Raw genomic sequence first — 233858 nt, 5'->3', positions numbered from 1 at the left:
CACTGTTTAGCCTGGTGAACTGCTGTTGCTTGGCTATATTTGGTTCGGCTAGACGAAGAAACAACTCATGCATTACTGCTTCGCCTTCAAGAGTGGAACGCGACAGCGTTCCCGTCGACCCGCCAAGGGGTGTAAGACAATGGGCTACAGGGCAGCGACTACGCGCCCCGCATTGGACGCGGTGAGCGTCGAGCAAAGCAGCGTTCGGCGCGGCAACGAAATGTGCGCCTGAGCAAGAGACGCACGCCTTAGAAACAGCTCGTTTCCAAGGCAACACCGCATTCACTAGAGGCGCTTTTGTACCGCTTTGAAGCATCGTACTCGTGGCTCAGTGGTAGCGTCTCCGTCCCACACTCCGGAGACCCTGGTTCGATTCCCACCCAGCCCGTCTTGCAAGAGTTGAGCCAAAGCCACTTCTCCTCTGTCGTGACGTCACGGTGTCACGTGATTTCATGGCGACACCGCCGCGCCTGAGGAGCTGGGTTGAGCTCTCGTAATATGCTTCGCATAAAATACCAAGAACAAACAAGAAAAGGCCAGCTGCGCCCATGTCAGTAATGGGAGGCACAGCGCTGCCATGGCTCCGCTGCGGAGCCAATTTACCGGAGAGGGGAAACTGCGTCCACTTTGTTTCGCCGTTTTATTCCGATAGCTATTATAGGGATACTCCAGGTGAATTACATGTGTATAATTTACACGCGTTTTGCAGCGGAAGGCTGGTTGAGAAAAGACATCGTACCGCAACGATTGGTGAAATTTCACACGTTTTCTTCAATCCCTCGAAGTTTACAAAAACTCACAGGTCTGGATATATCTATGGCGGCAGTGGTTCATCACTGTGTCGAAAAACAGGAGTGATTGATGCGCACCCGACTAGTTGGATATAGTGATTTCTGTGTGTTTAGAAAAAGTTGAATATGTCGCAAATGATGTAGATATAGTATAGCGCTTCATGTTCTCTATACTAACTGCGTGGCCTTCCTGGATGATGTGTGTCAGATGCGCTGTGCACAGCTCCACAGGTATAACAAGGCACAAGCTTGAGGTACATATATGCGCATAGACTTACACAGGCAATGAGACAGGTGCAGCATGTTTCATAGATATGCACACGTACACAATGGATATGGCACACACAGGTAGCTATACGTCGGTGAATTACATGTTGTAAAAGAAAACATGCTAATGAGGCATGAGTATGCACTATCGCTCTCAGTGTGAGCCATAACGCGCCACTGCCTTGCCACGCGCTTTCGCGCAGCAGCTCATATTAGGCGCTTTAATACTTCCAATATATTTGGATTACATTGCTGCCAATAATAACCGATGCATCTACCAACCAAAAACAAATTTCACGCGCCTGTAACACACCGGCACGAAGGATACCCTGCAGGAAAATCTACCTTTTCCCCTACCTCTCCTTTCTTTTCATCCCTTAAACCCCTTTCCCCGTGTAGGGTAGCAAACCGGACGTGCGTCTGGTTGATCTCCCTACCTTTCCTTCCTTCTTTTCCTCTTCCACCCCCTACATGCCCCGTACCATTATCCCTGTTTGCCGTACCACTATCCCTCTTTGTTCCCATATAAACCTGTATGATCATATAGGATTGTGGTACAAGGTATATATGATCTTCAAATAGAGCAGGATCATCGCCAGAGGATTTGCTCTCCTATGAGGAAGAAGAGGTCCTCTGATAGAAGAGATAGAACTGCGAGACGCTGCCGCTCTTATATCGGGAAAAGATCGCGAAGACAACGGCCTGCGGCGGCCACCTCACAGTGGCTATGCCATAAGCAGAACGCAGCGGTAACAACGAGAAGCCGTTCGAAGTGACCCTGCGAACGATGGCAAAGAGATACATATACTATTTATTATGTAAGGCAGTGCACTCCGGCATGCACGACCCTACAGAAGACCCAAGCAACGCCACATTCGCTCACAACATGCTGGTGGCAGTTCGGACACACGTCTGACAGGACCATTCCCTACCGCTCCAGGCTATATAGAGGGGGCAGCACACCTAATCAGAGGAGCCACATGAAGTCACGGATGTGACCAGGTAGAAAAGAAGCCATTAGCGCTCCCAGTGATACTTGACTAGAGCGAGCCGAACGTGTGGAAGGAACTATGAGTGCTAAAGCTGGCTGTCGTGTGTACAATGGGGAAGTTGTTCCTGGACAGGTCGGCTACACATGGTGATAATATACGACAGATGTTGCATAAAATTTCGACATATTTCATGACATGGGGCCGGCCCCTGTTGATAATCACGCTGCACAGGAGGTGGCGAAGATTATTGCTGTTGCGACTGAGGGTCCGAAGACGTCGAATATCCTTTGATCACGGAGGAGTAAGGGAATGTGGGGCTGTCCCGATATCCAGGACGTTTTACGCACAAGTTTATATTAAATATTTACAAGAAACTGAAGTAGTACAGAAAAAGTTCATGAAGTTGTAGCAGCCGATGACTCCAGTCGTCCGTCGCTCTTTTTATCCCCTGCGTGATCATTGTTCAGTCGCCTCCCCCCCTCCGGCGTCAGGAGACCGATGACCTCAGGTCCCACCAATCCGGAGGTTTGTGGCCCTTTCCCCCTGAAGGGAGCTTTGTCGGAAACACACGCGCATCACTGGTCACAAACAGGGGATGGGGTATAGCACACTGACCCCGTCCCCGGCGTGTACGTGCCAATCTGGGCGGCTGACAGGTGAAGGGCCGTGTCCTTGCTAATTGCTCAAACCTCTATACTGACTGAGGTACGCCAGTGGCGGCCATACATTACCCCATTTGAGAACGACCTTGACGGGGCCGTCGGCCCAGTTTCCCATAATCGCGTTATACTTGACCGGAAGTTGTCGCGGAGTGAATGGCCGATCACAACAGGGCTCAGCAAGTAAAACGCGAGAACTCGCTCAGAGCACTCATAACCTCGTAGTAGGCGCTCGTTCTGTGTCCTTCGTTTAAACATGTGTTAACTTGCGGCCCTTTCCTGACAGCTTTCACTAAACGTAGTGGGAAGCGCAGGGCTTGCAGCCGGCAGCAGACTGACACAGAGAGAGAAACAAAGCCATGCTGGAACTGGGAATGGGGTCATTCTAGTGCTGCATGGCAGACATTCAGCGCCTCTCGACCAAAAACAAAAGAAAAGAAGGGCATAGAAGGGGGAGAGAGATCTAAATTTGTGTATAAGGCACTGCAGCACCTGGCAGACATACCTGGTACGGCCACACACACACAAAAAAAAATGGTATCCGTGAGGCATCTCTTCTGAAGTAGTGGAAAGTCCAGGAACCACCAACCAGACAGAGTCAGGAATGCCATAATGATTATAAGGAAAGCCTACAACATGTAAAGGTGTGTCTGGTAGAACCGGGAAAAGAAGACAGGAGGACAGAACTCCAGTTGACATCTACTTAACGCGAAGTGTGCTTGCTATGATTCGCTCCTGAACTACGTGTGTGTGCATATTAAGTGTGGTTTTTGAGCTTTAAATATCCGTATTAAAGAGCAGCATGTTATATGGAGGAGGAATAAACTTTATTTACAGAAATGCGAAGAAATGACTTTATCTGCAGTGAAATAAAGACAGGCTCGACATTATACAAACATATTTACATGCAGTCCGTCGTACATATATTGTTCAAATATTTAGTAGTGATCCAGGGTGTTGTGTTGCACTCGTGGTGTTTCTGATACGTCGGTTTCTTCCAGTGCAACTGCAGATCGAAACGCGACAATTAAGCGTATGTCTCAATGCTCTGGCTTCCTTCGCAATGCGCATCCTTCTCCCGAAATGTCGTCGGCGAAGGACATCACCTTCACAACGTCATCATGACGTCACTGTCAGGCAGCGCACACGTGGATATATTTCTAAAGCATTCAAAGACGGCCGTAATTTAGGGCCATAGCCGAAACGAATGACGATATGCAAACGCTGAAAGAGCTCTGCCCAGGTCTTGTGGCCTTCACTGAATCATTCCTCATACTTTTTTGACAGTTGCAACGCGAAAGATAGAGTCGCGATATATTTTGTTCAGAGCGCTTGCCTTTTATCCTTATACGTCCAACTCGGCCAATGAAAAATAGCAAAAAAAAACATTTTACGGCTCACAATCTCAGAGTGACGTTTTATTGACGTCGACGCCAACGCTCTTCACGGACAGGGCGCTGTCGCTGGCACGGTGCCATTGCATGCCTTACACGGCGCGCTAAGGCTTTGGGTGTCAGACTTTGACGCTTGAATTCTTCATGTCGACGAAAATTAGCGCAACAAAATTCGCTGAAGAGGCCTGACGAGGTTAACCGAACGATAGTTTTTAGCGTGCTGGCAATTATACTGACGCTCGAGGCGCATTCACGTCGTCCTCATCGCCGCCGCCATTGTAGTGCTGTCCCGCTGATCGCGCGCGCTGGATTAGGGGGTCTACAGATAAGCGGAGTGCGTTTTAGTGCAAAAGAACGACGAGATTAAGCGGACGCGATGCCAACGTTATATACGTTTACGCTCAATCAACTCCGTGGCGGAGCAAGTGCAGTATTATGCTTTCGACAGCTGTCATGGGATTTTGGCGCACGCAGTGTTTTATACATAGCAGGCAACACTACGAAGGCTAGTGAGCCTTCTCTCACTGTGCGCTTCTGCGACCAAAAAGTAGTGAGTGTCATTTGAAAGAAATAGATTTGGTACGCGCCATGTGATTCGATGTAAAATTATGCCTCGAGGTTTTATATAGCAAGACATGACCAGATGTGCGCTAGACACTAGATATGACGCATTATATTATCTAAACCTAATTACCGCCAAACGCGGGAAGTAACATCGTTCTGCGATGAACAACCACAGAGCATCACTTGCGCTCACGACCAAAGCATAGTGCGCCGTCTACCAGAAGCACAAATACGCACCAGTGGTACAAAATTAGACCCAAACTGGCCTCCTCCCTCCATGGCTTGTTTTGTTGCCCGGGTTGACTAAGGACGTAGTGAGGGCCACAGAGGGGACATTTTCCTTGAGTATAGCGCAATTATCTTGGCAAAGGCAGGTGATCTAAAACTTCGCTCGGATTTACGACGCTGAAGTTTAGGTTACAACAATGCTCTGGTCTGAGCCGTTAACATCAAGCTAACTAATAGTTATCTATAAGTCATCTACTATTTCACTAGCCGCTGACCAACGCCGACGGTTTTCCGTCTGTTTCATCTCGTGCACCGTCTATAGAGTGACGCCTGCCACACCATTGGCGGCGCTTATGACGCGAGCGTTGTGAGACGCCCGGTAGCTGCCAGGGCGATGTTTCTTTTGCATAGCAGGAGGAGGAGCCGCCTGGCGTGCTGCGTCTCACCGTCATGTCGCACCCTCGTATAATTTGAATAGAGACCGAGTACCATAAGCGCAACGTTCAATCTTGCTATCGCCGTCGAAGCTTCGCCATTCGGGTCAAAGGGAAATTTTTTTTACCACCCGCTCGACGTACCTTGCGTACTAATGATGGCCCGTTTACGGCAGAAGCCAGTCTTACACGGCACACTTGTCGAACCCGTGCGCTGGTCGGTTCCAGGCCTCGTAGTCCGGGATCGTCGTCCTATACCTATAAGTGTCGGCCGCATGTCTCCTCATGATCCTGGTGCTCGCAGAAGAGATGTCTGGCCGCGGGACGGCGTGGTGTGCGGCTGTCCGGGCACTGATGGTTGAAGTGCATTGCGGCGTTTTTTTCAACTTCGTCGTGGTTCCCTCTTGTTCACCGTGGGAATATAGGGCCTCCGGTGATCAAAAATGCCAGGGTTGTGATAAAATTCCATTACAGATGGCAGAAAAATCCCTTGGCAATGCCGATCGTATAGCGTCTTATTCTTAATAAAGTGTGCTTTTAGGTGTGTATTTAAGGTGCCGGCCCGTAATTTAGTCGCATGGCATCCTGAGATAAACACTTCGCACATCTACTTCGAGCTCACCTGCAGTTCGAAGTATCTATTGAGAAAAGTTTCGAGGACTCAGTCAGCATCCCTGGAGGATAACCTTGAGGGATGAGATGGCGCACCTGCCACAGTGCGCGTGGATGCGTTGTCGCTGCACGGAGGGGGAAAAAAACTGCAACACGCCACCGGTTCAGTCGCTCGACAAGCCACGCATGTCGAACCAGCGCCAGTCGGTCCGCTAACCACCGCTGCTGCCGACAAGGAGCGAAGCAATTGCGGCGTACCGAAACAAGCGGCGAAATCCTTGTCTTCTCGCCGTGGGAATTGACGGTCCTTAACGAGACACAAGAGGCGTCTTCCCTTCACACGTACGCGGTCGCGAGGGCTCAATGGTGCCGTTATCTTTCGCAACGCTGTGACTCTGCACCCGCGCTTCTACGCACATGTGTGTTGCCACCGCGCGGGGCACTAGCGTTAACGGCCCCCGGGCAGGGAATTGGCTGTACGTATTCCATCCCGGCCGTTGGTTTCGCGAAAGAGAAGGCTACGAATTCTTCAGTCGTTTCTGAGGCGTTCTGGCAGGTCATTGCGCTGCGCCCGACTTGTCGACGTTCGGTGTGAGAAAGGTCGGGGGTCGAGTGAGCGCGTATTGTAAAAAAAAAAAAAGAGAAGAGGCGCACAGCGCGAGGATGATAAGATTTGCTGCGATCCGGATCGATCCGGTGAGCCGTCTCGGAGCCGCGCCCATAAGTTACCCCGTTACGGAGACACTTCGAAGAAAGTTCTGAGTCGTCGCTATTTTTGTACTACGTGCCCAGCGGAGTTCTGGTCGAACAGGTCGTTGAACCGTGCGGCTGGTCGCTCGTGTAACGTTTTTGGTGGAATCATGACTGACGCGGGTTTCTGCGACGAAGACGTCCCTGGTGCAGCGTTTCCGGAAGTGTCCTGGAAAGGTAAATATGCAATGCGTTTACCTCTTTATTCATTTTCGGTTGCATTTATTGTGAAAATAACTCGCATCCGTGTGTGCTCGCGGAAAAGGGGCTACTGGCATTTTTTTTTTTACTTCGTATTTTTGCACGTTATAAGGAACGAATGAGATCATTTGTTTACATGCCCGTCACTATACTTCAAACCCGTTTACATGTCGAACTGATCCATTTAGCGCCAGATAACTCGGTATATTCAGTTCAGCGTATGCGCTGCGCCGAAACAGACAGTTCTCGTCGCGAACCCGCTTTATATGTGCCGAAGCGCTTTTATTTACAGTCGGGAAAAGCTTCAACGTTATCCCTCGGGCTCGAGCGTTGGCGTACAATAAGCAGTAATATATATTTATGCGCAGAGACCCAGTTTTGGGGGATATCTTGTTTCGCTTGAGCCTTTATTCGCGAGAGATGAATATACTCGCTATAGTTTGCCACAGTTCCTCTATGAAAAAGTGGTTCTTTGAATCCACGCACTTTGTTTCTCTGCGAAGAGGCGGTCACCGCTGTTGGGTAGCCCCGTGCCCAACATAAATCTTAGGTCGCCGCTTTCACCCTCTAAGGTGCATGGAAATGGTGAGAAGTGCCGGTCCAGAGTTGTATGTTTCGCACTGCTCTTTCAAGTTGTAGATATGGTTTGTAATGGCTGATTCGTGTTTCCAAAACTGCTGCCTGGCTAGGACTTGTGTCTCTGATACTGCAAACATTGGGCTTCTTGAACTGTACGCGTAATTGAACCTTACTTGTGCGTGCGGTATGCTGCTCACTTCATATTTCATTACCGTTTAAAAAGAAACAGTTGTGGAAATACTAGATGTTCCACTAAACAGTAGGCTGTATTGGCGGCTATATACAAGGGACTTAAAATGTATCACAAGGCATTTGCTATGCTGTTCAGATTTCTTTCTCTTTAATAGTATTTTGTTCAGCTACTCTCCTGATCCATTCTGAGCATGTTCCATCCTTCGAAACGGGAACAAGGCTAAGGCAACTTTTATTCGTTGACATCCGTAACCGTAACCGTAACCCAAATCGTACACATTTAAAGTTGAGTCAGTGTGAATTGTAGAAAAAAAAACAAACATAGAAATATTCATTCAAAGAGAGAGAGGGAGAGAATGATAAATGAGATACGAGAGGCAGGGAGGATAACCGGTAGATAGATATCCAGTTTGCTACCCTGCACTGGGGAAAGGGTGGGGGGGGGGACAGAAAGATAAAGTAAAATGCACATACACAGAAAGAGAGGGAGATAGCATGAAAAAAAAAACACACACGCACACAGACAAACACACAATATTCATTGAAACTGCATTAGGTGAAAAGCTAGTTTCAGAAAGACGTGAAACGTTTGCCAGAATAGAAAAGTTGCATGCCAGCATAGTTTATCCAGAGAGAGAGAGAGAAAGGCAAAGGAAAGACAGGGGGGTTAATTAGAAATTATCTCCGGTTGGCTACTCTGTACTGGGGGAGGGGAAAGGGGATGCAATAGGTGAGAAGGAAAGAAGGATAAAGAAAAGGAAAAAAAACCTAAGCACACACACGCACGTACACACGAACTATTTCTGTGGGCACTGTCACGCAACCCGCAAAGGCATTCCTAATAGTTTATCCAACTTTGTGGATAGATATAGATAGTTTATCCAACTTTGCGGATAGATATACGAGAAAGTCGGAGGAGTTCCCGCTTGAGTGCGGATATTTGCGCTTGCAACAGGATGATGGCGGAGAACACTCCATCTCGATTGATTCGCGTGCGCGCCAGTGTTTGCCGTTCTAAGTGCTTTAAGTGTGTTTGGATTTTATGATTGCTTTATTTTTTACGTGAAGTAACAAAAGTGTATTCTTTGTGAACACTGACGTTCTGGACTCTCTTGTAATAACTGTAATAACCCTCTGTAATGACGTTCTATAATAACTGTCCTCTCGCGCACATATGGTTGCCTTGTCCATCACAGCATTATCAAGCTCGTCCCGTTCACACGGCTTTCAATTTTATAATGTTCAAGGAATGTAACAGATCATTTCAGGACTAATGACATAGTTGCAAGCCACTTGTAGATTGTGATCACTTCTGGTTCCTTATTCCACTGAGCGGCTGCAACCTAATCGACAAATTAGCTTCGGTCGTCATAGAAACGAGCTATTGTTACTCTGAAACCCACTGCGAACTGTGTGATGATGCTACGCGCACACAAGGTATTTGTTAAGAAGCGTCCTAGTACAAGTGGGAATATTATTTCCAAGAAAATAACTTTTTATTGCGATAATAACTATATATTGATACTCCAAGGGAATTTTCGCCTCAGCGTCGTCGTTGTGTTCCTTGAAGATTTATGAGTATGTATGCTGCATATTTAACTATGTTATTCAGTCGCATAGTTCCCCATTGGATACGTTGATTTTATTTCCTTTCATGGTTAGCTCAGCTGCAAAACCGTAATATATGTGACTCAGTTTAAGATCTGAAGCTTGCGGAACAGTGTGAAAATGCTTTAGGCGAATTACCGCGGTAAACGTTTGTGAAGATTCCTACCGATTCGGTCTAGGCCGTTGTTTCGTCAGAGACGACAAACAGGAAACCATCAAGTACCTCTCTGTTACTTTGAGTTAACAAAAAAAAAAATAAAGGACACAGGATCAGCAAGCAAACGTACCATGCGATTTTAGATCTTCATTCACATCTTTCGGTGAATAAAAAACTTTCCTTTTTATGGCAAGAATCATACGGAGACGGTTACGTTGTCCATATACACGGGGATGCTGCCGGCAACATCTAAACGGGATATATAAAGCAGAAAGGGTGTTTTCGCATTCATAATATACCAGCCTGGTAAGAAAAACCGACTTCAAAAGTTATTACGCCCCTAAGCGGTCTTGTGCTCTGAGGAGGCTATAGAATATATGCAAAATCGATGCTATACTACTCAACCGCCCAGGTTGCTCAAGCCATATCTTACGTTCTCGTCTGATTATTCCTCAGAATTTTTGAGAATTGCAGCGCGCCAAAACATAAGTCGCGAAACATTTCATTCACAACACATGCGGGATAGACGTTGTCAGAAGACCGGCGGGAGGCCCAGCTGACAAGCCCAGGGCCTGAGAACCAGCTATGGCTGGTGAACAGGCCTAGTCACGTGGTCATGGCTACTCGAAATAGGGTGGCTGCCCACCTTCGAGCATTAGCAGCTTGGTCTCCGTAATAAAGCTTATTCGCTCACTCAGAGCACATGCCTTTCATCCTAAGTGTTCTCAGGTTAATAAAAACTGAAGATTGATCCTCCTGTTCACAATATGAAAGTGTTGCAGTTTCACTGGTAACCGCTGTTTACGGGCAGGGCAAATGAGGCCTGCGCAATAACAATTATACGCCTTGGTAAAGCGTGGTAAAGCCTTTAGCGTGCGAGAAATTTTCGGCGCACCGGTGTATCGTCGCACCCGTGTATAGTTAAGACACGTTAACGCTATACCTTGCTGTTACCAGTGCTTTGGCCTTTTAGTCCTTCGGGCAAAACTGCGAAATCTTTATTGTCGTTTCAAATTGATAAACAATCGCGCATAAACAGGGGTAGAACAAAGACGAGCGTACTAAAAGTGATGAAACCTTTCGCGAAATTTGTCTAATGCTAAGAAAAATAGAACACTTTTTCTTAGAGACTGTGTAGCAAATGTTGCTTTAGTGGTTTTCTGTGATGGCACAGTTCTGCGTATTATCAAGCAAAGCCTGCTGCTGCAGACATGGCTCTTGATTTTTATTAGCGACTTTTTACAGTTGCATGTCAGCAAGGGCGGCTCAGTTTTCCTTAGGCTGGGCGCCGCAGGGGTAGTGTCATGCTGATGTGGCAAATAGAAAGAACCCAGAAAATTAAGGAAATAAAGAAACATATGCAGACTAGGACAATAAATAAGTGAATGAATGAATGAATGAATGAATGAATGAATGAATGAATGAATGAATGAATGAATGAATGAGACCAAGTAGGTTTATGACATGGGAGTCGCAATGGAAATGAAGGCAGAAAACAAATGATGCGAAACCAACGCCTGCACTATAAAGTGTCATGAGGCTTCGGCAATGTTCTTTGGTGCGGGAGAGCTCTAGTTCCGCTACTATCTTTTTTTTAATATGGCAGTCACTGCGGGAGTAGTTGCAGAAGCTTAGCTTTTGCAGAATTTAGTATTTGCAGAAGCTTAGAACTTATATTTTAGGGTGTTTTTCTTTCCACCGCTCTAATAACCTTAGTGGGGCTGAGAGTATAAATAAATGAAATGAAATGAAAGACTGGAAAGCCTCACACTTGTAAAAAAATGAGAGAAAAGGTGACTTACTGAAGTGATAATAAGGCGCAACAACTGTAAACAGCTTGACGCAGATATGACACGGTGGCCATACTCGTAAATGGTTGCCCAAGAGTATGTTGCTGCTCGCACTTTCTCGCCTTTTACACAATAGCTTGCTTTATCTGTACTTGTTCGCTTCGCGCGCAAGAACAAGAGGTCCGCTTTTATATGGCTGTCGTATAAAAATCTCCACAGATCATGCAACCACGCGGACGATAGGCCAGGCTTGACCTCCTCTTGGATGGCCTATTGCAGCGCTAAGGAATTTTCCGTAGCCTTGGCTGCCGCCTTCTTTGCACAGCGACTGAAGGCCAAGGGGTGGTGGCTGCTACATAAATGTAGTCATATTGAACACGTTGATTTCATGTCGCCGTGAAAACATCAATTCGGAAGCCATCTGTGATTCGCTTATTTATATTCCTGTTAACACGCATAAGATTTCAATGTCTCACATACATGTAGTTAAAGCGACAAAACCACTTAGCGCTAATTGCTTAATCATCATTTATTAGGTGTTATTGTTCATGGTACGCTGGCAGTGCATATATATCATCAGCACATAACTCATCAGCATATGAAAGGCTGGTGCGTAAACACTGGAGGGCCGATTATTTTTCCTGATATTATTGTACACTTTCCAGCTGCATTCATTATCGCTGCGTAAAACTCGATCACCACGCCCCGCATCTTTTTGTTCGTGAACTACTCTCCATTACGCCCAACGTCGAGCCCACGTATGTTTACATACGTGCAGTCCCCATGACAAGAGTTCCAGGCCACAGCGTACGCCACAACACTTTCTTCGTGTCCCGTCGCAGGGCTTGCATCCAATTCTAAGAGCTACAGTGTTACGAAGAGCGAAACAGACACCATTTCTCATCATCGGCATTTTTTCAAAGTGTCGAAATTACTTCACGAGCCCCGCCACCAGTCCGGAAAGTGAACGGGCTCAGCCACGGGGCGGCATGCACGATACCTTATTTTGTTATAGCGCAAGCTTGACACGGACAACAGAAGGCACATCTGACACACTGTTGTCAGATGTGTTGTTGGTGTGTTGACGGCACCTCAGATGTGTTGTCAGACACCTTCTGTTGTCCGTGTCAAGCTTGCGCTATAACAAAATAAGATGTGCCATACCAACAAGCCCCTATTGCTATCCTCATCGAGTGCACGGTATACCTTTCCATCGAGACAGCACATCCCCTAATTCGCGCCAGTGTATCTTCGCCACTGATGTTCAGCGCGAAAACGGGAACGACTACTGGATATCTCACTGAGCGGCAATGAAATTTGATCCGAAGAAAAACAGCAGCTGTCCGTGACGGGCTTGGTACACGCTAATCGTCGACGAATTCTGCAAGACTGTTACAAGTATACTTGCGTTTTAATTTTTTCAGTTTGTGATATTGGTCCCCAGCGTCACGAGAGGGCTGCAGTGTTGATCGAATTGGGCCTGCGCTCACTCCACGCAGAAAAACTCCGCGCCAAGGTGTCGCTGAGTTCGAGAGTGCTGGGCAAATCGTGGCGACTCCTCTACATCTGCGGCGTTCCCTTGCTGCTGCTTCCAGTGGCCATGTATGTTGAAGGAAAGGTATATTCTAGCGCTTTATGTTTGGAAATTTAGCCGGTGCTATATGGATAGTATGTAGAGAGGGGCAAAGAGAGAGAGAGAGAGAGAGAGAGCAATACAAGGCTGGAATAATTTAACGATTACATTCCGATGCTATTCCTATTTGCGCTTCGTGAGTGGCTGAAATGGTGATCCGCCCAAGTTGTCACCGCGATGCGTCGGCCGCGAACGGAGGAACATGAGAAAAGAACGAAATTATATTTCTGTAAAGGAAACGATAAACTGAACTCTACATTATGTACGATTTCATCAATAGTACGAACGCTGTAAAGGAGCCGCAACTATATATCACCGTTTGTTCTAGTGCCCTGAATTGTTCTCTCTCAAATGTTGCACAGAGATGGCATTAGGCTGCCGATGCAGTCGAATACCAGGTATGAGGGGAAGGGACGAAATGAGGTGCATTACTGGACCGTTTAGTCGAAAACTAGCTAGAAAGACGCGTTGTTTGCGGCGGGGCCTGAAAAAGAAGAACATAATTTTTTATGATGATGATGATGATTTATTGGCCTCCACTTTGCAACGGGGTGGTGATAAACGATCACGTAGCGTGCTAGATTTAATCAGGTATATTATAAACATTCTTATCTACCATTTTTGTATCCATCTCCTTAATCTTCCTTTCTTTCGTTCTTTTTTTTTGCGCTACAGCAGCGTCGTCTGTCATATTTAACACAAAACCATAGACAATGGGCCCAATGCGGTGCGTGTCTTGTTGAGAGGTTAGTGGCAGGCGGGCGCCACTAGTCCGTTCCCTCAAACTCGACATTCTTTGTCCATCACCACAGGCGACGCCTACTACTGGTTTACTCTGGAACTTGTAAGAGTTACGTATACGTTACGTATCTGTGCGTCAGAAGCGTGCGCCAACTCGGCGCGAGCGCATTTTTGGTGTCTTCTTTGTTCTTGATTGCAGTTAGGTTCCTTTCTATCATTTACCAACATTTATATTATTTATAAATATACAATTCATATTCATTCATTTTGTCAACTGAATCTTGCTACTATTGTTTCTAATGATGATTTTTTTGTGTTCTTCAGAAAAGTTACTTGTGTTGCTTCTTTCTTGAATTGTGCAGCCCCCCCTCCCCCCCCCCCCTCCCGCTTTGCAGTAATACCAGAATTTACGAAGCAAGTACTCCCCATATAAGTGAATAGATAAGTAAACAAATATCTTAGCGTGTGCACAAATATTTCAGCGTTTGCACAGCGATATTTATGTAAACATAACGCAAGTGGTGCAGGCAGCATCATCAAGATGACATATCCATGCGTGTGAATTGAATTAATGACGCGTTTCAATGTTGCCGCTCTCATGCTTGTTGCACAACATATTTCGAAGCTGGTGCCTACGGCTCACACGGCCCTCTGAAGCAGAATTTTTCAACGCAGGCAGGATGGTGCGCATACATTCTCCTGTGGATGGCGTTCTACTGGTCGGCCGAAGCGATTCCGCTGGCCGCTACGGCGCTGATGCCCGTCTTCCTGTTCCCGTTTTTTGGCATCCTTAATTCGCAGAAAGTGGCTTCCTTCTACCTCAACGTGAGTGCTTCTCAACTGACCGCGTGTGCTGCATTTCATCGCAATGTTTTTTTTTTATCAAAACGATACTAAGAAGCTGCAAGCTGCTTTGCTATTCAAATAAATAATTTCAAATCGAAAACAAAAAGAGAGACAGCACACTTTAGCGATTTCTTCGGTTCCGATCTCATTAACAACGACATCAGCATTATCGCACAGTCAAGACGACCATCTTCTTTGCCGTTGTTCTGGTTATGGTTGTAGTTGTCATCTCAATATATGTCTCATATTCATGAGGAGGACTGATCACACTTTAATTAATGAGCTTATTTGTTCTGGTTGCCTACTTCTACCACTATGCAGAATTGGACAACAATCCAACGGCTGAATGGCGGTTTGTTCGGCGGTAAGGATGTGGTCAAATAAAACTTGTGATTAAAAGTAATATTAAAAATATTTAACATAATATTTGTCAGACAAATATAATTGTTTGACAGTACAGATACAATATATGAATCAGATAAAGTTCTGTCCATGTCTTTTTTTGTGTGTGTGTGATGGGACAGAACTTCCTTTCTGTATAACCAGTAATGCGCTTTGTGGAATTCGAACTACGCACTTGAAAATACTTTAAGTACGCTGCATATATTTCGTTATAGGTGCTTACTTTTATACAACTCGCTGTTATTACACGAAAGGCTCATACTAAATTTTCTTTGTTCGCGGTGGTTCAACATTTTACTGCATCAATATGTTTGATTCAGATAGTTTTGGTGTACGATGTTTATTTTTGTTTGCTTTGTGTAAAACAGTCATATTTCTTTGTTTCCATGGTTCAGTAGGACAGCTTCCAAGCTGCCCAAGGAGTCCACAGCGTGGGAGTTGAGATGACCTTCAAATTTCAGGCGTGCTTAGACCAATTTTTATTCTCGTTTTGTCGAAATCAAAATTTAGTTCGCAAGTGAGGAAGCAGTTGCTGTATTCAAGGCTTCAGGCTGTTAAAGCTCAATAAGTCGTCCCGCCATAGTCCTTCAAATAGACTCTTAGGCTATAACTTTTGCTACAAGTGATGTTACGAGCGAAGTAACGCCGTGCTATTTACATAATTTGAGCAATTTCATTTTCGCTGTACGTTTGTAGCACTACCGTATGCGGCACATGGCGCCTGTGAATAATGTAAGCTAAAAAAAATTAAATTATGGGGTTTTCCGTGCCAAAACCACTCTCTGATTATGAGGCACGCCGTAGTGGAGGCCTCCGGAAATTTCGACCCCCTGGAGTTCTTTAACGTGCACCTAAATCTAAGTACGCGGGTGTTTTCGCATTTCGCCCCCACCAAAATGCGGCCACCGGGGCCGGGATTCGATCCCGTGAACTCGTGCTCAGCAGTCCAACCCCATAGCTACTGAGCAACCACGGTGGGTTTAATGTAAGCTACTGCGTATAAACTACGTGCCGCTGTCACGGTCTCGTCGCTGTTGGCTTTCACGTTGACGCTTTCGACGTTGTTTTCCGCAGACGACATTATTTTCGGTGTATCCTCCATTGAGGCTATGCGCGATGTTTGAGGCTTATCATCATCATTGTCATGTGCGAATTCGATCTGCTGCCGACGCTGTTTTGTCCAGCACGTTAAGGTGCACGCAAATTGCAAAAACTGTTTAGAACGATAAAATTTGCACAAACGAAACTATGAAGTTTACAACTCCGTAGTTAAGAAATAAAGAAACAATATTAGAATTCAGGAAACTGCACTTAATGCATATATAGCGCACAATATAGATATAATATGCACCTCTCTAAACTTATCAATTTGCGCATAGGGTTGCTGCTAAACTCTTGTAAGCATTATCACGAATCCACGTAAGCTGTGAATAAATGTACCAAATTTCTTCGCTTTAGATGCTCTAGCGGTTGCAGTTGACGAAACTGCGGCCTCTGTTTTTGGTGCAGCACTACAAATTTTAAAACTTCGTGCTTCTATTTTCTTTTTCAAACTTACCAAGTTTAGGCAATCTTTATAAAGAAGTCAGATCCTAAATCGAAATTTCGCTTTCTACACTGACTAGAATTATGTTTATTTCTCGAATGCAACAAATCTTTTCTTTTTCTTTTTTTTTCTGTAAATTTCACTTCATTCGGGGGTTTTCTGAGAAGAGCATTTCAGCGTTCGACGTGCATTTGAATAGGGGGCATGAGAGTCGCCGAGCTAGAGCTTCCTCTTAAGTTGGTAACGTACTCTGCCTTCTCTACAAAAGTGAAAAGCGCGGGGGAGACGGTAAGAGAAGTATCAACGAGTTTTGAGTGACGAGGCTGGTGATCCACCAGGAAAATGAGCAGGACATGAACAACTCGCACTCATTTTATTACTACGCGATTGCGCGCGCATGCAGGAAATTGGCATGGTCATGCTGTGCTCTCTCATCATGGCTGGGGCTGTAGAGACGAGCAACCTACACAAGAGAATAGCGCTGAAATCGTTACTCGGAATAGGAACAAGTAATCTGAGGTGAGTACAACGTTTCCTTACCGTATAACATACACTGCCATGATTACAGTTAACCGTTTTCTGAGTAGGGGAAGAAAAAAGTTCCTGCGGGACTGAACCAACTAGATGAAAACGCCGTGAGGCACCGTAAAATTGCCATGTTCAAGAAACATAATCGCAGTGTTGTATATATTCCTGTGTCTGGAGCGTCCACATTGCATTTTGGTCATTTACTGGCGTCTTGTATTAAAATGCAGTTGAAAGCTTCCCACATGGAACAACTGATCCCAGACCTCAAAGAGAACGATAGAAGCAAGGAGAGGCAGGGAGGTTAAGCAGAGGCGTCAGATTTTCTACCCTACGATGCGGGAAGGTGATATCGCGGCATCAAAGAAAAAGAAACGAAGAAGGAAAAAAAAAGGCCGCAGCTTCGGGCACAAGTAAAGGTGGGAACAAAGTCATTAAGCATTCGCGAAAGACTTGCGCGGACTCGTACTCCTGGAATGCCCTCGATACATTCTGAACCATTGACAGAGCTAATGAACATTAACTGCGGCTGTGATGTAAAAAGCGTGGAAGATGTTGCGCACGATATGTTTCCTCATGCAGTGGTAAACTAACTCCCTTTCATATAAAAATAGCACAAGTTATCAACCTCACCGTAATATCTGTGCCACTGAGCACAAGAACCTCATCACAAGGCTCGCACCCTGCTCACCTTTATCAAGCATATCACGTGAGAATGCTACTTTTTAATAGATAAAAAGAAACGCGGGAACACGTTTTCAGTTTGCTTACTTCCAAAGACGTTTTTTTCACCTCGTTTCTTCCGCAGTTATTTTCCATGTCGATAGTTGGTCGGAAAGGATTGCACAAAAACATTTGAAACAGTTCAGCGCGGTAATTTTCTTTTCTTTTTGCTTTTGCTCGTTGGGAATATTTATTGACATTCTTCGCACATACATGATTGCCAACGTCGGAATCGCACAAGTGATTTGGAAAGACTACCTTCGATTTCGCTAATAATGTAGGGATGTCAAGACGCTTTCCTTGGACAAGCCCCTGACGGTCAAAGCAGCTGTCAAATCACCATAGGCAACCAGGAAGGCGGGAGGCGACATTACATTTCGTAAGCGTGGCCGCACATTGTCATATAAAGCCGCCTTCGCACCACGTGGTATGGCGAGCGTCGTCAGCGCAATCCGAGACGCGCGTCTCTAGAGTTACAGACAAGTGTCCTAGCTCCTGGGCAATGCTGCAAGATTGCGTGAAGGTTTCCAGAACAAAAGCCTGTTTCATCTGCGTAAGCGATTCCGTTCCAAGGACCACTTATGGCTGGTCGTGACGTAAGCACAAATTCGTAGAACTGTGGACGACTTGCGCACGCTTGAAGTCGTGCCAAAACTGTCTTGGGCGGACGCTCCTGGCCGCACCTTGTGTCGATCACAGACGCCGGCCTGCCTTCGTACCTACCTACCTCATGTTAGGATTTTACTTTTGTTTGACAGCGCTGTACGCGAGCGACGTCATTGCGAAAGTAAGCTTAGCAAACAATAACGCCATCACCACCTATCGGTCCCTGAGAACGTCGATCCTGAAATCAGGAAACGACAGACCCACGGACATGTTTCCGAGAACAAAAAATTACGCTGTTGTAAACTCAGACGAGATGTTCAGAACTGGACCTACGTACTCGCGTTCAAATCAGTATGACGGAACTAGATTCTGGCCGGTTAGTACGGTGCCGAACTTTCGAAGACGCCATAAGAACTGCGCAACCAGAAATAGAACTGTCAGTTATATGTGTAACGTTGGGTATAGAAAGACGGCAGCATACTGTATTAATATTCTAGTTAAAAAAAATTAAATTGTGGGGTTTTACGTGCCAAAACCACTTTCTGATTATGAGGCACGCCGTAGTGGAGGACTCCGGAAATTTCGACCACCTGCGGTTCTTTAACGTGCACCTAAATCTAAGCACAAGGGAGTTTTCGCCCCCATCGATATGCCGCCGCCGTAGCCGAGATTCCATCCCGCGACCTCGTGTTCAGCAGCCCAACACCATAGCCACTGAGCAACCACGGCGGGTCCGAATATTCTAGTTGATATTAAAAGGTAGAAAAGCAACGCCACGTAGATCAGAAACTGGTGGTATGTTAGAGTCCTACAATGGGTGCTAATGCAAGGGAAATGCAAGAGAAGGCTGCCAAAGGCTAGGTGCCATGATATGATTAAGAAATTGGAAGGAATAAAATTGTTGTTGTTGTTGTTGTTGCAGCAGTATGAAAAGTCTGGCTACTGAAAAGTGCACTATTATACAATGGTAGCCGGACACACCCACAATAAAAATAAGCTAAACGAGAGAACAGCAATATCGAGAAAAAAAACAGAGAAAACGGAAGCTTTCACAATTACTGAAAGTGAAAGAATCATACCACACACACTCTACAAACAAATAAATTAACATAAAATTGCAAACAATACCAATAACGTGGAACCAGGTAGGTTTGGCTGACTTGACAGGGTTTATAAAGGTCGCTTGGAAAGGCCTTCGTCTTGCGGGGGCCTTAAGATATATTAACAATAAAGGTGATAATCATTCGCAACACTTTTCGTTCTTATTTGCTGTTTGTCACTCGTTCCTGTTGGGACTGCCTGCGTCCAAACGTCTTGAATGTGAGCCGTACTGTTGTCGTGCAGTGGGACATCGGCGCTAACAGCGGCAAGAAATGTTCATTTGCATATTTAATTTCCCACTACTTCAGGCTACTGCTGGGATTTATGCTGGTGACCATGGCACTCTCCGTGTGGATACCAAATACAGCGTCAACTTCAATTATGGCGCCAATCGTCATTGCGGTCGTTGACCTCGTGCACACCGCTTCCTCCTCTGTGGAAGACGACGAGGAAGGTACGAGTACTATAATTTTTCATCCCTATAAACAATACCGTTAAGAAAGTCGCATCTGCATAGCAACGTTTAGAAGTTGAGTTCTACGGGGTTTTCTAAAATAGTAGTTGTTATACACAAAGATATAGAGTATGTTCATTTAATCGGCGTAATGTGTAAGCGGCAGCATTGGGTCATGTGTTTTTCCGAGGGTCGGAGGGAGGGCTTTCTTCTTTTGTCTCACGCAATTAAGGCAGCAGGCTTTGTGAGAGCCAAGCCTTAGTTCTTATTGTATACGTTTTATAATATTTCACAATCACAGAACCTGCCTGTCCGATTTTCATGAAGGCATTTGCGGAACATAATATTTCCTGCCAGAGATAGCATCTCAGGCATCAGCATTTTCTGTGGAAGCGATTGTTATTTTGCCTGTTGAAAGTGATGTAAGACCACAAGCGGACGCTTAAACCTTGGTTTTGCAACACTTTCGCTGAAGAGGGAGCGTGCAAGCTGCGGTGAAAAACCGAAAATATGTAAACTCGCCGAAGCCGTTATATAAAGTTACGAAGAAGAACTGGCAACACGTCGTTCGCGAACTTGCACCGTATTCGTCGTTGCGAGGCGTGTGCCTCCCCATCGCACGCCCTTCACGCTGCTGCCCGGCTTCCTGCTTCTAGCTTCGCCACTTTTTTCTTTTTTCTTGAAATGGCCCACTATGCTGTTTCATAGCTGAAAACAGCGGCATGTATAAAATGCTGTAGTTGAGAATATGATTGCGAACTTCCAAGGTCGGCTTGAGCGGATTTCAGCAGCCCTCAAGTACCGTTTTTGAATGTAGCAGTACACTTTCCAAGTGGCGGGCCCCGAGTACCAAACCCTGCGTGACCGTTAATCACGTGGATAAGAGATCAGAAAAGATTCTGGAGTTTTACGTGCCGAAACGCCAATATGATTATGAGGTACGCGGTAGTGAGCGACTCAAGATTAATTTTGACCATCCAGGGTTCTTCAATGTGAACCTAGGGACGCTCGGTACACGAGCTTTTTATTCTTTCTTTATTCAACATCGTCATGAGGATGTTGGGTGCATCGACAAAAAGCCAGAAGAAAGGCTTGACAGAGGTCGACGCACCCTACAATGACTTGGCAACAGTATCGCAGTGTGTCATACAGCATGTGTAAAGCATTCGCAATAACAACATTGACACAAATGAAACGGTATTTGAACATTACAGGCAAAAACAAAAGCAAGCACAAAGCACTATGACATAAGTGTCAGCAGTACATAAATTAACATCAATTCACAGCGCGTTATTTAACGTCTGTGGATTCATTCCATTCCACCCCCGTCGGAATGCGGCCGCCGTGGCTTGGCTCAAACCCGCGGATTCGTATTCAGCAGTGCAACACCGTAGGGCGTGGTTCCGAATGTCGGTGAAGCATGCGTCACAAAGAAAAAAAAAAGACTTTAAGTGTTAAACTTCTCCTGTTGTCCTCATTCAGTTCAAAGGTCTGAATAAAGAAAGGATTGGCTTTGTGCCCAATAAAAAAGTCGCAGTTTCGCCCAAAAGGCGAAGCATGGATTGCGAGAGCAAATTAGTAGACAGCCATGCGAAGTAAGGATAGTACTTTTATTGGCCGTATCAACTTGGAAGCATTCACTTGCCAACAAAATTAACAAGCATTGGGGTCAGCATGCGCAGGACACGTGAACACATCACGCTCGATAACAAAACGATGGCGTGAGGAAACGCGGGGGAGGCAGCCAGCGAAGTGATGATATTCGTGCTGTCTATCGCTTCGACGAGAAGCGGGCGCCGAGAACAGAGAGCAAGCACAAAGCAACGAGCCGCCAACGCACCTAGGCTGTGCCCTCAACGCAGACCTCACTGAAGATAGGGCCACGCGACCGCGCTCAACCGCCACGTGCGCCGTTGCAGCCGGAGTAGAACGCCGCACCCCCCTCTCCTTCCTCCACCCGGTGCCACGCAACGTTGGGTTCCTGGCGCGCCACGTTTCCTCTCCGCTTCCGTTCCTTTCGCGTGAGCGAGATTGAGCAGCGATCGTCGTCTCCCCTCGCAGGCTTTTACTCGCACGCTTTCACTTGACACTTACAGCGTAGTGTCAAGGGAGATTACTTTATACAGAACTTTATACACGACTTTATATACAGGACTTCATACAGAACCTCACAGCGACGGCGACGCCGACGGCAGAAATGCGCTTGCAGTGTCCATATAGTTGCTATCGCAATAAAGGTTCGCGAAGTCAAACGGAAGTGAGAATTTGGTGACCGGTGCATCCTTGGGCAAAATATCTTGGGACATTACATCTAGCAGCATAAAAAGGTAACAGGGGCTGTAATTTTGACGCTAGCTGTTGAATCTCACTGACAGAAATAGAGAAAATGAAATGTTATTCAAGAAGAATAGGTTGCAGGGGTTTCTAACAAATCGCCAAGTTGTAGAAATGAGTTTACTTAATGGGGCCTCAGGAGATTTGAGCCCAACACATGCGGGTATCATGCTGGAATGATTCCGTGAACTAATCGTGAACGTTATGCAATTTTCGCGCTCACCGCTAAAAGTGACGATGTTTTTCTAACTGCTAAATGCTTGCGTTTAGCGTTGATTATTTGTCCGCTGCAATACTTACTTTGCTCTTATATCTGTGGTTTCTAATCTCGTCATCTGCTTCTGCATATTCTCCTATGTGTCCCTGCTCTTGTATTCATAATAACGTTTGATTGATTGAAAAAAGCTGTTGATTCTGTAAACTGATAGCTAAGATACAACTGCTCATGGAGCTGCCGTCAACAATCGTACTTGACATTAGCAAGCAAAAATATTCTTGCCACAGGCTTAAGGACACAGCTACAGATTTACTTCTCCTTGAAACTAGAAAAAAATTAGGCCTAAGAATATAGCTGCTTACCAGCAAGAGAACTATTGTGCGGCTAAGCAAAAAAAAAAAGTGACCATGTTGTTAGCTTTGATAATTCCCATAATTGAAGCAGTTTAACCTTGATCTCGGATGCTTGACAGTGTACCCGCGGCCCCTTCCGGTTGTCAGTTGACTCAGAATTTCTCTTAATGCAAATAAAAAAACCTCATGTCTGTCTGGTGTGTTTGTAGCATACTATTGGACAGAATCGGCATAGGTTCAGATGCCACGCATGGGTTGAGGCCTTACAAGTACTTGTAGCATGCTGCTTCGATCGACACAAGCACGATATTTCATATCCTTACAAGTGCTTTACAAGTAAGGAGGAAAGCACTCCTACACAATTCGTTATCGCGAAAGCGGTGCGGTAAAGAAGATTATCCTGGAAGCCACAGTAAGGAGTTGCCTCTAGGGCTTCCCTTAAATGCATAACTTCGCGCTAGTTGCTAAAACGAGTAATGTTCTTGCTTGGCTGCTACAGGTAATGCGTCTGAATGCCTTAACAAGGCCAAGGACAGTGCTCCGGTGCCTCAGCGCAAGCTTTCAAGGTTAGTAGGATGTCATCACGTCCTGTAGTAAACTAGACATAAAACCATCGCGGCTAATTTCACCTGGCCGTTACCCAGAATAATGATTCACACCGAGAAGCTCATGCGCAAACTTTGCCATTCATTTACCTTAGAGAAATGGAGTAAAAAATTCGCCACAGCTCACCAAATTGTGGCAGAAGGAGCCGTGCTCCTCTGTGTGTAGCATACGTTCCGTGCCAACCTCCGGTTTTTTTTTTTTCAGAGGATGAGTAAGCCACTGATACGAATATTGGCCATACGTGCGTTGTCTTTGCCTTTTGTTACCGGCCATTGCAGGTCAGTGGATATGGCATTGCCCTGCCGAGTGCGTGGTCGATGGTTCGATCCCGCATTCCGACGGGCGCTGAACGAAAAAAAAAAAGAAAAATGTTTCTGTGCCGTGCATCTTGTGCGTGGCATAAAACTGCAGGCGGTCATATTCGCGTGCTTCGTAATCACGTTGGGGCCTCGACCCGATAAAAAAAAAACAGAATTTAATTAATTTGAAATTTCTGTTTCATATTCTTAGCGTTTGACAATTTTGCCGTATTGTCGCTGTTCTCATGCTATCGCTGGGTGCATGAAGCGCTTGCCAAAACTTTTGTTTACAAGAATAATGCGGTGATGGCTGTATACACGGTGGACGAATTTCAACCGTACATTCAGATCCTACAAGGTGGGGCGGGGGGGACGTGACTCTCACTATCGTTGTAACTCGAATGTCGTTTTCGTTTCTGAGAAAAACGTTCGCATGATGATGAATTGTACGCTACATTCACTCTTGCATCAAGCATTATGGCCTCTTCACAATCACTCCTCTATGACAATACGAAGTTCATTCAATCATTGTTCCGTACTAAAATTAACTTTTTTTTTTCATTTAATATCAGGTCTCTGCTTATGAGCGCCAGGTGTTGCCAGCCATAGATATAAATGGAAAGTTCTCTTTCACGTTTTTATAGATGTGGAGAGCCGCGGAGCTGTTTTGTGTAGCTTTGATAGTTTGGCTTCTTTGTTGCTAAAGGTGTCTATAAAGACATCAAATTGAAAAGCTACCGAATCTTTTTGGAGCATGTTACGTATTAAAAGACCAAGTTTAAAGATGTGTAAATAAGGAACACTGTTGTTTCTGGGGAACCATCGGGCAAAAGAGTAGAATGCGAAATTCGTCTATTTATTATTGGTAAGTGTGGTAACATATGGCGCTTTCTGCGCCAATCTAGTGATTTTTTAGTTATTCCTACATTGGCGGGCACGAACTCAGCGTAATTGACGGGTTCAGCAACATTAGGATTGTTTGACACGAAGCTCAAGACAACTTCACCAACTCAAACTCCCCAGCATTCGTATTACTTTAGACATTCGCATTGTTCTTTTGTGTTATAAAAGTGTGATCAGCAAGAACAACCAATAAGAAAGCCAGACTGGTATAAGATTTTACATTCTTTGTTTGATGGAAAGGAACCTGTGTAATCCGGCATATTCTCCGTGAGCCTTCACGAATGCCATAGCGCAATAAGGGAAAGGTGCATGCTTTCTCGGTGACCAAGTCGCTCGCGGAAAAGCTATCTAGATCAAATTGTGGAACGAATTTTTACCGCAACGAAGTTTTACTTTAGTTTCGTGCCTACCTTCACTGCATTTTCCGCTGCAGTTCTCAGCTGACACGCCAGAAGGCGCTGCTGACGACGATGCTGCTATCAGTGGCGTACGCCGCCAACATCGGCAGCACGGGGTCACCGATCGGCACTGGGCCTAATTTGGTCCTGAAGGACCTTATCGACGAGTGAGTATTTTCAAAGGCAACGAGAACTTGTGACAAAGACACGCTATGGCTTTATTAAGTATTTGTTGCTGTCGTTTGTTAGCTGCTACGTGCGATATCCTTGGCTTTAGGCACTTTGTGCTGTGCTTGCAGGGGTTATGAGCTCGGATGACTTCAAAAAAAGCGATATAGCACATGTCACTATTTGATAGCATCAACGGTACGGATTGCAAGAAAACTGGGGCGTCCGGTGCTGATTAACGAGCACTCAAGCGTACTAAAACGGGCAAAAATATCTCATTTACCCAAAGGGTTTTATCAGTAGGCGGACACGAAACATGATCCTTTTTATTGGTGTGTTATCTTGCTTCCTAAGTTGTGTGAAATCAGAGTTCATCTTCACGAGCCTTTTTATGTGTAATACCTTGATGCCATTGGCCAAGTGCCTCTTCTAAACTATTTTACAGTTGTCATTCATTGCCGTGAACGTTGAGCGCTTTATGCTTTGTGGCCAAGCTCGAAGTCTCTCTTTCTCTCTGTCTTTATATAATGTATAGAGCTTCAGTGAAACTTGTGTTTGTGAACTGTTACTCTTTCTGCGTAGAATGTTCCCGAGTTCCACCGAAGTTTCTTTCGCGTCCTGGATGCTGTACAACATACCGACGATGATTCTTTGCGTCCTCGTCGCCTGGGCCTACCTCCTGCTTTCTTCCATCCGAACAATGTAAGATAACGAATTGGTGCCGCAGCATCTGCTTGCGTACAATTTCAATGTATTGATACATTCGCTTCAGATCCGAACGGTATCGTTCCAGCAACGCTATGGTAGCGAAAACGCTGTTGCGTTAGCCATCGTCAAAATATTGCCCGCAAGAAAAATTATTTCTGCGAAAAGGAGCAATGCCGCAACTTGGCACGTTCAGAACGTGTCACGCTACACATGATAAGTAGCGCTTTCAATTTATATATTTGTATCTTTTCCGCACATTTATTGTGAAAATGATGCAAACTTAATAAGCGGTGTTTATAAATGCCGCAAAAATTGGTGCACCCAGCACGCGGTATACGTCGCGCTGCACCATGCGTATTTCGCCATCTCTTGGCATCGCACAGTTTTACATTAGAAATGTCTATGCACGTCATCAATAATTGCAGAATAAGCATCTGCTTCTCCTAGATTAAGTTGAGTGTTTATATTTATTAATTAGTGAGCAAATCAAGACTTCTGGGACAATATGAAAGTTTACGAGTTCTTGGTTACGAGATGTCCCCGATGGAAAAGGACCGCAATGTTGGAGTAACTGTTTAACTTCTGGGCATGTGCACTTTATCTAATCGGCACTGTCTGTGAAATTTTTCTCCTCTGTTTTAGGCGTAGTTCAAGCCACTGCATGGCACAGGAGAAAGTCCGGGAAGAGATTGCCAGGCGATACAACGAGCTTGGCCCACTTAGGTACAGATCGTTTAAATATAAACAAAAACAGTATAGTTCATCCATAGTTACAGCACACACAATACATGCACGTCTTGCACGCGTGATGTAGCTGCTGAGTAGAGGAAATCGTGGAGAGATAATGAGAGCGTGGAAGAACTTCAATGATTCCATTTGATGACCGGAAGGAAAAGTGGAAAGCTGGAGATTTCGAAGATGGCAACACACGTGTGTATGCGAAATACACACGTCGTAACGATGATAAATGAAGCGTGCAGCTTTGTTCTGGACAGATAAAATTTCGGCACTATCAGATTTTTTTTTATGGGTTCCATAAGACCGCGCCATACTCGAGTACTTAACGAACCAGTGTTCTGTAAGCGAGGAGTCTTGTGTTAAGAGGAGCCGAACGTAGAGTACATTGCAGGTATGCGAATTTTCTAAGCGTGCGGTTGCCCATCTGTTCAAGGACATGAGACCAAGACAAATCCTTAGAATATATAATACCAATGTAAATATACTGCGACACATTTTCCAGTAGAGGACCATTACACGAATAGGTGAAAAACGATGGCAAAGAGTGTTTAGTAAATGATATGGAAACAGTTTTTCGGAGGTTATTTTACGTCTGCCAAGTGTGAGACCATGAGCGAAATGATGGCAATGAATTGTTGAGGACGAAGTGATCATAAGGAGTTTATTAGTGTGGTAGAGAACAGAATCATCAGCGTATACGCAGATTTTACCAGTAAGTTTTTGTGGTAAATTATTTATTTAAATTGAAAAGAGTAGCGTACTTATTTTTGAGTTTTCAGGAATGACAGATGCTACGCTGGAAATGGAGGATTGCGAATATTTGAAAAGTACGCATTGAAAATGGCGAGAAAGAAAATAAGCGTTTCAATTAATTAATGCATAGTTGTCGAGGATAACAGAGAGCTCTTTTTTTTTTCAACTGTTTAGAGTGTGTAACAATGTCGAATGCTTTCCATAAATCTATAACTATTGCATCAATTTGGTCATATACATCTAGAACCTGGATGATATCGTAAGTGAATTCACTAAGTTGGGCATTGGTGCTGAAACCAAGCGGAAAGCTATGTTGAGCATCCGATAAAATGTTATTTGTTTCCAGAAACTCACTGATATGTTTGTATATTGTGTGTTCTAGTATAGTTTACATGAATGAGATGTAAAAGAAATGGATTTATAATTGAATAAGGGCTCTTTGTTCTCGGACTTGTAAAGCGGAAGAAATTTCACAGTTTTCCAAGATAAAGGGACGACAGACATTGAAAGAAATTTGTGGAAAATAACATTTAAATAACTCCCAGGTAATAATTGATATCTAGTGAGGAATGGCTCGTCTATATCGTCGGGACAACCTTTCTTTTGTAATCTAGATATCAAATTAAATTTATCACAGTCTCGTTAGAGACAACAATATCATTATTAGAAATTTGTGACCGTTCAGTTAAAAGAAAAGCCAGAATCAACAAGAGGGCTGACAGATAGAGTAGCAAAATGTTACAAACACTGATAAGGCACCTCTGAAAGAAGTAATTACTAAGCTATCATGGGTAGAAACCAAATTCAAGTTAGTAATAAATGATATAAAGATAACGGGAGTATCGTGTTTAACTGTGTCATTTACTACAAATGAACAATTCGTAGATTCTTCACGCAGAAGAGTATTCAAGCACTTTCGAGAACTATTTTTTAGCAAACCAGGAAGTTGTTTCTTCGAAATAAAAATCACGTGATGCATTGCTTTTACTTCGAAGTTGCTCCTTAAGAGCAAGAAACTGAGCAGTACGAACAGTATCACCAACACAATTCGCACGCCGCAAGCAGCCAAGTCGGCGCGACAGAGCTAGAGCTTCCCGAGTAATCCAGTGCAGCTACGTATCTTTTTTATTGTGATATCAATTATGCGGACACTCCAGGCACATTTCCACCGTCGCCGTCGCCATCGCCGTGATGTTTCGTATAAGTCCAAGCACCACAACGTCGTCGCCGTGCGCCGTTGCTGTTTGTGCGAGTTAAACTTGCGAGGATCATTCGAAGACTGCGGCTCAATCTCGCGCGCCCAAGGGAGGAAAGCGGAGAGGAATCGCGCCGTCTTGCGTCACGCGCGAGGCGCCGGGACGAGAGGAGGGCCGGGGGTGTGGCGTTCTACTCCGGCGACTGCTGCGTGCGGCACGGCTGCGTGGGCGGCTCATTTTGAAAGCGATCTGGGACGTGGACAAAGCGCGCTGAGTGCTGGTAGCTTTGCATGCGCTGTGCATCCGATGCTTAGTTCGCGTTGAAGCGAGAGGTGGCACGAAGGTCAATTCGCTCGCTGCTACTGCCGCGCTTCCTCACTTCTGCATTCTGACAGCAAGTTTCCGCAGTCATCGAGTGAGACGCGTTCATGTTTACCTGTGCGCGCGTGACACCGTGTTTGTTAATTTAGTTAGTAAGCGAATGTTTACAAATTTATGCGGCCGATAAAGATAATATTCTTACTTCATGCAGCTGTCTACTAATTTGCCATCGCAATCGATGCTTCGTCTGTTAGGTGAAACTACGACTTTGTTGTTTGTAACGGGACTGAACGCATAATGGACATTTTAACAAGATGAAGGAAAAATTCGCTTAAGGCGTGGTGTGATCGCAAAGACTAAACACTTCAAACTCAAAAGAAGCGCTAAGTGGATCGATTATACTAACACCATCAGCATGGTTTAGATCGTGAAAAGTAGACTAAACATATTGGGCTTTTGGAATAGGACAAGAAATGGGTGCAAAACCACGGGCGCTATCACGTCAAACTATTCCAAACTTTTCTATTCCAATTCTGCAATAAGCCCACCGCGATTGGTCAAAAAGATTTTGGACCACCCCCACTTCACCTGTCTGTCACGCGGCGTCACGAAAACCGCGATAGCTCCCCGTCTGATATGGCTTGTACACACTGACTACACATAATTGATTGAACAAAACAAACAATAGTTATTTCTGATTTTTTGACATTAGCCCTCGGCTATTGGTCAAAAGTTTTCCGGCTGCACCCACTTCACCTGCCTCTCACGCGACGTCACAAAATCACAAAAATTTACCGCGTCAAAGTGACGCGCGCGCGTTAAAGATGCATTAATAGGCCGAACAAAACTGAATTTTCATCTGAAGAGCCTCAGGCTGCCCCGTTCCGAAAGGAATAAAAGATGGCTGCTGCCGATCGCTCAGGCACTGGCTACTCGCATCTGCCGGAGATTATGGGTTTATTTGCGTACAATAAAGCTTTTTGCGTGGCTGTGTAATGTTTTCGAGCACTTACAGCACTTAAAGCACGTTTACACCTCACCCAGCGAACTGTTCTTTGCTGAGGATCCTTTTTAGAGGAATTCTTAAGGTTCCGTTGCATGCCGCTGCGATTGTCGACGAGCCACCGCAAGCTAAGAGAAAGCGCACCAATCGCAGACGTCGGCACCCTCTTCATCCGGTTATTGATATTCAGTGCGGTGGCTCGGCCCCATCGAATCCCTCTCCACTTGGGCATACTCCTCGCCTCTTGTGAGCCAATTAGTTAAGACAAGCCGCTCAGTGCAGGCAATGTTACTCGTTTTTCAAGCAAACAAAAGTGACCTCCTATGAACGAGGGGAGCATTTGATTGGTTTGTTCAGACAACCTTGCGGGTGACCGCCCGATGCTTGCGTCGGCGGTTGCGCAAATTTGACGTAAGGAGATTGGAATAAAAACATATTGGAGTAGTTATACGTTATACGGCCCCACCTTATGATCAGATATGTCAACAACAACAGTACATTCGTAGCCATAATCGCTGAACCGATGGCTGAAAAATATCAGATCGTAAATCGTCATACGTGTCGCGGTGTGACTATTTCCTTTAAACCGGATGCCAATCATGGTCAGCCATTGTTTATCGATATGGTCAAGTCTATATCGGAAGTGTTAACGTTGCTCGTACATATTAGATTTGGGGCATGTGACCCAATTTCTTGGACGAGCCCATTTAAAGGGAAGCTGAAGAGTCTGTCGAATTCAATAAGACGCTCATATACGGATGCGGGAACCTTATAAACCATGTAGGTCAAATTTGGGGGTTTTTTTTCAAATAGGAGCGACGTAATCGTCGGTTGAAATTGCGCTGTAGCTCCGCCCCCCGTCGAATGCCGCGCGCTGCTGCTGACGCTGACGATGCGAGCGGAGACCGGAAACCGCGGTGTTGTGACGTCAACTTTAGTGTTTTGCTCCTTCGCCGCCTGCGCGACCGTGCCTGACCGTGCTTGTTTCTGCGTGCGTGCCGTCGTAATCTGCTTCGATCGACCCTGCATTTCTTTGTTTGTGCGTCTGTGTGTATGTAGAGTGGTGGTCAACGTGCGCAGCATCAACTGATGTGGTGGGCCGATCATGCCGTCTTTCTGTGCAGCCTACGGTTGCACGAACACCGGCGGCCGCGACGATGTTGTCTTCCATTGCTTCCCACAAGACAAGAAGCTTTTAAGGAAGTGGGAGGCTGCTGTAAAGCGAAAGAATTTCAAGCCCTCAAGAACAACACTGCTGTGCTCCAACCACTTCCGTGACGACGATTATCACCAGAATTTCCACTAGCAGGCTTTCTAAACGCAGCACGAAAAGATCGGAGCAACGAAAACAAAGACGGCACGAGTGCGGACTGACTGATGATAACTCGTGTTGGAAGGCCTTATGAATACACGAACTCGCCCAAACCTAGATTTTGATTTACTGCGAGCTCCTTCATGTTAGCACGCTGAACGGAAGGTGCATGTTTATTTCCCGTCCTCGACGCAGGTTTCGTCGCAAAGCGCCGCGAATTTTCTATTTGCACGTGTGTTGCAAAACAGCCTGCACGCAGCTACCATAACGCAGTGCAAATGTAGAGTTTGCATGTGCTGGAAAGCCGGCGCACGCCAGGACGCTACGCTCCCCCCGTCTCTCGCGCACAGCGAGAAACCGACCGTCTCACGTAGCCGACGGAATTCGCCGCCTTTACGACTTCGGTTACGAGTAGTGTGCGGATGGCGCACAGATGAAGGTCACTACACGTACTGCATGAACCGGGAAGCTTTTCACGCGTTTGAACCGTCTTTGTAGGTTGCCGACAGCTTTGGACAGCGCACAAATGCCGACGATCGCATCCCCGCTTACGTTCCACGAGGAGGCATGCAGGAACACAACACTGCAGTTGTTTGACCGGAAACGAGCTCACTAGATCGGCGAAAGATCGGCGAGATCACTAGATCGCTTTGCAAAAAACATACTCACCAAAGAGCATTTCCAACACGAGGAGATCCCAAGACTTCGCTTTCGTTCTCGTCGAAAGCACTGCTCGCACCAGCATCGTTTGCTTCTTCGAGAGGCCGGCTCTTTGCAATCGGCTCGTACATGTAGGGAGCAACGCCGAACTCTTCAAAAAAACGCAGTCTCTCTAAATTTTCTATTACCTCTTAATTTTCCATTACGGCACCAAACTACCTGGCACCGCGCTTCATGTGGAGCGGCAGCGGTCGGTCGCTAAAGTTGACGTCACGGGTCGCCCAACCAATCACAGGCGGAAACGAGACGCGCGAGCTGGGCGTGTCCGCTGCTGCACTTTTCGTCGAAATAAAATATATTTGCGCTTTCTTTCGCTCAATTTCGATACGATATTCGAATTCGTAGGGTTGAAAACCATTATGTACACATGTTCACTCAATTTTTCTGGAAAACCTTTCAGCTTCCCTTTAAGGAGACTAAAGATTCCGCAGTCAAGCTAGGGGGGCGGTAAAAAACACCACCAACAAAAGTCATCAAGTCAAAATAACCTTTGCACCAAACCAACTATATTTCAGATGAAACATTTAGTAAAGAGAACGTCAATCAGTGCCTTAATGCAAAGCTACACCAGCACCTCTCCCTTGTGTTCTATTGGTTATTATAACGTTGAAACCTTGAAGGAATAATTGAGCATAGTAAATATTATCATGAACCCGCGCTTTTGTGACTTCAATGACGCGGACGTTGTTGTCGTTTCTTCTTTGTTATTTTTTTTTTGCTTTTAGCTTTCCGGAGATATGCGTCATGTTCCTGATGGTTGTGATGATCCTGCTGTGGGTCACTATGGAGCCACTGCTGCTTCCAGGATGGGTGGATCTTTTGCCGTTCGGAAAGTAAGATCGCGCTCTTTGGTATCTTCGCGAGTAGACAATATGTCTCCTTTCGTACTTTTGTCGTTGAACCTGCAGCTAACTCTTGAATAAAGCAGTTGAGAAAAGACGAAATGTATGTTCAACCTGGAAAATATATATGTCCGAAGAATCTGGACAAACTACTACGCAATTTTTATATAAGATTTTGCATTCGGACACCGTATGCATTTATAGTACTTAGAAGAGAGTACGTCCGAACTAAATTATAAAGATGATGATTACTTCCGCCCACTCTTTTATTGATTATCAGTCTCCAATGAATGAAGCTTTCCTCACGAGACAGCTACAGCCTGACGTGCTTCACGTCTTCGTACCTCCTCCTTCGAAGCGCAGCCTAGGTCACTCGTTCGTATTATTAAACTTCTCTCTCTCTCTCTAGGTCACGGACCCTTACTAATCAATTTATTTTTTCTTCCTGACATTGAAGTAATGCGGGCGTGAACGGACACATGCCTAAGACCGCATTCTTGTCGACTAACAAAGCAGCATTAACGACTTACCTTTGTTCTGACGACATCACCGGGAAAGCTTACATGCTACAAGAAACAAATTAGGTCATCCTCACCTTACCTTTTACTTGCGCTAAGGAATTTCACCTGGAGCGTATATATATTTTTTTCGATACTGAAGCAATAGGGAAAATCGACTGACCGACGTTGTATTTCCGATTTCCAATTTATTTCCAATAAATTTGTAACTGATTGTTCTAGCTCAACTAAATCTTCATATCGCCGTGTTGAAATACAAATCAAGCATATGCAGAGTTCTCGGCTTAAGCGTAGTCGTGCACAGAGCTGTCTTAATTTCCAATTATTGTGCGGTACAAATACCTATAGGCTTGGAAATCAAATCATCAAGCGAGCATAGGCGTTGCCCTAAGAGCAAGAAAGGCATAAAAATAGAGGTATTACTGGGCCATCGTTTTCTATAACAGGGCAACCAGATGTAACTGAGAAAAAAATATGACTTGCAGGCGTGTAGGCGCTGTCCTAATTAGGCTTGTGACCAATTTTCAATATTTCTTTTTCTTACTAAATTAGGCGCAAGGCGTATTCCCCCATATTTGAATCGTAAGTAATATATTTATCCACTTCACAAGAAACACACAGTTGATCTTCAAGGTGTCGCTGAAGCTGTCTCAAATTATATAAGAAGAAAATTGTATTATAGGCTTGTATTAGCATACAAATTTGTGTAAAGAAGCTGTGTTCTGTCATGTTAGACAACTGAGACCCGCATTCCTTGCAACGAGAATCTGCAACTTTAAAATCCCTTCTAAATCTGTGCTGGCTAACGTAGCGGGAGAAATACGAAAGGAAACATATAGGACAAACGGAGCAGTTTAGTTTCGTGTTTCTCAAGGAACTTTTCCAAACTGCCAAACATGAATTGCGACACATCTTATGTCGTCACCGAAATGCACGACACTTTTGACCCATGACGTTGTCGCCGTGCAGTACTTGCGCGACAGGGATTCTTGATATGCTTAAGGGGAACGTGAATGCTTACGTCATTTCCTGCTCTTTGGCGCCGAAACTTGTTCGGCATCTCGCGCACGCAGCGCCATCAAGGCTTCCGCACCGGCCATGCTGGTGACGCTTTTGCTGTTCTGCATACCGCGGGATCCGAGGCAGCCGTGGAAGAGCGGACCCATAATAACGTGGCGTGAGGCCAGCGACCGGGCCCAGTGGGGCGTCATGATTCTCATCGGTGGTGGAATGGCTGCCGGTGAAGCCTGCATGGTGCGTATAGACGTAGAACACACGCGTTCGGAGTGGGTAAGCGCGTAGTATAGTGACTTCAGAACGTGTCCCATAAGAGAGTAAAAAAAAAAACATATATGTATAATGACAAAAGAATTGCGAGCTGAATGAGTGCGCTAAAGCAAGGACACAGAAAACTTTGAGCGCAGTAATATTTTTGTTCGACCATTTTATTTATTTTTTTTTACTCTCAAGCCCCACAGCAAAAAAAAAAATGAACATGGAATTCTGGAACGAAGATGCAGCAAGGAAGGATGCAATATACGGGAGTAGAACTAAGTAAAGACAAAATACTTGTTGCAAAAATATGCGATCGATAGCTGTTTATACGATATTAATACAAATGATATGTAGCCTTGGAGCGAGAAAGCTTGAAACTGCTTTCCGCAAGCTTACACAGACGGGACCTTAGCCGAAAACTACATATGCCAACACGTCCGAGAGTTTCTTGTGAGGAAGGCTTCATAGGTCAGGCTCGGGCATGATGATTTTTGATTAGCCAAACAGAATTCTGCATCCAGCAGGTTTAGCGAGCGGCGACGCCTCAACGCGATGTCACGTGTCGTAACTTACAGTCCTGGAGACAAGTTTTCAGGTCATTGTGTGCGTGAACACGTTGACTTCTTGTCCTGCTGCGGAACCGTAGTATTCGATTCTGAAAGATCCATAGTTCAGAACAGGGAAATGGGACGTTGTTTCTCGCAATTCACAACTTTCTAGTGTCAAACTTAACTTCAGGAAGTCCGCCACCCGTGCGGAAATCAACGTGCTTGTGCGCCCCGCGGCCTGGGAAGTTTTGATAGTGTACTGTAGCGTGTAGGGTGGCTTTTCCCGTTCAGCGCGTCTTGTTTGGCTCTCGGTGTGCTTCATTATAGTGTACACACTCGGATGGCGCCGCTTTCCCGCTCTCTTTTGTGTGCAGCAATCCGGGCTCTCGTCGCTTCTCGTCGAGCGTCTCAAGGGTCTCGAGGTGCTCCCCGAAGTGCTCACTGTGCTCTTGCTCTGCTTTGCGGCCTCCATGCTGACTGAGGTGACGAGCAACGCGGCTGTCAGTTCCATCCTCCTCCCTGTCGTCTGCAGAACGGTGAGAAGCAGCGAAAGAACACCTATACCATTGGCCCTTTGTCAGATTCGACGAAGGTCAGGGGTGATATGGTTTAAGCCGTAACCCGAGCAGTGCTACAAGTGGCATCGAAGCAGTTTCTATACATGTACATAGATTGACCTACGGTGGCCGCTTCTGCGGCTCTACTTATGATGCTTTGTAATTTTTCGCGGCATGTGCAGAAATGTAGCAAGCAGAACGAGTTGGTTTCCTGTTCATAGTAAGGTCACCTGCGTTATTGACCACATTACTATTAATTAAGATAATCAACTAACCACTTAGAGAGACACAGTATCACCAGTCGTGGGAGTGAACAATCTATTCTCTTGCCTCTTCAACCTCATCCTTTCCCATACAATGCAGAGAGGCGAAACCTCGTTTGGTTAACCTCCCTACCTTGTCTTGATCGCTCCCCTGTCAATCACACGGTGCGGCGGCCCCTACCGCCAATGCCAGGCAGCGGTAAATGGAGATGGTTAAGAGAAGCTTTCGGCCTTCGCTTGCCATGAAATATTCTCGTGGTAATGACGAAGTCAGAGCAATTTGAATATCTTGTATTGATTGTTAAGGTTGTCCTGGCAACAAGCTCAGGACTTGTCTAATTTTTTTGTCTTTTTCTGTTAGTGGGGCCTATTTGCCGAGATATTTGCACTTTATACAAATAATTCTCCGGGGGGCCTCTTTCCTCGCCAGTGAAATCTGCCCTCCTATGATTCCCAGCAACAGGACCATCTCGTCAGCCATCGCCGGTACCGTGCGCGAGTGATCATATTTACATGTGCATTTGACATTCCATGCATGTCGAGTGAAATAGGGAAATGGCATGCGATGACACATAGCTGATAGGTGAACAAAGCAATACCCATCCTTTGCAAGAAGAAGGTCACGTGCACAATGAGGAAAAGTGCATTACGACTCCGACTATTTGTTCTTTCTTTTTTTTTGCTTCGCCTACATCACCTCTAGTTGTTTCTTATTTTTCTTAATAGTAACTTTTATCACTCGTACTGCGTTGGTATAGAGGTGGACTGGGGTAGAAGGGGTCGTTTGCTTTCAAACTCTCCACCCGATGGCCCGCTAAATCTGTTGCTGTAGGTTTCTTGTCGACACGATGATGGCGTGAGGGAGTTTCATCAACGTCGGTTTCTGTTGCACAGGTATCGGGAAAGCTGAACGAGCTGGCGGTTGTATTTTGATAAACAGACGTTGCATTCATTTATTCAATTTTTTATGACAGTGTGAAAAAAAGAGAAAAAGTGTGAACGGCATTAACCGCGATTCCGACGCCCCAAGGACATATAAACCATCAATAAATATAGTAGCGCTTCTTGAAGGTTCATACAGAGTGCTTGCCATGAATACCTTAACTGTGAACGCTCAAAGGCCGCCACGCGAACGAGCCCTCGGCATCGGGAGCCAACAGCGCTAGGCGCACCCTGTCTGCCTATCAAAGAGTCGCCGGCCCTAATTTTGCGCAGATTCGGTAATCAGCGCAAGTGGCCGTATTCAGCATGACGTGGCCGACTGCCTAAAGGAAAAAAATATAGACGTGAGAGAACTACCAAAAGCAAATAAGCGCAGAAGAAAACGAAACCAGCCACGTGTGTGCCTACGTCTCTACTTAATGGCTCATGTTTTGCCATATTGACCGTTGGTTAATATGACATTATTCCCTGTTGCCCATCTTTGCGGCAGATGCAGGGATAAGGGTCGCCTAGCGCCCGAGCACACGTACACTTGAGCGACGGACTTGCGCTCCGCGCAGGCAGTCGCCCGGGGCGTTCACCCGCTGTACTTCGCCATCCCGGTGACCATCGGCTGCTCGTTCTCCTTCATGCTGCCGGCGGCCACTCCGCCCAACGCCATCGTCTACGACCTTGGCAATCTGCGCATACCCGACATGGTGAATTTTTCCTCTCAATATTGCCGAGACAGGGGTAGATGCACTGAAACGGGGTCATCTCTGTTTTGAATATAGTACCCACCCTAAGGACAAAGGGAGCTCGTGTTTGCCGCGTGTCTAAAGCTCCAACTGTACAATGCTTAATTCTAATTTGATGAGCGAACGTTTTCTAGGCTGAAGAAGGGTACGAGAAATTTCAAAAATAAATATACGAGATACAGATGTGTTACTTCCCGCAATAGAATCTGCAAGTCCCCCCGAATGCCCTCCTTTATTTTTCTTCTTTAAGCTTCTGTGCAAAAGCCGTAGATCTGGTCTTTTGATAAGGAACCAAACACTCAAGTGCAGCATAGAAAAAAGAATGTAATCACCTACAAGACTGTTAAATGGCTACGAAACAACTAGCCCAATGGGACGGAAAACATAGACCTGTAATGGCGTTTGGCGAAGAGTGAACTTCCTATGCTTAGAAAAGTGTCATATATAAGAACACACCTGCGCAAGCCAATTCTGTCCAAGGAAACAAAATTGCTTCGGTAAAACAAGGTCCCGCAATGTTACTATTAACAGCGCTGAAAATATCGCAATTCATAGCGCCTCTGTGGCTTCTGTGAGTTTTGGCTCCATTTGCTGGAAAACAATGAGTATATCCACCATATTATAAGGCGCTCGATAAGTTCCATCTGGAACAACCTCTACTTCTCAAATAAGTATGTCAAAGTTGGCGTCATTGCAGGTACCGAAATCAGCTGAGGTAGTTTCTACAGATATTTCATGGAGTGTCGTTTTCAGACACTCCAGAATCCGGAAGATTTGCGCTGGTAGCAAATAAGTTTTCTTCATTCTGGAAACGCTAGCAGCCGCCAACGCAACGCATTGAGTGGCCGAGGGAGAAGTGACGTCAGCTCACCCTCTTATTTTAGCCTCTCCGTGACATCAGCTCCACTCCCCGATTAGTGCGCGTTTGATTTGTGACTTCACCAGCTGCCACTAATTTCTCTAATATCTCCAGCACACATTTAAAAGTTACTGCATGGTTGCCCTTTGAAAGGTTCATTGCAGTCTTAATTTTGGTTCTCTCACCGTGATCGTTTCCAGCGTCCCGTTGAGTGTACGCTGCAACTGGCAAGATTGAGATACACCTGGGACCCCGCGATTAGCTCCAGTTATTTAATATTCTCCTTGCGCAATTATAGGCAGCGGCGGGGGACGTATCCGTAAAAATTTCCCTTTCAATCAGGTATTTAGTTCTCTTGCACGGTGCGCGGGCGAGTCCTGCGGAATCACGTTTTCTGAAAGCCTTTCTCGGGACACTTGGGTCCAGATTATAGTGGCATGGCACTTTTGCTACGCAATATTTGTATCGCATTCTCGTGCTAGCGTAGGGAAAGCAGAACGCCCACACACAAGAAGTTGAAAACCCACGCCCACAGCGTTGAGGATTTAGTTGGTCCTACTGCGTAGACAACAGTACTGTTCCTTTACCTCTGCAGTTGGGTTGGTGCAGTTGATGCTGTTCGGAGACAGCGGTGCTGGATGCTACAATGGGAAAGAATTCACATGACGTGTTCAGTAGTTTCTTCGGTCCTGCAACAGTCAGGCTTTCCAATACAGAACGAGTAAGCTTTTGTGAATGCCACACCGATCCAGAGGCAGGATAACAAGGTTGCATAACAAGTGGGAACTTCGTGATGGCCCATATCCAGTATTAAAGAAGAATTAAGTTTATATAGGTGATACTTCAGAGAACTCGTATAAGGATGATAAACGTGCGCAACAGTCCTTTTTATAAAATAAGCTGTCGTCTTAGCGTCTGTTCTCTATAGTGAGATCGGAACTGCTCGGGCGGACTGGACAGCTCACTTCGTGGGCCACGGTAGCGTTTCAGTTGTTTGAGAATTAAACCTTTTTCGGGTGAACCAAATAATACGCAGCTTATTGCTTGGAGTCGCAGCGTACAATAGAGGAATCAAGAACTCGTATAGGCGACACGGGAATGCACGCGCGCTGGCAATTGCTTCCCATCTTACTTGTTTTTTGCAGCAGTGGTAGAATGCCCGTTTCAGCCTGTCCGTGAATACTTGCGTGAAAAGACAAACCACTCTTAGGAACAGCACATCAAGGAACGATGCCAGCGTTCATGTGTTTCGTTTTCTGTGGTTCCACTTTTAACTGCTGTTTCTTTCTTTGGCCAGCAAGCAAACGTTCCTGCTAGGCTTTCATTGCATGGAGAACTTATGTCTCTTAAATTGTTAATAAGAATAAAACGAGCGCAATAGAGCTTCGCCGCTGTCGGTGTACTCAATGGACTTAGCACAGCGAGATGCGCCGCACCTTTCCCGAGTGTACTTTGCTGGGAAGTCTGCAGATGGCGCAACCGGCGCTGTGCACATATGTGCACAGTGCGTACCGTGAACAGGCAGAAAAGGAGCACAGAGAGAAAACAAAAGAACGTCCTCCGTCCGCATGTAATCACCGCGACGGAAGCTGTCAGAGTGAAAACGTCAACGTGACGCTCAGCTTGCGCTACTTAGAAATACTTGCAGTAAATGCTTCTCTGTACAATAGGAGTTGTTTGTTCGTCAGTCGTTCCTGTTCTTTTCTTGTGTGTGTGTTTTTTCACGTATCTATTCTAATCGCAGGCGAAGCCAGGGCTTATGATGAACATGTTGTGCTCCCTGGTAGAGACCGCCATGATCCACGCCCTCGGAGTCTACGTCTTCGGCCTGCAGTCCTTTCCCGAGTGGGCCAGAGAAAAAGAATTGTCGCCCTTGCTGAATGTCACCGACAGTCACGTACACACGTCGATTTCAATGGCACAGAACTACACAAATGTACTTTCCGCTGTAACAGAACGAGCAATAATATAACCATCTATTCGACGGAAATGGTCTCGAGAAATTCGCTAGACGTGCACGGAAATGAGCCATTAATCTATAGAGGTTAGAAGGCTCCAGCCTCTATAATTAAACCGCAAAAAACGAATAAAGTCGCTTCCGCCGATGCAGAAGGGTCATCAGAAAAAAGAAATCTTTTTCACCAACAATTAACATCTTGATGTCTTGTTTTCTTATTTACTTCCCTTCTCCATATCTTCAACTTCCTTTTCTATGACCTCCTTTTTAATGAATAGGCAGGCTTTGTGCCCTTCTTGGTGGCAGTTGACAGCCTGCTTCTTCCCTATTTCCCTCTCGGTGGACTGCACCTGTGTGTTTCGGTATGAAATAATAGTAATAACTGCTGATGAGTTGTTCCGCTCGCGTGCAGAACGAAACTTCACGATTAGCGTAAGTATATCGTATTGAGGGTCTACGTCACTAAGCTTTTCATTCGCATGATCACATCGTCATTAGCCGGCAGCCTTTGCCCGCAATATGTGTAGTTTCACTCACAAGCCGGCGGTTGTTCCTACAATTTGCAGGAGCATGCGTGTGAACGATTTGTGCATATAGGCTCGATGTTATTAAGGTAAATATAGGTAAGTGCAATAAAAGTGCTGGTTTTATATTCATGGCAACAATCTGCTGCCCGCCGACTCTACGATGAGACTCTACGATGACTACAGGGGCAGAAAGAACTATAAATAAAGGCGTAATTGCCACAAAAATTTGACCACGATTCATTTGAGCTGTGTTTGGTTGCCAAATTACCTATCTTTTGTTGAGCGTAGCATCATGAAATAACTTTTGAGTGGTGTTGTGCTAAAGATAAAAACAATTCGGTGACAAAACAGCAAAGTATGTGTGTAAGTACAAACAGGCCAGCAGATCATGCGGCATGCTGTGCGTTGCGTGTGTCGGGCTGAATTTAGTACAGCTTTCACTTCCTTCGTCCCGGTCATATTCGCCGACTCTATGGCCGCTTGCCTGCGTAGGATACCCCCGAGGCGACCTACATTCAGTCGTAGAAATCGTCCGGATGCCAGATCGCCAGGGGGCACCACGAAACGACAATGAAATCCTGCACGCCGGGCAGTTTTTCACCCGGCTCCCGTCATTACCGGATGCAAACCCAGTCGAGCGCCACAGTTTTGTCGTTTCCCTCGAGTCATACAGGACTTTCCATCGTGAATTCCCTGTCCTACAACCGCAATTCACACGTCAACAAGGCACCATTATCCGCCAGGCACAGACGGACACCTTCCTCACCCCAGCCAGCATGCACATTTTCCTAGCTCTCACAAAAGATAACCCTCCCTGCATACACTGCGGCGACCACCCGAAAATCTGCATTGTCACGTTCTAGCGACAGCGGAGAACACAGTAGCAAAAACTATGAACCATGAAACTAAATTCTTTTTGGGCGGAGTTGTGCCCCTATAAAAGGGAGTGACAGTCAAAGCACAGCGATAGCAACGAGCACTACGGTTCGATCGTCGAATATCTCACCTGCGTGGGTCAAGCGCGTCAGTTATTTACATATGACTTGTCGAAGATTCCAGCGTAAACACTGGTACTCGCGTGCCTTCTGGAATGTACCACGTTATTCGCGTCGCACATCTGGTTACTCAAGGTTCGACCGACAACAGAGACAACAGAATCAGCCACAACAGTCGAGAATGGGGTGATATATGCAGGCGCGTTTTTGTGCCGAACCATAAAGTTTTACATTCGTTAGCCGGCGAAAACGGGTCACCGGAAACGATAAACAAGTACACAGGTTAGTATCGTGTCCTGTGGGTATGCCTCCCTCGACCCCCTACATATGACTTTGGCTGTAAAGCGGGCTAGCTGCTTGCAAGTTTGTTGATTCTTGATACCAGCGCGATAGAAACCGGGCAAAAAGAGGGGACCCACGCACCACAAACGCTGAATCACCAGCGTTTGCCACGTCTACGTGCCGTCTATATTGCGCTGGTAACGTGACCACATTAGTCAAAAAAGGACTGGTCGCGATACCGAGAATTATGAGAAAAATTACGGACATTAGCCACATCCTCATAGAAGTCGTACCCCGCAGCAAGAAGGAGAGCAGCACTTTCGTTCTGAACGTCTACAGCAGCCCATCCAAAAAGGGCCTAACACACAATTTCGAAGATTTAATAAACGAAACGTTGACCATCGCCGGCGACAACAGGCTCATCATCGGAGGGGACTTCAACGCTCCACACACGCAGTGGGGCTATGGACACTCGTCCAAGAAGGGAAAAAATCTGGCCGACCTCATAGAAAAGGCCGGCCTAACCCTTCTCAACGAGCCGGCCTCACACACCAGAGTGGGTGCGGGCCCCCATAGGGACACCACACCAGACCTAACGCTATGCAGGAGAGCCGGGAGAATCACCTGGGAGAACACCTTCGAGGACCTGGGGAGCGATCACAGGATACTCAGCATTGCCCTAGGAGAGCCCCGCGTCACGAAGGGAATACAACATAAGTTCCGGCTAGTAGACTGGGGCAAATTCCGCAAAATCAGAGACGAAAAAGAACAGGGACCCATAAGAAACATAGAGGAATGGAACGGAGAGCTGCTACGAGACGTAGAAAAGGCCACGACCGAGATGGAGTGGGGCGACTGGGAGGCTCAACGCGAACATGAAGACGACGACAACGGTGGTGGTCACACTCCGCGGATGGACAGCAGGCTCGCGCATCTCGTACAAGCCAAAAAATCCATCCAGAAACGGCTGCAAGGGCAAAAACACAATAGAAATCTAAGGCGCAAAATCGCGGAACTAAATAAGACCATCGAAGCACACTGCGCCCAGTTATGCAATCAGGATTGGGACGAGGTATGCGACGCCATGGACGGCAACATCAACACGGGCAAGACGTGGAAGATCCTTAAGCACCTGCTCGACCCGTCGGGAACGAAGACAGCGGCGAAAGCTGAAATCACCAAGCTCAGACACAAGTACAAAGGAAACATCCGTGCAATGGGCGATGAAATCGTCAAGCTCTACCTTGAGAGACCTCCAGCCGTTGAACACCGGAACTACTCGGGCTCTCCCAACGAAGACCTCGACAGAGATTTCTCCCAGCAAGAAATCAAGGCGGTCCTGCAGACCATCAAGACCAAGTCGGCTCCGGGCCCCGACAAAGTGACCAACAAGATGCTCCGGAACCTGGACGACCAGGCAACGAGCCGCTTGACAGACTACATCAACGAGTGCTGGCGGAACGGCGGGATACCCGACGAATGGAAGAGGTCCGACGTGATCCTCATCCCGAAGCCGGGTAAACCCTTAGAAATACAGAACATGCGGCCGATCTCTCTCACTTCCTGCGTTGGTAAAGTGATGGAGCACGCTTGCCTGAGTAGAGTTAACGGCTACCTGGAGTCAAACGACCTGTACCACAGCAACACGATTGGCTTCAGAAGAGGGCTCTCTACACAAGACGCAATGATACAACTAAAGGAGCAAGTCATAGAAACCACGGAGCGGGGCTTGAGAGCAATACTTGGACTTGATCTAAAGAAGGCCTTCGACAGGGTCAAGCACACGGCCATACTCGACAGAATCGTGGAACTCGGCCTGGGCGAACGAACGTATAATTTTATCCGAAATTTCCTTACGGGAAGAACAGCCAGAATCAGACTGGACGAGGAAGAGAGTATCCAGGTGGACATGGGCAGCGCTGGCACGCCGCAAGGGTCCGTCGTGTCACCGATGCTCTTCAACCTCGTCATGATCGGACTATCGGAAAAACTGGACCGAATAGAAGGCATCAATCACACCGTTTATGCAGACGACATTACGATTTGGACCACGAAAGACGCAAGCGAGGGTGATATGGAGAACAGACTTCAAGGGGCGGTGGAGGCAATCGAAAATCATCTAGAGGGCACCGGACTTGAATGCTCACCGGAAAAATCGGAACTGCTGCTCTACCGCCCCAGGAGGTCCGGCAAACCGTCCAGAGACGTAGCGGAACTACACAAAAGGGGAATCAGATTAACCACGAGGAAAGGCACGAAGATACCCATGGTCCAAAAGATTAGAGTCCTGGGTCTCTGGATCGAAGCCAGGGGAACAAACACGGAAACTATAACACGCCTTGAAAAGAAAGTCATGGCGGCCATTCGGCTAATACAGAGAGTCTCCAACAACAGGAGGGGCATTAAGGAAAGAAACGTTGTCCGGCTCGTTCAGGCCTTCGCGATCAGCCACGTCGCGTACGTGGCGGCATTCGTCCACTGGAACAAGGCCGAGAAAGACAGGATCGACGCGCTCATTAGAAAAGCGTACAGAACAGCACTGGGTCTCCCCCAATACACAAGAAACGAAAGGTTACTACAACTCGGGGTGCATAACACGCTGGAGGAGATCGCAGAAGCACAGAGAATAGCGCAACTTGAAAGACTCTCCGGAACCAAGGCGGGCAGAGAAATCATGGAAAAGATCGGCATAAACTACCACGGAATGAACGGCGCCAAGATGCAGATTCACCCAGACGTCCGAGCCGCAATTAACACGGAAAATATCCCGAAGAACATGCACCCCGTGCACAATGTCGAGAGAAGAAAATGCCGCACGAAAACGATTCTCAAAAATCACGGCGCGCGGGAGGGGGTGCTCTTCGTAGACGCCGCGCGGTACCCCCGAAACAGGGACGACAATGGTGGTGTCGGCGCTGACAAAGGTAACTCCCTCTTCGCAATGGCGGTCGTATGCACGAAAGGGAAGACCGTGACTGCGGGCTCCGTAAGGACTAGATCGTCGGAGGCAGCGGAAGAAATGGCAATCGCATTGGCTATAATCAGCGGTCGGCAACAATACAGAACAATAATCAGCGACTCGAAGACGGCTATTAGGAATTTCACAAAGGGCTGGGTCTCCACCGAGGCGGCCAAAATCCTGAACCACAGAGCGGAAGACTTTAAGAACGGCACAATTACACCCAAATACCTCAAATGGATCCCGGCACATATGGGAGAAGTTACCATGAATGCCCCTCCCAACCTCAACGAGAAGGCCCACCGAGTCGCGCGAACACTAACCCACCGCGGCACAGACAGTGACGGCCCAACACCCCGCAACCCTTGGGGAAGAGGAAAGGACTGCGGCGGAGGCGATGGAGAAGACGGAGGAGGCGAGGACGACGAAGAAGCGATAAAAGGCGACAGGGACAGACTGGTGACGTACCACGACATACTGACACACTACACGAAACAAAGAGAAGCATACCCACAACCCCACAAACAACTCGACAGGTCTCAAGAAACAGATTGGAGAAGATTGCAAACCAGAACGTTCCGAAACCCAGTACACTTAAACAGAATAAATTCAACACAATATCCAGACGCAAGCTGCAAGCTCTGCAAACACGAACACGCAGACATGGCACACATCTTGTGGAAGTGCACACAGATCGGTTCAGTATACGTAGAGGACAAGATAGAACCGGACCTTCTCGAGGAGCGATGGCTAAGCGCTCTGACTAGCTCAGAACTACACGACCAATTATGGGCTATCCAGCGGGCCCGGGCAGCGGTGGAAAGGCTATGCCTCACCGCACACAATGCCCGGGTGGCCTGAGCCCGGGCTGGCAACCTCGCAGGTCCTTTTTCCATTAAAGTTTTTTCCGTCCGTCCGAGAATCAAGAATCCGCTGCCTCAAATCACGCGCTGGCCTTCGTCGTCTTTTTCAACGTGCCACGAGAGAGCACAGGAGCGCGTCTTCGCCACTAAAACTGTCACAGAAGTTTCGCGGGCTTTGTTCTGGCGCGCGTCGGCAGCACACACTTCCGGCAGCTTGTAGCAATGCCAGTCCAAAGCTCACGCCTATCTGCTCCGGCGAGCTGATTGGCGGCGCAAAGACAGATGGTACACAAGCATGACGGCACTTCCGCCTTCAAAAACGTGACGTCAGGGCCTCTCCTATTTTGTTTCTTTCCTCCGTGCTTACCTCCCAACCATGGGTGGCTGACTACAGTCTCCACAGATTAGGAGGAATGGAACCTGGCAGCCTACATCACATCTATACCGTCAAGTTCGTCAACGGAGGTAGCCTGGATTGAAGGGCCGGACTCAATCGTCCGCTGAGCAACAATAAAGTTTTATATGTCTCATATTTCTGCAGATTATGAGCCTCGGCAAGCGTGTTCTTATCAAGATTGTGTGACCATGCGTCATAATTTCGTTGTAATGGCTCAATTGGGTGGCACTGCTCATCGTAGATGGAAGGGTACATTCTTTCTCCCTCGAGTCGTTCTTGGTTGAATCACTTTATTCTTCCTTTTGCGCCTTCTATTGAATTTCTGCTATCGAATTTCACATTCATGTCGCCACTACCATACACTGTAAAAAGCACATTTCATACACTACCTGTCGTTTATAGTTCTGTAAAGCATTTGAACATGCACCAGGTGCCCTCTGCCCCGACTTGCAATAAAGAGATAAATACCCCGAGAAGGGCAAAGGCATAGATGTACAAAAACGCACTCGAGGGCGAATTTCCGCGAATAGTTGCAAGTCGTGGCTCACACGCACAAGTTCAAACCCGAAGTTCCGAAGCCAGAACACAAGTACACTGCAGTCCGTGTCTAAAAGAAAGTACGAAAAAAAAAAACGAAAGTAGCACCCGCCATAATACGAGTACATACAGTAAAAAATGAACACACGAGAGCTATGCGAAAAGGAGTAGCCGACACCGTTGTAAGGTAACTACATAGCTTTCTCTTATTTTCATATTTATTATCTCTTATTTTCATTGTAGCGCTGCCAGAGCGCTGTGAAACGACCCCATGAATATATATATATATATATATATATATATATATATATATATATATATATCGCCGCCAAGACCACCGCACAGACCGCCACCAAGGTCTGTGAGTGGGGGCGCTGGCTAACACTCCCAGGGTTCTACTAGTACACATAAATACCCATGAAAGTGGATGGGGAAACGCCGCCGCGGTAGCTCAATTGGTAGAGCATCGCACGCGACATGCGAAGGTTGTGGGTTCGGTTCCCACCTGCGGCAAGTTGTTTTTTCATCCACCTTAATTTCCATTAATTTATCATTACTTTATTTCATTTATTAAGCACATGCAATTTCCCTATGTTGTCCTTGGTGTCAGTGTTTGTTGGTTTCTCATTATATGACTGTATATATATATATATATATATATATATATATATATATATATATATATATATATATATATATATATATAAGAAACATTTGTACCTCGTTAGGTTTATTTTGTAATGCTGACAAAATTGTCATAATTATTGTGTGCCTTTTCTTTTTCATTCTGGACGGGAAAGTCGCAAGCACCGAGTTCTTGAAGAAACGCCAGCAAGACAGATGTTGATTTCTTGAGTAAGATACGCCGCAAAAAGTGTAAACCTTTCCAGGGTGATATGGACGTGTCACTAATAGATACCAACTTCCTTAAACATTTATTATAACATTTGTCGCATAACGGTGGCGAACGAAAAATTGCTGACATACATTTGATTTTTCAACGCCAATGCAATTTTCTCGTGAGCAGGCGTACATGTCCCCAGGTGAGCCATGTAATAGCGGTTGCTTATATTAAAAAAAGAAGGCAAAATTGACATGCTCAGAGCACATTAAGTACCGTGTTGTTCTCATTTAACGCGTGCAGCTTGTGCCCGCGAGACGACGCCCGTTCCTTGCCGTCAGGCGTCAAATTTCCCGCGAGAAAACGCCCGTTATGCTGGTCATATTTAATCCGGCAGACACAAGTGAGGCATTGCCGACATATGTTCGGCGTCGCTACGTCCATTTCCTGTTGTGTATTAACTACATAATTTATGGTATCTATATAGATACCGTGAAATTGTTGTTTGCTTGTATAGCCACATCGGATATATTTCCGCTGGAATTATTGCGCCGTTAACGCCCAGGAATTTTTTAGTAACCCAGCGACACCTGGTCGTACCGAAATAAAGTGAGAAAAAAAAAGAATTAGACAGTGTTAACTATAGCCCATGTACGTGTATACACATATACATCATTCTAAGCGATATGCATCAACTGGAGTTGACATACACCTAAGTGTCAGTCGTAGTTCACGGGTTTAGACGCCCGGCTCATATATTGCCAGGAAATAAATGCACAGCGCAAAATATAGCACAAGGATGTAGTAAGGGACACGGACAAGCGCTAACTTTACGCTACCTTTAGTCTTCGTCGCTCGTCAATATATGTCCTTAATCGCACGTGCGCGAAGCACGTAATCACATGGTCACAACCTCGGATTAGAGCAAGGCGCGCAAAAGACAGTTCTCACTATCCATTGAACAAATAGATGTTTAACTTACGCGAGCCTTCCCTCTAAGAGATACATAGAAAGGTTCCATCAGCTGCCGGGCAGCGGTATCTTGACTTTTACCCAAGACCTTTATTTTTCGGAAATCCGGAACACACATGCAAGCTTGACAATGCGCAGGCAAGCGCGTTCTTTATTTTTAACCGAAAGTCCGCGTTCCCTTGCACGATCGATAACGACGTCCGGTTTGCCCTACATATGACTTTCCACAAGATCGCGGAATCTCATAGACAACGCCAGCCGCGAATTTCACATACCCCCGAACGTGCTTTTTGCCGCATCTCAGGCTTCTTCCTTCTTTTCGGAAAAGATTTTGGGGGCAAAGCCCAGCCGGCGTGCTCAGGGCGGAAAAAAAACGGTCGGCGCATTATGCCTGCTCGCCATCTTATTTTAGTTTGTGGGATAGGCGACGCATATATGGCAACACTTCTGGACGACTCCTGCTTAGCCGCCCGCTGTTGACTCTGGAACGGGCTGCTTTTGTTTCACGCAAAAAAAAGCCCCTGCAACTCCGTTACGTCCGCGCAAGGTTAACCGGCGTTAACCAATCGTCGTACCTGATCATTCAAAACTACTCTGCATTGCATGTAGGCGCGATTTCCTGAGAGATAATCCCAGACGAAGTTTAGCGATCCCCCGCCTAACTTAGACTGCGCTGAATCATATGGCACCAGCGCCTTTCCTGATCTGGGGCTATGCGCCCGAAATTCCGCTTCACCTAAAACAGGCACCTAAAACCTGAAGCCTAAAACACCTAAAAAATCACCTACAATTACCTAAAACAGGCATAACTCTAAAAGTTGCAGTGATTAGTCAGGTGATAACGCATGGGAGAAGGACAAGCACTTGCCACATTGCCGAAAAGTGTCACGGATCAAGCAAAATTTAGAGGACGCTTAAGCTTCACCTTTAAGGGTGGAACGCCGATAGCATTCAAAGATTCCTGACTGCTTCTCACGCTTCCCGGCAACTGGAGCGTATGCAACAGTTATGTTTACCGGGAAACGCTGGCCGCGAACGCTGTGCACGAAGGCGGGCTTTCTGGTAGAAACGCGGCCTCTTGCGTCGGCCGCGATGCAGCGAGAGAGAGAGAAGGAGGTTCTTGTTGATGGAAAGGAAGAGTAGGGGTAATGTGCAGCGCAGTAACTGTCTCTCAGCAGAGGACACCTCAACCGCGCTGCACAGGGCGTAGGGAATGAAAGCAGAGGGAGAGAAAGTGCACCAGAAACAGCAGCACGCCGCGGAAATGCGGTGGAGCTAAAGGCGGTCGGCGAGGCCGACAGCCTCGGCGAATGTCAGGAGCGCACGTAGTAGCGTCCTGTGTCGTGAAGGGCAGCCCGAGGGGTGCAGGAGTTCAGTCACGGTGTCGCACGGCAGGCCGTGCCCACGATAAACACGGGCAAGAGACGCGCACGCGAGCAAAAAGTTGGGGCACTCACATAGCAGATGCTGGAGCGTCTCGATCGCGCCGCAGTCGCCGCAAAGGGGAGACGCCGTCGATGCCACCGCTCGGCGGGCCACACAGAACCGGTCCGAAGGCGAGTGCCAGTTGGACGTAATGCAAGGAACTGAGCGCGCTCCTCCGTGGCCCCCGAGACATCCACGCGCCGGTGCGCGCAAACAGCGGAGAGAGAGAAACAACTTTATTTTGCCACTGCAGGGTAGGAAGTTAGGGCAGGTAGGCCTAGTGTGGCTCCCAGGTGGGGGCGACGTCTTGGGCCCACGAAACGAGTGCGAGTTGCGTTCTCTTGTCTTGCCTTGTCAGCAGCTGGTTCCAACCCTCTTCGGAGGGAACTGGCAGTAATGATCGTGGGGGAGGGTTACCCTCGCATCCCCAGAGAATGTGTGCCCGAGTGGCGAACACTCCATGGTCGCACTTAGTGCAGACGGGGTCATAATCCCCTCCAGTGATTAAATAAAGTCTAGAATGACTGAGTATTGAATCGGTCTGCAGTCTGCGAAGCATGGTGGCTTGCGCTCGTTCGAGGTCGGGGTGGGGAGGCGGGTACACGCGTCTCGTCTCCTTATAGAAGTTTGTAATTTCAGCGTAGGATTTGGGGGCCTCTGCGAGCGCATCTGGGTTCGAGGGGCCGGCCGCCCGGTTAGTTAGGCCTCGGGCTAAACGGTCGACCCCTTCGTTCCCAGAGTTCCCCGCGTGAGCAGGTACCCACACTAAGCTTATAGTTCTGTCGAGAGTGCAACCGCGGAGGATGTGTGCGGCGGGGAGACAGAGTGAGTTTTTTGAGAAATTTTGGATGGCTTGTTTAGAGTCACTGAGAACCGTGCTTGTGCGGGGATCCGCGATGGCTAGCGCGATCGCAACCTCTTCGGCAGCGGTGGAGGAGTGTGTGCGCACTGTAGCGGCACTGATGAGAGTGGTGGTTGGCGTCGCTACGCAGGCTACGTATGTGTTACAGTCGCATTTCGCCGCGTCCACGTACATGGCATGTTCGTCGGCGGAGTAGGTGACGTCTAAGGCTTGTGCCTTCAGTTGGCGGCGCCTATCGTGACGGCCGGGTAGCATGTTCTTGGCCATGGGTCTGATGACTAGCCGACTGAAGACTCCAGTCGGGAGGGGAGCAGTGGGGTGGATGTCACCTGTAGGGTTGATATTAAGACGATTAAGAATGTAACGACCGTGTTCGGCGCGAGAAAGACGGTGTACCTGTGCAGTCTTGTGTGCCTCTATCAGCTCTGTGAGGGTGTTGTATACTCCAAGCTGAAGGAGACGCTGTGTGCTGGCGGACTGGGGCAGTCCCATTGCCGCCTTGTACGCCGAGCGGATGATGCTATTTACTGCTTCTTCGTCTTTGCGGCGGAGGTGGTAATAAGGGTATGTGTAGACAATCCTACTAATGAGGTAGGCTTGTGTGAGGCGGCAGAGGTCGGTCTCCCGCATTCCCCTGCGGCGAGTGGCAATGCGGCGGATTAGGCCGTTGATTTGGTGGGCTGTGGTTCGGAGGCGTTGGATGGCTTCCGAGTTCTGCGTGTTGTTCTGAACCAGCATGCCTAACACGCGGATGGTCTGTACGGGGTCTATGGGGTGGGTGGCAATGTGAAGCGTGATTGGCTCTTGAGGGTCGGGGACGGGTCGGCGAACACGTCTGTCTCGTATAACTAACAGTTCAGACTTGGTGGGCGAACAAACGAGACCGTTTGCCTGTACGTAAGTGTGGACGGTGTCGATTGCCTGTTGAAGTGAATCTTGTATCTCCCCGTCCGAGCCAGTGTTTGTCCAGAGGGTAATATCGTCGGCGTATATTGAGTGCTTAATGTGGGGTATGGTGTCGAGAAGTGTGGGAAGGCCCCGCATAGTAATGTTGAATAGGAACGGGGACAAAACAGCTCCCTGTGGTGTTCCCCGGGTGCCCATGGTGACTTTGTCACTGCAGAGGTCTCCAATGTGGAGTTCAGCAGTGCGGTTGTAAAGAAAGTTGGCAATGTAGTTGTAGGTGCGAGTGCCTACATTCATCTGTGAGAGGTTGGTCAGTATAGAAGCGTGCGACACGTTGTCGAACGCTTTACTGACGTCGAGGCCGAGAATGGTGCGTGTCGCCCGGATGGGACCCGGGTCAAGTATGTCGTGTTGTATCTGCCACATGATGTCTTGGGCAGAGAGTCCAGCCCGGAACCCAAACATCGTGGGGGGGAGGAGATTCTCCTTGTCTGCGTGAGTGTGGAGTCTGTTCAGAACTACGTGCTCCATAACCTTCCCCAGGCAAGACGTGAGCGAGATGGGCCGCAGGTTGCCCACATCGAGTCGTTTGCCTGGTTTGGGTATGAAGATTACCTTGGCATGCTTCCAGGAGTCTGGAAGGCGACCTTCATGCCAGTGGTGGTTGAAAGGGTCCGCAAGTGCTGCGACCGACTGGTCGTCCAGGTTGCGGAGCATTTTGTTGGTAATATGGTCATCGCCGGCGGCCGCAGTGGTCTTGATGCGGTTGAGAGCGGCGCGGACTTCCGACGCCGTGATGTCTTTGTCCAAGTCTGGGTTCTGGGGGCCTTTGTAATTTAAGGGGGTGGGAATGTCGGTGGAGGTGTTTATGTATTTGTCTTTCAAGGTAGCGAGGACTTCCTGGTTCGTGCCTGGAAACGCGTGTATGACGCGGTTGAGATTCTTTTGTGATGCTGACTTGGTGTGGGTCGGATCAAGCAAGTGCTTGAGCAGAAACCATGTGTTCTTGCATCCCAACTGCCCATCGAGTCGGTCGCAAGTCTGATACCACTGTTCCTGACTAAGTTTGGTGGAGTAGGCTTCGATCTCTCGTTCTAGGCGAGCGAGGCGAAGCTTGAGAGGGCGGTTGTGTTTGCGTCGGAGCCAGCGAGCGTGGAGGCTGCGCTGGGCCTCCCACATATGCATGAGTTTAGCATCTGGGGTGGGGCCACCCTCCTCCTGCGTGACTGTGGAGGTGGCGTTGGCTGCGTCGCGGAGCAGAGTATCTGTCCATGTGTTGAGGTCGTCTATGGGGCTTTGCGGACGCTGAGTTCGTACGTACCGGAAAGCATCCCAGTTGGTGTGTTTGAATGTGCGGCGAGGGCCCTTGCTGTGTGTGGCTGTGAACGTAGTGCTGAGAACATAGTGATCGCTACCTATGTTCATACCGAGATTGTCCCAGCGCGCATCTGGGATGTTGCGGGCGAAAGTGAGGTCGGGGCAGCTGTCTTTCGTGATGCTGTTACCGATACGGGTGGGCCGTTCGGGGTCGAGGAGGAGCGTCAGAGCCAGTGTCTGGGCAGTGTCCCAAACCTTGGCTCCTTTACGACCGCAGGCTCTGCTGGGGTAGCCCCACTCGGCGTGTGGTGCGTTAAAGTCACCCACTATAAGTAGCATCTCGTTCCGCGCGATCGCACACGCCTTGCGGAGGAGAGTGGCTACATTAGTGCTCTTGTCACTTGGGGGGCTGTACACGTTTAAGATGTTGAGTGGGGATTCGGTTCGGCTGTTTGGAAGGACCTGCACGAAAGTGTGTGGGACTTCGGGGTAGTCAAGATCGAGTTGATTGGCGGTGAGGTTGCGGTGTACAAGGATGGCGGTGCTCGGGCGGAGATCCGGCGCCACCGATTGGTTGTAAGCAGTATAGCTGGCTAGTTTTGTGTCGGTGTATGTTTCCTGGAGGGCTATAATGTGGGGTGTAAATGGCTGGGCCTGCAGGGTATACTCCAAGGCTCTCCGCTTTGCCTTGAAGCCCCTGCAGTTCCACTGCCATACTGTGATGGGCGCGCTAGCCATCGCGTTTCCTGTAGGGTTCGGGACGCTGCGGAAACGCTACGTCGGTTTTGATAATACCGCCAGCAGACGCACGCGCGGCTGCACTCTCGGTAGAGGGAAGCGCACCAGGCGACTGAGTGGGCTTTGATGTCGTGAGGGCGTCAGTTTGCGGAGGGCCCGCGAGGTGGTCGAGGCGTGCGGTTAGGGTTTGAATATTGGTTGCCATTTTAGTGCAGCCTTCAATGAGCTGGTCGATAGTGGGGGTCAGCCGTTTTAGGACGTCCTCTATTTTAGATAAGCGGGCGTCAAAAGTTTCGAATTTTGCGTCAAGGTCAGAGGTAGAGGAGGGGGGAGGTGCCTTGCGCTTATTGCACTTGGGCTGGTCGGTGTCCATGTTGGGGTCATTGGTGGAGTCGGAGGTGGGAGCGCGAGCCACCTGCTGCGGCCGCGGTTGTGGGTGCGCCTGTGCAGACTCAAGGCTATGAATTTTAGCATTCGCCTGTGCTAACTGTAGCTGTAGTTGCTTAACCATTTCTGCCAGTTCCCTTACCTGGGGGTCGGGCAGTTGGCTTGTGGCTGGTGGAGGGCTCTTCCACGCGACCTGTTTGGTGGACTTGGTATCCGGCCCGACCTGGGAGGTTGCCCGGGAGTCCCGAGAGCGCGATGGGGAGCGGCTAGGGCTGTTGTGAATGGAGCCGCTGCTTCGCAGTGGTGGGAAAGCGTCATTTCCTGGGGGTCGTTGTTGGCGGTCGCGGCTCCGAGAGCGAGACTGATGGCCACGTGACAAGGTGCCGGGGTCAGTTTCAGTGTCCGTGGAGGATTTGGAAGATTTAGCTCGGCTGGTTGGCACGAAACGGTATTTACAGCTTCTACTGCCGGTGGGATGTGGGCCTTTGCATACGATGCACGTGGCTTGACAAGTGGGTGGTTGGCCGACTGGTTGAGGTTCGTGGGCCACACCGCAGCGGCGGCAAATGGGTTGGCGCGGTTGTGGGCACACATCTGTTCTGTGACCTAGCTTGCGACAGTTGAAACAAGCCTCCGGGCGCCCCTTGTAAGGGAAGACCTCGAAAGTGAAGCCCAAATACCGCATGTATCGGGGCAGCTTGGTGTTGGCAAACGTGACGACAAAGTGTCGTGTCTGGCCCATACGCCGCGCAGCAACGATAGGGATGCCGGGATTGCGAGCCCGAAGCTCGGCGAAGATTTCGGCGTCGCTTTCATAGCTGTAAGCCCGGTACAGAATCCCTCGCACGGAGTTGTCTGGGGCTGGGGCGTAGGCGGCAACAGGGACTTCTGTGGTGTCGATGGTGATGGCGCGGACCTTGGCGTATGACACTGCACGAGCACTGTCAGGCGTGCTCACTGTCACTGTGTTGTTAGTGGGGTGCATTCTAACCTGGTCGGCAGTAACTGCCAGGCGTTGGTCGACGTTGGCTGCTGCGTAAATGGCAACAGCCAGCCGGGCGGGGCCGACGGTGTGGAGGTTGAGTGTGCCCTGCGGGCGAAGGACTATCTTGAGGTCGTCCGAGGGCAGGCGGGGAAGCGGGCGCTTTCTGGTCGACGGTGGAGGGCGGCCGCGTTGCCGCGCATTCGGGGCAGACAGCGTCGTGGCCGGCGTCTGGGCTCCGGCAGGTTGTTGTTCAGGCGGAGATGGGCGTCGGTAGCGGCGTTGCATCTCGAACGCCGTCCATGTGCCGTCGGATAACTCCGCGGCGGTGATATCGGAGCCTTCTACGGTGTAAGGCATCTTCCATGCGGCGTTGGGCGCGGCAGGGTGCGGCGTCACCACCGCAGCTTGGTATGGGAGAGTCCGCTTCAAAAAGGTGGTCGGTGGGAAACGCAAACAGCGGACGCCGCGGCCGGTCTGTGTATTGCAGAAGCGCAGAATTATGGTTTCTCGTATAGTCAATAACAATACGAGAGCTATCACGTCTGTAGGTTGTGTGTATCTAGTAGGTTACGATTTTTCCACGCATTTTAGCTTGCGAAATTCAGTTAGTTCAGTTGATTCCTTGCGCCAAATTGATTGCCTCGGCATGGGTGGTTCGAAAATATGTCTGGCGGAATGACGACCGACGCCAGACGCCGATGCCGGATTTCCTGCGACACGGGCTCCTTAACGCTTTCGCGTGAACACACTTGTGCAACGCTACATGGGACTTGTTTAAAAGGATTTAAAAAATCATCTCCGTACCTAAAGACTTTGAGAACAATACTGTCATCAAGAACCATATTCAAACAAGGGTCGACGTCCGCTGAGAAGATGTTGCAGAAAACAGGCGCAATACAAGGGCCAATGGAAATCCCTTCCTTCTGCAGATAAAATCAATTCTTATTATCGTTCTCAAATCCTTTCTGTGTTATCGGTGAGGGCTGTTGTGTGCTTTTCATTGCCGACAGATAACGCACGCTTGTTGGAAACACAGTAAATGAGAGCTTGTACTTCGGATGTGTAACTGCCCCTACCGCTTACATGGAAATGTGGACGGAGCACTCGAAGGACAGTTTATTGCCCGACGCAAGGACATCGCGCGCGCGCGCAGATGTTACGCTACGCCAGCGAAAATTGCATGCTATAAAGTCTAGCGTCAGCATGCTGCCGGTGCTCCTGGCGGCGTTCGGAGCTCTTTGAGGGGGCCGGCTTTGGCCTCCGAGAAATGCGCGCGCTGACAGATTTTGCTCCGGCCGTCCCATTCGCACGAAGAGAGCGCAAGCTCAGTGATGGACGTGGCCGACTCGTCTGCACCGCGGCGCTCACTCCCGAGGACTTTTCTCAGAGTATGAACGAACTCGCCCAACAACAAGTCTTAGTGAACCGGCACATATATTGCCTGTAAGAAGCTTCAGCGATGCTGTGGCTTGAATTAGCAATGTGTTCTTCTTCGCCGAATGGCGATGATGAGAGAGAGCGAGATAGATAGATAGATAGATAGATAGATAGATAGATAGATAGATAGATAGATAGATAGATAGATAGATAGATAGATAGATAGATAGATAGATAGATAGATAGATAGATAGATAGATAGATAGATAGATAGATAGATAGATAGATAGATAGATAGATAGATAGATAGATAGATAGATAGATAGATAGATAGATAGATAGATAGATAGATAGATAGATAGATAGATAGATAGATAGATAGATAGATAGATAGATAGACAGACAGACAGACAGACAGACAGACAGACAGACAGACAGATAGATAGATAGATAGATAGATAGATAGATAGATAGATAGATAGATAGATAGATAGATAGATAGATAGATAGATAGATAGATAGATAGATAGATAGATAGATAGATAGAGAAAGAGAGAGAGAGAGAGAGGCGATAATGGAAAAGGTAGGTAGGTTAGCCAGACCCCGCACTGGGAAAGGGGGAAAGGAATTGAAATATCAGGAGAAGAGGAGAAGTTCAGAGTCTGCACGGGCACAACATGCAATGAAGTGATCGAGGTTCAATTGATCACATGCAGTCATATATTGCGGTTGGTGAAGGCCGCAAAAGAAGACCTGGCAGTGACCACTAGGGCCGCAGAAGACGTGGGCTTCAAAAAAAGGACGAGTACACTCACAGATGGATGGAAGCAGCAAACCCAGTTTCTAGCACCTAAATGCTAAGCATTTGTATGCCTAACCAACGAGGAAAACGAACCGTTCCTCACGTAAGACGATCACTTTCAAGATAGAGACCGTAGCAGTGAGGGAATTCCCATTCGTGCTGCCTCTCGCTTCAAGGTGCACTAAGCGTCGAGAATGCAGCGCACACGAAGCAGTCAGCGCTCAGCGCACTGTGCCCCCATCGCATATCGCTTTCAAGTCAGGGGCCCGCGCATCTCGCTTCAATGCGAACTAAGCGGCGAGAACGCAGGCCAGCGCGGCCGCGCCATACGCAGCAGCCGCTGAAGCATGGTTGATCACGGTCGATAATGGTTCGACGTGGATGGATAAGGCGCTAAAGAGCGATAGCGGCTTATAATGACCGTGATATCAGCGCACCTGGAGCCATCTTCTGCAGTAGTTTGCTTGCCTCATCAATTCACCTGGCGATGTAGCAGCAGTTCGTGTAGCCGCAGCGCCATCGTTTATGTATGTCGGGTCAAGTTCCGGAACATTGATAATGACACCGGGCTGCTTGAAGATGAGCAAGTGGCACAATGCTTACGCACGCGTAGTTAGACAACTCTCAGAGGAGCTTGTGCGGGAATTTTCTTTTCAGTGCTGTATAGCAGTGAACCGTGCCGGAAATACTACGCTTGTGGATGCCGCTTAAGGCAGTCTCTCGCTTCTCTAAATATACGGCTCCCGCTAAACTGTGTTTCGGTACTGGGGCGAGCGGTATAGAGCGAGGCAGCGCAAGACCATAACGCCCACACACAAAAAAACGACTATAGCGCTCGTCGTCCAGCTGTTGCTTTGTTTCTCGCTACCGCTCTCCCCAGTACTCGTCACATACGAACTACATGGCCCAAACCGCTTTTTTTTTTCGGTATGGTGACGCATTGTGCACTACTGTTTCCGGCGTGCAGTTGCTGAGGAATTTAAGGTTAAGCGGAAACGAAAATTGGCTGTGGCAGCAGCGTGTGCAGCCTTGAAAGAGATACGTGATGCGTCGCTGTAAGAGGAAACACGGCAGGAATTGAGACGATGACAGCTGTCGGCTCATCTGCCCGTGCTGCTCGCTTGGCGCATGATGATCGCGTTGCAGAGCCGTAGATCTCCGATTGTTAACGCATGCTACGCTCACGGCTAAAATATGCGGCGGAAAAGAGGGGGGGGGGGAGAACGAAACTGATGTCAGCGCGTGTATATGCGCCTAAAAAAAAGGCATCAAAGTATCTCTGTTTATTTAAGGGCATGCTAAAGCCTTAAGATGAGTCGACTATTCCCTGGAGTTTTTGGCGCGTGACTTATTATACTCAGAAAGTGGGGTGTGTTGTTTCCACAGGCTTTCAACTGCGAAGTTGAGCGAAAAAATAAGTTTTCCCACCATAGACACTGTTTGAAAAGTCTCCTACCGTTATGACCTCGTTCAATTCAGCCTATTAACCTAAAACAGTGTACACGGCTTTAAGTGGATTTCTTTATTGGGTTTTAGTTGCCAAATCCACGATCTGATTATGAGGCACGCCGTTGTTGAGGACTCCGGATTAATTTTGGCCTACTGGGGTTCTTTAACGTGCACCTAAATCTAAGCAAATGGGTGCTTTTGCATATCGCCCTCATAGAAATGCGGCCGCCGTGCCGCACGGACTTGATCCCGCGACCTCGGGCTCAGCAGCGCAACATGAAAGCCGCTAAGCAACCATGGCAATATATTACGCGGAATCAAGGCTCATCGTACAAGGGGGTCAAAAGGGAAAGATCTTGAGAAATCTCATCTCACTCATGACAAAGGCTAGTGCTTCGCATCGACCGGGGGCCGGCGATATCGGCGCAGAGAACTGTATTATTGGCGAGGGCCGTCGTGTGCTCTGCGTTGCCAACAGCCACAGCACGCTCGTTGTAAAACTGTAAAGGAGAGCCTATGCTTCGGATGTACACCAGCCAGTACCACTTACATGAACACGTTGGCGCAGCGCTTAAAGGGCAGTTTATTGTCCGGCGTAACGACTGAGCGCGCGCAGATGTTACGCTACGCCAGCGAGAAGTTGACGCTGTACAGTCTAGTGTCAGCGACCAGCGAGTATGCCTGGCGGCGTTCGGAGCTCTTCGACGCAGCCGGCCATAGCCTCCGAGATTCGCGCAGACTGTCAGGTTTTGCTCCGGCCGTCCAAACTACACGGAGAGCTCGCAAGTACAGCGGTGGGTGAACAGATGAACGCTGAATAATTATTACCTAATCACACTGTGGTGTCGCGCTTACAAAATTCAAGCCTAACCTGCTTGAGTCGCCGTTAAACAAATGAAAATAGAGGGACCCGTAAGAATTCAAAAGACTTCGCAATTGAAACTTGCGGTTAGCGCTTACAACCTTTCGCCTTTCCTCTTCTTATAGACACGTTCCTTTGTTTTTAAAACTATAAATTTTTCACCAATAGTTTATATACTAATTATTTATACGTTTAAATCACGCACTGATTCGATAGCCGAACAACTGGCGGATGCCGATGGCACCAGGCTAGGGAGATAAATTACCAGTTGATTCACTGCAGCACCAACTCAGCATTCTCCGGCTTAATTATGAGCTTTAAAATAGCTCCCGCCCCGCTCACGCTGACCTTTGTATTAGCGATGGCACCAGGCTAGGGAGATAAATTACCAGTTGATTCACTGCAGCACCAACTCAGCATTCTCCGGCTTAATTATGAGCTTTAAAATAGCTCCCGCCCCGCTCACGCTGACCTTTGTATTAGCGAACCGTCAGTGCATCTAAGGCCAAGGAATTTACGTTCCTCGCCCTTGGCTGAAGTTTCTACGCACCCCTCCTCTACTCCCCTCCCGTCCCGATGTTTTTTTTTTAATGTTCTCTGTCACCCCACTCGCACTAGCCGGTGTTGGTATCACCCACACAAGCTGTCATTATTCATGTGGTGATGTATGTCCCTTTGTTAGAAGAGTAAACTGCTGGGCTAGTTGGTGATCTTGCATACTGAAAAGATTTTGCGCCACAAAAACAACACACAAGAAAGACGACGACACCACGGGCGCTACTTCAACTGTTTAATGAGGGTGAAAGCACTCGACATATATAGCCCTCCAGAACACCGCGCATGTGTACAAGGCAACATGGAGTACAAAGTTTTATCAGAGTAGGCGCGATAGAAAGTTCAGCTCAGCCTCGTAAAGAAAAACCGATGTATCACTAACACAGTCCGTACCCGCTTTCTTGATGCAGAAGGCTTCCAATGTTTCACGCGATGTCTGATGCCTGCCTCTACCCAAAATCTTCGCATCGCGGAACCGTGGAAAACAACCGGTGCAAGCCCTGCAGTGATCCAAAAGTCGCACACCTTCATTATTTTTTATACCTTTTGGGTGTTCCCTAAGCCGGTCGTTCACACAACGCCCCGTCTGTCCAATGTAGGATTTCCCGCAGGACAGAGGAATTTCATATACGCCCGTGGTGTCGTCGTCTTTCTTGTGTGTGTTGTTTTTTGGCGCAAAATCTTTTCAGTATGCCCCTTTGTTAGGCGACATTTTATTTTAAAATTCAGACATTCTTTCTTGCACAATTATCGATGTCAGCGCACTCACAATAACGTTCCTGGTGGTTTGTTTATGAAAATAAGCTTAGTTGCAAGTAACAGCGTCTTTCCTGTCCAGGTCTCCCACCTTCTTTTTCGACACACATTTTAATTATGCGGTTTTACGTGCCAAAACCACTTTCTGATTGTGAGGCACGCCGTAGTGGAGGACTCAGGAAATTTCGACCACACGGGGTTCTTTAACGTGCCCCTAAATCTAAGTACACGGGTGTTTTTCGCATTTCGCCCCCATCGAAATGCGGCCGCCGTGGCCGGGATTTGATCCCGCGACCTTGCTTCGCAACACATCTATGCTCCCCTTTGCAAAATTAATTATGAGCCCAGCGGACAATTCGGAAATACTGCTTCTTTCCCAATCTTCATATGTAATACGACGCAATTGGTAGGCATCCCCATTGTCCTTGGTTAGCTGAACTAGGCAACGACTTCATATTTTTTTTTGGAAATGGCGCAGGCTATGTAAGATGTGCGGGCAAAGTTTAATTCGTCTTTGCTATTAATGGCTTTATGTAAGCGTTATACTCATATTTTAAGGCGTCTTTGAAGAACGAGACGTGACACTGGCTTTGATTGTGAAGGAGATGGGGCTGAAGCGTGAATTAATTGCTAAGGTACCATTGATTGAACCATTGGTACCATTAAGGAACCATTGGAACCAAGGTGCCATTAAGGTACCATTGGAACCATTAAGGTACCATTGAAGGAACCATAACGTGCGCCCAATGCACCGTGCACGAGCGCTTTTACATTCAACAAGCCCTGGACATCCCAGCCACAGCAGCCGCATGGCTGCTGCGGCTCTAGGTGGTCGAAATCATTCCGGGGTCACCCGCTACGGCGTGCCTCATTACTACACCGTGATTTTGGCACGCGATAGCACACGATATTTTTTATAAACCTGACTATTTAATTCATTTTAATCATCTGTTGACGGTGTGCGTTGCTCGTAGGTCTACTTCCGTTAGGCGAGAAAAATTCTTGGGACGGTATCTCAACCATTGTTCATCTGTTTCCTCAAAGGTCTGATTACCCGCAGTGTTTGCATGTGAGTTAAAGATCGAACAGAGTTCCGGACACACTGCACAAGGGGGTCATCGGCTTCTAGTTGTCAGGTCACACAGAAGGCGCAGTAAGCCGGCCTCTCGAGTTGATAGCGCTCTGAACAGCTGGTCTGATACGAACCGCCAGATAGCCTTGTCTACGTACCATCTCCGCTGAGAGCTGTCTATACACAGTGGGCTTGAGATAGCCTCGTTCGTCTTCATAGAAAAGTTCAAGAAGCGTTCTTTTGCTGGTATTGTTCTCTTGTTACACGTGGGTTAAATTACACTGACGTGAATGCATGCGAGGTTCATCAGACCATTGCTCCCATTCTGAAGTACGGTCACTTGATGGATGTCACCGAAGGAACTAAGGGGCCGTACAAAACTTGGGTGCTGTCCTCACTATCGCACTTCGAGTATCCAATCAAGTGCCTAGACTTCGCCGCCTGTCGAGATTTACGGGTGTGTGCATTTGGCAGTTTCCATGGTGGTTTAGGAATCAGCCCGCTGAGGAGGGCTGGAGAAAGAGGAGAAGGCGATGACGAGAGCGGGTAGAGGAGAGCCGAATAAGAGGACTTGCAGTGGGGATTGAACGTTAGCCGCCACAAAATTTCACGTCTTGTAAATTGGTTATGAAAGAGTAGTATATACTATTGAACTACATAATATGGAGCCGTCTTTAACAAAAACTTTTTGCCCGCAAACAAACAGGGACGAAGAAAAGGAGCAACACAAGGCCGAGCGCTTTCTCACAACTGGTTTTATTTTCAAAGAACCACCTGCTTAAACACCCACAGATCTGCGCGATGGAGTCAACAGAGCACGCCTATAGCGCAGATCCGTGGGTGTTTAAGCAGGTGGTTCTTTGAAAATAAAACAAGTTGATAAAAAGCGCTCGCCTTTATGTTGCTCCTTTCTTTCATCCCTCTTTGTTTGCGCACAAAAAGCTTTTTTTTTTAAATGAATTTGTTCCAACTAGGCCGACTCGCAGTTATGCTACAATGTAGGCAAATCTGCGGTGCTGGTAGTTGCCTGGTTTCTTGTTCAGGAGACATTCAAGAGAAAAAAATGTTTATGTACCAAATGCACTACCAAATTCCCCCATGAAACTGCAGGAAGTGGTAAAGGACATAATCAAAACTCTTACGATCCCGTATGTACATTGTGTGCCCCGCCGCACCAAGAAAGCCGTGGGCCGGGCTGTGTATAGGTGGTGTTTACCGCACCTAACAAGTTGGGAAGGTTATACAAGAAAGTCAACGATAACGGGGAAACGCCTGGTCAGTATAGTAAGCAAGATGCCGCCAATCTGGTAAATCGCAAAACGAATTTAGTTTATGCCATTCCCACCTCTTGCGGCTGCACTTAATATGACAAGCGAGACTCTGCGTTAATGAACACTTACGTGAGCATGCGCACAGTCGCAAGATTAAGACTGGTAATAATCTAGCTGTTCACTGTGCAAAGTGTGGCTGCTGACCCCGCCTAGAAGACACACGTGTGCTGAGAAGGTACAGCGATCGGATGGCCAGGGAAATCTTTGCAGCCTTTGCAATTTGCGAGTTAGGAGCCACTTGCGTAAGCACCCCTTCTACAGCTCTTTGCGATAAGGAACTTAAGTTCCTTAGAAGTTAATCAGTTTCGATTTCGACGGGTGTATTTTACATTTGTATAGTTTTACGTGTGTGACGCATGCGTAGCAGGAGTTGACTGACGATGACTGACCTTCCCTTTGGTCGTTTCTCTCTTTCAGCCCTTTGCGAACGGTATATATTTGTGCAGGCTTCAAAGAAGATGTTGGAAGTCAGCGCTGGTCCTGTGCGCTTCCTTGTCCGTGTGTTTTTTGGCACTGTTTAAAATAATTGTTCACGTTTGGCTTAAAGCACCAGACGGGGCTCTCTCTTTAACGTCTTCCTAACGTTTATGTTCGCGTACGTTGAACTCAGTTAAACATGTTTAGTGCAATAGGGGTCTTGGCGGAATAGTTGGTTCGAAATGCGTATGCGCAGAGCGCTAAGAGTGACCGATACTGTTTATCGCACGTACGCTATTTGATATATATATATATATATATATATATATATATATATATATATATATATATATATATATATATATATATATATATATATATATATATATAGAGAGAGAGAGAGAGAGAGAGAGAGAGAGAGAGAGAGAGAGAGAGAGAGATGTCTTATAGATTTGTAATTTCACCTTTGCCTTTTTTATTTATTATATTTTGGTTTTAGTTTTATAAGGTTCGCACTGAAAAATATGTGCGAGAGTCCTTACGAAAACGGCGTTCTTACAAAATCGGGCCACTCTGTTGCCCTTCATTTCATCCAATACATGATAACCGGGTATTCTTGATTCTGGCCTGTCAATTGGTCTTTCTTTCAGTCTAATCATGTGTAAGGCTGACATTTTACGTTACAGTGACGTTGTCCTTGTAACAGGCCTCTTCATGTTTCTGGCACACAAATACTTCATTAGCCTTTCCCTTTCCTTTTTCATAATTTCAGACATTTTTTCAACAACCATTTATTTTGTGTTTTTGGAAAGTTGGTCATACAGCAGCCTGACATTCTTGGAAAGCGTGTGGGCAAAATGTGGCGAAATGTGGCGATACGCCTTCCTCTCGGCTGCCATTGCATATGGCTGCTCATTAGCATAATTCGCGTGGCTCGTCACACCAAAAATTATGGCGGAAAATCTCAGCAATGGCGGCCCAGCTTACCGTCACGCATCGTCAAAATGACTTTTACAAAACAGCCCTTCCTGTGACGCTCCTCACGGAATATTCCTTCAGCCAATCAGCAAGCTGGCATGGCGCATATCTTGGATCGCCTCCACATATTCGCAAAATGGCAGATACATTGCACTGGCGTCTGTATGCTACCGCTCACATTTCTTTTTTGAGGCGCAAACGTCGAAATGTAGCTGTGAAGCAGCCAAAAATTTTTTAGTCCATAACATTTGCAGCTCGACGGCACGTTTCTTCATCTTGATGGAAACGCAAAATTACATTTTCCAAGGCTTACGCTTCCCGGCACAAATTTCAAAGCTCGCGACCTCTCGACAACCAATCAGAGAGTAAACATGGCGGATAATAGCGGCAGTGCACCGCCATGCGTGTCGAGAATAGCGCTTGTGATCTGGTTGGGAGCCTGCGTTGTCATCTCTGTGTATACGTAGCGTAGAATCGCGTCGGTTGAAGCCAAGTTGTGTCGAAATCGTGCAGTCACCCGTGTATTTGCGCTCTTCAATATTACGTGCCGGAATTAAAGCCCGGGAATGGGGGGATGCTTGGAAATGGGATGGCTCCGTCAAATTTTTTGTATGGCAGAAGCCCTTCCGTGCATTTCCCCTCCAAACACAGTTTTCCTATAAGGTCTAAATACCAAACTGACACATGCTTGTAATTTACTTTTTCTCAGCTCATGCCGTCCGGTCGAGTTTCGTGCGGGAATTACTGCTGCTTAGCTTGTGCCACAACGTTAGATAAACGCACCAAAAGCCCGGAATGAGCATTCATATAAAATGCAAAACAAACGATTCCTCATTTCACAGTGCGTCTTGCGTCTACATTACGGAACGGCGCGTTGCGCAGAGGACAGATTCAATGGATGCTTGTGAAGTCATAGTTATTTTACTAAATAAACAAAGAGAGGATTCCTCACCGAGACACCGCACGGTTGGGCAGTAGAAGCAAAAACAAATGCCGCGCCGACCAGAGCAGCGTGGGTAAGATAACGTGTACCAGCTATAGCGTTCAAACCGCGAGTGCCCGAAACCAAAACGGGAAGTAGGGTTCAGGTTCTAATGCCAGGCACTTGGTGCGCTACAGTGAATTCAGCCACTGGGCTCTACGGGAGTGTCCGCTCTTTTTGAATGCCTCTCTATGCGCCGGCTTATACGCCCAATGAATCATTTTACACTTCCGCGTCAGAAAGTTTTTGAACGTAACGTACCGGCTGCGCACATTTCCGCCGGCGCTGTATACTTGCAATAAACTAGTGGTATATGAAAGTCACCTGCTGTTTGCTGATGTTGCTTGATCAAACATTCACGCGTCTCACATTCTGCGCACATTGCGATTCTGAGAAAAACCTATTGCGAAAGAATGACACCACTGCTAATAATTAACGTGAAGATGGGGAAGCAGAAAAGCAAATGGCTCGTGATTGGCGCTGTGAGCATGAAGCAAATGCTTACATGCTAGACTGCGATAAATGCAGTGAAACCTTGTAGTGATTGGCTCAAGGAGGCTGCGCGACGATTTGTCAACACACAGTTTCAAAGGGGATGCCTGTCGCCATCATCATCATCATCATATAAAAAAAAGTTGAGTAATAAGAAAGTAAAGCAATTAGAATATGTCGATGTCATGTCGTAATAAAGCGAGCGACTCTCACCACAGCAGACGCTCTCTCCAAATTGTTGGACCAGTCCCCCCAATTGCCATTTCGCTCTTGTACCAGATCTGGACGACGACGAAGAAGAAGCGCTCGTCCCCAGCCACAGTCTCGCCGTCACAAATAACTTTTTGATTGTTCTCTTGTAATTTATTAGTTTTTGTATGTTTCCTTATCTTTCTCTCATATTTTTTTCATCGAATAAGTAACACTTCAAAAGAATAGGTAATCGCTTCAGCACGCAATTCTCGGCCAGTCGCCCAGTATCAGTATGAGCCATAATATGAGGCGATCATCATCATCATCAGTAACAGATCGGCTCCGTGATTGCTATCCAATTACGCAGTGCTAAAAACCTCGAACCAAAGGTTTCCTTGCACCAATGTGAACGTGAAGGTGAGCGGCATTGACCGACACCAGCTGACCCCAGAGGTGCGTTTTTCTTTGCAAATTTCGTGACTACATCTACTGTCGCCATGCGAAGGATTGTAGGCCCAGACGTGTTCAGCGAACACCGTCACACCGGCAGCCGCATCCGTACTCCTCGATGGCGGCCGCTCGTCAGCTCCGATATGGAGGCGTCCGGTCAGACAACAATGACCGTGGACAATCACATGTGCGTTCAAGTTCAAGGGAAAGAGATATCACCCGCGGAATACCAAAACGACGCCGGATGGACGCTCGCTGGGCAACGCGTGTTGAGGCTGCGCCAATGGGCCCCCTCCAGCGGCAATCCCGACGGACCCGGCAGGAGTTAAACAAGCACGAAGTCGAAATTCAACAAGAACGTCAGAGCCTCGGTCACCAAGGCAGTACGCATGCCACCCATGCCATGGAAGAATGCAAGATAGTTGTCAGAACCAGAGGGGGACTGGACATCGTCAAGACCGCCACCACCACCGTCGCTGCGACCATACTCGCTGCGGCCAAGATCATGGGCCAGGAAAGCGCCGCGGACACCATCTGCCCCACCACGCAACAGAGCATCATGGTCGTCAGTACACCGGCCGAAGACAACGCGACAAGGTACGCTAAAATTGAGGAAATGTATATTCAAGGCAAACCCTACGAAGTCAGTGCACATCGCACGGCAGCTCACGCCACCGTAAAGGGCGTCATCCGAGGCATCCCCATCTACGCGAGCGCCGACGAGCTAGATAGGAACATCGTAAACGAGAGGAAACAACTGGCAGTGGGCGCAAAGAGGATTGGCAGCACGACCACTGCGATCGTGGTGTTCCAGGGACCCAAGGTAGCGAACTTCGTCCGATACGGAGTGACCCTGATACGATGCCGCCTATACAGGAAGCAGATCGACGTTTGCCAGCAGTGCAGCCGAGGAGGACACCGCAAGGCCATGTGTCCGACCCCACAATCAAGACATGCCTGGCCTGCGGACTCGCGAACTCTACAGAAGACCATCGCTGTACCCCTAAATGTAAGTTGTACGGCGACGAACACCCGACCGCAGACCGAACGTGCAAGGCGAAATACAAGATCCCCTACGTAGTGCGCAAGCGACAATAGGTGCGCCGACCGGCCGAACACGAGCTGCTGTCGGAGAGCGATTTCCCGCCGCTCAACAAGCCGCCAGCTGCGCGAAAGTCAAGGACCCCATCGGAGAACCGCGCGCCTAAATCCAGAGACAGCAGGTGCCGCAAGAGAAGCCTCAGCTGGAAAAGGCCACCATCACGTGAGCGAGTGAGCTGGGTCGACGCAGCGAAAGCGAACAATATAAGGAACGCGCAGAAAATCACCGAAGTCACCAAGAAAGAAGATATGAACAAGGTGCGAGAAGCAAATGAGACCCTAAGAAAATGCGGGGTTGCAAACGAACATCAACAACCTCTCGAAAGAGATCGCTGAGATCCGTCAGTTGCTGCCATGCAACAGCGAGCCTCTACAGAGACCCACGCCAAGCACAAGCAAGACCAAGGAAATAACCACGAACACCCAGGAGACAGCCGTAGAGGAACCGGCACCGAAGAAGCGAGCCATCGATGCAAGCGCAAGCAAACAGAAAATGATCGCATCGACAACCTCGAAGCAAAATTCGAAGCTACAATCACCAAACTCGAACAGCTAATCACGGCGAACATCGCAGCAGTGACAGCATTGAAACAAACAATGGAGACCTACCAAGTCGAAAACAGGAACAGATTCGCCTACATCGAAAATACACTACAGCCGATGGTAAGCCACCCGACGTTTGCGCCTCTCTTCGCGCCACATCCACCCAATCAAGAGCACCACACACGCCAAACTGTCGCGGCCTCGGAAGGAAGAAGGCATTCATCCAACAGAACATCGCACATGCCGCGCGCAAGCAGGACGTTATACTATTAAAAGAAACACTAAACGAGGCACCGTCCCTCCCCGGCTACAGAGTGCACAAGGGACCGCCCGACGGGAGATGCCTGGGCACCCTGGTAAGGAAGGGAATTACGTTCGTCGAACACGAGCTGCAAAGCAATATCAAGATTGAGCACACACTCACCGAAATCATCCCGGGCAAGAAAAGAAAAGGAAGCATATTTCTGCCATGTCGCATATCGACCAGCACGCCAATGACGAGCACGCGCTGTACGTGGACGCTGCCGAATACCAACGGAACGCCTTCGCAGCGGTCGTCATAGAGGCGTCAACCGGCGCCACGAGGACGGCAGGGAGCGTGAGAAGCGCCGGAGCAGAACAAGCGGAGGAGGTAGCCATCGCCCTGCCCATCGCCGACGCAGACTGCAGCACGGTGCTGAGCGACTCGTGACAGGCGGTGCGAAACTTCGCCAAAGGCCAAATCTGCAGAGAGGCCGAGCGCGTAATGCGAGCGGCCAAACTACAAGACAGAAAAGTAAGACTGAAGTGGTTCCCGGCGCACGCGGGCGATGCGTCGGAACGCCATGAGAACCGCAATGAGATGGCACACGCAGCTGCGCGAGCGCTAACCAACCGCGCCCCGGCGACAGACCGTCCGATGTGGTTCGGAACCAAGGACCGCATGACGGACTGCAACGACATCACGAAGGCCTACTGCCTGGCTCGCAGGAGTCTCCCACCCCGCAACCGAGGCTGAGTCGAGCGGAGGTGGTATTACTGAGACAGCTCCAGACAAGATCGCTACCGAGCCCGGGACTGATGCATCGCATGTACCCCGAGACATACCCGACCGATAACTGCAGAGTCTGCCGGAGGGAGGCGGCATATTACACGCACATCTTGTGGGACTGCATTAAAATTCAGAAGCAAGATCAAGAACGATCCCACCGCGGCTCGAGGCAGCCGCGAAGAGCTACGACCAAGAAGAATAGCTCTGGGCCGTCGAGCAGGTTCTCGGGGCGCTCGAAAGGCAGGGACCCAGCGAGCCGGTAACGGCGAGCGGAGACCCTCGCCGAGTAACGACAACCTGGTAGATGACGTACGCCCACGTAGGGGCGCTCGAGCGCCAAACTGCAGGCACAAGTGAAGTTTGCTCCAATCCAGTCCAGCATCTTACACCATCTCTATATTGGAGCTGAGAGCCCATATTATGTTCACGTCACAAGCCCTACCTCCTTTGTTGTTCGCTTTTTCTAGTTCTCTTCGTTTAGTGCTGCACGCGGTGTATACCTGCTTGTTAATTTTTGTAAACTCTCCATTTCAAGGCAATAGTCGTTGTAAGGGACACGCCTCTGTCGTTATATGACGCGGAACTTGCTTTCTTGATGCCATGCTATAAGAAGTTCATGGATGTTGATCGCTTTATCCCTCACACTAATGTAGCGCATGCGCAACGCATGTGCAACGCAAGTGCTTTGTTTGTAGAAGGTTTGTGATAGGGAATAAAATTTCAGTTGTTTGAAGCGCTTTGTTCGGCTTTCACCTTTTTTTGTGTACTTGCGAGTTCGTGTGTTTGCAACGTTCACGCTGACGTTAAGCATGACAAGTGTATTCAAGTTTATGAATGGGGAAACTTGTTTTAAAACTCCCACTTCTTTTGTCTGTATTAGAGCAATGATACCTATCGTGTATTCGCAACTTAAATTATTGGTTGGAGGTCCTGCTGCATAGCAGCAGCTTGGAACATGCTATCTGAATACATCTTGGTACATGTTATCCGAATCAGCAGCTGGACAGAAAATATGACTCCGTGCACGTTTCAATACTCTGAGGTTAAAGTCATGTTTTCATACGACAGTCAAGGACGCAATGAACACCTGAACGTGTTCGCCGCCGCGCAGGCATACGTACAAAGCGAGCAACATATCACTCCACCTATTGTGAGCCACCGCTGATTATCGTGAAAGGTCGAGGCCAGGCTCGGCTTGGCGGTTGCTGCAGAACAAGGAAACGCGTGAGCGGCCCGAGCGCGGCGGCGGCGGTAGCCGCAACCATTCTGACGTCTCGCTCAACAGCGTACGCTCGTTCGAGCGGGAAGAGAAGGCAGAGCGCGGAATGTCCTCCGTGCACAGGAAGCTCGACTACGAGCAATAAAAAACAGCGCCAAACAACAGGACGAGTGAAGGGACACACACACACACAAAAAAAACATAGCGCTGACTAACAACCAAAGTGCCTTTTCTTTCAGTCAGCATATATATATATATATATATATATATATATATATATATATATATATATATATATACTCCGTCGCCATCTCAAATCACAGGATGAACAGAATTAGGCATGCGATGGGGGGATTGCAATTAATGCGATAGGAAGGCAATCTCCTTCGGAAGGAGAGAAATAGAGGGAAGGCTTACACATGCTTCGCCGCTACCATGAATGTGGAAAGCTTCGGAAATAAGGGGTGCGCGGTCATCGCGGTAGTTCGACAGGTAGGTCATATATTTGAAAGACGGCTTGCAGCCGCATTTCTTGCATTGCAGTGATAACTGACTATCTTTATCTGGTTTCTGAACTTTGCTTGAGTGTTCGCGCATGCGGTCATTGATGCACCTCCCCGTTTGGCTGATATAAAAACGCTTGCATTGTCCGCGCACACAAGATAGTCAAGCGTGCTATTGCAAGATCTTTCATGAAGGCGGCCCTCATCAGGTCTCGTGACCACCAAGGGGATGTGAGCTTCGAAAAGCAAGCAGCCAGGCTGAAGCTCGCAGGTTTCCCGGTACCGCTTTTGACCAGCATAGCTGAAAGCCTCGCAACAAGCCTTAAAGGAAAGCAGTCGGCAGCTGTTGAATCTTGAAATCACTCAAGGCAAATGGTTGCGGTTATGCAATATGTGCACCAGGTAGCGCATAATCTAAAAAAGGTTGTCAGAGAGAGAGAGAGAGAGAGAGAGAGAGAGGGGGGGGGCTCTTTATTAGAAAAAACAGAGAATTTTGCCGTCGCGTATATTACCGCTGGCATGTTACTCTGTACAGGGATGGGGAATGGGATTAAACGATTTCAGAGGAGTGTGGGAGAAAAAGAGAATAAAAATAAATATTGAATGTCCGAGTGGACCTGATACTAACATATATAGGTGACATTGTATATCAAATAGGCAATCTTTAAAGCTTTCTTTAGACCAATTTCTGACAGGAATTTGAACAATAAATCCAAAATCCGCCGCGGTTTTAAAGGGCCGGGCATTGGACCTAGGATGCTGGGTAATGTTAATGGATCGTGGCAAATCATGTCCATCTGTTCCTCAAAAAATTGTCTCTCGCCGCGGTACTCGGGGCATTCTAGTAATATGTGCTCCATTGTCACTAAGTTGCCGCAGTTATCACAGTAGGGGTTAGTGGTAAACGCTATGCGGTACAGATAACTGTTCGTGTATGCCACGTTCAGACGATGGTACGATGTCTCCAACTGTCGAGGAACTGGTCGTAGAATTTTCGGTCTCATTTCTGGGTCAATGTAACACAGGAAGTTATCTTAGTCAAGTGGCAGATTTCAGATGTGTTTTTTTTTCTTGATAAGCATATTTCTTTCCATGTTTGAAGCGTCGGCTTTTGTAAAAAAATGTTCTTTTGAACTTGTGGTATTGGAGTCCATTTCTGGCAGCTTCATCCGCTCTTTCATTTCTCGAAATACCGGCATGGCCAGGCACCCACTGGAACTTGATGCAATGCCCAGCAATCTTAGCCTTGTGGTGAAGATAAGCAATGTCATGTGCTGCAGGTTGATTGTTACAATGCTTGTGCCTGTTTCACATACTTTGTCGGGCTGCTTCTGAATCCGTGAAAATCAGCCATATCTTTGGCGGATGCTGTCGAAGTACATATATAAGGGCCTCCTTAATGCCATATAGCTCCGCTGAAGTAGATGATGTCGCACGCTCAAGACGAAACGAGAATCGTGCCCTGTAGAGGGAACAAAAAGTCCGCACGCTGAGCGATGTGTAGTTGCAGAGCCATCTGTGAAAATGTGCGTTGCGGCTTCGTATTCTTTGTGAATATATTCCAAAGCTATCTGATAAGTCGCTGCTTGAGGCATTTTCTTTTTTGCACTTATTACAGATATATATGGCGCGATTTCCAGAGGGGACAGCGTCTATGGTGAAATGTATCGTGGCATAATTTGTGACGTCTGAGCAGGAATCGAAATAGATATGCTTCGGACGGCCTGCCCAAAGCTAGATGTAGCACGTGTTCTAGAAATATCTTTTAAAAAGTGAGTCTTCGTATGGATGACGTGGCGTAGGCGAATCCGAAGTGTCTCCTGCGAAGGTAGCACTTCAGTGCTACCTTCGCAGGAAGGGGTCGTCTTTCAGGAAGGGGTCGTCTTCGCAGGAAGGGGTCGAAGGGGTCGGGACGACCCCTTCGCACTAAGGGGTCGTCCCGCAGGAGCTCCTGTTACAGTTGCTGAGCGGGACGACCCCTTCGGAAGGCGAAGACATACGCGAACGCAGTTGTTTCGTGCTGCCTCAAGTTTTCTCGTGCTTGTGGGAGACAATTTGTGCGCGATCGGGAGGTAATATCGTAGCGTTCCGTCGACGTAGGCTTTATGAAGGAGCACCATTGATCGACAGTTGCTGCCCCACTGTGATCCGGCTAAAAATCGGAACACGTACGACGTCGAGGAAATCTCACTCAGTTTTTTCGCTTGAGGCGACCATGTGAGGTCGCTGTCGATTGGCACTCCAAGAAACCTTTGCGTCTTGACGTATGGAAGGGTACGACCACCCAACACTAGGGGGTATTTTTCTATACACCTCCGGGTGAAAGCCATGGCAACGCTTTTGTGGCGGGTCAATTTCAGACCCCTTGGATTTAGGTAGGGCGATATATTTGCTAGCGCTCTCTGGAGACGTTGTTGTGTGGTATACTGCGGGAACGCGTCGCCCTCCAAATGCAGATGTCGTCCACATACAGTGTGATCTTGACGCCACGGGGCAGGTTTCTCTTCAGATGGATGATGACTAAATTAAATAATACCGGGCTTAACACAGCTCCTTGTGGCACTCCCTTCTCGACGGCATAAAGCGCCGTGGGGCCATCCGGGGTACACATGATAGTCTTCAATCCATGCGTGAAGTCGTCCTCCAAGACCAAGTGCTTCCAAAGCGTAATGTATTGCTTTATGATAGACCGAATCACATGCTGTCTTAATGTCCAAAAATAATGCAGTAAGTATGTTTCCAGAGACAAATTACTCTTCAATTGATGAGATCAAGGCAATGACATTATCAATTGCGGACCTATTTTGCCGGAAACCATTCATTTCCTCCGGGTAAACTTTTGTAGTTTCCAGGAACCAATTTAGTCGTTTGTAGATCATTTTCTCGAATAGCTTCCCTAAGCAGCTAAGCAGAGACATGGGTCTGAAGGAAGCGTAATTTGCTGGCTGCTTCCCTGGCTCCAATGTAGGAATAACTTTCGCAAGCTTCCATTCCGTAGGAACCTCCCCAGTTATCTATGAGGCGTTGTAGTACTCCAGAAGGCGTAGGCGAGATGTGTGGCATAGATTTGCGAGCGCTTCATAACTCACACCGTCATTGCCAGATGATGATCGCTTGTTTACGTCGCCGATTGCTGCCGTGAGCTCTTCGATGGTGAATGGTAATTCTAAGTCAGGAAGGGTAGCTCGAGGTGGACCAGGCTGATGACTTGGAATTTGCCGAGAAGGTGGCGCCCCGTTGGAAAGGAGCCTGCAGCACTGTTCTGCCAACTCTTTCTGGGATGCGCGCTCATGTACTGAGAGGGCGATAAAAGGATAAAGCTGTTGCGCCTCTTTGCCAATGCCTCTGACGACTCGCCAGATTTTGCTTAGCGGTTGTCGTATGTCCAGTGTCCCACAAAAATCTCTACACCTCTTTCGTTCCAGTTTGGAGAGGTAACGTCGTATATGTCTTTGTGCCCGTCGTCAAGTTTCGAGGTTTTCTATATTCTTAGTGCATAGAGCCTTCCTTTCGGCACGCCTTCGAATGGCACATAACCTTTCAAATTCCTCGTCGTTAGTTAGTACATTACAATGCTTAGTGGCAGAGCGGGTGCTTTGTTTGAGGCAATGAGCTATTGTCGGTATTAATTCTGCATTCGTAGTTGAGGCTGTGATCCCTTTGTATACGGCTGCTGTTTAAGCTTCCCAGTCTGCCGACTTCAGTTACACTTTCCTGGGCGACGTCCGAAAATGAAGGGCAGAGAATAGGATCGAATAGTGATCACTACCTCGAGTCTCGAAATCTCTACGCCATCCGAACATAGAGGCCACTTGACTTGATACGAATGTGACGTCAATGCAGCTAACAGTCTTCGGATTTTTCAGGTATGTTATGCTGCCATCGTTCAAGGGCTCTGTATTGTATTTTGCAAGAAGCTTCGCCAGCTTAGCACCCCGAGCAGATGTAAGTGAACTGCCCCAGACCTCATTATGTACGTTAAAATCGCCACAAATATTATGTGGAGATGGAGTGTTTATCAACAAGTTTTTCAATCTTCTCACGTCGAAAGGTGATCCTGGTTCCAAGTAGGTGCCGATCAGGGTAAACACTTTGGATGCAATAACTATGGTTGCGCAAATATATTCATTCTTGTCATGTGGTGCTACGTCAATCGCATAGGCAGGCACGTCGTTGCGAAATCCAACGAGCAGTCAGCTAATTCCATTTTGTCGCCTTGAATGATGAAAATATTAACCCTTTATCCTAAACTGGTCGTCGACGCGAGACTCGGAAATGACCATAAAAGGGAATTGGTACATTCGTGCAAGATGCTTAAAGTCTGCTAACTTCGAGCGCAATCCACGAGCGGTCCACTGGAATATAGTACATGTGCGGAAGTGTTTGTTGGTGGACACCGCTTGTGAGACGATTGTTGGCGAAGCCATCGTTGCTACTGCGAATAACCATGGCGTTGTGCCGTGAAAGAAGGTGACACCAGCGGTTCCAAAGCCAGTACGGCCTCTAGCTCGGCAATGCTTTTAAACGATGGGCTGGCATGGAGCTTAGCCACATCATGGGAATCAGCATACTTGATATATCATTTGCAGTGCTACCATCTAATAGCTTTTCGTGGTTCTTCCTGTTCTTCTGCTGCGACCTTAGGGACACTTGTTGCTTTTGTGGGCTTGAGGTTATATCACTTGAGGGCTTTGATTGACTCTTTGCAGTTGAATGCTTTTGCTGGTTTTCTCTCACGACTGAGGCGTAGGACTCTTTCAAAGCCGTGTCGCTGCGCTGCACCGTGTCGTGTTGCTTCTGGTTTGTGGATGTATATATCACATCCGGATTCGGTGGCGGTTCTCGTCGTTTCCGCACTTTTCCTTTGATTTGCTCCATTGCCCGCGCAAGAGGGGATGATTTCTTTTTACGACACCCTCCGTATGACGCAGCATGCTCAGCTCCACAGTTTGCACACCGAGGCTGGGAACGTGACGTACAGTTCTTATGCGTATGTGCGCCAGCTCATATATTGTAGCGGATGGGGCGTTTACAATATTTCGCTATATGTCCATGTCTTTGACATTTGAAACATTGAGTAGCAGACCCCATGTATTCCGGCGCGGGATAACTGCAGAATCCAAGCGACACTCGGTTTGGTAAAGGGGTGTCCTTAGAGAATTCCAGGATGACCGAGCGTCTTCGGTTTTCCGTTACTACACCATCTTCGTTAGGAACGTACAAAACTTGCCTTTTAGCAGATATGGCTCCTTGTTCGCTCAAATACTCTTTGAGGTCGTATCCGAGTACTCAACAGGAACGTCCTGTATCCCCCGTACGTGGCAGAGCAGGAGTATGGAACTCGAGCTTCTGTTACTGTGAGGAGGTGATCGGCTGCAGGAAGTTTAGACACTGTCACAATGAGGCTGCTTGAGACGGTGGCTGAGTATCTTTTCTTGGGCTGTTGTCACTACCGCAAAAGCCAGAAGATTTGGGTTTACTTTCCCCAAGCTGCTGTCAGGTTGAGTTGGCTTGAATATAACAGGAACACCCGTGGTTCTTTTCTTTTTGTCAGAGACAACAGTGAAAGCTGTCTGGTCCACCTCTTCGTTGTCTCCTGTAGATTCCCTTGTGTCGATCTCATCTTCACGTAGCCTTTTCCTTGTTTGCTCATCTTCTCTGTAGTCTACAGAAGGAACATGCTGACCTGATTGCTGATTGCTTGCGATGGACGCCATCAGAGCATCACGAAGGGCGGCGACGGCGGAGGCTCGCCGCGCTGCTTCGGTCCGGTGCGCTTCGGGAGCCGCTTGCTGTGCTTCTCTAGCAGGCCGGTGACCCCCAGACCGGCGTTCGGTGAGAGAGAGACACAAATAGTAAAAATTAACTCTACACTTGCTAAAAGAGACTTAAAATTACAGACGGGCGTTCGGAAGCGAGCCTATCGCTCGTCGTCTTCTTCTTCCTCCCATTACGTTGTCAGCAGGGCAGGCGTGAGGTTGCTGTTCACTGCCAAAAATATTAGGTAGCCTGTCCCATCAAGTCAATTGGGTAACCAAGAACCGGGTAACCGGGATACTTTCAGTAGGCACGCCAGCTGGTCATCCGTCAGAGCCATGACGAACCCATTCATGTTGTTTACGCATATTCTTCTACCCGCTGCGACAGGGATGGCTGGCGCCCTTCAAGATACGACCGGCAGCGTCACCCCTGCACTACCTTTCATACTCTGTGGAGACTGCGCAGACGGACCACTGCCTCAGCTGTATTCTTGGGCAAGCCTTCACCGGAAACCAGCGCACTCAACTTCCGTTCCACCCGACTACTTAAACGCCCTCCTGCCCCAGGATACTTTCAGTGGGCACGCCAGCTGGTCATCCGTCAGAGTCATGACGAACCCGTTCATGTTGTTTACGTAGGTTAGTAACACGTACTCCTCCGTCAAAACGTCTCACCGCTGTCTAGTCCAGCTGGCGTGCCCTTCCAGCGTTAGTACAGCATGCATGCTCGTTAAAAAATTTTTGCTCGCGTTGCTGCTGCTCAGTGGGGTATTGAATCCAATCCTGGGCCCACTACTGAACAGTTGCTGAGGGAAATTCTTGATGGACAAAAGAGTATGCAGAAGCGACTAAACACCATTGAGTCTAAACTTGAGAACGTGGAAACCATAGCAGCCAAATATGCGGAACTCAGGGCACAATGCGAGAACATGCAAAGAACAGTACAGAATCTAGAAAAGAAACTAATTGATTTAGAAGATAGGAGCAGACGAAACAATATATTAGTCTTCGGCTTTAAAGAAGATGTGAACGAAACACCGGATTCGCTATTGACCACATTAAACGAAGAATTATTCTTAAAGCACTTTGGTGTTCGAGTATCTTCCGTTGAAAGACTGCACAGGATGGGCCGTAAGCAGGCAAAGAAGCACCACCCTATCATTCTAAAATTTATAGATCACCGAGAAAAAACAACCGTGCTGAGTAACTGCCACAAGCTCACAGGGCATGATATATCAATTTCGGGAGATTTTTCAGCAGAGACGCGGCAGATTAGGAAGCACCTCTGGGACAGCACGGCTGACAATAGGAAAGCAGGTGCCAAAGTAAGGCTTCAGTATGACAAGTAAAGGTTGACAATCAAACGTGCCGATGGGACAGCGCTCTGATGAAACGCATACCTGTCACCTTCCATCGAGAAAACCCTAAAGGGCTGCAATGACACCGTTCCTGTGTTAAAAGAGAAAAAAAAATGTTTCGGTGTCTAAACATAAATGCTCGGAGCATAGCAAACAAAATCGCCGAATTAGAGAGTATTGTAATTGCCCTCAAACCCCATGTTATAATAATAACAGAAACCTGGTTGCATAGTGATATCACCGACTCTGAAATAACACCTCGCGGTTACGGAATCTACAGACATGACAGGGGGGATTCCCGCGGGAGCGGCGTTGCAATTCTCTTCAAAGAAACATTGAGTGTTGCTAGGATGCCTGATATTACAGGAATTGAATGTGTAATTGTAAAAAGTTTTCTTGACCAGTGTAATCTAATAGTGGGAGGGTTCTATCGGCCTCCAAATTGCGACACCACCTTCTTTGAAAATCTTAACAAGGTCTTGTGCGCCTATAAGAATAAGCGCTGCAGTATGCTCCTTGCGGGTGATTTTAATGTTCCTTCTGTAAACTGGAATAACAATTTCCCTGAACCCCTCTCAAGTGCCTCTGAACCTTTCGTAGATATAGTAGTGTTTCAAAACATTTCGCAGCTTGTCAAAGAATCTACCCGTATTCCAAACAATACACTATCAATTTTGGACCTTTTCTTTGCAAATACTGCCGTAGTCCGCCGCAACCCACAAATTCAAGTTTTCGAAGGTATATCGAATCACAATATGGTATACCTTACGTTCGAAGTGAATTTCACTCCACAGATTGAAAAACAAGAAACAATTGTTCCAGATTTCTCCCGTGCCAGTGATATTGATGTATTGGACGCCCTAGATGGTGCTTTTCCGGAATTTCATACCATGTGTGAATCAAACGAACATCCTATTGATGAAATACGGGGCTACTTCAAGTTCCTGGTTCTGAAGTGTATCCGTGATTTTGTACCTGTGAAGCGAAAAGTGCTGCGGAAGCGCAATCCTTGGGTAACAAAAGAAATCGTACGAATAGAGCGGAAACTGAAAAAGGCAAGAAAACAACTCAAGCTGCACCCGACTGTCCCCGCAAGCGATCGGCCTCTTGGCTTGCGTACATTGTTAGCTGATAAAATAAAGAAAGCAAAAGAATACTATCAAAAAATAACATTAAAAAAGTTTCTCGTCTCATCCCCAGGAAAGTTCTGGCAGCACTTATCGCCAAAAAATAAAGCTGCACCCAAACTCTGTATCGGTGATACCTTTTTAACCGACAGTGCCGAAACCGCAGATGCGCTCAACCAGTATTTCTACTCAGTGTTTGACAGTGTGATACGACGGTATCAGCCCACAGTTCCCTAGCTATGAACACATTCTGCCGATTGGTGATGCCACAATTACTGAGGAAGGCGTGTTAGCACTTATGCTCAACCTCGACGCTAAAAAATCGCCCGGAGCTGATGGCATCCCGAATACGTTTCTTTCCCGGTACGCCGAATGGTGTTCAAAGTATTTAACCCTATTGTTCGAGAAATCACTGTCATGCGCGGAAATTCCAACCGACTGGAAGTATGCGAAAGTCATCCCCATACCAAAAACAGCGAATCCGTCCCTCCTCACATCATACAGCCCAATATCTTTACTATGCACATGCGCAAAAACCATCGAACACATAATTTTTAACCACATTTCCGCCTTTCTTAACGACAACGCAATAATTGACGCAAGACAACAAGGTTTCCGGCGAGGTTTTTCTACTGTAACTCAGCTCGTAGAAACAGTTCACGACTTATCGAGAGCTTTAGATAGACAAGGCCAAATAGACTTAATATTTCTCGATATTGAAAAAGCATTTGGCCGCGTCTCTCACTCCAAACGACTTCTTAAACTAAAACCCATTTTAAAGAACGATGCCTTAGTTAAATGGATTACAGCATACCTTTCATTACGCAAACAAAGTGTTCAGGTCAACGACGCAGCTTCGACACTCGCAACTGTAGACTCAGGCATTCCACAGGGATCAGTGTTAGGGCCGCTCCTCTTTCTTAACTTTATCAACGACGTCATCAGTGACATACGCGTCAAGATAAAGCTTTTTGCAGATGACTGCATTTTGTACAACGAAATACTAAATTCAAATGATCAGGAAGCTTTAAACACCGCGCAGTCTACAAGACAAACCTGGTGCTCGAAATGGCAGATGAGTATTAACCTCAAGAAGACTGTTGCAATGACCATTACTCGCATAAAGAATCCCTTAACCCCTACTTACAGCATTAACAACCAGTCTTTATCAGTCGTGTCCACGTACAAATACTTGGGAGTAGTAATAACATCAGATCTTGGGTGGAATGAACATGTAACATACATTTATAATAAAGCAATGAAGAAACTAGGCTTTTTAAGGCGATCAATAGGAAACGCTTCACCTTAAAAAACTCTTAGCATATAAAACATTCATCCGACCCATTCTAGAATACGCTGCCATTATCTGGGATCCGCACACACAAACCAACATCACTAAAATTGAGAAAATCCAAAGAAAATCAGCCAGGTTTATTTTCAATTCGTACAGCTGGAGCACACCCCCATCATCTCTTCTAGAAGCTGCAGAACTGGAAAAACTTGCAATAAGGCGTTACCGAGACATAATGAAATTTTTCTTCTTACTCTATAACAATCAATTAAAAATAGATAAAACAGCATATATTCTACCAGCTAGTCACCGATACACGCGCTCTCTTCACAACAAAAAGGTTAGAGATTTTACCTGCAGGACCAACGTACATAAAGATTCGTTTTTGCCGAGCACGATTTCCGAATGGAATGCACTACCTGCCACAACGGTCGAAGGTTCAACGATCTCATCTTTTCTTTATGCACTTTGTGATTAAACCATAGCGTTCATCCCTCGTTTTAACCAGCCAAATCATGATTGTGAAAGGTTTCTCTTGTTTGTTATGCAGATTCTTGTTCAGTGTCTGTTATCTTGTTTGATTTTATTTCATATTTGTCTTTTTGTTTTATCAAATGCCTAATCCTGCATAAGGCCTGGTAACAAGGCTGGCAGTACTTGTAAAATAAATAAATAAAAAGTAGTTGTAAAAAGCAGCACAGAAAGAGGTTTGTTGGTGACTGTTTTGATTGTGCGGTGTATAAGATTCCCTTTTCATGCAAGCGTTCTTATACCGGCCAAACGGGGCGGTGCATCAATGACCGCATTCGCGAGCGCTCAAACAAAGTTCAAAAACAAGCTAAAGACAGTCAGTTATCACTGCATTGCAATGAATGCGGCTGCAAGCCGTCTTTCAAAGATGTGACCTACCTGTCAAAATACCGCGATGACCACACACGCCTTATTTCCCAAGCTTTCCACATTCATGTTAGCGGCGAAGCATGTGTAAGCCTTCCCTCTATTTCTCTCGTTCCGCGTGAGATTGGCTTCCTATCGCATTAGTTGCAATCCCCCCCTACGCATGCCCAATTCTGTTGATTCTGTGGTTTGAGATAGCGGCGGAGTATACGGAATGGATTCCAAGGGAAGAGAAGCGTAGCAGAGGGCGGCAGAAAGTTAGGTGGGTGGATGAGATTAAGAAGTTCGCAGGGACAACATGGTCACAATTAGTACATGACCGGGGTAGTTGGAGAAGTATGGCAGAGGCCTTTGCCCTGCAGTGGGCGTAACCAGGCTGGTGATGATGATGATATACGTGCTGACTGAAGGAATAAAGACACTTTAGCTGTTAGTCACTGCTGTTTTTTGTGTCCCTTCACTCGTCCTGTAGTTTATCGCTGTTATTTATTGCTCGTAATCATGAACCAACCAGCCCAAATGCGTACTCTTCTGGCGCTCGACTAACCTGCAACGGATGCTCTGTGGAACCGGCTGCTCAACTAACGTACAGATGTTTCTCCCACCGTGCGTACATTACTGGTCCCGACGGCCAAGGTAACGCTCGGGCGGCGGTGGCCTCACGCGAATTAGGTTCACTAAAAACATACCTCCCTCAGCGGGCCGACGCTCAACAGTGCATCATCCGAATGCGTGGGGAAAAGAAAAGTGTCCCCCCTGGTTACCAGCGAGTGAAGGTGACGATGGTAGACGGCATCTCTTACGGGGAGAAACTGCCGGACGCGGATGTCACGACCTGCAATGACGCAAGCTACGCAGGTAAGCCAGCTTTCGTTATTGCCGCGTGCCGCGTATCTTCGCTAATCGATTTAGGAACGAAAGGAACAGAATTCAAGAGCTCGCGGCGGAAACTGCGCCGTTACGTAGTAGCAGGGATGGTCGTTGTAGCGTGTCTCTGTTTACGAATACCTACGGCAAGCAGCTGAGAAGAAACGATTAACGATTAACAATGCTGTTGTTATCCCTGATCGGTAGATTTTAGCGCTGTTAACTGCATGCAACGTTACGCTTGACAGTTAGTTGCGCTGACTTCGAGTGGAAGAAAGTTTTTCTGGTGGATTACTTGCACAGGTGGGTCTTAATTGCACGAAAAATCGCGAAGAATAGGTAGGTGATCAGAACTGTTGAATGAATACCACTTGAGCTACCAACTTTATAGCACACGTTGCCAATGTGAAATTTAAGTCAGACAATCCTAAAGTCCGGCCCTAATATTTGTATAAAATTTCATTTTAAAATTTCAGTTCAGATCGTCCCAGTGAGCTAGAGGAACACTTTTAGGAAACTCCACTGCAACGTTTAGGCACATTGAACATATATTTAGGACTAATATTCTTCATAATTTTAGAATACATGCTAAACAAACCTAATTGCCTTACTGTTCAGCTTCGCTTTGGCGATTCCGACATGTCTGGTAAAGGGAATACCTGAAATGTCCTTGAAGTTACGTCCTTGGACATAGCTTGTTGTCATGGATGCAATCTCAGCCTTTGTCGAAAATTGGCATGAAAGGGCCGAAATGTGTTATCTGCCACGAACGAACTTTGAGGGTTCGAACTTAGCAAAAATGAAAATTTTGAAGTACACTCGTGTTGACATTAGTAGAAGAGTTGTTTGCAAGTAAGTGCCGTGCATGCCTTCTTTTTTTTTCGCCATCGTATGTCAGAACGTATTTCATCGCGGGACAGCGAGCGTGTTGAGGCGCTTTGCGCGTTTAGGTTTGGCCTCGCCAGGCTTAACCGAGGCGCAGTTGAAACGCAGGCGAGAGGCGTGCAGAGAGAGCGAAGGGTCGGATAACACGGCCTTCCGAAAGCGAAAGCGAGGGTGACGTGTTGTCGCGGCGATTCGCTCTCCCCTCAGGCAACAGCTGGCGAGCTATTGAGGCCGCAGGTGATGCCTGATTTGTTCATATATGTGAATATAGGAGACGCGGATTAGTGTTGCGTTAAAATAGGCTCGAAAATGTGTCGCTGAGATCTGCATATCAACTGCTTATGAGGAACTTTTGCAGACAGTGTCTCCAAACGTTTTGAAACGTGTCATTGATCGCTGTACAGGTTCCTGGAAAAATACGTAGCCCAGATATTTGCAGCGATTAGTACGACTACGGTAACGAGCTCTTAGAATTATGACTCATTCGATACACAGAGATGGTGCAGAAGTCGCAGCTATCCGTGCTGCTCTGGAGCTTATTTAAATCATCACATTCATGGTCTAGCTTTTGTGAGTCGAAGGCAGCTCTCCAGTGTCTGCTGTCCCCTTTCAACCACAGACATAATGCGCAATTAGTCATAGACATCCGAATACTCCATCATCACACAAACGGCAAGGGCCACAACATTATCTACCAGTGGTAACCGGGTCACTGGGGAATTTCGGGAAATCGCAGTGTGGATGACGCTGCCCGATCGACCCACGATAGGACCAGTACTATACCAATACCACTCAAGAACAGATGCAGCCACAAGTATTTGCTCCTTCGCACGGGAGCTTACGCAGACTCTGTGGAACGCCAGTGAATTCACGAACGCACGGCTCCGCAGATTGGATCCACCTATGCAACTCCGTCTTCCACCAGGGTCACCGCGAGCGGTAGCAACACTCCTGTGCCGCATGTGGCTCGGCGTGGCATTCAGGAACTCCTATTCCTTCCGCATTGGAATGGCTGATAGCCCTGCTCGCGACAGCTGCTGCTGCGGGGAGACGATCGCGCAACTCCGTTGTGACTGTATCGCGTTACAATGTGCAAAGAAAAGTGCTTGTAACCGGGCTCGAAAAAGTCGACGACCTCCCCTTCACAGAAGAAAAGGTTCTAGGGCACTGGTCCAGACGGGTTTCGGCACTCAAGGCCTTAAGGGCTTTGCTGAAGTTTTTAAGGGCTTGCGATTTGTGCGACCGTCTTTGAATGTTGTAGGGTGTAGCATCGCGTTAACATGTGAAAATTTTCAGTTTTTTTTTTCTTTTTTCTCCTTTTCTGCCCTTTGCCCCTTTACCCAACACAGAGTAGCCAATAGGTACTTACACTGGCTAACCTCCCTGTCTTTCCTCCCCTTTGTTCTCTCTCTGTCCCCGAGCAGACTTGGGTTTTAGTCTTCCCACATTTTAACTATCGGATCTGCCTGCGCACTACAAGAAGAATTGCTGCAAGTTTAAGAATTGCCGCATTACTTACAATGAGTAGTTCGTATAAATAACCACGAACAGGAGTTCAATTACACTATATCGATTAGTCTCTACATGACATTCAAAAGGAACACAAGGACTGCAACAACTAATGTGTAACTTACCTATATGCCAAAATACTTGAAATGAAAGGCCACATGAATTCTGTTGCGCTCTCCTATAGAATAGGTATGAATAGTACGTAAAATGCAGGCTCGTATAGAATGAAATTCTCAATAATAACAAGTTCAATAAGCAAACACAGGAATAATTTAAGCGTTGTTTATTAGTCTTTCAAAAGCTGGTAAATTGTTTAAGGAAATAAAAAAATGAATCTTTCAATTATTTTGTGTACACCTTGAATTTCTTCAAGTTCTGGTGGGAAGCCTGAGTTTGTGTTGTCTTCACTGGCTGTCCAAATACTTAATATGCATGCGACGTCTATCTCCGCGCTATCGCTGTTTTGTATACCTATTTTGCCATGGATACTAGCCTTGTGGGTAAGGGTGGACACTTGTATGTTCTTATTTTGTGCACAAATAAACAATACTAAACTATGAAGGAAAAGTGAGACAGAAATATTGCTAAATTAAGTTCTGACTAGGAATGTCAAGTGGATTTTTAAAAAAGACGCAGCTGCTTTAAAGCACTATGTTACAGGCTAACGTAACCTGAATCATCTACTTAGTAGGAGGGGTAGGAGGAGTAGATCTTAATGAAGAAAAAGGAGAGGTCGGCTTGGAGAGTGTGTCTCTAGCCTGCTACTCCTCACTATATAAACTTTGTCCAATATGCAGATGCGCGCTGTAGACCCAATACACGCAAGAGTAATCTTGTCCACATAAAAAGTAATCTTGTCACAAAAAGTTATTTTGCAAACACATTTCGCACTGACTGCAGGTCTCACAGGTCTAGAGGGGATCGTGTAAACCAGTCTCGCTTAGAAAGTTCAAAAATGATTTTATGGCACGTTGGGCAATATCATTACTAATATGGATGAGATAGTTCAAGTGGCTGAGGAGTTCTATAGAGATTTATTCAGTACCAGTGGTACCCACGACGATAATGGAAGAGAAAATAGTCCAGACGAATTCGAAATCCCAAAGGTAACGCCGGAAGAAGTAAAGAAAGCCTTGGGAGATATGCAAAGGGGGAAGGCAGCTGGGGAGGATCAGGTAACAGCAGATTTGTTGAAGGATGGTGGACAGATTGTTCTAGAGAAACTGGCCACACTGTATACGCAATGCTTCATGACCTCGAACGTACCGGAATCATGGAAGACCGCTAACATAATCCTAATCCACAAGTAAGGGGACACCAAGGACTTGAAAAATTATAGACTGATCAGCTTACTGTCCGTTGCGTACAAACTATTTACTAAGGTAATCGCAAATAGAATCAGGAGCACCTTAGACTTCTGTCAAGCAAAGGACCAGGCAGGATTCCGTAAAGGCTACTCAACAATAGATCATATTCACACTATCAATCAGGTGATAGAGAAATGTGCGGAATATAAGCAACCCTTATATATAGCTTTCATTGATTACGAGAAAGCGTTTGATTCTGTCGAAACCTCAGCAGTCATGGAGGCATTAAGGAATCGGGGTGTAGACGAGCCGTATGTAAAAATACTGAAAGATATCTATAGCGGCTCCACAGCCACCATAGTCCTCTATAAAGCAAGCAACAAAATCCCAATAAAGAAAGGCGTCAGGCAGGGAGATACGATATCTCCAATGTTATTCACAGCGTGTTTACAGGAGGTATATAGAGACCTGGATTGGGAAGAATTGGGGATAAAACTTAATGGAGAATACCTTAGTAACTGGCGATTCGCTGATGATATTGTCTTGCTTAGTAACTCAGGGGACCAATTGCAATGCATGCTCACTGACCTGGAGAGGCAAAGCAGAAGAGTGGGTCTAAAAATTAATCTGCAGAAAACTAAAGTAATGCTTAACAGTCTCGGAAGAGAACAGCAATTTACAATAGGCAGCGAGGCACTGGAAGTCGTAAGGGAATACATCTACTTAGGGCAAGTAGTGACGGCGGATCCGGATCATGAGACGGAAATAATCAGAAGAATAAGAATGGGCTGGGGTGTACTTGGCAGGCATTCTCAGATCATGAACAGCAGATTGCCATTATCCCTCAAAAGAAAAGTATATAATAGCTGTGTCTTACCAGTATTCACCTACGGGGCAGAAACCTGGAGGCTTATGAAAAGGGTTCTACTCAAATTGAGGACGACGCAACGAGCTATGGAAAGAAGAATGATAGGTGTAACGTTAAGGGATAAGAAAAGAGCACATTGGGTAAGGGAACAAACGCGAGTTAATGACATCTTAGTTGAAATCAAGAAAAAGAAATGGGTATGGGCAGGACCTGTAATGAGGAGGGAAGATAACCGGTGGTCATTAAGGGTTACGGACTGGATCCCAAGGGAAGGGAAGCGTAGCAGGGGGCGGCAGAAAGTTAGGTGGGCGGATGAGATTAAGAAGTTTGCAGGCACGGCATGGCCACAATTAGTACATGACCGGGGTTGTTGGAGAAGTATGGGAGAGGCATTTGCTCTGCAGTGGGCGTAACCAGGATGATGATGATGATGATGATGATGATGATGATGATGATGATGATGGACACAGTCAACACTCCTTCACGCGTCCAAAAGCTTTTTTTTTCCGGAAAGGGGCGGGAGTTGAAGCAGTCGACAGTAGACTTGAGTGTTCTTCGTTCGGACGCATATTGAGGGCACACGCAGAGCACGTGAGCTATTGTCTCAGGAGTGTAAGCTATGGTCTCGCGGCGGTGGCGCGCCGCTGCCGATGATGATGATGATGATGATGATGTATGCCCCTCTATTAGGCGACTTTTTATAGAAGAAGAAGAAGATGAAGGAGAAGAAACTTTATTGAAGAATCAGAAGTAGCAGTCACGAGACTACGCTGCCGTGTCCCTCCATTAAACCTATATTTACACAGGACTGGTCTGACGCTATCACCTCTGTGTCCATACTGCCAAGAAACAGAATCACTAGATCTTTATTTTTTGGTATGTCGACGATACAAATTGTTAAGAAAAAGACATCTAGAACTTCCGTTCGCAAAATTAGGGTTAATGTTATCACCAGAAATCGTACTATCTTTCAGTGCGTCAGTTATAGGGGTCAGCCACAGGGACGTATTTGATGCCGTTTGCAGTTACATACAGTCAACAAAACGAATAACTTTTTAACTTTTGTCTTGTATTTCGTTTGTTTTTGTATGCTTTCTTATGTCTTTCTCGTTATATTTTTTTTTCTCATCGAATAAGTGGCACTTCAAAAGAATAGGTGAACGTTTCAGCACGCAATTCTTGGCCAATCCCCCAGTGTGGGTATGAGCCATAACATGAGGCCATCATCATCATCATCATCACTAGTCCGGCAGTTTTTGTTGTGGTGGCCTCTGGTGGCGGCGGCTCGAAGTCCTTGGAGTCGGGCGGCATCTTCGGCTTGCCCGACGGCCCAGAGCTGGTCTTCCAGCTCTGAACTGCGGGGGCGGCGCCGATGGAGAAGGCCCCCGGCGGCTCCGGCATCCGGGACGGCGTCGGGAAGAAGCGAGCTCGCGCCTTCCCGTACTCTGGCAACGGACGCGACGGACGCGCTATTGGAGCTGGTTGTATTACCGTTGTTGCCGGCACATTCCCAGAGCATGTGTCGCAGCGTTGCTCTCTGTCCGCAAGTTTTACACGTGTCTGTTGGATATAAACGCGAGTAGCAGTGGTGTAAGATGGCGGGGCTAGAGCAGATGTGTGTCTGGAGCAAGCGTAATGTAACGGCCTCGTTCCTGTTCAATTTATCGTGCGGGGGCGGGAATGTGCATCTTTCAAGCCTGTAGTGTTGTGTGAGGTCTCTGAACGAGGTAAGGCGATCGCCCCACGCCCGCAGTGTTTCTTGTTGCTGCATTTCTGTCGTAGTGTCCCGATCCGGCATATCCGATGCCCCGCTCTCGGGGGCGGAGACGGCGGCCACATAATCAGGGCCGGCTCGGCGTATGAGACCTCGAGCCGTGGCGTGGGCCGCCTCGTTGCCCGCGAGCGGAACATCGGTGTGTGCCGGGGTCCAGAGGAGGAAGACCGTAGAATTTTGGGGTTGCGAGGGCGATGACGAGTCGCCATCGTCAGATATTTGGAGTATGCGGGCCGCTTCTCGCGAGACGCGACCGCGCGCGAAGTCGCGGATTGCCGCCTGCGAGTCGCTCAGCACTATCGCAGCGCTCGGCACCGCGGCGAGTGCTAGGGCTATCTCGGCTTCTTCGGCCGCCTCCGTGTCTCCCGTGGTCACCGTGGCGCTCATGAGGCACTTACCCGTGCGGTCTACCGCCCCGATCGCGTGTGCGATTCTCGCTCCTCCATATCGCGCAGCGTTTACGTACACTCCCTCGTTGCTGCTACCAAACTTCTTCTGAAGGTCGCTTGCTGGGTTGTTGCGTCTCCCTGCGTGGTGCGCCGGGTGTATGTTTAAATATTTTCTTCTCAATTCTCTACGTCACCGCATGCGCAATAACGTTCGTGTTGGTTTGTTCCTGAAGATAAACTTAGCTAGCAGTAAGAGCGTCTTTCCTGTCCAGGTCTCCCATTTTTTTTTGCAATACTTGTGCGCTCCCCTTCGAAAAATTAATTATGTGCTCTGTGGACAATTAAGGAGTGCTGCTTTTTTCCCAATCTTCATACGTAATACGACGCACGTAGTAGGCATCCCCATTGCCCTTGGTTAGCTGAACTAGGTAGACAACCACTTCATATTTTTTAGAAATTGCGCAGGTTACGTCAAATGTGCCTGCAGAGCTTAATTCGTTTTTGCTATTTATGACTATATCTAAGCGTTATACTCATATTTTAAGGCGTCTTTGAAGAACGAGACGTGACCCCAGCTTTCATTGTGGAGGAGATGAGACTTAAGCGTGAAACGATTGCTAAGGGACCATCCCAATGGTTGTTCAATGTAAAAACGCTCGCACGCCGTGTATTGGGTGGACGTTAAAGAACCCTAGGTGGTGAGAATTCTTCCGCAGTCTCCCACTACGGCGTGCCTCATTATTATGCCCTGGTTTTGGTACGTAATACCGTACAATGTAATTTTTTTCTACACCTGGCTATTTAATTCATTTTAATTGCCTGTTGACGATGTGCGTTGCTGTTACGTCTACTTCCGTTAAGCGAGAAAATTCTCGGCACGCTATATCAACCATTGCACATCTGCTTCCTCAAAGGTCTGGTTTCGCGCAGTGTTTGCATGTGAGTTAAAGATCGGACAGAGTTCCGGCAACACCGAACAAGGCGGTCATCGGCTCCTAGATGTCAAGTGACACAGAATGTGCAGTAAGCCGGCCTCTCGAGATGATAGCGCTCGGAACAGCTGGGCTGACACGAACCGCCAGATAGCCTTGTCTACGTACAATCTCCGCTGAGAGCTGTCTGTATATACAGAGTGGGCTTGTTACGTTGCTTTTCACAGAAAAGTTGAAAGAGCATTGTTGTGCCTGTACTGTTCTTCTATTACACGTGGGATAAATTACACTCACGTGAATGCATGCGAGGTCCATCAGACCATTGCTTCCTTTCTAAAGTAGGGCCACTTGATGGATGTCACCGAAGAAACTAAGGGGCCGTACAAAACTTGGGTGCTGTCCTCACTATCGCACGTCAAGTACCCAATCAAGTGCCTACACTTTGCCGCCTGGCGATCTTTACGGGCGTGCGCATTTGGCAGTTTCTATGATGGTTTCGGAATTATCTCACTGAAGAGTGCTGGAGAAAGAGGGGAAGGTGATGAGAAGAGCGGGTAGCGGAAAGTATAAAATGAGCACTTGCAGGGAGCTTGAATGCTAGCCACAACAAAATTTGACATCCTGAAATTTTGTTATAAATGAGTAATGCATACTATAGAAACAATCGAGGCAAATCTTCGGGGCTGGTAGTTGCCTGGTTTCTTGTTCAAGAGACATTCAAGAGACAAAAAAATGTTTCTGCACGGAATGCACGACAAAATTTCCTCATGAAACCTCGCGAAGTGGTAAAGGGCATAACCAAGGCTCTTGCGATGCCGTATGTACATATTGTGTCCCACCGCAACAAGAAAGCCGTGGGCCGGGCCTGTGTTAACGTGGTGTGCACCGCACCTAACAAGTTGGGAAGTTTATGCATGAAAGTCAACGGTAGCGGGGAAACGCCTGGTCTGTATAGTAAGCAAGATACCGCCAAGCCTGTAAATCGCAAAACGAATGTAGTTTATGCCATTCCCACATCTTGCGGCTGCACTTAATAGGACAAGCGGGACGCTGCGTTAATGAACACTTACGTGAGCATGCGCATAGTGTCAAGATGAGGACTGGTAGTAGTCTAGCTGTTCACTGTGCAAAATGTGGCTTCTCACCCTGCCTAGAAGACACACGTATGCTCAGAAGGTACAGCGATCAGATGGCCAGAGTAATCTTTGAGGCCTTTTCAATTTGCGAGTTAGCAGCCACTTGCCTAGGCACCTTTTCTGCAGCTCTTTGGGATAAGGAGCTTAAGTTCCTTAGAAGTTAATCAGTTTCGATTCTGTTCATATTGTGTATTTTACGTTTGTATAGTTTAACATTTGTGACCCATGCGTAGCAGGAGTTAATAGACGATGACTGGCCTTCCCTTTGTTCCTTTCTCTCTTTCAGCCCGTTAAGAATAGTATATATTTGTGCAGGCTTCAATGCAGATGTTGGCAGTCAGCGCTGGTCTTGTGCTCTTCCTTGTCCGTGTGTTTTTTGGCAATGTTTAAAATGATTGTTCACGTTTGGCTTAGAGCGCCAGACGGATCTCTTTCTTTGACATCTTCCTAGCGTTTGTGTTCTCCTACGTTGAACTAAGTTTAACGTGTTTAGTGCAACAAGGGTCTTAGCGGAATAGTGGGTTCGAAATGCGCATACGCAGAGCGCTAAGAGCGACCAATAACGTTTATGGCACGTACACTATTTACGGGTTTAACGTTACTGTGTTTGACATACATATATGTACAGTCTAGCCCGGTTATAACGAAGCCACTTATAATGACATAGCGGTTATAACGAAGGGATTTCAATTTCCCATTCCCATTTTTGCATTTTCAATACATTTTGGGTCCGGTTTTAACGATGTAAACAAGAGCACGTCAGCGCTCTTATTTACGAAATAAAAGCGAAATAAGAGCGAAATTCGGCTGACGGCGTCCATGAGTGGCGTCGCTGATGCTGCCGCCGTGACGGCCTGCTTGGAGCAGCTTTCGGATTCCGCTAGCGACTTGAACCTTGTGCCTGCGGGTCTAAGCCAAACGGACTTCGTTTTCGCCGACGAAGACCTTGTTGCCACCGAGGACTTCACGACTGAAGAATGTCCGGGAGTGTCATGGAAGAGAGCTTGGCGGACAGCGCCTCCGACAGCGAATGCGACGATGCTAGTTGTGCCCCTAAGCCGGTCACCTCCGCAGCGGCCATCGCAACTGTTGACACGCTACGGATGTAGCTCGGGAATCCGGAGTTCGACCAGATCTTTGGTTCGCAGTTGGATGATACGGAAGCCGCAATCCTGAAGCCCGCGCTCGCGAAACGTGTTCAGGGGACGCTGGAGCACTCCTTTCAGCGGCAATAAATCGGTATGCCCATGTTGGCATTTTTTTTTCATAGGCCACATATTACGAAATGGCGGATATAGCGCAGTGATTGCCGATTCCCGCCGACTTCGTTATAACCGCGCTAGACTGTGTGTGTGTGTATATATATATATATATATATATATATATATATATATATATATATATATATATATATATATATATATATATATAGAGAGAGAGAGAGAGAGAGAGAGAGAGAGAGAGAGAGAGATAGCTTGCGCCCTCCCCCCTCTTCAAAAATTGTTCGTACGCCACTGGTAAAAGAAGCCGCCTGCTAAGCGAAACGCGTTTGCCAAGTCATTTGCTACGAACAAAATGAATTCTGCTAAAACAACGCCAAACGCTGTTCGAAGCGGGCAGCCGGCACCGCCGCCGTACGTGTATACATACATACATCATGTATATGTGCGTGTGTGTGTGTGTGTGCACGGGAAGAAAGGAAACCGAACGCCCGATTTTTAGTGATATCTTAAGAAGCCAAGAAACAACGGCACCATAGCGGGAGATGCATGAATGAGAACGGGTCCAGGGGGCACGTGCTGTAAAGATCGCCTCCCTTGGGGGTTATCTGATTTCGATTGCAATAACAAAGGCTGGAAAATGCGTCAGTGAAAGTTGTCTTGTCATCACAAGACATGGTTTTTCAATCGCACATTATAAACCATTACACTCTAGTGTTGCTAATATTTTCTGAAGCTTGTCGCTGAAGTGAGACAAAAACTCACTAAAGCTGTGATGTGGATTTTAAGAATGTAGGTGTTTTGAAACACTCTAATATAAGGTAATGGAAAGTAAATCATTTAGTTAGACTGCCATGTTCGTCTAGTGTTCGTGCAGCTGAAGGACGATAGTGAATAATGAAATTGTGAAGCCCTCTATACCAGCAGGGTATAGAGGGCTTTAGGGTTACTAATGTCGTTACTATAGGGTGGGTGAATATTCGATGTTTCGAATACGAATAGTTGGCGCGCAATATTTTATTTGTACTCGATAATAAACTATTCACTTTTTCGAATATGAAAGTTAACCAAATATTTGGCAACAACCGACTGTTAAATTCGGTTGACTGTTCTCCGCCTACCGAACAAAGTACCGGAAATTTTGTCAGAAGTAAAAGAGCGACAAAATTTTTGCCGCAATGAAGAAACAAAATCAGTAATGGAAGCTTTGTTTTTCGTTTTGCGATGGGAATGTGGCGCTGGTTAACACTCCTTGGGCTAGATCTTGTACACATGCATAAATACGCAAGAATGCATGAACGTGGGAACTGCCGTCACCGTAGCACAACTGGAAGTACAACGCGCGTCGTGCGGAGGTTGTGGGTTCGGATGTGACCGTCAGCCAGGGGCGTAGCCAGGGGGGAGGGGGGGGGCGGGGCTTATGGGGCTTCAGCCCCCCTCCGAAATTTTTCGTGCTGTCCATGCACCGCCGACAAAAGCAACCCCAGGCGCCTGAAATCATTTTGGATTTTGTCTAGAGCGTCTTTGTCACGCTCGGAAAGCCATTTCACCGAGAAAATTGCGAACTCGAGTTGAATTTCGCGGCAACGCCCATGTACCGGGAGTCACATAACGCAAGCAGCCCCATCCGAGCACAAAGTTTCAAGGATGTTTTCATGGCGAACGGGCTCACCGCGGCATTTCGCGGAGGCAGCGGAATCTACACTCTATCATGGAATTTACGGAGTGCGTGGATATAAATTCCGAAACTTTATGGGTATAAAGTTCTCATAAACATTTGATGTCAAAGGTGCATTGACATTTCCAAACGTCAACTGCGGAACTTTGTAAGTTTAATGCTCCCATAAATATTTGACGCCAAAGGTGCATTGACTTTTCCAACGTTGCAGATCGGGCCATACAACGAGACAAGCCAAATGAACACGCTATCAGACAAGTTGACAAAGCCCGCAGCGAGGCCCGATGAGACGAAGCGTTGTGGTGGTTCATTCGTGCCGTCATGTCACATAAAAAAAATATTTTTTTTTTCACCTGCGCCAAAGCATCCAGTGAAGACACTAAAGCCAGCCAAGGCAATTACATTCTTATTTATTTTTTCTACTTCGACATTTAATCGCGAGGACACATTGAGCCTCTTCAATTTTTTTGTTCTCGCTCCCCTACCCGCGTGCTGCCAGAGCCAGCCAGAGCGCATGCGTTTTTCTCTTGTTGCCCCGACCACCGCGCGGCGCACTTCGGTGCGCGTTCGGTTTTTTCTGGCCGAGTGCATTTTCTCCTGGCAGACCTTTGGACGCTTTCTAGCTAGCAGACGAGACAAAAAAAAAAAACAATGGTCGCTAGCCGCCATCACTGTAGGGACTCGACGGATTGCACCGCGTTCGCTTGAGCGCAACCTCTCCAGAAAGTCTTGTCACGCCGCTGTAGGATAACGAGCAGTATGCGCATGGTTTTTGGGGGACCAAGCGTCTTGTGTTTTCTTCGATATTCCTTTAATAGACATATCACTTGCCCAAAATAGGCATTCTATTGTGACCAACATACTTTGCGTGTTTTTTTCATTACGGTGCCCCCGCCCCACAAAAAGAAAAAAAGAAGCGTTGTTGCGGTGCCGCGAATTGTCGCATGGTAAAAGTGCTATTTTGTTACTTCTCTTGCGGAAAGTAATGGGCCATGGGACGCTTCAGCTGCCGGATACTCTTATTATATTATTGCGATAGCAATTATATGGACACTCTAGGCTCATTCCTGCCGTCGCCGTCGCAATAATGTTCCGCATAAAATCCAAGTGCGATAACATCGTGACTCCGCGCCGCATGCTGTATGTGCGAGTGAAAGCGTGTGGGGGGTTGGGGGGAATGGCTGAGCCGACGATAGTGGCTCAGTCTTGTGTGCGCAAGAGAGAATAGTGAGGAGCATCGCGCCGCCTTCCGTCACGCGCGATACATCGGGGGGAGTGGATGGAATGGGGGCAGGATCTAGGATTTTGTGAATTTGTGATTGCGCAACATGTTTATTTGCCTTGTTTGACGCATTATACACCGTGACTTTTTCTTGGATACGTAGATTTATTGAAGACTTACTTATACGTATGTTTAAATATCTTGTTGCGAGGTTTTGTGTATATGTGCCATGAACGTCGTTTCCAGTGGCACTTTCTTGCCCTTTATCAAGATGTATCTTCGCATTTGTATATTCGATTGCATCTTCGCATTTCTAATGTACGAGGGCGAGTCATATGAAAGTGAGCCTACCCACACCGCACAATTATGGTTCTGTTCATTATCTGCGAGGCCTGCGCGTAGCACACATGCACCTCTCATTTACAAAAGTGACACGCAGGTGTGAGGATAAGTGTTCTTTAATGCTCTCATACACTGGGTTGAACATGGTTGCGTACCGTAATGGACTCTCCAGAAGTTGAGCAGCGTGGTGCCGTCAGGTTTTTGACAGCTGAAGGTGTTTCCCAAAAAGAAATTAGTCGCCGTATGGCTGCCGTGTACAGTCGAGCGCGATTTGAAGGTTATCGCACGAGCGTCGACCGGGAACGTGAACAGCGCCATGGCCCAGATTTCTCTGCCGAGGCGAGGGAGGTATCAGGCCTGCTTCCCTCACTCTTTTTGCTGTTCGAGCAGCTGTCACTCCCTGCTGGGCTATCAGTTTCTTTCTTTTTCTTTTTTTTTTGGTTCTGCGAACAGGCAGTGATCGCAGTGCGCACGACGTATTCTTCGGTATTATCTGAAATTGGACGTTACGAAGCAGTATCCAGCCTATGTAACGTCATTGCTGCTGAGCCAGGAAGAATGGGTGACCAAGAACATTAGCTTAAGCCCGCGAAGATACGAGGTAACCAAGTCCACACTTTATCGCAACAAATGGAAAGCGTAGAATAGAGAGAAAGGGCGGTGAGTTTGTCGCGGGGTGATGGTTGTTGTATGTAACAACGAACGATGGAGAGAAGAGTGCGAAATCATGATTTTTCCTGTCGCGAAACCGGCCGCCAGGTGCCTGGAGTGCTGGGCTGGTTGACGCTCGCGCGATAACCTTCAAATCGCGCTCGACTGTACATGGAACATTGCATTTCATTGGCCACTGTGAAGCGTTGGAACTAACGGTTCTAAGAAGGACGTGAAATTTGCAAAGACGATCCCAGACCGGGCCAAAGCCATCGTGCAATCACCCCTAACAAAATGGAAAAGGTTGATGAGCTGATGAGACGAGAACGAAGGATAAGCTTCGATGAACTGGCAGAGCGTGTGAACATCAGTCACGGTTCGGTTCACGCCATAATTCATGAACATCTCGGTTATCGGCTCTTGTGTGCGCAATGGATGCGCAAGATTTTGAACCACCGCCGGAATACGGAGAAGATGAGCGCTGCCTTTACTTATCTGATCCGGTATCACAATAAAGATGACGATTTCTTGACTGCAATTGTGATCGGAGACGAACCATCATGCCACTACTGAGAGCCTGATACACGACGGCAAAGCTTACAATGCAAACATTCAAATTCACCTTCACCAAAGAAAGCAAAGGCCGTCATTCCGGCCAGAAAGGTGTTGTTGAATTTTATTTTTCGATCATCAGGGGCCATTACTGATAGAATTTGCTAAATCTTGAGAGACCATCAATTGTTTCCGATATTGTGAAACGCCGGATCGGCTGCGTGTCGCATTCAAGAACAAACTACGTGGAAAATTGACGAATGGGGTCATCTTGTTCCACGACAATGTCCGTTCCCACGTCGCTGATGTGGTTGATACAAAACTGGCAAAGTTCAAGCGGGAAACGCTGCAACATCCACCATACAGCTCAGACCTGTCGCCTTGCGACTTCCACATTTTGGGACAACCGAAAGAACAACTCAAGGGAAAATGATTCGCGTCGGACGATGTCGTGAAAGTCAGTTGCAGACGTTTTGAAGCAGCAACCCAAGGAGCTTTATGAGACGGGAATTGCGTGACTCTTTAGTCAATGGGACTAATGTCTAAATGATTATGGGGGCTACATTTAATTAAAGTACCCCATTGGTTATATATTCGCATTGGCTCACTTTCATTTGAATCGCCCTCGTATATTCTGCGGAACTCCTGCGTTTTATACGTGGTCTCTGTTGCGACTACAATTTCGGTGCAATTACTCGCGATACACGACCGGTGACAGCTGCTGCTGCGTAATTCATTGGAACAAGTGGCAGCGTCATTGAGATTTTTCACTGGCCGTTGCATTTGTACAAGAATGTACACAAGGATCTTGAATGACAAAGTGTCATTAACATATTTGTACTCAATTTGTTCATTTCATGGACTTTACATTTTTCATATCAGCGGCATGCACTGCTTTGCTGGCTTCGAACTGATGTAGTTCTAAAGTTCGTGTGACGTTTTCTTAACTCCCACAAAATACGTGGAAGCACTGACATCAGTTATGTTGGGCACAATTTTTGGCCCATACGAGCTTATTCTTTTATGAAAAAATACATATTTTACTTGTATTGAGAGTGCGTAGCGTTCAACAATTCGGTTGCAGCTTCTTTGGCAATGGCAATGCAGTTATTAGTGTATTTGATCCCTAGGCAAATTGCTTAAGAGCAAGCTTTAGCTCGGGCCCAACTCCGACGCGGCCTATTCAGATACATGTAAAACGCAGAAGAGGTTTTCTGAGATAACTCCTGAATCGCTTTTAATGAAATTTGTTGCATTTGAAAGAGTATGTTAAATTCTAGTGTCTGTTGGAAGCGGAATTTTGATTTAGGGCATGAACTTTGTTTAAAATATTTTGAAAAATTCGAAAGTTCGAAATAAATAGAAGCACGAAATTTAAATATTAATAGCTCTGCATAAGGAACAGATATCGCGGTTCTGTAAACGGCATCCATTACACCATTCAAAGCGGACAAATTCGATATTTCAATTTGTATCTTACGTGAATTGGTTATGGTATGTACAAGGGTTCTGCAAAAGCCGTACTTCCATAATACTTAATTTTTTTAGACTCATGTGTAACATATCAATTTTGTCCGCCGTAGATGTACTATTATGTACAATTCACAGAATTGTGATATCGATTTTCATTGCTGATTTACAGAGTTGTAAACTTAATTGTTTCGTTTTCAGAAAATTTTCGATTTTTGCCACTTTTCATTAAAATATTGACGACCTAAATCGAGAATTCGAAACAAACAGTCACTAGCATTTAAGTTTTTCTTTTAACTGCAACAAACATAGTCAAATTTGGTGCAGTGGTTGCCGAGAAAAACGAATACACCTTCTACATGTATTCAGATAGGAGCATCCGAACTAATGTTTCCTCTTAAGGAGGAGCTCCACCTGCAACGTGAGCGCCCCCCCCCCCCCCCCCCCCGAACGAAATTTCTGGCTACGCCACTGCCGTCAGCGAGTTGTTTCTTCCTCCATTTCCCTTTAGCTTCTCATTTTTACACCTCATTTATAAAGTACAAGTAATTTCCCCTATGCCTTTTTTTCTTTATTAAATTTGGTTATATATGGTTCTGACTAAAGCATATGTGCGAGAGTCCTTACGAAAACGGCGCCCTTAAAAATCGGGCCCTCGGTTGCCATTCATTTCATCCAATACATGATAACCGGCTATTCTTGATTTTGGCCTGCCAATTAGTCTTTCTTTCAGTCTAATCATGTATCAGTTTTACTTTTTCACAGTGATGTTGTCCTTGTAACAGGCCCCTTAATATGCCGGGCACACAAATACTTCATTAGCCTTTCCTTTTCCTTTTCCATAACTTCATATATTTTTTCAACAACCACTTATCTTGTGTTTTTGGAAAGTTGGTCATACAGTAGCCTGACATTCTTGGAAAGCGTGTTTGCCACCAGTCTCTGAAGGTGTCAAAGGGCTATTTCTGAAGTTCTTTTCATGACGGTTGTAGTGATCTTGTGTTTAAGACGATCCTAACTGTCCGTCATAGTTGACTGTCTATTCAATACAAACGTGTTCTAAATTACACCGAAATAAATATTCCTGCTGCAAATATGTGCGTCTGCGTGTGCCTGTACAATACGTCTCACGTAGTCTTTTTTCCGGGTTTCAAGGAAAGCCCGCGAAATATGAAAAAAATTCACGTGACGGAGCGCTTGCGCGGTAGTATCGTGCTGCTCTCAAGCGTGCGTTCGGTGAACATGGTCGGCTCCCGTCCTATGACGGCGCAAATGCATGCTGCTGGCCGAGCGATGCCGAGGAGATAAAGACCGTCGTGCCGCTTCCCCCGTCGCCAGTCACGATGTATCCGACCTTGTGAGGGCAGCACGATACCACTGCGCAAGCGCTCCGTCCCGTTACTTCTTTTTCATATTTCGCGGGCTTTCTTCGCAACCCGGAAAGAAGGACTACGTGAGACGTATCGTACAGTAAACAACTCAATCGGTGGTTTCTCAAAATGCTCTGGAAATCTGCGATCAGGCTTGGGGTCCTCTGCCAAGAATTAGAAAGTTGGATAATTGAACTTATTTAATGAGTGAGCTATGGGGAAACCAAAAAAATTCCTGAGTAACTATAGGCCTGTGAGGATAGTTTGCATTTGGTTAAATTCGCTTTTGACGCGCCTTCCATTTTTCAAATATTGGCTTAAGTTACGTGGGACATCCTGTATACCGCTTCACTGTAAAAGTTAGGAGAGAGCATTACGTCACGCAGGCAGACTTGGCAAGCAAACGCTCCGTTGCGCCACGAGACGTTCATTTGAGGGATCGCCAGTCGTTTGTGCGCAGGCGCAAGTGCAGGCGCGAGAGAGAAAATCTAGGGGGCTTTTTCTCCTTGAATATATGACTCGGCCTCTGCCTACACTACGGAGGAGGTTTCTTAGCGCGTGTTGTAGGCGTTTGTCCCTAGGCGTGCCGGCATTGCAGAGTGGGGTTGAGTTTGTTTACGTTCCGACGCTGGCTGCTGGCGCGGTAAAATGGTGAAGCAGCGGACACTGCTGACGCCCGATTTGGCGATCGCTGTATCGGTCAGACTGTCTCGCACGTGCTGCGCTCGTGCTAAGTTAGTCATGCCGGATCATAGCTTTCTCGCGCCTTACGGCAATGTACCTTGTAAATAACATCACAGATGTTTCTGTGGGCGCAGTAGCGACCGCAGTCGAGCCTGGGCCGCATATATTGAAAATCTAGAAGGCAGAGCGTTTTGGCAATCGCTGTTGAACGCAAGTGGCTGAAAGGCCGCCGGTGGACTGACTTAGCACCAGCGCCACAGGCGCGACAATGTCTGTCTGACGTACCTTCAGAGGCAAAGTTATTGTGACTGGTGCTGCAGAAGTCGCGGGGCACGGTACTGCTGAACTTAGCGTCACAATTTGCCCGCTGGACGTAACTATATTTATTCAATCGTGTTTTTTTACTAATTCTGACAACGTGTCATTATTTCGCAATATTGGTGGCGCCTCCAGAACACCAAAGCTAGTACCCGAACTGGTCCATAGGATGGCGCTCGCCGAGGCCTGCGCGTGCCAGGGGTTGTATAAGATCGGCTGCCCGCAGCCACTTTTTTATGCGAACACCCCCGGCACGCTTAGGCCTCCGCGGCCCCAGCCCAAGGGCGGCCCTGCTTCCAGCTTTGATCCCCCCGCTACCCCTTGGGTGCGCTGGAGCTCCTGCGCCGCCTGCTTTATTATAACTTTTAGGTTTTTAGCGCACAAAAAGGGACGACAGACAGAGGTACGACGCGGACACAGCGCTAACTTCCAACAATAGTTTTATTCTACGAAGCGGTACACATATATATAAGAAACAGACGCATGCGCATGCATATGCGCATGCGCATATGTATTCTGGTTTCTGATGAAATGAGACAGCAACGAGACATGGTTAATGGAAAGCTAAGATCATATCGAAGAGGAAAAAGCGACCATGCATAGCCAAAATTTTTTTTGTAATTGGAAGATTAAAATGCCATCTCCATCAAGCCACACTCTTTGACTCGTTGATGGAGATGAAATTTTAATCTTGAAATTACAAAAAAAAATTTTTTGGCTATGCATGGTGGCTTTTTCATCTTCGATATCATAACTTTTCATTACACATGTCTCGTAGCTGTCTTATTTGATTAAAAACCAGTATGCATGATTACCAGTATGCATGATAACCAGTATGCATGATTAGAAACCAGCATGCGTACGGTGCTGTCCGTTACCTACATACCTGTGTACCGCTTCGTAGAATAAAACAATTGTTGGAAGTTAGCGCTGTCTCCGCGTCGTACCTCTGTCTCTCGTCCCTTTTTATGCGCTAAAAACCTGAAAGTTATGGAATACCAACATGCCCAAACCTACGCTCTTTATAACAGCTGCTCTCCTGAGGCTTCCGTTTGCCGGTTACATGCGCACTCCTGGAGCAGTGCTTGTAAAAAATCCAATCTATCGTCGTGACGAAAAAGCGACCCGCAACTTATACAACACCAGTCAGAACCTTCAGACACAGCGATCACCAAAAGGGGCGTCCGTGCCAGTGGCGTAGCCAGAAATTTCGTTCGGGGGGAGGGGGGGGGGCTCACTTTGCAGCTCGGCCTCCTCCGTAAGAGGAAGCTTTAGCTCGGGTGTTCGTATCTAAATACATGTAGAAGGAGAATCCGTTTTTATCGGCAACCACTGCACCAAATTTGACGAGGTTTCTTGCAATTATAAGAAGAACTATAATACTAGTGATTCCTTGTTTTGGATTTTTCATTTACGCAGTAACTTTATTATTAAAAATTCGCATAAATCACAAATTTTCAGAAAGCCAAACTACGAAGTTTAAAACTGTAACTCAATAACGAAAAACGATATCAAAATTCTGTGAATTGCATCTAATAGTATATCTATAGCGGAAAAAATCATTGTTATACGTTATTCTAAAAAAAATTAATATTATGGAAATACGGTTTTTGCAGAATCCTTGTACACAACGTAACAAATTCACGTAAGATACCAATTGACGAATCAAATTTGTCCGCTTTGAGTGTTTTAACAGATGCCGTTTACAGAACCGCAATATCTGTTCTTGATGCAGAGCAATCAATTTGTGAACGTCGTGCTTCAACTTTTTTCGAAATTTCAAATTTTTCAACATATTTTAAACAAAATTCAGACCCTAAATTGATATTCCGTTTCCAACAGACACTAGAATTTAGCTTTCTCTCTCAAATGCAACAAATTTCATTAAAAGCGATCCAGAGGTTACCTTAGAAAAGTGTTTCTGCGTTTTACATGTACTATTTGAATAGACCGCATCGGAACAGGGCCCGAGCTAAAGCTTCCTCTTAAACAATTTGTCGAGGGATCAAATACATGAATTCATGGATCAAATACATACTGCATTGTCATTGCCAAAGATGCTGATATATCCTTGAGATATTTGTATGTCTATTTGATAAGTAAAGAAAATATCCCACGAACTTTAGAACTATATCAGTTTGAAACCAGCAAAGCAGTGCATGCCGCTGGTATGAAAAATGTAAAGGCCATGAAATGAACAAGTTGAGGACAAATATGTTCATGAACCTTTTTCATTCAAGAACCTTTTTTTACATTCTTGTACATATGCAAAGGCCAATGAAATATCTCAATAACGCTGTCCTTTGCTCCAATATATTACGCAGGAGCAGGTGTCACCGGTCGTGTATCGTGGGTAATTGCACCGAAAATATAGTCGCAACAGAGAACACGTATAAAAAGCAGAAGTTTTGCAAAATATACGAGGGCCAGTCAAATGAAAGTGAGCCAATGCGAACATATGACAAACGGGGTACTTTAAGATTGGTCTGCATGACCAATCAAACATTTGTCCTATTGACTAACGAGTCGCGTGATTCCCGTCTCATAAAACTCCTTGGATTGCTGCTTCAAAAAGTGTGCAACTGACTCTTGCACGTGATCGACCGACACGAATCTGGTTCCCTTGAGTTGTTTTTTCAGTTGCCCCAAAATGTGGAAGTGGCAAGGCGACAGGTCTGAGCTGTATGGCGGATGTTGAAGCGTTTCCCTCTTGAACTTCGCCAGTTTTGCATTCTCCGCATCAGCGACATGGGGAACAAGATGCCCCCATTCGTCTGTTTTCCACGTCATTTGTTCTTGATTGCGACACGTAACCAATCCGGTGTTTCACAATATCGGAAACGATTGATACTCTTTAAATATTTGGCAAATTCTATCAGTAATGGCCCCTGATGATCTAAAAAAGTCAACAACACCTTTCCGGCGGAAATGATGGCGTTTGCTTTATTTGGGGGTGGTGAATTCGAATGTTTCCACTGTAAGCTTTGCCGTCGTGTTTCAGGCTCGTAGTGGTGGCACCATGGTTTGTCCTCGATCAATATTTCAGACAAGAAGGCGTCATCACCATTGCCATGCCAGATCAGATGAGTCAAGGCAGTGCCAAAATTCTCCGTCTTCTGGCGGGGGTTCAACATCTTGGGCATCCATTGCCGACACAAGAACCGATAACCGAGATGTTCACGAATTATGGTGGGAACAAAAGCGTGGTTGATGTTCGCACGCTCTGCCAGTTCATCAATGCTTATCCTCCGTTCTTGTCTAATCAGCCCATCAACCTTTGCAATTGTGTTGGGGGTGATTGCACGGTGACTTTGTCCCGGTCTTGGATCATCTTTGCAACTTTCACGTCCTTCTTCAAACAGTTCGCTCCAACGCTTCACAGTGACCAAGAAAATCCGATGTTCAACGTACACGGCACCCCTACGGCAACTAATTTATTTTTACGAAATACCTTCAGCAGTCAAAACCCTCACAACACCACGCTGCTTAATTTCTGGAGCGTACATTACGTCACGCAACCATGTTCAACCCAGTGTATGAGAGTATTAAAGAACATTTATCCTCACACCTGCATGTCACTTTTGCGAATGGTAGATGGTTGTGTACTACGCGCATGCCTCGAAGATAATGAACTGAACGATTATTGCGCGGGGTGGGTTGGCTCTATTTCATTTGACTCGCCCTCGTACATTAGAAATGTGAAGATATAATGGAATATACAAATGCGAAGATACAGCTTCATAAAGGGCAACGAAGTGTCACTGGAAACAGAGCTCATGCACGTATACACAAAACCTCGCAACAAGATATTTAAATATACATATAAGTGTCGAATAAATTTATGCATCTAAGAAAAAGCCACTGCTGTAATGTGACAAACAAGGCAAATAAACATGTTGCGCAATCACGGATTCACAGATCACAGAATCCTAAGGTCCGCCCACCCTCCTTCCACTTCCCCCGATGTATAGCGCGCGCCGGAAGGCTGCGAGCTTGCTCCCCGCTTTTCTCTTCGCACACGCACACCATGCGGTGCGCGGTCACGGTGGTATCACCCTCGGACTTTATACGAAACACAAGGGCGACGGCGATGTCAGGAATGCGCTTGGAGTGTCGATATAATTGCTATCGCAATCATATCATAAGAGTATCCGTCAACTCAAGCGTCCCGTGGCCCATTACTTTCCGTAAAAGAAGTAACAAAATCGAACTTTTACCGTGCAGAAATTTGGTGCGTCGCAACAATGTATTTTTTTCTCCCTTTTGAGAGGCGGGGCCACCGAAATGAGCAAACGCAAAGGAAAGCATGTTGGCCACAATCGAATGCCTACTTTGGGCACCTGATGTGGCTACCGAAAGAATATCGAAGAAAACGTGAGACGCTTTCCCCACAAAGAACCGTACGCATGCTGCTCTGTATCCTACACCGGCGAGACAAAAATATTCTGGAGGGGTTGTGCTCAGGAGAACGCGTTGCAATCCGTCGAGTCCCCACAGTGATGGCGGCGAGCGACCATTCTTTCTTTTTCTAGTCTGCTAGCCAGAAAGCGCCCAAAACTCTCGAAGGCGAAAATCCACTCGGCCAGAGAAAACCGAACGCGTACGAACGCGCACCGAAGTGCGCCGCGTGGTGATAGGGGCAACACCAGAAAAAGGCATGCGCTCTCGATGGCTCTGGCAGCACGCGGGCAGGGTAGCGAGAACAAAAAAAAATGAAGAGGCTCAATGTGTCCTTGCAAATAAAAGTCAAAGTAGAAAAAATAAATAAGAACATAGTTACCTTGGCTGGCTTTAGTATCTTGACCTGGATGCTCTGGCGTAGATGAAAAAAAGTGTTGATTTTTTGAATATGACCTGACGGCACAAATGAACCACCACAACGTTTCGTCTCATCGGACTTTCGCTGCGTGCTTTGTCAACTTCTCTGATAGTGTGTTGATTTGGCTTGTGTCGTTGCATGTTCCGATGTAAGATTTTAGAAAAGTCAATGAACCTTTGGTGCCAAATGTTTATAACAACATTGAACCCACAAAGTTCCGCAATTGAAAGTCTAAAGCCCAAATTTGGAAATGTCAATGCACCTTTTACATCAAAAGTTTACGAGAACTTTGTACCCATGAAGTTTTATAATTGACATCCATGCGCTCCATAGATTCCGCGGCCTCCGCGTTAAGCCGCGACGAGCCCGCTCGTCATCAAAACGCCCTTTGTGCTCCCTTGTATTATGTGACTCCAGGTGCATGGATGTTACCGCGAAATCCAGCCCGAGTTCGCAATGTTCGCGGTGAAATGTCTTTTCGAGCGTGAAAAACACATTCTAGACAAAATCCAGAATGATTTCCGGCACCGGCGCTTGCTTTGGTCGGCGGTGCATGGACAGCACGGAAAAATTTCGGGAGGGGGGGGGGGGGGCTGAAGCACCATAAGCCCCCTGGCTACGCCCCTGCCTCACCGCGCGGGCAGCCAGCGGCGGAGCTAGACCGCACTCCGCAACGCCGGCATGTCTAGGGGACAAACGCATACAACACGCGCTAAAGAAACCTCCTCCGTGGTGCCTAGGCAGAGTCAAGAAGCAAAAGCCCCCAGATTTTCTCTCTCTCGCGCCCGCTCTTACTCGCGCCTGCGCACAAACGACTGGCGATCCCTCAAATGAACGTCTCGTCGTTGCATCAGCCCCTTTGCTTAGTGTCGGCCCAACACGTGACCTCTTGCGTCGAGATCACGGAGCAAGAATCAAGTAAGATACTTAGAAGGGGTAATTGGCTGCTGGCTTGATGGAACGTATCTATAATGGCGCGTTATGAGGACAGGACAAAGAAAAGAAAATGCACAGAGGACAGTCGCCGGCTACTGTCCTAGCTCTATGCGTTATTTCTGTGTCCTGTAATCAAAACACTCCGTTAAAACCACGTTCCATCAAGAATCGAGATCTGTCCAGTCGCTTGGTGCCGAATGGTTTTTACTATATGTGCGCTTGTTCGGAGGCCCTGCCACCATGCTTGCCGCGGCGCCGCATGCAGAGAGGAAGCCCTGAAATTTACCGCGCATTTTTGCGTGAATATGGCGTGCTGGGCCGACACGCTTGGCTTCAAACGCGTTGCGCGATGCTCCTTCATAGCTTTTTTCCCTCCTCCGTGTTTCTTGGGCTCGCGGCGTATGCTTGCGTTGCTCTGCACTTCGACAAGCCACGGCACCACTGCGCTAACGGACTAGGGCAAGGTGAGGGATCCTGTCTGACAGTTTGCGCTGTATTTCAAGCAATTCAGGCTTGCGACACGGTGATGAGCGTTGCGACGCTGTTATCGAAAAAGCAGCTCGGCCGTTGTAGCGCAGTCAGTTTCGCGTTGAATAAATCTCACGTGGCCAAGGTTGTGACGCATTTTATGGCTCCCCCAACAACGCATACCTTCTTCCGGTACTCACGCTGGTCGCTTCTCGAAAACGCGACGAGTGATTGCCAAGAGTGATAACACCGGAGTGTATAACTTGTGCTTGCAGAATGCGCAAAAGATAACGCCAAGAAGCTCAGAAACCAGGAACTTGTAACTCGACAATTCTGTCTTCTGACAACGTCACAAGAGGCTTTGTACCCACGCACTTATTCTGAGTGCGAGTAGAAAGAATTCTGCTAGTGTCTAGCATGACCTGGCTGGGAGCCTGTGTTGTCGTCACCTCTGTGTATACGTAGCGTAGAATCGCTTCGGTTGAAGCCAAGTTGTGTCTAAAACGAGCAGTCGGCCGTGTATTTGCGCTCTTCAAAATTACATGCAGGAATTAAAGCCTGGGAATGGGGGGATGCTTGGAAATCGGATGTTTTCGTAATATTTTTTGTGTGGTACTGCTTGGGATGAGCCTGCTATTGTTTACAGTATGATTGTAAAAGCGAACTGCTTTAGTTTGTATAATGTCGGTCAGAAGGTCTAAATACCAAAATGACACATGCTTGCAATTTACTTTTTTGTTTTTCTGCTCGTGCCCTCCGGTGGAGCTTCGTGCGGACAATACTGCTGCTTACCTGGTGCCACAACGTTAGATGAACGCACCGAAAGCCCGGAACGAGCATTTATATAAAAAGTAAAACAAAGATTTCCTCATTTCACACTGCATCTTGCGTCTAGTCTACTTTACGGAATGACGCGTTGCGCAGAGGACAAATTCAACGAATGCTTGTGAAGATTACTTGCAGTCGTAGTTATTTTGCTAAATAAAGAAAAGAGAGGATTCCTCACCGAGACAGCGCACGGTTGATCAGTAGAAGCAAAAACAAATGCCGCGTCGACCAGCACAGCATGGGAAAGGTAACGTGTACCAGCTAGCGTTCAAACCGCGCTTGCCCGAAACCAAAACGGGAAGAGGGGTTCAGGTTCTACTGCCAGCCGCTTCGTGCGCTACAGTGAATTCGGCCACTGGGCTCTATGGGAGTGTCCGCTCTTTTTGAATGCCTCTCTCTATGCGCTGGCTTATTCACCCAATGAGTCATTTTACGCTTCCACTTCAGAAAGTTTTTGAACGTAACGTACCGCTGCGCACATTCCCGCCGGCGCTGTATACTTGCAATAAACTAGTGGTAGATGAAAGTAACCTGCTGTTTGCTATATTGTTTGGTTAAACATGCACGCGTGTCACATTCTACGCACATTGCGATTCTGAGAAAAACCTATTGCACAAAAATGAGACCACTGCTAATAATTAACGTGAAGACGTGGAAGCAGGAAAGCAAACGGCTCGTGATTGGCGCTGTGAGCGTGAGGCAAATGCTTACATGCTCGACTGCGATAAATGCAGTCGAATCTTGTAGCGATTGGCTCAAGGAGGCTGCGCGACGATTTGTCAAAACCCAGTTTCAAAGGGGATGCCAGTCGCCATCATCATCATCATCAGCAGCAGCAGCAGCAGCAGCAGCAGCAGCAGCAGCATCATCATCTTACACAAAAAGAGTAATAAGAAAGTGAAGCAATTAGAATATGTCGATGCCATGTCGTAATAAAGCTAGCCACTCTCACCATAGCAGACGCTCTCTCCCATTGTTTGGACCAGTGCCCACAATTGCCATTTCTCTCTCATAGCAGATCTGGACGATAACGAAGAAGAAGCGCTCGTACCCAGTCACAGTCTCGCAGTCACAATTAACTTTTTGATTGTCCTCTTGTAATTTATTAGTTTTTGTATGTTTCCTTGTCTGTCTCTCATTTTTTTTCATCGAGCAAGTAACACTGCAAAAGAATAGGTAATCGCTTTAGTACGCAATTCTTTCCCAATCCCCCAGTATGGGTATCAGCCATAATATCAGGCCATCATCATCATCATCACTAGTCACAGATCGGCTCCATGATTGCTATCCAATTACGCAGTGCTAATTACCTCGAACCAAAGTTTTCCTTGCACCAATGTGTCCGTGAAGGTGAGCGGCATCGACCGATACCAGCTGACCCCAGAGGTGCGTTTTTTTTTGCCAAATTTCATGACTACTACTGCCGCCCTGCGAAGGATTGCTAGGCCTATAGGCGTGTTCCGCGGACTCTATGGGCCCAACTCCGTCGCACCGACAGCCGCCTGCCGTACTCCTCGGCGGCGGCCGCTCGTCAGCTCCGAGATGGAGGCGCCCGCTCTAACAACAATGATCGTGGACAATCACATGTGCGTTCAAGTTCAAGGAAAAGAGATATCACCCTAGGAATACCACGACGACGCAGGATAGAAGCTTGCGTGGGAACGCATGTCCAGGCTGTACCAGCGGACCCCCCCGCCAGCGGCAAGCCCGACGAACCTGGCGGGAGTTAAACAAGCACGAAGTTGAAATTCAACAAGAACGTCAGAGCCTCGGTCATCAAGACAGCACGCATGCCGGCCATGCCACTGGAGGAAAGCAATATAGTCGTCAGACCCAGAGAGGGACTGGACATCGTCACGACAGGCACCACCACCGTTGCTGTGGCCATACTCACCGCGGCGAAGATCACGAGCCAAGAAATCATCGCGGACACTATCTGCCCCAACACGCAACAGAACATCATGGTCGTCAGTACACCGTACAAAGACAGCATGGCAAGGTACGCTAAAATCCAGGAAATCACCATTCAAGGCAAACCCTACGAAGTCAGCGCATATCACGCCACCGTAAATGGTGTTATCAGAGGCATCCCCATCGACGCGAGCGCCGACGAGCTAGGTAGAAACATCGACGACGAGAGGAACCCACTAGCACTGGGCCCCGACCACTGCGGTCGGGGTGTTCCTTGGGTCCGGTACCGGTACCTTGGGTTCCGGTACTTTGGGTACCAGAACCTTGTGTACCGGAGCCGTGTTCCAGTACCTTGGGTCCCTGGAACACCCCGACCACTGCAGTCGGGGTGTTCCAGGGACCCAAGCTACCGAACTTCGTCCGATACAGAGCCACCCTGATACCGTGCCGCCTCTACAGGAAACAGGTCGACGTTTGCCAGAAGTGCGGCGGAGTGCGGAGTGCGGCACACACCGCAAGGAAGTGTGCCCGACCCCCACAATCAAGACGTTCCTGGCCTGCACTCGCGAACCCTACAAAAGACCGTCGCTGTACCCCAAAATGTAAGTTGTGTGGCGACGAACACCTTTCCGGAGGCCGAACCTGCAAGGCGAAATACAATATCCCCTACGTAGTGCGCAAGCGACGATGGGAGCGCCGACAGGCCGAACGCCAGCTGCTGTCAGAGAGCGATTGCCTGCCGCTCAACAAGCCGCCAGCTGCGCGAAAGTCAAGGACCCCACCAGAGAACCGCGCGCCTAAATCTAGAGACAGCAGGTGCCGAAAGAGAATCCTCAGCAGGAAAAGGTCCCCATCACGTGAGCGAGTGAGCTGGGTCGACGCAGCGAAAAGGAACAATATAAGGAACGCGCAGAAAATCGCCGAAGCCACGGAGAAGGAAGATATGGACAAGGTGCGCGAAGCAAATGAGACCCTAAGACAAGAAAATGTGGTGTTGCGAACGACCATCTACAACCTCACGAGAGAGATCGCCGAGATTCGTCAGTTGCTGCTATGCAACAGCGAGCCTCTACAGAGACCCACGCCAAGCACAAGCAAGACTGAGGAAACAACCACGAACACATAGGAGACAGCCGTAGACGAGCCGGCACCGAAGAAGCGAGCCGTCGAGACCACGCGCAAGCAAACAGATAACAATCGCATCGACAACCCCGAAGCGAAATTCGAAGCGAAAATCACCAAACTCGCACAGCTAATCACGGCGAACATCGCAGCAGTCACAGCGTTGAAACAATGGAGACCTACCAAGTCGAAAACACGAAAAGATTCGCCGACATCGAAAGGACCCTACAGCCGATGGCAAGCCACCCGACGTTTACGCCCCTCTTCGCACAACATCCACCCAACCAAGGAGCCCCGTACATGCCAACGCAATCATGGCCGCCAGCGCAACACCAGGAGCAGCAGGTGTAACAGCCGGCCAGTGGAACTGTCGCGGCCTCGGAAGGAAGAAGGCAGTGATCCAACACCACATCGCGCATGCCGCGCGCAAGCCGGACGTTATACTATTACAAGAAACACTAACCGACCCACCGTCCCTCCCCGGCTACAGAGTGCACAAGGGACCGCCCGATGGGAGAGGCCTGTGCACCCTGGTCAGGAAGGGACTCGCGTTCGTCGAACACAAGCTGCAAAGCAATATCAAGATCGGGCACACACTAACCAAAATCATGCCGGGCAAGAAGAGAAAAGGAAGCATATTTCTTCTCAATGTCTACGGCAACCCATCGCATAGAAAGCATATATTGAAGACATTACTGCACGGAGCCAGTACCGCAGCTGGCCGCAACACGCTGATCACGTGCGGAGACTTCAACGCGATGAACCCTGCCTGGGGCTACAACAAGTACCCACCAAAGGGCCGCGACCTGTACCAAGATGCCAGGGAACTCGACTTCACCCTCATTACGGACCCGACGCATCCGACGAGAATCGGTAACTTCTTGTGCTGGGACACCACTCCGTACCTCACGTTCGTCGAGAACGACATCCGGGGCGCGATTACCTGGAGAAACACGGGGACCGACCTCGGCAGCGACTACAACATCGTGGAAATCGGCATACCGGAACACAACGACACCAGCATCAAAACACACAGATGGATAGACTGGGATGCCTTCTGAGATGCCAGAAGCCAAAAGAGAGACAGTGGCAAGATCGAAGACATCGACTCTTGGACGGCCGAAATCACCAAGCGCGTACGCGACGCGACCAAAGAAATTGAAATGGGCGCGGAGATCGACAAAGTAAACAGCCGGCTTGCGCATCTCATCGAAGCCAAACAGTCGATATTCAATCGCTGGAAGAAACAACGGCTTAACAGCAGTCCCAGAAAGAAGGTGGCGGAGCTCAACCGAGCGATCAACGACCACTGCCGCGCGCTCTGCACGCAACAGTGGAACGAGATCTGCAACGCAGCAGACGGACAGGTGCACAGCCTGAAGACGTACGTGGAACCTACTGCGGCACCTGCTCGACGAAACCAAGACCTAGTGATGCGAAAGGGACAGACTCGCCAGGCTCATACATCGGGTGGTCTCGGTACACGGCGCCGACGAGGTCACCAGGCGCATTAACGACAAATACCTGACGCCTACACCCACCGAACAACGCGCGCCGTACGACGGCCTACCTAATGCAAAGCTCGATCGTGACATCGACGTCGAGGAGGTACGCACGGCCCTGCACGATGTCAACAGCCGGTCGGCAGACGGCCCGGACCTAGGCACGAGAAAGGCGCTCAAGAACTTCGACGACGGCTTGATTACGAACCTCGCAAGATACTTCAGCAAGTGCTGGAGAGTGGGCGCGCTGCCAAAGCTGCGGAAGACAGCCAAGACCATCCTGATCCCCAAGCCGCGGAAGCCGCCGGACACAGCCAACCTCCGGCCCATCTCGCTCATGTCCTGCATGGGCAAGGTGCTGGAGCACGTGCTGTCCAACAGGTGGCAAGACTACCTGGAACGAGAAGGGCTGCACCCGGCCACGGTGATCGGCTTCAGATAGCACCTATGCACGTAGGATGCGATGCGGCAGCTCAAATACCAAATCATCGACGATAGCGGCAGCACCCGTGACAACAAGGCAATTCTAGGGCTCGACCTGCAGAGCGCCTTCGATAAGGTGAAACACTCGGCGATTCTTTACCAAGTCTCCAAGCTCAACATGGGCGAAAGACCCTAAAGCTACAGCAAAGAATTCCTCACAGACAGGACCACCGAGCTACGATCAGGTGACCTACAGACGCTAGAGAAGAAGCTAGGAAGCACCGGCACACCGCAGAGATTGGTCATTTCGCCGATGCTGTTCAACCTGGTAATTATTGGAGTGGCTGAGAAGCTCGCGGACATTGAAGACGTCAGGCGTACCATCTACGCGGACGATATCACGCTGCGGGTGACTGGTGGCAGCGACGCCCATTCAAGGGCGCGCTGCAAGCCGCCGTCGACGCAATAGAAGACCAGCTGGAGGGCACCGGACTGAGATGCTCGTCGAGCAAATCGGAGCTTTTCATACTCCCTCCTTCCAACAATGGCAGAGGCAAGACCAGAGAACGCAAATATGAAAAAATCACAATCGGAACCATATCTAGCAACGTGATCCCTGAGGTCGGTAAAATTAGGATCCTAGGCATGGTCATCTAAAAGCACGGACGAAACGGCGAATCCATCAATCGTTTCACGGCAAAAGCGGCCAACGCGATTCGACTCCTCAAACGAGTCACTTCCCGGAAGGCTGGCATGAGAGAGGAGATACTAATTAGGCTCGTCCGATCCTTCATTACCACCCACGTCGTGTACGTTGCAGCCTACCACAGATGGCTGTAACAGGAACGTAACAAAATCAACGTGCTCATCAGAAGAGCGTACAAGACGGCGCTGGGCCTTTTCGAGTCCACGAGCACGACCCACTTCTTACAACTCGGGATACACAATACGCTCGAAGAAATAGCCGAAGCGCAACGGACCTCTCAAATGGAGTGGCTGTCCATGACCAAAGCAGGGAGGAAGATACTGGACGATCTGGGAATGGGAGGCTCGAACGAGGTGGAGATGAAGCTCCCCGTCCCCGAAGAGGTCCGACGCCAGACCAGAATCGACCCCCTACCGAAGAACATGAATCCAGAGTTCAACAAGCGAAGAAGAGCGGTGAGGGCCAAGGCTCTCATCGACCAGCATGCCAACGACGAACACGCGCGGTACGTGGACGCGGCCGAATACCAACGGAACGCCTTCGCAGCGGTCGTCATAGAGGCGTCAACCGGCGCCACGAGGACGGCAAGGAGCGTGAGGAACGCCGGACCGTAACAAGCTGAGGAGGTAGCCATCACCCTGGCCATCGCCGACGCAGAATGCCACACGGTGCTGAGTGACTCGAGACAGGCGGAGCGAAACTTCGATAAAGGCCAAATCTGCAGAGAGGCCGAGCACGTTATGCGAGCGGCCAAACTACAAGACAAAAGTAAGACTCAAGTGGTTCCCGGCGCACGCGAACGACGCGCCGGAGCGCAATGAAAACCACAATGAGACGGCACACGCAGCGGCGCGAGCGCTAACCAACCGCGCCCCGGTGACAGACCGTCCGACGTGGTTCGGAAACAAGGACCGCATGACGGACTATAACGACATCATGAAGGCCTACTGCCCGACTCGCAGGACTCTCCCATCCCCGCACCCGAGGCTCAGTCGAGCGGAGGCGGTACTACTGAGACAGCTCCAGACCTGATCGCTACCGAGCCCGGGACTGTAGCATCGCATGTACCTCGAGACATACCCGACCGATAAGTGCAGAGTCTGCCGGAGGGAGACGGCATATTACACGCACATTTTGTGGGACTACATAAAAATTCAGAAGCAAGATCAAGAACGATCCCACCGCGGCTCGAGGCAGCCGTGAAGAGCTACGACCAAGACGAACAGCTCCCGGCCGTTCAGCAGGTTCTCGGGGCGCTCGAAGGGCAGGGAGCCAGCGAGCCGGTAACGGCGAGCGAACACCCTCGCCGAGTAACAACAACCTCGTAGGTGACGTAGGCCCTCGTCGGGGTGCTCGAGCGCCATACTGCAGGCACAAATAAAGTTTGCTCCAATCCAATATCTTACACCATCTCTATATTGTAGCTGAGAGCCCATATTACGTTCACGTCACAAGCCCTACCTCCTTCATTGTTCGCTTTTTCTACTTCTCTTCGTTTAATGCTGCACGCGGTGTATTCCTGCTGGCGAATTTATCTAAACCCTCCATTTCAAGGCAATCGCCGTTGTCCGCGACGCGCCTCTGTCGTTATATGACGCGGAACTTGCGTTCCTGGATGCCATGTTATAAAAGATTTCATGAATGTTGATCGCTTTTACCCCTCACACTAACGTAACGAATGCGCAACGCAACTGCTTTGTTTTGACAAGGCTTGTCATCATCATCATCACCAGCCTGTTTACGCCCACTGCAGGGCAAAGGCCTCTCCCATATTTCTCCAACAACCCCGGTATTGTACTAATTGTGGCCATGCCGTCCCTGCAAACTTCTTAATCTCATCTGCCCACCTAATTTTCTGGCGCCCCCTGCTACGCTTCCCTTCCCTTGGAATCCAGTCCGTAACCCTTAATGACCATCGGTTATCTTCCCTCCTCATTACATGTTCTGCCCATGCCCATTTCTTTTTCCTGATTTCAACTAAGATGTCATTAACTCGCGTTTGTTCCCTCACCCAATCTGCTCTTTTCTTATCCCTTAACATTACACCTATCATTCTTCTTTCCATAGCTCGTTGCGTCGTCCTCAATTTGAGTAGAACCCTTTTTGTAAGCCTCCAGGTTTCTGCCCCGTAGGTGAGTACTGGTAAGACACAGCTATTATATACTTTTCTCTTGAGGGATAATGGCAACCTGCTGTTCATGATCTGAGAATGCCTGCCAAACGCACCCCAGCCCATTCTTATTCTTCTGATTATTTCCGTCTCATGATGCGGATCCACCGTCACTACCTGCCCTAAGTAGATGTATTCCCTTACGACTTCCAGTGCCTCGCTGCCTATTGTAAATTGCTGTTCTCTTCCGAGACTGTTAAACATTAGTTTTCTGCAGATTAATTTTTAGACCCACTCTTCTGCTTTGCCTGTCCAGGTCAATCAGCATGCATTGCAATTGGTCCCCTGAGTTACTAAGCAAGGCAATATCATCAGCGAATCGCAAGTTGTTAAGGCATTCTCCATTAACTTTTATCCCCAATTGTTCCCAATCCAGGTCTCTGAATACCTCCTGTAAACACGCTGTGAATAGCATTGGAGAGATCGTATCTCCCTGCTTGACGCCTTTCTTTATTGGGATTTTGTTGTTTGCTTTATGGAGGACTACGGTGGCTGTGGAGCCGCTATAGATATCTCTCAGTATTTTTACATACGGCTCGTCTACACCCTGATTCCGTAATGCCTCCATGACTGCTGAGGTTTCGACAGAATCAAACGCTTTCTCGTAATCAATGAAAGCTATATATAAGGGTTGGCTATATTCCGCACATTTCTCTATCAGGTTTGCGCTAGGGAATAAAATTTCGGTTGGTTGAAGTTCTTTGTTCGGCTTTCACCTTTTTTTGTGTATTTGCGCGTCCGTGTGTTTGCACCGCTCACGCTGACGTTAAGCCTGACAAGTACCTTCAAGTTTATGAATGGGAAACTTGTTTTAAAACTCCCACTTTTTCTGTCTTTACTAAAGCAATGATGCCTATTGTATAGTGGCAACTTAAATTATAGGTAGCAGGTTCTGCTGCGTAGGAGTAGGTTGGTACACGCTATCCGAATACATCTTGGTACGTGTTATCTGAATGAGCATCTGGACAAAAAATATGACTCAGTGCACGTTTCAATACACTGAGGTTAGTCATATTTTCATGCGACAGTCAAGGACGCAATGAACACCTGAGTGCCTTCACCACCGCACAGGCATACGTCCAAAGCGAGCAACATTCGCGTCAGCAGATATCACTCCACCTATTGTGAGCCACCTCTCATTATCTTGAAAGGACGAGGCCCGGCTCAGCTGGGTGGTTGCTCCTTAACAGGGGAACGCTTGAGCTGCCAAAGCGCGGCGGCGGCGGCGGCCGCAATCATTCTGACGTCTCGCCAAACAGCTCGTTTAAGTGGGAAGAGAGGGCAGAGCGCGGAACGTCCTGCGAGCAGAAGAAGCTCGACTAAACTGTATCGGCCGCTCGGTGGAACCGGGTGCTCAAATAAAGGGCCACTCTTCCTCGCACCGCGCGTGCACGACTGGTGCCGAGGGCCAAGGTAACGCTCGGGCGGCGGTCGCGTCAAGCGAATTAGGTTCGCTACAAGCATCCCCCTCACAGCGGGCCGACGCTCAACAGTGCATCCTCCGAGTGCGTGGGAAAAAAAAAGTGTCCCCCCTCGTTAACCTGAGTGAGTGAAGGTGACGATGGTAACCGGCATCTTTTACGGGGAGAAACTGCTGGACGCGGATGGCAGGACCCACAATCACGCAAGCTACGCAGGTAAGCGAGCTTTTGTTATTGCCGCGTGCTGCGTATAGCTTCGCTACGTGATTTAGGAATGAAAGGAGCGGAATTCAGAAGCTCGCGGCGGAAACGATTAGCGATTAGCAATGTTGTCGTTACCACTGATCGGTAGATTTTAGCGCCGTTAACTGCAGCGTTACACTTGACAATTAATTGCGCTGATTTCGAGTGGAGGAAAATTCACGTTGCAAGACTAGCATTTCATTTTGTTGCTTGAAGTTATTCTTGTTTCAACAGCGTTAAAAAAATTTAAAACATGAAGAATAGTGAGACTGCGCTTGCTTCTAAGATATATTTCGTTGCAAAACTTCCAGATTTTTGCCTTTTATTAAAACTGATTTTTTCTTTAAATCGCCCGGAGCATGCAACACAAGAAGTTTTTCTGTTGGATTACTTGGACTGGTGGGTCCTACATGGACGACAAATCGCGAAGAGTAGGTAGGTAATCAAAACTGTTGAATAAGTACGACTTGAGCTGCTAACTTTGGGGCACACGTTGCCAATGCGAAATTCAAGTCAAACAATCTTAAAGTACGGCCCTAATATTTGTGGAAAATTTCATGGACGTTCCAGTGCAGATCATCCCCTTGAGCTAGAGGAACGCTTTTAGGAAACTAAATGCAATGCTTAGGTTCTTCGAACACATATTTAGGAGCAATACTCTTCATAATTTCAGAATATATGCTCAACAAACCTAATTGGCTTACTGCTCATCTTCGCTTTGGCAACTACAACATGTCCGGTAGCGGGAATACCTAAAGTTCAATCCTATCCTTGAAGTTACGGCCTTGCACATAGCCAGTTGTTATGTACGCAATCGCAGACTCTTGCGGATATCTGCATGAAAGGACGGAAATGTGTTATCGACCACGAACAAATTTTGCGCGTTCGAACTCAACAAAAAGGAAAATTTTGAAGTACACTCGTGTTCTCATTAGTAGAAAAGTTGTTGCAAGTAAGTGCAGTTCATGCCTTCCTTTTTTTTTCGCCGTCATATTTCATTGCGCTTTAACGAAAATCCGAGGAACCCTGAGGACTTCTTATGAGTTTGTGAATGCGAAAGTATTAGTGACCATTTGAACGTCGCCGAGCAGTCCTTCGAGTTACGAACTCATCGTGGGAAAGCGAGCGTGTTGAGGCGCTTCGCGCGTTTAGGTTTGGTCTCCCCGGGCCTCGCCGTTCGAAAGCAGGCGAGAGGCGTGCGCAGACAACGAACGCGGGGATATAACATGGCTTCCCGACAGCGAAAGCGAGGGTGACGTGGCGTCGCTGCGTTTCACTCTCCCCTCAGGCAACAGCTGACGCGCCATTGCGGCAGCAGGTGATCCCTGGTTTATTTATATATGTGAATATAGGAGAACTGCGGATCGAAAATGTATCGCTGAGCTTTATCTTTGAGAGATCTGATTATCAATTGTTTATAAAGAACTTTTACAGGTGGCGTCGCCAAACCTTTTGAAACGTGTCGGTGATCGCTGTGCCGGTTCCAGGAAAGTTACGTATCGGAGATATTCGCAGCGATTAGTACGACGACAGTAACGAGCTCTTAGAATTATGACCCATTCGATACACAGAGATGCTGCCGAACTCGCAGCTATCCGTGCTGCTCTGGAGTTTATTGGTCCCAAATAATCACATTCATTCTCCACGTTTTGTGACTCGAAGGCAACTCTCCAGTGTCTGCTGTCCCCATTTCAACCATGGACCTAATGAGCAATTAGTCGCAGACATCCGACTGCTGCATCATCACGCAATCGACAAGGGGCACAACATCATCTACCAGTGGATACCGGGTCACTGCGGAATTTCGGGAAATTGCAGTGCGGATGACGCTGCCCGATCGGTCCACGATGGTGCTCATATTCTACTAATACTACTGTCACGAACAGATGCAGCCACAAGTATCCGCTTCCTCGCACGCGAGCTTACGCAGACTCTGTGGAACGCCAGTGAATTTACGAATGCCCGTCTCCAATAGATTGGATCCACGTCTGCAAATCCGTCTTCCACCAGGGTTACCGCGAGCGGAAGCAACACGTATGTGCCGCCTGTGGCTCGGCATGGCATTCAGGAACTCCTATTCCTTCCGCATTGGAATGGCTGACAGCCCGGCTCGCGACAGCTGCACCTGCGAGGAGACGATCGCGTACCTCCTTTGTGACTGCCCCCGTTAAAGTGTGCCAAAAGATGTGCTTGTGAACTGGCTCGAAAAATGGGCGATCACCCCTTCACAGAAGAAAAAGTTCTATGATACTGGTCCAGACGGGTTTCAGCACTCAAGGCCTTAAGGACTTTGCTGAAGTCTTGAAGGGCTTGCGATTTGTGCGACCACCTGTGAATTAACGCGTTGCATCGCGTTAGTGTGTGAAATATTTCAGTTTTTTTTTTCTTCTTTCTCCTTTTATGGCCTTTACCCCTTTACCACCACAGGGTAGCCAGCCGGTACTTACACTGGCTAACCTCTCTGTCTTTCCTCCCCTTTTGTCTCTCTCCCTCTCACCCCGAGCAGACTTGCGTTTTATTCGTCCCACATTTTAACTATCGGATCTGCCGCACACTACAAGAAGAATTGCTGCAAGTTATCATGTCCCCGCCCGCTTTGCGCATTAGTTATAATGAGTAGTTCGTATAATTAACCATGAACAGGGGTTTATTTACACTATATCGATTAATCTCTTCATGACACTCAAAAGGAACACAAGGACTGCAACAACTAATGTGTAACTTACCTATATGCCGAAATACTTGAAATGAAAGGCCACATGACTTATGTTGCGCTCTCGTATAGAAGTAAATTCTCAATAATAAGTTAAATAAGGATCCAGAGGAATAATTTAGGCGTTGTTTATTAGGTTCTCAAAAGCTGGTAAATTATTTAAGGAAATAAAAAAAAATGGATCTTTGAATTATTTTGTGTACACCTTGAATTTCTTCAAGTTCTGGTGTGAAGCCTGAGTTTGGGTTGTCTTTACTGGCTGCCCAAATATTTAATGTGGATGTGACGTATATCTCCGCCCTATCGCTGTTTTGTGTGCCTATTTTGCCATGGATACTAGCCCTATGTATATGGGTGGACACTTGTATGTTCTTATTTTGTGCGCAAATAAACAATACTAAACTATGAAGAAAAAGTGATACAAAGATGTTCATTAAAATCTACTCCTCCTCCCCCTCCCACTAGTTCTGACTAGGACTGTCAAGAGGATTTTTTTAAAAGACGTAGCTGTTTTGAAGCACTTTATTACAGGCTAACGTGGCCTGAATCATCTACTTAGTGGGAGGGGGAGGAGGAGTAGATTTGAATGAAGAGAAAGGAGGAGAGGTCGGCATAGAGAGCGTGTCTCTAGCCTGCTGCTCCTCACTGGGGAAAGGGGAAGTGGGAAATACAGGGTAAGGTATAGTGGCGGGTGATTATGTTATGGTACAATGAGCTACTATATACACGTTGTCCAATATGCGGATGCGCGCTGTAGACGCAATACACGCAAGAGTAATCTTGTCCACACAAAAAGTAACATTGTCACACAATGTTATTGCTGAAACACATTTCGCACTGACTGCACGTCTCACAGGCTCTAGAGGCGATCGTCTAAACCAGTCTCACTTCGAAAGTTCATAAGTGATTTTATGGCACGTTGGCCACAGTCAACACTCCTTCACGCACCCAAAGTCTTTTCTTCCCAAAAGTGGCGGAATTCCAAGCAGTGAATAGTAGACTTGAGTGTTCTTTGTAGACTTTGAGACGGGCATACGCAAAGTACATGAGCTATTGTCTCGGGAGTGTGACAGACGCAACACTCAGGGTCCCGTGCTTGTCCAATCTTGTGAAGGTATCGGTGGGTGTACGCCACACCTAGCCGTAATGGATGATTGAGTGTTTCCTGGCCTCTCCGCAACCGAAGTGGAAGCCGGAATCGTAAACCAGCGTCAAGTCTACGGAGGCGCTCTTGCCGATGTTCAGGGTTGTCCCAATGTCGCGCCATAGAAGTTTTGATGGAGTTATGGAGCAAGGCGTTAATTTCATAGCAGGAAAAATGAATTTTTATAATGTTTCCGTCGGTGTGCGCCTTTCTTGCTTGCGCGTCGGCCTGTTCATTTCCACCTATTCCACAATGGCTAGGAATCCACTGCAGCACGATGGTATGCCCGAATTGAGACGCCTCAGCAAGCAGAGACATGATGTCATAAAGCAGATGTCTATATGCGGTTCCGTCATTCATATAATTGCTGATGAGTTGCCGTGTTGGTTTTGAGTCACAGAACACTGTCCACTTCTCGAGGCTTTGTTGCAAAATGCAGCGAATTGCTTTTCGAACTCCGGTCAACTCAGCTGCTGTAGACGACGTATTGAGTCCTATCTTTAACCGTTGTGCCATCCCCATTCCAGGTACTGTGTAAGCCGCCGCGGAAGAGGTCTGTGTCACAGAACCATCTGTAAAAACATGTTCGGAATATCCATACATGTAAGCAATGTATGATAAGACGAATTGCTTCAGCCCTGGAAGTGGCATTTGCAACTTCGTTATTCCAGGGATTGAAAGTCTCACCGTTGTCTTTGCCATCGTCCAGAGTGGATCTTCAGGTATGTTATACGGTTCGAAGTCCGACGGCAATAAGTCTTACTGCGACAACACGGCTTCTGAGTAGGCGGCGACAGGCAGTATGCTTGTGACGTCCGTGAGTGGATGATTTCTGTGTCTAGTCAGTAGCCTTAGATGCACTTGCAATGGCTCATGTTGCAGATAAACTCGAGCTGGGCACGCATGTGTGTCTGCAATAGGGCCCCAACTAGACGCACATCGAGGTAATCCTAAGCAAATTCTCAGTGCGCGAGCCGGAACACTTTCAAGTGTGAGTTCAGCAGTTGTAATTACTTGAGAAAGTACAGGCACACTGTAGCGGAGGTAGCCAACAAAAAGTGCCTGGTAGAGCTGCAGAAGACATGATTTGAATGGGCCCGATGATTTTCCAGACATATGTCAAATGATATAAGTAAAGCTGTCCAGCTGTTTTTCTTAATCGAGCGATGTGCTTCGACCAGGATAAGTCACGGTGGATGATGACTCCGAGAAACTTGTAGTGGGTTACCGAAGGTTTAATCTTCCCATCAATCATAACGGAGTGGCAGGCCATTGACTTCCGTGTAAAGGCCATGGTTACACTTTTTGTCGGCGAGAGCTGCACTCCGCGACTGTTAACGTATATCAACGTTATCGACACCGCACTCTGCACCTTCGTTTGCACTTGCAAACGCGTTAAGCTCGTGGTCCATATACAGATGCCATCTGCGTACACAGAGACCGAGTCTGTGCCTGCGTGTTCTTTGACCAGTCCAATGAGAACGACATTAAATAAAGTTGGGCTCAATACACCTCCTTGAGGCACCCCGTGATAGACGGGGTGGTTCCTTGTTTCACCGTCTGGAGTTGTCATGAATATCGTTCTCTCATGAAAATAGCTGGCTATCCACTTATGCATACGTCCACTGATGCCACCTTCTAGGGCATTTAAATTTGTATAATGTAGAACGTTGTGAAAAGCATCCTTAATATCAAGAACGACAGCAGCCGTTAATCGACGACGACGTTTCGGATGTTCAATAGTTGTTACTAGGTCAATGACACTGTCCATTGACGACCTACCCTTTCGGAAACCTGTCACTACGTCTGGATATAAGTTACGCTTCTCCAAAAACCACTCGAAGCGCGTCAAAATCATGCGCTCTATAGTTTTACCTATACAACTGGCAAGCGCCACAGATCTGTAGGAAAGCATAGCATGGTGAGTCTTGCCTGGTTTCAATAATGCCACGATTTTGCTTGTCTTCCAGTGTGCAGGCACAGTTCCCGAGAACCAAAACAGATTGGATGAAGCCAGAAGCTCTTCAGTAGCTCGAGTGCCTAGATAGAGCAAGGTGGAATAGGTAATGCCATCAGGCCCAGGCGCACTTTAGTGTCTTAAAAAGGAAATCGCTGCACGACGTTCTTGCAGCGTGATTGGGAGGTCGAGACGATCGTCCATTGTTGGAGGAGCACACCTGAGCACTGAAGCTACCGATGTTTTAGATCCGGAGAGCTACAAGCAGAAACCTTCCGCGATTTACTTCCCACTGCGCGTCTGGATGATAGCCAAAGCTCGGAAGTGACGTAGTTACTGTGGAGAAGTGCTCGTGTAACATGCCATATTGTGGACAACGGTTTTCTTGGGTCCAGGCTGGTGCAAAAGGACCTACAACGTTGTTTATCGAGCTCACCTAAGTATCTTTAAATTTTTTTTTTGCACTCGGCGTGACGTCCTCCAGAGTGATATCAATTTAGTTCACCTGTATTTCCTCTCGGCGCGACGTCGGACGGTCCGCAGCTCTTCATATGTAACGTCAACGGATGTTCTTGACTTTGATATTTGGATGATGCGTGTTGTTTCGTACATTGCTGCTGTAATGCGCTCTTCAGTCTCTTTCGGTTAAATCATGCAGTTGCAGGATTCTTCTAGCTTGTTATGAGAGGCATCCCACTCAGTGCGTCACGTATGAGAACTAGGCAGTCTTGTAAACCATCTCAGTTGCACATAAGTAGGTAGCTGATAACTGCCATACGTTTCAGCATCTGTGCATCAGGCAGCAGTAGAGGAAAGGCATCGTGAAGCGATACCTAAATCGAAACAGCTGCTCTACGTTGCGCCACGAAAAAATGTTGGTGAGCCATCGTTCAGGATGTCAAGACCATTGCTGCTTGTGAAGTTAAGAAGTTGTCTTCCTCGAATACTTGTGATGCTACTACCCCAAAAATGATGGTGCGCGTTGAAGTCGCCCACAATAATACGTGGTCCTTGGCAGGAGTTAAGAACAAGTTTCAGGTGTCCATAGTCAAATCTTCACCTGGGAGAAATATAACCACCGATGATCGAGATTATCCGGCACTTTAGTTTCAGTGTTATAGAGACGTACTCGTTTACTTTATACACCGGAACTTGGTTTAGCGAATACGTGAGGTCACGTCAGACACACAGTAAAGCTTTGCTAGGATTTCCACTTGTCTCAGAAGCGAATTGTTCGTATCCAGAGAGTCTAAATGGCGATGTCATATTCTGCTCGCATATCACGGCAATTGGAAATCGTGCGTTCCACTGACCTCGTGCGTTCCACTGAAATATTACGGAGCCGCTTATCCTTTCCTGTAGAGACAACCTAGAAGTTGATGACGCCATGTCGTGTGCTAGCTTTTATAGAGCAGCAAACACTGGTTCTATTGCATCAAGAATTTGCACCACAGCCTTGGCAACGGGCGTCTTCACTCCTATGAGCAGCATTCGCAAGGAACGAATCAACTGTGCAAGCATTGCCTTCATTTGCCCATCCGACGATGAAGGTTCATGTTCATGCTGGCGTTCCGGCTGCACTTCTGTACTCGGAGATAGCAGGGAAGGCCTTATAGTAGTGTCCTTGGTGTTCGGAAGAGTAGACTTGGTTAAAGGTGGCTCTGGCGTTTGAGGAATAGCAAGAGCGCGCGACGACTTTTCAGCGAGTACAGGTTGTCCTGTTGTCGATGCTGATCTCTTGCTCGATTACGTGAACGCCTCTTGCGGCGGTGTACCTTGGTAGCCGCTTCTCTGTGTGTAGATCCATTTCGTACCTTTTTCCTTAACACGGACATTTCAGTCTTTAATTTTGGACAGTCCTTCGACGTTGCGTCGTGCGGCCCATCCCAGTTAGGGCATTTCAAGTCAGAGCCAGCACACGTCAACTCATCGTGATAAGCACCACAGTGGGGACATGTCATCTTGTTCGCACACACAGCACTTACATGCCCGATTTTCTGGCATTTACGGCACTGCAAGGGCCTAGGGATGTCTTACATAATAGGATGCCTCACATAACCCACTTTTACATGTGCTGTTAAGGTATCTCCCTCAAAAAGGAATTTTATGCACCTCGACCGTCCAAAACGGTGCATGTCTGTGATATGGACAGTTGAGGAGATTAGCGCTGATAGATCACCATTATCAATATCTGTATCCACACCATAGACAACACCGACGGTGGTGCTGCCTCTATGTACGATGAATGAGTGGTCAAGTATATTTTCTAGCTGAGTTACAGCTTTCAAAGTGTCGAGGATGGTTCGTGTATCACAGGAACAGTATGCTTCTTTTGGGATTAATTCGGCCCTGTCTGATTTGCCCTGGAGCCACCCTCTCGATACAGGCACTGAGAGTTTGCCTATTGAGAGAATTCACGTTGCCTGTAGCAGCGACGGGGATGTAGGTGATTGCGTACGCTTGCTGTGATGGCGGCTTATCGTAGTTAAGATCACTCAACCTTGACGTCCTACGAAGTTTCCTCTTCAACCGACGATTTGTGACCTCGGTAGATCCACCATCAGAATCCATGTCGCCGACGTCTGAGCAGCTCGATGACCTTGGCACAGTCGCGTTAAGGTGGTCGGGCGCAGCAGACCGACTTGCAGCTTGGAGGCCAGCCGACAACCTTGGGGGCAGAGGGAGCGGAACGTCCGTCACTGCTTTTGATATCGTACCTGCCACGGGAGCGTCGGTACGCACAAATTTAACTGAGAAACCACAGCGAAGCAGGAGTAGCAGCTGATCAAGAACTCTTCTTCATGTTCCATCTACATATTAGTTTCATGTATGTCTACTGCATGTGGAGGTAACAAAAAAATAAAATAAAACAATGAATGTAACAGCACGGTGTTGAGGGCTCTAACCTTGCTTATATTCATAACGGATGATGACCGCTTAAATTCTGCATTTGCCTTCAGATTGTAGCAGGGAGTGGCAGAATGTTAGGTGGGCGGATGAGATTATGAAGTTTGCAGGGACATGGCCACAATTAGCACATTACCGGCGTAGTTGGAGAAGTATGGGAGAAGACTTTGCCCTGCAGTGGGTGTAGCCAGGCTGCCCAGGCTGCTGCTGATGATGATGTATTGATGTATGCCTCTTTGTTAGGCGACTTTTCATAAAGACTTTTAAATATTTTCCCGCAATTCTCTATCTCACTGCATGCGCAATAAGGTTCGAGTTGGTTTGTTTCTGAAGATAAACTTAGTTGCAATTAAGAGCGTCTTTCCTGTCCAGGTCTCGCACTTTCTTTTTTTTTTGCAAAACTTGTGACTCCCCTTTGCAAAATTAATTATGAGCTCTGCGGACAATTAAGGGGTGCTCCTTTTTTCCACATCTCCATACGTAATACGACACACGTAGTAGGCATCCCCATTGTCCTTGGTTAGCTGAACTAGGTATACAACAACTTCATATTTTTAGAAATAGCGCAGGTTACGTCACATGTGCGTGCAGAGTTTAATTCGTTTTTGTTATTTATGACTTTATCTAAGCGTTATACTATTATTTTAACGCGTCCTTGAAGAACAACACGTGACCCCGGCTTTCACCGGGATGCCCCATGTTTGTTAAATGCAAAAACGCTCGCACACCGTGTAGTAGGTGCACGTGAAAGAAGCCTTGGTGGTCCAAATTATTCCGCAGTCTCCCACTACGGCGTTCCTCATAATTATGCCCTGGTTCTGGCACCTAATACCATACAATTTAAATGTTTTCTAAACCTGCCTATTTAATTCATTTTAGTTACCTGTTGACGATGTGCGTTGCTCTTAGGTCTACTTCCGTTAAGCGAGAAAATTCTCGGCACGGTGTATCAGCCATTGCACATCTGCTTCCTCAAAGGGCTGGTAGCGCGCAGTGTTTGCTTGTGAGCTAAAGATCGAACACAGTTCCGGACACGTCGCACAAGGCGGTCATCGGCTTCTAGATATCAAGGGACACAGAATGCGCAGTAAGTCGGCCTCTCGAGTTGATATCGCTCGGAACAGCTGGGCTGATACGAACCGCCAGATAGCCTTGTCCGCGTACCATCTCCCTTGAGAGCTGACCATACACAGTGCGCTTAAGATACCCTCGTTGGTCTTCATAGAAAATTCGAAAAAGCGTTATTTTGCCGGTATTGTTGTTTTATTACACGTGGTCTAAATTACTCTCACGTAAATGCATGCGAGGTTCATCAGACCATTGCTCCCTTTCTGAAGTACGATCACTTGATGGAGGTCACCGAAGGAATTAAGCGGCCGTACAAAACTTCGGTGTTATCCTCACTGTCGCACGTCGAGTATCCAATCAAGTGCCTACACTTTGCCGCCTGGCGATCTTTACGGGCGTGTGCCTTTGGCAGTTACCATGATGGGTTCGGAATCAGCCCGCTCAAGAGTGCTGGAGAAAGAGCAAAATGTGATGAGGAGAAAGGGTAGAAGAAAGTATAAAATGAGCAGTTGCAGAGGGCTTGAACGCTTGCCGCAACAATATTTGACATCCTGCAATTTTGTTATAAATGAGTAATGTGTACTATTGAAACAATCGAGACAAATCTGCGGGGCTGCAGTAGTTGCCTGGTTTCTTGTTTAAGAGACATTAAAGAGAAAAAAAATGTTTCCTTATCAAATGGCCCACCAAATTCCCCCATGAAACCACGGGATATGGTAAAGGACATAACCAAGAGTGTTGCGATGCCGTATGCACATATTGTGTCCCACTGCATCAAGAAAGCCGTGGGCCGGGCCTGTGTTAAGGTGGTGTTTACCACACTTAACAAGTTCGGAAGGTTATGCAAGAAAGTCAACGATAGTGAGGAAATGTCTTGTCTGTATAGTAGGCAAGATACCGCCAAGCCTCTAAATCGCAAAAAGAATGTAGTTTATGCCATTCCCACATCTTGCGGCTGCACTTAGTAGGACAAACGAAACGCTGCGTTAATGAACACTTACGTGAGCATGCGCACAGTGTCAAGATCAGGACTGGTAGTAATTTAGCTGTTCACTGTGCAAAATGTGGCTGCTCACTCTGCCTAAAAGACACACGTATGCTCGGAAGGCACAGCGATCGGATGGCCAGGAAATCTTTGAGGCCTTTTCAATTTCCGAGTTAGGAGCCACATGCGTAGGCACACCTACAGCTCTTTGTGATAAGGAGCTTGGGTTCCTTAGAAGTTAATCCGTTTCCATTCTGTTCATATTGTGTATTTTATATTGGTATAGTTTTACGTTTTTGATGCATGCGTAGCAGGAGCTGATTGACGATTACTCGCCTTCCCTCTCTTCCTTTCTCTCTTTCAGCCCGTTGCGAATAGTATATATTTGTGCAGGGTTCAATGAAGATGTGGTTAGCAGTCAGCGCTGGTCCTGTGCCCTTCGTTGTCCGTGTGTTTTTTGGCATTGTTTAAAATAATTATTCACGTTTGGCTTGAAGCACTAGACGGGCTCTCTCTTTAACGTCTTCCTAACGTTTGTGTTCTCGTACGTTCAACTAAGTTTAACGTGTTTAGTGCAACAAGGGTCTTAGCGGAATAGTGGGTTCGAAATGCGCATAGGTAGAGCGCTAAGAGCGACCGATAACGTTTATCGCACGTACACTATTTACAAGTTTAACGTTACCGTGTTTGACATACATACACATACATATATATATATATATATATATATATATATATATATATATATATATAGAGAGAGAGAGAGAGAGAGAGAGAGAGAGAGAAGGAGATGGCTTGCGCCCTCCTTCCACTTCAAAAACAGTAAGAAGTAGCCTGCTAAGCGAAGCCCGTTTGCCCAGTCATTTGCTACGAACCAAAGGAATTCTGCTAAAACAACGCCAAATACTGTTCGAAGCAGGCGGCCGGCACCGCCGCCGCACGTGCGTAATAATAATAATAATAATAATATTTGGGGTTTTACGTGCCAAAACCACTTTCTGATTATGAGGCACGCCGTAGTGGAGGACTCCGGAAATTTTGACCACCTGGGGTTCTTTAACGTGCACCTAAATCTAAGCACACGGGTGTTTTCGCATTTCGCCCCCATCGAAATGCGGCCGCCGTGGCCGGGATACATACGTGCGTACATACACACATTATATGTATATGTGTGTGTGTGTGTGTGCACGGGAAGAAAGGAAACCAAAGGGCTGATTTTTTAGTGATATCATAATAGCCAAAAAAACAAAGGACGCCATAGGGGAGCATGCATGAGCATGCATTCAATGAATGAGAACGCGTCCAGGTGGCACGTGCTGTAAAGGTCGCCTCCCTTGCGGATTATCGGATTTCGATTGCAATAACGAAGGCTTGAAAATGCGTCAGTGAAAGTTATCTTGTCATCACAGCACCTGGTTTTCAATTGCACATTATAAACCGTTACACTCTAGTGTTGCCAATATTTTCTGAAGCTTGTCGCTGAAGTGAGACAAAAACTCGCTAAAACTGTGATGTGGATTTTAACAATGTAGGTGTTTTGAAACACTCTAATATAAGGTAATGGGAAGTAAATCATTTACTTAGACTATCATGTTCGTCTAATGTTCGTGCAGCTGAAGGCCGATAGTGAATAGCGACATAGTGAAGCCCTCTATACCAGCAGGGTATAGAGGGCTTTAGGTTTGCTAATGTCCTTACTATAGGGTGGGCGAATATTCCAAGTTTTGAATACGAATAGTTGGTACATGATATTTCATTTGTACTCGATAATAAACTATTCACATTTTCGACTATGAAAATCAAGCAAATATTTCACAACCAGCGACTGATAAATTCGGTTTACAGTTCTCCACCTGCTGAACAAAGTACCGGAAATTTTGCCAGAAGTAAAAAAGTGCCAAAACTTTTGCCGCAATGCAGAAACAAGACCGGTAATGCAAGCTTTGTTTTTGGTTTTGCGGTGGAAATGTGGCGCCGGTCAACACTCCTTGGGTTAGATCTTGTGCACATGCATAAATACGCAAGAATACATGAACGTGGGAACTGCCGTCACCGTAGCACAATTGGAACTGCAACGCGTGTCGTGCGGAGGTCGTGGGTTCGGCTGTCACCGTCAGCGAGTTGTTTCTTCCCCCCCTTCCCTTTAGCTTCTTATTTGTACACCCCAATTAAAGACTACTAGTAATATCACCTATGCCTCTTTTATTTATTATATTTTGGTTTTATATGGTTCTGAGTAAAAGATATGTGCCAGAGTCTTTATGAAAACGGCGCCCTTACAAATTCGGGCCCCTCTGTTGCCCTTCATTTCATCCAATACGATCAGCGGCTATTCTTGATTCTGGCCTGTCAATTAGTCTTTCTTTCAGTCTAATCATGTATCGATCAGTTTTACTTTTTACGTTACAATGATGTTGTCCTTGTAACAGGCCCCTTAATGTTTCTGGAACACAAATACTTCATTAGCCGTTCCTTTTCCCTTTTCATAACTTCAGATATTTTTTCAACAACCATTTATGTTGTGTTTTTGGAAATTCGGTCCTACAGTAGCCTGACATTCTTGGAAAATGTGTTCGCTACCAGTCTCTGAAGGTGTCAAGGGGCTATTTCTGGAGTTATTTTCATGACGGTAGCAGTGCTCTTGTGTTTAAGACGATCCTAACTGCCCGTCATAGTTGACGGTTTATTCAATACAAGCGTGTTCTAAATTACACTGAAATAAGTGATCCTTCTGTAAATATGTGCGTCGGCGTCTACCTCTAGGATACGGCTCACGTAGTCGTTTCTTCCGGGTTTCAAAGAAAGTCCAAGTAATATGAGAAAATTCACGTGACGGAGCGCTTGCGCAGCAGTATCGTGCTGCTCTCAAGCGTGCCTTCGGTGAACATAGTCGGCTCCCGTCGTATGACGGTGCAAATGCATGGTGCTGGCCGAGCGCTGCTGAGGACATAAAGAACGTCTTGCCGCTTCCCACGTCACCAGTCACGATGCATCCGACCTTGTGAGAGCAGCACGATACCGCTGCGGAAGCGCCCCGTCCCCTTACTTTTTTCATATTTCGCGGGCTTAATTTGCGACCCGGAAAAAACAACTCGATCGGTGGTTTCTCAAGGTCCTCTACAAACCTGCGGTCAGGCTTGGGGTCCTCAGCCATGAATTAAAAAGTTGGATAATGAAACTTATTATTCAGTGAGTTATGGGGAAAACTAAATATTTCCTGAGTAACTATAGGCCTGTGTGAATCCTTTGCATTTGGTTCAATTCGCTTCCGACGCGCCTTCCATTATTCAAATATTGGCTCAAGTTACGTGGGGCATCCTGTATACCGCTTCGCTGTAAAACTTAGGAGAGAGCATTACGTCATGCAGGCAGCCTTGGCAAGCAAACGCTCCGTTGCGCCAGCCCCTTTGCTTAGTGTCGGCCCAACACGTGACCTCTTGCGTCGAGATCATGGAGCAAGAATCGAGTGAGATACTTAGATGGGTTAGTTGGTTACTGGCTTAGTGGAACGTGTTGATAACGGCACGCTTTGAGGACAGGACACAGAAAGAACGCACAGAGGACAGTCGTAGGCGACTGTCCTAGCTCTATGCGTTATTTCTGCGTCCTGTGAACAAAACGCTCCGTTAAAACCATGTTACATCAAGAATCGAGATCTGTCGAGTCGCTTGGTGCCGAGTGGTATTTACTAAATGTGCGCTTGTTCGGAGGCCCTGCCGCCATGCTTGCCGCGGCGCTGCATGCAGAGGGGAAGCCCTGAAATTTACCGCGCATTTTTGCGTGACTATCGAATGCTGGGCCGAGAAGCTTGGCTTCAAACGTGTTGCCCGATGCTCCTTTCTTGCTTTTTTCCCTCCTCCGTGTTTCTTGGGCTCGCGGCGTATTCTTGCGTTGCTCTGCACTTCGACAAGCCACGGCACCACTGCGCTAACGGACTACAGCAAGGTGAGAGATTCTGTCTGACAGTCTGCGCTGTATTTCAAGCAATTCAGGCTTGCGACACGGCAGCGAGCGTTGCAACGCTGTTAGCGAAAAAACAGCTCAGCCGTTGTGGCGCAGTTAGTTTTGCATTGAATAAATCTCACGTGGCCAATGTTGTGACGCCTTTTATGGCTCCCCCAACAACACATACCTTCTTCCGGGACTCACGCTAGTCGCTTCTCCAAAGCACGACGAGTGATTGCCAAGAGTGATAACACGCGAGTGTATAACTTGTGCATGCAGAACGCACAAATGATAAAGCCGAGGAGCTCAGAAACTAGGAACTTGTAACTCGACAATTCTGTCTTCTGACAAAGTCAAAACAGGCTTTGTACTCACGCATTTGTTTTGAGTGCGAGTAGAAAGAATTCTGCGAGTGTCTAGCATAATCTGGTTGGGAGCCTGTGTTGTCGTCACCTCTGTGTATACGTAGCGTAAAATCGCGTCGGTTGAAGCCAAGTTGTGTCGAAAACGTGCAGTCGCCCGTGTATTTGCGCTCTTCAAAATTACGTGCAGGAATTAAAGCCCGGGAATGGGGGGATGCTTGGAAATCGGAAGTTTTCTTCATATTTTATGTATGGCACTGCTTGGGATGAGTCGGCTATTGTTTACGATATGATTGTAAAAGCGAATTGCTTTATTTTGTATAATGTCGGTCATTCAGCCCTTCCATGCGTTTCCTCTCTACACGCCGATTTTCTATAAGGTCTAAATACCAAAATGACGCTTGCTTGCAATTTACTTTTCTTCAGCTCATGCCGTCCGGTCGAGCTTCGTGCGGGAGCTACTGCTGCCTACCTGGTGCCACAACGTTAGGTGAACGCATCGAAAGCCCGGAACGAGCATTTATATAAAAAGTAAAACAAAGACTTCCTCATTTCACACTGCGTCTCGCGTCTACTTTACGGAATGGCGCTTGCGCAGACGACACATTTAATGGATGCTTGTGAAGATCACTTGCAGTCATAGTTATTTTACTAAATAAAAAAAGAGGATTTTTCACCGAGACAGCGCACGGTTGAGCAGTAGCAACAAAAACGAATGCCGCGCCGACCAGGACAGCATGGGTAAGGTAACGTGTACCAGCTAGTGATCAAACCGCGCGTGCCGGAAACCAAAACGGAAAGTGGGGTTCAGGTTCTAATGCCAGCCGCTTGGTGCGCTACAGTGAATTTGGCCACTGGGCTCTATGGGAGTGTCCGCTCTTTTTGAATGCCTCTCTCTATGCGCCATCTTATTCGCCCATTTAGTCATTTTACGCTTCCGCGTCAGAAAGTTTTTGAACGTAACGTACCGCTGCGCACATTTCCGCCGGAGCTGTATACTTGCCATAAACTAGTGGTCCATGAAAGTCACCTGCTGTTTGCTGATATTTCTTTGCTAAACACGCACGCGTGTGACATTCTGCGCACATTGCGATTCTGAGAAAAACCTATTGCGAAAGAACGAGAGCACTGCTAATAATTAACGTGAAGACGTGGAAGCAGGAAAGTAAACGGCTCGTGATTGGCGCTGTGAGCGTGAGGCAAATGCTTACATGCTCGACTGCGATAAATGCAGTGGAATCTTGTAGCGATTGGCTCAAGGAGGCTGCGCGACGATTTCTCAACACCCAGTTTCAAAAGGAATTCCAGTCGCCATCATCATCATCATAGTAAAGAAAAAAAAGAGTTGAGTAATAAGAAAGTGAAGGAAGGAAGGAGATCAACTTTATTCGAGGTCTTGCGAGAGCTTTGGGCTCTCATGGAGTGGGGCAATTAGAATATGACGATGCCGCGTCGTAATAAAGTGAGCCACTCTCACCGCAGCGGACTCTCTCTCCCATTGGTTAGACCAGTCCCCACAATTGTCATTTCTCTCTTATACCAGGTCTGGACGACATCGATGAAGCGCTTGTCCCCAGATTACGCAGTGATAATTACCTCGAAACAAAGTTTTCCTTGCACCAATGTGTCCGTGAAGCTCACCCCACTCCGTGAAGCTCACCCCAGAGGTACGTTTTTCTTTGGCGAATTTCGTGACTATTTCTACTGTCGCCGTGCGAAGGATTGCAAGGCCTAGGCGTGTTCCGCGGACTCTATGGGCCCATCTCCGTCGCACTGACAGCCGCCTGCCATACTCCTCGGCGGCGGCCGCTCGCCAGCTCCGAGACTCAGGCGCCCGCTCTAACAACAATGATCGTGGACAATCACATGTGCGTTCAAGTTCAAGGAAAAGAGATATCACCCGAGGAATACCACAACGACGCCGGATGGACGCTCGCGGGGGAACGCACGCATATATTCCGGATATGCGCGCATACCAGGAAAAGCACGGAAGATACGGTGAAATCATCAATTGTTTCATGGCTGAAGCGGCAAACGCGATTCCACTCCTCAAACGAGTCACTTCCTGGAAGGCTGGCATGAGAGAGGATAGCCTAATTAAGCTCGTCCGGCATCTAGCCACGTCGCGTACGTTGTAGCCTACTACAGATGGCTGCAACACGAACGTTACAAAATCAACGTGATCATCAGAAGAGCGTACAAGACGGCTCTGGGCTTGTTCGAGTCCACAAGCACGACCCGCTTTTTACAACTAGGGATACACAACACGCTCGAAGAAATAGTCAATAGCCGAAGTGCAAGGGACCTCTCAACTGAGCGGCTGTTCACGACCAAAGCCGGGAGGGACTAACTGGCGACCTGAGAATAGGACGCTCGAACGAAGCGAAAATGAAGCTCTGCGTTCCCGAAGAGTTCCGACGCCTGACCAGGATCTACCCCATACCCAAGATCGTGAATCACCAGTTCAACAAGGGAAGAAGAGCGGCGAGGGTCAAGGCTCTCATCGACCAGCACGCCTACTACGAGCACGCGCGGTACGTGAACGCGGCTGAATTACAACGGAACGCCTTTGCAGCGGTCTTCATAGGCGTCAACCGGCGCCACGAGGACGGCAGGGAGCGTGAGAAGCGCCGGAACGGAACAAGTGGAGGAGGTAGCCATCGCCGACGCAGACTGCCACACGGCGCTGAGTGACTCGAGACAGGCGGTGCGAAACTTCGCCAAAGGCCATATTTCCAGAGAGGCCAAGCGCCTAATGCGAGCGGCCGAACTATACAAGACAGAAAAGTAAGACTCAAGTGGTTCCCGGCGCACGCAGGTGACGCGTCGGAACACAATGAGAATCTCATTGAGACGGCACACGCAGTGGCGCGAGCGCTAACCAACCGCGCTCCGGTGACAGACTGTCCGACGTGGTTCGGAACCAAGGACCACATGACGGACTACAATGAAATCATGAAGGCCTACTGCCTGGCTCGCAGGACTCTCCCACCCCCACACCCGAGGCTGCGTCAAGCGGAGGCGGTACTACTGAGACAGCTCCAGACAGGATCACTACCGAGTCCGGGAATGATGCATCGCATGTATACCCCGAGACATACCCGACCGATAAGTGCAGAGTCTGCCGGAGGGAAACGGCATATTACACGCACATTTTGTGGGAGTGCATTAAAAATTCAGAAGCAAGATCAAGAACGATCCCACCGCGGCTTGAGGCTGCCGCGAAGAGCTACGACCAAGACGTACAGCTCTGGGCCGTCGAGCAGGTACTCAGGGCGCTCGAAAGGCTGGGACCCAGCGAGCCGGTAACGGCGAGATGAGACCCTCGCCGAGTAACGACAACCTCATAGGTGACGTAGGCACTCGTCGGGGGGCGCGAGTGCCAAACTGCAGGCACAAATGAAGTTTGCTCCAATCCAGTCCAGCATCTTACACCATCTCTATATTGGAGCTGAGAGCCCATATTACGTTCACGTCACAAGCCTTACCTCCTTCATTGTTCGCTTTTTCTAGTTCTCTTCGTTTAGTGCTGCACGCGGTGTATTCCTGCTGGTGAATTTTTGTAAACTCTCCATTTCAAGGCAATCGTCGTTGTCAGCGACACGCCTCTGTCGTTATATGACGCGGAAATTGCGTTCCTGAATGCCATGTTATTAAAAGTTCATGAATGTTGATCGCTTTTACCCCTCACACTACTGTAACGCATGCGCAACGCAAGTGCTTTGTTTGGAGAAGGTTTGTGCTAGGGAATAAAATTTCAGTTGGTTGAAGCGCTTTGTTCGGCTTTCACCTTTCTTTTTTTTGTGTACTTGCAATACCCGCCGCGGTTGCTCAGTGGCTATGGTGTTAGGCTGCTGAGCACGAGGTCGCGGGATCGAATCCCGGCCACGGCGGCCGCATTTCGATGGGGGCGAAATGCGAAAACACCCGTGTACTTAGATTTAGGTGCACGTTAAAGAACCCCAGGTGGTCAAAATTTCCGGAGTCCCCCACTACGGCGTGCCTCATAATCAGAAAGTGGTTTTGGCACGTAAAACCCCATATATTATTATTATTATTATGTACTTGCAAGTCCGTGTGTTTGCGCCGTTCACGCTGACGTTAAGCATGACAAATATATTCAAGTTTATGAATGAGAAAAGTTGTTTTAAAACTCCCACTTTTCCGTCTTTATTAGAGCAATGATGCCTATTGTGTATTGGCAACTTAAATTATAGGTTGCAGGTTCTGCTGCATAGGAGTAACTTGGTACATGTTATGTGAATGAGCATCTGGACAGAAAATATGACTCAGTGGACGTTTCAATACACTGAGGTTAAAGTCATGTTTTCATGCGACAGTCAAAGACGCAATGAACACCTGAGCGCGTTGGCCGCATGGGCATACGTACAAAGCGAGCAGCATTCGTATCAGTGGCAATATCGCTCCACCTATTGTGAGCCAGCCCTGATTATCGTGAAAGCTCGAGGCCAGGCTCAGCTGGTCGGTTGCTGCAGAACAAGGGAACGCGTGAGCGGCCGAAGCGCGGCGGCGGCATGCCGCAACCCTTTGACGTCTCGCGCAACAGCGAACGCTCGTTCGAGTGGCAAGAGAGGGCAGAGCGCGGAACGTCCTGCGTGCACAGGAAGCTCGACTAAACTCCGTCGGCCGCTCGGTGGAACCGGCTGCTCAAATAAAGGGCCACTCTTCCTCGCACCGCGCGTACATAACTCTTCCCGACGGCCAAGGTAACGCTCGGGCTGCGGTCGCCTGAAACGAATTAGGTTCACTACAAACATCCCCCTCTCAGTGGGCCAACGCTCAGCAGTGCATCCTCGGAGTGCGTGGGAAAAAGAAAGTGCCCCCCTCGTTAACCTGAGTGAGTGAAGGCGAAGATGGTAACCGGCATCTTTTACGTGGAGAAGCTGCCGGACGCGGATGGCAGGACCTACAATGACGCAAGCTACGCAGGTAAGCGAGCTTATGTGATTTCCGCGTGCTGCGTAGCTTCGCTAAGTGATTTAGGAACGAAAGGAACAGAATTCAGAAGCTCGCAGCGGAACGTGTGCCGTTATGTAGTAGCAGGGATGGTGCTTGTGGCCAGTGGCGTAGCCAGAAATATCGTTCGGGTGGGGGGGCTCACGTTACAGCTTGGCCTCCTCCTTATAGAATTTGTAGATGTATCAAATATATCAATAATAACTGCATTGCCATTACCAAAGACACTGAAAACGAATTCTTAAACGCTACGCACTGTCAAAACAAGCAATATAAGCATTTTTTTTCATGAAAGAATATCTACTCGTATGTCCCGAAAATTGGGCCTGAAATAACCCATTCGATGCTTTCATGTTTTTCGTCTACTTAAAAAGTCAAGAGCATATCGCATGAACTTTGGAACTATATCAGTTCGAAACCAGCAAAGCAGTGTATGCCGCTCATATGAAAAATGTAAAGGCTGTGAAATGAACAAACTGAGGACAAATATTTAATAAACCTTTGTCATTCAAGAGCCTTGTTTCAATTTTTGTACGTATACAACGGCCAGGGAAAAATCTCAATGACGCTGTCCTTTGTCCCAATGTATTGCGCAGGAGCAGCTGTCACCGGTCGTGTATTGTGAGTAATTGCGCCGAAATTATAGTTGCAGCAGAGAGCACATAAAAAAAACCAGGAGGACTGCAAAGTATACGAATGCGAGTCAAAAGAAAGTGAGCCACTGGCAGTGTATGACAAAACGGGTACTTTATTTGAAAGTAGTCTCAATGAGGATTTGAACATTTGTCTCACTGAGTAACGAGTCGCGTGATTTACGTCTCATAAAACTCATTGGGTTGCTGCTTCAAAAAGTCGGTAACTGACTCTTTAACGTCATAGCTTCACCCGAATGTGGTTCCCTTGAACCTTTCTTCAATTCAAACGGCGTACTTTATTTAAAAGTAGTCTCCGTGATGATTTAGACATTTCTCCCACTGAGTAACGAGCCGCGTGATTTCCGTCTCATAAAACTCATTGGGATGCTGCTTCAAAAAGTCTGTAACCGACTCTTTAACGTCATAGCCTCACCCGAATGTGGTTCCCTTGATCCTTTCTTCAATTGCTCCAAAATGTGGAAGCCGCAAGGTGGCAGGTCTGGGCTGTATGGTGGATGTTGCAGCGTTTCCTACTTCAAGTTTGCCTGTTTTTTGGTAACCACATCAGCGACGTGAGGACGGACATAGTCGGGAAGCAAGATGACCGCATCCGTCAATTTTCAACGTCGTTTGTTCTTGATTGCGACACGCAGTCGATCCGGCGTTTCACAACATCGGAAACGATTGATAGCCTCTCCGGGTTTAGCGATTTGTATCAGTAATGCTCCCTGACGATCGAAAAAAAAAAAGCCAACACCTTTCCGGCGGCAATGACAGCCTTTGCTTTCTTTGGGGGTGGTGAATTCGAATGTTTCCACTGTTAGCTTTGCCGTCTCGTTTCAGGATCGTAGTAGTAGCAGCCATTATGCGTCCCCCAGGTCGCAATTGCAGTCAAGAAGTCGTCACCCTCCTTGTGATACCGGATCAGATGAGTCAAGGCAGCACCGAACCTCTCCGTCTTGTGGCGGTGGTTGAAAATCTTGGCCATCCAGTGCGCACACAAGAGCCGATAACCCAGATGTTAATGAATTGTGGGGTGAAGTGAACCGTTACATGTTCACACGCTCTGCCAGTTCGTCGATACTTATCTTCCGTTCTTGTCTAATCGGCTCTTCAAGCTTCGTATTTGTGTTGGAGGTGCTTGCGCGGTGGCTTTGGCCCGCTCTTATATCGTCTTTGCAACGTTCGAGTCCTTCTTTGAACCGCTTTCTCCAACGCTATACAGTGGCCAGTGAAATACAATGTTCAACGTACACGGCAGCCATAGTGCGACTAATTTCTTTTATGCGAAGCATATTACGAGAGCTGAACCCAGCTCCTCAGGCGCGGCGGTGTCGCCTTCAATACCACGTGACACCGTGACGTCACGACAGAGGAGAAACGGGGCTCCGACTCGCGCCGTCGCTCGCGGCGGTATATAAGCAGCTGCGCTTGCGTCTGCTAGACACTCACGAGGTGAGATGCCTCCTGGAGACAGAGCTGCTCGTTGGAATGAGAAGCGAAGGTTGCGGCGTGCTACAGAGACTGATTTTCTGGGTGGCTTCGGCTCAACTCTTGCAAGGTGGGCTGGGTGGGAATCGAACCAGGGTCTCCGGAGTGTGAGACGGAGACGCTACCACTGTGCCACGAGTACGATGCTTCAAAGCGGTACAAGAGCGCCTCTAGTGAATGCGGTGTTGCCTTAGAAACGAGCTGTTCCTAAGGCTCAGGCGTGCGTCGCTTGCTCAGGCGCACATTTCGTTGCCGCGCCGAACGCTGCGTTGCTCGACGCTCACCGCGTCCAATGCGGGGCGCGTAGTCGCTGCGCCGTAGCCCATTGTCTTACACCCCTTGGCGGGTCGACGGGAACGCTGTCACGTTCCACTCTTGAAGGCGAAGCAGAGTAACGCATGAGTTGTTTCTTCGTCTAGCCGAACCAAATATAGCCAAGCAACAGCAGTTCACCAGGCTAAACAGTGGTTCAACAACTAAAATAAAGGCTAGTATGCTTCGCATCCTGGGCTTAACCTTAGCTAAGCCACAGGCATGTTTTGGGAAACACCTTCAGCTGTTAAAAACCTCACAACCACACGCTCTTCAACTTTTGGAGCGTCTATCATGTCCCGCAGCCACGTTCAACCCAACGTATGAGAGCATTAAAGAGCATTTATACTCACACTTGCGCCTCAGTTTTGTGAGTGATGCCTTTGTGCTACGCGCATGCCTCACAGATAATAAACAGGACCATTTTTGCGCGGGATCAGTTGCCTCACATTCATTTGACTCTCCCTCGTATGTTAAAAATGCGAAGGTACAATGGAATATACAAAGGCGGAGATACAGCTTGATAAAGGGCTAGAAAGTGTCACTGGGAACAAAGTTCACTGCACATCGCCCTTGTGACTTTACACGGAACATGAAGGCGATGGCGACGGTAGGAATGCGCCAGGAGTATCCACATCATTGCTATCGCGATAATATAATAAGAGTATCCGGCAATTGAAGCGTCCCGTCCCCCATTGCCTTCCGCATTAGAAGCAACAAAATCAACCTTTCCCCATGTGACAATTCTTTGTGCCGCAACGTCTTTATTTTTCTTTTTTGTGAGACCGGGGCACTGAAATGGAAGAACGTAAAGGAAAGCATGTTGGCCACAATCGATTGCTTAGTTTGGGCACCTAATGTGGCTACCGAAGGAATATCAAAGAAAACGTGAGATGCTTGGTCCACAGAGAACACTGGCAGGTAGCCCACACCAGCGAGACAAGGCTTTCAGGAGAAGTTGCGCACAAGGGAAGGCGTTGCGATCCGTCGATACCCCACAGTGATGGCGGCGAGCGACGATTGTTTCTTTTTCTCGTATGCTAGCAAGAATGCGTCCAAAACTCTACCTGGCGAAAAATCCACTCGGCCAGTAGAACGCGCATGGAAGTGCGCCGTGCGGTGTACGGGGCAAACGAGAGAAACGCATGCGCTGTGGCTGGCTCTGGCAGCCTCCGGGTAGCGAGAAGAAGAAAATTGAAGAGGCTCAATGTGTACTTGCCAATAAAATTCTGAGCAAAAAAATAATCAGGAACGTAGTTACCTTTGCTGGCTTTACTGTCTTGACGTGGATGCGCTGGCGCAGGGGAAATTGTTGATATTATATTCTGTGACATGGCGGCACAAATGAACCATCACATAGCTTCGTCTCATCGAACGTTGTGTACCCGCCGTGGTTGCTCAGTGGCTATGGTGTTAGGCTGCTGAGCACGAGGCCGCGGGATCGAATCCCGGCCACGGCGGCCGCATTTCGACGGGGGCGAAATGCGAAAACACCCGTGTACTTAGATTTAGGTGCACGTTAAAGAACCCCAGGTGGTCGAAATTTCCGGAGTCCTCCACTACGGCGTGCCTCATAATCAGAAAGTGGTTTTGGCACGTAAAACCCCATAATTTTTCGAACGTTGCTGCGTGCTTTGTCAACTTGTCTGATAGCGTGTTGATTTGGCTTGTCTCGTTGTACGGTCCGATGTACGACTTTAGAAAATTTAATGCACCTTTGGCGTCAAATGTTTATAACATTTAACCCACAAAGCTCCGGAATTGAGAATCTAAAGTACGACTTTGGAAATGTCAATGCACCTTTCGCATTAAAAGTTCATGAGAACGTTATACCTATAATGTTTCACGTTTCAAATCCATGCGCTCCGTAGATTCCGCGGCCTTCACAAGATGCCGCGACGAGCCTGCTGGGCATCAAAATGTCTTTGAAACTTTGTGCTTGGATGGGGCTCCTTGTCTTAGTGACCCCAGGTGCATGGTTGTTGCCGTGAAATCCGGTCCGAGTTCGCAATGTACGCGCTGAAATGTCTCTTCGAGCATGAAAAAGAAATTTTAGACAACATGCAGAATGATTTATGACGCCAGGGGTCGGGCTTGTCGGCGGTGCATGACAGAAAGAAAAAAACCTTCGGGGCAGGGGGGGGGGGTGGCGCTGAAGCCCCATAAGCACCGCCCCTTCCCCCCTTCTGGCTACGCCCCTGCTTGTAGTGTGTCTGTGTTTGCGTATACCCGCGGCAAGTACTCAGAGGAAACGATTCACGATTAACAATGCTGCCGTTATCACTTATTGGTTTTAGCGACGTTAACTGCAGCCTTGCGCTTGACAATTAATTGCGCTGACTTCGAGTGGAGGAAAATTCACGTTGTACGACTAGGATTTGATTTTGTTGCTTGAAATTATTCTCGTTTGAACAGCGTGAACAAAATTTAAAATAAGAAGAGTCAGATTACGCTTGCCGCTAAGAAATATTTGATTGCGAAACTACCAGACTTTTGCCTTTTATTAAAACTGATTTTTCCTTTAACTCGCCTGGAGCACACAACAGAATAAGTTTTTCTGATGGATTACTTGGACAGGTGGGTCTTACATGCCCGACAAATGGCGATGAGTGGGTAGGTAGTCTAAACTGTTGAATAAGTATGACGAGCTACTAACCTTAGGGCACATGTTGCCAATGCGAAATTCAAATCAAGCAATCTTAAAGTCAGGTCCTTATATTTGTGGAAGATTTAATGGACGTTCCAGTTCAGGTCGTCTCAGTGAGCAAGAGAAACGCTTTCAGAAATCTCAACTACAACGCTTAGATACTTCGTACACCTTTTTAGGACTGATATTGTTGATAACGTTAATATATATGCTTAACACACCTGATTGATTTACTGTTCATCTTCACCTTGCCAATTCCAATATTTCCGGTAATGGGAATAACAAAATTTTATTAAAATTACGTGCTTGATCATAGCAAGCATCATGGATGCAACCTCAGCCTTTTGCAGAAATTGGCACGAAAGGGCGGAAATTTGTTACCCGCCACAAACAAATCTTGTGCGTTCGCATTGGACAAAATAAAAATTTAGAAGTGCACTCGTGTTGACAGTAGTAGTTGAATACTTGTTGCCAGTAAGTGCAGTGCATGCCTTTTTTTTTTCCTCCATCGTATATCATGGCGCTTTAAAGAAAATCCGCGGAAACCTGAGCATTTATTATGAGTTTGTGAATGCGAAAGTATTACTGTTCATTTCAACGCCCCTGAGCGGTCCTTCGAGTTACGAACTCCTCGTGGGAAAGCGAGTGCTTTGAGACACTCGGCGCGTTTTGATTTGGCCTTACGGAGGCGTAGTTATAATGCAGGCGAGAGCGTGCGCAGACAAGGAATGTGCGGATAACACGGGCTTACGAGAGTGAGAGCGAGGGTGACGTGGCGTCGTGGCGTTTCACTCTCCCCTCAGGCAACAGCTGGCAGGCTATTGCTGCAGCAGGTGATCCCCGATTTATTTATATAGGTAAATATGCCAGACTTGCGGAATAATGTTTTGTTAAAAACGGGTTCGAACATGTCTCTGATATTTATATGTGTCATTGAGAGATCTGATTATCAATTACATTTGAGGAGCTTTTACAGTGTTGCCAAACCTTTTGAAGTGGGTCGGTGATTGCTGTAGCGATTCCTGGAAGAATACGTATCCCACATATTTGCAGCAATCAGTGCGACTACACTAACGACCTCTTGGAGTTATGACGAATATGATATACACAGATCCGAGCAGAGTTGTATTTTCGCCTTCCCACATTTTAATGCGACAGCGTTAAAATGTGATGGGGACAAGTGCCCCACCCACCCCTTTCCACTCTGCCCCTCCAGTAGATACGCATTTGGATCCTCGCGACAGGTCCGCTATATAAAGCTACAAAAGAAGGCAACAAATTATTACGGACTAGCATAAGCCATACCAGTGTAACAGTGACGCGCACATCAGAAGCGGTGCACGACGCGGCCATGGTGGTCAGTCATATGACGTCCCTGTCAAAAGAAAGGTGGGTGACAAGAATAAGGCGAGATATGGCATGTTGCTGTTGGAGCCCGTTAAGTTGTGATTCAATTTGGCGACGCTCGCACGGCAGTTGTTTTTGTTTGGCTCATTTTGTGCCCTGTGTCGGACTGTTAATAGGCTCAACCAACCCAACTATGTAAGTACGCTTGCGCTCCTTCATGAATATCTTCGCGCAGCGCTTAAATGTACAGTAAGACGGTGACCGGCAACAGTTATATAGCTACCTCGCCTGTCTTTACTGCATGTTTATTAACATAGATCGGCGGTGCCTAGAAGCGTACCTATTGACCAAGGTCTATTGGAGTGTGTTGTGACACTGTTGCGAAAAATTGAGATGATCCACGGTTTTCTTCGTACTGCTGAGTTAACACTTAGGTGCTACGTCGTGGCGCACATGTTTGTAGCCAGTGCGTTGCATAAGTTGAGGCCCATAACATTTATTATTTTTTCAAATACAAAGGTGCTTACGAGTACAACTTGATCTCCCCAAAGTACAGCTATAGATATTCCTGAGGCCACTTTTAAAGAACATGCGGCGTAGCAACATTGTTGTACTCATTGTGTGTTGTTGCATATGTTATCGTTCGTTCACTACTTACTGCGCGGCGTAGTTAGGCGAAGCCATCGTGCAACAACGTCATCCCTAGTAAGCATGGTCGCTACGTACCGTTAGTGGGTAGTTGAATGAATAGGACGCAGACAATGCGGTGCGCATTTATCATTTCTTTATTTTGCTTTGTTGTGCATATATACAATAATATCGACCTAATAGGACGATGAAAATTACGCTTATAAGTCAGGTTGGCCCGATTATTCTTCTGCCATTGAAAATGCAGTTGCGTTAATAACGGTTAACATGTTTTGGTGTGGTTACGTGAGTCCCATTGTAAACGGTAATAACTTTTTATTTAGTAATGTTACTAACGCGATCACCGCCAACTGCATGTTACTGCAGGTTACTGGAAGTGCATGTTGCTGCATGGTAATATTTTGGCAAACAGTTAAAGTTATAACTATACAACAACTTTCTTTGTTAAAGGTGATGTTTTGTACGAGAAATTGCTATGTCGAAAATGTTAACGTCTTTCTTCTATAAAATATATAATTTGCGCTTTAAAATATGTAAATTTCCGCGAAAACTTACTCATGACCTCTTGCTCTGACCATATATTCAATTATTTATGTGGCATCCTATGAAGCCAACACAACTGCGTTGATTCAGTTATCTAAAAAAAAAGCAGAGTGAAATGGAGCTAACTACCTTGCCGACGACTCCGCTGCTTTAACAGATAGCGAAAATTATTACTTCCATTTACCACGTCTTTTGTTGACAGGGTTAACAGTGTTAACAGCAATCGTTAGTTTCGCTGCTCTCTGTAATGCTGCCGTGCTTAGAGGATATTTCAAATGAATAAATGGAATAAATCAAATTTGTTGGAAATGACGTAAGTTGCGCTACACTGACACACAGACATGGCGGGATCTTTATGCAATGTTTCATAACTTTAAGCATATTTGGGCACGCTTCCCCATTGTATATTTAGTTATTAGTGAATTAAGTACCGACGAAAGATCACTGATGGATTCGTTTACCGTAGAAAAGAGCTGCTTCTACTCAGGCTACACTAAGACTACGCCTATTTTCAGTCGTCAGAATACACTATATGCGATTGTTCTTACAGGGTTGCTTATCAAGCGAGTACAGTCCAGCGGTGCACAGGGATTTTTTTGGCCATCACACATATCGCGGTTAGATTTTGTCGCTGCTACAAAGCTGCAATAATTTAAAGGTTTCTGTGGTTTACAAATAATGGGGTTCGGACTGTGGTGCTTGGCGTACAACTGAATACAAATCGAATATCAATGGCTCCGAATAATTATGAATCGCTTGCATGATGGTCTGGTATAGACTACACACCTCTTTCTAAAAAAACATTCGCATAGAATGCTGAACATTGAGTAGTTGTTTATTCGTATTCATTTTCTTGATATTTCTAGTCCAACAACGCGCAAGTACGCATACACATAAAACATAAAAGCATACACATACACATAAATGTCCTATTTCTTTAAACGCGCCAGTCCTCAGTGCGAATACATACATACATACATACATACATACATACATACATACATACATACATACATACATACATACATACATACATACATACATACATACATACATACATACATACATACATACATACATACATACATACATACATACATACATACATACATATACATACATACATACATACATACATACATACATACATACATACATACATACATACATACATACATACATACATACATACATAAGACCAAGTTTTTTATAGCGAACCTCTGATTCGATTACCAAATCAATTAGCAGCCGATTGGAGTCGCCATTGTATCAAATCTTCAAATTTTTGCTTCCTAAACGGTCATTTAACGTGCCTTTAGTGCCCGCCTTGTTGTGGCGGCCAAGTTCTGGGGCATTATGCCACGTCAGAGCGACGGCCACAGCATGAATGGCGCCCTGTGTTCGTGGTATTTATTTCCACTGGAACGTTTCTTTTTCAGTCAGGACAGGTCGCAAGCTGCTGGGTGCCTGCCGTGTGCTCAAGGAGTCTTGGCGCCTCGTGTACATCATATGGGTACCCATCCTTCTTGTTCCAGTGGCAACGAGCATAGGAGGAAAGGTACGTTCCTCAAGTATTATCCCGTGAAGACGCTCCTCCAACGTGGGTTTCTTTCTTTCTTTCGTTTTTTTCTCTTGTGCCACCTATAAGGCAAGGTGCGCTAGAGGATCGCTGCGATTACTTTCGCGCAGAATGGCTCTACGAGCCTTAAAAAAGAAACTCTGTAACCCTGATAGGTTACTAATATATTGATAGCTACGAACAAAGTAAGCTCGCCCCGATTAAAACCTCCGAATGAACGGCCAGGGGGGTTGATACGGTTTGACCACTCATAGGCATTGTAGTAATCATCGACCGATAACTAGGTGTAAATGGGTCCCTGCACTTATCCATCTTGAATAGGTCGGCTCGTGCTCGACACATTCCTTGTTCCGGAACGCCGTGGGACGCGTTGGAAAAATATATTCTCCAGCTTTATATCCGGATGTTCAGTCTTAAGGTATAGCCTACCCTTGCCGGGTTACATCGTTAACCTCTGTAATCTGGAAGGTACTCAAATGCAAGCTCTATTAACGTGCTGCGATAATCCGCCGCGTCCAAGCTACAGCCGTCAACATTACCATGAACCGGGGCCATCCAATCGTAACGTACATTGCGGTGGCCACTGTCATAGGGAGCACTCTACTGGGCGACGCTCTCACTGCTTGAGTTCTAGCTGAAGGAACCGCCGAAACTACGTCAGTGCACTGTACGGCTGCCAGCGCCGCCAACCACAAGACATCCGCGGCAAAGCCAGGCGCTTACAAGGTTGCCAGAACAAACAAAAAAAGAAAATCGCACGTATCATGCACTATTTAACCGCCGCCTGCACTGTACATTGAGGTAGAAACTCAAACAGCGCTCATCTGGCATGTCGCTCGCATACATCTCCACCACCTTGACCACTCGCCAAAAAATGGGCCCCGTGCGAGTTTATCCCCTATCCTTGCTCCTCAATGCACCTAGCTGCGCGCAACTACATGGCTGCAGTGCGGGAGTAATCGCCGTTGAGGCTTATGTATTCTGCTAGAGTATGGCTTCACAGGAAGGTTAAGCTCATGACCAACTCGGATGTCGCCTATTCGAACACATGTCAAACACAGAAACGCTTTCATGAGGCAACGTCGTGACCAATTTGAATGAAATTGGTAACATTTAAAACACCAAAGAAAAATTTCAGGGACTTTAGGAAGCAGAACTTCGATTTAGGTGCGAGCATTTTTTTTAGAGGTAGCGAGAAAGTGGTAGGTAAAAAAAAAATACAGAGGCACGAAGTTTACAAATCGCTAACTCTGTATTGAGAACAGATATTGCAGTTCGATCAACTGCATCCGTTAGCGCATCTAAATCAGGCAAACGCGATATGTCAATTTATGTTTTACCTGAATTCAACACAACGTGTACAAGGGTGTCGCAGCAATCTTAATCAAATGTAAGTGGTGTACTTGGGAGCAATGTATGATATATCAAAATTTTGTGCTTTAGCGGTATTATTAGGTGCATCTTAGACAATTGTGAAATCATTTTACGCGCAAGCGTAACTGTCCAGCTCTGCAAATTAGCGGTGTCTGTCTGAAGCCGCGAAGCAAGCGAACGAGGAAGGCTTCTGGATGTGCAGAAAATCGCGTGCCGCGAAATGTACTAAAGAGCGCGAGGATGGATGGATGGATGTTATCAGCGTCCCCTTTGAAACGGGGTGGTGGGTTGTGCCACCAGGCTCTTGTTACTTTGTTGTGTAATGTCCTACCAATGTTAAAAAAGAAGTAAAAAGAAAATGAAAAAAGAAACCCCACGATGAATTCCCGTAACCAAAGCATCTGAACCCTATTCTGTACTTTGTATTTGTACGTCTCCGTTGTTTGTCGTTTCCGTACTTTTCTTCCACCAATCTTCCAATCACCTCTTACTAATCTATGTTGCGGACATGTTTACTTTCGCCCTGCTTTCGCTAAATTCAAGTTCTTTAGGAGACCAGTGATTCCCAAATCAACCTCTGGGCATATATCTTCACATTCTAATACAGCATTCTCCTTCGTATCCCTAGCTTTACCGCAGCAAGCACATGCTTCTTCTTCCTTATATCTCGCTTTATAAGTGCGTGCTGTAAGGCATCCTGATCTCTCTTCAAAGAGTAATTAGCTTCGCTTTGAGTTATAAATTGTTTCTTTCCTGTTTTTTTTCCCTCTTAAGTAGTTATTCATGTCAGGTCTCTTTTCCATTGCGCCACCCATGAGATTTTGTCAGCCTCTCTGACTTTCCGCTTGACGTTACTCGTTGCTGTGTTGCCCACCTTACATGTCGCATACTTGCTGGTAAGCTTCCCAGTTCTTTTCTTCCACTGTGAATCAATGTTATTCCTGTAAAAATAGCTGAACACTCTCCCAGCCCATTTATTTTCTTCCACATTCCTCAGTCGTTCTTCATAATTAATTATACGGTGAGTTTCCCTCACTTCAAAACTAGCTTATCCCATATCACCTTGCGCAGCTTCATTTGTAGTCTTCCCGTAAGCATCCAATGCGAGGCGTCCCACTGATCTTTTGTTCCTTCGAGTCCTGATTGTACCCCTGATCTCAAGCAAACAATCGCATTTCCAAACGTAAGCCCTGGAACCATTACACCTTTCCACATACCCCGGAGCACCTCGTATTTGTTGTATTCCCATAGCGCTCTGTGTTTCATTATGGCCGCATTTCTCTTCCCCTTAACTGTTATTGTTTTTTGTTGTGTTTTCATATTGTATTACTTTGGTTCATCCATGTACCAAGGTATTTATATTCTTTTACGCTAGGTATTTCCTGGCCCTGTATTGTCACTATCTGTTCGCTGCTTGCATTGAATACCATACAACTGATAACTTAACGCTAAATTTCAGACCTAACCTAACGCCTTCCTGTACACAGATATTAGCCAGACGTTGGATATCACTTTGCTTGTTAGCTGGCAACACAGCGTCGTCCGCATAAAACCAACCTGGAAGCTGCTGCTCTGCTGTATCCGCCTGCTTGAATCAGAGATTAAACACAATATTACTTCCTTCTAGCGCCCTTTCCATCCTCACCATGTGCGGCATAAACAGCAGCGGGGATAAAGGGCACCCCTACCTCATTCCATTGTTGATACCAACTTTCTCTTCGCTCCTCATCCCGTCCCATTCTACGCAAATGGTATTTTCTAGTTAAATCACTCTAAAAATCTGTAGGAATTGTCGTCTAAGCCCTCCCTTTCGAGAATACCCCACAGGATATTGTGGTTTACATTGTCATATGCTCCTGTAATGCCTAAAAAGGCCACTTATAACAGCCGCCTTTCTACTCTGGATACTTCAAGCCACTGAGTAAGGTCAAATAAGTTATCACCCAAACGCCTACCTATTCTGAACTCTTTCTGAAGTTCCCCCAAAATGGCGTTGTTCTCTGCCCATGTTGGCAGCTTTTACTTAATTACCTGCATTGCGAACCTGTATATTACTGATGTAATGGTCTATACGAGTGAATTTTATCTTTCTCCTCCTCACCTTTATAAATTAAATTAATTCTACATTGTCGCCAACTCTCTCGTAATCGTCTATGTTTTAGACGTTTTTCTACTGCATTCAACTTTTTTACTTTTCGGCCCTAGTTCATTAATCAGCGTAACGGGAACCTCGTCTAGCCTTGTGGCTTTGCGCTTCGCCGTTTTCTCTTCGGCTTTTTTCCAGTTGAAATTTCTTAGCACCAGCTCCATCTTTATCCGGTTTTCTTTCATGCATCTTTCTTCCTCAACTACAGCCTCTTCATTGGCTTGGAAAAACGCGGCTGTTATTTTTCGAATGTAATTTAATGCTGCGTCCCCTTCCAGTTTGTTTCCATCTTCGTCTAGGATATGTTGTTGTATTGTTCCAGACTTCCTGGCTAATATTTTATGTTGTTCCAAAATATTTTAGGTGCGACTTTGTTTTTCTCACGTAGTTTTGACAACCAACGTTCACTTTCACCTTTTATCTTTGCTTGCACATGTATTTGAATCATAGATTGTTTCTCCTGGTATGTTTCCTATTTTCTGGCTACTTCATTTTGCGGCAACTGTGCTGTTTTCTTGCCTGTCTGCGCTCTCGGGATGCTGTCTGTCGTTCGGCCATCGCTTCTCGTATCTCCCTGTTCCGTGAGCTTTTCGGTTTCCTTTTTTCCTTTCTTACGAGCACGTTGCTTTTCTCCGTATTTCGGTCGTTATTACGCTTAGAAGCTCACTATATCGCCACTCTTTGCTTGGCCATTGGCAAGTTCTTCCTCGACTCTAGTGACTATATTTGCTATTTTTTCAGCGTTCAAATTTGGACTGGCCATTTTGAGCTCCTTGCTCTCTTTCCCAACTGAATCTCCCCTTTTCAAAATCATGCTTTTCTGGTCACTCCCTATGCTGCTATAGCCTTTCTCGTCAATGACCATTTTTCTCAACTTATCATGTATTCCTTCTGTCATAAGACAGTGATCAATGGTCAAATGCCAATTTTCCACTTCCCACGTGATCTTCCCGTCACACTTAGGCCCTGTATTCACGATAACGAGGTTATGTTGCTCACAAAGAAGATTGCAATGACTTCCACGTTGTTGTCAGTATAGCCATCTAGATCCTGTATGTGGGCATTTAGGTCACCTAATAGGATAATTTTGGAATCATTCCCGAAACCCTGAAAATCAGAACTTACACATTCCACTAACTTTACCCACTAACACTACACGTATAATCACCACATACATATATATACCGATGGTTCGACCTCACCTACCAACCCAACTGCCGCATTCGTCGTTCCAGCTAAGCAGGTTACAGTTAGATTCAAATTGTCACACATAACTATCTCTTCGTCGGCAGAACTTGCAGCTCCCCGTGCCGCTATGACGCACTTACGTCACCGAAGAGCCAACAGAGAAGTGGGTCGTATTTCGTGATTCTGATTTTGAAGGCAGCTCTTCACAGTATCAAGTCTGCATTACATCACAGAACATACGAGCAGATATCTGACATTAGGGACGTGCACCACCATGCTCTGGAAAGAGGGTACAACATTATATTTCAATGAATTCCTGCTCACTGTGGCATCGTCAGCAACAACCTTGCTGACAAGGCTGCCCGGTCTGCCCACGAAGATACCCAGACGCATCCAACAGCTCTGGTGAGGTCGGACGCTGCCAGGGAAGTTCGCCTACTTGCACACAGAAAGTCATACGATCTCTGCAATTCAAATGCCTTCACTTGCCGAATACATAAGCTGGTCCCCACGCTATGGCTACAACTGCCATCTAGCCTTTTCCGCGGCGAAACAACCTCGCTGTGCCGCTTGTGGATGGGAGTGACATTCACGAATGCCTACTGCTATCGTTTGGGAATGGTCGAGAGCCCGGTGTGCGACTCCTGTGGGTGCGAGGAAGCCGTCGGGCACCTATTGTGTACCTGCCCTCACTACGATGTACAAAGCCTCTCCTTGCGGGCAAGTTTAAACCCACTGGACTCAAGACCGTTCACCGAGTCAACGATGCTCGGGCCGTGGCAGTTCCCACCATTGGCACGAAAAGCGATATGTGCATTAGTACAAACTTGAAGTGCACCGGATTAAGAGTTTGTTTATAGTGTCCCTATGTATAGTGTCCCTCCCACACACACTCAGTGCTCACTCTCTCCCTTTTTGCTTTTTCTGTTCCCCTTTCTCTCACCCCCCGTGTAGGGAAGCAAACCGGGTGCTCGTCTGGTTGACCTCCCTGCCTTTTCTGCCCTTGCTCTCTCTCTCTTGATTCTTCTCTGTGCAATTATTTCCGCTCCCCAAATACGTCACGCCCGGTCAAGATTTCTTTCCACTCATTGTACCTGATAACCAATAATGCCCTTGACATATTGAATTTATTCTTTTTCATTTGGCTGAGCGTTCCTCTTCCCCTTCGTTTCTTTCTGATTTAGTTCAGTTGCACACTGCCCAAACATGATTCTCAATCCCTGGCGCATCTTCCAAATCTCTAAGGTGCGTTTCTGTAACCGCGTATACCCTTATTTGTTCTTTATTTAACTGCTCCTCAATCTCTACCCACTTTACCTTTCTTCTGCCGCCTTGCACGTTTATGTAACTCATTACATGGCAAGCTCTCTTACTTGTTTTCCTCCTTTTTCTGTTCTTGAGCGTGCGGCAAGGTAATGCCACCTAGAGGAAAGGGCAGGTAACGTTGAGAGAACCCGGGAAGGATAAGCCAGGTGAAGCGTCGTGGAGGACGAAGGTAAGCAAAGGAGCGCTAAGTTGACCGCGTCTGGCAGTTGCTATAGGTATTGTTCGCGATACAGACGTACTGGGTCAACATCGTCCTCGCGCACCGTACGCTGTGTGTGAGAGTGAAAACGTACCACGGCGTGCCGATGATGGCAGCTCAATCTCCCGTGCACAAGGGAGGAAGCGCACGAAACCGGGGGAGAGGAGGGAGACGAGGCGTTATCCTTTGGCCGTGCGCGGTCGTACGGGCTTTATCTTGAAAGCGATCTACCCGCCGTGGCTGCTCAGTGGCTATGGTGTTGGGCTGCTGAGCACGAGGTCGCGGGATCGAATTCCGGCCACGGCGATCGCATTTCGATGGGGGCAAAATGCGAAAACGCCCGTGTATTTAGATTTAGATGCACATTAAAGAACCCCAGGTGGTCGAAATTTCCGGAGTCCTCCACTACGGCGTGCCTCATGATCAGAAAGTGGTTTTGGCACGTAAAACCCCATAATTCAATTTTTTTTAAAGCAATATGCTTTGGGGGCAGAGTCTAGTTGGGTCGATGGCTCGTAGCTTCGCATGCGCAGCGTTTTCACCCTTCAATTTGCCTTGAATCATCACTTCGCTCGCTGCTGCTGCAGCGATTCCTCACGCCAGTGTTTTGACAGCGAGTGTCCGCGGTCATCGAGTGGGAACATTGAAGTGTTCATGTTTGCGTGTGCGCGCTGATACCATGCTAGTTAATTCAGAAAGCGAATGTTTACAGGAGGGCGTTCTACTCCGACGACTTGTGCGTATGGCGCGGCTGCGAAGTTGTGAGCTTTATAGGTTAGTTTTCAACAATACTCGCTAAAAGTGGTTGTTCTAACTCAACATTTCGCTCGAAACATTCGCTAGTTCTTTAGCGTGTCCTTTAAATGTTATCCTTAAGCTTATCCTTATTCTTATCCTTTATACCTTATCAAATTCGGTGCAGTGGTTGCCGAGAAAAACGTATATATTTAGATAGTGTCCCCCACGCTAAGGTTTCCTCTTAACACAACTTACACCAAGAAAACAGAAATGACGTCGTCGTACTTGAAACGGGGAACTTTACTACGTGTACACGAAGTCCACAGTTCTCCGTTGCTCAGCTGAAAGAACCAACAAAAAACAACGCATATTCGTTTAAATAACGCAAATTCAGAATGGTGTCTTCAGAAATGAACGAACAGATGCTGTCCGGTCCGCTCCCAACATCGCCTTGGTTGCTATCAAATTTTCTGGAACGCAAGCAGCGACTAAGCTTTGCGAGGCTGACATAACGAACCAACCAATTGGATCTTTGAATTGCCGATGGAGCTCCGCCTTCTGTCCAGCATACGAAGGCACGATGTCACTTTCTTACGTCCTCTATGAGTTCGAGTAGAATTGACGGATGCTTCCTCCTTTCTCATGGGAAGTACTGACTAAGAATATGAAAGTTGTTGGTGCAAAAGCAGAATTGCACACCTGCTTTGTAAGTGTTCTCTTTCATGTGCTGTATAAATATCATATACTCCACCACGTTTGGCACAGTCTAAAACACACTACTGACCCCTTCGCAACAGCTAGAAGCCTCGATCCAACGACTGCCGCATATAGTATTTCAAGATGTGAATCATCCAACGACGTAAAAATGCACATCACAAGCCATTTTAAAATCAGGCATTCTGATCCGATAAAAGCTACTGGGAAAGTTCTGCCAAAAAAGAAAGCTCGATGAATTCATATTAGCATGAAGCAATGGCTGGGGCACGTTATAGTATCCTTATAGACACTTATTTTTGTTGTAGTGGACTTCCCACATATCTTCCGCTAATCTTTCTGAACAATGTGACACCGCTGTCCATTACGCTGACCTGGGCAGATGATCTTGACTGCAGTTATTCTCAAAGCCTACCGAACCGTTTAAAATTATAGCAAGGAGCTGTAACGTGAACAACTGAGCTCACATTCGAAAAAAAAAAGTCTTACGTTACAAGTATTCGTAACAGCAAGTACCAATCAATAGCCATATGTCGAACACATTATTGCTGAAGGCGGCCGACGAACAGCAAATAGCACTTGGAATGATCCACAGCTTCGCCATTTCGGCTTCTGATTTTCAATCCGACCACCATTTTACATGGTCTCATGTCTCGCTGCGCCTTTTTCAAGCAGGAAAAGGTCAGAGACACCTGTTACCCATAGAAAGAGTGTTATCTGTCGGCTGCAACACTTTGGCGCTTAAGTAGAGAGGAGTGAAGAATACAGAAAACAGCCCAGCGCATGTTTTATTAGTGCCTATTACGTTATGCCGCAAGTTGTCTTTTTCGATCATTCGGTTGTATCCTTGATCCTCAGGTATCCTCGTTCTTTCTTTATCATACGCATGCTAGATAAGCATGATGGCCACGCAGCATTGAGCCTTCATTTTCTCGCCCTTTTTTCCTCTCAGCAAACTTTCACTCTCCAGGCGTCTACACAGTTCTCGTACCGTAAGAGGCATTTTTATTTGTGTGTGTAGTCCGGCACATAGTGGTTTCTACACATGGGCGATAAAGTTTATGCTCCTTGTTGAAAAGTTCAATGAAAGTGTGCTGTATGACAGCGATTGACGTCTCATGCAAAGAAACACAATACGTCGTTTCTACTTAATTTCGAAATGAAGTAAATGAAAAAGCAGCTCGAATGAACCAATTAAGAATGAAAAGAAATTTAATTATCGTGCAAGTCTACAAAATTAATCGAGTCGCACAACTTCACCAGCTCAAAAAGTTTCAGTGTCGTCATGAACGAATATTTTCGCTGAAACGTTCATCCGTGGCGACGTACGTCACATTCAAGTGCCAGCACATGAAGAAACGCAGGTGGCAAGCATGTGGTGTGCAATGCACTGAATGTGACCAAAACATTGATTCTGGCTAGTTGGCCTGCCATACTAGGAACCTCGATAGCGCTTAAAAGACCGGGACATTCGTAAAAGCACCGTGTGTTGTTATGTCTGTCTGTCCCTGTCTTTCCAGAACTATTGAGGTTCCCAGTATACTGGTTAACATCCCTGCCTTTCTTATACCCCCTCTCTCTCTCTCTCTCTCTCTCTCTCGCGTGACATCAGAGCAACAGCGCAATAAAAAAAATTTAATGACCGTGCTGGGTGTGAGGCGACTGAACGTATGTGAAACAAGAAGGGCTTGTGTGCCTATTTTGTGATCCCCCGTGTCTCGTCTTTCATCTTCTCTGATATTCTTTACTGAACGCTGCTACCATAGAAAGGGACAAAAGGCTGTCAGATTTGTGCGGCACCTCGACTTGAAGTCGTCTAAACACATTCAATCGCTGAGGCTTCCCAAGGATCTAATTTTGCTAAATTTGTTAATGGTCTATGATGCGCGAGAACTTAATCAGTGCAGCTAAGAACTTGTGTTGTCCCGCTGGTGAAACTAGCACGGTTGCAATCATACCAAACTTAGTGTCCGTGAAGTTTCACGATATTAAAGCACGCGATAGAAAATGAACTCGAGGTAAGAAGAAGGGCGTTAAAAGAAAAGAAAGGAAAAAAAAAACATCAGTTTAACAGACTGAAATATTCCATAAAACTGCTCGCTGATAAACTTCATTTAACCGAAATGCAAATACATGGGCTTCATGTCAAAGCGGGGACGCTGTAACTGTGGTTCGCAGGGAAGTTTGTTGCTTTCAGCGTAATCTGACAGCAACTATATTATCAAGGCACTCATGCAGGACCTTACAAAGGCATACAGAGCCCACGATGACAACATCCACAGACGCCTACATATGACCGATCGAGACGATAAATTCTTCTTGCTCGTGAAAGTTACGCGAAGCAAATAATAATATTTGAGGTTTTACGTGCCAAAACCACTTTCTGATTATGAGGCACGCCATAGTGGAGGACTCCGGAAATTTTGACCACCTGGGGTTCTTTAACGTGCACCTAAATATAAGCACACGGGTGTTTTCGCATTTCGCCCCATCGAAATGCGGCCGCCGTGGCCGGGATTCGATCCCGCGACCTCGTGCTCAGCAGCCCAACACCATAGCCACTGAGCAACCACGGCGGGTCAGTTACGCGAAGCAAAACGTCATTGCTACACAGGATTCCGCTGCGCGTTGCTTTCACCAATCGCTACGCACACCTCATCGGACGCTGCCGGAGGCCTGAAACGCTGGAACACAACTTGTGCGATTTACCAGCATATATGCTGGAGCGAAGGACGTTGGAAAGTTTTCTAGCTAGCGCTGGCAGTCGACCACTGTCGGAGGACGCTATCCTCGGCCTATGGCCTGACACTGCAACTTCAATGTCGGCCACTAAAGCGCTGTTGAAGTTTCCGCAGGACACGAAGCTAGACAAGCGGTTCTAGTAGGGCCACTGTCTAATATAGATAAGTACTCACCACTTTTCTTACGATCATCACCTATCCCAGTGCTTTCTCTCCCCTTCCCTCTTCCCCAGTGTAGAGTAGCAGACTAGAGTGCACTAGCTCAGGTTGACTTCTCTGTCTTTCCTGTCAATAAATTCTAGCTTATCAGCGCAATAATAACTAATCTTAACTTTATGGATGGTTTATGGATCGCTGTCGTACGCAGCTCGGCTGGTGCGCTTACTGCTTGCTGTTGATGGCTTTCTACTGGTCGGCGGAAGTGATACCGCTGGCGGCCACTTCACTCATGCCGGTCTTCCTGTTCCCGTTCTTGGGTATACTGCCGTCCAGCAAAGTGGCCACCTTTTACCTGAATGTGAGTATACAAAAAGGCACGTGGCACTTGCATGTCCTCTCGTATTCACTACCCACTGCCTTAGCCTAGAAAAAAAATAATTATTTTAATTTCTACCTCTCGGTTATTTGCTTCTGATAACTTAGAGCCATTCTCGATGGAATAAGCAGCTGCCGTTTTAGCTCGACATGAAATCTCAGCTTCCTAGGCGAAGAACTATGCTTTATTTTTGCATGTGATGCTCTGAAAGGTTTAATAGGTCGCTAAATTTAGGAGGAAAAGAATTCCTTGGCAAGACTGACATGGAAATGCGGCCGCCATGGCCGGGATTCGATCCCGCGACCTCGTGCTCAGCAGCCCAACACCATAGCCACTGAGCAACCACGGCTGGTGAAGTCATCAACAGTATGCGGCGTGGTAGTTGGACGATATGCTGCATGCTCTTTGGCAATCCTAGTATAGTCAGAGGTACGAGGGACGAGTCCAACAACGCGGAGTCAGCAGCATGTAGCAGCCTTCTCTTCTCAAAAAAAGTATTCAACCAGAGTGCCGGAATTATACTTGAAGGCTATAGCGCTGTCCCAGCTCGGGAGCTTATTCACGAAGAAAAACGTAAAAAAAAACTTTCTCTGCAGTGAGCCCACGGCTGGTGCACTCTTTGTGTGATTGTCAAGTCACGCCAGATTTTCGTCATGCCTCGTAGGTACAAGCGTATATTCATAACCTTGTCAAGGTCTTGACGCCAAGTGTTTCGCTCGCACGCGTACTCAGAAACTCAGCCAAGCTTGAGCGTTTGCAGGTGACAAACCGTCATAAACAACCGGTTTTACCGGTTCCAACAACGCCCTCCGAGAATGCTGGAGGACGTTTTTTCGTCACGAGCTCTAGTATTTGTTGCTGGTGTTCACTGCTTCTCTGCTGTATTTCCATTATATGATGAAAAATGTCTTGCGCACTGTCATATATTCGGCCTTGTTCACTCGTGCTGGTCGTACATGGTTACGTTGTACCACCAATAGCAAAAGGTCATTCGTGAGCATTTTGAACAAGGGATCAGTGCTCAACCAAAACAACAAACCATCCATCCTCCATGGAAAAAGCTTGCCACGCTCGCGTGCTTGTCGCCGTACGCACAGATTTCAATAGCGTCGAAGAGCATGGCCCTCGGTAAAACGAAGCGGATGAAGTGCACAATACAGGTTCGATTCCTGTCGGTTGTGCCAAATGTGTAATAAAACTGAGATACGTCAGTTTGACAAGGCAGCCATCCTTGTTTATGATGATGATGATGATGCCCTTGATGAGTTTGGCGCATACCCCCTCACGGGGATTGGCCAAGAGTCGGGCAGACTTTGCTTATGTGCTCAGGCAATGAATTTAAAAATCTATAATTTTGTTGCATAAATTGAAGCTGGGACAGTTCAAAACGGTTCACTAGACTATCATTCGATCAGGAGAAAAAATTATGTATGATATAAATGAGACAATAAAGGAGGAATGGAAAGGCTAATACGGTCAACAATGTAATCGGTATGATTCAATAATGAATTTTTCTAAGGAGATGCACACATTTCTGTGTGAATGCCCAAACTCAGACGTTCCGAAAAACAGCAGTACCGGAGTGTTCAATGGGAGGCCGAGCCGTCGCACCGTAATTTCTAATGTCATTGTTCTCCTCTCCCAAACTTTCCTCTTCCTCTCCTTCACAACTTGGGTACTCGCTGGCAATATATTTTTTTCAAAAATGCATTGGGAATTCCATTTGAGCCGACGTTTCTTTTAACGGCTAGTTTCAACATGACCTTCATAATACCATTTCCTTTGATAGTGAGGTTCGATTTAGGTGGTAAAGTGGCACTCTAAAGTGGGCAAAAATTGTTATCGCTTGTAAAAACAGATTTGAAGTCGAATTGAAAGCGTTATAAATTATCGTGGAGTCATTAATTTGTTTGCCCTGTGTTTGAAACGCGTCGCAATTCTCCGATCTTGCCGACACCTAACGCCAGCACTTCTGAGGTGACGTTGAAATAAAGTTAGGCAATGATTTCCTATATGAATTTTGCTTCTCTTGGCCAACCTTATTTTTAGGTCGACAGGACACTTCAATACATATTGTTTATAATGCAGGACATTATAGCAAAGTTTGTTGTTCTTTATTATTTATGACCTGCCGCGGTGCGTTAGAGGTTATGGGGTTGCGGGATCAAATCCTAGCCACGGCGGCTGCATTTCCACGGGGGGCGAAATGCAAAAACGCATTTGTCTCGCGCATTGGGGCCACGTTAAACATTTTCTGTTGGTCAAAATTAATCCGGAGTCTCGCACTACGGCGTGCCTCATAAATCGCATCGCGGTTTTGGCACGCAAAACCCCAAAATTGAATTCAATTTATTGTTTTTAATTTCCTCTCCAATTTCAACGCCTCTCTAGAAACCCACGGTCTTTCCATTTTATTTTCTTTAGGATAGTTGAAACAAAGCGTGCACCGCAGTCGTTTACGATGTCCTTAAAACACCCCCAGAGACGGTGCGTATCATATCAGCTGCGAGAAAAAGCGTTAAAATGGAAAAAAGTTTCCCTAATATTGATACATCATGTGCCCTGCAAAAATTGCGAAACATGGAAATTCTTACGGCTTGGATTCACGATAATATTTGAGACTATGAGTAAAGCAGCATGGTGACTGGAGATTCCAAGTACATCTTCACAGTACTTGTTTGCGCTTATGTTGCCACTAACAAAAAAGAGGTCAAGAACTGACTTAGAACTTCCTTGGACTCGAGTGTAGTTATCAACTAATTGGGATAAGTAGAGCTCAAAGGTAATGATCACGTGCGGTTTTAAGAAGCTGGAGTATTACCGTGATAATGAGACACAGTCGTCCAGTGGATGATGGGTAGATTGAAGTTGCCCGTCATAATCTTCCGATCACCCGCCTTTATATCTAATTGCATGTAGATCCGCCAAATGAGCTACTGGAGATGGAGGCCTGTACATGGCCCCCACAACATATTTCATATTGCTACAGTGCACTTTCCAAAAGATGCATTCTACATTTGGCATGTCCGGCATTCTAAGCACACCAACTCACTTTAATAAAAAAAAAAACAGACACATCATCTCCTTTGTGCCACGGCCTTTTATAAACACGCCGTACCCAGGTTCAACGAACTCACCATCGTAAACTACACCTGTCAAGCAGGTTTCTGTGACAATTGCTACGTCAGGTTTACGTGTCATAAGAATCACTTACACTTTTTTTCACTTATTGGCAATGCTGCGACAGATAAGTTGAGAGTTTTTAGTTCTTCATGTTTGGCCTTTCTGTGTCATTTATTATTTTCCTTGTCGATGCGGTAACGAGAAAATTTATGCGCATTCCAACAGTACGAGCACCGCCAATGCTCAATTGATTGTACATCAGCTTTACCTTCGCACCCCATTCTTTTTCTGCGCTAGCGCTTATCCATAGGTGCCTCCCAATTTCACGTACTCTATTCGAGAAATCTTCAAACACTGAAAGGTCGCTATTTTTTATTTTATAACAGTTATTTAGCACCATTGTTGTTTACCGGTAGTCAAACTATTTTATGATGACAAGACAGGTTTCAATGCCGCTAATCCCGTAATCCCGCTTTCAATCCCGCTAAAGTTATTCCAAAATTCTTCTCAAATACCTCTACTTTCACTTTGCTCTTTGGTGTTTCGGCAGTCTTAGAAGCAGTTTCTTTTATGCCATAGACAATCAAGAGTTTCCGGCTGCTTCTGTTGCAAAATTCGTTCATGTTATTCACTAATGCTGTTAGTTTTCTGTCAAAAGTAAACACGGCTGCTTCCATAGCAAAAGCTTTTCTCGTCCAAGGCCGTTAAGCTGCTTAGCTGTCACTCCATAGCATCGGTTCTTTTCGTTGGGGACGTGACTTGCTCTTCAACATCTGCTTGAGATTATTTAATTTCCTTCATGATAGACGATATGTTGTTCTGGCCATCTAATACTTTCTGTAGACGTTATTTCTCAGTGGGTCTCGGATTCGCTCCAACATCACCACAAGTAAAGAGACACAATTCAAAATGCGATATATATGCAGTGGACTTGGCCCAAGCAGCAAAAAAGGGTTATCACTTCGATATCACTTATCGGGTAGAAGATTGCTAAACAACACCGCCAAGTAGATTGGATTTACTTTAGCACATTGTCTTCTGCGCTGCTGCGATGCCCAGTGCCGAGGTATGGTCCCGTAGCTGGCTTAAAAGGCCAGCCCCATCCACGCGCGCTGACGTCACCGATGTCGCCATGATTACCGTTGCAGTGGCTAAAGTGATGAAGAGATGAACCTAGAGGAAAGTTGCTCTCCACGTGCCTGTGCCGGTCGATTGCAATCGGGAACGAAGCTTCCTCCCAATGAGGCTTGAAGGCTGTCACCATGGCACCATGTCGCTGAGGCAAAACCAGCTTGCCTCAGTAAATGCGTATAGTGTGTGCTCAGCAGCTGTCTGTGTGCGTGTGCGCATTCTCTCTCTCTCTCTCTCTGTGTGTGTGTGTGTGTGTGTGTGTGTGTGTGTGTGCGTGCGTGCGTGCGTGCGTTTGCGTGTCTGTGTGTACGTGTGTGCGTGCGTGCATGTGTGTGTGTGTGTTTGTGTGTGTGTGTTTGTGCGTGCGTGCGTGCGTGCGTGCATGCGTGCGACGTGCTAATTTGTATTGTATGCTTTCAATATTTCTTTCCCCTTCCACCAATGCACTCTACTTCTCTGTAAAGATTGCTTTTTTTCTTTCACAGTTCACTCATTGTAAATGTACAGGCGTGGCCACTGTTAGAGCTAACACGGAGCGAGTGGCCGCGCTTCGCGGAGCGCCACGACGGGCGCCGCGCGAACTATTGCGGCGCAAGCGCAATCAGCGCCAGAGCCGGAGTTAGCTGCCCGTCGTCTTCTACGGTTCCTCCCACTCTGCCGCGGACATAGAAACCTAGATTGCGCGCGCGCTTTGGAGTAAACAAACTCTGTAGCAATGGCGCGTCAACAAGTAGTATTATAAATCAGTTATTGAAGCACGCAGGCATGCTGTACGCCTAAAATTTTTAACTACGCCTTTTACTCCTGAAAGGTCCCTAATGTCACAGAGGGTCGGTTTCAGAATTCGCTAAGTAAGGAACTAAAAACTCACGCAACAAACAAGGCATCTTTATAAAGCTATGCTTCAGATTTATTATATGGTAAACACGCAGAAGCCCAGACCACTTCTGCAGATGAAGCTTAGATGAAGGTCTCCTTCCTTTTCCTCCTTCCTACAGTCTCTTGTACCAGAGCGCATGTGGCGAAGTGGGAGGGACCGCAGCAGACGACGCGCAGCTAACTCCGCCTCTGGCGTTGATTGCGCTTGCGCCGCAATACTTCTCGCGGCGCCCATCCTGGCGCTCCGCAGAGCGCGGCCACCCACTCCGTGTTACCTCTAACAGTGGCCGCGCCTGTACATGAAAAATGAATCAAGTTTGATGGCGTTAACATTGATCAGTGCTAGCAAGTGCTTACTCAAGGGGAAGAGTGCTCTATCTCTGTAATTTTACTCTGTAACCTTCGTTGTTGACATGAGAGAGACATCCGCATCTGATAGCCTCACATGCCTAGTCTTTCGTACTAATCGCGAGGAATAGGGTTACTTGAAAAGAGCCGCCAGGTATGATGAGCTAGCACTTGTAATAAGATGGGTGATAATCTCAATGCAACATATATTTCACTTGTGTGTTAGATATGCTGCATATTATTAGTATTTATTTTATGCTCTTTAAAGATGATAAATAATATCTTGTTCGGACTCCAAAGCTGCTTGTTATGTGAATGTAACATTTTTTTGTTCTTATTCGATCATGATCCTCACCTCTTCGTGCATGCCTCGTCACGCAGGACCTCGGAATGATATTGCTGTGTTCACTAGTCATGGCCGGAGCGGTGGAAACCTGTAATCTGCACAAGAGGATAGCCCTCAGGTCTTTACTCGTCATAGGAACGAGTAATATCAGGTACAAATGGGCCAGAAAGAAAGGCCATGTTATTGTCGCCAAACATATAATTATGGGCGAAAGACGACATCTTTGGTAAACATGAATACCAAAGCCATGTTAAGCAAAGGGCTTAAGATTACCTTCATTTTATATTTCATAGCATTTCTTACCATTGTACTTTAATATCACTATATCACAGTCCAGGCAAAATGGGTTCTCTTGTTTGTTTGGGCTTGGAGGATGAATGGGGAAACATAATCGCTTAAATTTTATTTCATTACACGAAAAGCATGCACTTCATAACAACAGTGAAAACAAAAATTATCCAGCGTAGTACACTTTCGCTACATCTCTTTAAGAACCCCATACTTGAAGTATTGCAAGAAGGACGGCAATGACAGAGAAAATAATTCACGGTTGATGACCACATTCACGAAAACGTCATGACTACATAATTGAAGGTTACCAAACAGGTCACAGCTGTAACCTTTTTCTGCACGTTTACGTACCATGTATGTACATAAGATAGTGATAAATTCTTACTTCTGTAAAAGTGTGCTATCACCATAGTTACTTTGGTTTGTATTTTATGTATTTTGCATTATTCTTTTTTTTCAGACTGCTACTTGGCTTTATGCTAGTCACCATGTCATTATCCATGTGGATTCCGAACACTGCCTCGACGTCCATCATGGCACCCATAGTCATGGCTGTCGTCGACCAGATGAACACCCCGACTAAATCGCCTTCCAAGGACGTAGAAAGCAAGTAGTGTGCCACCAACAATTGTCTTGCTTACGTCACGCTACGCGTGGTCCCCCCTGCTGACCCTAAAAGAAACCGTATAAGTTATTGAGTAAACAAGTGTGGGCTTCCGACTGCAATTAATACCATAAAGCTAGAATAAAACTGTCATGATGGGGAACTACAATTAGTTTGCTGGCTCTTGAGAAAACCGAGAAGGGTGTCACGATGTGTAACAGGCCAACGTGTTCTTTTGCGAGCATTTGAGCAGCATACTGCATACTTCACTTGTTACGTTCGAAGGTGAGCATAGCTAATCGTCCCAACATAAAATAATCTCATATGAACACATGTGGATTCCGCATAAATGCTCATATATTCCCGTACATCACAGGGCGCATGTCTCATATGATGTCTATGCACAGTTAACCAGGCCTTTCAGCGATAAATGGCCCCAATTATCAAATATCGGGGTATCGAAACACGATAATAATCGCAGAAAACACTGCGAATACGAATACACGTCCGAATAACCTCAATACTTCAACACCTTTAAGGAAAACCACGAACCATGACATAGCGTGCCAATTCGCGCGCGTGCTTTAAAGGAGAACCAAGCTAAGGGAGGCTGATGAAAGCGTTATTGTTAGGCAAACTTCTCCATAACTTTTTTTTACATTCACCATCGCTGTTTCTACATGAACGGTGAGCGTCACAAATGTGCCGGCCGAAATGATGCATGTGATTATTTAGCTTCCTAATAGCGAATATATATGAACTGTACCATGCTGTAATTACTGTCGATAGAAAAGCTTGTGTATTTTCCTGGTTGCCACTTTTACCAATTTCCTTCGAACACTGTTGCTTTCTGTCATTGAAGCCTACAATCACGGGTTGCTCGTGTGTCGCAGGTTCTGATCTTGAAACTCTAACCAGTCGACGACAGCCAGTTTACAAAGATGACGAAAAGGCAGGTGGCGAGGATTCTTCGCTGGCTGCTGATTCCGAGTAAGGTTTGACCTAAATTCAAGAATAAAGTTTTGAATTCCTAGTCTGCAGGTATGTACATACGAGTATTTCAATTCGGTGAGCAACAGTTTTGGCTTCATCAATAATCATCTTTCATGCGTCTGAAACAAACGAACTTGAGGAACGCTTTACGTATCAGAGGAGTTGACAGTGCTGAGCTTCCATCAATTACTTTGCGTTCTAGGTATAAATGGGGATAGAAACGTTGCTTATGACCATTCTCTCACAAATGACGACACAAACATCGATGATACCGGATGAAATTCGTGTACTTGCCGTGAAAAAGACTCCAATTAATTACTGTTTTCAATTTCTAGGAGAGCAGACAGTTGCAAAAATAGATCATTTGGATTCCTTTCTTTGGCAAGTGCACGTATTTTCTCCGGTACACCGATTTTTGCGTCGTTCGTTGTGAAAATATGGTCATAAGCAACGCACCTATTTCCAGACAAGTATAGAATGCAAAACACGTCTAAAATGAAAGAAAAAAAGAAAACTTGCCTTCCCACGCCACGATAATGGATGTCCAGCGAAGCTGAAAGGAAACCACCACTGCAACTGCTGAAGGGGTTATGCAATGCCTTATGGCTTTAGAGTAATGGAAGTAATAGTAATTTTGACAGCACGCCGCCGCCCATAGCGGTGCTGCAACAACATTGGAATCAATTGTTAGGCATGTACTTTTATATACTAAAGGCAAGGGACGTCACACCCCACGTCGCAAGCTGCCGTCGCCGCGGCAGCTTGCGAAACAGTAATCTTTACCGTAAAACGTATGCGGGGAGCGCTACGTGCTTCGCATTGCTATCACGAATGCCTTATCACCAATTATGCGGTTTGGATGCTTGTTTTGAACTTGGTTTTTATTGAGGTGTATGCTGCTCTGTATGTTGTATGCGTGAATCCAAAAAATGTGTGCACTGTTCGCTTCACTTTGCTGAGTGCTTGTAGCCTCTGCCTTACGGGAGTATGGGTCATTGATCGTTATAGCTTTCGACATGCTGTTCTGTAAGTGGTATGCGCGATTTCAAAGAATGTAAGCACTGTTCGCTTTACTTTCCCAAGTGCTTGTAGCCGGTGTCTAACGGTACTACGAGTCATTGCATTTTTGCTTGCTTATGTGGGGTTAAGAGTGCTTACGGGGGTATGAGCCATTGATAACGGTAGTGTTCTGTCGGCGGACGTGAAAGAATCCCTGAATCCAAGCCCCCCCCCCCTCCCATATACAGCTTCGCTGTAAAAACTGAAGATCTTTAGATGCCCAAGTTCCGGATTTAGAAGAAGAAAAAAACGTGCCCGTACATAGCTTTAGCCAGTAAACCGCAGGAAGCAGCAGTGGGTAAATATAGCTGGTATTCCTGACGCCACTGTAACAGAACGTGCTTTTAAATGCGTGACTTACTGCTCCAGAAATAAACTCAGTAGTTGCAGTTTAACGTCGAACATTTCAATGACTATGCAGATTACACGTTCTTTCCATAGTGTAGATTTGTGTCATCTGAGGCATTAAAGGTGGGAGCTGCATGTGCCTCGTGGAACACGACGAGTAAATGAAAACTAAATACGTTGCACAAAATTTAATCAATGCTTTTAAAGTACGTTGACAACATAATTAAAAATTAATTGCTCGAAATCTTTGCTGTAAGCAGTATAATTTCTTTTACAATGGAGAGCTGAGTTTGGCGGGTCACTCGGAGTGATACTGTGGCTGTTGCATACCCTCGTCCAACTTCGCTTACGAAGGTACCAAATAAGCAGCAGTTGCTGCGAAAACCAAGCATACCGAATGCAAATTTAGTCAATACAGGGCGCACAACACTTCTAAGTGCGTCATCTAGACCACTGCATCGCTCGAAGACTTGAGCGCCCGAAAGATAGAAGATACTCCGTCAGATAATTATGTCTCATGCAAAGGCTCTGCGGCTAGGCCTGGTGGCTCAGCCTCAGCCGAGTCCCATCCAGATGCACTATAGGGCTTTCTACTAAGGTAGTAAGCGGTATACCAGGACCAACGCTGACGATAAGGACAAACGCCGAAGCCCAAAGACCAGCAGTGGTCGTGGCACCACTCAACAACGAGGAGTCGCCCCAGCTTGAGATGAGTGGACCACCAGAATCTCAACAGTCCATGGACAGTTCTTCGCTGACGAGTGGCAGCACTTTCACTTCGGAGACTGTTTCCCAAGATGCCGAGGAAGAGCTGCCGTATGGAGTGCCATAATTCACTTGTTCGTCTCATCTCAAAAGGCAGATCAGTGGCATTAAAGTCCGGTTACCAGTCGCTACTGCTTGCGAAAAAGGTGGAGGCTAGTCCAATTCAAACCATTACCGCACGTTACCATGCACAATCTCCCGAGCTTTCATTTAAGTTGCCCAAAAGACCGATTATGTGTTTTCACATTACACCTGTTTCCACACAAAAATGATACAATACGAGATAGGCACAAACAAATACGAAAGCTTCGCTGTACATCTTGCATCCTAAATAATTATACTGTACACCTTGCTTTACTTGAGGATACGCGATATTTCACTGATCTCCTTGCATGTCGTAAACCAGTTTCCCGCGGAAATGTATTTACCTTCTCGTCCTAATATTTAGCGTTGTGTAGTATACGGAATCGAGAACGCACAGTTGATTGAACAAGTTACGCAAGCACTCATGTCACCGACCCACTCGATAATTGCCGTGTGCAGAATAGGGGCAAGTAGTACTTGTCTGGTCAAGTTTGGAGGCCCGTCTAACGAGCTGGAAAAAAACATCTTCTACGATGGGCGTATCCGGCAGCCCAAGCGGCACAAACTTCGAGCTGTTTACCTACTGTAATCCCTGCTCTTTACAAGGACATATGTAGTGATACTGCCCAGTGGATCATATTCACCAGTCAGCAGTCACGTCAAAGGGGACACCTCGCTATAAATGCGGCTTATGTAAAACTGGTGAGCATGGTATTGCGTCTGCTCTTTGCCCAACTAAAAGACGTGCGGCCATGTTAATCAGGCGTCGTGGCATAACAGATCAACAAATTGTCACACAAAATTAAGTTTGTGTGTCATAATATGATGATGATAGTCCAATCGGAGAGCGTGATGTATATCCCCGCTCGCGGGAACTCTATTCCAGCATGCTTTAAACAAAAGGAAAGCCACAAGTACACACTTCTTCCACACCAACTGCTAAGTTTCTGGCATTAAATTTTAGTGGCACTGCCGAGAAGTTTGCGCGTGGCATCCAATACGAGAAGTGTGGCGCACCGGTGCCTGTGGCCGCTGAGAATTGTTTCTTGGCTTGCGGCAGACCCAGCGGCGCGTACTCGATGACCCAATCTACCAAGGGGTTGATTGAAGAACAGCACATATCCATTGAATTCATGGCACAGCTCGCTAAAGTGTTGGCGCGAAAGAGGTTCATTGAAAAGTGGCACATACCCAGCGCATTTTCGGAGCAGCTTGATAAAGTGCCACAATCGTGTCCTTGAGGAACACATGTGACGTAGGTTTAATTCGGCTCAACGTCGGAGAAATTTAAAGTATATTTTTCCGTCTTTGTGGATCGGCACATTCCCAGTTGCGCATGCCAATTTACTCAAGTTCACGTCAAAGAAGTTCATTGAAGAGCGGCACAGAATTACTGGCACATACCTTGTGACGCATCTTGGCATCATAGAGGTTCATTGAAGAACAGCATGGACCGAGTGGCATATACGCCGTGCTCCAAGTCGGCATGAAATAGGTTCATGTAACAGTGGTTCATAACCAGTCCCCGATATAAATTGACACATATTTCGGTGTGGAAGAGGTTAGTTGAAGAGTGGCACATCTGAACACAAGGCCACATACTAAGTGACCCATGTTGGTCTAACAGTTGGTTTCGAACCCTGTTTTCGATGGACTACCCATTCAACCATGGACGGCAGAGGGACCCATGTAACCGGGAAAACGGTTTGAGACAGACAGATGGACGGACGGACGGCCAGCTTTGTTCACTTTTCAAGATCACGTGGTCCAACTGAATACCATAGCGAAATGGGTAACCCAACGTGAACGACCACGCGACTTAAAGAAATAGCATGAGTTGGTTGGTGCGGAACTGTAGGATTATTTTCGCAAAAGATCGCTAAAGATACCTAAAGTGTATCAATTGGCGCGCTGGAAGTACACTTGCGTAACAAACAAGCAATTCCTCGGCTGCAAGAAGATGCCTAAACCGAAGGTGCTGTTGCACATTGATGTTTTCTTGGACCCCTGTGTTTTGTACAGGTGACAGCAGGCGCACGGCATGGATCACTCCTATGGATCTTTCTCTGCAAGTAAATAAGGAATATAGAATGGATGTCTATGACATGACCTTGCTTGAGCTCCAGGCCATGCACGGCGACACTGTTGATGCCTCATCATCAGATTTTACAGAAGTGCACATATACACTGTTTCCTTGAATCTCATGAAACAGCTGAAGAAAATCAGCAAAGCAACATCAATTTGCAAAAAGAGACGAAAATTTACAATAACACGCCTTTGCATGGTCCCGTTCCCTGGGCACAAGGGGATAGTTCTGACTTGTTCACTGCAATAGCAGATAGCCAACCACAAAGAAAGAACACACACACACCAACGCATCTTGTGTCAGAATCATTTACGACTTTCCTAGCCCGAAACAATTCCCTCACACTCGACACACACCCACCTTGGTGGCGTAGTGGATTTGACGTTGCGCTGCTAAGCCCGAGGGCACGGGATCGAATCCCGGCCACAGGGGACGAATTTCGGTGTGAGTGAAATGCAATAACGACCTTGTAGTGTGCATTGTGTGTGCGTTAAAGAACCCCGGGTGGTCATACTTAATCCGGAGTCCTCCACTACTGGATGCCTCATAATCATGTCGATGTTTTGACACGTAAAACCTCAGAATTTAATTTTTATTTTAACGTAGTACGTGTTCTTATCGCCCCGCTGGCATTAAACTCAACTTTTATCATGTTTCTAGGGAGGCCTCTCGGCAGAAGATACTCCGCACGACAATGCTTCTTTCTGTGGCATACGCTGCGAATATTGGAGGAACCGGATCTCTCATTGGCACGGGGTCCAACCTTATACTTAAGGGTCTCATGGATGAGTGAGTAACATTTGGAACAGCCCTTCCTTGTTAGAATTGCTCGTGGTGCAAGTAAGAGGAAATGGGAATACTAATGTTTCGTACATTACATTGGTTGTCCTTCACTACGTCCGCGTAGCGGCCATCAAAACTTGTGGTGGCTCCATTGGCAGATATAGAGGCAAACTCCTCAACTAAAGCAATTTTTTTTAGTTGCTCCTCACATCAGAAAGAAAGGGAGTATATATTTTTATCACCTAGTCCGGTGCCTCATAACTCCATGATGGTTTTGACATGTGAAACCAAGGTCTCCTGGACGAACCGAGAGTACAGAGTAGCGTGTCAAGAAGCTCCAAATGGCAGTTCGGCCAAGGCAACAAAGTATTTTCAACAGGGAAGCTTCGAGGAATGTTTCGGAGTAAAAGCAAGGCCATAAGACATCAACGTTATTGAGATAACCACCAGAATATCGGAGCTGCAGTTGCCTCACAGTGACCTAAATGTAATGGACGATACTAAGAGACAAGAAGGCCTGTGCAGCTGGCCAAAGCTTGCTGTCTCTTTGAGAAAGGTTTGGATGCAGTGGGGCGGCTTCAGAGAAGTCCTTCGTCAAACAGAATACCGGCACTATCCGTGAATATGAATATTTTTCTAATAGTTTTCCCATATTGCAAGTCACCAGCTCAGAGCAATCGAGTGATAAATTGGAGCAAAAGCGCCATAAATCTCATGTTTGCGGCCAGAACAGAGAAGTTTCGTAGTGGAGCACGCTACATCACCCAGGCAGCCAGGCATTTCTGGCTAAACGACATTCATTAGCACCTCCAATCAGTTCAGAGAATGCGAATACGCTGCTCTTTTTTGCTATCACTCCATTTGCGCTTTTAATAAAGAGTACTTCATAACCTGTCATGTAATGACTGAAACTCGCTAACTTTGTGTATATTGACTAGGATGTGAAGCTCGTTTTACATGATTCATTCGGTTGCTGTTCATTATTCGAAAGCTATTCAAGATGTTCTCGACATTCGATTTGTGTTTACTCGTTCCTGGCGCTATTCAATTTGTGTTCGATTCCACCGTTTCCACACGTTTCCAACGTTTCCAACGATTCCACACGTTCAGAAATATTCCAGCTGGAGGTGAGTGAATGTATATAAGTGTATAAGTTCGTGAACGTGGTTGCTTGAAGTGAACCACTAAGCTCGCAATGTCAGTCCATACGCTTCGGAAAGCCTAAGATTCGCTCCTATTTATTTTCAATCAGCATTTTTCCAGAATCTACAGACTTGAGCTTTGCAACATGGATGCTTTACAACGTGCCGACCATGCTGATTTGCGTTCTCATCGGGTGGACATACCTCCAATTTTCCGCAAGGACAGCAATGTAAGAAATTCAATTTCAGATGCAGCTCTTGTGTTCTATTCTTAGGATATCATGTGTCGCAGAAAATTATGTGATATTGAAAGTAGCAAGCGCAATAAATAAGTGTTAGTATTCATGGTGCAACATTTAAGGACGAACTAGCTTACCACCTTATTGCTTTTGAAACTGTGACATGTAGCTAGGTTACAGCTTGCAACAATGTAATGCTGAAACAGAGAGACTTAAGTTCTTTTTAATTTTTCAAAGAATGCGATGTTGTCTGGCTTACAAGAAATAAGAATGCACACAATTCACGAGCTTACTGCTATATTAGCCATATAACAATACAGCAGCATTCGGAGTAGCATTCTGTGTTTAAAATACGAATAAGTATACTTGGGGACACGGAACGTTGAAAATATGATAAACTGAGCACAGATATGAAGTAAAACACATGGTTGTGAAAAATCTGCCTGCTGCAGCTACGTTGTGAAACAAACTTGCATTGTTTGAAACTTAACATTGCATTTTCATTGTGAGCGGTGTAAGATTGGTTCAGATATATGGCTAGAAAAATGCTATCGACTACAATAAAAAAATACAGAACAGAGGGTTATTCGTTTGCAGTTTGGCGAATATGTTTTACATCAAGTGAAATTATACTGCAACATACATTTGTGCTTCGGGAATGTGCTGCAGGAGAGGACCTTCCTCAGGTGCATCGGAAGAAAATATTCGTGAGCAGATTTCGAGCAGATACCGGGACCTGGGTCCTATGAGGCAAGTACTAATGTGGCTGCTATTACGGCCAATCCTAGCGCAATGCTATGGACTCTTTATGAGTTTGCTGAGTTCGCAGATAATGTGAAAATTCGCAAATTACACAATTGAAGTTACCACTACTGGCATACTACAACTTCCTTTTTTCAAGTGAACCTAACTAGTGTAGCTCTGAACGAATATTAGATCTGTAGCCGTCGATTAACTTGCAGCCTTTCTGTATACGTTCCTATAGAGCGTTAGTCTGGGCTGACAGAATATACTGTTAAAAGGTTAGCCCGAGATCGTTTTGAAGCGAATTTTTGTTGCGGAGTCGGGCGGGTTTTGATGCTGTGGTCGACTAGGTAATTAAATAGAGCATTTTCTGCATTTCTCGGGTTAGCTGAGAAGTTTCTTCAATGCAAAGCTCTACAACTGGCCTCTGTATCGTTTCTATGTTCTGCCTGGTGGTTGGTGTGCGTAGAGCAGAGTGCGGGCAATGATTAGGAGGTGGCATCGAGACGATGGGATGAAAAATAGCAACGCGCGCTTATTGGTTATCGCCAGCAGTGACGTCATCGGCACAGTGAAGAGAGCTAGCGCGCCGGGGTCTCATTATGCACTAAAGCTCGGTCAGTCACAACGGCAAAATGGACGCAGCAGCTTCCCTTGCACCGATTCCCACACTATATCACTGCGTGGGGTCGCATGTTCTAAAACGAACCTTTCCTTGCCTCTTCGTTCGACTTTTGCACTGCTGCTGTCACTGTCTTGCATGCCGCACCCAGAGGTGGTTGAGTACGCATGGTAGGGCTCTGGGAGAAGAGAAAGGCAGTGTCAGAGGGCATGCCTCGTGTAGGGGGAGCTTCGCCACAATGCCCTCGCCCCGCAAAAAGCATTGCAGAAGCTGCAGCATCTGCTTTCAAGATCATGAGCGACATTCCGGAGAGGGAGTAGAGAGAGGAGGAAGAGAAGCGGTAGATCTTGAATGTGACCCCCTACGATTTTCGGAATTCTGGCAGCCCGCTGGTAGCCAGAGGGCAGTAAACCAGTTCCGGTCCTAATAGGAAGCCACGTCGGCTGGAATCGCAAGAAAACGCGAAGCTGCCTGAAGTTTGCAACATCGAACGTCGGGACAGCTGGCCGCGGGATAAACGCAAACGAGCTACCAGCATGGCAGCGGCCAGCGAGGCCGGAGTGCGGTCGTCGTAGTCGGTCCACTTATGTGTTGCGAGCTTGAAAATATATAGTTGCACTCGAGGATATGATCACTTTCGCGAGATTTCGCGCGACTCGGTCCAGGACGTACAATGGGCACCTCGCATTACAGAGCGCAACAAACGGCCGCCTACGCGTCCGATGTCAAGGCGCGAAATCGTGCGCAAGGATGCATGCCCCAAAGCGATCGCGCGAGGATCGCTGCTCACCGCCATCACGTCGGCCACGGGTGGAATTGATTAGTTGGCGTTTCGTCAACATTTGACAAGACACGAAAAAGCAGGATGTCGGGTACGTCTTGTACGCATAATATTTTATGCCGACATGTTTAAGCTTCCATTTCAGAAAGTTTTTTTGGCAGATGGTTCTTCTCATCTGCCCCTCTACTGAAGGAGCTGGTGATGCGTATGGGTTTCCTTTGTGGCAATTGCTACGAAACGGTGGGTGTCTGATTTGCTCTTTATTAATTACTTCTCTCCACCTTGCTGGTTTCCGCAGGACTACTACGCGAAACACTTGTCTTTGCTTCGCGTTATCGACAAATTCGACTTCGCCCTGCCACCTGCTAGCCGCCTGGTTAGCTAAGATGGTAGAACGGCTGCCCCGGAAAGGCGGTGGTCCCGGGTTCGGGTCCCAGACCAGGACGAATTTTTCTTCAGCTCTGAGGCTTTACTTTCGAGGAAGCCGTATCGGTTTCCTTTGTAGCAATTGCTACGAACGGGTGGGGTGTCAGATTTTCCCTTTATTAGCGGCTGGTGCATGACAATAAACGCCGCCTGTGATTAGCAGAAATGTTGACACAAAGAACAATATTGGTCGCGATCATGAGAGCAATAAGCTGATGTAAGTGTGGTAATTGCTCAACCAGTGCATACATTTAACATCAAAGGACTAGTTGGAATACATTGGTTTCGAGCTGCCAACCAAACATACGACGTAGAGAATTAGCAAGCACTGGCTAGCTGCCACGCCTTAGCTAATCGCAGAAAGAGGGGATATCACCGCATATACGCGGGAAATGTGAAAAAGGATACCTCTAGACAAACTAGAGAGTTTGCGATGGAAGACATTCGGTGAATCACTGTACCCTCGCAAGCCGCTTTCACATATCTTCAGGGCCGTCTTTTGTATTTTTTCATCCCCGCAACAATGACACCCATTTGCAGCTTTGGCCCTCCATTTCGGCCAAACTGAGCTTGGTTTGGCAGAGGAATTCTGTGCGAGAGTGACCGGTTAGCCTGCGAACACGAACGGGGATGTAAGCGATCTCCCTGCGGCTCGGGATCTAGGAGTGGACGTGCCCTTAACCATGGAAGAACTCCAAGCTGCCCTGGCCGTTTCTCAACGATGATCCTCTCCAGGCCCTGACGGCGCCAGCTATGCTACCCTGTGACACTATGGACAAGAGGCAAGAAGAAGGCTTCTGAATAGTTTCAACAACTCATTGCATAGATGTACAGTTCCCCGGCAATGGAAGTTAGGTTGACTGGTACGTTTTGTAAAGCCGGGAAAATCTCCGTTGGACTTGGCGGCATGTCGCCCTATCGCTCTGGCCAGCTGCACCGGAAAGGTGATGGAAAGGATGGTTCTTGCATATCTAGAATGGTTTTTCGAGCGTTACAATATCTACCCCGCTTCCATGTCAACCTATCGTCGGTGTCGTTCCTCAATTGACAGCATCATTGGCTTGAAAACATCTGTGCAACAGGAGAAAAATCCGTAAGCGCATATCAGTTGCGCTATTTATCGACGTGAAAGGTGCGTGTGACAACGTTGCACATGACGCCGTCATCAACTCCCTGGAGACTGTTGTAACTGGCGGTCGCATGCTTCGCTGGTTATTCGACTACATAACTCACCAGTCATTTTTTGTACAAACAGAAGATGCTCCCAAAGCTGAATATTACACTTATTACGGCATGCCTCAAGGAGGACTATTCAGTCCCACGTTGTTCCATGGGACACTCTTAGGAATAGCTGAAATTTTGCCTAAAGCAACCTACCTCTCGATATACGCAGATGACATCTGCCTTTGGACGTTTGCGGTCACTCGCCTTCGGGTTCACGTGGGTTTGCGGCGGGCAGCAATTTGACATCAGCATGCATTGAAACACAAGGCTTGACTGTATCGACCGAGAAATGTGCATTGATTGCATTCTCACGTAAGCCTATGACGCCATATCCAGTCTACATTAATGGACATACTATCACCTATGGAAAAACCCATCGATTCTTGGCTGTAACAAATTCTTCGAAATCTTTCCTGAAGCCCTCATTGCACGTACCTGAAGAAAAAACTGTTGTCGAATGCCCAGGTACTGAGACTCTAGTGCGGAAAAACATCGGGCACATCTGTACGCTCCATGCTTTAGTTGCACAGTGCTCTATTCCTAGGTTATTTACGCTACAGCCTTCCAGTATGTGCCAGTCAAATATTCGCTCATTAGTGAGCTTACAGAGCCAGGCACTCCGCACGAGTTTAGCACTTCCTCACTGTGTATGAACAGCTGCAACAATTGTGCTCGCCAAAGATCATTCCATCCAAACATACGATGCCATGAATTGTCTCAGGACGCATATCTGTCATCTTTGCCGCGTCCCTGATCATCACTTGGAGTTCTAGCCATCGCAGAGACCTCGTGCAACGTTTTCTTTCCATCTCTCTTTCTCTTCGTCCCTATTCCTCTTCTCCAGTGCAGGGTAGCAAACTGAACGGGCGTCTCGTTAACCTCCCTGCCTTTCCTTTCTTCTATTTCTCTCTCTCTGTGTCTCAAAAAGAAACATAGCATTTTTTTTTCCTGCGGAGTAGTGACGCAGGGCGCGCAGGCGCAGAACTGCAGTAAATCACCGCAGCGTCAAGACGACGCTACGCCAAGCGGCCGCCCAGGAAATAAACACTTTTGTACCCGACGTGGTATCTTAGGGATTATGTCGTTGCTCGAGGTCTTAGGATCGATCGCGATTGCGCCGGCCACATTCCGACGGGGGTGAAGGGGAAAAACGCTAGGTGCATGTCACAAAATTCCACGTGGTTAAAATTATTCTGGAGTCCCTCATCATGATGGGCCTAATAATCAGACTGTGGTTTCGGTACCTGAAATATCATATTTTATTACTGTCGAACACTTCTGCCATGATGCGATGTGTCGTGTGAGCCAGTGACCGTGATAACATTCTCGCAGGCTGTGAACAATGGCCCACAACAACACGTCAAGCAAACACGCCTCGCCGTGTGTTCTGTGTAGTACGTGGACAAACACAGGTGAGGCACTGAAGAGAAGTATAACTTCACCACTCTTGTGTTGCCCAATACGCTCTATACCTTAAACATTCACCGTTGACGTCACTGCTAATTACCATCGGTTATCGGAAGCACTACGAACGCTTGCACCGATTCCCACAGTGAATGGAATTTCCATATTTTGTTCTTATTGTTGACGTCCTACAGTCGGTTGCCATGACTTCGCGGCCTACTAATTCTGATCACCAAAATATGAACAGTAAGCTTAAGTGGCAGAACGCCGGAATTTGATTATTTTCGTGGTTGTCCAACACAAGCTTGTCGGTGTGTCATCATCTAGAGACAGGCAAATGAGACATTAAAGGCAGAGAGATTAACTTGAAGATGGATAGATAGATCGTTCTGTTGCAACACAGATATCCAGTTTTCTACCCTGTACTGTGGAAACAGTAAAGGGAAACAGAATGTTAAAAAAGGAAAGCACACAGAAAAAGACAAAAGATAAAAAAGCAATTCACCGATGATTACAGTACTCCCTAACGCTAAATTTGAGCACAGCTCTATACGTGTTTTCATTTCGCGATATATTGGCTGGCGTGGACAATCTGTTTCGTGCGGCATCTTTCAAAGGGAGCGAAGTATGGCGCGACTGCCACGCTAATCTGGAGATCGCGAAAGGAAGTGCGTAGGTGACGCGTGGGCGCTATTCACAGCAGCCGCGACAGACAGACCTCCCAGATGACGCACGCTACTTTGGCGCGATCTCACAGCCATCGTCACTGCATTACGGTTTTCTTCTCACGCTTTCACCATACCCTCCTCCTCCACTTTCCGCCTCATGGTTACGGTGCATGCTGCTCCTTCGGTTTCCTCCTCTCGTCTTTCATACCCCGCTGCGCATCGCGTTCGCTTTTTCATCTTTCGCTGTGCTCGTTCGCTCGGTACGCCGACACCGACGCTCGCCACAACAACGGGCGCCTAAGTTTTGCACTCTAAGAAAAAAGAAGCACGAACACTCACACAAAGCAAGGCGGGTATTATAGTAGTTCAACCAGGTTGGCTGAACGGAGGAACTTTAGTAGTGTCTTCCTCAACTTCCGGTATGAAGATCATATCAGCCGGCGCTCCAAGATCCTCAGAAAGTAGCCGGCTGTCGAGGGGTGTCAACGCCGTCACGAGCGACTGTTTCTGGGAGCTGTAATGCGGACAATAACGGAGGACATGCTCCATGGTTTCCTGGCTGCCGCAACTATTACAGATAGCACTATCAGCCATTCACGTGCGGCATGAAAATGAATTCGTACAAGGTACTTCACTCCACAGCCGGTAGAGAACAATGGTCTCGATTCGGGATAGTCTAGTTAGAATGTGGAGTTGGAAGGATAGATCCAGGTGGTGGAGACAAGCATGCCACAAGTCTAGCGTATTCCACGCGGATCGTGTGACATCAGGCGCGAGTATGCGAATCTTTGCTGCTTCATCGGTTCTTGATAATGGCGTGGTTTCCTTCAGGGCCCTTTTCGTGAGACCTCCTAGCAGCTTCATCGACATGTTTATTACCTATGGTGCTGCAGAGACCAGGAAGCGACTGCAAAGTTAGGCCATGTTCTTCATCTGCTGGTTGGTGATATAGCGGTCCTATTTCTAGCTCTAGTGATTCTTGTCGTCTACGACGTAGAGCGGATAGCAGACATCTTAGGGCTCCGTCCGAAACTGCAAATATACTCCATATTCGTGGTTGTCCTTTAAGAATGATACAAAGTGCACTGCGACCTGCATCAAAGTCGGCAGCAGTCGAATTATCCGCTGAGAGGCTTTAAATTGAGTGGTGATAACTTTTGCGGGGAAGATCACAGCTCCTGCAGATCGCCCCACAGTTGTCGAGCCATCATTGCAAACCTGAAGATTGTTCTTTTGTGTCTCGTGCAGCATGAATGCATGAAGCTGCTTGAGAGCTGGTGACGAGTATCCTAATTTTGTCCGAATTTCTGGTGTCGAGGGTTGAGCGTGTGGTCGAGCCAAACACCAAGAAGGTGCCGCCAGCTTCTCGGCGGGCGTATATTTTTTAAGGAGGCAGTCATGGTGCACCGATATTTCCTTGCAAAAGGAGGGTCTGGGATGATCTCCTGGCAACGGGGCGAAGGGATGGGAGTGATAGCGTGGGTAATGTGCCTGATGTGTGCTCCGAGCACTCCCAATGCCATGTGAATTGTGATTGGGTATTCTTGGAATATTTCGATGGTTTCCACTGTTGATGTGCAGTGCAACAATCCAAGACACGCTGGGTGCCTGTGCCCGAGCATTCTCGATTGTGCGGATGTTACTCCTTGAAGTATTGGCCATTACAGGTAAGCTGTATATCAGATATCCGAGTAAGAGCGTTACGTAGAGTGCTAACCTCTCTTGTACTGATGCACCCCACGAATATTTCTACAAGAAGATGCGCTAAATGGCCCTTAGACGTTTCTACAGGTAGGCCACGTGGGAAGTGCAGCTGAGGTATCCATTGACCTCTAAAAACCTATGCGTCATGGCCTTTGCCAATTGGCATTACTCAATGATGGAAATTGCGTGCGAAGTGATTGGCACCCGCGTAAACAGGACCAGCACACATTTCTCAAGTGAAATATGGGACCTTGTTTGCCAATATACCACGATATTGAAGTTACGACTGGTTGAAGCCTTGCTCGCACTTGAGGGCGTGTTAGACATGATGTCCAAGCGCGGATATTAGAGGCATACGTTCATATCTGGACAACACTTGGTATGCGTTCCACGAGACCGAGAAGAACAAGGTTGAATAGTGTGGGGCTCAGGGCGCCACATTGGGGAACTCCACGGTGTGTGTGGTTTGACAAGTCAGGCTGTCGTCGATCCGCACGAAGGAAAACTTCACGTGTACCTAACTACGCAAGGTCCTGCGGCACACGCGACCACCATGGCCAACCGATTTACGAGCACCAAGTATGGTGCCATGAGCAACATTGTCATGAACTCTGTTTGCGTCGAGAAACATAGCGAAAGAAAAGCGTTTACATCTCTTCGGATGGTGAACCAAAGGGACCAGATTGATGACAGTATCCATGGAGCAGCTAAGATGTCGTAATCCGGCCATAGCGTTCCAGCCATAGCGTTTGTAGCCTTCCAGGTATCACTCCAATCTTAATGAGAGCAGCTTTCCGGGCAAGTTGGTAATATCATTTAAGCACTCCTATCTCGCGAGTATAATGCGTTCTATCACCTTACCTATGCGACCAGCCAGCGCGATTGGGCGATATTACGTCAGTTCTAGTGAAGACTTGCCAGTTTTGAGGAGTGGCGCCACGCATGTAAGGCCACCGATCCGCTGAGAAAGACGCGCCAAGGCTGCTCAAGGAACCATCGGGTGCTGTTTGTGCACTGTGCGCATGGTGTCATATATCGGTTCCCTTTCACGTGCGGCAAAGTATCATAGGACAGACGGGCAGATGCCTCAATGACAAGCTAAGAGAACACAAACAAAAACTGAATTCCCGAGATGGGCATGTCTCCGTGCATTGTGATGATTGTGGCTGTAAACCACTGTCTAATGATTGTATAGTTTTGTTTAGAAATGCAGACAAATATACAAGGGAGATTGTAGAAGCAATCTTGATTACAAAGAAGGTGGAAACTGCGTCAGCACACCGTCGATCTCTCTGAGCAGAAAATAAATGGCCTCTCTGGAAAAAGCTGGGCTCCGCATGCGATGATTTTCACTCGTGTGAGCCGGTATAAATACCATGCTTTCCTGAAAAAAAAATTAAGTTGATAGTTAGCGCCCATCTTGTCGTCTTTCATTTCCCCCCCCAATACAGCGCTATGACTGCAATTGATGCAACGAACGAACTAGCCCAAAAATTTGAACTCGTAGTGGTCGCTGAATGTCTTTACCACTGACGAAACATGACTGCATCCGACGCCATCTGAGCTAGCCTGCTCGCCCTGCGGTCTCTCTTCGACAGACTTGGCTTCATCGCTATCATCTCGGCCTTCGCAGCAGGCCTGACTTAGAGGATCAAACTGGCTTAAAGGGACACTAAAGTGAAAAATGATTTCTTCTGCAGCAGTAAATTACCGTTCTACAACACCAAAAACACCAATCTTACAGCGATAAGACGTTTGGTAAGCCAGAAAAAGCGCAAGAACGTAATATGGGCGGCGACGCCTACTTAAGTTCCCGCACCTGGGGGCTGTGACGTCTTGGATTTTGATGGCATCTTCTAGGGCCTACGAATTATATATAGCGGTACAGATCGACCACATTGTGTTCTATAGGAACCAAATATTAAACATGGCAAGTTTCGAAAACATTTATTCAGCCAACGCCGCACCAATGCCAAAACATACTTTGGAATCCCTGACGTCACGCTGTCGTACTGTCGCTGGGGTTTCGGCGCGAAATTCAAATACTGATACTTGGACCTTAATTTTCTCATCTAATAATCAAACTATTTTTTTAAATGACTGCCTGCAGGGTTCTTAAACAATGCTTCATTAGTCTAAACTGATTTATTGTTTCGCTTTAGTGTCCCTTTAACAAGGGATTCTTAGCCTAATCGTAGTCGCGTTTCTCCTCATCAAGCAGGTGTTCCAAAACACACGTTAGATTACAAGGGAGCAAGAGGATGAACTGCATGGACCGGAAGCCACAGTTTACACCTTCTCTTCCACAAATTTTTTCGAAGTCCGCAAGAAAAGTAACACTGCTCACACCTGCCTTAGAATTGGGGAGATGGCATCGTCGTTTGTGCCACATCCACAGCTTGAATATCTCGGCCGCTCTGTCACCATGCCTTTTGCTCAGGACTTCCGTGCTCCTTTCCTTTTGCTCGCGCCTGTCATGTCTCTCGCATTCCTTTGCCTCCAGCTTTCGCTCAGCAATGATCTCCCTAGCCTAGTCAACTGCCTAGACCATCACGTCCTCTGCTCGCATCACGTCGAGGATCGATTTCCTTATTTTTGCGGAGCCGGCACAAATACCCAACTCCTCGCAAATTTTGATGAGGTCCCCAACTTGGAATTCCTCCATCGCGATCTCGCTCCTCGTGTTGCTGGCACACTAAATTTATCCTTACTTCAAAATAAAATGACTGTTTAAAGAAGCTAAATCTTTAATTCACAGTCTACCAAAAAAGAAAACACTCTCCTAACCTCGGCCTGTGCTAGAGAGGCCTGCCGACATGAAAGCCACCATCAGGCACTCACCCCCCAGCCGAAGTGGTTGGCGCCGGTCGGTCTCGCAGCGTCCATCGAGCGGTGCAGTGGGCGTATTCGGACCTCGTATCTTGCAGCTTGCCATCCGCTGCAGAGATAGTAGTTCAAGAGTCCCATAGCTGCAATCCACTGTTGTGACGGGGGGTAGAACACGAGAGACGGACTCTTGGAGGATACGAATAGGAGACGAAAAGCTTTATACAATATGTGCACATCGAAGGAAATAGCATACAAGTAGCGGTTCCGAAGAGCCCACCAAACCGACGCGGTGGCCGGTGCCGACTCAATAACATTGGGTTGGCTCTACCTTAAATCCCCTTGGGCGTCCCATCGACAGCAGGATCGAAGCAAAGCCGGTGCTGACATGAACCGCGTCGCTTTCCTGTTTCGTCTAGGGAGAAGCGCAAGGAGAACTTTTTCGTCGAAGTTCAAGCTGCATAAAACCGAAGTCCATATCAAGGGTTCAGCAGTTGTGTGGAACTCTGAAGGCTGCCAGTGGATTCGTTGTGGTCCTCTGTGCCCCTGGACACCTCTGTTCGACCCACGGACAGGGTTCGGCAGTTTCCTGGAACTTTGCAGCTTGTCACCAAGGGCAACTACTTGAGCAGGACGGGGGGGGGGGGGAGAGGGGAGCGCCCGTGGCCTCGATGTAGGCAAGCAGTGTGGCACAACAATACTTACAAAAATTAGGCATCTATAGGATATGAGTCCTCTCTTATTCCATTGGATGATCAATGCTTGTCTTACCTCTTTGCGGAATGATCACAGATTCTCAGCCATGACTCTACTCGAGGGTTCCTAAGACTGAGGTGAGCGCGTTAAACACTTGCAGGCACATCTAGCGGTTGGAGGTGTGATACTTTTGAGTAGTTCTTTGATGACATTCATTAGGGACCGCAGCATCAGAATCATCTGTCGGTAAACTCTTGGTGCTTCATCAACTGAAGTTGGAGTAGCAGTAAACACTAGTCGGGAGGCTTCTTTGGTAGACTCTGCGCGTGAAAGCGCAGGCTAGTCACCTGCTAGTTACTTCTCCATCTGATTCCTCGTCGTGTTTGCAGGGTTAGTTGTTCGCGAAAATTATGGAGTTAGGTATAAGCTGCATATAGCAACACCCCGTCGTGTACCGTCTAAGATACGCTGTGGAGAGGGTGCTTCCATTCCAAGAAAATACATAGCTGAAGTACGCATGCGGCTGTAATATCTGTAGTACCCCTAATTTAATAGAATACCGATAACAACTGCGACGGTTCACCTTCCTTCAACGTTTACAGGCGTAGTTATAAAAAATAGAAAAAATAAACACGTGCGAATATGCGGCGTTTATATCTCGCTTCACGCCCGTTTCACTTTTATGCAACAGGCCAGTCGATTTTGCCCAGAGGAAGAAAAAAGCTGCGTGGTTCCTCTTGAACATTCGAGCTTCATATCCACCAAGGTTGAGGTACAATTCAAATGGGTTTATTCAGGTAAAGAACAAATTGTGGCGTTCGTTAAGGTAGATGTCGGAAAAAATTCTGGCATGAATCTTTTCTGCAAGTTTATTTTTCGTTTATGCCTCAGCTGCTTTTCCCGCTCAATATGCAGTAGCCGCCGTGGGTTACATATATATATATATATATATATATATATATATATATATATATATATATATATATATATATATATATATATATATATATATATATATATATATATATATATATATATATATATATATATATATATATATATAACAATCCCTATTTGCAGCTATGGCCAATGCACACCGAAGCTATGATTTTGGTCTTCGTGGTGCTTTCACTGTTCGCCGCCACTTTGATCGCAGTTTTTCCGAGTGGTGCGTCACGTTTCTGATGACTTCAATGGTCCTTCTCTGGTTCACGATGAAGCCCCAGATTTTCCCGGGCTGGGTGGAAATGATTCCTCATGGAAAGTAAGTCTGCCATGAGGGCACTCACTTCATTTGCTATTGTGTTACTGCTACTTTATTCTTCATGTAAAGGCAATAATATAAACGTCTGTCGCTATACGAAGGCGCCATTTACAGAAACTGTGCTTCTGGCCAGAGATGCAGACTAGATTGGACTAGAGTGGAAAGATCCCCTGTCTCTCCGGTCCACTAGCTGACTGATTTAAATATTTTCACTGCAATGCGGATGCGGCGGAGGGGGGGGGGGGGGGCATTAATAGTTAGGTTGCTCGCGGGTAATTGGTTTTCAGAGGTGCATATGAAAACGGAATAAAATACTACTGCCACGATAACTCAGCCATATAGATTGTCGTATACAGTATTCTAAACAAACCTAGAATATATTTCAGCTAACAAATTCAGCATATGGGTTCGTATCTGCCGACGCGGGCAGCTTTTTTGAAAAACGCCAGATTACTGTCGCCGCTTGCACGGAACATATTGAACTGGCTGATACGTTTGTAATGTGTTGTCGTTGTAATTCACCTTCACCGCACTGCACGCAAAAGATATATGCGCTGACGAAAGTGCATCTACTCCGCTTTTACTTGCGGTATTTTATCCATGCCTGACGCCGCTCATTACGAAGAGCGGGGAACTGGCTTCCTGAGCCACGCTTTCTTAACTAAGAGTTACCCCCAACCTATTTTCGTGCAGGTACATAAGGTCGTCCGCCCCTGCCATGATGGCCACGTTCCTGCTTTTCGTGATTCCCAAAGATCCCCGCAAGCCCGGGGGCCGAACACTCATCACGTGGCGGGAGGCCAACGAGCGCGCTCACTGGGGTATCATGCTACTCATCGGAGGTGGCATGTGTCTTGCTGAGGGCTGCAAGGTAGCACTACTATTTCAGCTTCACTCATTGCATCGGATGTTTTTTTTGTTCCATTATTATAATGTGGCTGAGTCACGTACTACACCGCCAACGTATGTGTTTAAGAGTGGTCGAACGAGGAATGTCGCATGGAACAAGCGTTTCGACAAATAGGCTTGTTTTCGTCGGTGCAGCAGTTGACTTCCCAGCTTGCCTTTTCTCCGTCAGGGACGCACTTGCTGAGCACTCTCTATCCTGGCGAAGACACGTTTCGTGGTCGAATGGTTTTCTCTAGCGACTTTCCGTGTTCGGTCGCTCTTAATCGCTTCAAGCCTGCGTGTTCATGTGAACTTTTGCCTTGCTTGGACTCCGAGCGTACGTAATTTGTTGCTGCGATAACCACAAAGAACAAAGAACGCAGGACCCTTTCAGAACTTTATTTTATTGTATTTTTTGACACTGATAGAAGCGGGTCACTGTCATATCAGCCATGACATGGACTCACTGTCCCCGACATCCTTCTGTACTTCGTCGCAGTTTCATGTTGTTATGTCGTCTGAGCTAGGAGCTTTCCTGAGCACGCATAGGGAAATCAATATTCCCAGGAAGTGATATCTAACCCAACTTTTTTATTTTACGTCATTTATTGAAGCAGACGTTGGCATGCATTAGGCCGTTCGGGCAAAAAATCGACCATGTTCCTTGTCTCATGCGAGTGAGTGAAAGTCAGGAAACTTTATTTGGAGTCTGAACGATTCGCGTCCGGCGATTTAGTGGGCTGGGGCGCTCGCCGAGGTTACGGCCAAGGGTTCTTGCCTCCCGACGGCTTCCTTGACCCGTTGGATTGTCCAGAGTTGGTCTTCCAGGTTCGAGTTGAACAGGGCGACCTCCCATCGCGCGCGGAGGTGGTTGGTGGAGGTCTTGCTCTCATTATCGTGTATTAGTTACTGGCATTCCTATAGCATGTGTTTTAGCGTGGCTCTGGTGCCATACACTTCGCATCTTTCTCTGCATGTCTGGATAAATAGCGTGCATTAGTATCGGACTCTTATATGATTTGGTTTGTAGTTGTCGCCACTGGACAGCTTTCGAGTTGCGGATGGGGTGGCGGATAACTGCATGCATCTTGTAATGGTTGGTCATGTCGTCGAACTTGGTCATTTTGTCTTCCCATCCCCATATTTCGGAGGGCCCTTTCGAGGGGTCTACATTCGTCGCAGCTCGGAAAGTGAGTCCTCCTGCTACATTGTGTGCCACCGCGTTAGGGTTATCCTCTCTCGGCGAGTCAGAGTTGTGGGCTGGTATACATAGGATTTGGGCGCATCTGTCTTCCGTTGTTGTTTTGCCTTTTCTGAGTATGTTTAGCACCTCAGGTGAGATCCGGCCGTTCGCAAAATTGCGTACTGCCGTTTGGGAATCGCCGGTTATATAGTATACGTTGGTTTGTGCTATGGCTAACGCTATAGCCGCTTCCTCCGCCGTTTCCATGCGTGTTGTGTTTATAGTCAAGCTTGTGCAGCATTGTCTGCTGTGGTTAAGTACTGCTGCCACAAAGCTGCGTTTGTGTTTGTAGCGTGCAGCGTCTACAAAGACCACGTCCTTGTTCCTTCCATAGTTCTTCGCCATGTTCTTTGCCCTGCTTTTGCTCCTGCCCTCGTGGTGCATATTCTGGGATACATATGTATATCCTTGGGTAGTGGAGGTACCGTGAGTTTGGCCGTTATCTCCTTGGGTGTGTCCTGTTTGTATCCATGTTTTTAATGGCAGCGGATCCCTAGTTTATCTCATGCCAGCAGTCACGAGATATCTGAATCTTTGAAACCAGGCGTGCTAAGTCGAAAGATAGTAATCATGCTTTCTCTCTAAATAACACTCCGTTTAGAGGTTCATATGCCTTTTCTGCATTGCTGTTCATTCACTTCGAGCTCATTTCGGTGTATTTAATTATGCTCAGCGTGATACCAGTTATACTGACGCTTTAATTACCTATAGACACCGATCATGGCGTTCAGTCTGGGCAGGAACGTTCACTTCCTTGCGTCCTGTAAGAAATAAATATATAATTTACTGTTATCTGTCTGGCACTGGAAATAAATTAAGATTCATCCCTCATTAGGATGTTCTTCCAAAGAATAGACGAAAATCGAAAGTATTATTTCGGGAAATGCACCACAGTAGCAGAAAAATTTGTTTCTAAGCTACTGGTACTTAAATTGCTCTTTTATTTCTTTATTCTAGCAATCAGGCCTGTCAGCGCTTCTGGTGCACCACCTGAAGTGCCTTGACGTGCTTCCTCAGCCGCTGATGGTCTTCGTCCTCTGCTTTGCCACGTCCATGTTCACCGAGGTGGCGAGCAACCCGGCCGTCAGTTCCATACTCTTGCCAGTAGTTTTTGAAATGGTGAGGATACACAGAGAGACAGCGGTGATAAGAGAAAGCTAACAGGCTACCCGATAAAAAGTTGATTACCTACCTATTCTCTAGAGAAACCGCTGCAGGGATTAAAAGACGGAAGGGATAAAAAGAAAAAAAAGTCACAGTTTTGCCCGAACGGCGAAGCATTCATTACGATAGCAAATTACTATTGCAGCTCCATAAAATGCTGCAAATGTTCGCTAGTAACTGAATTTCCAAGCACATTGTCACGTGCACAAGGGCGAACACGAGCACATCTCACTCGATGACCACGGACACTCGATGTCGGAACGCTCGCTGGATGAAGAAGCAGGAGCGGTTTGTTCATTCCCCTTTGTACTGCCTCTCGCTTCAACGCAAGCTAGACCCACGAAAATTTAGCGCACACGAATTCATTAGCTATCTCAGGTCGGCTAGCGTTTTAACACACCGAACATTGCCTCCAAGGTAGGACGCGTGCCGCCGCAATCAGCAACCGCAGCTGTAGGAGAACAGGAGATGCGCACTAACCTGTGCCTCACCCCCAAGCTCCCGTCCTTGTTTTAGCGCGCGCACGTCTCTCCACTTCTACCCTTTCGCTACTGAGAGGACGGCGTGCACCTTCACGCCTTGCTCTTTTGTGACCGCGAGAAGACACCGGCGCATGTAGCCACCGTCCCTCTCGGCTCACCCTCACAAACATTCCCTCGCACCTACAGCATACGGCGCGCGGTCGCGATGGTGTCGCACTTGGACTTTATATGGAACACCACCACGACGACGACGACGCACGACAGCCACAACGAAGGTGACGTCGGTTATCGGAAATTTGAAGCAACATTGCAACAAAGATTGGTGGTGTCCCGCAACGATCGGCACACATGTGAACGTGCCTGCAACACTGTATCCGTCCATACCATTGGCTGCGCTTTTAGAGCGATAGCTGTCCTTAGTTAATTCGCCCACTTTGAATGGATGTCGGTGGATCTTGCATAATAACTGGAGGGGGCTACATGTAGCACAGGAGAGAGCACAGAAGAGTATCACAATCGATGCTTCGCTCCTTTGTCCTTTGATCCTTTGTCGATGCTGTAGCGAAGGAACTAGAAAACCTGTCTTCAGCCAAGCGAGTAAGCTTTGCCATTCAATGGGAAGAATTTAAACAGAAAGTAAAAACAATGGCCATTGAAAGAAGCAGTGTCATTAGACACAACCTGAAACAAGCAGAAACAAAGCTTCGCCAGCAACTGCAATTTCCTTATTAGCATGGAAAGTGTCGAGCCTGGTGTGGATGTTAACGAAATTAAAGGAAGTGAAAACTGAACTGGAAAGGAAAAATGCAAAGGAGCACTAGTGAGATCAAGGTCTGAGAAGTTGTGGGCGGAAGAAACTCTAAATGAAGCGAGCTTTATCAGACGAGAAAAGGTACGCATGTCGGGAGGAAATCTGCCAGCTAGCTAAATGCAATCACATTACATCCTACAAAAATGACATCAAGCAAGGGATCGCCGATAACTTTAAAATAATTTTAGCTCATCCGCGCAATCCTAAATATAACTACCAGAAAGAATTTCTCTCACTGATGCCAAAGCTCGGTGAAGAAGTTAGGACATAGCTGGAGCTGCCAACTAGCCTGAGTGAGATAGAGTGCACAATAGACAAGTCATCCATCGGTAAGCATCTGGGCCTGATGACTTGGGAGCCACTTTCTATACAACCTTCAAGTCTGCATTGGCTCGTGTTCTTCACGAAGTTATCAGCGAAGCGTATTAGCGAAAAAGGTTGCCCTTGTCATTCACAACCTCGTATATCGTGCTAATTCCGAAGACTGATGACGAGGAAAAACTTTTGTTGCCAGGGCCATATCGCCCGATAACTCTATCCAACGTCGACTATAAACTATTCACGAAAGCTTTGCCCAAGTGTAACTAAAACATTAGTAGGGTCACACCAGACATGTGGCATTAAAGACCGCAGTATCGCAACAAATGTACACGCGGCTCGAAGTGCGCTTGAGTGCTACAATGCGATTGGCGATCCCGTCTCGATGATGCAAATCGATTTGGCCTTCGACCTCGTCTCGCACATGTTCTGCATACTTGAACATGCGAACGTTGGCAAAGTAATAACGGAAGGCGTCATGATGGCGTACAGAGAATGCTTAACGCGCATCATTTTTAATGGGGAGCTGACCACTAGCTTTCGCGTGTTCTCGTCAATGCGGCAAGGATGTCCGCTGCCACCCCTTTTATTTGTTGCTTATCTCGAACCACTCTCTTTACTATGCAACAAAGAGGTGAGGCGTGCAGGCAGGACACAAGAGTAGAGAAGCGGACAACACGAACGCCGACTATCAACTGAAGGGAACACTGAGGCGAAAAAAGAAAGAAGACACAAAACTCATCTGCGCATGCTCAGGAATGGTAACACCACGTGTCAATCGGGTACACGTGCTGGTCTACGTGAGCGATAACTGTTAAGGCACTTAATCTCTTCCTTATGTAAAGTAATCGAAGGCTGACTCACACACGTACTTCCACCATTATAGATATGCCATGCCTCTACCATAAAACGCATATCTTCATTTTTATGCCTGTACAATATCGCGCATTCACCTAACTCTGGGGTGCAGTTACAATCTTGGCAATGTAGGGAAAGATTAGAAGGCGATCCGCCGGTTAACGATCATTTATGTTCCATTAACCCCTGATTGATACACCGTTCCGTTTGCCCTACGTAGAACTGGGCCCAGCTAGGGGGAATTTTATAAACCACACCCATACGACAGTCAGTAAAACTGTTGTTCTTATTGTGCTTCACTGGACAAGTATCTGTTCTTTTTTTGCCTTTTACCTGCGCCTTTTTCCTCTGTACGGCAGCGCATATCTTACGTAGCTTATTGGAAGCAGTGAAAGCAACATTAACATCATATCTACTTGCAACTTTTTTAAGCCTGTGCCACACTGAATTATTGTATATAGGATAGCGACTACTCTTTTTTTGCTATTACCGCTTTCTGTAATCACGTCCGTCGCCCTCGAAACCGACTTCTTTAGGCGCTCAGTCACAGTCGCCACTGCTACACTAGGATAACCTGCTTCTAATAGGCGCCGGACCTGTGCATTAAAATTGGCGCTCATTTTGTGCATGCAGGATCTGGTGAGAGAAGACTTATGGTGACCCAGATAGGTGGGAAAACGATCGAAGGCATACACATAGACAGTTAGACCACAGAAAGTGCGTGAAGTGTCGCCCGAATAGTAACGCTCTAAAATCTCCTTTTCATTTCACGCAGGCGATAGCGATGCAGGTGCATCCGCTATACCTCGCAATGCCGGTTACGATCGGCGCTTCGTTTTCCTTCATGCTCCCTGCTGCCGCACCACCTAACGCGATCGTGTACGAGCTGGCGGAAATAACAATTCCTGATATGGTGAGCCTTCTACCGCTAAAGCATGTCCTGCCAGCAATGCATTTGGGCACACACAGAGTGACTATTGCTCTTTGGTGCGAGATGACGGGAAAAGCAGGCACCCACCCTTACGTAGAAATTGCTACAGAGGAAACCCATACGGGTTCTTTAAAACTGATGGTAGCACTAAAAAGGAACGGACACACGGTGTGTGAACGGTGTGTCCGTTCCTTTTTAGCGCTACCATCAGTTTTAAAGAATGCATCACCAACTAGCCCAGCACCAAGTTTTATTGAACCATACAGGTTCCTCGAAAGAAAAGCTTCGCAGTTGAAGAAAAATTTGTCCTGGTCCGAGGCTGGAAGCCGGGACTACCGCCTTTCCGGAGCGGCCGCTCTACCATCTGAGCTAACCTGGAGGCTAGCAGATGGCAGGGTGAAGTCGAATTGGTCAAGGACTTGAAACAAAGGCAAGAGTTTGACATAATAGTTCGGCGGAAACCCGCAAGGTGGACAGAAGTATTTAATGAAGGGAAAATCGGACGTCCACCCCTTGGTAGCAATTGCTACAAAGCCAATTGAACTATTATGTGAAACTCGTGCATTTGCTTCAAGTTGTTGACAAATTCGACTTCGCCTACCATGTGCTTGCCGCCTGGCCAGCTCAAATGGTAGAGCGGCCGCCCCGGAAAGGCGGTGGTCCCGGGTTCGAGTCCCGGACCAGGACGAATGTTTCTTCAATTGCGAGGCTTGTCTTTCGAGGAACCCGCATGGTTTTCCTTTGTAGCAATTGCTACGAACGAGTGGATGTCTGATTTTCCCTTCATTAGTTACTGCTCTCCCCCTTGCGGGTTTCCGCAGAACTATTGCGCGAGATAGATCGCCGCATAGCCTTTCTTCGCCTGGATACATAATACCACGGAGTAGCCGGTTCAACTGGTCTGACGGCTTGCTAAGTAGTCAGAGGACGACTACGCTTTATGTAATTTCACATAATTATACAAGACATGGCAGCACTATGCATTTCTTTGAACTTGCATTTGAAATTTTCGGTTTATGAGGCTGTTTGGAGTCGCGCTTTTTAGCCAATTCATGCGTTGTCGATTCAAATTCTTTTAGTTGATTCCTAACGCTCTCAATGCATTACTTTTGCATATATGAAGGCTGGTACTTCTCGTTACACTGTCCAAATACTTGACTAAGACAATAAAGATTAAGATTATCTGGCATCGCGAAGCAAGATCTCCCTTGCTTCAAATAACTGCCTTAAATCTAATATTCGACCCATTGTGGCACGGCACGGAATGACATATAGAACGGCGTTTTACGCAAGTTTAATTAAAGCACTCGCTAAATTACCTTGCATGGAAATATAAGCGGTGAAACAATTTCAACTCGCATAAGAGCACCTTGGCCTACATGTATAGTACATAAAAAGCCAATGCCTCATTGAACTTCAGTGAAACAATTTTACATCTCTGGAGAAGTTGCAATGCGGGAGCTGTGCTGCCGCAGATTAAGTCGAGAGTAATTGTGCATGCACTGCTCCACATTCTTTCTTTTGCCATTTACAATTTTGCCGTTTGTTCCTACATCCTTGCTTTATTTTCACTTTGTCCTTGTATAATGACGTCTGATTCCTAAAAGGAAGCGCCTCTAGCTACCTTTTTCTTTCCGGGACGCTTCATGGCTCATTTCCACAGAATGCACGATCACTCGGTTTTTGTGTATTGTAAGACATGTTGATAGGGTTTCACAAAGTTCTTATGATTTTTTTTCCTTTTATTTCCACAGGCAAAGCCAGGATTCTTCATGAACATGATCTGCGTCTTGGTGGAAGTCGGCATGATTCACGCTATAGGCTTTCCCATCTTTGGCCTTGGAAAGTTTCCTTCCTGGGCTAGGCCCCCCGAGGCTACGGTATCTTTAACAGCTGTCCCAAGCACGACAGACTTTATGTCGTTGCCAGCAGTGGTGACCACATTTAACTACACACAAGTCGCGTAACGTATGTGCTTGACCAGCGGCAATTTGTCCCTCTTCATTTCTCAGCGGTCTGTGGAGCTCGGACATTACGCATGTCTTTAGCTTCCACTTCTTCGTTATTGTATACCCACAAATTGAGTAACTTTGGCAGCAATAACGGCAACTTCGAAAACAAGAGGACCAATCTCTACACACGTTTTTTTTTAGGAACTTATCGGTACGCCACTGCACACCTTTATGTAACCCCCTTCCAAAAAAAGAAAACATGCAATGACCGATAAATTACTGCAGCGTTCACATCTCCGATGTTGCATTTCAAGGAAGGACGGAACGAGTAGCCTGAGCGTGAAGTTGATGCACCCACTACTTTACGATGGTGGACCAAGCTGTACCGAAGATCTTGCTTCTCCAAGAAGAAGTCGCCAGCTAATTAAGGAGCCGCTTCCACTGCTCTTTCCGTACAACTTCTTTGTGCACGCTACTCTATGGTGTATACTCAACCAAGCTGAAGCACAACCAACAACCATAACATGAAGGAATACTCCCGACTGCGAATTTTCTAAACACGCCGCAACATTCAGAAAAATTTTTTTTCGTTGGTGTCAAGTAGAAGTGACGTATTCTTTCTATTTGTTGTCCTTTTTCTCCTAAGGGAATCACTTTTGCAGCCATTTATTTTACTGCATTGTTTTTTTTTTGCAAGATGTCACAGATACTGTTAATGAGCCTTTCTCGTTTACGACTTATCTGTTGGCTGCTTTGAGCAAATAAGAGCGCGCGAAATCTCTCACACGAAATTGCAGACCGCTGACATGTGAGATTACAAGCGAGTGCTAGGCCAGAGACGACAACGTAGTTCGGATACTGGTCTGCTAGTTAAGCGTCACTGTGAAATTCTAGAGAAGAAATAAGGAGTCAACATTCATTCATTCATTCATTCATTCATTCATTCATTCATTCATTCATTCATTCATTCATTCATTCATTCATTCATTCATTCATTCATTCTTTCATTCATTTTTACTGTCAGCCCTCATCGGGCTGTTGCAGGAGTGGAGAATAAAAACAACAAAAAGAAACATAAAATGCGACACATTTTTTTCTTTGGCTATTCATTGTTTATCTGCTGCATTGTGCTAATTCTTACAGTCAGTTCTTTTTTTGCTAAGTCTAAATACCCATTCGTGTCTGTAAAGGAAGGCAAATATTGTAAATTATCACGAGCTTCTGGAACTGCCTTCGAAGAAAGGGCTACTGACGGTGCGCATATACGGGACAAATTAACCACACCCCGCTATGTGCCTAAGCTTGGCGTAATTAAACTAACATGGTTAACAGCCAACATGCCTGATTAATTAAGCACATCGGCCGAGAGAAGGCCGCATTTTGAAGCCACAAGCCTATCAGGACAAGTAAACTTAGAATGTTGTAATCATAATCACAAGTCATCTATGTTTTTCGCCAATCATAATCATCAGTCAGAAGCGCTTGCCGAGGAACATTGCAATTTGAACTTGCATACCTAGATCATACATAAGATTACGCATAATATTTGGCATGAAGGCTGCACGTTTACGAGAACCAGGTTTTGCGCTATCTGCGGTTTTTCACAGTTCTCTGTTTTATAGCACATGTATGTGTGCAACATTTTGCTATGTTTGCTTTACTTCCATAATTTTGTCGCCATGTCCACATACTAAGCGCTACGCTTCCCACACCCTGCTCGCGGGAAAGAGTGCGTAAACGCGGCTGCCTCAGTTTCTAAGCGCCACGCAAGAAAACGGAAGCTTTTGTCTTTCTGACAGCTAGTGTGCTTATCAGTTGTGAAAAGTTAGTTTGAAACAATAACACTGTTTTTCGTATTGGCAAAAAAAAAATATTTACCCTGCTTTACCCAAGGTAATACCCAATGCTACGCTGAGATTGATGAAACAGAAAGCTGATTTGAGCGCGGGAAACCAGATGCGAAGTCCATGCTTGGCATTTTTGATAGCTAGAATGAAGTTTCAGCAGTGAATAGTCGAACAAAGAAGTCACTACATAACTAAATAATATAGTTATTAGGCCTTAGCTCGACATTCCAATGTTCTTGCACAAATGTACTACCAAAGGGGAGAAACAATACGATTAATTCTACTTTTCCTTGACGTGGAACAGTGTTTCTGCATTGCAGAGTTGGTATGAGACGTGACCATCTTTGCACTGAACTATTCAACACCGGGTGAAGCAACGAACTGCGAGTACGTCTTATAGGGCACCTCACCAGGCCCCATAGCCCATTTCGGTTATACGCTGGAAGTTGTTACATGCCCTCTAGGGAGCGTTCTGCCGCAAAACTGTTTCGAATCGGCTCATTAATAGCCGAGGTAGAAATATTTGAGTGCCACAAACCCATTTTTTCAGCAGGCAGGCTCTACGGCAGAGCAATACGCTCTCTCCACTCACCCCGTCTAGCCTCCGGAAGCGAAATACCTTCCCTCCGTTCTCCCATACCGGACCTCGAGGATCGCGTGACGCATACGTCACAGTCCCCACCTTCATTTGTTTTTCTCCTCGCTTTTTTTTTGCCGCTACGCACTTCCGCTGACGGCGTCGCGCGCGAGCTGTTGTCTCGTCCACGAAGCGCACGATTTTGCGCGCTGTGCACAACGACGCACGACTAGCGGTATAATTCAGTGCTACAAAAATACTGAGGCAGAACAAGTGGATCGCAGAGCATGATCACGCGCTGGGACATGGTAGAAAATGGTATAATTTCGGTACCTGCGTAGGGGACCGCAAGACCGTGGGAACCAGCAGACGAAGCGAAAGTACATTTCTCTTGCTTTGGTGCGAAAACAAAAAAAACATGCAGGCATTCCGTTTGTGTGTTCTATTATTTCTCTAAACTTAAATTCGTCAATTCAAGTCATAGATCGCACAGATGACAGATGTCTTGAATACTTCTCGAAGTCATGTGTCACCACCGGCGACATCACACTGCGGAGACCAGTACGTAGGCGCAGGCACACGAGTACGTCATCCTCCGGCTTGGGGCATGGTGGCAACGAGGAGAAGAAAAAACGACGTTTGGTTTGAAATTTCAGATTTTTCCGCGGCGAGTAGCGATGTAATACTTTGCAGACACGATCGCTATCACGCATTGTATGCTCAGCGCTTGTCAGCTATAAATGGCCAGATCTGGTGAGGGGCCCTTTACATAAAGCATGTATACTAATTTCCTCGATGCTTTTCTTGGCTTCATTGTCTTATGACTTTATTTGGTAACGATTAAGAAAATTGAGTCGTCGGCTCCCCTTCTTCTGTCATCTATACTAATTGTCTTTCAATGTTTAAAGATGAGTTTTCTGAATTTACAGCTAGATATTTTTGTGCGAGTTTATTCCCATAATATATTGCCGCAGATCCGCGCACTTAATGAATCGACGAATTAACTATTTTCCAGCGGAAGTTTGCCGGGTCCGCCAGGAGAAAAACGGTGGTAAACCCCTTTAGTGCGCCTGAGGACCCATGTACATGCTGTGGTTTTAACAGGTTCGGTGTTTACTAAAGTACACTAATGCATTACAGCAGTCAAGTAAGAGAGAGTCAAAAATAACGCACAAAATAGCGAAGGTGAAGATACAAACCAAATGAAGGCAATCTTTGATTAAAGGCTTACATTGCGAAATGCTCAATACACTGTTAGGTTTGGAGGACAATGCCACCGCTGGCAACCAGTTGTAAGAGTTTGAGGACAATGCAACCTCTGGTACCAATGGTAACGTTTAGACACAGTTGAAAGGAGGAGCTTCCCAGCGCTGGCAAACAGTTGTACGAGTTGGGGTCGGGCATGAAATATGTGGCAGCTGGCCCTTGCCGTCGTCCAACTCACCCACGCTTGGGACGTTGTTGTAGGGATGAACTTCCTCTCATCGAGAACTAGGAGTAATGGGATATATATACAGTAATTACATTACCACATTAGATACATTTCAACAGTCTAGCATGACTCCCAAACGGAGGACGCAAGACGAAGCACACGGCACACGAGCACCTCGTACACGAGCACGACTAGCAGTCGACAGAACGGCTGCTTAAAAACCCTCTGTCCTCCCTAGATTCCTAGGTGAGGGAAAACTGCTGTCCAACCTTCGTCCAATCAGACCATCCACAGTCGTTGGAGGCGTAGTCGACCCGCATCTGAGGGGGAGGGTTCACACACTCAAATCTGCACTTTGGTCTCACTGAACACACTGAGGTGAGCGGGTCCTCGTACGCATGGGCTGTCACGCTTGACCCCAGTGGGCGCCTCTTGATTCCAGAGCTGACTTATCAGGTAGCTGCCGTGACTGTCAGCAGAGTGTGATGAATTCTGGGGCCCGCGAAAACGAACCGCAAAACCCCCTTTTCCATGAGACCACCGGCTCCAATTAGACCGTAAAGTCGACATCGAATCAAGTAACAATACTCGGTCCGCCGAACGTGGCTAGACTTGCTGGCGCCGTCGACTTTCCGAAGGAGGTGCATGGTCGGTTAACTTTGCTGGCGTCGCCAGTTCTCCGATGACGCGCACTGTTGGCTCTCCAAAGCGACTCATCGTACCGGCCGGGAAGTGTTCGAAGATCGCTTCTCAGAAGGACGCCACGCCCCAAGGCCGATCGTAACAGCTCCTCCATGGCCCGGAAAACCTCGACTGGCCAGTGCTGATAACCGCTGAGCAGGAAGAGAATGGCTGGCGAGCACGAATACGACTGTGCTCTATGCAACAACTGCGGCCATGGAATGCCTTAAACCATCTCACAACAACCGGCACAGAAGAGTCGATCCCGGCAACACAATACCACTCAGCATGCAAACGCCCGGAAGCAGCTGTTAACCCACCAGACTTCCTATCAAAATTTCTATGTAAGCCCCTCAACTGAGAACCCAAAATTCTGACCCCAAAATATTGTGCCGCCAAAGCGAACATTCACGTTCCCCCTGAGTTTAACCAAACGTGACCGCCAGGCTGCACAAGAGCAAAGGTTTACGCAGAACTAAACCGAAGGCTCTCCACCACCAATACTCGAACCTAACTTAAGCAGCCTTACTTCACGAACAGCCTGTTCTTACCCTATAGCAGTGGGGTACAGGCCATTTCAGTGGCTGTGTTGGATACATATGTCAGAGAATCTTTTAAACAACAGTCTAAACTATTCACCAACAAAGAGTAACATTAAGGCAAGCAGAAATCATACATGTGCTTCCTACCAATTCTTTAAAGTGATAGAGCAATGGAACTGTAGAACTATTACGCGAGACGTTCGCAGTCTACTGAAGTGCTTTTTCTTTTCTGTGACAGGATAATGGTATCCACATTACGTAAGGTTGTGTTACCCCTAGAGTAGTACACGATAATATATATTTGTAGCAAACAGCGCAAAGCTTCATGCGGGACGCATAATAATTTGAATCCCTCCCCCCCAAAAAAATATATTCCAGCAAAAGCAATCTATGATTATTGTCTAAGTTACGCAAGAGAATTCGCGTGACACATATACACGCACAAAGCTTACAGTTTATAAAAACTTGCCTTGAGGGCACGATTTTTCAGAGATACATACCCAATTTATTTATTTTTAAATTATGAGCCATTCCAATTTGTGAAGGTGGATGACAAGCGAAGCTGTTCAGCACAAGACATGGAACTGACACAGGCAGACATATATAGAATACAATTTCTTGATAGGAAAGACAGAGAAGTCGACCTGATCATAACTTCTATTCTATATGTCTGTCCGTGACGCAGAATTGTGAAAAAAGGTACGAGCACATTTATTGTCTTGATCGGTGGTCATCGTGATCATCGGTGGTCACACACATTCTCGCATCACCTTTTTTTCTTATTATATTAATTCCATCACATGCGCGTACAGTCCGGACTCCCGAGGAACAGCGCGCCTACGAAGAGCGACGGCAGGAACAAAGACGAGGAAGCAATCGTCGCCGGCGGGCAGCAAAACCCACCGATGAAGATCGTGGGCAAAACGCCAAGCACACGCGACACGTCGCCCTTCGTAGGTGCCTTGATCCTCGGTATAATTTCACGGGAGCACGCGAGTGAGATATCAGAAGACGTCATAGCTGAATATTTGTCTCCCTGGTCAGCGAAGAGCATATTTCTTTTATATTTTACCTTATTTTCTAGTGTCACCACCATTTTTTGCTAGTACCAGCCTCGCAGCCAAAGGCAGAATTAAACCACATGTTGTATCGCCTGCTGTAGTGCCCCGAGCCCTGAATAGCCAATGCAGCCCTTTTTAAATTATTTAAAAGAATACGTTGACACAGTATTATTAGTAATTAAAACCAAATAGAAAGCATATGGCTATAAATATTTATTGTAAACCACGTGCTAAATTGAAATTATTTGTAAAACAGCGACAACTACAGAGAAGCAACGTAAGAATATATTCAGCCATTACATGCATAAGAAGAAAAAAAGAAAAAAAGCACTCGCTAGCACCATTAACAGCAAAAGAAAAAGAACTGAAACATGGAGGTTTCAGAATTGACTACAACGCATGACATAGCTGGGATACAAAGTGAGTATGCACTAGTTGCAGACATAAGTGCTTCAAACTTAAGGCATTTCCCACTATAGTACTGCCAAGTGATATTAGGAGCCATTCAAAACGACGTTGAATGTCCTGTCGCAACCATTTAATGCTCACAGACGTCAGGTTGTGCAGACAACATGCAGTATAGCTGAGGCGAGAGTACACCGTACGTTCTACACCGCTGGTCGAATTTCAGTGCCATCGATAGGTAGAGCAACAGCCGATTCCATGCAATGCATGGGTGATTGCGTGACGCTTAATAAAATCGCTGTAACCTGTTTTTTTTTTTTTTAACATGCAGCCCTCTGTTCAAAGCGTCTAAGCACAATGAGCGCTTCCCAGCTTCGCTCCGCATTCTCTGGCTTAGCTTTCCGCTTTTTCTTTTCGTGTGTCATCAGTAACAACAACCTCATGTATTTTGTCATTTGAGGGATACCTTAATACAGTTCAAGGCCAGACATACAACACCAATCCGTTGCACGTATACGTTATGTATCGACAATATTAAGACTTGACTCTCCTCCTATTTCGATCGTCGGGAGAGCTGCGGGATAGCCTCTAGGCCGTGTCGCCGTTCCATACTGCGGCTATATCGCAGCTAAAAGCTCAGTGACGACGCGCTAAGAAGTTTTCCAATCAAAACAAGTTATTGACACCTCTCGGCAAAGCGCGAAAACTTGCCACTCGTCGTCAACCGCACGTTCGCCGTGCTTTCTCGAGCGCGATCCGACATACCAGCATGGCGCCGCACGATAAACGGCGCTGCGATCGCAAAATGGCGGCGCCCTCAATACAACGGTCTATACGCGGCCTCCCCATTGTGACGGCAGAAGTGAAATTCCAAATGGAGAACGGCAACCTGTGTTTCAGCTTTTTTTATTATTATTACATACATTCGCGTGGACGACGCGACTGCCACCCCGAGCATCTGGATCACGCGTGACGTTTCTACCATAGAGTTTCATACAATAATTACTAGAGGGAACTCTGGCGCTGCGATCGTATACCACCATGGGAATCATGGAAAGTACATGGATTTGTCTGATCTTCGTGCTTGTGGATCCAGGCGTACTTGTGGCTTCGTATGTAACGTTATATAAACCTTATTGACGTAAGTTTCAGAGCAAACCACACTCTTCTAAGTGCAGAATATGCCACGAACACGCACATTTGCTATTAATTGCAACGATTGAGCTTGTCCAGGTGGCCAAATCGAAACGCGCCAAGCGTCTCAAGGCACTGGCATGCCCACGATAAATTCATAAGCGCATGTCTTTCGCTTGTCGATACATGCGTCCGTGGCTTAATGGTTTCAGTATCGGGCTTCTGTTCATATGTTCCTACGTTCGGATCCTGCCATCGGACCGTTTGAATGATGTTTCTTTAATTATTTAGTACGCAGTACATTGTTGAAAATGACGAGTTTACAAAGCCGTTTGAAGCCAAAAAGACCAAGTTTAGGCAAATCCAGGTACTTCCCATAATTCCCATGCTGGCAGAACCGCTTTTATTGCTGCTGCCGTAGACACTAGCGCCAGAGTTCCCTCTAGTATTTATTGTGTGAAACTATATGGTTGTAACGGCACCGCCACAACATAACAACAAGAGGAAAGCAAAACTAGATACGCAAGCGCTTGGAGAAATAGAGTGAGACGAAGGTTAACCATGGCTAATCTCCGTTGGCTACCCTGCACTGAGAAAAAGAGTGAAGGGACTGAAGGGGAAGGACATCACAGTACGCGCGGATACGCACACAATTTCATCTTTCCGCCCATTACAAGCAGTAATATCGCAATGGTGAAGGTCACAATTAAGATAGGGACTGACGCTCACGACTACGGCCGACGTCGCTGTCGGCGTAACCGAAAGAACAGATGCACGTAGAGATTGGCGGACACAGATTCGGCGGACGCAGCAAAGCCAACTTCCAGCTTTTAAGTGCTGACGCATTGAAACGCGCCGGCAATGCTTTGCTTGGGGTTGCCGCTTAAAGCAGTCCTCGTTCCTCTAAATATACGGCTCTTGCTGGACTGCGTCTCAGTTTGACGCGACATGAATTTCGGATTGCGGCAAGAAGTTGGTGAGGGAGTTTAAGGCAAAGTGAAAAGGGAAATTGGCGGTGATAGCAGCGTGTGCAGCCTTGAAAGAGATACGTGATGCGTCACTGTAAGAGGAAACACGGCAGGAATTGAGACGATGACCGCTGTCGGCTCATCTGCTGGTGCTTCTCGCTTGTCGCACGATGATCGCGTTGCACAGCCGTGTAGAACTCCAATTGCATACATACGCTTACAGCTGAAATATGCGGGGGAATCGACAAAAAGAAGGGGGGTGGGAACGAAACCGATATAAGTGATTGTATGTGCCTGAAACTGGAAAACCTATGTGAAAAAAAGAATGTTCTAACATTTTTTATCAGTATACTGTCAAACGAGTAAATATTCCGTTTCAAGTATTTTTCCTGTACTAAAACAAGGCAGGTTAATTTTCTCCTCTTTCACACTTCATTAGTTCTTTCTTGGTGACCCCTACCAACCAGTGATTCTGGCGCAAGACATGGAAAGACTGGGAAAACAAGCTATTATGTCGTGCGGAATGGCGTTGCTCACTTGAACCCGGTGGTTTCATCCAAGTTATTTTTTCTTTCTTTCCTTAAGTGTTTGTTCAAAGTGTGACGTGCGCTTCACTTCAAATTTTGCGTGACCTAGCGCAAGGCATTCATTGACGAAAGGTGTGAGTGCAGATTTTTTGTTATCGTGCAAGTTCACGCTGCGGCATCCGACGCGCTTGTCTCGTCGTGACGATAAATGTGGAACGCTACGCCAAGAAACATTGCGCTATGTTCGTTTACTCTCTGTAACACCGGCTCTGAGTGTCCGACGGGCAGCAGAATTAGTAAGTCGAATGTTTTCTAAATAATAATGTGGGGCAATATTGTCTGGTCTGATAACTGTTGCATATGGATACATGGTGGCGCAAGGAATTACGAATGATTCTGTGAAAACGATCCGAATATGTTGCTACACATTACGGCTGTCTGCTGGCCATAGTATTTTTCATCTGTTTAAACATGTTTTGTTCGGTCAATTACATTGGACGCATTGTTCTAGACGAATAAACCTCAAGTTGCTTTTGAAACCTCTGTAGTATCGTCATTTATTTCCATCCTATTCGCTCACTTTCCCAAGGCAGCCACTGGAGAAAATGCCGTTCATAACAGTCTAATTATCTTCACAGTAAGACATACGCCACTCCTATAGTTAAAGGACACGCTGACGTTTCAGCTGAGGTGAGTTGCAAGCTCGCCTCAGCCTAAGAAAAAAAAATAACTTCTGGCGTAGCGGTCGAAATGCCGGACGCCAAAGAAATTCAAACATTCGCGTCAAGCAGCATACGATCTTGACGTCATTGCCATTTGCGGCTGTTACGTCACTTTTTTTTATTTGCTATTACTTGTCCCCACGATACGTAGCTGACGACGGTTGCAACGAGCCGCCATTTTGTTTTTTTGTTTTACACGTGGGCCTCTACGGAAGCTTCGCTGCCAGTTTACATATACCTTGCATCGTGTGCGCTTCGCGGTGCGCAGACACCCACCATGGTGGCGTGCTAGGTGTTTGGCGTTGCGCTGTTAAGCCCGTGAGCGTGTAATCAAATCTCGACCCAAGTGCCCATATTCCGATGGGGGCGAATAGCGAAGTCGCCCGTGTGCCGTGCATTGGGTGCGCGTTAAAGAACTCCAGGTGATCAAAATTATTCAGGAAGTCATTACTGCAACGTGCCTCACAGAGAAATCCTGGTTTCAGCACGCAGTATAGGCCGGATTTCATTTTTTTTTTAACCCCCAGCCAAAGCGCGCTTGTTGGAAAACGGACAATGAGAGCCTGTGTTCCGCCTATACCACAATCATTTACATGAAAAGGTTGACGCAGCAGTCACACGACATGGCTTTCACCCGTCTTCTTGTGCTGTGCCCACGGTTACGAAAAAAAAAAAGGAAAAACTGTTCCATGGTTTCTTAGCAATCACAGGCGTTGAAGGCAACGTTCTTAGGCATTTTAATAAAGAATGTTGGTGGCGTTGAACGAAAGCTTTTCCGCCACAAGTGCCAGAGTAGAATTGAAAAAAATAGAACACCGCCGAGAACGAGGCTGAAGCTTCAAGAGGGCACGTTGCAAGGCATGTTGGTGCCAGCTGAAGGACATGGCGCCGCACGAAGGCACAACCCCGACTGCGTTGTGTGTATTTCTGTTTTTCTCAGTGGTTTATCTTCGAGAGGCGTTATGTTCTTAAGCCAAATTGTGAGAGTTACGCAGAGTTGTGAGCAGTGCAGTGAAGGAATGCCTAATTAGATATCTCGAATTCTATGGCTAGGTTGGTAAAGTTAAACAAGGTTTAACTGGTGTCAGTGAAGCAGTGCCCTACCGGCAAATTCATTTCACTTCTACGGGAAAAAAAAGAAAAATGGAGGAAGGAAATTTGCTTGCAAAAAAATAAAATAAGAACTATAAAGTGCAAAATATTGAATTCTATTGCCGCAATGCTTCGTCCGCGGCCGTTTCGTAATTGTGTCGGCTAAACAAGAAACAATGGCAAAGTACGATGTCAACAGTTACAGCTGTCAACGGTTACAGCTGTCAACGGTTACAGTGGAGGGAAGAGGAAACCCGCGGAAAGAGAGCACTTAGCGGAAATGGTAGCTGTCCGCTCACCTTTGCCCCAAAATCATTGATTCAATACGCTCAACATGCTCACTTTACTCTTCGAAAGATACATGTTTCTGCACCTATAAGGGCAACGTTTTACTTTTGTCGTGGTTTTCTACTAATTATGTTGGGCGTTGCTTGGCAGCGACTAGCGACCCATAGCCAAAAACATGTTCTATGCACGCCTTACGTATCGAACCCTTTCGCTGACAGGTACTGAGTTTGACAGCGACCTAGCTCGGAATGCAGAGACATCCTGCGTGGATCGTCAGGGAACGCTAGGCGTTATCGTTTCTTCGCTGTTATCTCCAGTTGCCGACATGCGTCACGCTCTGTACTACCTGTGTTCCGCGACATTATTACACGTTATCTCAGCCATTGCGTATCTGCTTTATCAAAAAGGCTGGTTGCCCGCAGCCTTTGCCTAAGAGTCGAAAGTAATACGCATCTACGGCTACACTCGAACAAAGCGGTCATCGTCTGATAGATGTCAAATAATCCAGAAGGCCCGGTAAGCCTGCCTTTCGTGTTGATACCGCTAGGAACAGCTGGGCTGATACGAGCCGCCAGATAGCCTTTGTCTGCCAGCAACTTATCTTCATTGTAAGCTATCTCCATAGTTGACTCAAGATAGCCGGATTGCTCTCTATAAAACAAAAAGCTGGAAGGGTGTTCTTTTGCTGGTAATCTTCATTTATTACGCTCACGTGAATGCATGCAGGGTGTGCCAAATGACTGCTACGTTTCTAAAGTACGGTCGCTAGGTGGATGTCGCCGAAGGAATTAACGAACCGGAAAAAAACTTCGGCGCTGCCCTCGCTATCGCACATCGAGTATGTGATGCAGTGTTTCCACACTTAGGCGTTCCTGACGTGCTCTGTACGGTTGTGTTCTCTGCAGTTTTCATGATGATAAATTAGAATTAACCTATTTAAGAGTATTGGAGACAGAGAAGAGAACAGTTATGAGAATAAAAGTGCAGAGAACAGAAGAAATTTGGGGGTTGACTTAAACGTCAACTGCAACGAAATTTCACTTCAGCTAAATTGTTTATAAATGATCAGAGAGAGAGAGAGAGAGAAAGGCAAAGGCAAGACAGGGAGGTTAACCGGAGAATGGGGGGCACAGCCGACCAAAAAACCCCCGGCGCCGGAAATGATTACGGATTTTGTCAAGAATGCTTTTTCTCGCTCGAAACGAGATTTCAGCGCCAACATTGCAAACTCGGGCTTGATTTCGCGGCAACGCCCATGCACCGGGAGTCGCATGAGACAAGGAGCCCTATCCCAGCACAAAGTTTCCAGAGGGTTTTGATGGCGAGCGGGCTTGTCGCGGTATCTCGCGGAGGCCGCAGAATCTACGGAGTGCCTGGATTTGAATTTCGAAACTTTATGGCTATAAAGTTCTCATAAACATTTGATGCGAAAGGTGCATTGACACTTTCAAGTCGTGCGTTAGATTTTCGATTCCGGAACATTGTGGGTTTAATGTTGTCATAAACATTTGACGCTAAATTTGCGTTAACATTTCTAAATTCGTACATCGGACCATACAACGAGCCAAGCAAAATTAACACACTATCAGACAAGTTGACAAAGCACGCAGCGAAGTCCGATGAGATGAAGCGTTGTGGTGGTTGATTTGTGCGGTCATGTCAAAGAAAAGAATATCAGCAATTTTTTCCCCTGCTCCAAGGCATCGATGTCAAGGCACTAAAGCCAGCAAAGGTAACTACGTTCTCATTTATTTTTCTACTTTGATTTTTAGTTGCGAGGACACGTCGAGTCTTTTAAATTTTCTTGTTCTCGCTACCCGCGGGCTGCCAGAACCAGCCCGAGCGCATGCGTTTTTCTCGTGTTGCTCTGACCACCACGCGGCGCACTTCGGTGCGTCTTCGTTTTTATGCGAAGCATATTACGAGAGCTCAACCCAGCTCCTCAGGCGCGGCGGTGTCGCCTTCAATACCACGTGACACCGTGACGTCACGACAGAGGAGAAACGGGGCTCCAACTCGCGCCGTCGCTCGCGGCGTCGCCCCCCGCATCGGACGCGGTGAGCGTCGAGCAACGCAGCGTTCGGCGCGACAACGAAATGTGCGCCTGAGCAAGCGCCGCACGCCTGAGCCGACGCCGACGACACCGGCTTTTCTGCGACACGAGCTCCTTAACGATGTCGCGTTAAAATAAAGGCTAGCATGCTTCGCATCCTGGGCGTAACCTTAGCTAAGCCACAGCCATTTTTGTTTGGTCGAGTGGATTTTGACCTGGCAGAGTTTTCGACGCTTTCCAGCTGGCAGACGAGTAAAGAAATAGTCGCTTGCGGCCATCACTGTGGGGACTCGACGGATTGGAACGCGTTCGCTTTAGCGTAACCCCTCTGGAATGTTTTGTCTCGCTGGCGTAGGATACCGAGTAGTATGAGCATGGTACTCGGCGGACCAAGCGTCTCACGTTTTCTTCGATATTCCTTTGATAGCCACATTAGGTGCCCAAAGTAGGCATTCGATTGTGGCCAACATTCATTTTTATGCGAAGCATATTACGAGGGCTCAACCCAGCTCCTCAGGCGCGGCGGTGACCATGAAATCACGTGACACCGTGACGTCACGACAGAGGAGAAGTGGCTTTGGCTCAACTCTTGCAAGACGGGCTGGGTGGGAATCGAACCAGGGTCTCCGGAGTGTGGGACGGAGACGCTACCACTGAGCCACGAGTACAACGCTTCAAAGCGGTACAAAAGCGCCTCTAGTGAATGCGGTGTTGCCTTAGAAACGCGCTGTTTCTAAGGCGTGCGTCTCTTGCTCAGGCGCACATTTCGTTGCCGCGCCGAACGCTGCTTTGCTCGATGCTCACCGCGTCCAATGCGGGGCGCGTAGTCGCTGCCCTGTAGCCCATTGTCTTACACCCCTTGGCGGGTCGACGGGAACGCTGTCGCGTTCCACTCTTGAAGGCGAAGAAGTAATGCATGAGTTGTTTCTTCGTCTAGCCGAACCAAATATAGCCAAGCAACAGCAGTTCACCAGGCTAAACAGTGGTTCAACAACTAAAATAAAGGCTAGTATGCTTCGCATCCTGGGCTTAACCTTACCTAAGCCACAGCCATTTTTTTTTATTTCGGTGACCCACTCCACGAACGAAAAAAAAAAAGACATTGTTGCGGCGCAGCGAATTGTCATATGGTGAAAATTCGATTTGGTTACTTCTTTTGCGGGGAGTAAGGGGCCGCGGGATGCTACAGTTGCCAGAGACTCATATTATTGCGACAGCAATTATATGGACACCCCAGGCGCGTTCCTGCTGTCGCCGTCGCCGTCGGCCTCATGTTTCGTATAAAGCGGGAGGCACATGGTGCGATTTCCCGTGCGATCTGTCGTACGGCGTGTCGTGTGCGACTTGCCGCATGTGGCGATTCGGGACACATGGTACGAATGACCGAGCGGCGGATAGCTCCGCCCAGAACCAGCGCCCCTGCGTGGAAGTTCGGAATGCTGCATAACTTCGAACAGAAAGTGAAAGCTAACGTATTTGCACAGCTCTCTCGTCATCGTTTGTTTCAAACAATATAAACACGCATATGGAAGCACTGTAGACGTGTTTCCGCAAGGCCGCGTTAGCAGTAACGGCTCCTTTGACAGCCGCCGATGGCTATAGCCGGCAGGCATAGTTCGCTCAGCCATGGAATCCGACACCGGTGGCGCTTGTGACACGATCGCTTGCAGCTCGTATAACGAAGCGCCTATGTTAGTCGGCACAACATGTACACAGTTATCTTAGGTTTAAATTGCAGCACATGTGATTTCATGGGCGCCGACGGAAGCGAACGAGCATGCCAGGCGAGCTTGCGATCACTGGGAGACTGTGTAGGCCTAGCTCGCCGGCCGTCTATCCGAGGCCGAGGGCCCATGCCGATGCATCTGCAGCTCGTAATAAAGCGCCTAAATTCATCAGCACAATCAATGCCTGAACACATATGTTTCGCTTAAGTGAAAATACGGTTAGTTTTCACGGTGCCGTTAGTAGCGATGAGTAAACACGCCAGTCAGGCGAGCCGCTTCGTATATATAGACGATTGCTGGCGCGTCTGCACTAACTGCGTCCGATTAGAAATCACGCCAACGATTTACTATATCGCACAACGTTTTATAACATGCACACTTTCGAGGCCACTTTATTCTATAAGTTATTTAGTGTCAGAAACAAATTGCAGCTTATTTATGTGCCGCCGTCAGCGGCGAAAGAGGCCTTCGTTTCGACCAGGGAGCCAGGCATGAGTGAGCCGACGATGGTGGCTCAGTCTTTTGGGCGCAAAGGAGAAAAGCGGGGACGAAGCGGGCCGCCTTCCGTCGCGCGCGATACGTCCGGGGGAGTGGAGGGAAGGGATGCCTTAGGATTTTGTGAGCTGTGAATCTGTGATTGCCCAACGTATTTAGTTGCCTTGTCAGACGCATTATATACAGTGACTTTTTCGTAGATACATAGATTTATTGGAGACTGAACCGCATATTTAAACATCTTGCTGCGAGGTTTTGTGTGTACGCGCAGTGAACTTCGTTTCCAGTGACACTTTTTTGCCCTTTATCAAGCTGCATCTTCGCATTTGTATATTCCATTGTATCCTCTCAATTTTAATGTACGATCGCGAGTTAAATGATAGTGAGCCAACCCACACCGCGCTATAATGGTTCGGTTCATAATTTGCGAGGCATGCGCGTTGCACACAGGCATTTCTCATTTAGAAAAGAGACGCGCAAGTGTGAAGATAAATGTTCTTTAATGCTCTTATACACAGGGTTGAACATGGTTGCGTGACATAAAGGACGTTCCAAAAGTTGAACAGCGTGGTGTCGTGGACTTTTTGACAGCTGAAGGTGTTTCCCCCAAAAAATTTAGTCGCCGTATGGCTGCCGCGTACGTTGAACATTGCATGTCATTGGCCAGTGTGAAACGTTGGAGCAAATGGTTAAAAGAGGACGTGAAATTTTTAAAGATGATCCAAGACCAGGCCAAAGCCACCGTGCAATCATCTCCAACACAATTGCAAAGGTTGATGAGCTGATTAGACAAGAACGGAGGATAAGCATCGGGGAACTGGCAGAGCGTGTGAACATCAGTCGCGGTTCGGTTCACACCCATGAACATCTCGGTTATTAGTTCTTGTGTGCCCAATGGATGCCCAAGATTTTGAACTACCGCCAGAAGACAGAGAGCTTCGGCGCTGCCTTGACTCATATGACCCGGTATCAGAATTAGGGTGACGACTTCTTGTCTGAAATTGTCCCCGCGGATGATTCATGGTGCCACTGTTACGAGCCTGAAACACGACGGCAAGGCTTACAGTGGAAACATTCGAATTCGCCACCTCAAAAGAAAGCAAAGGCCGTCATTTCCGCCGGAAAGGCGTTGTTGACTTTCCTTTCAAACGTCAGGGGCAATTACTGATCGAATTTTCTAAACCTGGAGAGGCTACCAATTGTTTCCTATATTGTGAAACGCCAGATAGGCTGCGTGTCGCAATCAAGAACAAACAACGCGGAAAACTGAAAAATTGGGTCATCTTGCTCCACGACAATGCCCGTCCCCACGTCGTTGATGTGGTTAACACAAAACTGGCAAAGTTCAAGTGGAAAACGCTGCAACATCTGCCATACAGCCCAGACCTGTCACCTTGTGTCTTCCACAATTTGGGGAAATTTGAAGAACAGCTTAAGAGAACCAGATTCGTGTTTGACGATGACGCGAAAAAATCAGTTACGGACTTCTTGAAGCAGCAAGACAAGGAGCTTTACGAGAGAGGAATCACGCGACTTTTTAGCCAGTGGGACAAATGCCTCAATGCTCATGACGACTACATTTAAATATAGTACTAGGTTTCCCCGTTTGTCATATATTGGCATTGGCTCACTCGCCCTTGGTATATTTTGCAGAACTCCTGCTTTTTATATGTGCTCTCTGTTGCGACTATAATTTAGGTGCAAATTACTCACGGTACACGACCGGAGACAGCTGCTCTTGCGCAATATATTGTAACAAAGGACCGCGTCGTGGGGATTTCCCCTGGCCGTTGCGTATGCACAAATATCTAAACAACGTTTATGAAGACACAAATATCATTAAAATATTTGTCCTCAACTTGTTCATTTCATGGCCCCAACATTTTTCATATCAGCGGCATGCACTGCTTTGCTGGTTTCAAACTGATATAGTTCTAAAGTGCGGGTGATATTTTCTTTAGTTATTAAATAGACAGAAAACACGGAAGCAATGATATCATTTATTTCGGGCTCAACTTTTGGGACACAAGAATATATTCTTTTATGAATAATACATAGTTTACTTGTCTTGACAGTGCGGCGTCCAAGAATTCGTTTGCAGCATCTTTGGCAATGGCAATGCAGTTATTATTCATGTATTTGGTCCCTCAATAAGTTCTATAAGGAGGAGCCCGAGCTGCAACGCGAGCCCTCTCCCTCCCCTTTCCCATTCCCGAACAAAATTTCTGGCTGCCCCACTGGTTCTGAGTCATTCCCGGCAAATGGTATTAGCGCTTTTTTTTTTTTTTTACAGGGTGCTACAAACAGAGTCTTTTGTGATGCGTCCACTAGTATTTAGAACGTAAAATTTTTCACGGAAGCTGCTGTACATCTACGCGCCACCTGGAATTATAGGCTTTCTACGTGGTAAAAATTTCGTTGCAGTTGGCCCGTATACACAGAATTTAGCTCGATTCATTACATTACTATGGAATAAAGGAAAAGAAGAAAAAGAACAACAACAACAAGAGAATGTAAAGACAGTAGTTTCAGTTAAGCCGCGCGGTAGTCACACGCGCTTTACGCTATAGCATATATCGATGCTATAGCGTAAAGAAGGAAGCTACTCTCCTCGAAGCCGGCGTTCTCTCCCATTGGACCGGGCAGTGTTCGCAGATGACTTTTATCTCGTATACCTTAGCACACAGCCCGAACAGCGTTCACGTCAAGAACCCACACTCGTCACATGCATTTGTTTCTTTTTTTAAGTTCTTTTCTTATACACGGCGTATTTTTGGCGGTGGTTTTGCGTACACTCCCTATTTAAAGGTATTACCCGCCTTTTTACCAGCCGTGGTTGCTTAGTGGCTATGGTGTTGGGCTACTAAGCAAGCAGGCTGCTAAGCAGGAGGTCGCGTCATCGAATCCTGGCCACGGCGGCCGTATTTCGACGGGGGCGAAATGCGAAAACACCTGTGTAGTCAGATTTAAATGCACGTTAAACCCATGGTGGTCCAAATTATTCCGGAGTGCCCCTCTACGACATGCCTCATAATCAAATTGCGGGTATGGCACGTGAAAAACCATGGTTTCTTTCCTCGTCTCTTTTGCGTTGCTACTGACTATTCCTATGCTGCATGCAGAAGGCGTGACGTTGTAGGTGAGCCGTATGACGTCGTTGTTACTGCCGATTGGAGCAGTATCTGTGTGAATGACCCTGCTTCATCATCATCATCATTTGGCTTCTATTTTAATATTCAGCTTCTTTCTTTATGCGCGGGGGGATACGTAAGCGTGTGCGCATAGTACTTCGCTATTTATTTGGGAATACAAACAGAAGAGCCAAATACCCGAAGCCTTAAATTCCTTTGCACTGTTTGTCATGCGCCGGCCGCTTCGTTAACAATATGTTTACTGTAACAACAAACTAATGGCACTTGTTAAGAACTGTTACAAAGTACGAACTTTACTGACAATTCGTAACACGGGTTCGGTGTTTCCAGAGTAGTACGTGCGCTAGAGTGGTTTCTCATAACATGCACCGTGTAATTGTGGCGGTGATTGGTTTTTTCTCCTTTTCAAGCAGCCCGCCTTTCGTTACATCAAGAAGTCTGGTTTACTATCTGGCTTTGGCCGGATAGCAACTAAGGGATCAGAGACGCAGTAGTCGTGTGCGTTCACCTTGATTCAGAGAGATCGAGGCATGGCCAGCGTCTGCCAATTTCTCAACGGAAACGTTTGTGATGCAAGTTGAATTTTTTATGTCTTTAGTATAGAGATGATACATATTTACATTGTTTAAATATAGGTGCTAATTTCCTGTTTAATTTCTACTACAAGGAGTACTTAACGGCTCGATGTATCGCATCTGGGTAAACATTCTAACGGAACACATCAGTCACCACATGTTTCATATAGAGTGAAATTAAGGCTAAATTTTTGAACGACGGTCCATGGCGTAACGCACACCGGAGCGCACGCGCTCTAGTCGTAGTCTAAAAAGAACCAACTTCGCGTCGATGGCAATATGGCCCAACTTATCGTGAACCAACCCGCATTATCGTGAAAGGTCGCCAACAGGCTGCGAAGGTCACCAATTCAATTGCATCACAAGGGCACTGATACAACTCACGTCCCAATAAGCTAGATCTTGATCCTATATACTCCAATTACTTCGAAAGAGTTCAATACAGTCTTGTGATTGTAGCGAGCAAATGGAACAAAGCGCACTATCAACGAACTTCTCTCGGCTGCACTATTTCTGCGAACAAGGCCTCTGTCGCGTTGTTTATCGGCCCAACCTTCAGACTCTCTAGCAGGGATCGCCAGAGTGACCCCCCATCTTATCCAGCAAACAAGCGTTTCGTGCTTCCCGCTCTGAAAACCAAGCTGGCCGCATTCCTGACAGCCCTCCTCCTTTTAAAAGCCCGGCCTCCGCTGCTCGCCCATTTCTTTAGTGGTGTCAGCTGTCGCCATAGCCTCGCGTCTCGTCACTCGATTCTTATGCGCTAAGGAATCGGAGCGCACCGACAAGCGCGCACGTGCAACCGCGGCGCGCTTAGTTTCGGGCTTAGCGTCGCCCTGCCCGAACCATTCTCCGGAGCTGCGAACACCTGCGTTAAAGAATCCTCAGCATTACAGTCGTCTTCGTTGTTGTTGGGCTTTCGTCACCGGCGGATTCGTTGTTCTTAGCCAGCGATCATCACCGACTACTCGTGCGTGACAATTGTCACCAGTGATCGATCACTATACCCGCATCGAGTCGTGGCTAGGCCGTAAGAGAATCTTCACCAGCCCAGTCGTGTTCGTCAGACATCACCAGCGATCCATTGTCGCTACCAGCGTCAAGTCGTGGATGCGCAGGTAGGACGATCATCATCCGCCAAGTCGCGCTCATTGGCACACAACACAATCTTCGCCGTCCAAGTCACGCTTGTGGTCAATCGTCGCCAACAGATTTGTAGCCGTCGGTAAATAACGCATTCGTGGCTGTCGACACTCGAAGTCGCGCTTGTTGGGGAACGAAGCAACGTGGTAGCGGCGAAAGCGGTGGCGGCAGCAACCGGCCGCGCTGTACATTCGAACGTCGCGCTCACCACGTGTCGAACGTTCCTCCAAGCGTGAAGAGAGGAGAACGCGTAGTTCGTCCTGCGTATAGCGGAGGCTCGACTTGGCCTGCGTCGAGGCGCGCGGTGGAACCGGTTGCACAGATCCCGGACAAGGCTTTCTCCCGCCGTGTACGCATAGCGGGCCCCGACGGCCGGGGTAATGCTCGGGCGGCGGCCGCCTCGAGCGAACTAGGTTCGCTACAAACGTCGTTCTCTTCGCGTGCCGACGCTCAACGGTGCATCCTCCGCCTGCATCGGGTAACAAGTGCCCTCCCGCGTTACCCCAGTGAAGGCGACGATGGTGTCGGGCATCTTCTACGTGGAGAAGCTGCCGGACGCAGGTGGCACGACCGACGACCATGCAAGCTGCGGAGGTAAGCGAGGTCGTACTTGTTAATGGCGCAAGCCGCGTAGTGTCGCTCATCGGTTCAGGAAATAATGGAAGAGAGCGCAGAAACTCGCATCGGAAACTGTCCGTTACGCAAAGACTGGGATGCATCCTTGAAACGTGCCTCTGTTTGCGCTTACCTACGAGCAAGCACTGAGAAGAAACGGTCGGCAATTCACTGTGCTGTCGCTGTTATCGTTGGGTAGGCTATAAAGCGGGTAAATCAACGCCACACTTGCCACTTAATTGCGCTGACATGGAGTGGGTGATACGGTATACATGATAATGCTAGAAATTTATTTTGTTCGGCAGAGATGTTCTCGTTCAAACGTTGCCAAGAAAATTGATAACAAGGAGAATAAACACATTACGCTTACTTTATACGATGATTTCATTTTGAAACTAGCATGTTTTTTTGTTAGAAGTGATTTTTTTTTTTTCAAATCGAATGTAGCACACAAAGCGAATCTGCTCTGCGGGGGGATTACTTGAAGAGGTGGACATCACCGGCCAAACAAATCACGACACCCCGGCAGCTCATTGAAAATATTGACTAGTCAAGATTTTTTTAACAAATTTAAGGCCCGTGGTGCAAATGGCAATTCAAGCCAAGTGGTTAAAAGATCTTCCTCGAGGTTTGCTAGAGATCGCATGGACGTTCCAAGTACGATCACCTCGGGAAGCACTTTTGGAACGCTTTAAGGCAACCTAACTACAACGCCCCATGTACTTCGCATACCTCTTTAAGCCGGGTATTCTTTAAAGTGGTGATGGTGCGAAATATATAAAAAGAAACGGAAAGAGTTCAAGAAAGAAAATAATCGTAATCATGTTCATGATGTTTAATTATCTACCTGGACAAAGTGAGTTGTGATGTAGGTAATCTGCGCCTTTTGCAGAAATCCCCTGAGAAGGCGGACCAGCACCGTTTGTCAAAGGCGATTTTAAAAAACAACGCCGAAATTAAAAAAACAAAATACTGTTGTTCAAAAGAACGCTCGTTTTTTATATGTAGAGGTTGGAAGTAACTGCACTGTAACTCCTTTTCAGACTCCTTTTTCATGGCACTGTTCAAATAAAAATAAACTACACACATTGTTTGTCGAACATTTCCTTCCATTGTTTGTCGACAACGAGCTGCAAACCGCACTTTGTTTTACATTCTAACGTGGAGAAACAACTTTCTTTGGTCTGTCCCAGAACGTGCGCCGCCAAATCGTAACGATGTCGCTTACTTGCAAATTAGTAATATTTAATAAGTTATGGAACGCTGAGAAAGTAGGACTTCAAGGAGCCAGGGAACTTAGGCATAAGAACTAAGCCGCGATAACTGGGAAAAATCAGCAATCAATGACAATGAAAAATCTAGCCAAGTACTCCGGCCTGCACGGCACAGACTAAAACTACGTGGAAAACATAGCTAGGCGCAAATACGAGTACACACTATAGAAAAGCCGCCTGCTCGGTAGAGCTAAATTTATTCAAATTCGACTTGTGTAGAACATCGTTGCATCAGTACGATCCTTATACGTACGATCAGTACGATCCTTATAGGACAGTACTGTCCGTAGAAATCTGTATACCTCTTCAATAACATCGACAAACCCGTGCGCGTGCAAGGCAACATTGGTTCCCTGTTACCAGCGCGAAGGATAGACGTGCACGTGTGCGAAGTTCGAGCCCCGGGCGTATGTATAAGCAGTGTCCGTGGCTCGCGCGCGCTCCGCGACAGGTTTCCGTGAGCTTGCTGCGCCCATCTGACACACATAACTTGTTTGCCACATAATGTTGATGGCTCTGACGAAGGGCAAGCATCGTTTCCCGCAACGCCGTCGGCCATGCCATGCTGAATACGCCGGTCCTCGTCGTTTCCCGCATGGATATCGCTTGAATATCTCGGCACGCTCGTGCCTGCACGAAAAACGCGTTGTTCATTACACTACAAAGCGAAAGCGGCGACGTATATAGAGGCCTCGGTAGAACGTTTGGATAGGACTAAGAAGTATGACTGCTGTCTCCGTGCGACGTGTCTTTCGCGACCTCTGCCTGCTATTATTACTTTGTCACCTCCTAATGATACAACCTCTTTGCGCGTGTTTTTACCACGAAATAGACGCACACTTCTGGATCTATAGGAGCCAGAACAGCTGCCTCATATCCCTGCATTTATCCAGTCCTTTTCTTCCTTCTCCCTTTCCCTTCCTCTAGTTTTGTTTTGAAGGGGGCTGTGGACGCTGTCGGCATGTTCATAACGCCTATCGGTATAGCTACTGTATATAGCACCTGTACCAAGACCAGCTATTCCATAACTTATTAAATATTAATAATTTTCAAGTAAGCGACATCGTTATGATTTGGCGGAGCACGTTCTGCAGTGAAAGACCAAAGAAAGGTGTTGTTCCATGTTACAATGTAAAATAAAGTACGGTTTGTAGTTCGTCGTCGACAAACAATCAAAAGACATGTTGGACAAACAATGTGGGTAGATTGTTTTTTCGTTTTTATAGCTGCTGTATGGCAGCTATACTCATCGGAGCCGCAATTCTGCTACACGACGTTATGCGAGTGACGCAGCTCATTCCGATTCTGATGCTGCTCTTTACGCCCACAATCCTTTAGGCATAGTGAGTGATTCGCGAAACAAAGCTGATGCACTTAACTATTACAATTAGGTGTGAATTACGGGCTAATCCTCGGCACGCGCGCGCAGCAGCCGATTTCACCGGTGATGAATACATGTATTGAAAACCACTTTGGATGTTGTGCCGTTATATTGTACCTCGCGGCTGGAACTGTCCACGTAGTCCGAATAATTTCATAACAGCACGAAGCAGAATGGTGATGCGCCAAATTTCAGTGAAGGAACGCCGAAGAGGCACTGCAAAACATACAAATGCTCGGTGTAGCAGGTTGACGGATTTTAGAGCCGGCCAGACAGTATGCCTCAACAATGGCAATTGATGGATTAATTGTAGGACGGAGTAGTCGGCATAATGAAGACCCCTATAGAATGAAGTTTTCTTGTCATTCTCTATATTGATAACACCGCTGACTGAACTGTAGGTTAATAAAAATAATTGACGCGAAAAGGTGCATCGCTTGTTCCATATGATGTTTTTCTTTCTTTCTTTTTTCTTTTTTTGTGTGATGTTTTTTCTGCCTTGATTTTAAAAGCGCTGGAGCACAAAATGACTCCCTCACTACAATCGGCATGCTCTTTTAACGTTCTAAGTAGTAACATTATTTCAGTTCGCGAACGCCCTGCGGCAGCAAAATGCTTTTGAACACGAATCTAAGCGTGTAGAACACTGTCGACGCTCCTTCCTCTCAGCAATGCCGAGCTGTCTGTTACTATTGGAAAGCACAGGTTATTCCTATCCTCGCGCCGCACATGCGCGAGTGATGCAAAACTGTCCTGTTTTTAATGCAAAGAATTCGAAGCTCGCACTTTGCGGCGAGCACACAGCTGAACTTCATCTTCGCACGGAAATTCGCATGACACATTTGGAAATTCGAGAGCCAAGCAAGATCAGAGATACATGAGGATGTTGGAGTCAAATGGAGCGTTCTTTTGTGTCGCCTCTTCAGAATCGTGACTCCTCGCTCTCCGTCGCTTTGTATATACTGTTTGTGCCTCCCAACTTTTTTTCACCTTATTTTATGACGCGCTGATTAAGGCTAAATTACCCCACGTTTATGTTGGAAGTTGGAATTCGCCACACTCGAATTTCGCTTAGTGAGGCACAACCGAGATCTAGGGGAGTTCCGCCCTCGTGGCTCTTGCAGCTTCATTTGTCGGCGTGACGTCAGCCGCGGCGGCGTGCCTCGGCATCTGCGCTCCTTGTTTCTTTGCAAAAGTGCTGACGTGTTTCCTCTTTCGTGCTCCGAATGCTCTGGCGAGTGGCTGCACGTTCGACTTGGTGACGCTTTGTCTGGCTCAGATGAGGAGCTATATCAGCATCGTTGCAACGTACCCGAGCTACAGTGTGGTAGGGACCAGCCGAATGTGGCATAAGTATCATGTAGAATGGCGCGGAATACAAAACAACATTATGGCGCATGTACCATGTTCTACGCATCTCAGTACTATTATAAAACGCTTAAAGACGCATACATTGAACGCATGAACATATCTGACCCTCGCGACTCTCCTTTGCTCGCAGTAGAATACGTTTACAAACGCGCGAACGTGTCTGAGTCTTCGAACTATTGGCTTGCACTGGCGTTGCTTGAGGCGATACGCTGACATATACGCTCCGCTTGCACATGCATGAACACCCGGATGCATTAACTCGCCTTTATAAGTATTTCACGACTACTTGTTAATGCACCCTGCCTCCGTACATCCATGTCGGTCCTGCTTCTGACCGCGGTGCTCTTTCGCAAAATTCGTGGAGCTATGGGAACGCGCACACGAGCCTCAAAGGTCCGGGGTCCAATTGAAGGGAAGTGGCGTCGAGCGCCTCTCGAAAGCTGCATAGGCGGCTCATGTTGGGCCATGCGAAAAAGCACATACAAGTAGCAAAGATGGAAGGTACATAGCCGACAATTGTTGAAATGCAGCTGCTGAACAAGCGAGTAAGGCGGGAGAGTGCTCTGGGAAAGCGCCCTCCGGAACCACAGAGCGATAGCCATGCGCCTAAAACCTTCGTTCTACCGCACGGAATCGAACTTTGTTAAAGCGCAAGCTTTACTAACCGCGTGGAGCAAAGTTTCGCCGTCGCCAGCAGTTTGATCTTCATTTGACTGCAGCTGTGCCGTACCCTTGGCAAAGCATCACGGGACTCGCCGCGCCGAGCTCCGCTGCCGCCTCCGGCTTCGCGCATGCGCTCTCCGCAGCTGGGCTGCCGCCTGACCACGTCACTCGCCACGCGCCTGGCTAAGAGGAGCGCCACGCTCGCCTAGTCAATGCGAGCTTGGCCATGGATGAGAGCGAGGTCGGGCCGTCTTCTCTGAGCCTGCGCCAGAGCGGGAGGCTTTCAGCCGTCGTCGCCAAGCGGCGTCTGACCATCCCGCGGATATCTCCCGCCGAGCTGCCTCACTGGAGAGGGTCCGGAATGCAACAGGCGTCGCACCGTCGAGATCAATGTAGCGACCACGCTCGCGCCCTGTCCGTCTGTGCTTCGACGCTGTGCGTGTTCGTGGCGACTCCTTGCATGTCTAGCACTTGCGCTTTCTCTGTGGTACAATAGGCGCCGTACCGTGGAACGATGCGTGTCTAGCCAAGCCTAATCACCTTCAGGTCTTGCCACCGACCTAGGCACAGCCATCATACCTGGCTTAACGATGATTATATACCGAAGTATAATAATTACAACTAAATCAAAGGTTAACCAAGTGAAAGCAAGAGTAACCCAAGCTTTCGCTTTGCGTATCCACGGTTGGCTGAGCTAAGCCGTGGCCTATTTTTTCACGACTAGCTGGATCACTAAATTCTCGGGTCGATGGATAAATTCTCGGGCCTTTTTCTGGTATATTTCCTTATAATTTTGCTAGTGTCATTTACGAAAAACTAAGAAAAAAGAAACTGAGTAGCTGTAATATTTCCGTGAGCACGTTGCCCACCGCAGCCGATCACAACAGGAACAAAGAAAACTACAGAAGAGGTAGATTATCATAACTGCAACTCGGCCTATAGTTGGAACAGATTCATCTTAAGACTTTTTGCGCGCAGACAAACAGGGACGAAGAATAGGAGCAACACAAGGACGAGCGCTCGTCCTTGTGTTGCTTCTATTACTTGTCCCTGTTCGCGCACAAAAAGTTTTAAGTAGATTATCAACCGTTGAGGTGCGCCTTAAAATGTGGATCTTTAGGCGTCTTCACACAAAAAGGAGCGGCGTTCCCGTGACTTTGCTCTACACCGCGTGCTCTCGGCGACCGGTTGCTGCGCGGTGCTTCTCTAGCTTGGACCACGCACGTGTGGTTTCGTGATCACCTTGCAATACGCGGAAGGCAGGAAGACGATGGACGGTAAACAGAAGGAAACTTCGCTACTGGAAAACCGGGCGCGCGGGAGCTACGAAGGATTTGCTCGGTTAAGCGTTTCTCGCATTTCATCCGTGTTCGGATCGCCGTTGCTGCGGCAGATCGCAACAGATGCCGAGAGACAGCCCTTGGTGTGTGTGTGGGCCTATTGCGAGAGTGCACTTGTTTCATTGCGGATGAAAACACGACGACAGAGAGCGAAACGATCTCTGAGCGTCTTACTCGATCACGCTTCGTGTTCCGATGAAATGAGCTAGTGCGACGAGAAGCGCTCTAAAACTGACATGATTACGCATTTGAATACGAATTTGGAGAAAATGGGGAGCATAAATTAAAGCTGTGGGTCAGTTAGTTAGGGTTTGGATAAATCTGTTTTCTTCCTTTTTTAGAGATGTTATAGCAAAGGGATAAATAGCTCGCGCGGTGTCCAGGCAGAAACAAATGTGGAAGCGAGAGTATCTAAACAACGGATAAAAGGGGGGGGGGGGAATCGAGAGTTCTTGCGGATTACGTACAATAAAAATTTTAAGTGCTTGGTTTAACTATTGACTTTGTGGTGAGACGGAGAATGAACTCTAATGAAAAGGGTGGCTCAGTGGCCTAAGCAGGGGTGCGGGTCAGTGGTGTGTATCATCAAAGACACAAAGAAACAATATATTAAAACAATTAGAAAACTAACTTTTTTTCTCCCCGTGACAGTTTCTTTGTCACTTCCCGTGGCCGGTGTCTGAGAACGGCGTTTCGAGCCTCAAACCCGCTGATTGACTCACATTTCCCAAATATATCTCAAGGCCTTTTTGCGCTGGTAATGATGATGTCGCGAACGTAGACCGACGCTTTGCGGAGCTAGCATATTCCGAGGCGGCGACAGTGTGGTGGCTTCCGTGACACTTTTGGTGCCCCCCCCCCTTTTTTTAGCCCTAATTAATTCCTTTAATTAACAGCTGCTGCCGCGGTATTGCGTGAAGGGAGAGGGCATCGCCACGACGCCACGTCACCCTCACTTTCAGAAGCCTGTGTTATCACGCGTTGTTTGTCCGCACAAGCTCTCGCCTGCGTCCTCTCTGCGCCTCGGAAAGGGAAATCAAAACGAGCCAAGCTTCTCAACGCGCTTGCTTGCCCGCGAGGAGTTTATAACCTGAAGGACCGCTCACCAAGGTCCAATTGGGCATTAATGTTTTCGCATCACAAATCGTTAAACGATTTTAGGTGTCCTCGGATTTTTTAAGGACAACGCATTGCGGCCGGCCGCTGCTCTTAACAATTAATTTTAGTAGATAGCCCCATCTTACCATGACATGAAATGGCATTCTGTACTACTGTTACACGTTTGTTATACCAAACCAAACCCGCCGTGGTTGCTCAGTGGCTATGGTGTTGCGCTGCTGAGTACGAAGTCGCGGGATGGAATCCCGGCCACAGCAACCGCATTTCGATTGGGGCGAAAACAACCGTGTACTTATATTTAGGAGCACGTTAAAGTAGCACAGGTGGTCGAAATTTCCGGAATCCTCCACTACGGTGCGCCTCATAATCCAAAAGTGGTTTTGGCACGTAAAACCCTATAATTAAACTTTTTAATAGCAAACCAATAAATGAATCCTCATCCACATTCCAGCCGGCTTGTACTAGCTAAGATTAACGTTGCTCAGGGCCAATGCATGGTGCACACGTATGCAATGGGTAGTGCACGAGGAGCGCGGGTCTGCTTTGTAAGCCCTAATCATACCGAAAATTAAGTATATACACAGATCTATACCACTGAATATTATTTATTAACTCCACTCTTAAACTCTCTCGGTTTAGGGCCTCAATCATTTGTTGCAATCAATCCCCAATGTTGCCTAGCGGAACCGTTAATCCTCACTCTTGAGCCTTCCCGGTCTGATCGCTTAAATATTTATGCTAAGTTTACAGAGAATAGCATAGGAGAGCTTGTGTCTCCTTACTTGACCCTTTTCTTTATATGTAATTTTCTACTTGTGAAGAATCAAAGTAGCTGTGCTATCTTTGTAGATATTTCCCAAGATATTCCCGTATGCCTACTGTACTGCTTGATTACGCAATGCCTAATCAAATGATAATCAAATGCCTCTTCATAATATATGAAAGCCATATAGAGACGTTGATTGTACTCCGCAGATTTGTCAATTACCCGATTGATGACATGGATATGTTCCATTATATAAAATCCTTTCCTGTAGCAAGCCTGTTCTATTTGTTGATTGAAGTCATGTGATGGCCTTAATCTATTGGAAATCATCTTGGTGAATATTTCATACAATACTGAAAGTAAGCTAATGAGCCTATAATTCTGCAATTCCTTAACGTCTACTTTCTTATGGATTTGTACAATGTTGGCATTGTTCCAGCTCTCTGGTACACATCAAGTCGCGAGGTGTGTAAAGGGCCGCAATCAATTCAAGCATTGAATGTCCTCTATCTTTGATTAATTCAACTGTTATTCCATGCTCGCCTGCCGTTGAAGATTAATATGCAGAACACAAAGGAAATGTTCGATAGCCTGGCAACGGAACAAAAATTCATGATCGCCACTGAGCCTCTAAAGCCTATACAGGAGAACGTCTATCCAGGTCAAATACTCACAGCGTACCCTGAATATGAAAAGGAAATTTACAGAATGAAAAATGCGCTGGAGTGCACACGGCAGGCATTACAAAATTCTGGCCGGGAGCTTAACACTGTCATTGAAAACTGAAATGCACCGTCATTGCATTCTACCAGAGCTAACATATGGGGCAGAAGCTGAATTTTTAATAGTTAACAAAAAAGCTTGACAACACGTTGAAGACCGCGCAGTGACCAATGAAACAAAAAAATTCAGGTCTCTCCCTGTCTCTTGCGTTCAGAGACAGGGAGAGAGCGGTTCGGATCACAGAACAAACGGGGATAGCCGATATTCTACTTGACGCAAACAGAAATAAATGGAGCTGGGCAGGCCATGTAATGCGTAGGGCAGATAACCAGTGAGCCATTAGAGTTACAGAATGGGTGCCAGTGGAACGCAAGCGCAAAACAAGGGTAATGGAGATCGCTGGGAGAGGCCTTGTTGCTGTAGTTGCTGTTGTTGTTGTTTTGCTTCAGCGCCGCTCAGTTTGAGTATGAAGGAGTACCTACTAGCTTCCAACTTCCAAGTTGGAAGTTAGCGCTCATCCTGTCACCTGTCCCTGTCCCTTCATACTCAAACTTAGTTGCGCTAAAGCAAGACAAGAATATGATGCACCCACTCGCTCATTCAGCAATACTTGTTAATGACAATTATGATGAGGATAAAATCACTGGAACGTCGGCTTTCTTCTTACTTGAACTACAAGCCGTACATCATACCATCAAGTATGTTACGAAGCGCTAGAAGCTAAACATTTACATTGAATCACTCGGTGAATTGAACGAACCCCGGAAAGTTAACAAGACAGTTGAAATCTGCCAGCCAGTACATACACTAAGCAAGTCTTCACGCTTAGCGTTGCAGTGCATTGGTTTTTGGGACACAGTCGATGTTCGTTGCATAGCTTGGCCGACCGAATGGGTTGTAGAGCTTCTTTAGCTGACAACCTACAAGCCTCGTTTCCTTCTGAGCACCGTGCTCTCCTACAATCGCAGCAGTCAAATCTATGACGTAACACACGTGTAATTACGCCCACGTGTCTCGTTCCGTCTCGCAACCTTTGCCAAGTGGCGCAAATTTGTCTTCAGAGGCTTCGGGCTAGGCTTTCCCTGACACCTGTTGGAACCATGGAACGCGTCCTAAGTCTTCATTCATCACCTTTTGTGGCTGCGCCCTCGTACTCAGCACATTAGGTACAAGATGCCCAGAGAGGCGAAACTCGGGCCTTAGGTTACAGGGGACTATACCCACTTCAATTAAACATGACATTTCACTATAAATTTGAACTAAACATAACAATTAAAATCGCCTCACTTTGCCTCTTCATGTGGTTGTACTTGAGCAAGCGGCATGCTCTGAAATGGACGTGTGTCTGCGTTATGTAAACAATCGGGGCACAAAGAAGAATAAAGGAATCTGGCATAACCTCTGCTGAGACCCACTTGTAATGCCAAAACTTTCAGAGCAGTGTGGTAAAAAGCGCTACCGCCAAAAAGTAATTACTCGGGATAAACTACTACAGCAGATGACACAATGGCCCCATTTGGGTGGGCCAGGTCGCCCTTAAGTAATTCATTTATGGGGTTCCGCGTCCCAAAACAATAACACACGCTATATAAAAGACACCGTATGGGAAATGAACATGCAAATTTTCATTTCTTCGATGGGGGGGGGGGGGTCTTATAGTTGGTGTGACGTGACCGCATGGTGTATTGAGGGGAGGGGGGAGGGAAGGGGGTCAAGTTGCGCTGCAAAGATGTCACACACAAGAGCAATAACGTGTGAACACGAAATGGAGGACAGCGCAAGGCACGCATCCTTTTCAGGTTTACGCGTCAGTGTCAATCTTTCTGTCTCCATGGCAGTGCGGCCTTCGTGAATGGGAACGAAGACATCGTGCTCAATAACACATCACCACCTAGCAGTACACGCTAGGGCTCGTTTGCACCTTCACGCGCAAGTAAAAAATTAAGATGGACAGCACCTAAATGATTTTCACGTGGAGCTCTCCGCAAAAGCTACGCTAAATCCTCGGGTTTAACGTCCCGAAACTGTCCGCTAGGTTATGAAGGATGCCGTACAGAAGGAATGCCGATTACTTCTGGGCATCTGAAGTTCATTAAAACGTGCACACAAAGCAGGGTATACGAAGCTTTCTGCAGGAGCCCCAGCTTCAATGCGACCGTCCTGACGCGGAATCGTAACAAAGTAAAAGGCCACTACCTCATTCAACAAAGAAAGAAAAGACACCCACCGTTAAACCAAAATTACAATGAATGGAGTCACTGTGTGGAACACCCTTCCACCAGAAAGCAAACACAAAAATAACATATTTAGCCTTAGAAAGGCATTTATCAACTAAAACATAAGCTTTCCTGGTTTGAAGCTCTGAGAACTAGATATAATTGTGACTTTACGTGACATATAACTATCCTCGTATTCCACCACCATCTTGATTTCATGCTTATTTTGTTTCTTCGATTCTCTTGTGTTGAAACTCGTTTTGTTGTCAGTTTCACTAGTAATATTGCCTATGTGCTCAATGCATAGTGCACAGTTTATATGGATGAGTTGCTTGCATAAGTACATTGTACCAAGTTTTTTTTTTATTATGGTCTGACTCAGGTCGCTTTGGTCTTTTATGTAACTTTCGCATACACTTAAAATGTGAGCATGTAATATGATCTTTTATCACTTATATTTGAATGAATCTCAAATAGCCTCACGCTAGGGACTCATATGCCTTAATACTATACTTTTTTGTAAGATCTCTAGTGTGAATAAAATCAAACAATCAGCCCCCGACCTCATTTCTTAGCACCTAAATGCTATATATCCGCTGAGTAGCAGCACCGGATTCCGCAAGAAGTGCTCGGGCTTTCGAAAGGCCACGTGTTCCTTTCCATGCGAATTGTTAGTAGCACAAGACGCTGTTTTGACCTTAGGTCAACCGCTAGGCGTCGCCTCGCACTTAGGGCGCACAAAAGTTAAAACTCACTGAGCGAAAGGCATCCTCGCGATTTCTGCAATTTCTCGCCTTGGCCATTGCGTGACGTAGAAGTAACACCGCAGTACAACTTCTGCATATGCTTCGTTGTAGGGTTTGTTATCCTATTTCGATAGCGCGATGGATATAAAAAACGCGATAGTGGCAACCAGGTCAATGCGATGCGCAGTTCCTTTAGAGGAGAGCGCTGATAACACGCGCTCAAGGACATCGCGCCCTTGAACGAACCGCCGGGTCGCTGACGGTCAATTGTGTTTACAATCATTGTCCTCAGGGTCATCTGGCCTTGCCGTCCACTTCAATACAAGGACGATGGATGGTCTCTTCCTGTAGAGAGAAGGATCCTTAACAGCACGACTCACACTAGTCTAGCTTAGGAAGCTTGTGCTACTGTGGTAATGAGTCATCAGTGTACACCCGACGCGCCCCTCTACTGCAGCTTCATCCTGTGGCGTTTGATACAGGTGTAGTGAAAAAGGGGGAAAAAATGTTTTCGCTCAGTCTATTTTCTACACATATCGCTCACTCTTCCAGCTAACCCCCCCCCCTCCCTTTTTCTTTAATTTTTCGTTGTATAATGACATTAGGATAAATTTTGGTGGCGTTCCATCAGGTTAATTGAATGACCTTGACTTCCGTTGGCTCCGTTCGCAATGTATATATAGCATTTCTTCGAGAGACAGGACTAAATGAGATTATAAATAACCACTCTGGTGCATCTAACGCGAGTTTACGCGTTTGTGTTTGGGTTTGAGTGCATGTGTTTGTGGGAAAGAGAGAAAAACAGAGAACTAGAGAGCGGCGGTGCTTGCATGGACGTTTTTTTTTTTTTTCACTTTCTCTGTTTCATTTCTCGCCGTCTCCCCTGGAGCATGACGAACCTTACCGAACTGGCATGCCGAACCCGTCACTAGGCAAACCCCTCCAGATACCACTGAAACTTTATTTTCGCTCTCTCTCTCTCTCTCTCTTTCATTATCAGGTTCACTTGAGGGCCGATAAACGTTATCGCGTTTATTAGCTCCCGATTGAATGCATGAATAAATGTGATAACCTTTGTTTGCGCAAAACATCTCATTTCAAAACCCAGTCTCCACCTAGAGATTTCGCGCGTGCCGGTATTGTGAAATTGGAAACCAAAAGCAGGGGCACACACACACACACGCACAAAAGATGACAAATTCAAGCCGCTCACGTTGCCGAATATTTTGGCGGGACCATTTACGCGTATATTTTGTAAAGTATTTTATCCCCGCTTAGCATTGATGCTCGCTTATTCCCGAGGAATGTTCGAATGCCTAGCGACTGCGTCGACTGCAAAGAAACGCTGCAATCATAAAGACGCGAAGCTGCAACAAGCGCCTTCACTTCAGCAAAAGAACAGCGTCAAGGTCGTGTAATGGCGCTCGTTTCTCATTACACACGTAAAACGAGCTGCGAGAGTTTTTTTCGTTCTCGAGATATCGCGTGTACACCGCAGGCCCACCAACAGTGCTTTTTCAATAGCGTCAGGCGAACGTTCAGCTCTCCCGAGTCAAAGCTGACGTGCTGTTCATCGAACACTTGGACGGCGGCTAATTTTGTAGGCCAGCCACACAGGCATGTGTATACCGAGCCGGCCTTTTAGAGTTAGACAAGTACGTTACGCAGACGGGACAGTACGCATTAGTTGAGGTCATCGCATCGGACTCACATTGGCAAGAAAGACGACAGGATGTGAGCCATCAGTGTCAATGCCCGGTCGATTACTCTTAGAGCAGAAGAGAAACTGCCTGCCTGGAAAATGTTCGGTTGCGCGTGCGATCGTTTCTACTTGTTTTGTCGGTATAAGTGACACGCTCCTCTGAAATGAATAGCGTACGTCCTGTCGTCTTTCTTGTCCGCGTGAATCCAGGGCTATGAGCTCAGTTAGTGCAACGAACAAGCTAGCCCCCAAAATCTGCACTCCTAAACAGTACGATTACATGTTTCGCTTTGGGACGGTCGGAATCTGAGGTCTTCCGGCTGACTACCTTTGCACTCTCACCCCAGCGAATACCACGGAACCTCACTGGTGCGTCGTTGTCAGAGGACACCAAGAACGAAACAGAAGCCCGGAAACCTATTTCCCAAATATTTTTTTTTAAACCGGCAAACGCACGAAACATTTCTGCGAGTTGCCTTCCTTCCGAACTTTTTCATTAGGCTGTTACATAATTACAAGGTGTCATAGCTAACTTAAGCCAAGATTTAAAGACGTGCTGGAGCATTATTCTAGCATGCGACTAAAAACGTGTTGTCGGCCACTTTACGATGCAAGCGTGATAATTAAAAAGAAATATATTGGATGACATTGCACTATGAAGCAACATGAATTTAGCAATATCACAACTCCTAAATTTAGGAAAGAACTTCGAGAAAGTTGTAGATGGCCTGTCCAAGGATGATGGCCTGTCCAAGGAAGGAATCTGATTCGGCCCGTATTATACTTCATTCAATTCATTGCTAACCTATTAATTTTTGTAAATGTCCTCATGGTCAGATATGCCTCATAAAGGAGAAGATGGCTATGAACAGTACAATTATTTGTGCTCCATATGATGTCCACGAAATAAGAAAAGGAGGGCTGATTTCAATGAATCCTTCGTCTCCAAACTAACTTACTGTGACAGCATCAGTCTCCCACAGTGAAGATCGCCGTAATATTATTGCTTGCCTGATTTCCTTTTTCTCAAGTCAATGGTTTAACCAATACGGGCCACTGGACAATGACCCAGCAGTTATAGGGCTGTTGGTTAGGGGGTAGTGGTGCGGTCGAGTAAAATTGTGTTAATTTACAGGAACATTTAGAAAAAAGGTGTTTATTTATAATGAATTATAATCTGTGATGTAGCGATCCTGAGTTGGATATTTAGCGAGAACAGATAAGTTCGGTAAGATCGGTGTCATCCGCCGTTTAATCCGAACCCCTCGTATTCTTCTCTTTTCCCCCACTTCTATTCCCTCTCTTTCAGGGGGCAATTATAGCCTGCTTCACCCTCCCCGGCTTCTTTGCTTACACCCGATTGCTGGTGTAACATTTAAACACATTTCCTATTAAGAGGCACTCAGTTTGACCGAATGCTCCTAGGTATATCAGACCGTCTTCAAGACAGCGCACTGATATGCCGTTTTAAGATCAACTGCACGGAATGGTTTTTAAAAGAGCCCTGAATCTTCTTTTTTTCTTACGGATATAGAAACATGCCTTTCATGTTAAATCAGACCATTTAAAAAATACTTGGCCACGAAAGCTTCTTCAATGCGCTCAGTACCAGCGGACTTACTAACATTGGCAATCAAACATACCATCCGCGATATGTTTCCGCTCCTTCTTAAATGATTTGCACTGCGAAGACTACGGTGGAGCAGGGTTTGCCAGAGAAGCTCCGCCTACTGAACGTCTCTGGGCGCGCAGTTCAAATTTGATTTTGGATGTTCACGTAGACGCCACTACCGACTTTTGCGCCTACGATGCGCCGGTGGCGGTTGTTATCGCCGAGCCGCAGAGCGCTCCGCCTGTGGACCATCGCGGCACCCCGCGGCGGCCGTGGTATCTACGCTACGTAGCACATGGCCTCCAAAATTTCCGCGCGCCGGTCTCGGAGGCCGTGCCTAGCAGGCCGCAGCGACTGCAGCATAGTTTTGTGCACGACAGGGCTACAGTGCGCGCTCGCGCTCATGTGCTCCTGTCTGGCTGCGCTACGATGCGGGCTGGCTTTGCCCTGTACCAGCTTGTCCTATTGAGAGCAGCCACATACACTTTGCGTGTTTTGAAGCGCTATCAAGACCTCACTATAAAGTTAAGTGTACCAAGGCGTATAACCAGGAGCTGCCAGGAGTGACCGCACGCTAGCAAGCGTGCGTGCGGTCTAACCTGAAGTTTCGCGTGGTTCGAGGCTAGCGGCATGTTCGAAACAAGTCGAAAGAGGCGATATCAGGCGGCTACGATACCGATAAGCTGGGTGGCCAAAGTTTAATTCCTACGCGGCCGGCCGCGGTGAGCAGATGATAGCCGGCTTCTTCCGGAAGTATGTAATTATTATCGAACTTCGCAAGAGGATTGTCGCATACTTCAGCATGTTTATTAAACTGCGCCAATAAACATACACAGCAACAGTTGAAAGAAGCGCACTCATCCAAACACAGTTCTTGATTCATGTCAGCCGTTAACCAATAGCAGCTGCGTTCGGAAACTGCTACATTGCACCACTCTTCAACGAAGCGCACTAAACAAACTGGTTTATTGTGGCCGAACTCGTGCCCGCAAACTCAAGACTAAAATACATCCACACAATTTGCTAGCGCAGTTAGCTGGAGCCTATCCAACACTCAAGCACGTTTCTCCACCGAACACACTTTGACGCGCTCCCGATGACCAGGAGCCACGCCATGACGTCTCATTGGGTGGGGCGACTCGGGCGCTGTCGTGTGCGGGTTTACGAGAGACACGCGTTGTCTCGCAATGCGTGAGGTATTGCTGGCGCTCTTCTAATGGCCAGGCTATCAGGCACTTGGAAAGGTACTTCGCGAGAGTGCTCGTAACTGGCGTGTGGAGAGCTCTCTGCGGCAACGTTAGGAAATAAAGCGTCTAGAGAACAGTGAGGTGCAGACTTCTGTTTAAGAGAGAGCGTCTGAGATACGGATGGACTCGCGCTCCGGTTGCGAAATCTATGCGCCGTGCCCGACTGCAAAATTTGGATCAGATATTCACAGCAGCACAGGCTATCCGCGAACGGTGTTTTTTCACCAAGTCTGAGGGGTGGTTCAGGGTGCCTTTAAAACGTATCGTTGGCAGTTCCATCTCATCCGGCGAGAACGCGGTATTCAGCTTGTATATCCGGTGTGTTGGCGTTGCGCCTCTTGTAGAATCATCATCATCATCATCATCTGCCATTGCTGAGTGGATTCCGTCTGCGAGTGTTACAATCTCTGCCCCTGTCAGTTATCGCATTTGAGCTACAGCCAATGGACTAGCTGCACTTTGGGCCACTTTTATTTACGTCGCCGACCAGACAGCTGAGTTTTGGGCCATCTTCACCGACTCAAGAAGGGCCTTGCAGTCCCTGAAGACGCCGCGCACGCAGGAGCAACTCGTAGGGCACATCACACGCCTGTGCAATGAAGCGTGCGAACTGCATCACAGCGTTCTACTGCAGTGGTTACCAGCCCACTGCAGAATACAAGGCAACGTCCAGGCTGACCGTGCTGCCAAAGCTGGACACGACAGTTCGAGAGAAAAGACGTGGTGACGCTGGTAGCTGCACGCTTAGCGTCTCCAGCTATCTCTCTGGACACATGCAAGCTACCGGTACGGACTCTAAACAAGATAGATCCATCTTGGGGCTTTTACACGCCGCGAGGCCTCAGTAGACAAGACCAAGCATGCCTTCATCGCATAAAACTCAATGTGGCCTACACGAACTACTTCATGTGCAAGATTCAGCTCACGGACTCGCCAATGTGCTTTGAATGTAACGTCCCTGAAGACCTGCAACATGTTCAGTGCAAATGCTGCCGCTACGCGTCAGAGAGAGGGAGAAAGTCTTTGAAGGCAGCACTGCAACTTTCAACGGGACTCGAGCTTGGCGCCACGGTACATTCTTGGCCCATGGCAAAGCACCACCTGGGCGTTACACGCCACGAATGCGCTGCTGACGTTCTTGTGGGCCACGAGCCTTAACAGCGCCTACGTGATGTCTCGTGTCCCCCTTCTTCGTGTGTTGTTTTATTCGGCGACGTCTTTGTAATCATGCTTAACCAACTAGCGCACCAACACATGCTCACTTAACGAAACATTGTAAATATATCCACAGTGTGTGTTTATGTATGTGCGTGTGTGTGACTGTATGTGCTGTTAAGTGTTTATCACTATGGTGAATGTTTGTGTATGTTGGTAGGACATGAATGCAGCTTATTTGCGCACAAGACGAGGACAAAGCAGAGGTTGAGACACACGAGTGCAGACTTAATATTGTTGTTGTTGTTGTTGTTGTCCTGAGTGGCCGTGGCACATACCCACAGTGGGGGATTGGCCAAGAATCGGGCGGCTTAATTAGATGCCTAAAATAATAATGATAACAAGGGAGTTAACAATTTGGGCGTGTGAGTTTAAAAGTAAACGTTCTGTGTTTGGAGAAAAAAAGGGAATAATCAGATGAAAACCGGGTATAAGATAATAATAATAATAACAATAATAATTAATAAAAGATTAGAAATAAAAGAAAGCTATGGTTGGGAGGGAGAACGATCAATCTAACCTGGAAATCGATTAGTTTCAATGAGGTAATTTTGGATCGCCAAGCAAACATTTCTGTTGCTGAACCCAACAATGGAGGCTCCAAAAAAAAGGATCACAGGCAGTGATAAAGTCAGACCAATAGAGCGAAGCGGGATTTCGAGTAGTCGTTTTCTTATAAGACGCGGTCGTAAGTCTGCGCTCGTGTGTCTCAGCCGCTTCTTTGTCCTCGTCATGTGCGTAAAAAGCTGCATTCACGTTTATCACTGTATATATCATAATCATCACCCAGCACCCGGAGTAGCACGTCAGCTGAACAGCCATGCGAACATCTCCAGCACATCGTTAAAGCTTGTTTCTTTCTCCCTCTTGTAGAAGTTCAGTTTTATGCGCTGTCTGTAGGCTTTTTCTTGTGGGTGCTACCTAGGTATGGTTTAAATATATAATTCATGACATAAGGAATTCGCAAAACATGACGTTAGTTTACGAGACAAAAAGGAACTCACAAACGCAAGTGAAGAGAATCGCACAATAATGTTCCAATGGACGCCTGGCCGCTTCAATATCCCTGGGGGTGTTGCCTCAGGCATCACAGCTGGACAAGCGCATGTTAACAACGTCCCATTTGGTCTCCCTCTAACGCTAGGCGAATCGCGGCACATACTAAGACGAATCTCAGTCTGTCATTTCAGAGCGACATGGTTTGATCAGAACTCGAAATCTTCAGAATGATTTAACATTGACATTTCGCTTCAATTTAAAATTCCGTCCACATTGAGTACTACCAGAGCCTTTGAAGCACTCATTCACCCTTTGCGGCTTGGTACCACGTATGCAAAACACTTTCTCGCAAAAAATTTCAAGAGCGGATGGTTCGGAATGTACTTGTAGCCCCGAGTATGAGAATATGCAGCATCTTCTGTTCTAATCTCCGCGACAAGACGCACTGACATTACGTTTAGCACATGATTTAATGGCATTGGACCGGAGGCCCTTCAACTTCAGGAAAATCTGAGATCCTTGGCCAACGTATTCATCGCAAAGACGAGCATATTACTGGTCCTCGAAAGATTTCTAAAAGGGAGGGATAAATATTCTCAGAAACTATTGAGCGGAGTGTTTATCGGTGATGTGCTCACTCTACTTTAGTGTAGTTATCTGACTGGACTTTGTGTAGTCTTTAATGTACCTGTGTGGCTGGAGTTTGTTTTGCTTTGTTTCTGAGCTGAATTTCAATTTTAGTGTGGTATTAGTGCACTTATGTGACTGGACTTCGTGTTGTTGTGGTTTGGAGTTGACCTTCAGTTTTAGTGCTTTTAAGTTAATCTTATTTTTCATATCCCTATGTGAAAAGAAGTATCCGGCGCCAGTTCAAGGCGACATCTCCCGAACACCATATAATAATAATAAAGAAGTCTGTTGGAACCCGACCGGACAGTTATTTCACCCGAATGGCAGGAAACTATATTCAAATAAGAAAAGTGTGTATTTGATGTGGTCTACTTCCTTGTCTCCTCGGTCAGTCATATTCACCAAAAGCCTCTACGGAGGTCGGTAAGAGAATACCTGCGGTTGCCCCCTGCTTCATCACTATAGGCCTCTATCTGGCACATTGGAAACGGTATCGCTTCTGTTTGATGGCTGAAAGTCCTAGGAACAGTACAAATACTTCGCTAAAAGTGATAGCTATGGACGAAGCAAACGGTTAGACAGATGGACGAATAATATTAGCGTCCAGCATTGCCTGCTGGTCGCTAATAGAGGCGGTATAGGAGCGGTCATACTGTCGCCGTCTGAACGTTTCCGGTTACTGCATTCCTTGGCCGTCGTCTTTTGTGCTGAGACCTTTTGCCGCCGCATTCTATGATTTTGCCGCAGCGCGATTCTCAGCTAACTAAAAACTGCAGTCATTTTCTTCCCTT

General features: G+C 46.9%; 2 protein-coding genes across 6 annotated transcripts; both read left to right on the top strand.

Moving 5' to 3' along the window:
- Nucleotides 1-6733: 6733 nt before the first annotated feature.
- On the top strand, nt 6734-41085 carry LOC135897394 (Na(+)/citrate cotransporter-like). Of its 4 annotated transcripts, none has more exons than XM_065426004.2 (14): nt 6734-6868; nt 12718-12836; nt 14268-14417; nt 16790-16905; nt 19650-19795; nt 23199-23265; nt 24941-25072; nt 25656-25775; nt 26424-26504; nt 32550-32657; nt 34258-34438; nt 35382-35543; nt 37330-37467; nt 40110-41085. In XM_065426004.2, the coding sequence occupies exons 1-14, from the start codon at nt 6802-6804 to the stop codon at nt 40335-40337; spliced, it is 1815 nt and encodes a 604-aa protein (XP_065282076.2). In that variant the 5' UTR covers nt 6734-6801; the 3' UTR covers nt 40338-41085. The 4 variants fall into 4 exon arrangements, with proteins under 4 accessions (XP_065282076.2, XP_065282077.2, XP_065282079.2 ...); XM_065426007.2 differs by lacking the exon at nt 6734-6868 and adding an exon at nt 7341-7477 and having other exon boundaries at nt 12718-12820; XM_065426006.2 differs by lacking the exon at nt 6734-6868 and adding an exon at nt 7341-7477.
- Nucleotides 41086-82411: 41326 nt separating this feature from the next.
- Nucleotides 82412-194037, top strand: LOC135897406 (Na(+)/citrate cotransporter-like). Of its 2 annotated transcripts, XM_070533969.1 has the most exons (15): nt 82412-82494; nt 82557-82716; nt 146702-146820; nt 157635-157784; nt 163665-163780; nt 164381-164526; nt 165418-165514; nt 170521-170649; nt 171896-172015; nt 172694-172774; nt 184276-184383; nt 185077-185254; nt 187472-187633; nt 190923-191060; nt 192833-194037. In XM_070533969.1, the coding sequence occupies exons 2-15, from the start codon at nt 82587-82589 to the stop codon at nt 193043-193045; spliced, it is 1887 nt and encodes a 628-aa protein (XP_070390070.1). In that variant the 5' UTR covers nt 82412-82494; nt 82557-82586; the 3' UTR covers nt 193046-194037. The 2 variants fall into 2 exon arrangements, with proteins under 2 accessions (XP_070390070.1, XP_065282091.2); XM_065426019.2 differs by lacking the exons at nt 82412-82494; nt 82557-82716 and adding an exon at nt 137318-137612.
- The last annotated feature ends 39821 nt before the right edge of the window (nt 194038-233858 follow it).

Source organism: Dermacentor albipictus, chromosome 2 (genome assembly GCF_038994185.2).
Source record: "Dermacentor albipictus isolate Rhodes 1998 colony chromosome 2, USDA_Dalb.pri_finalv2, whole genome shotgun sequence".
NCBI lineage: Eukaryota > Metazoa > Arthropoda > Arachnida > Ixodida > Ixodidae > Dermacentor > Dermacentor albipictus.
This window is presented reverse-complemented; position numbering and strand designations above follow the sequence as displayed.

Bases quoted from the DNA above. Each gene is read 5' to 3' on its own strand.
- LOC135897394 (XM_065426004.2), top strand. From the start codon at position 6,802: ATGACTGACGCGGGTTTCTGCGACGAAGACGTCCCTGGTGCAGCGTTT. The intron at 25,073-25,655 runs GTGAGTATTTTC...CTTTCTGCGTAG, and splicing joins CTGAAGGACCTTATCGACGA to AATGTTCCCGAGTTCCACCG. The intron at 34,439-35,381 runs GTGCGTATAGAC...TTTTGTGTGCAG, and splicing joins CTGCCGGTGAAGCCTGCATG to CAATCCGGGCTCTCGTCGCT.
- LOC135897406 (XM_070533969.1), top strand. From the start codon at position 82,587: ATGCGTGGGGAAAAGAAAAGTGTCCCCCCTGGTTACCAGCGAGTGAAG. The intron at 82,717-146,701 runs GTAAGCCAGCTT...TTTCTTTTTCAG, and splicing joins CAATGACGCAAGCTACGCAG to TCAGGACAGGTCGCAAGCTG. The intron at 184,384-185,076 runs GTAAGTCTGCCA...ATTTTCGTGCAG, and splicing joins GAAATGATTCCTCATGGAAA to GTACATAAGGTCGTCCGCCC.